This window comes from Quercus robur, chromosome 10, assembly GCF_932294415.1.
Source record: "Quercus robur chromosome 10, dhQueRobu3.1, whole genome shotgun sequence".
Classification (NCBI taxonomy): domain Eukaryota; kingdom Viridiplantae; phylum Streptophyta; class Magnoliopsida; order Fagales; family Fagaceae; genus Quercus; species Quercus robur.
The window spans coordinates 14959733-15164822 of NC_065543.1; the positions used below are offsets into that span (position 1 = coordinate 14959733).

The following is a 205090-nucleotide window of genomic DNA, read 5'->3' on the forward strand; positions in this document are numbered from 1 at the left end:
AAACAGTATAGGAGCAGTTTGGAAAAAATCTAAAAAATATCTGGGTCAATAAAGAAGGATACGTTGGAAAGTGTAACGACAAGGAAAAGCTGCCCTTACTGCCATTCAACACTCTGCACCTGACAGAGCCACACTCTTCAGCTTTTACAACCACCCCCAACCACTCTGGGTATGGGCTGATGGGACAAGTATCAGTCGTGGAAAAGTCGATCCTACACGTGGACGAAGGATAAGGAGCACATGCAGGTATAAAAGGAAAAGTGAGCAATCCAGAGAGGTGGCTGGGAAAAATGGCCAAAAACCAGAGCCTCCCAGCCCGCCTCCAGGAGAAGGACTCCTAGAGCGAAAACGACTTAACCATGTATGAACACCACGAAAAACCCACTGTCCGATGACCAAGGCCTAGCCTTTTAAACCCACGCTCTACAAATGATATTGTTTGGGCCTTTTTACGTGCGAACCCAGTATCGTTTTGGGTCGTTCCAAATCGCGTCCTTACAATTGGCGCCGTCTGTGGGGAAGGCTTGTGTGTTGGCATAGACAGTAGGTCGAGACAGTTCCCTTGTCATTTCTAATAGCTGGTTGTAGTGTTCTAGCGTAAAGTTCCACTAGGGGCTAGGTTTCTTTACTAGGGGCTACGCTTCATAGCATCAGTCGCATGGATGGTTCTAGGGGCTTGGCCGAGGGTCTAACTCCCCTAAAAACCAAGGTCTCATGCCATAGTCGAGGGGTTAATTCCCCCAAGTACTTACTAAAATCAAGTTTTGGACAGAATCAAGGTATTGCATGGTCCTCGGACCCAAACCTATGGGGAAACCAACTACATAAAATCAAGTTTTGGACAGAACCAAGGTATTGCATGGTCCACAGACTCAAACCTATGGGGAAACCAACTACTTAAAATCAAGTTTTGGACAGAACCAAGGTATTGCACGGTCCACGGACTTAAACCTATGGGGAAACCAACTACTTAAAATCAAGTTTTGGACAGAACCAAGGTATTGCACGGTCCTCGGACCCAAACTTATGGGGAAACCAACTACTTAAAATCAAGTTTTGGACAGAACCAAGGTATTGCATAGTCCACGGACTCAAACCTATGGGGAAACCAACTACTTAAAATCAAGTTTTGGACAGAACCAAGGTATTGCATAGTCCACGGACTCAAACCTATGGGGAAACCAACTACTTAAAATCAAGTTTTGGACAGAACCAAGGTATTGCATGGTCCTCGGACTCAAACCTATGGGGAAACCAACTACTTAAAATCAAGTTTTGGACAGAACCAAGATATTGCATGGTCCTCGGACTCAAACCTATGGGGAAACCAACTACTTAAAATCAAGTTTTGGACAGAACCAAGGTATTGCATGGTCCTTGGACCCAAACCTATGGGGAAACCAACTACTTAAAATCAAGTTTTGGACAGAACCAATGTATTGCATGGTCCACGGACTCAAACCTATGGAGAAACCAACTACTTAAAATCAAGTTTTGGACAGAACCAAGGTATTGCATGGTCCACGGACTCAAACCTATGGGGAAACCAACTACTTAAAATCAAGTTTTGGACAGAACCAAGGTATTGCATGGTCCTCGGACTCAAACCTATGGGGAAACCGACTACTTAAAATCAAGTTTTGGACAGAACCAAGGTATTGCATGGTCCTCGGACTCAAACCTGTGGAAAGGTCAGCTATTTAATAAGAATTCTAAATTGCTCAATCCGTGGATCAAGTACCAGAGGAGGTCAAAGCTATGAAAGTTATTAGGAAGATGGTGAAACGCCTTATTACTCGGCAACCTGAAGGGGCTGTTCATTTTTGGGTTATATGTCCTCGGGTGATTACCTCCTACACCGCACCAAGCAGTCAGTTGTAATTTCGGCTATTTTTGGGGTAAGTATCACTTTCTCAGGTCGGCATTATTGTGCCAAGCAACTTTGTTAAGTTCATAATAATATGCTTTCTTTAGTAAGGGTTTCGACCCTAAGTGTCGTTTGTTCAGGTTGGCATTACTGTGCCAAACAGCTCCCATAAGTTCATAATAGTATCTTTTATCTTGGTAAGGGACTTTGGCCCTAAGTATCACTTTCTCAGGTCGGCATTATTGAGCCAAACAATATTATTAAGTTCATTATGAACACCTTTTCCTCAGTGAAGGTTTCTACCCTAAGTGCCATTTATTTAAGTCGGCATTATTATGCCAGATAGTTCCAATAAGTGCAGAGCAAGATCTTTTTATTTACTGAGATTTCGGCCCCAAGCATCGTTCATAGTATAAAAATAAAAAGAAAGAAGTTACAAGATAGTACGTTTATTCACGGCATAACTATTTCAAAAGAAGAGATAGAATATTCGAAATCAAGAAATGACGACCTTTATTAATGAAAAGAGGTGTTACAGTGTACAATGAATGGCTTAAACAAAGCCTATATAGAAAATGAGTCATAAAAACGATAAAAAATAATAGCAAACAAACAGAAATCTTTTTAAGCTCTGCCCCAGTGACACCCATATTGAATGAAGGACCTTCCTTAGTGGGAGAGGAGAAGAAGAGGAAGAAGGAAAAGCACCAGGATGGATCTGGTGGCGGAAAGAAGAAGAAAGAGAGGCAAAAGGAGGTACCAGTGAAGGAAGAGAGGAAGAAGCAGGGATACTTTATCCCTGCGTAAGTCCTGACTCCTAACATGCTGGTGCCATGTTAGCTATGCTCATAAGAGAGCGGCTGGTACTGATAATAGGTGATCCCAGCTCAGTCGCACCAAAAGTTTGACGCGACGAGCCCCTGTTTCGGATTTTGACTGAAAGGAGAATAAGAAGCATCTTGAGTCTCTCCCATCTCTGTCCTGACCGAGCCATTTTGAGCTTCGCAAGAACGTAGCATTTCTGGGGAGGGTATGGTCTCTTCATTCCCACTCCTATCTTTGACTTATCACGATTCAAGGTGTAAAGCAAGCGGGTAAGGGAAACTCTGGGGGAGGCCAAGGATTTTCAGACTTCAAAAGGATTGAAAGGGCTCTGTGTAAAAGAGGTAACCTCTTGCTTTCCTTCTTATATGAAGAGCGAAATGGGAGGCATTTAATCTATCCATATTTCCAAGAAAATCGGCAAACGAGAATATACCCGTTCCACTTCCCTGCGCCGTCAATAACCGTCAAATTTAAATGGTCTCGTAAAGGGAAATCATTAAAGGCGCGTTTTGGATAATCAAACGGCAGGAACGCATTACGAGGGAATTCAGAGGAATGTCTCGTAGCCTGGTATGTTTCCTGGGTAGATTAAGAGACACCAACATTAATGAAGGACAGAGTTAAACGAGCCGTGACAAAAGCTTGGCATTTCCAAAACCCTCCTCCCCAACCAAGAGGTCGGATAGCAGGATTTTGAGGGGCTATTGTGGGGTCCAATGATTTGAGACCCTGACCCATTTATTCATTGGGGCCCAAGGCCCGAGCCGAGGAAGGTTATAGCCTAGGCTCGGTAATACGATTACAAAATAGTCTTGGGACACAGCCGAGGATGATTCAGTCCTCGGCATGTCCGAGGTCTCACTGAAAGGAAGGGCAAAAACGGTATAGGAGCAGCTTGGAAAAAATCTAAAAAATATCTGGGTCAATAAAGAAGGATATGCTGGAAAGTGTAACGACCAGGGAAAGTTGCTCTTACTGCCATTCAACACTCTGCACCTGACAGAGTCACACTCTTCAGTTTTTACAACCACCCCCAACCACTCTGGGTATGGGCTGATGGGACAAGTATCAGTCGTGGAAAAGTCGATCCTACACGTGAACGAAGGATAAGGAACACATGCGGGTATAAAAGGAAAAGTGAGCAATCCAGAGAGGTGGCTGGGAAAAATGGCCAAAAACCAGAGCCGCCCAGCCCGCCTCCAGGAGAAGGACTCCTAGGGCGAAAACAACTTAACCATGTATGAACACCACGAAAAACCCACCGTCCGGTGACCAAGGCCTAGCCTTTCAAACTCACATTCTACAAATAATATTGTTTGGGCCTTTTTACGTGTGAACCCAGTATCGTTTTGGGTCGTTCCAAATCGTGTCCTTACATATATTGTTTGGCAAAATGCTAAAAATTAGTTTATTTTCAAAAAGTAAGAGTTTTTAATTATTTAAAATAAAACTGAGATAAAAAGTAATATAGAACCTACAAACTGTATATAAAATAAGCTTAAAACCATCTTACAATCAATCCCCAAACAAACACTCCATAACATTGTTTGATTTTTTTTTTTTTAATCATAACATAATTGATTATCAAAATTTTAATTCCACGTCAACAAATAACAACGCTTTATTCTTCAATAAAGAACTAAATTATTTCCCTTTTGAAGGTTTTTTCCCCCTAATAATTAAGTAGCTAAGCACATCAAAGAAGCAATCAAATTGCAGACAACATTCCACTTCCGCTAGAATGGAAGAGTAGGGATGCTCTGTTCATTCCTAAAGAAGTTACCAGGATCAACCTTAGTCTTAATTTTTACCAGCCTGTCGAAATTACCATTGAATACTTGATCCCATAAGCTCTTCCTTCTTGGTAACTTGCCTTACCATTATGGTTATTAATACCCAAGTCAAGATCTTTATAGCTGGAATCTCACTCATTCTTCCACCATAAGGATTGAATGCCAGTGCCACGTACTCCAGCGCAATCAATTTCTTCCAAATCAACTCCAAACCATCCTTTGGAATGGGCTCCTTCAAATAGTCCGATTTCCTCTTCAACTTCAAGTAAGACAGTGTTTGAGGTACTCGAGTAAGCAAAATTTCGTTTGGTGTGCCAAGATCCAAGTTTGTCCAAAAAAGCACAGATTGAACCCAGCTCGTTTCCTTGCAATCTGATTTTTTTAAACCGAATTCAGGAAAGCTCTTGTTCATGATCGAGAGAAGTTGCTCACAGTCACCAAGGAAAAGAGCAATAAAAGTAGCTCTTCCAGTCTTCTCTACATTAGTGCCATTTACTATGTCCAAGATAAGCCTAGTGAAAAGGTTTTCATCCAGCTTATCTGCAACATGGAGGTCTTGCTTTTGAGCGCAAGCAATGGCTGCTTGAATATGAGACTCATGCAAAGCAGTGAAAATGAGAAAAGGTTTCTGGGTTGTGGTCGTGTTGAATCGAAGGTTTCGAATGTAAGCTTGCAAAATAGAAAAGTAGGAATCATTGTTCGGAGTATACATCGCTGCAGAGATTGGATGACAGGGCCGGGAATGGTTTAAAAGACACTGAATAAAGGACTCAGAAGCCGATCCTTGCGATGAACTTCTCATATCTGATATATTGGATTGGGCCTAGAAATAAAGGATGAGTTTTACTTGAATCTATTGAAAAGAATTGAAAAACCAGTTGTCAACAATCTAGTTTAGTGTAGACCTAAGTGGCAGCAAAATAATGTTGAAGAAGCATGCAAGTTGACAACTCACAAAGCCGGGTGTCAAATCCTTAAGTCCAACAGTATCTCATTTACAAATGTAATGTTGTAACTGACCTTAGGGCTTGTTTGGAGCCCTTAGGATTGCGGGGGAAGGAGCGAAAGTAGAGGGGAGTAAAGTAGAGTTGGCTGAAAATAGACTAATTTTGGACCAAATCTATTTTACTTTACTCTACTTCCCCTCCCCTCTCCTCAATCCAAATAGGGACCTCTATACAAACCATGCAATGTAACTTAAGAACAAGGGATAATTACAGTAAACCCACCTGGGGTTAGGCCCGATTACACTATGCCTACCCGTGATTCAAAACTTATCACTTTGCCCACCTGAGGTGCCTTCCGTTAGGCATCTGTTACCCACCTCTCCGTTTGCCGTTAGAAAAACATATTTTTAAAGAAAAACAAACATAACAAAGATCAAAAAGTAGGGTTTTTATTTCTTAAGAACTTCTATAAGAACAAAACACAAAACACAGGAATAGCACAGATCAAATGCTATTCCTGATTAAAAGTGATTTCATTAAGCATTTGTTTTTTTTATTTTTGTTTTTTTTATAGATCTCTCCAACTTTTATTCAAACCAAACCAAACCCAAAAAAAAAAAAAAAAAAATCCAAATCCCAGAAAACAAATTACCAGAAATATATTTGCTGTTGATCCTTGTCCTCCATTCCAAATCCATTCTCTGCAACCAGTCCGACGACCGCGATCTCGCGAACGGATCGAGATCGCGATCGACGGCGCGATCTCGCCTTCGCGAGATCGCGCCGGCGAGATCGTGATCTGGGATCGCGATCGTTGATGATTTTTTTTGGGTTGTGGCTTGTGTCCGCGATCGACGGCGAGATCTCGCGAACGCGAGATCGCGATCTCGCCTTCGCGAGATCGCGCCGGCGAGATCGCACCGTCGCGAGATCGCGACGTTGATCGCGATCTCGCCTTTGCGAGATCGCGCCGGCGAGATCGCGACGTTGATCGCGATCTCGCCTTCGCGAGATCGCACCAGCGAGATCGCAACGTTGATCGCGATCTCGCCTTCACGAGATCGCGCCGGCGAGATCGCGATCTGGGATCTGTAATTGCTTCCTAATCCACATTTCAATGGGTTTTCTAAGTGTGGAGCATGTAATTGGATTGTTAGAACTATTTGATGAAGTCTTTATTGAAGGAATTGTCCTGTATTCCCACCTCTGCGTGATCCTCCTGATTAAAAGGGATTTCATTGAGCATTTGATCTGTGCTATTCCTGTGTTTTGTGTTTTGTTCTTATAGCAGTTCTTAAGAAATAAAAACCCTACTTTTTGATCTTTGTTATGTTTGTTTTTCTTTAAAAATGTGTTTTTCTAACGGCAAACGGAGAGGTGGGTAACAGATGCCTAACGGAAGGCACCTCAGGTGGGCAAAGTGATAAGTTTTGAACCACGGGTAGGCATAGTGTAATCGGGCCTAACCCCAGGTGGGTTTACTGTAATTATCCCTAAGAACAATGACTAGAATTGCAATGAAATTTGAAAGTTCAAAAACGTGTACAAAACACTTTTGAACGTTTAGACCCCCAAATTACAACTTAACCAATACAAGCAATATGTCAAACAACTAGTGTGCGGAAACTTAACACATGCTATAATACGAAATTGGTTAAAGACTATCTAAGCCATAACAAAATAAAACCACAGCAGATAATAAAAAGGCAAAGATAGAGAGGAAAGAAGATGCAAACACAAAGATAACACGCGATGTGTTATCGAAGAGGAAACCGAAGTCCTCGGCGAAAAACCTCTCCGCCGCCCTCCAAGCGGTAAACAATCCACTAGAAAATACAGTTGTGATACAAGGATAGCAATAGACCCTCCAAGCCTAATCTACCCAGTGCACTTAAGCCCTCCAAGCTTCTTGCTCCAACGAGGTTGCGCCGAACCTTTTTCATTTCTAGCTTCCCGGATTCCGCTACTAGATCGTAGCATCAACCAATGAAGATTGGTTCCTTCCTAACTGCTTCCCAGAAATCCAAACAACTGTCTCACAGTGATGATGATGGTGAGAACCAGGTTTGGTATAATGCCTCTCAAGGATTTGACAATGGAGAGGAAGGGAGTAGAGGAATTTGAAGAGACTCTAAGGTATAGATTGTGGGTGAAACAATCTTATTTTTCTTTAGGGTTTCTCTCTCAAAATTCTCTCTGGAAGCCCCCTCTCAATCGTGGGTAAAAGGGGTATTTATACTAGAGTGGGAGAGGAATGTGAAACGTCAGGTTTTACAAAACAGGGGTGGCTCGCGGCTTGACTAAGTCGCGAGATCTAGTCGCGAGTTAACCGTATGGCCAGTTGTCCTGTTTTGTCCTGTAGTGCTCCAGCTAGCATGACTGTTTATCTTCCAGCATGCTTGGCACGAGTGCTGCTTCTGGCGGCTTGCAGCCGCGAGTCACCCGCGAGTCCCAGCCTCGAGTCTCTGTTTTCTTGCATACTCTTGAGCAATCTTCACTCTATCTCACTCACTACCCTTACAACAAACCCACCTAAATACAGGGTTACTAAATGCTGAATTACAAGCAAATTTGGAACGGAATAAAACCAATTAGATGGTTGAATAAATTCAACCTTACAATCTCCCCCTTTGGCTATTCCGTGACAAAACCCTAAAACAGACTCTAGACTTAACATGTGAGTTGGAAACAGTTGAACAAAACTCACTCACACCTAACTCTAGAAGCTGTGAAGCACTTGAATCATATGAACATAATACTCCTGAAATACAACAATACACCATGATCATTGTAAGCAGAAAATTATAAATGCATATGAAACAGCTAATATATGATCAAGCAAAGATGGAGTTAAGAAACAAACCATGGCTTGATCAACCAAGTGAACACCACAAGGTAGTGATCACAGTGCTCATTCATACTTGGAATGAACACAAGGACATACAAGTTAACAAGCACAAGGCAAGACACTTGTATGCTCAACACTCAACCAATGCATAACACACAAGGCATATGCATCTAGGAACAATCCTACAAGGGCACAAGAGTGACAGTACATAAACCAAAATGCAGAACATTTAGATTAAAGTATTGATTTCAACATAGCATAAAGGCTACATTAAGCAAGGTACATACCATAAAGCCTACAAACTATGCATAAAACATTAACCCTAAAAGCTTACAAAAGCACATGGGTACAAACACAAAAACATCCTGAATAACATCATCAAAATATATTAAAGTTTAAACCAAGAGTATAAGTAATGAGTTAGAAACAACTATACACCAAAACACAGTGTATCAAAACCATAAAAACATTAAATAGTACCCAACAAACATAAACCTAAAACCATAAGTTTAAAGGATAAGACTAAAAACAAAAGTATGACAAAAGTATGTGTGTACTCCCCCTATCACTATGCACACTTCCCTTTGAACTTTTCTCCCCCTTACTGAATGCTCTCCCCCTTTTTGTCACGAATAACTAAAGTCTCTCGTCCAACTTTCGTTGAATATCATCTAGCTGATTCTCCATAGTCTCGAGACGCATTTGGACATGGTTGTTTGTGGAGTAGAGAAGTGCCACAAACTCATCAACGCGTTTCTGAATATGCTCAAGTACACTGCCGACTCTATCAGTATGAGGAGCAGTCTGTGCTTGCGGAATACTAGCCGGTGAAGCTTTAGGAACAGCACGTGATGTAGATGTGGTATGTGCAGGTGTCTCTGAGTCAGGGGCAGATGGAGTAACTGGAGAGATGTGAGCACTCCTTGGTGATTTAGAGGAGTGACTTCTGCTAGCTTGAAGAGTGAACAAGGAAATGGGACGTTGACGAGTCAACATTTTTCCATCTGCAGGAGGAATAATGCCTTCACGAAGAATGAGCTTCATGATGAGAGTGCAAAATGGAATAACTCCTCGAGCTGCAGATCGACACGCGGTCTTTCTCAAGGTGTAGTAGATGTGAGCACATATATCAATGGGGGCTCCTGTAATAAGGTCACAAAGAAATAGAGCTCTCCCAAGATTGATGAATGTAGTGTTGGACAGTGGGTAGAGATTGGTGAACATGATCAACTTCAGTGTGGTCAGCTCAGGTGCAAACTTTGCGGTGCTGATGGATGTTCCTGCACTGGATACTTCATGATCGTATCCTAGGATTTGTAAAATTTCTCCAACTTCTGGATTTCGTTCATCGTAAGGAGTTATATTCACATTCTGAGGTCTGGTGATGCCGAGAAGATCTGCGATGGAGTCTGGGGTAACACTAAACTCTGTTCCTCTGACCCAGAAAATGAGTTCAGGTCCAAGATCAGTTGCATTGGAGAAGCATTCTTTGACCAGCTCATCCATTGGATCATCAAAGTTCTCGAACAAGTTTGCCTAATCTCGTTTCTCAAAGATTCGAGGGATGAAAGTGGTCCCTAAGGTGTTGAACTCTACCACCCGTTCCACTATAGTGGTTGACTTGTCAAACACGTTTGAGTAGACGTGTGAGTTAAGCGGAAGTCTGAACCTATCCTTATTGGGATCTTGAGATGCCTGAGATGATAGTCGAGTCCTTTTAGCAACTGGTGTTGCTGGTTCGTCAGCAACAATGTCTTTACCCCTGGAAGATCGACGAGACATCTGCAAGAGAACAGGCCCACAGCAAAGAACCAAACAATAATACCACACAAGATAATTGTCAACAAGATTCAGTGTAAACAAAATTTCAATATATAAACACAAATTGAAGATAGTGCAGACCCAACCAAACTTCCAACAATACAAAGAAGCACAAAATAACAGGTGCAGCAAAATGGTGATAGTGCACCAAGACATAGATAGACAACACAACTGACAAAACTGTCAATGAGACAGGTTATCATGACCATGATATGCAAACAGATACAGCATTCGAACATTTAGAGCAGATAACATAAATCACTCCACCAGAGATATGAACAAGGGGAAAATATTTCAACATGAAGAAACCAATCATCCACACTAGAGCACATGGTTGAGAGACATACATTATGTTATCATAAAAACTCAGTAACCAATATCGAACACCAACATCAATACTTAAGCAAGTGAAATGAGTAAGTCAAATAGACACCAAACCCATTTAAGAAAAGATTTTCAGACTCAATAATAGGCAAATATCAGAACAATGAAAAACACATTGTGACCGCTCAGCATGAAAACAGGTGAGAACAATATCAAATAAGACACGCCATACCCATTACACAAAGAGAGAAGTATTTCGAACACAATATCAGTCCAAACGGTAACAAAAATATGCAGGAAAAAGGAAAATGAGATTGAGAAAGCAAAACCCATACCTTTTCTTGATGATTTGGATAAGAAATGAAGCACCAATGAGGTTTGAAAATGGATTCACGAAGTGTTTGGAAGGAAGATAGTTTAGACAGAAGATGAACAGTCACAAAAGTTCGAGGAAAAACTGAAAAGAGGTTTAAAAACTGCTCCTGTTTCTGCCAATCACGCGATTTTCACGACTTGATTAAGTCGCCACACAGTCGCCAGCTCAAGCCGCCAAAGCACTCAAGAACAAAAATTTGAAAATTTTTCTAAGTGTTTTTCGCGACTGGAAAGTCTACCCGCGAGTGAGTCGCGAGCTGAGCTGCGAAAATCTCTGAGTGAATCTCGCGACTGGACCTTCCACTCGCGAACAAGTCGCCAAAAATGACCAGCGAAGACGCGACTAAGGCACGCGACTTGACATACCCGCGACTGAGCCGCCAAAACAGGGCAAAACTGGATTTTTGAAATTTTTAGATTTTTCAAACAAAATACTTTCCAAAAACACTTAAAACACTCAAAAATCTTTTTGTGCTTGAATTAACAAAGATTGAGCATGTGAAAACACATTTCATCAAGTACAATCACACAAATGAATATGGCATTTATTGAACATAAACTTGTGTGTTGTGTGTGGATATCAACAATGAGATAGTCCTTCGTCTAATGTGAAGCTTCAATGATCGATTCAACCAAGGCATACACAATTAGCACTAGATCATGTGACCTATCTCAATTATAGAAATATGTATATATGACCTCCCACAAAACTTGATAACATGACTTGGAGCTTTACATTTTACTCCACTTTTAATCATAACATTTGATCTTTTTGATCTTTTGAGGCAATCACCTCTCATTGTGAGAGTGATATTTGACATTTCACTTTAATGAACAAGCCTTTGGCTTTTTGAATAAACATTCACTTTAATATAAGGTCGCTTACCCTTTTTCCTAGTCGAATACTAGAATGTGCGACAGGCTTTTGCAGCTCAATATCTCTTTTCATTTGGAGATTTACATTTGGTGAGCTCTTTTTAGCAAAACAAAAATAAAGAGTGGGAAGATATATAGACACAAGTCTATGCATGTCTCAAGATCAACATAACCATTCACTAATCATTCATGACAAGTTTGAAGATCTATTTACAACAATCACATAGATTTCAAGATTTTTCCCACAGTGATATAAGTGCATGAAAACAAGCAATGCTCGAAAATGCACAAAGCCATTAGCACAAAGGTACAAGACAAAACAAGTTTTGAGACAAAACTCAACAAAGTCAATCAAGCTTTTTGATTTTCTAATTTTTTTATGTGATTTTTGGATTTTTGACACAAGAAACAAAAAGATTGATAAAACAAAATTAAAAATATTCACAAGTAGACAAGCAAACAACCAACATCAAAAATAGCAAGCAAACCAAACAAACATTGTCACAAAGCATAGGAAGTATTAATGCATGGACATGTTGTAATGCTTATGCATGAGTACCCTTTTTCACCCACACGTCACTTGCGTTTGGGGTGATTTCCTTATAGGATTGGGTACGGGAGTTAGGGCTTTCAAACCTTCGTGAGAAACTTTCCAAACAGTTGGTGAATGCACCAATCATCTTCATCACGTTCATCATTCCGGGATCTCCATTTTGATCTCTAGATTGATCACCTGCCCAAATTCTCCTATCATTTCTGGGTCCTCCTGACCTTTGAGGAGTTGCACTGTTCTTTGCTCTCAACTTTTGGCAATTTGGTCGAGTATGCCCTTGAAGTCCGCAATAATGGCACACGTAAGTTCCTCTAGGACCTCTTTGTGGTCGTGGACGTGACTTGGCCCGAGATTCAGACCTACCCACAGACTGATTACGGGGATTCAGCATCCGTTGGTTCACCACATTCTTCTTCTCCTCCACCTCGAGCTTCTCACCAGTAAGGTCAGCTACAACTGGATCTTTGGCCTTTACAAACTTCACTTCTTTAGTGACATTTCCAGATGAACTACTTCCTCTGGTATATCCCAATCCGGATTTGTCTGAAAAGCTCTTTTGAGATGATATAACATCATCTAGCTTCTTGGTGGTGACCCTCTCTATTTTAGCATTCGCTTGCACAACCTCATTCTCAAGAAATCTCACTTTTGTGTAAGTTTCGGACAACTCACTATTCAGTGTTTCTATCTCACATTTGGCCTCCCTATATCGAATTAGGAGACTTTTGTAGTCCTCCTCAGCCTTCTTCATTTTTCTCACAGCAGCCTTGGCCACCCTTGTGTACTCACCCGACTTCTCCAAGAGTGAGTTATAATTCTCTTGAAGATTTGTTGTGCTTTCATCTTCTTCAGCATCTGATTCTTCAACAATTCCTAGTGATTCATCATCACTATGTTCTCCAAGGTCTCGTACAAGCAGATTCAACTCATCTGAAGACTCAACATGAGCAATAGTCATAAAAGCCGAATAGTTCCCCTCTCCATCACAGCTCTCTTCAGATTCTGAGTCAGACGAATCCGAGTCACTCAAGGTCGTGGCATATACTTTACCTTTCGATTTCAGATAATTCGGACATTCCTTCTTAAAGTATCCATGCCCGTTACATTCGAAACAAGTGACACCTTGTGTGGGTTGAGATTCTTTTCCATCTTTCTTTTTGAATTCCCTCTTCTCCCTTCCAGAACTTTGGAATTTTCTTTTATCATCAAATTTGCCATTATTTTTGAATTTCAAGAACTTTCTGAAATTTTTGACAAGGTATGCAACATCTTTGTCAACCACATCTTCTCCCGATGAGTCTTGATCTTCCACCTTCTCATTAATGGTCTTTAGAGCAAGAGATTTACTCTTCCGTTGATTGGGCAGCGACATCTCATAAGTCTGCAGAGAACCAACCAGCTCCTGTACATTGATGTCATCAAGGTCCTTGCTCTCTTCAATTGCTGTCACTTTAGCACGAAAACTTTCCGGCAATGATCGAAGGATCTTCCTTACAATCTTTGAGTCCTCCGTTTTCTCCCCCAAGTTGAACTTACTGACCACCACCTCATTTAGCTTCCCATAGAAAGAGTCAAAAGACTCATCCTCACTCATTTTGAGCTCCTCAAACCGAGTGGTCAGCATTTGCAACTTGGTGTCTTTCACTTTCTTCGTGCCTTCATAGGTGGTTTCCAAAATCTCCCATGCTTCTTTGGCAACGGTAATATGAGAAATCCCGTGAAATTCATCTGGAGACACACCACAGAAAATAGCATTGAGTGCTTTACTGTTAGCATTAGATGCAGCAAGTGCTGCCTTATCCCATGTGGATTTGGCTGCCTTAGGTTTGGTCCAACCAATTTCAACAGCATCCCAAACGGATTCATCAAAAGAACACAGAAAAGCTCTCATGCGAACCTTCCAAAAAGCATAATTACTACCATCAAAATATGGAGGTGCATTTAGGGATTGAGACCTATCCATCTCAAAAGGGAGTCAAGGATCACACAATGGTAATGAAACCAATAGCAGTGTACCCGCTCTGATACCAAATGAAAGTTCAAAAACGTGTACAAAACACCTTTGAACGTTTAGACCCCCAAATTACAACTTAACCAATACAAGCAATATGTCAAACAACTAGTGTGCGGAAACTTAACACATGCTATAATACGAAATTGGTTAAAGACTATCTAAGTCATAACAAAATAAAACCACAGCAGATAATAAAAAGGCAAAGATAGAGAGGAAGGAAGATGCAAACACAAAGACAACACGCGATGTGTTATCGAAGAGGAAACCGAAGTCCTCGGCGAAAAACCTCTTCGCCGCCCTCCAAGCGGTAAACAATTCACTAGAAAATACAGTTGGGATACAAGGACAGCAATAGACCCTCCAAGCCTAATCTACCCAGTGCACCTAAGCCCTCCAAGCTTCTTGCTCCAACGAGGTTGCGCCGAACCTTTTTCTTTTCTAGCTTCCCGGATTCCGCTACTAGACCGTAGCATCAACCAATGAAGATTGGTTCCTTCCTAACTGCTTCCCAGAAATCCAAACAACTGTCTCACAGTGATGATGATGGTGAGAACCAGGTTTGGTATAATGCCTCTCAAGGATTTGACAATGGAGAGGAAGGGAGTAGAGGAATTTGAAGAGACTCTAAGGTATAGATTGTGGGTGAAACAATCTTATTTTTCTTTAGGGTTTCTCTCTCAAAATTCTCTCTAGAAGCCCCCTCTTAATCGTGGGTAAAAGGGTTATTTATACTGGAGTGGGAGAGGAATGTGAAACGTCAGGTTTTACAAAACAGGGGTGGCTCGCGGCTTGACTAAGTCGCGAGATCCAGTCGCAAGTTAACCGTATGGCCAGTTGTCCTGTTTTGTCTTGTAGTGCTCCAGCTAGCATGACTGTTCATCTTCCAGCATGCTTGGCACGAGTGCTGCTTCTGGCGACTTGCAGCCGCGAGTCACCCGCGAGTCCCAGCCGCGAGTCTCTGTTTTCTTGCACACTCTTGAGCAATCTTCACTCTATCTCACTCACTACCCTTATAACAAACCCACCTAAATACAGGGTTACTAAATGCTGAATTACAAGCAAATTTGGCACGGAATAAAGCCAATTAGATGGTTGAATAAATTCAACCTTACAAAATTAAATAAATTCAAGAGCAATACTCTATTGTTTGCCGTGCCCCATATCTCTATACTAACCAAAAAACTAAATTCTCTCCACTAGCCACATGATTAAAATCTTGCACCCACCAATTTTGGTATCAGAGCTTGGCAGCCAACGCCTTTTGTCCTAAAATTCTAAATCATACATATACACAAACCATAAATTATGGCAGCAAGTACAAGTACATTTACCTTTAATTATGTCCAAAACATTGTTCCCATCTTTGCTGGTGAGAGCTATGATTTTTGGAGCACACAAATAAAGTCACTCTTTCATCTCACAAGATTTATGTGATTTAATTGAAGAAGGCTATGAACAGCTAGAAGATCTGTCAACTTGGACAGCAGCAAAAGCAAAAGGAGTATCAAGCAAAGAGATACAAGGGCTCTACTCTTCATCCAAGGGGTAAGTAAAACTATTTTTCCTAGAATTTCGGGTGCAAAAAAATCTAAAGAAGCATTTGAAATTTTGAAAAAGCAATTTAGTGGTTATAATAAAGTAATTTTTATTATACTACAAAAATTTTGGAGAGAATTTGATAATTTGCAAATGAAAGAAAATGAAATTGTGTAGGAATTTTTCCCTAAAATTTCAGTAATAATAAATAAAATTAGGAGGTATGGAGATAATATAAATGATCAAAAAATTGTAGAGAAAATATTAAGAAGTTTGTCAATAAAAATTGAGCATGTGATTGTTGCAATTGAAGAAGCCAAAAGGCTTATCAAATCTTACAATAGATGAGCTTTGTGGGTCCCTTGAAGCAAATGAAAAAAGGATGGGCAGATTTTCTACCAATCTTCTAAACAAGCATTTCAATCTAAAGAAAAAAATTACTGACAATAAAAATACAAAAACGGAAAAAGAAAATAAAGACAACAGCTCCTCCCAACAAAGGAATCTGACTGGCGGAGGACGTGGAAAACAAAATTTTAGAGGTTGAGGCATTTAAAAAAGGAACAAGAAAATAAAGCTAGAAGCTCCTCCCAGTAGAGGAATCAAATTGGAGGGGCACATGGAAAACAAAGTTTTAGAGGTTTTTTTTTTTTTTTTTTTTTTTTTTTTTTTTTTTTTTTTGAGGTTGAGGCAGAGGAAAAAGAATTTTTTCTAGCCAAAGAAATTCTACTAGAAACTTTGACTCTCAATGCATTATCTATAAAAAAATCTGGTCATGAGTCCAAAAATTGTAATTTTCGATGCACTAAATGTAAAATTCCGAATCACCCTCAAAGAGACTTCTGGTATAAAGAAATAAAAGAAGAAAATGAAGCCAGCATCAGTAAGGAAATTGAAGATACACAGGTATTTTTCTCGTGTATGTCTGTACAACAATAATCGAAAAGTACATGCTATCTAAATAGTACTTGCAATAATTATTTGACCAGATGTAAAGAATTTTTTGTGAGTCTGGATGCAGGCTACACATCCACAGTAAAACTTGGAGATGGCAAATTTCATGCATCAAAGGAAAAGGTGTAATTGACGTTGAATCAAAAGGAAGTTATTTTAAACTGATCTACAATGTGCATTATGTTCCTGGTTTAGCTACAGATCTAAAAGGGATTAAAGATTATGTTTTGGGGCAGAATGAATTTTGGAATAATGCTACGTCTATAATATTTTTACAATAAATTTTATGCAAAAAGTTATTATTAGTAGCTAAATTTTTTTTATTAGTATTAAACCTAAATTAGAATCAGTAACAACTTACCATATTGGATTTGTTGTGAAATTATTGTAAAAATATTGTAATTATAGCATTATTCTTATTTTTATTGAACCCAAATTTTTGTAATTCTCAAGTCAAGGTCCCTGGCTTGCATGTGAATTTGCTAGTAGCGTCAATCAAATGTTATTTACTATTCAATCTATAAATTTACTTTTTAGACATAATTTTAGATTACAAAAATTTAAAATTTAAACATTTATTTGATTGATATCATAACTATTGATTTATCAAAATTTACATTTAATAAAAATATATATTAAATTAAATTTTTTAGTTTAGTTTAGTTTTTATTTATTTAGTTAAGGAAAAAAGAAGTTATTTGCTACCACTTTAGCAAAATTTTGTCATTAAGATTTGTTGGGAAAGCATAGCTTGTCATTTTTTTTTTTAATATATATAGTGTCCGACCCAAACCCTATCAGACTTGACCCACTATAAATGTGTTGTTATAAACCCAAAGGGAAGGAAAGATTAGAAGACGCAACCGTTCAGAAGCAGCAATGGGGAGCGTTAAGACGGAGAAGAGCCGCTCTCTCAAAAACCCTAAAAATAAGCGAAAGAAACCTCTCGCCCCAACCAACCTTAACAACAAGAAAAAGTCCAAGAAACCCCGAATCCAAAACCCCCAAACCACCAACAACAACAACGAAATCATCCAAAAGGTACAACAACCAGCATCAGCGTCTGAGCAGCTTAGTTGTTTCCTCAATCAGTTCCAATCCGCCAATGGGGTCCAGCTTTCTTCTCTCGAATTAGAATCTCTCAAAGGTACTACTACTTTTCATTACTCCGTTTGGTTGTTCAACAAAACCCAATACTAAAAAAAATGATTTTTTTTTTTTTTTTTTTAATTAAGTAGATACTTGCATTGTGGAGTTATCTCAAGACACGGACCAGGATGTTGAAAACTTGGGGAAACATATGAAGGCAGCGTTTGGGACATCATGGAAAGAAGTGCTTTGTGGAAAACAGGTTTTGGAAGGGAAAGTAGATCCTGGGAGTCCAGCACTTCTTGTCGTTAGTTCATCTGCCTTAAGAGCAATAGAACTCCTAAGGTTTCTTTCTTTATTTACTTTTTTGAGCTAATTCTCATAGTGTATATATTGCCACTGCTGCATTTATAAATCTCACTGACCATTTTGTTCATTTGTGGTACATAAAGGGGTTTTCGCACGCTGACTAAAGATTGCCATGCCGTAAAGCTGTTTTCGAAGCATATGAAGGTTGAGGAACAGGTACTTTTGCCCTCTGATGCTAGTTTTAATTTGGGAATGCATATATTATTGTTCGATTTTAATCGTTGAAGTTTAAAAGTGATCGTTTTTAGTCCCTTAGATGATGTGGCCTAACTAAAAATTGACATGTGATCATTCCATAGAGACTAAGATTGCTCTCCTTTTCAATTTAATTGTGGCAAACTGGTAATGCAACTTTTGTTTGTGTGGATATGGGGAGTTTTGTATATATTCGATGGATACACGAGGTTAAGATTCAGCAAATGGAATATTGGAGTTAATGCCAAACAAGGAGAGAGTGAAAGGAAGTTGTTTGTGAATTTTGTAATATATGATGTGCCGAAATGGTGTGGTTTGGATTCATTGTTCCGGTTCAAGGTACAATAAGGATTAGGGAAACCTAGTAGGATTCAGATTAAGGTGTTGAGGAAGTGCTTGACGAAATCTCTGTGAATCTCATCTAGTTATTGATAATGTGTCTATTAATTACCTGATGAAGTTTTAGTTTCTATAATATCTCGGTTGACTTTGAAAGAAGCAGGAAGAAGTGGCATTATTTAAGATGGAAAAGGATGTCGAGATTTTAGTGTAGAAAAAGGCAAAAGGCAATATTTGTCTAAGTGAAGCAAGGCCTCAAATTCTAAATATAGTTATTATACTAAGAATGAACTCAAATCATACGTGTCTAATACCCTGGAATTTTATATTAAAGTCTTTGTGGCTCTACAAATGTGTGCTACATGAGAAAAAATTAATCAACAATAAGCTTTACAACAAGCTAGGCACAGTTTGAATTGATGTTGGAGTGCTCTTGCACATGTTAATGTTATGAGCTTATTTTCGTTGTTTAATTGAGATAGGTTGTTGCCTTTTCTCACAGTTATGAGCTCTGAAATTTTCTTCATCTACTCTCTCTCTCACGGTATGGATACATTTTTCACAATTTCCTCCAACAGACTTTCAATAAAAGTTTCAATCAAAGTGTTGTTGATGCAGTTGGAACCATAATCTTTTTCACTGATTATTATTTAATTATATTTTTCATATTAGTGCTTTTTTTTTTTGGATTGGTTAGTTACACACCCACCCAATGGGTCTTGAACCCTCGACCTCACCCTCCACCCACCATCCAACACTTGTAAGGGGAGGAAGTGACAATTGTGCTGGAGCTCACTGTCAATTTTTTTTTCCCCATATTTTATATTTCACGTCTTAGTGACCTTTGTTAGGCATCCATCTGTGGTGAGATGACTGGATTTAGTGGTTTTATTGGACTTTGGGAAATGATGCCAAAACTTAAAGAGTGACTGAAGCATAAGCTCTGCTGAATATTATTTGCACGTCAGTCTGATCCCAAATTCTGTGGTTCTTTTATATTGATATACATACATTTATTTTTTTATTTTTTCTGATAATCTTTTGTGAATAGTGACAAGATTGGTAGTCTCTTCTATGTTCTTGTTTGTGTTAATGGGTTGTTGTGGTAAACTTACATCATTTGACTTTTGTAATTTGTTGTTTATTTCGTACTTTGGGAAGTGATGAGAAGAAAAAAACTGATTGGAAAATTCACCAGCAATGCTGAAATTATTCATTTGCACGTCAGTCTGATCCCAGGTTTCAATGTTTATGACTTATCTATTCCATATTAGTGTCTATTTTTGTACTTTACTTCTTAGCGACATTTGTTAGCTATTCGACTATCCGTGGTGAGATGACTGGATTTAGTTTTTTTATTGAAGTTTGGGAAATGATGCCAAAACCAAAAAATTGTGACTGAGGTGTAAGCTCTGCTGAATATTATTTGCACATCCGTCTAATCCCATATTCGCTGTGGTTCTTTTATAGTTATAGACACATATTTTTCATTTTTTCTGATAATCTAATGTGAACAAGGACATACCCGTTCTCTCTTCTATGCGTTTGTTTGTGTTAATGGGTTGTGATAAAATTACATTATCTCATTTTTGTAATGTGTAGCTTATTGTGGACTTTGGGAAATGATGATAACATAAAAACTGATTGGAAAAGTCACCAACAATGCTGAAATTATTCATTTGCACGTCAGTCTGATCCCAGGTTTCATTGATTATGACTTATCTATTCCATGTTAGTGTCTATCTTTTACATTTTACTTCTTAGTGACATTTATTAGCTATCCAACTACCAGTGGTGAGATGACCGGATTCAGTGTTTTTATTGGAGTTTGGGAAATGATGCCAAAACCAAAAAATTTTGACTGAGGCGTAAGCTCTGCTGAATATTATTTGCACGTCAGTCTGATCCCATATTTTCTGTGGTTCTTTTATATATACATGTTTATTTTGAGGAACTTTTATAGTTATAGACACATTTTTGGTTTTTTCTGATAATCTGTTGTGAACAATGACAAGACCCGTACTCTCTTCTATGTGTTTTTTTGTGTTAATGGGTTGTTGTGATAAAATTACATTATCTCATTTTCGTAATGTGTAGCTTATTGTGGACTTTGGGAAATGATGATAACATAAAAACTGATTGGAAAAGTCACCAGCAATGCTGAAATTATTCATTTGCACGTCAGTCTGATCCCAGGTTTTATTGGTTATGACTAATCTATTCCGTATTAGTGTCTATTTAATATATTTTACTTCTTAGTGACATTTGTTAGCTATCCAACTATCCGTGGTGAGATGACTGGATTTAGTGTTTTTATTGGAGTTTGGGAAATGATGCCAAAACCAAAAAATTGTGACTGAGGCATAAGCTCTGCTGAATATTATTTGCACGTCAGTCTGATCCCATATTCTCTGTGGTTCTTTTATAGTTATAGACACATATTTTTGGTTTTTTCTGATAATTTATTGTGAACAATGATAAGACCCATACTCTCTTCTATGTGTTTGTTCGTGTTAATGGTTCGTTGTGATAAAATTACATTATCTCATTTTTTTAATGTCTAGCTTATTGTGGACTTTGGGAAATGATGATAACATAAAAACTGATTGGAAAAGTCACCAGCAATGCTGAAATTATTCATTTGCACGTCAGTCTGATGCCTGGTTTCACTGGTTGCTCATCTGAATTTTTATGATCTTAAATTCTGTGTGATGCTTTGATATTTATATATATACATATATTTTTGTTTTTTCTGATCATCTGTTTTGAACAATGACAAGATCCATTCTCTCTTCTATTTGTTTGTTTTTGTTAACAAGTGGTTGTGATGAAATTACATAGGCCTTTAAATTACATTTTAATAAATCCTTACTATAATGAGAAATAACAAAATTTATAAATCTTCTTCCAAAGAAATATAAAACAAATATTTGGTAGTGTTTTTCACTTCCAACTTTTTCTCCCCCACCCTGATCTCTTAGTTTTTCCCTACAATGGGCATAATTAGATAATGAGATAAATGCTATCATGAGCTCTCTCCAATATTGGGTCATTTCATGTACCAGTGTACATGCTCCTAGTTGCCTGAGAGATAATAGTATGAGGATCCCATGGTCATAGATTTATTGAATAGTTCAACTGGATTAATTGACACATGCTGGTCAAAGTTAGGAACTCTCTTATTTGACTTCTTTTGATTGACGTAATTATATTACTTTATTATAGCATGTGATATTTTGAGTGAGTTTTCAGCTAATTTTATTGCAAAGTGTAATGCCTAATGTAGTGCATTCTTTTTTCTTTCCTCTCTCGTTTTGGTGCCTGAATTCTTCACTTGAAGGTAGTTTAAGAGAAGGTCCCTGAGGATACCCTCATGGTATTTCTCAAAAAAAATTTGTTTGGTTGTTTTGGCATAGAACTTTTAATGGTTATCCGACATGTCATTCTTGCAAGCTTCTAGTTTTTTTAGTTTGATATAATTTTTCCAGTTTATTTAATCTTTCCCTTCTGCCTATTGTTGGCTGGATTCTTATATTAATGATTATTATTATTCCTTCTGGATGATGCAGGTATCCTTGTTAAAGAATCGTGTTAATATTGCTAGTGGTACACCAAGCAGGTTAGTTATTCAAGAATGTTCTTTTCTTAGAGAATCTCAGGCTGTCTGTTGCCTACCACTGCAAGATTGTTGCTGGGCCAAATTATGCATCTTTTACCTTTCCTGTCTCCAAGCTCATTTCTTTCTAAACTTATTGATTAATTTAGTTCATCATTACTTTTCTTAACAATAACAGGATAAAGAAGCTAATTGACATTGAGGCTTTGGCACTTTCACGGTTAGCAGTGATTCTGCTTGATATACACCCAGATGTTAAGGGCTATTCCTTGTTTACGCTTCCACAAGTCAGGTTTGATTTTGATTTATTAGTAAATCCATCTCCATCTTGTCATTATGCTTCTATTCCACTATACTTTTTAATTGTTGCAACGGTTCTCTATTTCTCAATTTTTCTAATTGGATACTCTATCGAGGTCTCCTTAATAAGGTTTGTTTGATCCCTGAAAATTGCATTTGAGAAGTACACTAAAATGTCTTTAAAAGTCAACCTACTTTATTTTTCTTTTGGTCCAATATTAAGGAAGTATATTTTCTCAAAAGCTATGCCCTAATCCACAACTCATGCTTTTTATTCGGCAGAGATGAATTTTGGGACCTGTACAAGAACTATTTTCATCGACGACTACTCGAAGGTGATCTGCGTATTTGTCTCTATGGTCCATTACCAAGTGGCAATGAATTTAAGGGTAAAAAGAGTACTTGAGGGATGATTATGTACAAATTGAGTCAAATGTGACGCTTATATCCTTTTAATTTTGTTTGAGCCCAAATGCTTGGCTCCTTTCAAGTTTTGACAACCACCCCCCCTCCTCCTTAACAAGTAGCAGAAATATAGAGCACCATGTAGCTTATCTATATAAAAATTAGTTAGTAAAATGAATTATTCACTTGTTTCTTCTCTCTTTTCCTATTCTTGTCACCCGCCCTCCACTCCAGTACTTTATATTAAATGTGTTATGTTAAAATGAGTTTAAGTTATTGAGTGAGAATATATTTTAATAGATAAAAACAAGGACCTGCCATCGGCTGTACATGTAGGGGTATTCAACTAGCCAACACCCCTCCAACTACCAGTTTGGTGTGGTGCATTGACGATGGGGTGTAACGATTGATAGTGAGAGAGGGAGAGAAGTGACCATCATTGATGAAGATTGTGGCCGTTCACGGCTAGATCTAGAGAGGAGGGAAAACCTATACTCGGCACCTTATAAAAAAAAAAAATCCACTACATGACTGCTGTGTCAATGCTGGAGACATCAGTAGAAAGTTCGCACGAGAGACCTTTGCTCAACTTTTAAGCCCGACAGTCTTTTGGGGTGAAGATCGTGGCCTTCCAAGGACAAATTTGGTTTTTCTAGTGAAGGAATTGGGTTTTTCTAGTGAAGATTGCAGTCCTTTTAAGGCCAAATGGTGATATGTCATAGCATGCATTAACAACCATATCCAAAGACTTCTTATACTCTTGCTAAGTAAATTAAAGATTTTAGATGAGTAAAATGCCCTTATTTCTTCAATTAAAGAAGCACTTTCACTTTCAAAACTGGTAGACGTGGGCTCATGTCATGATAGGATTCTAACTTATTGTAGCGCTTGTCATTCAGTAGCCTTTCAAAGGCCTAAAAAACTCTTACATAATCTCTCATGCAACTAGTGAAGCATTCGCTCAATTGTTGTAGCAATATTTGCACAAAGACTATGCCTAATGCATATTTCTTTTCTACTTTTTCTTATATTCATCTACGTAAGCTTTTTACTAGTTCTAGAATTTCTTAAATTGATTAGCTTCTTACAAGTTCTAAAATTTCTTAAATAGATTAGAATGGAGAAGGTTAATATATGAAGATTGAGAAGTATTGTCAAGATAATAGCAAGAATATTTTGTATTAGTAAAACAATTTCGATAGCATTGCTTAGAAAACCAAAACTACGAACACATATGAAATTACTACCATAAATTTTTTTTCTTCTTTAGGAGAATAAGTGATAAATGATTGTTGGGTTGTCTTTTTTTTTTTTTTTTTTTGGTAACTAGTAGTTTGGGGTGATAATGGTATTACTAATCAAATTCTCTTAAATTATTTTACTTTTTGATCACTATATTTCTGTTTACTTTCACATAGGTCACGCTTTTTAGCAAGTGTGACTTATGTGAAAGTAAATAGAATTCATATACTTGGATGCTTTCCTTGGTAATTGTACAATCAGAGATGCATTATTCTTGCAATCTAATTTATACTTTATTGCATTGATTGTTGACAAATGATAATTTATAATTCAAAATCTTTCTCTCTTCTTTCTTACTAGGACGTGTTTAACAACTATTATCATATTGTATACACCACAAGATGAATTGGATTTGAGTTTTTGTTTTTTGTTTTTTTTTTTTTCAATAATAAATTTTTTATCAGGCTTGTTGCACCACAAACAAGTCCGCTCTTCAAAATTTTCTTTTGTTTTCTTCTTCTACTATTTTCTTAGCTGATTTGTTAAAATTTAAAATTTATGTTTGGCTTCATCTTGCCAGGTTCTTTTTTCATGTTTATTGGTTTATATGCTATAATTTGGACTAAAGCTAAATCCCTAGAAGAGATTAAATAAGATATAGTTTTAGTGCAACCACATAAATTTTTTAGAGAACAAAAGTATTAAATGTATAAAAATATCAGAAGCTCAACATAATAAAGTGATTCCATGGTATATAAAAACAAATTTGGACACATATAAACAATTCTATAATTAATACGTTTGCTTTTCCTTGCCCCTTTTTATGTGTTGTGGTACATTTTTTTTATACCTAATATTATTTAAATAACACCTATTTATTTTCAAATATCACCAACAAATTATTGGGCTTCCTAAATATTTTTTGACTATTATTATGCTACCCCATAGCCATTCTTCTTTCTATCACAAAATAGGGCTACAAATATAAAACGCTATAAGACCAATATTTTCGTAAAGCCTAATCCCAAACTATTTATTTTACTGAGCAAGTTAAAATCTCATTCTCTTCTAAAGCCCAAGAATGTTTATGCTTAGCAATATTTGAAAAGCCTATGATTCAAATACATGGCAAAACAATTTTATCAATGGAATTCCAATCCAAAAGCAAAGCCCATGATTCAATCTCATGGCAAATTATTTATTAAAAGCCCAGTTCTTACTAGCAATATCAAAAAAACCCAATTGTCACTAGCAACATCAAAAAGCCTGGTTCTTGTTGGCAATATAAAAAAAAAAAAAGCCAAATTCTCACTGGTAATATCAAGAAAGCCCAATTCTCATGAACAATATCAAGAAAACCCAGTTCTCACTGGCAACATCAAAAAACTCAGTTTTCATTGGCAATATCAAAAACCCAATTTACGTTGGCACTATTTTATCAAAAGCCCAAGATTATTAACACTTGGCAAAAATACTATGTCATAATTATTTCACTTAAAAGTCCAATGATGAACATGTTTCAATTTCTTAAACATTACTATAATCTATGGCAATTATATGTTCTCAAAAATCATGGCAATCATCTTATAAAAGCTCGTGGAAAGTGATTTATCTAAAAAAATTATGATGTTTATCTCATACCATATTATAAACCGATGAAATTTGTATAGTAAGAACCCATGGTCACTATTTATATCACAACATTCATATTATTTATTTTCAAAACTCATGGTAACTATTCATCCTACAAGCTCATCATTTAAATTATGATGTGGTTATTGGGAACCATAAACATTACTTATGATATGGAATTCATCATTTCAAAAAAATAGTAAATGTTGTTTACCAAAGCATTTTGAAGTAATTAAGCTTATGTTGTTATTTTAAATATTGCAACACATTGCCCAAAGACCCATTACAAATACCTATCAAAACCCAAAATATTCACTAATAATAAGAGCCCATGAGGGATGAAAAACCCATGGCAATATGTGTCCAATTTGTAGGTCCAAATATGCTATAAAAGGAGAACAAGCCCAAGTAAAAAGGGTGATTGACATAGCCCAACCCAAAGGGTCCAATCCATGTGAGCAAGTCCGATCCAAAGAACTCCAGCAAATGTAGAGGACTGAAATAGACAACCAACTTCCCTTTTGTTCATCCTTGACCAAGGTCCAGCTGGAGGCCTCTACAAGATAACCAAGTCTTTAAGAATGAACTAGGGGCTATCCCATCACTTTTCTATCACCCTTTCCCATGTTGTCTCAACCTCATTGGTTGAATATAACCTTAGAGATCCAATCATTTAATGCAAGATTATGCTGATTTTACCCATGTGTGACATTGCCCAAAGAGGCAAGACAACCCAAAAGAGAATCCACCATTTATAGCCAAATCCTAGGATAATCAATCCTGCTATTCTGCCTCCTGATCAGTTCTACGTTTTGGACTTTTGCTAATTAATACCTCCCTAAACTCAACTATAATAGGATAAGCACATCAACCCACAAAACACATGCCAACCCCTCTGAAATTTCTGCCATTCTTGTTACTTTGCTTGTGGTTTAACTCTCCCCAGCTCATAAATCATTCCCCTTAGCCTACACGCACTTAGCTTTAGACATTCCCTTTCCTTTTTTGCATATTCTAAGCCCACAAATGCTTCCTAATCAGTCATAAACAACCCTTTACCTGTTAAAGACTTAGTTTCAGCATTAACTCTATCATACCATCACAAGCTTACATACTCACTCACTCAAAACAGCCTATACTACTCCATTCATGCCCCGCATATATATTCCTCAAGAATCTTAGTTCAATATTTGTTGCACTAAGCTGGAATCTCTTTCTCCCTTCACACCATGCCAAATAACCCCTTTCTTCTCACCATGAAACCATTAATTTTTATTTTTTGTTTTACTATTGAAGGATATAATATAATGTATTTGTAACAATAGAATTCTTCCCTCATATTGATGTAATGATGGCTGAAAGTACAATAGACCCCCCTGACCAAGAAATACAAGGACTTCCAGAAGTGAACACTTTCTTAAATCTATTTAATAATTGACTGCTGGACTAAGTTTAATTTCACCCTACTGTTGGAGAATTTATTTTTCTTGTATTATCAAAAAGGGACCACTAATGTACTAATTAACTATTATAAAGTATTTTTATTGGGCTTTTCTGCTGTTTTATCAGGGTGCAATCTTTATATCTTGCTTGGATAGGCTTATCACCACACTGAAAGCCTTTGGGCATCATTTCAAGAGCCCATCGTTGAGTTTCGGCTTGACTTCCCCATATTTTATTCGAAGGCATCAATTTTCCCCCTCAACATTATGTTATTTATTGGTTGACTAAGCTTTACTACACATTTAGTTTCCCCAATTTTTCACATTTTTTAAATTGTGTGGAAAGGAAAAAAAGAAATCAGTATATGTTTTGGGGAGAAAATTTTTTGGTAATAGTTGGTTCTTATATATGAGTTTAGTGATTATCAAAATATAAATTATTATAACTTTGTTCAATAGTTTTTATATGATAAAATGGAAACAAAGTTTGTATAAAATGCTCATTAACTTCTCCCAAAAAAAAAAAAAAAAAATGTTAGTTTTCACGTGAAATAATCAAGATTCATTTTCATTTTCTAATAAAAATTATGTATTTTCCTTTTTTTAATTTTTTTTTAAATTTTTTGTGTTTTGAAGCCTATCTCAATATATTATAACGTATTACATAATGTCTTGCCATATATAATAATTGAAAGTAAAATGCAATATGTTTTCTTGCAAAAAAAAAAAAAAAAAAAAGATATAGACTTCCTTATTGAATATATATTATATATTAGAATGTAATCACATTATTTTGAGATGGATTTGGGACCATCACTTAAAGTCTCAACTACTATTCTCATTTTTTGCTTAACCAAAAAAAAAAAAATATATATATATATATATATATATATATATATTATTTGAAATTTTCCTGCTCATTGTTTGGGTTTGCGACTAGTGTATTCATAAAATCTAAAGCATTTTGACCTCAAAAAAATAAAAATAGAAACTCTAATGCATTTTGTAGGTGACCACTTGAAAAATTAAATCTTTTGGTTTATAATGGCTAAGTGTTTTCTTTAAGGAATTGTGGATAATGCCTAATTTTATCTTAAAACAACATTAAGACTTATGTAATTTTTCTCATCAATGATACATGTATTATCCATAATGCTTGAGAAGCTAGGAGGAAAGAACCAAGCTCTGGAAGAGGCTTGACAATTGGAACAAAGCCATACATGATCTTCTGTATGTAAGCATGGGCGACGCAATGTCTAGTTCGGGGGTTCATCAAATGAACCCTTGAGCTAGCAATTATATATATATATATATATATATATATATATATATATATATATATATATATATATTTTGACCCTCCTATATAAAAATTGGACACTCTGATTCTAAATTTTTTAAAAGTCCACTTGAAATAAGTTTAATTATGATCATCTTACCAATATTTTAATCTTTTTAAATACAAAAAAAGCCTAACAATAATCCAATTTTATCTAAAATCTAGGAGAAATAGTAAGCCCAACAACAAAGTAAAATTTTTTTTCTTCTCTAATCTTTTTAAAATGCCCATTTAGATCTTAATAAACTTGAAATAAAGTAATGAAAAATTCATAGTTTACATTGTACTATCATTGTAATATTTACATGGTTTCTAAACAAATGTGTACAATATTGTATAGTTTTTGCAAATGTATATAGTATAATTATCTATAATATAAATCTTACATTGATAGTACAATGTAAATATATAACCGTCATAAACTAATAAATAAAAGTATTTAAGCAGTAATAATTAAAATTCACTTAACAACAATAATTAACATGTTCATTATACTAAGAAAAAATATGTCAAATGAACCTATAGTTTATTTTTTATTCTATTACTAGTACGTACTATAATCAAATTTGTAATAAGGAAATCATGTAGGTCGTAAGATTCATATTTTACCTAAGATGTATCTTCTTACTGACCTCCCTATAAAAAATCATAGAGCTGTATGTAAGAGGATTATCCCTTACAAACAAAGGAATATGTCTGGCTTCATATCTGGTTTATCCCTCCATCAAGCCTCTGCTTCTTTTCTTTTTTAATTATTTTTGACGAAATTTGCTGAACCAAAGCTATCAAATAGCAGTGGGTTATATATCAACTTGAATTTATGAAAATTTTATTGATTTTGAACTTCTTATTTAGAAATTTAATTTGCTAAATTAGAGCACGTGTACAATTTGAACAGAATTTTTGCATTTTGGAAATAATTTGAAAATTCAAGAATTTTCAATTGAAAATGAAATAACCAAAGTTTGGATAAAATTTTAACTGAAATTATGCATTTTGAAAATTTGATGTTTTTAGGTGGGTAGTTAAAAAACCAAATTTAGCATAATTTTGATAAAATTTCTTAAAAGAAATTTGAAATTTTAATATTTTGGGTGGAAAATAATTATAAAAAAACCCCTAATTTATCGCTATTTTGATAGATTTCGACATTGGTTAATATGATCATGAAGGATGTATGTATGCATATGTTATACGGGGTAATGCTAGGACCATATAAAATGACATGACTTGTGCCACAGTTCGTCTATGTGGTGAGTTGTGAGTGATAGAAATATGTCCTCACATAAACCCACCGTCACATCTCTACCACTCACAACTCACCTCGTGAAAGAATTGTAAGTGGGTAGAGATAGCATAAATCATACGTAATAGCGAAAGTTATGGCTCCTAGAAATTTGTATGTCTTAAACTTTTCTAGTTTATCGTAGTGAAATTACATGTGTTTGCATAGAGGTCTTCTTGATCTCAGAAGTGGTCAAACCATTTGTCTTTGCAAAGCTTAGGACACCCACCTATCGAACATATGCTTTGGTTCGGGAAGTCTTTATCTCACACAACCTTTCCAATTGTTTGGCTTGGTTTCGATCAAACCCTCAATGAGGTTTGAGTTTCGGTGTTGGAGAGTTTTCTCGTTTGTGTGATATATTTCTCATTTTAGGTCAAACTTAGCGGATCCTCTAATTCTTTAGAAGGTAGGTAATTGACATGTCTTCACCTTGGTGCAAAAATCTTTGGGATCAAACAGTTAAAATATTTTTTAGCCTAACCTTACATTTTTCTTAAAAACTCTCATGTTTGAGGTATTTTGAATAAATTTTATCAAAGTGAAGGTGTTTGATTGGGTTTCTTGGCCTTGATATTATGTGTAATTATGCTTGTTGATGCAAGTACGTTATCATTTTGATCAATGAATAAGTAGAAATTATCTTACTCGGTGATCTTTTAAGTAAGCTTGGGATGTAGCACATAATCAAGAAAGGACTTTGCTGATTGGAATACCGCATGTGGGCGGAAAAAGGATTTCTTAAATGAAACACGTTTTTTGTTTTCTAACTTAACATGTACTTGAGCTTCAGTAAACCTTAAATAACCCCAATTTTAACTAAATATGCATTTTTTTGTTATAAATATATAGTTGCTTTGCCAATGCCACATGGATTAACAGAAAAATGAAAAAGGAGGTGCTTAAAAAAATGCCAACATTTTCTATATTCCAAATCCTCCAAAAAGGAGTTACATAAGCAATCGTTTTATTTTAATCTAGTTATGATTGCAATGAGATAAACAGAGCCATATATCTTGTGCTTCATAGCACTTACAATTACTTTTTCTAATTGAAAATTTAGAATTCTTTCTGAAGATATTTAACCACTTTCTTGTCGAGTTGGAAGGCTTTGGTCAAAACGTCAGGATTAATGGGAGGATTGGATCCAAAAACAGCATTTGCTATTGTGATTGCGCCTGCATTTTGGCTGCTTAAACCAGAAATGGCAATTGCATTGGTCTTTCCCACATTGACTTGAAAGTGAATGAGACCAACGGGAAAGACAAAGACATCCCCTTTGTTTAGAGTTTTGGTGAAGAGGCGATTATCAGTGTTGGATGTTACAAAACCAACGAAGAGAGTACCCTCCAAGACTACTAGGATTTCAGTGCCACGAGGGTGAGTGTGGGGAGGATTTTGTCCATATGGTGCAAAGTCAATTCGAGCAAGGGATATGCCAAGAGTATTGAGGCCTGGAAATGTGTCCACGTTCACATTAGTGACGTTTGACCCAACTTTATTATATGTGTTCCTAGGAATGTTCAATCCACAAAAGTAGAAATCATCAGCTGTGACAAGCTTTGGATCCTTGCAGAACTTTCCATTAACAAATACTGCATAAAGGAATATTTATTGTTATGGAGCTAGTCATTAAAAAGAATGCTTAAAACTTCAATGCAGAAAATAATAAGGCCAAGTAGCTAATATTATTTCTTCCATATTTATATTCTAGTTAGTGTAGATTCTTTACATGACGAAAATAATGCAGAAACTTGAAAAAAGAAAAAAAAGTTTGTACCAGCTGACTTGTCGGAGTAGTCCTTAAGTGCAACACAGAAGTCCTGCAGGGGAGCGGGGTCAGAGGCAGAGGCAAGAGAGAATGCCAAGGCGAAGAGGGCAACAGTTAGAAGGTAAGCTTTCCTCATATTTCAGGCTTACTCGATCTTCTGTTCTATATATCTTTGCTTCGGGATTCGAGTGAGGGATGAAAAATGTTCAATGCAAAGCATGTCTATTTATAGATTAGACACATTGAATAGGTCCGATGTTCCATATGTGAATGATGCATTAAGTCTTCGACTATTACCAATTTTCTTTTTGATGTACAAATTAGAGTATTCTTTAACCACTATCACGCGCCTTAAATGTTCACCAAATTAGACCTATTCAATGAGATAACGTTACGCTTATATGTGTACTAAACCTGTACTCTGTCCACAAAAGATAAGGCTCTCAACTTACTGAACACACCATCTCAACGTATATTCAACTTGGATGTATCTTTATTTCAATGGGTTGTTAATAACTTAATATTTTGGTGGAAAATTTCTGTGTGACTTGGGCTTACTTCAATGAAATTGCTTGAGAATTACCATTGTAGAACCCATAATTAGATGGATTCAAAGCTTCTAGTGTATTACGTAACTGCAATAATGAAAGTCCAATTGAAGATCAAGTGGTAAAGTCTTTGCCAATGAAAGGCACCATAACCTTTCAAATGTACTTAAATTTCTTCATTCAATTATATTTCTTAGTCTAATTCATGTTAGGAATTTAACCTAATTCATGAAACTATGAGAAACAAAAAAACAGAGAAATATATATATATATATATATATACATGCACCAAGAACAATCACATGGCACAAAGATTTATGTAGTTCAACAATATGTGCCTACGTCCATGGAGTTGCCGTGATTTTTACTATATGAAGGAGAAAAATACAATTTTCAATACAGCAAACTCTAATGTGAGGCAACAATTTTGTGGACTCGGTTAAGAATGTAATTAGTGATCATGGCCAAGTAATTTTTAATTGGGTTCATAGAGAGGCTAATTGGGCTGCGCATGTGCTAGCCAATTGGTCTCTTAGCCAGTCTTTTTTTTGGTTCTTTTGATATGGGTTTTGGTCCTCCAAGTTTTGTTGATGTAATCTTGGCTGAGGCTGCCCAGGCTTCTGTTTCTGTCTTGGTTCAATAAATATTTTTCTTTTAGCAAAAAAAAAAAAAAAATGTGAGGCAACAAATAAATACCCCAAGCAATAGGACCAAAGTGGGCTTAGACCTATTAGCCCAAGCTTCTACTCTATGGACCAAGAACAATCACATGACACAAAGATTTATGTAGTTCAACAATATGTGCCTATGTCCATGGAGTTGCTGTGATATTTAATATATCAGGGAGAAAAATACAATTTTCGATATAGCAAACTCTAGTATGAGGCAACAAATAAATACCCCAAGCAATAGGACCAAAGTGGGCTTAGACCTATTAGCCAAAGCCTCTACTGTATGGACTATGCCTCACAAAAAATCTCATTTATAATTATCACGCTTCCAAGTCGGGTTGGGTCACAATCCAGATCGAACACATAATTTAAGCTCCACAAAACCAAATAGGCCCTTTGAATCAAAACGTCCTACGACACTTTTGTGGGAGTATGTGTGTGTTTCAAACACTTAATGTATGTTTGTGTTCCACATTGGTTAGGAATGAATCTTGTTATGAGTTTATAAGGCTTTGCACATCTTAGGTGGTAAGTTGGATCACAATGGGCTAGGTGTTGGCTTGGGCTTGGGCTTCCAAGTCGGGTTGGGTCACAATCCAGATCGAACACATAATTTAAGCTCCACAAAACCAAATAGGCCCTTTGAATCAAAACGTCCTACGACACTTTTGTTGGAGTATGTGTGTGTTTCAAACACTTAATGTATGTTTGTGTCCCACATTGGTGAGGAATGAATCTTGTTATGAGTTTATAAGGCTTTGCACATCTTAGGTGGTAAGTTGGATCACAATGGGCTAGGTGTTGGCTTGGGCTTGGGTTTGGGTTTGTTACATCATTCTTGGGCCTCATTCTATTTTTCCATTCTTTTCCTTTCAGCCCTTTTTGGTTCTGCCCGTTGGGCATTAATTGAGCAGCTCGTTGGGGCATTAAATGTGCAGCCCGTTGGCTTGCACAGTGACTGTTACACTTGCAGCCCTTCAGCCCTCATTAGTTAGTATATAAACCCTATATTCCCCTCTTTAGCTCTTAAGTTTTTCAGCTACAGCAGCCACCTCTCTTCCCTCTGTTTTTTTTGCTCATCTCCACTAAAAATTTCAGCATCAATTTTTAGTTTTAAGGAAAGACAAATTAAGGTTGTTCCTAGTTCTTCTTGCTTGAGTGTGTGATCAACTTGAAGAAATTACTATAGTCTAATCTTGGGGGGTTGTTCGGCCAAGAGAGCCATTCACACCGAGTTCTACTCCGGGTGGCACGAATCAACCTTTAAAGACAACGCATTTTGCGTGATTCTATAGTTTGTGAGATCTTTCTAACTCTATCTATTTATTTTTGTCATTGCTAATTTTTTTTAGGGTTTGTATTGTTGAATCAAAACTTGTTTATTTAGTCATATTTTCCAACAACTTTGACCCTAAGTGGGAGTGTCAATTGGCAATCCTAGGGTGTAAATTGAAGTGACAATCCCCTTATGCTTAGAAACTCCTATTTTCTGAATTTTAGCTCCACTTTTCGATTCAAGCTCCCAAGAGGTAACACATGAGTTGAGAAACTACAAGTAAAGAGGAATAGGTTATTATTGCGCAACATCACTATCAACAAAGAGCACAACCAAAGCCAAAGGTTGTACAACCTCCCCCCCACCTCTCTAACATACTACAAACTACTATAATTATCCCCTAAAAGCCTAAGCAAATAAGTAACCAAATGCCCTGAACATCTTCCAAATCAACTCTAAAAACTTCATTCGTTGAAGTTCCAGCACACTAGTCATTAATATCATCATCTCAACCATAAGATGATGAAGACTTGAAGCTCATTTCAAGAGCTCATACCCATAAAGCCTGAAAGTGACCAATTGCACACTACAAATCAACCATAGAGACAATGATAAGCATGCTATACCATTGCTCATTTTTCTCTAACTTCAAAAATTCCTTTCAACCACCTATTTTGTCAGAGATCTTCTGTTATCCAACAATTATTCACATGCTTGAATAAAACCATCCTTGTACTCATGATCACAGATGTAACTTTTGAATTCTTCAGCAAATGAACTTGAACTTCCCTAAATATTGTTAAAAGGTTTGAGAACATTTTGAAATTAAATGCAATTGACATAAACGATGATAAGATTCTAGTAACACTTATGCATTTGCTTTGGCATCTTGGTTAGTAAAAATTGTGACTAGCCTCTTTCCACACCTCACTCTTATTAAAGTTAGAAATAATTAGGAATCAGATTTAGCAGTTTCCTCACACAAAAATGCAACACCAAAGACCATTGTTTGTCTATGATGATACACTCCAATTATAGGTGCCAATGATAAAAGTTTTTATTGGTTCAGTACATGGAATCAAAATAAACTACATTACCAAACAAATCATAATCCATGATTATTTTATTGTCCATCCAAAATATATAATAATGGGGCCGTTTGGTAACATTATTCTAGTAATGTTGTATGTATTTTTTGGAAGTACATGTGGATGAAAAAGTGTGTGAAAATGCATGTAATGTTGTTTAAAAACTGAAAATATGTGTTTAAACACATGTACCAAACATTGGACTATCAATATCAAATTGTATTTCGTTGAAAAATGATACATTTCCAAAACTTCTCATCTCAAAATAATGAAAAATGTATATTCCTTTCTGTCTTTCCCTCATTTGTTTAGATTGTAAATACTCTTAGAGTGATTTGCTAATTTTGCTAGCAACCAATATCTTCCTTTGCAATGGAAATTTATGTTTACTCCATGGAATTACAACTTCTTGATTGTGTTTGGATTTTTAAAAAAGTAACACAATATTTGCAATTCTTTTGAAAAAGGATAACCATGTAGGCTTTGCAACCAACTCTCAAATCCAATCCAAAAGCAAAGCCCATGATTGAATCTCAAGGAAAATTATTTTTTAAAAGCCCAGTTTTCACGGGCAATATCAAAAAAGCTCAATTCTCACTACCAACATCAAAAAGCCCAGTTCTCACTAGCAATATAAAACAAAAGCCCAATTCTCATTGGCAATATCAAGAAAGCCAGGTTCTCACTAGCAATATCAAGAAAACCTAGTTCTCATTGGCAAAATCAAAAAACCCAATTCTCACTGGCAATATCAAAAACCCAATGTACATTGGCACTATTTTATCAAAAGCCCAAGATTATTAACACTTGGCAAAAATACTATGTCACAATTATTTCACTTAAAAGTCCAATGATGAACAATGTTTTAATTTCTTAAACATTAATATAATCTATGGCAATTATCAGTTCTCAAAAATCATGGAAATCATCTTATAAAAGCTCATGGAAAGTTATTTATCATAAAAAATTATGATGTTTATCTCATACCATATTATAAACTGATGAAATTTGTATAGTAATAACCCATGGTCACTATTTATATCACAACATTCATATTATTTATTTTCAAAACTCATGGTAACTATTCATCCTACAAGCTCACCATTTAAATTATGGCGTGGTTATCGGGAACCATAAACATTACTTATGATATGGAATTCATCATTTCAAAAAAATAGTAAATGTTATTTACAAAAGCATTTTGAAGTAATTAAGCTTATGCTGTTATTTTAAATATTACAACTCATTGCCCAAAGACCCATTACAAATATCTATCAAAACCCAAAATATTCACTAATAATAAGAGCCCATGAGGGATGAAAAACCCATGGCAATATATGTCCTTTTGTAGGTCCAAATATGCTATAAAAGGAGAACAAGCCCAAGTAAAAAGGGGGATGAGCATAGCCCAGCCCAAAGGGTCCAATCCATGTGAGCAAGCCTGATCCAAAGAACTCCAGCAAATGTAGAGGACTAAAATAGACAACCAACTTCCCTTTTGGTCATCCTTGACCAAGGTCTAGCTGAAGGCCTTTACAAGAGAACCAAGTCTTTAAGAATGAACTAGGGGCTATCCCATCACTTTTCTGTCACCTTCTCCCTGACGTGGACAGTGCCTAGGGGTTGTACTAGCAGCTGAAGTCTAATGGGAAATAAAATTTCATCACTTTCCTTAAGACTATATCTCTAGAGGAAGGGGAGCCATAACCAAGTTATCCAAGTCTTAACGAATCAATGCTATAAATGTCAAAACGTTCAAGAAATGGTTCATGTGTCAAGCCCATGAATCCTAAAGGGAAAAATTTGGGAACATGTGGTTTGGAGGGCAAAAACGGGATCTCTAGTGGAACCTTCTAAGGTGGGCTTAAACTTTGACACCTGGGTTGGGGTGTTGGAATCCTACTTCCTAGGATCCAAATCTCAGTTGTAGCACTAACATCCTTCCATAATGCTTGTCTTAACCTCATTGGGTGAATATAACCTCAAAGATCCAAGCATTTAATAAAAGATTATGCTGATTTTACCCATGTGTGACATTGCCTAAAGAGGCAAGACAGCCCAAAAGAGAATCCACCATTTATAGCCAATTCCTAGGATAATCAAGCCTACTATTCTGCCCAGTCCTACGTTTTGGACTTTTGCTAATTAATACCTCCCTAAACTCCACTATAAAAGGATAAGCACATCAACCCACAAAACACACACCAACCCCTCTGAAATTTCTGCCATTCTTTTTACTTTGCTTGTGGTTTAACTTTCCCCAGCTCATAAATCATTCCCCTTAGCCTACACGCTCTTAGCCTTAGACATCCCCTTTCCTTTTTTGCCTATTCTAACCCCACAAATACTTCCTAATCAGTCATAAACAACCATTTACCTGTTAAAGACATAGTTTCAGCATTAACTCTATCATACCATCACAAGCTTACACACACACACACACACACACACACACACACATATATATATATATATATATATATATATATATATTATCTAAGAATCTTAGTTCAATATTTGCTACACTGAGCTGGAATCTCTTTCTCCCTTCACACCATGCCAAATAACCCCTTTCTTCTTACCATGAAACCATTTTTTTTTTTTTTTTTTTTTTTTTTTTTTACTATTGAAGGATATAATGTATTCGTAACAATGAAATTCTTCCCTCATATTGATGTAATGATGGCGGGAAATACAATAGAGCCCCTTGGCCAAGACATACAAGGACTTCCAGAAGTGAACACTTTCTTATATCTATTTAATAATTGACTATTGGACTAAGTTTAATTTCACCCTACCGCTGGAGAATTTATTTTTCTTGTAATATCAAAAAAGGACCACTAATGTACTAATTAACTATTGTAAAGTATTTTTATTGGGCTTTGCTACTATTTTATCAGGGTGCAACCTTTATTTCTTGCTTGGATAGGCTTATCACCACATCAAAAGCCTTTGGGCATCATTTCAAGAGACCATCGTTGAGTTTCAGCTTGGCTTTCCCATATTTTATTCGAAGGCATCAATTTCCCCCCTCAACATTATGTTATTTATTGGTTGACTAAGCTTTACTACACATTTAGTTTCCTCAATTTTTCACATTTTTTAAATAGTGTGGAAAGGAAAAAAAGAAATCAGTATATGTTTTGGGGAGAAAACATTTTGTAATAGTTGGTCCTTATATATGATTTTAGTGATTATCAAAATATAAATTATTATATGGAAACAAAGTTTATATAAAATGCTCATTAACTTCTCCAAAAATAAAAAATAATGTTAGTTTTCATGTGAAATAATCAAGATTCATTTTCATTTTCTGATAAAAATTATATATTTTCCTTTTTTTAATTTTATTGTGTTTTGAAGCATATCTGGATATATTATAACGTATTACATAATATCTTGCCATATATAATAATTGAAAGTAAAATGCAATATGTTTTCTTGATATTTAAAAAAAAAAAAAAAGATATAGACTTCCTTATGGAATATATATTATATATTAGAATGTAATCACATTATTTTGAGATGGATTTGGGACTATCACTTAAAGTCTAAACTACTATTCTCATTTTTTGCTTAACAAAAAAAAAAAAATATTATTTGAAATTTTCCTGCGCATTGTTTGGGTTTGCGACTAGTGTATTCATAAAATCTAAAGCATTTTGACCTCAAAAAAATAAAAATAAAAACTCTAATGCATTTTGTAGGTGACTACTTGAAAAATTAAATCTTTTGGTTTATAATGGATAAGCGTTTTCTTTAAGGAATTGTGGATAATGCTTAATTTTATCTTAAAACATCATTAAGACTTACGTAATTTTTCTCATCAATGTTACATGTATTATCCATAATGCTTGAGAAACTAGGAGGAAAGAACCAAGCTCTAGAAGAGGCTTGACAATTGAAACGAAGCCATACTGATCTTCTGTATGTAAAGCAAAGCATGGGCGGCACAATGTAGAGTTCGGGGGTTCATCAAATAAACTCCCTGAGCTAGCAATATATATATAATATATTTCATTTCTTTTATTTGACCCTCCTAAATAAAAATTTGAACACCCTGATTCTAAATTTTTTTAAAATCCACATGAAATAAATTTAATTATGATCATCTTAACAATATTTTAATCTTTTTAAATAAAAAAAAAAAAAAAAAAAACACCTAACAATAATCCAATTTTATCTAAAATCTGGGAGAAATAGTAAGCCCAACAACAAAGTAAAAACTTTTTTCATCTAAAATCTTTTTAAAAAGCCCATTTAAATCTTAATAAACTTGAAATAAACTAATGAAAACTTCATAGTTTACATTGTACTATCATTGTAATATTTACATTGTTTTTAAACAAATGTGTACAATATTGTATAGTTTTTGCAAATGTATATAGTATAATTATCTATATTATAAATCTTACATTGATAGTACAATGTAAACATATAATCGTCATAAACTAATAATAAATAAAAGTATTTTAAGCAATAACAATTAAAATTCACTTAACAACAATAATTAACATGTTCATTATACTAAGAAAAAATATGTCAAATTTGTATTACAATGATAGTACAATGTTCATTATTTTTTATTCTATTACTAGTACGTACTATAATCAAATTTGTAATAAGGAAACCATGTAGACATAAGATTCATATTTTATGTAAGATGTATCTTCTTACTGACCTCCCTATAAAAAATCATAGAGCTGTATGTAAGAGGATTATCCCTTACAAACAAAGGAATATGTCTGGCTTCATATCTGGTTTATCCCTCTATCAAGCCTCTGCTTCTTTTCTTTTTTAATTATTTTTACGAAATTTGCTGAACCAAAGCTATCAAATAGCAGTGGGTTATGTGTTTGTTTGGATCGCGTCCACGTTTTGGACGTTTTGCGTTTTAGGCATTTTTTTTTTTAAACCAACGCTTAATGCACTGTTCATGGGACATGAACAATATATTTAGGCCAATGAACAGTGCTGAATAGTAGTGAACAGTAAAAAGCATTAACCAGAAATTACTTTTTTATTGTTTTCAGTTTTTAGCAAAATAAGCGGTATCCAAACGCACACTATATATCAACTTGAATTTATGAAAATTTTGTTGATTTTGAACTTCTTATTTAGAAATTTAATTGGCTAAATTAGAGCACGTGTACAATTTGAACAGAATTTTTGCATTTTGGAAATGATTTGAAAATTCAAGATTTTTCAATTGAAAATGAAATAACCAAAATTTGGGCAAAATTTTAATTGAAATTATGCATTTTGAAAATTTGATGTTTTTAGGTGGGTAGTTAAAAAACCAAATTTAGCATAATTTTGATAAAATTTCCACATTTTAAAAGAAATTTGAAATTTTAATATTTTGGGTGGAAAATAATTATAAAAAAACCCTAAACTTATCGCTATTTTGATAGATTTTGACATTGGTTAATATTATCATGAAGGATGTATGCTTGCATATGTTATATGGGATAATGCTAGGACCATATAAAATGACACAACTTGTGCCACAGCTTGTCTACGTGGTGAGTTGTGAGTGATAGAAATATGTCCTCACATAAACCCATCATCACATCTCTACCACTCACAACTCACCACGTGAACGAATTGTAAGTGCGTAGAGATAGCATAAATCATAGGTAATAGCGAAAGTTATGGCTCCTAGAAATTTGTCAGTCTTAATCTTTTCTAGTTTATCGTAGTGAAATTACATGTGTTTGCATAGAGGTCTTCTCAATCTTAGAAGTGGTCAAACCATATGTCTTTGCAAAGCTTAGGACGGAAAATATGCTTTGGTTCGAGTAGTCTTTAACTCACACAACCTTTCCAACAATATATTGCTTGTGTGATTCAAAGATTGTTTGGCTTTGTTTCGATCAAACCCTCAATGAGGTTTGAGTTTCGGTGTTGGAGAGTTTTCTCGTTTGTGTGATAGCTTTCTCATTTTAGGTCCAATTTAGCAGATCCTCCAATTCTTTAGAAGGTAGGTAATTGACATGTCTTCACCTTGGTGCAAAAATCTTTGTGATCAAACAGTTTAAATTTTTTTTAGCCTAACCTTACATTTTTCTTAAAAACTCTAATGTTTGAGGTATTTTGAATAAATTTTATCAAAGTGAAGGTGTTTGATTGGGTTTCTTGGCCTTGATATTATGTGTAATTATGCTTGTTGATGCAAGTACGTTGTCATTTTGATCAATGAATAAGTAGAAATTATCTTACTCGCTGATTTTGTAAGTAAGCTTGGGATGTAGCACATAATCAAGAAAGGACTTTGCTGATTGGAATACCACATGTGGGCGGAAAAAGGATTTCTTAAATGAAACACGTTTTTTGTTATCTAACTTAACATGTACTTGAGCTTCAGTAAACCTTAAATAACCCCAATTTTAATTAAATATGCATTTTTTTATTATTATAAATATATAGTTGCTTTGCCAATGCCACATGGATTAATAGAAAAATGAAAAAGGAGGTGCTTAAAAAAATGCCAACATTTTCTATATTCCAAATCCTCCAAAAAGGAGTTACATAAGCAATCGTTTTATTTTAATCTAGTTATGATAGCAATGAGATAAACAGAGCCATATATAGTGCTTCATAGCACTTACAGTTACTTTTTCTAATTGAAAATTTAGAATTCTTTCTGAAGATATTTAACCACTTTCTTGTCGAGTTGGAAGGCTTTGGTCAAAACGTCAGGATTAATGGGAGGATTGGATCCAAAAACAGCATTTGCTATTGTGATTGCGCCTGCATTTTGGCTGCTTAAACCAGAAATGGCAATTGCATTGGTCTTTCCCACATTGACTTGAAAGTGAATGAGACCAACGGGAAAGACAAAGACATCCCCTTTGTTTAGGGTTTTGGTGAAGAGGCGATTATCAGTGTTGGATGTTACAAAACCAACGAAGAGAGTACCCTCCAAGACTACTAGGATTTCAGTGCCGCGAGGGTGAGTGTGGGGCGGATTTTGTCCATATGGTGCAAAGTCGATTCGAGCAAGGGATATGCCAATAGTATTGAGGCCTGGAAATGTGTCCACGTTCACATTAGTGACGTTTGACCCAACTTTATTATATGTGTTCCCAGGAATGTTCAATCCACTAAAGTAGAAATCATCAGCTGTGACAAGCTTTGGATCCTTGCAGAACTTTCCATTAACAAATACTGCATAAAGGAATATTTGTTATGGACACATTAAAAAGAATGCTTAAAACTTCAATGCAGAAAATAATAAGGCCAAGTAGCTAATATTATTTCATCCATATTTATATTCTAGTTAGTGCAGATTTTTTACATGACAAAAATAATGCAGAAACTTGAAAAAAGAAAAAAGAAGAGTTTGTACCAGCTGACTTGTCGGAGTAGTCCTTAAGTGCAACACAGAAGTCCTGCAGGGGAGCGGGGTCAGAGGCAGAGGCAAGAGAGAATGCCAAGGCGAAGAGGGCAACTGTTACAAGGTAAGCTTTCCTCATATTTCAGGCTTATTCGATCTTCTGTTCTATATATTTTTGCTTCGGGATTCGAGTGTGGGATGAAAAATGTTGAATGGAAAGCATGTCTATTTATAGATTAGACGCATTGAATAGGTCTGATTTTCCATATGTGAATGATGCATTAAGTCTTCGACTATTACCAATTTTCTTTTTGATGTACAAATTAGAGTATTCTTTAACCACCATCACGCGCCTTAAATGTTCACCAAATTAGACCTGTTCAATGAGATAACGTTACGCTTATATGTGTACTAAACCTGTACCCTGTCCACAGAAGATAAAGCTCTCAACTTACTGAACACACCATCTCAACGTATATTCAACTTGGATGTATCTTTATTTCAATGGGTTGTTAATAACTAAATGTTTTGGTGGAAAATTTCTGTGTGACTTCGGCTTACTTCTATGAAATTTCTTGAGAACTGCCATTGTAGAACCCATAATTAGATGGATTCAAAGCTTCTAGTGTATTACGTAACTGCAATAATGAAAGTCCAATTGAAGATCAAGTGGTAAAGTCTTTGCCAATGAAAGGCACCAAAACCGTTCAAATGTACTTAAATTTCTTCATTCAATTATATTTCTTAGTCTAATTCATGTTAGGAATTTAACCTAATTCATTAAAATATGAGAAACGAAAAAACAGAGAAAATATATATATATATATATATATATATATATATATATATATATATATATATGCACCAAGAACAATCACATAGCACAAAGATTTATGTAGTTCAACAATATGTGCCTACGTCCATGGAGTTGCCGTGATTTTTACAATATCAAGGAGCAAAATACAATTTTCAATATAGCAAACTCTAATGTGAGGCAACAAATAAATACCCCAAGCAATAGGACCAAAGTGGGCTTAGACCTATTAGCCCAAGCTTCTACTCTATGGACCAAGAACAATCACATGACACAAAGATTTATGTAAACAATATATGCCTATGTCCATGGAGTTGCTGTGATTTTTACTATAGCGGGGAGGAAAATACAATTTTCAATACAGCAAACTCTAGTACAAGGCAACAAATAAATACCCCAAGCAATAGGACCAAAGTGGGCTTAGACCCATTAGCCCAAGCCTCTACTCTATGGACTAAGCCGCTCAAAAAATCCCATTTATATTTGCCATGATTCAATCTCAAGGAAAATTATTTATTAAAAACCCAGTTCTCATTAGCAATATAAAAAAAAGCTCAGTTCTCACTAGCAGCATCAAAAAGCCCAGTTCTCACTGGCAATATGTAAAAATGCCCAATTCACACTAGCAAAATCAAGAAAGCCCGGTTTTCACTGGTAATATCAAGAAAACCCAGTTCTCATTGGCAACATCAAAAAGCCCAGTTCTCACTAGCTATATGAAAATCCCAATTTACGTTGACACTATTTTATCAAAAGCCCAAAATTATTAACACTTGGCAAAAATACTATGTCATAATTATTTCACTTAAAAGTCCAATGATGTTGAATGTTCAAATAGTGTGTAAAACACAGATAAACATTTAGACCCTCAATTTACTAATTACCAACCCTAGTTTATATTCAAACAATGTATGTGCGGAATATGAAAATAAGCTAAAACAGAATTTGTAAAACAATCTAAACTGAAATTAATCACAACCACAACAGTAATTAAAAGGCAAAGATTCAGGGAAGAGAGATGCAAACACAAAGACAATACAGTGATGTGTTATCGAAGAGGAAACCGAAATCCTCGGCGAAAACCCTCTCCGCCACCCTCCAAGCGGTCAATAATCCACTAGAGAATAAAGTTGGGATACATGAATAGCAGAAGACCCTCCAAGCCTAATCTACCTAGTGCACCTAAGCCCTCCAAGCTTCTTACTCGAACAGGGTTACGTCAAACCTTGTCTTTTCTAGCTTACCGAATCCCGCAATCGCCCATTGCATCAACCAAAATGAATTGGTCCCTTCCTAACTGCTTCCCAAGTACCAAAATACCTTCTCACAGATATGGGTATGGTAAGATAAGGATTTGGCTAATGTACCTCTCAAGGATGTATTAATGGAGAGGGTGAGAGTAGAGGAACTTGGAGAATCAAAGGATGAAGATTATGGATGAGCCAATCTTGTTTTCTTTAGGATTTCTCTCTCAAAATTCTTTCTGGAAGCTCTCTACATTTTGTGGGTGTAAGGATATTTATAGAAGGATGAGTGAGGAATGCGAACAAGGCATTTTGGTGACTCGAGCTTGCGACTGGAACGAGTCACGAGCTAACTGCCTTGCCAGTCTGGAAGTTTTGTCCTGTAGTGCTCCAGCTGGCGTGACCATTCAGCTCCCTTGCATGCTTCACACGTGTGCCACCTTTGGCAACTCTCCAGTCGCGATCTAGTCACAAGATCCAGTTGCGAGGCTCTTCTTGAGTGCACACTCTTAAACTTTTCATTACACTCTCTCACACACTACCCTTACATGATTCCCACCTAAATATAGGGTTTCTAAATGCTAAATTACAAGCAAATTTGGCACGGAATAATGCCAACAAAATGATTGAATAAATTCAACCTTACAGATGTAATGATGACTAAAAGTACAATAGACCCCCCCCTGACCAAGAAATACAGGGACTTCCAGAAGTGAACACTTTCTTAAATCTATTTAATAATTGACTGTTGGACTAAGTTTAATTTCACCGTACCGCTGGAGAATTTATTTTTCTTGTATTATCAAAACAGGACCACTAATGTACTAATTAACTATTGAAAAAGTATTTTTATTGGGTTTTGCTGCTGTTTTATCAAGGTGCAACCTTTATTTCTTGCTTGGATAGGCTTATCACCATACTGAAAGCCTTTGGGCATCATTTCAAGAGCTCATTGTTGAGTTTTGACTTGGCTTCCCCATATTTTATTCGAAGGCATCAATTTCCCCCCTCAACATTATGTTATTTATTGTTTGACTAAGGTTTACTACACATTTAGTTTCCTCAATTTTTCACATTTTTTAAATTGTGTGGAGAGGAAAAAAAGAAATCAGTATATGTTTTGGGGAGAAAAAATTTTGTAATAGTTGGTTCTTATATATGAGTTTAGTGATTATCAAAATATAAATTATTATAACTTTGTTCAATAGTGTAAGCTCAGGTTTGTGTGAAAACATAAGAGCTTGTTTAGATTTCAAATTTAAAATTATAGCTATATTACTTTTACTCTTACTTAATCAAAGTGCGGAAACAAGAGTAAATGTGCACAATGAACCGATACTACTCTAGTGCATAAACATAAACAACAAACGATAGAAGTAAAGCACAAGAGTAAGGGAAGAGAGAATGCAAACACAAGATAACATGCCAATGTGTTATCAAAGAGGAAATCAAAGAACTTTGTGAAAAACCTCTCTGCCACCCTCCAAGAGGTAAATCGATCCACTAGAGAATAAATTTGGATATACGAATAACAAAAAACCGTCCAAGCCTAGTCTATCTTGTAAGGTTGAATTTAATCAACCATCTTGTTGGCTCTATTCCGTGCCAAATTTGCTTGTATTTCAGCATTTAGTAACCCTGTATTTAGGTGGGATTGTTGTAAGGGTAGTGAGTGAGATAGAGTGTTGAAATGCTCAAGAGTGTGCAAGAAAACAGAGACTCGCGGCTGGATCTCGCGGGTGACTTGCGGCTGCAAGCCGTCAGAAAATACACACGTGCCAGGCATGCTAGAAGTTGAAGTGTCATGCTAGCTGGAGCACTACAGGACAAAATAGGACAACTGGCCGTTTTGTTATCTCGTGGCTGGATCTCGCAACTCAGTCAAGCCACGAAGCCAAGCCACGAGCCAGCCCTGTTTTGAAAAACCTGACTCTTCACATTCCATTCTCACCCCAGTATAAATACCCCTTATACCCATGAAAGAAAGAAAGCTTCCAGAGAGAATTTTGAGAGAGAAACCTTAGAGTGAAACAAGATTGATTCATCTACAATCTTCACATAAGAGACTCTTCAAATTCCTTAACTCTCTTCCTCTCCATTGTTAAACCCTTGAGAGGTCTTTTACCAAAACCTTTTCTCACCATATCCATTACTGTGAGAAGTCTGTTTGGTGTTCTGGGAAGCAGTTAGGAAGGAACCAATATACATTGGTTGATGCTATGGTCAAGTAGCGGAATCCGGGAAGTTAGAAAAGAAATAGGTTCGGCGCAACCTCGTTGGAGCAAGAAGCTTGGAGGGCTTAGGTACACTGAGTAGATTAGGCTTGGAGGGTCTATTGCTATTCTTGTATCCCAACTACATTTTCTCGTGGATTACTTACTGCTTGGAGGGCGGCGGGGAGGTTTTACGCTGAGGGTTTTGGTTTCCTCTTCGATAACACATCGTTGTGTTGTCCTTGTGTTTGCATATTTCTTCCCTTAATCTTTACCTTTTTTTTTTTTGTTTTTTTTTTGTTTTTTCTGTTGTGGATGTGATTTTAATTGGGTTAGATTGTTTACCAATTCTGTTTATAGCTTGTGTTCATTTTCCACACACTTGTTGTTTGTCATAAAGCTTGAATTGGTTATTTTGTAATTGGGGGTCTAAACGTTCAAGGGTGTTTCATACACTATTTGAACTTTCATATCCAATGTACTTGAACCCTCCAAGCTCCTGCTACCAACTGACTTAACGAAGCTTTGTTTTCCCTAGCTCTCCGGATCCCTCAATACGCCCAATTACACCCGCCAAGCCTCATCGGCTTCTTTTGGCAAATCTCCAAAGCTTCCCAAGCTCCAAAACACTCTCTACACTCTGAATAGGTGTGTGTTGTGTTTGGGTACAAATCTTCTCTCAAGGTATAACAATGGGAGAGGGAAAGAGAAGAGTCTAGAATGATTTCTCACTAAGGATGAATAGCTTTTTCTCTAAAAGATAGGTGTGTGTGTGTTGTAGAAAACCTATCTAGGGTTTTTCTTTTTGAATGACCTCCTTACAATTTGTGGGTAATGAGGGTATATTTATAGAATGTGTGAAAGGTAAGAAAGTCACACTTAAAAATCCTCTAGGCAGATAGTTTTGTAGGTATCTCGCAAGAAGGCCTTACCCGCGAGACACTAGTAAAAATGACAGCTTGGCATGACTCTTCAGCTTCCAGCATGTGCTTCTCACGTGGCTCTTTCACGGGTTAGCTTTTCGCAAGCTTCTCGCGAAATCCACTTTATCTTCAATTAAGCTTGAGTCTTCACCAACTTAATACTAAACCCAATACAATAAAATCCCACAAAAATACAATGAAACAATTTTATGCAATTACAACACTTTTTATCATGGAATAAGCCAATACTAATGTTTTGATAAAAATCATAACTTAACAATCTCCCCTTTTGGCTATTCCGTGACAAAACACCCTATAATAGACTGTAGACTTAAACGTGAGTTTGGGAACAATGACAAAACTCACTCACACCTAAATCTAGAAGCTGTGATGAACTTGGAACATGTATACCTATAACCTAAAACACTTGCACAAAACACATTAGACCCTTAAGGTAAATCAAGTGATAAAAGGACAAATATAATGTAACAAGTAAACATACGATCAAGTAAACATGTTGTAAAACATATGAGCAACTTGATCAAACACAAAACAGTTATATGGAAATGACCACAATGATCATATAGCAAAGCAAATGATCATTCGAACATGTAAGCAATAAAGCACAATAGCATAAGGATGTATGCATGTCCAACACATAAACACAATGTGATGAGAGCAACAAAGCATAGATGCTAAAAGTAACTCAAAGCACCATAAAGCAACGAGAAAACAAGCATAAAGTAAAACAAAACAAAACAAAACAAGGTTTTCTCATAAAAGAAATATCTTCTCTCCTTTGGTATATGCATCTCCCCTATGGCTTTCTCACCCCTACGAATGTGCATGAGGTAGAATTTATCCCCCTAAGAATGTGCATATGAGTCATATAGAAATGACGAAACACACCGGTATACTTTCCCCCTTTTTGTTACGAATAGACAAATGAAGCAAGAGGAAGGAGGGAAAGAATAGAAGATATGAACAAGGGTAAAAGATGATGCATGTAGGGTGCAAGATGAATGAGAAAATGAGGCTCAAATGAAAGACAAAAACATAAATAAAAAAAATAAAATACTACAAAGTATAAAGTAAACATGACATGCTAAGGAAGATGGAACAATGTGTAGACCAAGGCATGACATAGACACAAGAACATGTTAAATGTGCTAAAAAGTCTAAAAAGACTTAACTAGCAAGAGTAAATGCAAAACACGTCAAATGTTAAAGTGTGTGCAGCAAAGATGCATCTAGTGTGCATGTGAGATGCATGGCCAATACATGAGCAAGCACTTATGGGACAAAGTGTGTAAAACACATAACTAATGATCAAAACATGATAAACATGCATAATCATGGTAATCCCCAAAAATTGGTACTCATCGGAGTCCAAAACAACAAGAAAATGTTATTTAGGCATTTTATCAAACACTTAGAGTGCACACACTACACATGTATGTTAAACAATGCATGAATATATGAAAATCTTGCCTAAATACATGTTAATTTTGCCACAAGGGGTCAGCATCCAAAGCAAATTATCATTTAAAACAAAACTCAATCAAAAAGATTGACAAAAATTAAGTTTTCCAATCCCCATTTGAGAAAATCTCAACTATGAACATAATATAATCTAAGAATCAAAATTGATGAAAAGAGTTAAAGATTACCTTAGAGATGTTTATGGAGTGTAAAACACTTGAAATTAGTTGGATTTTGATGTTGAAGCATTAAAATAGGGGTTTGGGAGAAGATGGGAGACGTTTAAAACAAATGTCCCACGAAATGCCCTTTAAAAGCTAATCTAGAAATTTTTGTTGGTAATTTCGCTGGTCAGCTTCCCGCGAAATTTCGCTAGTATTTCGCTGGTAAGCCTTACTCGCGAAACAATTGGGAAACTCTCTGGCCAAAGTTCAAAAACTTAAGAATTGGACCATTTAACTCCCAGCTGAGCTTACTTATGAAATGAGTCACAAAAACACCCAGAACACATGTTTTTCACACAAAAACAACTTGAAAAACTTTAAAAAACATGGGTGATACAAATCATTTCCAAAAGCAAAACAAAAAGAACAAAAATCTTTTTGGTTTGATCCACATATGGTTGAGCACACACACATCACATTTGAACATGTACAAACACACAAATGAAATAAGTATTCATTGAACATTAAACTTGTGTGTTGTGTGTGTGTGTATCAAATGTAGAATAGTCCTTAGTCTAGAGTGAAGTTTCAATGATCAATTCAAACAAGTCATACACAACCGGTACTAAGTCAAGTGGTCTATCTCAATTATAGAAATGAACATATATATGACCTCCCACAAGAAAATGATTACATATCTTTGAAACTTTTCAATTGGCTTCTTTACAATTCATAACATTTGATCATTTTTGAACAATACATCTCATTTTGAGATCAGTGCCTAAAATTTTTGAAATTTCAATATTGAGAATAAGCTTTTGGCTTTTTGGGCACCATACATTTCAAAACAAGTCGTTTTCCCTTTTTCCTAGTCAAATACTAGAATGTGTGAATACTTTTACAGCTCATTTTCTTTTTTCGAGATTTGACATTTGTTGAGCTATAAGGCAGAAACATAAAAAGTGTGGGAAGATATATAGGCACAAGTCTATGCATGTATCAAAACTATCAAGATTATTGACCAATCATTCATGACAAGCTTAAAGATTGATTTACAACAATCACACATAGATTTTAAGATTTTTCCCACAAAGATAGATGTGCATACATAATAAGCTAAGTTCGTAAATGCACTACGCCATTAGTACAAATGTACTAGGCCAAACTCACATGTGATATGTGCTCAAATATATATGATAAAACTTTTTGAATTTTTCATGTTTTATGTGTTTTTGGATTTTTACTCACACAAAAACAAAAGCATAAAAGTAGGATCAACAACAAAAACAAAACAATGCATATAAAGAGATGCATGATGCACAAATGCATGACAATGAAGCATCTAATTCATGAAGAGTCCTACAAAAATCAAAAGAATTAGATCAAGGACCAAAAAATCATAAGCTCAACCATAGGAACCCTTCCTCATCCAAACGGAATGATTGTTTGGAATAGGTGTCTCATGAGAAGTGAGATGAGGGTTGGAAAAATAAGAACCGGAGATGCACATAGACAAGGAGGTAAGAACATCAAAAACTTTCTTCAACAACTTACCATTTTCCCCCAAATTCGATTTAGCTTGTAAAACACAACTTCCAAAAAGCTCAAGTTTCTCTTTTCTTTTGATTCTTTTAAGAGATTGAAACTTAGAGCAAAGATGTCTAAAATGACTAAAGGCATCACAATGGTGACAAACAACGAGTTTAGGTCCACTAGGCTTTTTAGGGAGGGATCTAGCATCATGGTTTTGTCCTTTCTTCAACATAGGCCATTGAGGTCTTATGTGACCGATCACATCGCAATGGTGGCAATTAGGAACAAACTTAAATCCACTCAATTCCCTAGGATGGGACCTAAACAGAGGCTTAGGCTTACGAGCCTTTCTCTCCGCTTTTTGATTTCTTTTGTGTGAAGGAATGTACATCGATTTGTCCTTTGAGGTAGAATGCACAATAGGCACAAAATCGGGCACCACAACATGATTGCAACAAATATTTTCATCCTTTTTAGGAATATGTTCAACAATCAAACACTTGGCATGCATCTTAAGAGATTCATTTTCACATTTTAGCTCATCAACAAGTTTGTTAAACAAAACAAGTTTAGCATCCAAGTCCATATTTAACCATTCAAACTCTTTCAGCTTTTCAAGAGAATTTTTAGCAAGTTTCTTATACTTTTCAACTAATTTATTGGATTCATTGAGCTTAGCAATCAAATCATCCTTTTTACAACGAAACTTGCTTAAATTCTTATGAAACTTCTTAGCTCCTTTCTTCAAGAGTTTGATGTTAGGAAAATCAACAACACCCAAAGATTCATGTAACATGGCATCACAATCATGAGGATAAACACTCATAGAGACAATTTCACAAACACATGACATGTTACACTTACAAACATCCATAGAAGCACACAAAACACTATCCATGACAAAACACATAAGGGGTCAAGGATCACACTTAGGTAATGAAACCAAAATAAGTGTACCCGCTCTGATACCAATTGAAAGCTCGGATTTGTGTGAAAACACAAGAGCTTGTTTAGACCCTAAATTTAAAATTACGGCTAAATTGCTTTTACTCTTACTTAATCAAAGTGAGGAAACAAGAGTAAATGTGCGCAATGAACTGATACTACTCTAGTGCATAAACATGAACAACAAATAATAAAAGTAAAGCACAAGAGTAAGGAAAGAGAGAATGCAAACACAAGATAACACGCCAATGTGTTATCGAAGAAGAAACCGAAGAACTCCGTGAAAAACCTCTCTGCCACCCTCCAAGTGGTAAATCGATCCACTGGAGAATAAAGTTGGATACACGAATAACAAAAACCCTCCAAGCCTAGTCTACCCAATGTACTTGAACCCTCCAAGTTCCTGCTACCAATTGACTCAACGAAGCCTTGTCTTCTCTAGCTCTCTGGATCCCGCAATACGCCCGATTGCATCCGCCAAGCCTCACCGGCTTCTTTTGGCAAATCTCTAAAGCTTCCCAAGCTCCAAAACACTCTCTACACTCTAAATAGGTGTGGGTTGTATATACAAATCTCCTTTCAAGGTATGACAATGGGAGAGGGAAGGAGAAAAGGCTAGAATGATTTCTCACTAAGGATGAGTAGCTCTCTCTCTAAAAGATGGGTGTATGTGTTGTAGAAAACCTATCTAGGGTTTTTCTTTCTGAATGGTCTCCTTACAATTTGTGGGTAATGAGGGTATATTTATAGTATGTGTGAAGGGTAAGAAAGTCACACTTAAAAATCCTCCTAGTAGAGAGTTTCGCGAGTATCTCGTGAGAAGGCCTTACCCATGAGACCCTCGTAAAAACGATAGCCTGGCATGACTCTTCAGCTTCTAGAATGTGCTTCTCACATAGCTCTTTCACGGGTTAGCTTCTTGCGAGCTTCTCGCGAAATCCACTTGATCTTCAATTAAGCTTGAGTCTTCACCAAATTAATACTAAACCCAATACAATTAAATCCCACAAAAATACAAGGAAACAAATTTATGCAATTACAACACTTTTTGTCATGGAAAAAGCCAATACTAATGTTATGATAAAAATCATAACTTAACAAATAGTTTTTATGTGATAAAATGGAAACAAAGTTTGTATAAAATGCTCATTAACTTCTCCAAAAATAAAAAATAATGTTAGTTTTCATGTGAAATAATCAAGATTCATTTTCATTTTCTAATAAAAATTATTTATTTTCCTTTTTTTAATTTTTTTGTGTTTTGAAGCATATCTCAATATATTATAACATTTTACATAATATCTTGCCATATATAATAATTGAAGGTAAAATGCAATATGTTTTCTTGCCAAAAAAAAATTAAAAAAAAAAAAAAGAAACTTCCTTATTGAATATATATTATATATTAGAATGTGATCACATTATTTTGAGATGGATTTGGGACTATCAATTAAAGTCTCAACTACTATTCTCATTTTTTTCTTAACAAAAAAAAAAAATATATATATATATATATATTATTTGAAATTTTCCTACGCATTGTTTGGGTTTGCGACTAGTGTATTCATAAAATCTAAAGCATTTTGACCTCAAAAAATAAAAATAAAAACTCTAATGCATTTTGTAGGTGACTACCTGAAAAATTAAATCTTTTGGTTTATAATGTATAAGTGTTTCCTTGAAGGAATTGTGGATAATGCCTAATTTTATCTTAAAACATCATTAAGACTTACGTAATTTTTCTCATCAATGATACATGTATTATCCATAACTAGTCGCAGATCCGAGCGTTGTGTGTGATAATTGTTTAGGTAAAATATTATTTTAGTCCCTAAACTTTGTAAAGAGTTTTTTTTAATGATCTCATCTATAAGGTTTCTTACCATTATCATATATTTTTGGTTGATGAATTGCATTATTAAATGAGAGGTAGAACTGTTCATTAGATTTTTCAATTTTATTTCTTATGTAATTTCTATTATTATTGGAGAACATCTCATTTTAGTTATGATAGGAAATATAATTTTCCTTGGTTAGAGTTTGATTAGTTTTAAGTTTAAATTTTGTATTATTATATTTAATTATGTATTATTGATTTAATTAAGTGAATCTAATGGTTGATTTTATTGCATGGTAAAGTTTTTAATGTCCTCTATTCGATTTCTGTTGTTAGTTGTTAGAATCATTTGGTCTTCAAATTGTTCATTTGAAAAAATTGAAACTCTTCTTATTGGATGATCATGCATATTTCCCAAAAATCGAATTGATGTTTGATTTCACTTCTTTTTTTCTTCCTTCATTTATTTTTTATTCCTTTGTACGTTCCCTTGCTTGCTATAATTTTTATGGTTATCAATAAGAAATAGATATCATAGATGTCTTAAATAGTTATAGATGTAGTTATGTTGGTGGTATGTTAAGGGTTTTTTTTTTGTTTTTGTTTTTTTCTTTTGAATTTTGAAGGAAACATAAAAGGAATTTCTCTAGTTTGGTCTCGATCAATTAAGGAACTCATAATATCTTAACTGAAGTAATAATTAGCTTTAATTTTTTTTTTTTTAATGTATGAAGTAGTTAGGTTAGTGGTATGTCAAAGTTTTTTATTAAAAAAAAAAAAATTTTCCCAATGAAATGTAAAAGGTCTTTTTTTGAAAAATAAAATCAGTGACTTTTTGAAGAGTAGAAATATGATTTTTTTTTTAATTACCTTGTTCATAGATTTCATTATTTTGTTATAAACATTTAAATTAAAGTAGATGAATATATATATGCAAAATTAAATGTAAAGTTACAACTGCACAAGATGATTATGTATAGATAATATTTTTTGTTTTTGATTATTCATGAATCATTATTTCATTGTTTTCATATAAATATCTAAATTAATTTTTTTAATAGAAAAATATATATTAAAATAGATGAATATATGAAAGTAAAATTATATGAAAAGTTAAAACTATCCAAGATGAACATTTAACCACCGGTAGATGTGTGTTTTTTTAAGGCTAAAAGTATGTTTGATTGCTTTAGCTGGAACTATATAACTATGCAAATATTATTGCGAGTGGTTCCACCATTTGCAAATTATCAAGTTTGGTGGTCTTATAGAATAGGCATTTCATTTTGCAAAAAACTTTACCTGAACTCCTCTTTTGTGACAACTTTTTTTTTTTTTTTCAATTTTTTCTTCTTGCTGAAACAACTTAAGAATATTAAGATTTAAGTTACCACATGTGGTAGCTGTAAAACATGTTAGTGATATAAATAATATAAAGGTTTAAATATTTAAAAAGCATTTTTAGTAGATTGTAATATAAAACATTTTTTTCTTAATATTTTATGTAACTTTTTCTCATAAGATCAATATTGTTGACATCCTTTAAAGATGATAAATAAAATTTTTGAGAAGAAGAAGAAGAAGGAGAGAATATGCTAACACATAATATAAAATTATTAAGTTTGCGTGATTTAAATTTGTAGCAAAAAAATTAATATAACTCTGATAAAGCTTTTTATCTAAATGATATATAGTAGTCCAAATATTTTTAGTCTTGATTCAAAGAGTCCATTCTTAATAGTCTTTTAAGTCTACAAATTGGTCAATCTATATGTCCATACACATTCAACGAATGCTATCTAAATTATGAATTATATAGTCCTTTATCACACACACAAATATTTTGATTCCCCTAATGTATGGTAAAGGAAGGCATGTGTGTATCTAGCTTTTTCTTGATTTGTGCTACATAATTTAATGAAATGAAGGAAATGGATGAATTTTGTTGAATAAAATAAGATGCGAAGAAAAAAGAGTAAAAATATAATATATAGCAATAAACATCAAATTATCCAAGTCATGCTATGTAATATAAGAATATTATATTATTATATACTATATGCATAATGTAGTAGGATGATATATAACAATCAAAGATAATAAAAAAGATAACAACTTAAAACAAAAAACTAAATCACAACAACCCAAAGTAGAATTCTAATTAACACAAAAACTCATCAACCTAAAATACCAATGCGATAAAAAAAAATGAAAAACAGATTGAGAGAGAGAGATGGATGTAACGTTTTTGTGTGAGAAAACTATGCATAGAATGGAAGAGAAAATGTCAAATTTATAGTGAGATGATGAGAATAAGAAGAGTCAAAATAAAAGAAAATATAATGATGGAAAAATAGTGATATTAAGATAGAAAGTAGTGGGGAGATGAAAAAGTAAAAGGAATGGAGAGATATTGAAAAATTAATAATAAAAATAATGGTTTTTTTGTTTAGAGTGAATAAAAATAATGGTTAAAAGATAAGATATGCACTCTTAAGAATGTTTGGCATACCTCAATTCAATGTTGGACCATGGACAATATCATTAGAATTTGTCTAGAGCTTAAAGGGATGCTCTTTATAGTGGTAGCCTCATGAGGAAAAAAATAAACTGTAAGGTTGAATTTAATTAACCATCTTGTTGGCTTTATTTCGTGCCAAATTTGCTTGTATTTCAGCATTTAGTAACCATGTATTTAGGTGGAATTGTTGTAAGGGTAGTGAGTGAGATAGAGTGTTGAAATGCTCAAGAGTGTGCAAGAAAACAGAGACTCACGGCTGGATCTTGTGGGTGACTCGCGGCTGCAAGTCGCCAGAAGCAGCACACGTGCCAAGCATGCCAGAAGTTGAAGCGTCATGCTAGCTGGAGCACTACAGGACAAAATAGGACAACTGGCCGTTCTGTTATCTCGCGGCTGGATCTCGCGACTCAGTCAAGCAGCAAGGCCAAGTCGCTAGCTAGCCCTGTTTTGAAAAACCTGACTCTTCACATTCCATTCTCACCCCAGTATAAATACCCCTTATACCCACAAAAGAAAGAGAGCTTCCAGAGCAAATTTTGAGAGAGAAACCCTAGTGTTATACAAGATAGATTCATCCACAATCTTCACATAAGAGACTCTTCAAATTCCTTAACTTTCTTCCTCTCCATTGTTAAACCCTTGAGAGGTCTTTTTACCAAAACCTTTTCTCACCATATCCATTACTGTGAGAGGGCTGTTTGGTGTTCTGGAAAGCAATTAGGAAGGAACCAATTTACATTGGTTGATGCTATGGTCAAGTAGCGGAATCCGGAAAGCTAGAAAAGAAATAGGTTCGGCACAACCTCGTTGGAGCAAGAAGCTTGGAGGGGCTTAGGTACATTGGGTAGATTAGGCTTGGAGGGTCTATTACTGTTCATGTATCCCAACTACATTTTCTAATGGATTACTTACCGCTTGGAGGGCGGTGGAGAGGTTTTACGCCGAGAGCTTCAGTTTCCTCTTCGATAACATATCGTGTGTTGTCCTTGTGTTTGCATCTTCCTTCCCTTTTATCATTGTCTTTTATTATCTGCTGTGGTTGTGATTTTAATTGGCTTAGATTGTTTACCAATTTTGTTCGTAGCTTTTGTTCATTTTCCGCACACTAGTTGTTTGTCATAAAGCTTGAATTGGTTATTTTGTAATTGGGGGTCTAAACGTTCAAGGGTGTTTTATACACTATTTGAACTTTCATAAACTATCAATGAGTAACAGTAAATAAATGGCCTCTCCATGAGTAAACATGGTAGAGGGAGGGGAGGCACATGCAGCTCATTTTATTATGATTAAGACTGCATATACGTATTCACTCAAATGGAGCCGTTGAACAAAAGTAAATCTTCAATATTCGCAAAATCTACAGCCAGTCCATGAAGGACCACATAATTTAGCAATGGAAGATACATTAATTCTTACACCATATTATATGACATTTGATTATATTCCTTCCACCCATGTTCTTGTTTCATTATGCCATTTCTAAAGACAAGATTTGTCTCTCACTAAAATAACTTAAAACACAAAACTAAATCACAACAGTCCAAAGTAGAATTTTAATTAACACAAAAATTAATCAAAACCTAAAGTATGGATGCAATAAAATTAAAATAAAATAACAAAAAATGAAAAACAAATTGAGAGAGAGAGAGAGAGAGAGAGAGGTAACCATTTTGTGTGAGAAAACTATGTATAGAATGGAAGAGAAAATGTCAAATTTATAGTAAAATGATGAAAATAAGAAGAGTCAAAATAAAGGAAGATAAAATGATAGAAAAAGAGTGATGTTAAGGTAGAAATTAGTGGGGAGATGAAAAGGTAAAAGGGAGGGAGAAATGTTGGAAAATTATTTATAAAAATAATGGTTAAAAGATATTTTAATTTTTAAATAATGAAAATTTTAAAACTAAAAAAAGAAAAAGAAAAAGGAAAGAGTGTTTTTTTCTTTCTTAGGAAAGAATAGATTTTGTTAGGGGTGAGTTAGTTATGGTAAAACATGACTTTTGGGTTACTTAAAAAAGATCTAAGGGGAAAAAGAAAAGGAAGAAAAAAATTGATGGAGCATTTAAGTTTATAGTGGATATTAATTATAATGGTGAACTTATAGTGCATATTGTTGACACATGCTGAAAAAATTGAAGAATTTACAACGGATAAAGGATGTGAGGATGTTGTAATCTATCAGTGACTATCAAAATTCCATATAATAGTAGTATTTGAAGAGTTTGGATTAATGGAGAGACACATGATACAGTTGAAGATAGAGTAACACCTTAATTTAAGGAAATGCTCAATAAATGTGAACCGGTAAATCTAAAAAAAAAAAATAAATAAATGATGACATGACGCTGATGTGACTTAACTGGAGCGTAGTAACAATAAATACTATGCTTCAGCTTTTAGTAATATATAGATATAGATATAGATGCTTGAGGAACTAGGTGGAAAGAACCAACCTCTAGAAGAGGCTTGACAATTGAAACAAAGCCATACATGATCTACTGTATGTAAGCATGGGTGGAGCAATGTATAGTTCGGGGGTTCATCAAATAAACCCCCTGAGCTAGCAATTATTATTATTTTTTTTATATATATAATATATTTTGTTTTTTTTATTTGACCCTCCTAAATAAAAATTTGAACACTCTGATTCTAAATTTTTTAAAAATCCACTTGAAATAAGTTTAATTATGATCATCTTAACAATATTTTAATCTTTTTATATACAAAAAGAAACCAAACAATAATCCAATTTTATCTAAAATCTGGGAGAAATAGTAAGTCCAACAACAAAGTAAAAACATTTTTCATCTAAAATCTTTTTAAAATGCCCATTTAGATCTTAATAAACTTGAAATAAACTAATGAAAAATTCATAGTTTACATTGTACTATCATTGTAATATTTACATTGTTTCTAAACAAATGTGTACAATATTGTATAGTTTTTGCAAATGTATATAATATAATAATCTATAATATAAATCTTACATTGATAGTACAACGTAAACATATAATCATCATAAACTAATAAATAAAAGTATTTTAAGCAATAATAATTAAAATTCACTTAACAACAATAATTAACATGTTCATTATACTAAGAAAAAATATGTCAAATGAACTTATAGTTCATTTTTTATTCTATTACTAGTATGTACTATAATCAAATTTATAATAAGAAAACCATGTAAACCGTAAGATTCATATTTTACCTAAAATGTATCTTTTTACTGACCTTCCTATAAAAAATCATAGAGCTGTATGTAAGAGGATTATCCCTTACAAACAAAGGAATATGTCTGGCTTCATATCTGGTTTATCCCTCTATCAAGCCTCTGCTTCTTTTCTTTTTTAATTATTTTTACAAAATTTCCTGAACGAAAGTTATCAAATAGCAGTGGGTTATATATCAACTTGAATTTCTAAAAATTTTATTGATTTTGAACTTCTTATTTAGAAATTTAATTTGCTAAATTAGAGCACATGTACAATTTGAACAGAATTTTTGCATTTTGAAAATAATTTGAAAATTCAAGATTTTTCAATTGAAAATGAAATAAACAGAATTTTTGCATTTTGAAAATAATTTGAAAATTCAAGATTTTTCAATTGAAAATGAAATAACAAAAATTTGGGTAAAAGTTTAACTGAAATTATGCATTTTGAAAATTTGATGTTTTTAGGTGGGTAGTTAAAAAACCAAATTCAGCATAATTTTGATAAAATTTCCACGTTTTAAAAGAAATTTTAAATTTTAATATTTTGGGTGGAAAATAATCATAAAAAAAAACCCCTAACTTATCGCTACTTTGATAGATTTTGACATTGGTTAATACGATCATGAAGGATGTATGCATGCATATGTTATATAGGGTAATGCTAGGACCATATAAAATGATACAACTTGTGCCACAGCTCGTCTACGTGGTGAGTTGTGAGTGATAGAAATATGTCCTCACATAAACCCATCATCACATCTCTACCGCTCACAACTCACCACGTGAACGAATTGTATGTGCGTAGAGATAGCATAAATTATAGGTACTAGCGAAAGTTATGGCTCCTAGAAATTTGTCTGTCTTAAACTTTTCTAGTTTATCGTAGTGAAATTACACGTGTTTGCATAGTGGTCTTCTCGATCTCAGAAGAGGTCAAACCATATGTCTTTGCAAAGCTTAGGACGGAACATATGCTTTGGTTCGGGTAGTCTTTATCTCACACAACCTTTCCAACAATATATTGCTTGTGTGATTCAATGATTGTTTGGCTTTGTTTCGATCAAACCCTCAATGTGGTTTGAGTTTCGGTGTTGGAGAGTTTTCTCATTTGTGTGATATCTTTCTCATTTTAGGTCAAATTTAGCAAATCCTCCAATTCTTTAGAAGGTAGGTAATTGACATGTCTTCACCTTGGTGCAAAAATCTTTGTGATCAAACAATTTAAATATTTTTTAGCCTAACCTTACATTTTTCTTAAAAACTCTCATGTTTGAGGTATTTTGAAAAAATTTATCAAAGTGAAGGTGTTTGATTGGGTTTCTTGGCCTTGATATTATGTGTAATTATGCTTGTTGATGCAAGTACGTTATCATTTTGATCAATGAATATGTAGAAATTATCTTACTCGCTGATCTTGTAAGTAAGCTTGGGATGTAGCACATAATCAAGAAAGGACTTTGCTGATTGGAATACCACATGTGGGCGGAAAAAGGATTTCTTAAATGAAACACGTTTTTTGTTTTCTAACTTAACATGTACTTGAGCTTCAGTAAACCTTAAATAACCCCAATTTTAACTACATATGCATTTTTTTGTTATAAATATATAGTTGCTTTGCCAATGCCACATGGATTAACAGAAAAATGAAAAAGGAGGTGCTTAAAAAAATGCCATCATTTTCTATATTCCAAATCCTCCAAAAAGGAGTTACATAAGCAATCGTTTTATTTTAATCTAGTTATGACTGCAATGAGATAAACAGAGCCATATATCCAGTGCTTCATAGCACTTACAATTACTTTTTCTAATTGAAAATTTAGAATTCTTTCTGAAGATATTTAACCACTTTCTTGTCGAGTTGGAAGGCTTTGGTCAAAACGTCAGGATTAATGGGAGGATTGGATCCAAAAACAGCATTTGCTATTGTGATTGCTCCTGCATTTTGGCTGCTTAAACCAGAAATGGCAATTGCATTGGTCTTTCCCACATTGACTTGAAAGTGAATGAGACCAATGGGAAAGACAAAGACATCCCCTTTGTTTAGGGTTTTGGTGAAGAGGCGATTATCAGTGTTGGATGTTACAAAACCAACGAAGAGAGTACCCTCCAAGACTACTAGGATTTCAGTGCCGCGAGGGTGAGTGTGGGGAGGATTTTGTCCATATGGTGCAAAGTCGATTCGAGCAAGGGATATGCCAAGAGTATTGAGGCCTAGAAATGTGTCCACGTTCACATTAGTGACGTTTGACCCAACTTTATTATATGTGTTCCCAGGAATGTTCAATCCACTAAAGTAGAAATCATCAGCTGTGACAAGCTTTGGATCCTTGCAGACCTTTCCATTAACAAATACTGCATAAAGGAATATTTGTTATGGACACATTAAAAAGAATGCTTAAAACTTCAATGCAGAAAATAATAAGGCCAAGTAGCTAATATTATTTCTTCCATATTTATATTCTAGTTAGTGCAGATTTTTTACATGACAAAAATAATTCTGAAACTTGAAAAAAGAAAAAAGAAGAGTTTGTACCAGCTGACTTGTCGGAGTAGTCCTTAAGTGCAACACAGAAGTCCTGCAGGGGAGCGGGGTCAGAGGCAGAGGCAAGAGAGAATGCCAAGGCGAAGAGGGCAACAGTTACAAGGTAAGCTTTCCTCATATTTCAGGCTTACTCGATCTTCTGTTCTATATATTTTTGCTTCGGGATTCGAGTGAGGGATGAAAAATGTTGAATGGAAAGCATGTCTATTTATAGATTAGACGCATTGAATAGGTCTGATTTTCCATATGTGAATGATGCATTAAGTCTTCGACTATTACCAATTTTCTTTTTGATGTACAAATTAGAGTATTCTTTAACCACCATCACGCGCCTTAAATGTTCACCAAATTAGACCTGTTCAATGAGATAACGTTACGCTTATATGTGTACTAAACCTGTACTCTGTCCACAGAAGAGAAAGCTCTCAACTTACTGAACACACCATCTCAACGTATATTCAACTTGGATGTATCTTTATTTCAATGGGTTGTTAATAACTTAATGTTTTGGTGGAAAATTTCTGTGACTTCGGCTTACTTCAATGAAATTTCTTGAGAACTGCCATTGTAGAACCCATAATTAGATGGATTCAAAGCTTCTAGTGTATTACGTAACTGCAATAATGAAAGTCCAATTGAAGATCAAGTGGTAAACTCTATGCCAATGGACGGCACCATAACCTTTCAAATGTACAAAAATTTCTTCATTCAATTATATTTCTTAGTCTAATTCATGTTAGGAATTTAACCTAATTCATGAAACTTTGAGAAACAAAAAAACAGAGAAAAAAAAATATGCACCAAGAACAATCACATGACACAGATTTATGTAGTTCAACAATATGTGCCTATGTCCATGGAGTTGCTATGATTTTTACTATATCAGGGAGAAAAAAACAATTTTCAATAGAGCAAACTCTAACATGAGGCAACAAATAAATACCCCAAGCAATAGGACCAAAGTGGGCTTAGACCTGTTAGCCCAAGCCTCCACTCTGTGGACCAAGAACAATCACATGACACAGATTTATGTAGTTCAACAATATGTGCCTATGTCCATGTAGTTGCCGTGATTTTTACTATATTAGGGAGAAAGATACAAATTTTAATATAGCAAACACTAATATGAGGCAACAAATAAATATCCTAGGCAATAGGACCAAAGTGGACTTAGACCTATTAGCCCAAGCCTCTACTCTATGGATTATGCCTCACAAAAAATCTTGTTTATAATTATCATGCTTCCAAGTCGGGTTGGGTCACAATCCAGATCGAACACATATTTTGAGCTCCACAAAACCAAATAGGCCTTTTGAATCAAAACGTTGTACGACACTTTGACCCTAAGTGGGAGTGTCAATTGGCAATCCTAGGGCCTAAATTGAAGTGACAATCCACTTATTCTTAGAAACTCCTATTTTCTGAATTTTAGCTCCACTTTTCAATTCAAGCTCCCAAGAGGTAACACACGAGTTCAGAAACTCCAAGATAGAGGGATGCGAGAGAAATTTTAAAATCCACATCCCTCTATAAAATCAAGAGGAACCCATCAGAAAAAGGATGTAGCCTTAAGTTTTTAGATATATATATATATATATATATATTCTTGTAAAAGGAATTAGGTTATTATTGCGCGACATCACTATCAACAAAGAGCACAACCAGAGCCAAAGGTTGTACAACCTCCCCTCCCACCCTAACATACTACAAACTACTATAATTATCCCCTAAAACCCTAAACAAATAAATCACCAAATGCGCTAAACATCTTCCAAATCAACTCTAAAAACTTCATTCGTTGAAGTTCCAGCACACTGGTCATTAATATCATCATCTCAACCACAAGATGATGAAGACTTGAAGCTCATTTCAAGAGCTCCTACCCACAAAGCTTGAAAGTGACCAATTGCACACTACAAATCAACCACAGAGACAATGATAAGCATGCTATACCATTGCTCATTTTTCTCTAACTTCAAAAATTCCTTTCAACCACCTATTTTGTCGGAGATCATGTGTTATCCAACAATGATTCGCATGCTTGAGTAAAACCATCCTCGTACTCATGATCACGCATGTAACTTTTGAACTCTTCAGCAAATGAACTTGAACTTCCCTAAATATTGTTAAAAGGTTTGAGAACGTTTTGAAATTAAATGCAATTAACATAAATGATGATAAGATTCTAGTAACACTTTTGCATTTGCTTTAGCATCTTGGTTAATAAATATTGTAACTAGCTTCTTTCCACACCTCACTTTTACTAAAGTTAGAAATAATTAGGAATCAAATTTAGCAGTTTCCTCACACAAAAATGCAACACCAAAGGCCATTATCTGTCTATGATGAGACACTCCAATTATAGGTGCCAAAGATGATAGTTTTTTATTGGTTCAGTATATGGAATCAAAATAAACTACGCCACCAAACAAATCATAATGCATGATTATTTTATTGTCCATCCGAAATATATTAGGGTCCGTTTGGTAATGTTGTTCTAGTAACGTTGTTTGTATTTTTTGAAAGTATGTGTGAGTGAAAATGTGTGTGAAAATGCATGTAATATTGCTTAAAAACTAAAAACATGTGTTTAAACACATGTACTAAACAACCCCTTAGTTATTTGACCATCAATATCAAATTGTATTTCATTGAAAAATGATACTGAAAGTTCAAATAATGTATAAAACACCTTGAATGTTTAGACCCCCAATTTACAAATTACCAATTCAAGCTTATTATCAAACAATGTATGTGCGGAATATGAACATAAGCTAAAACTAAATTGATAAAACAATCTAAACCAAATAAAATCATAACCATAGTAGAAATTAAATGACAAAGATTAAGGGAAGAGAGATACAAACACAAAGATAACACAGTGATGTGTTATCGAAGAGGAAACCGAAGTCCTTAGCGTAAAACCTCTCTGCCGCCCTCCAAGCGGTCAATAATCCACTAAAGAATGAAGTTGGGATACATGAACAGTAGAAGACTCTTCAAGCCTAATCTACCCAGTGTACCTAAGCCCTCCAAGCTTCTTGCTCCAACGAGGTTACGCCAAACCTTTGTCTTCTTTAGCTTACTGGATTCCGCTATAGCCCATAGCATCAACCAATATCAATTGGTCCCTTCCTAACCACTTCCCAAGCGCCAAATAGCCTTCTCACAGATATGGGTATAGTGAGAAAAGGTTTTGGCTAATGTACCTCTCAAAGGTTTTGACTAATGTACCTCTCAAGGATATAACAATGGAGAGGGTGAGAGTTGAGAAATTTGAAGAATATGATCTATCTTACTTTTGTTCAGCCAATCTTTACATATATTGAATCCAACATATCCAACATACATATTCTAATATAGATTTACGTAATTCCTTAAATCAAATGTTATTCCAGTTTTTGGAGTTATATATTCTTTAGTGGTTGCCTTTTCCAAGAACGACAAGATAATCAACAAAGACAAATATTTCTTCATGATTGCTCTTCCATTCTTTCTCCATTACCTATAGATTAGTATTATTTTAACAAGAAATAAATGAAAAACCTTGGCACCTTTACAATCATTCTATGACACCACCAAAAATGAGAGACTTTATTGCTTTTAATGCAATGATTTCACAAGAAATAGCTAGCTAAAATGAATATTTTGATTTAGGAAATTCCTACTGAATCAGATATAAGTATTAGAGTCGAATTTGATTAGTAAACAACATGCAATTCAATACAAAAAAAATTTATTCACCACAAAGAACATAAGTTTTATTTCAACCGTGATAAACACTATTCCTAATACAACTGTATATTAAGCTCTTGCCATATAATAAATCTAATGTAATATTTATATACTATAGAACCCTAGTCTAACCCTAGGGTAACCATAAACTATAACAAATTTTTTTTTTTAATAAACCATCCCAATATTAGTTTGCTTGTTTTAAAAGTACATGAGGCTGCCATTAGTTTGGATCATATTATATTATTATGTCTTAAATATAAAAATTCTAGTTGTATTGTGCATTATTGGCACATCTTCAAGGTATACGGCATACCAATTATATTTAAGAGCAAAATACAATTAGACTGGACAAAAAAGCATAAAATATATAAAGAGATTTCTAAATTTAGTTACAAGCACTTGTGATTTATTAGTGAAGCTACAAAAGAGAAGTTACAACGTACCAAAATGAAACAAGGGGCTTCCTACCGCTAGGCACACAAGCTCTTGACAAATTTGGTGGTTCTTTGTAAATCTGAATCTTGCCTTCTGTTTCATTGGAACAAAAAAAAAAAAAAAAAAAAAAAAAAAAAAAAAAATTCCAATTGCACAAAATTTTTTGTTTTTGTAATCAAAATATTTTAGGAACGAAATGTATAACATTCTGAATTTTTAGGAGTTAAATACACTTTTAAAAAATTTAAGGAAGAAAATAGAACATGGGCTATATTTTAGGGATGAAAAGAATATTTGATATAACCTCAAAATTATTAACACAATTTACTTCAAAAAAATAAAATGTATTATCTGTGGACATCCCAAAAAAAACGAAAAGAATGGGAAAAAAAGCTTGTTTATGACTTTCTTTCCTATTTTCTTTTTGGTTTATCACACAGTGAGTCCTTAACGACGTAACTCTTTGTGTGCAAGTGTTTTTAGGGTGAGGTGTGTGTGTGTGTGTGTGAAAGTCCCTTTTTCTTATTTTTATTTTAAGAGTCGCCATCAACCATTGGTTTTGTATTAGATGTGATTGGTCATCTATTTTTCTAATTCTTTTTTAAGTTACCTAATTGACTAAACCAATTTAAGAGGGTTTATTAATTAAGGTAAACTAGAAGTTTTGAACAAAAGATTTTAAACTCAGAAGCTTGGTTAAGTGTGGGGAATGTGTTAGGCATCCCACACCTTCTATCCAAAAAATAGTACCCCTTTTTATTTTAATGTTATCTTTTTAGTATTAAAAAAAAAAAAAAAAAAAAAAAAAGATACTTGGCATTTTGATTTTGAATATACATAGCATGTGAATATTTAATACTATATATATTTAACATGAATAATGGTTATTATTATTCCTTCTGGATGATGTAGGTATCCTTGATAAAGAATCGTGTAAATATTGCTAGTGGTACACCAAGCAGGTTCGTTATTCAAGAATGTTCTTTTCTTAGGGCATCTCAGGCTGTCAGTTGCCTACCACTGCAAGATTGTTGCTGGGCCAAATTATGCATCTTTTACCTTTTCTGTACCTCCAAGCTCATTTCTTTCTAACCTTATTGATTAACTTAGTTCATCATTACTTTTCTTAACAATAACAGGATAAAGAAGCTAATTGACATTGAGGCTTTGTCAATTTCACGGTTAGTGGTGATTCTGCTTCATATACACCCAGATGTTAAGGGCTAGTCCTTGTTTACGCTCCCACAAGTTAGGTTTGATTTTGATTTTGTAAGGTTGAATTTTATCAACCATCTTGTTGGCTTTATTCCGTGCCAAATTTGCTTGTATTTTAGCAATTAGTAACCATGTATTTAGGTGGGAATCATGTAAAGGTAGTGAGTGAGAGAGTGTGAAGAAATGTTCAAGATTGTGCGAGGATGCAAAGACTCGCGGTTGGAACTTGCGGGTGACTTGCGACTGGCAAGTCGCCAAAGTTGGCACACGTGTGAAGCATATAAGGGACCTGAAGAGTCATGCCAGCTGTTGCACTACAGGACAAAAGTCCCAGGCTAGCCCGGCCATTAGCTTGCGGCTTGAACTCGCGACTCAGCCCAGTCGCGTGGCCAAGTTGCCAGACCACCCTGTTTGGGAAAAATTGACTCTTCGCATTCCTTTCTCACCTTACTATATACAGACCCTTATACCCACGAAATGTAGAGTGCTTCTAGAGAGAATTTTGAGAGAGAAACCCTAGAGAAAAATAAAATTGATTCATCCACAATCTTCACATAGAGACTCTTCAAATTCCTCTATTCTCTTCCTCTCCATTCTTAAATCCTTGAGAGGTACATTACCAAAACATTTTCTCACCATACCCACATCTGTGAGAAGACTGTTTGGTGCTTGGAGAAGTAATTAAGAAGGGACCAATTTCATATTGGTAGATGCTATGGTTAAGTAGCGGAATCCGGTAAGCTAAAGAAGAAATAGGTTCGGTAGAACCTCGTTGGAGTAAAAGTTTGGAGGGCTTAGCTACATTGGGTACATTAGGCTTGGTGGGTCTTCTGTTGTTCATGTATCCCAACTACATTCTTTAGTGGATTATTTACTGCTTGGAGGGCGGTGGAGAGGTTTTACGCCAAGAGTTTCGGTTTCCTCTTTGATAACAAATCGTTGTGTTGTCCTTGTGTTTGTATCTCTTTTCCTTTAATTTTTACCATTTAATTTCTGCCGTGGATGTGATTTTATTTGGTTTAGATTGTTTATCAATTCTATATTAAGTTTATGTTCATATTCCGCACATTAATTGTTTGATATTAAGCTTGAATTGGTATTTTGTTAATTGGGGGTCTAAACGTTCATAATGTTTTATACACTTATTGAACTTTCAAATTTATTAGTAAATCCATCTCCATCTTGTCATTATGCTTATTCCACTATCCTTTTTAATTGTCGCAACGGTTCTCTATTTCTCAATTTTTCTAATTGGATACTCCATCAAGGTCTCCTTAATTAGGTTTGTTTGATCCCTGAAAATTGCATTTGAAAAGTACACTAAAATGTCTTTAAAAATCAACATTCTACTTTATTTTTCTTTTGGTCCAATATTGAGGAAGTATATTTTCTCAAAAGCTATGCCCTAATCCACAACTCATTATTTTTATTCGGCAGAGATGAATTTTGGGACCTGTACAAGAACTATTTTCACCGACGACTACTCGAAGGTGATCTGCGTATTTGTCTCTATGGTCCATTACCAAGTGGCAATGAATTTAAGGGGAAAAAGAGTTCTTAAGGGATGATTATGTACAAATTGAGTCGAATGTGACGCTTGTATTCTTTTAATTTTGTTTGAGCCCAAATGCTCGGCTCCTTTCAAGTTTTGACACCCCCCCCCCCCCCCCCCCCAACCTCCTGAACAAGTAGCAGAAATATAGAGCACCACGTAGCTTATCTATATAAAAATTAGTTAGTAAAATGAATTATTCACTTTCTTCATCTCTCTTTTCCTATTCTTGCCACCCATCCTCTACTCCAGTAGTTATCCTTGTCTGCTTGTTTAGTTGTGCTTGACAGTTGTACGATCAACGCCTTACTTTATGTTAAATGTGTTATGTTACAATGAGTTTAAGTTATTGTGTGAGAATATTTTTTAATAGATAAAAACAAGAACCTGCCATCGGTTGTACAAGTTGGGGTATTCAACTAGCCAACACCATCCAACTACCAGTTTGGTGTGGTGCATTGATAATGGGGTGTAACGATAGATAGTGAGAGAGGGAGAGAAGTGACCATCATTGATGAAGATTGTAGCCCACGGCCAGATCTAGAGAGGAGGGAAAAACCTATACTCTGCACCTTATAAAAAAAAAATCCACTACCTGACTGCTGTGTGTGTCAATGCTGGAGACATCAGTAGAAAGTTGGCACGAGAGGCCTTCTCCCAACTTTTAAGCCCGACAGTCCTTTTGGGTAAAGATCGTGGCCTTCCAAGGCCAAATTTGGTTTTTCTAGTGAAGATTGCAGTCTTTCAAGGCCGAATGGTGATTTGCCATAGCATGCATTAACAAGGTTATTCCTTGGGTAGTGGGTTTTCTCTTTTGGGGTTTGGGAAACAGGTGTGTTGTCATGGAGGATCTCACACAGAACTGGAGCCGACTTACTCTGTCTGACAGGGAAGGTCCGGGCTGCAGCCTTACAAAAGATGATGGACACAAAGATTTCTACATAGCTGCTAAGTTTCTTACTAAGAGAGCTTTAAACGTGGATGTTATTGCAAGAACCTTCACTCCATTGTGGAGGTCTCGAAATGGTTTTGAGATTAAAAACCTTGGTGAACACAAAATCCTATTTACTTTTGATAACAAACAGGATGTTGATCGCATACTAATGAGTGAACCTTGGAACTTTGATAAGCACCTAGTGGTGATGCAGCGGTATGAGAAAGACACTCCGATACATGAACTTCAGTTTGACAGAGCGAGCTTCTGGGTTCAAGTCCATGGGATTTCGTTGCGATATATGACAATGGAGGCTGCTGAAAAAATATGTGCTGTGATTGGAGATGTATCTTGACCTACAGATCCTAGGGAATCAGATGGGGGTATGTTTCTATGCCTCAAAATTTCAGTTGACCTATCTCTACCCCTGTGCCGTGGATGCCTAATCTCCTTGGAGAATGGGAAGCAAATATGGGCGAGCTTCAAGTATGAAAGACTTTCGAATTTGTGCTACTGGTGTGGCCGACTCACTCACGATGACAAGGACTGCAAAATTTGGCTACAGAGCGAGGGTACCTTACGTCTTGAAGAATGCCAATTTGGTTCGGGACTACGTGCACCTGCCTTTGTTGCGTCAAGGAAGCATGTAATTACGGTGCCAGGATTCTATGCAACAAGGAAAAAGCCTGATAACGATGGCACCACCTTCCCTGCCGGTGATATCTCAGGCCACCCCACTGTGACTCTTGGACTTACAGAGGTTACAGGTGATCGTAACGGTAGTAATGAAGAATTTAATGCTAATATGGCCACTCACAGGTCTAATTTTAACGCTAGGCCAGGTATTAACTCCCATAACTCAGGTCCGGACAGCATGCAAGGAAAGAATAATGGGCTCATTATGGAAGAAAATAACTGAAAGTTCAAAAACGTGTATAAACACCCTTGAACGTTTAGACCCTCAAATACAAAATAACCAATTCAAGCTTTATGACAAACAACTAGTGTGCGGAAAATGAACATAAGCTATAAACAGAATTGGAAATCAATCTAAGCTAATTATAAATCACATCCACAGCAGAAAATAAAAGGCAAAGATAAAGGGAAGAGAGATGCAAACACAAGGACAACACACGATGTGTTATCGAAGAGGAAACCGAAGCCCTCGGCGTAAAACCTCTCCGCCGCCCTCCAAGCGGTCAATAATCCACTAGAAAATGTAATTGGGATACATGAACAGCAATAGACCCTCCAAGCCTAATCTATCCGATGTACCTAAGCCCTCCAAGCTTCTTGCTCCAACGAGGTTGCGCCGAACCTTTTTCTTTTCTAGCTTACCGGATTCCGCTACTAGACCATAGCATCCGCCATCCTTGGCATCTTCCAATGCTTCCCAAAACTCCAAAAACACTCAACACTCTAAATGGGTGTGGGTAGTGTTTGGATAGAAATCTCCTCTCAATAGGTATGACAATGAGAGAGGGAATGAGAAGAGACTACAAAGATTTCTCTCTAAGAATGAGTAGCTCTCTCTAATTGGGTGGGTGTTTTGAAGAAACCTCTCTTAGGGTTTTTCTTTCTGAATAGCCACACATATCTTGTGGGAATGAGGGGTATTTATACTGGTGTGAGAATGGAATACGAAGAGTCAGTTTTTCCAAAAACAGGGCTGGCTGGCAACTTGACCTCGCGACTTGATTGAGTCGCGAGTTCAAGTCGCGAGTTAACTTAATGGCCAGTCTGGATTTTTGTCGTGTAGTGCTCCAGGTGGCGTGACTGTTCAGCTCCCCTGCATGCTCTGCACATGAGCAACTTTTGGCGGCTTGCAAGCCGCGAGCCACCCGTGAGTCCTAGCCACGAGTCTCTTCTTCACTGCACTGTCTTGAGCATTTCTTCACACTCTCTCACACACTACCCTTACATGATTCCCACCTAAATACAAGGTTTCTAAGTGCTATATTACAAGCAAATTTGTCATGGAATAAAGCCAACACATGGTTGATTAAATTCAACCTTACAATAACGTGATCAATAAAGAGAGTAATAGCGTGTCCAGTCTGGGAAGTAATTCTATGATCAATCAACCAAGTAATTGCGTGACTAATGAGGATTTATTGCCTAAATCTGTTTCAATTCAACAAACGGTGGAGAGTGATAAGCCTTTAAGAGGAATTGATGCCGAGCTGTCCAAATTTGATATTCAGAATTCTCTAGCAATTAATACACTTGGACCTGAGTCACGTGCTTTCAAGGCATCTCCTACCCATACTCAAGTTGATGAAGCACGTGCCCCTCAAGTAACGGCTAGGGTTTCTTCCCCATCTAGCCAATTACGTGTTTTGCCATCTTGGACCCGTAGAGTTAGAAACGAAGCTCACACGGCTAGCCATGGTTCAGAGACTATCTCAGGCCAAAAAAGAAGGGGTTCAGCATTAGCGCATCAAGCCGAGTTACCTTCCAAGCGACTACAGGTTTCTCGGTGTGATGAAGAGGTATTTTTTGAGATGGTGGAGGCTGATCATCAGCCCCGCCAGTCACAATGAGTTGCCTAGCATGGAATTGTCGTGGGCTTGGGAACTTGTGAATAGGAAGAGAGCTCATAGAAATCATACCAACAAAAGATCCCTCTGTCGTTTTTTTTAGCCGAAACTCTGACAGATGAAGCAAGGCTAGAGACTATACAACGAAACATTGAATTTTGATCATAGATGGGTGGTGCCAAGAGAAGGTAGAGGAGGTGGATTGGTGCTCTTTTGGAAATCTTCAGTCAACTTGAGGATTGAAGGTTCACACAAATATTATATTGATGCTCCAATAGATAAGAATACGAGCAATGAGTGGCGCTTGATAGGTTTTTATGGGGAACCAGAGACAACTAGAAGGTGTGAGGCTTGGAACAAACTGAGGTCTCTCAATTCAAGTCCAGAAATTCCGTGGCTTTGTTTTGGGGACTTTAACGAGATCACTAAGCAAGATAAGAAGTTGGGGGGTGCAACTAGGTCTCATTTTCAGATGCAACTATTTTGAGAGGTTATTGATGAATGTGGTTTTATGGATCTTGGATACGTTGGGTCGAAATTCACATGGGCTAGACACTTTGAAAATGGCAATTCGATATGGGAAAGGCTTGATAGAGGTCTTGCTACTAATGGGTGGTTTCTGAAATTCCCAGGGTCACGTGTTCATCATTTACATTGTGATTCTTTGGATCATAGCCCTCTCTTAGTAGTCTTGGCACCGTTAGACATCCTAGCACGCAAAAAAATATTCTGCTTTAAGGAGATGTGGTTGTCAAATCCCACTTGTGAAGAAACAGTACAAGCAACATGGAACTCAATGGTAGGTTCGGACTTGGATTCTACAATATTATCTAAGGTGGAAAAATGTGGTAAAGACTTACTTTGGTGGAATCAAAATGTGTTTGGTAGTGTGAGACAAGAGTTGATAAAAAAGTAAGAATTGTTGTGTAAGGCCGAATTTGAAGCACAAATCAATGGTGTTAACCATCGGGTTAGGGAGTTAAAATTTGAAGTTAGTGTGCTGATGGATAGGGAGGCTCGCATGTGGGCTCAAAGGTCACGGGTTTTGTGGGCAAGCCAAGGTGATAAAAATACAAAATATTTTCATAGTCGAGCAACGAAGAGGTTTAGGAAGAATCAGATTAGAGGGATTAGAGATGAGGTGGATGTTTGGAGAACCCAACCCGATGAGATTTCTGCTATATTGACAAGGTACTATCAGAATCTTTTTACCACTTCCAGACCTGAGAACTCAAGCAATGTGTTGGCACATGTCCCTCAAATCATAACAGAAGAGATGAATCTATCTCTTACCCATGACTTCATGGAGATTAAAGTTTCAGAAGCCTTGCAACAGATGGCTCCGCTTAGAGCTCCGAGGCCTGATGGGATGCCACCATTATTTTATCAACATTTTTGGAGTACTGTTGATAAGGATGTCACTTCTTCAATTTTATCTTGGCTAAACTCAGGTACTTTACCCAGTCATATAAATCACATCTTCATTACACTCATACCCAAGACTGATAATCCTGAATATGTTCACCAATTTCGCCCTATTAGTCTTTGTAATGTGTGGTATAAAATATTCTTAAAGGTGTTAGCTAATCGGTTGAAAAAAGTCTTGCCACATATCATTACTGAGCATCAATCTGCTTTTACTAAAGATAGGTTGATTTATGATAATATCTTAGTTGCATTTGAAACACTTCATTGTATGCAAAGATATAATTCAGGTACCTCCGGATTTATGGCACTCAAATTGGATATGAGTAAGGCTTATGACCGGGTTGAGTGGTGTTTTCTTGAAGAGCTGATGAGGAAAATGGGTTTTCATGAGAGGTGGATTAATTTAACCATGGTTTGTGTGAAGACAGTAACGTATTCCATTTTAGTGAACGACGAGCCAAGGGGTCTCATCCACCCATCCAGAGGCATTAGACAGAGTGACCCTCTTTCACCATTTCTTTTTCTGCTATGTACTGAAGGTTTGAACGGGTTGATTAAACAAGCGGAGGTGAATGGGGATATTCATGGTTTCTCTCTTTGTAAGAGGGGGCCAAAACTAACACATCTGTTATTCGCAGATGATAGTCTTCTCTTTTGTAGGGCAACAGTGGAGGAGTGTGGCCATGTGTTGGATATTCTGAAAAATTATGAGGAAGCTTCGGGTCAAAAGGTGAATAGGGACAAAACATCTCTCTTCTTTAGCAAATCAATCAATAATGAAACCAAGTCAAGTATTAAACAAGCCCTTGGAGTGCAGGAGATTTTGCAATATGAGAAGTACTTGGGCCTCCCTTCACTAGTGGGAAAGGGAAGAAGGCAAGCTTCAATTACATCAAAGAGAGGGTATGGAAAAAACTCCAAGGTTGGGAAGGAAAGCTACTTTCACAAGTAGGAAGAGAAGTCTTGATCAAGGCAGTAATCCAGGCTATACCTACATATACTATGGGGTGTTTTAAAATTCCTTTAGGGTTGTGCCATGACATTGAGGCACTAATAAAGAAATTTTTTTGGGGTCAAAGAGGTGACCGGAGGAAAATCCATTGGGTGAGGTGGGGTGAGTTGACAAAATAAAAAATGGTTGGTGGGATGGGTTTCAAAGATTTAGCTCTTCACAATGATGCACTTTTGGCCAAACAAGCTTAGCGCCTTTTACACAATAAGACCTCTCTTTTCTATAAGGTATTTAAGGCACACTTCTTTCCTAACTGCTCTATCATGGAAGCCACAGATTCAAGATCCGGATCGTATGCTTGGAGGAGCCCATTCATGGGGAGAGACGTTCTACAAAGGGGAGCTAGGTGGCTGGTTGGGAATGGTAAGACAATTAAAATTTGGAAGCATGGGTGGATTCCAAGGAAAAACTCTCCTTTTGTGGCTTCCTACCAGATTGAGTCTATGTGAGAGGCCACGGTTTCAAGCTTGATTGAGGAAAGTTCAAGGTAGTGGAATGAGGAGTTAATAGATGGTATCTTTTCTCATGAGGAGGCAGCTTTAATAAAAAAAATACCTTTGAGCCGAATGGATGTAGAGGATGTTTTAATATGGCCTCACTCACAGGATGGACAATATTCATGCAAGTCAGGTTATCGGTTTCATAACAGACTCGAAGCTATGGAAGGGAATTTGGACTCTTCAGGTTCCTAACAAAGTCAAGAATCTGTTGTGGCGTGCATGCCGTAACGCGTTACCAACAAAAGCAAGCCTTGTTCACCGTACAATCATCAATGACCCGTTATGTGATCGCTGCCATGAAGCACATGAGACACCTGTACATGCTCTGTGGGATTGCAAGGAATTAGTCAAGGTCTGGGCAGGTTTGGAGCTCTCTCAGTTGCGCCGGGATGCAAATTTTCTGGACTTCAAGGAGCTATTATCTTGGCTGCTTCAACAACATGATAAGGTGGCGGTCTTTGCGATGACAACTTGGTTGATTTGGACTCAACACAATCAGGTACGGCTTCATCTTGCAGCAGCTTCTCTCCACCAGATCCCTCAGTTAGCTAATGACAGGTTTGCTGAATTTTTGGCTTGTCAACCAACCACAACCGATAGACATGTTATACTTAGAACTAGATGGCAACCTCCTCCATCAGATTTTATGAAAATAAACTTTGATGGAGCTGTTTTTTTCTAGTGAGAACAAGTTGGGTATAGGCGTGGTAATAAGAAACAGTGCGGGTTTGGTCATGGCTTCATGTTCCCAACGCTTATCACAAGCATATAGCAGCGACGAGGTTGAGGCTTTTGCAGCTGCTAAAGCTTTGTCATTCACAGCAGAGATAGGTATTTCTAAGGCTATGTTGGAAGGTGATTCGCTAACCATAATAAAGGCGCTGTCAACTGATCAAAGATCCTTATCTTCTTTTGGTCTATTGATAGATGATGCTAAGTTTAGTTCAGTTAATTTTGATCAATTGCGTTACTCTCATGTCAAGAGAGAATGTAATTTTGCGGCCCATAGTCTAGCTAAGTTTGCTAGCAATATTTCGGATTTTCAAGTGTGGATGGAGGATGTTCCACCACAGCTTTCTTATGTAATTCAGGCTGATTTGGCCAGATTTAGTTAATGAAATTTGATTGTTTTCCCCCTCCCAAAAAAAAAAAAAAAAAAGAGTAAATTAAAGATTTTAGATGAGTAAAATGCCCTCATTTCTTCAATTAAAGAAGCACTTTCACTTTCAAAATTGGTAGACGTGGGCTCATGTCGTAATAGGATTCTAACTTATTGTAGCGCTTGTCATCCAGTAACCTTTCAAAGGCCTAAAAAACTCAAACACATTATAGGTTGACTTTACATAATCGCTCAAGCAACTAGTGAAGCATTACTCAATTGTGGTAGCAATATTTGCACAAAGACCATGCCTAATGCATATTTCTTTTCTACTTTTTCTTATATTCTACATAAGCTTTTTACTAGTTCTAGAATTTCTTAAATTGATTAGAATGGAGAAGGGTAATATATGAAGATTGAGAAGTATTGTCAAGATAATAGCAAGAATCTTTTGTATTTGTAAAACGATTTTGATAGCATTGCTTAGAAAACCAGAACTACGAACACATACGAAATTACTACCATAAATTTTTTTTTTGGGTGGAAATCACATTTTTGTCCCTATAATTTCAGGTGATTCCCACTTTGGTCCCCAAATTTTATTTTTACCGCTTTTAGTCCCTATCCTGAAAAACGCTTCCCGTTTTGGTCATTACCGTTACATCAGAGACGGAAAATGCATACGTGGCAAACGGCAGAATTAAAAAATATATATTAAAAATAGTTTATTTTATTTTAAAATAAAATAAAATTTTAGTTATCAATAATTTTAAAATTAAAATATTAAAAATTTTAGTTAAAAATAATTGTTCTTCATGTTCTTACCCCAAGAACATGGTTGCCCAAAAAATAAGAAATTCAAGATTTTCTTCTCTTTTATTTCATTTTCTTAGCATCCAAACAAGCAAAAACATATACAAAACTATGATCAAACTCAGATACTCTAACACAATCAATTAACAAAACCCAAAACACAATTATGAGCTAGCCAGATCAAATCACGGTGACCATCTGGATTTAGAGAGAGAGAAGATCATATCTCAGAGGACCACGGTGACCATTTGGGTTTAAATCTAATTACTTATATATATATATATATATATATATATATATACAAAACAAATAATTATACACAAATATACGTTTATATTCAACCATAAACAGGTCTAAGAAATTTCTTCCTCAAAATTTCAATAGCTAAAAAGCATAATTTTTCAAAAAATAAAAATGAAAAAAACCAAATAAATTAAATGCATCTAAAGTAAAATTCAAAGGAAAATTGGAAAAAAAAAATGCTAAAAACTGTTTCATACTGACCTACATAGTCGCCCATAAAGAGATAATTGGTATTGGGAGCATTTCCTCCTATCTGAAAGAGCTCGATGAGATCTTAGAACTGGCCATGGATATCACCGGACACTTCATCGGCTGTACGTTCCACTCCTCGACAAGAATCACCCTCGCCTGATCGCAAAGCGTTTTCACCTCTGCCTCCTGCAACAACTTGCACTCCATCAGATGCTCGATCTGACGATCCAGATTCACGTGCGATGGCATCATTTCATGTCTTTTTCACTCACTCACTCACTCTCCCTCTCTCTATGATCAGATCTGCACTGCCAAGATCGCCAATTTCTCATAATTGTGTTTTGGTGTATTTTATTTGTGTATAATGAGGAAGAAATGTCTTAGACTTGTTTATGGTTGAATTTAAACGTATATTTGTGTATAATTATTTGTTTTGTATATATATATATATATATATATATAAAAGTAATTAGATTTAAACCCAGATGGTCACCGTGGTCCTCTGAGATCTAATCTTCTCTCTCTCTAAACCCAAATGGTCATCGTGGTTTGATCTAGCTAGCTCATAATTGTGTTTTGGGTTTTGTTAGTTGATTGTGTTAGAGTATCTGAGTTTGATCATGGTTTTGTATAAGTTTTTGCTTGTTTGGATGCTAAGAAAATGAAATAAAAGAGCAGAAAATCTTGAATTTCTTATTTTCTAGGCACCCATGTTCTTGGGGGAAGAACATGAAGAACAATTATTTTTAACTAAAATTTTTAATATTTTTATTTTAAAATTATTGATAACTAAAATTTTATTTTATTTTAAAATAAAATAAAATATTTTTAATATTTTTTTAATTCTGCCGTTTGCCTCGTGTGCATTTTCTGTCTCTGATGTAACGGTAGGGACCCAAACGGGAAGTGTTTTTTCGGATAGGGACTAAAAGCGGTAAAAATAAAATCTGGGGACCAAAGTGGGAATCGCCTGAAAATGTAAGGACAAAAATGTGATTTTCGCCTTTTTTTTTTTTCTTTAGGACAATAAGTGATAAATGATTGTTGGGTTATCTTTTATTTTATTTTATTTTTTGTAAGTAGTTGTTTTGGGTGATAATGCTAGTATTACTAATCAAATTCTCTTAAATTATTTTACTTTTTGATCCCTATATTTCTGTTTACTTTCACATAGGTCACACTTTTTAGCAAGTGTGACTTGTGTGAAAGTAAACAGAATTCATCTACTTGGATGCTTTCCTTGGTAATTCTACCATCAAAGATGCATTATTCTTGCAATCTAATTTATACTTTATTGCATTGATTGTTGACAAATGATAATTTATAATTCAAAATCTTTCTCTCTTCTTTCTTACTAGGACGTGTTTAACAACAATTATGATATTGTATACACCACAATATGAATTGGATTTGAGGTTTTTTATTTTATTTTTTTATTTTTTTTTATATAATATATTTTTAAATTTTTTATAAGGCTTGTTGCACCACAAACAAGTTCGCTCTTCAAAATTTTCTTTTGTTTTCTTCTTCTACTATTTTCTTGGCTGATTTGTTAAAATTTAAAATTTGTGTTTGGCTTCATCTTGCTAGGTTCTTTTTTCATGTTTATTGGTTTATATGTTGTAATTTGGGCTAAAGCTAAATACCTAGAAGAGATCAAATAAGATATAGTTTTAGAGCTACCACATAAACTTTTTAGAGAACAAAAGTATTAAATGTATAAAATTATCAGAAGCTCAACATAATGAAGTGATTCCATGGTATATAAAAACAAATTTGGACACATATAAACAATTCTATAATTAATACATTTGTTTTCCCCTGCCCCTTTTATGTTATTTATTGGTTGACTAAGCTTTACTACACACTTAGTTTCCTCAGTTCTTCACATTTTTTAAATTGTGTGGAAAGGAAAAAAAGAAATTAATATATATTTTGGGGAGCAAAAATTTTGTAATAGTTGGTTCTTATATATGAGTTTATTGATTATCAAAATATAAATTATTATAACTTTGTTCAATAGTTTTTATGTGATAAAATGGAAACAAAGTTTGTATAAAATGCTCATTAACTTCTCCAAAAATGGAAAATAATGTTAGTTTTCATTTGAAATAAATCAAGATTCATTTTCATTTTCTAATAAAAATTATATATTTTCCTTTCTTTCTTTTTTTCTTTTTTTTTTTTTTGGTGTGTTTTGATGCATACTCAATATATTATAATTGTGGGTACCCAAGGCATGCTTGGCAACGTCCTAGGCATGCTTTGCAACGTCCTCGGCATGCTTGACAACGTCCTTGGCCGACCTAGGCATGGTTGCAACCTAGGCGTCCCACATCGAAGGAAAACTCCTCCACTTTCTGTCTTATAAGCTATGAAGCAAAGGGAGTAGTGTACCACCAAGCATCTCTGTGATCACAAGAGGCTTGGTGGTACACTACTCCCTTTGCTTCACAGCTTATAAGGCAGAAAGTGGGGGGGTTTTCCTTCGATGTGGGACGCCTAGGTTGCAAGCATGCCTAGGTCGGCCGAGGACATTGCAAAGCATGCCTAGGATGTTGCCAAGCATGCTTAAGCATGCCTTGGGTACCCACAATAACCTATTACATAATATCTTGCCATATATAATAGTTGAAAGTAAAATGCAATATGTTTTCTTGCCAAAAAAAAAATAATAATTAGAAAAAAAAAAAAAAAAGATATAGACTTCCTTACTGAATATATATTATATATTAGAATGTAATCACATTGTTTTGAGATGGATTTAGGACTATTACTTAAAGTCTCAACTACTATTCTCATTTTTTGCTTAACAAAAAAAGAAAAAAAAATTATTTGAAATTTTCCTGTGCATTGCTCGGGTTTGCGACTAGTATATTCATAAAATCTAAAGCATTTTGACCTCAAAAAAATAAAAATAAAAATTCTAATGCATTTTGCAGGTGACTACTTGAAAAATTAAGTCTTTTGGTTTATAATGTATAAGTGTTTTCTTTAAGGAATTGTGGATAATGCTTAATTTTATCTTGCAACATCATTATGGAATATTAAGACTTGCGTAATTTTTCTCATCAATGATACATGTGTTATCCATAATGCTTGAGAAACTAGGAGGAAAGAACCAAGCTCTAGAAGAGGTTTGACAATTGAAACGAAGCCATACATGATCTTCTGTATGTAAGAGGATTTTCCCCTACATACAAAGGAATATGTCTGGCTTCATCTCTGGTTTATCCCTCTATCAAGCCTCTGCTTCTTTTCTTTTTTTAATTTTTTTTACGAAATTTGCTGAACCAAGGCTATCAAATATATAGCAGTGGGTTATATATCAACTTGAATTTATGAAAATTTTATTGATTTTGAACTTCTTATTTAGAAATTTAATTTGCTAAATTAGAGCACGAGTACAATATCAACAGAATTTTTGCATTTTGGAAATAATTTGAAAATTCAAGATTTTTCAATTGAAAATGAAATAACCAAAATTTGCGTAAAATTTTAACTGAAATTATGCTTTTTGAAAATTTGATGTTTTTAGGTGGGTAATTAAAAAACCAAATTTAGCAGAATTTTGATAAAATTTCCACGTTTTTTAAAAGAAAATTGAAAATTTAATATTTTGGGTGGAAAATAATTATTAAAAAACCCATAATTTATCGTTATTTTGATAGATTTCAACATTGGTTAGTATCATCATGAAGGATGTATGCATGCATATGTTACATGGGGTAATGCTAGGACCATATAAAATGACACAATTTGTGTCATAGCTCATCCACGTGGCGAGTTGTGAATGGTAGAAGTATGCCCTCACATGAATCCACCATCACATATCTACCATTCACACAACTCACCAATGAACAGTTGTAAGTGGGTAGAGATAGCATAAATCATAGGTAATAGCGAAAGTTATGGCTCCTAGAAATTTGTATGTCGTAAACTTTTCTAGTTTATCGTAGTGAAATTACATGTGTTTGCATAGAGGTCTTCTTGATCTTAGAAGTGGTCAAACCATAAATCTTTGCAAAGCTTAGGACACCCACCTACTGAACATGCTTTGGTTCAGGTAGTCTTTATCTCTCACAACCTTTCCAACAATATATTGCTTGTGTGATTCAAAGATTGTTTGGCTTGGTTTCGATCAAACCCTCAATGAGGTTTGAGTTTCAGTATTGGAGAGTTTTCTCATTTGTGTGATATCTTTCTCATTTTAGGTCAAATTTAGTGGATCCTCTTATTCTTTAGAAGGTAATTGACATGTCTTCACCTTGGTGCAAAAATCTTTTTGATCAAACAGTTTAATTATTTTTTAGCCTAACCTTACATTTTTGTTAAAAACTCTCATGTTTGAGTTATTTTGACTAATTTTATCAAAGTGAGGGTGTTTGATTGGGTTTCTTGGTCTTGATTTCTTCATGTGTGTAATTATGCTTGTTGATGCAAGTACGTCATCATTTTGATCAATGAATAAGTAGAAATTATCTTACTCGCTGATTTTGTAAGTAAGCTGGGGATGTAGCACATAATCAAGAAAGGACTAAGTTGATTGGAATACAACACGTGGGCGGAAAAAGGATTTATTAAAGTAATGAAACACGTTTTTTGTTTTTTAACTTAACATGTACTTGAGCTTCAGTAAATCTTAACTAACCCTTATTTTAATTACCACCGCCCACGTTAGGCGAGTTGGAACTTCGGGGTTCATAGATCCAAATTTTAGTGGTCCCAAGGTGGGAAAGGGTGGAGTTATACTGTCGATTGTCAAAAGACAAAAACCCCTATTTTAATTAAATATGCTTTTTTTTTTTATAATTTATAAATATATAGTTGCTTTGCCACATGGATTAATCAAAAAATGAAAGAGGTGCTTAACAAATGCCAACATTTTCTATATTCCAAATCCTCCAAAAAAAGAGTTACATAAGAACCCGTTTTATTTGTTCTAGTTATGATTGTAATGAGATAAACAGAGCAATATATCTAGTGCTTCATAGCACTTACAATTACTTTTTCTAATTGAAAATTTAGAATTCTTTCTGAAGATATTTTACCACTTTCTTGTCGAGTTGGAAGGCCTTGGTCAGAACATCAGGATTAATGGGAGGATTGGATCCAAAAACAGCATTTGCTATTGTGATTGCACCTGCATTTTGGCTGCTTAAACCAGAAATGGCAATTGCATTGGTTTTTCCCACATTGACTTGAAAGTGAATGAGACCAACTGGAAAGACAAAAACATCTCCTTTGTTTAGGGTTTTGGTGAAGAGGCGATTATCTGTGTTGGATGTTACAAAACCAACAAAGAGAGTACCCTCCAAGACTACTAGGATTTCAGTGCCGCGAGGGTGAGTGTGGGGAGGATTTTGTCCATATGGTGCAAAGTCAATTCGCGCAAGGGATATGCCAAGAGTATTGAGGCCTGGAAATGTGTCCACGTTCACATTTGTGACGTTTGACCCAACCTTATTATATGTATTCCCAGGAATGTTCAATCCAGCAAAGTAGAAATCATTAGCTGTGACAAGCTTTGGATCCTTGCAGAACTTTCCATTAACGAATACTGCATAGAGGAATTTTTGTTATGGACACCTTAAAAAGAATGCTTAAAACTTCAATGCAGAAAATAATAAGGCCAGGTAGCTAATATTATTTCTTCCATATCTATATTCTAGTTAGTGTAGATTCTGCACATGACAAAAATAATGCAGAAACTTGAAAAAAGAAAAAAGAAGAGTTTGTACCAGCTGACTTGTCGGAGTAGTCCTTAAGTGCAACACAGAAGTCCTGCAGGGGAGCGGGGTCAGAGGCAGAGGCAAGAGAGAATGCCAAGGCGAAGAGGGTAACAGTAACAAGGTAAGCTTTCCTCATATTTCAGGCTTACTCGATCTTTTGTTCTATATATTTTTGCTTCGGGATACGGGTGAGGGATGAAAAATGTTGAATGAAAAGCATGTCTATTTATAGATTAGACACATTGAATAGGTCTGATTTTCCATACGTGAATGATGCATTAAGTCTTCGACTATTACCAATTTTCTTTTTGATGTCCAAATTATTCTTTAACCACTATCACGCGCCTTAAATGTTCACCAAATTAGACCAGATCAATGAGATAACGTTACGCTTATATGTTACTAATATGGCACAATCAATGATAAAGACCGATCGTATAATTAGTATGTGTACTAAACCTGTACTCTGTCCACAAAAGATAAAGCTCTCAACTTATTGAACACACCATCTCAACATATATTCAACTTGGATGTGTTTCTCAAAACAAAAACAAAAACTTTTATGTATCTGTATTTCAAGGGGTTGTTAATAACTTAATATTTTGGTGGAAAGTTTCTGCGTGACTTCGGCTGACTTCCATGAAATAGCTTGAGAATTACTATTGTAAGACCCATAATTAGATGGATTCAAAGCTTCTAGTGTATTACGTAACTGCAATAACGAAAGTCAAATTGAAGATTAAGTGGTAAAGTCTTTGCCAATGGAAAGCACCATAACCTTTCAAATGTACTTAAATTTCTTCATTCAATTATATTTTTTAATCTAATTCATGTTAGGAATTTAACCTTCATTGTTTGTTCGTTCAGACCCCTATAAATCAGATTCGTTTAACCTAATTAATTAACTAAGTAGTTACTTAGGTTGAGTTTTCAGATCTAGGTTAAACTCATGCAATCATATTACTTTGTGTGGAAAAGTAAAGAAGACAGTAATATGATGATGACCTAGGAAAATCAATGAAACCAACAATTTTAAGGCAAAAACCTAAGGAGGATTTAATGTAGCTATCCTCAAAGTAAACAAATTCACTATGATAGAATGAAAGTTTACAATAGATTTTATCCTTAAAATCAAAAGCTACCTCATGTAGTACTTACTCACACGACTACGTGCAGCTTTGACTCTATGGACTCTTCTTTCTGAATTTGCTGAATACAAACACCCACATGTGTGACTTGGGATCCCACTCAATGGTTTTAGATCACCATCAATAGTAGATCTTTATGCAACAATTTGTTTCCACCAGTTCTTGATTGTAGATCTTATTCCAGTAGATGCTTATTGAGTTAGAAGGCTATAGAAACCTCATAAATCTCACAGAAGTAACTCACAAGACTTCCAAGAACTTCTAAAACGTATTTAGGATTTTCCTTTTATACCTAGAAGTGTTGGACTGAAACCCTAAACATTTTTGCGGGCTTTAGGCCTGATTTAAAATTTGCAGAATACGACTTTCGATCGGTTGAACCTTTCTTTCGATCGGTTGAGCTTCATAGAATCTAAACTCTTCTTTCTGTAGCTTGACATTTCTTTAATCTTGACTTGAACAATCTTGAGCAATGTCTAACACCTAATCTAGACATGTTTTTGTTCTTGGCTTGCCAACATACATAAAATTGGAATCTAAACATTTATCATAAATATTTAGAACCTAACATTCATGAAACTATGAGAAACAAAAAATAGAGAAAAAAATATATATATGCACCAAGAACAATCACATGACACAAAAATTTATGTAGTTCAACAATATGTGCCTATGTCCATGGAGTTGCCGTGATTTTTAATATATCAGGGAGAAAAATACAGTTTTCAATACAACAAACTCTAATATGAGGGAACTGTTAGGACATATGTGTTTCACATGTTAGGAACATATGTCACTATTTTATGTAATTGGCTAATTTTTTGACGAAACGCACTTTACTTGTATTTGGGTAGATTTAGGATGTGTTTAATACTTCAATAAACCTCGTTTCAAGACCAAGTATTAAAGTCATGCAAATCTGTTCAAGATTCAAGCTGAGAAAGTGTCTGTCATTAAAGCTCGACAGCTAACTTGACAGCTACCATCTATCGAGCTTTAAGAGCTGTTCCAGTCCCGTGGCTCGACAACAACTCGACAAACAGCTATCTGTCGAGATTTATGAAAAATAGAGTTTCAGATTTGTTTTGACTCTAATCTATGATTATGTGTTTGGGCTTTCTTTCTCACAACCCTAGACATATAAAATGATCATTTTAAGGGCCATCAAAGGGGGAACAAGTTGCATAAGTGTTGAGTAAAGTTTGTTCAAGCAAATTGTGACCGAAAACAGAATTTGCCCTAGTTCATCTTTCCTGTGAAGAAGTTGTTGTGTTTGTACATTGTAGGGTTTTGTGACCAAGCATCTTCTCGATCTTCATCATGTGATGAACTGTAAAACTTTGCAGCCAACAACCTTCTCTAGTTGGTGATTGAAGTCGCTTACTGAGATTCGTGTAATTAGTTAGTCACGTACTAGGAGCCGTGCATTACAAATGAGAGATTGTCACTACAAAACAAGTCCAATTGGGTATTGGGGTAAGGGTTCAACTGTAAGTTGGTATAAGGTACTGGAATTCCTTTACTTGTAATCACTTATTTTGATAATAGTGGATTCTTGGGAGCGATGACCTTAAAATCACCCGGTGGGACTTTTTGCCGTGTTGGTTTTCCCCATTCATAAACAAATCGCCGTGTCAATTTAATTTCCGCTGCACTTAGTTTAATTGGTGATTTGTTTGTGCTACCAAGCGTTTTGCATGTTAATTTGATTAATTAAAAAACTTGGCTAATTAATCAATTGATTAATCACAAGGGGTCAATACGTTTTTGGCCTATCAAGTGGTATCAGAGCAGGCACACTCTGATTAGGTTTTAATCTTTACTGTGTTGATCCATTGACCCCTGTTTGTCATGGATAGAGGACAATCTTTAATTATACCTCCTTTATTTGATGGCACTAACTATGCATACTTGAAAGTACGCATGAGAGCTTTCTTGCAGTCTTTAGATGAAAAAGTGTGGCAAGCTGTTGAGATAGGCCGGACCAAACCGAAGGAAGCACCGGTCGATTGGGATGATGCCAAGATTAAGGCGGCAAACTTCAACAGCAAGGCATTGAATGCCTTATTTAGTGCGGTCACTAATGAGGAGTTCAAGAAGATATCCTCTACTTAAACTGCTAAGGAGGCATGGACCATTCTCCAGACAACCTATAAGGGAACCAAGGCTATCAAGGATTCAAAGCTTCAAAGGCTCACTACAAACTTTGAAGAAATCAAGATGGAGGAGGATGAGTCATTTGATGAGTTCTATGCCAAGCTCAAGGACATAATGAACTCAGCCTTCAATCTTGGGGAAACCATTCCTGAACCCAAGATTGTGAGAAAGGTGCTCAAATCTCTACCCGAGAGATTCCATGCCAAAATCACGATGATCGAGGAATCAAAGGATATTGACAAGATCCCTTTAACAGAGCTGGTTGGTAATCTGCAGACCTACGAGCTAAGGTTAACAAGGATTGGTAAGTCAGGTAAGAGCATGAGCATAGCATTGAAGGCCAAGAGCAGTGACACAGATGAGTCTTTAGACGATGAAGATTCTAAGATGAAGTCCTACATCACCAAGAAATTCAAAAAGTTCATAAAGAATGCCAATGGGAAGGGCTTTGACAAGGATCGTAGGCAATCCAATTCTTCTCAGTTCGAGAGCCAAGATAAAGGGAAGAAGCATACTAAGGAAGGCAATCAGTACACTGTTCCCTCAAGACCAAAGTGCTTCGGGTGTTAAGGCTTTGGACATATGAAACAGGAGTGTCCTACATATCTGAAAAGTATTGGGAAGAGCAAGGCATTTGCTTCTACTTTGAGTGACACTAAGCCTGAGAATGATTCCAACAATGAGGATGACAGAATCCTGAATACCTTCACTGCCACTGTTAATCCTACTGAGGGGATTGTTAAAGATGTGGATGAAGAAGAGAAATTGGTGGAGTCTAAGTTTGAGAAGATGGATGAACAAGATGACATCCACATAGCCCATGCAAAGTTGTACAAGGTCTCAGAGAAGTATGAGAAGATGTATAGGGTTGGCCTCCAAGAAGTTGAGTGATGTGGAGCATGAGTGAGAAGAGCTTTCCACAAAGTTTGATGAAGCCTATCAGACTATTGGAGCACTGAGATTTGAGAATAATTTCTTAGTTGAGAAGATTAAGAAGCTTGAAGCGGAGTTGTTCCAAGTCAGAGCTCAATTGGAGAGGACTTTAAGTGCAAAGCTTGATGAGATGCTCAGTCTTCAGAAATTTGCTTCTGATCGAACCGATTTAGGGTATGATTTCTCTTCTCCTAGTATTACTTCTACTAGTTCTACTTTTTTTATTCCTCCTGCTAATAATGTTGAAATTGAGAACACTAATGTCAAAACTGATTTAGCTAGTGAGAACATAGATAAAGATAAACCTATCTTAAGAGCACCCCCTAAGCAAGATAAGAAAGAAGTTAAAAACTCTAAGGCTAAGAAGGCTAACTCTCAAAAGCCTAAACAAAAAAAGCAGCATCTCTGTCATCATTGTGGAGTTGCCGGTCATATTCGACCAAATTGCTATAAGTGGTTAGCTACTCAACAGAGCAACTACATGATCGCATCGGGAAACTAGAATCAGTTTCCATTCTCTTTTGGTCCTCTTGGAGATCTTCTCAAAACCCTCATGTTCCTTTTGAAGTTGAACGGTTTTAATTCTTCCCCCTCACCACCAGTTCAAGGGTTCACTCAAAGGAAGGGTTCTTCTAAGGTGTGGAAGGAAAAGGGCTCCAAGTGATTCTACCACTTTCTTCTCTCTCATTTTGTTTTTGTTTTTGCATTACTTGTGTGTTTTGCTTTTATTTTGAGTCAGTCTAGTTTTATGCTTTGCTTTGCTCAACATGTTTTTGTTTGTTTCTTTTAGTTTTATTTATTTTGTTTTTCAAATAAAAATAAAAATAAAAAGTTGAAAAATCAGAAAAATACAAAAACAATATGTGTTTGTGTACATTGGTACTTATGTGCCTTGGATGGCCATTGAAACAAAGTTTTCTAAACTTTGTATCTTTTGTAGCTTATATGAGCATCTTTATGCACAACTAAGCAAGTGAGCTTTGTGGCTCGTGTTTGTGATGAGTAAGATTAAGTAATCTCTTATACTTAACACTCGTATCACTCTTTTTGACGGGAAGGATTAAGAAATCCTAAGAGAAAGGCATAAATAACCATCTCACCACTGTTGCCCGCCAATCATGAATAACATTTGTGTGTTTCAGCATAGCAAAATTGGAATGTCAAATGTTTAACATAATTGGGTATTTCTTTTCTATCTCTTATATGCCCATGCATGATTTGCTTAATATATATATATATATATATATATATGCAAAGAAAAATAAAAAGCAACAAGAATAAAATGCTTTAAATATGATTGTAAGAGTGTATTCTAGGAGATATGAGAGTTATAGGATGTACCTCGAAGGTGATAGTCCCCATCAAATAGTTATGATTGTGTGTGAGTTAAAGTGATTTTCTCATATCTCAAATCGTCATAACATGTAGACACCTTTGCAATCTTGCGATGTTTTTCACACACAACATGCATTATGCTTTGCTACTCTTGATACATGTGCAGGTACAATGTGATTTGGACATCACAAGGTTTACATGTGTTAATATATGCTCACTAAACTGTCTTAACTTGTTTTTGGAATATAAAATTGGTTAGACTTGTTGTGTGTGTGTGTGTTTTGGAATCAAAATGTTTGAAATTTTTCTTGTTAAGAGATGTTTTTGAGAGTTTAAAATATTGATTGGATCCTTGGTTGAGTTGCATGCTTGATTGCATTCATATTTGTGTTTTTCCCTTCTTGAAAAACTGTTTTTAAGCAATTTCGACACCTCCTCGACACCTCTCGACACCTGGCTTATCTATCGAGCATTTTAGTTGTTTTTTATCGCAATCTTGACACCTCTCAACAGCTAGGTGGATCGATCGACAAACTTTCTGAGTCCTCGATAGCTCCTCGACAGCTAGGTGGATTGATCAAGCTTCTTTATAAACTTTTCTGTTGAATTGTTCCTCGACAGAACCTCGATGGATGGCTCGATAGCTAGACACACGTTTAAACCTTGACACCTCCTCAACACATCCTGATCAATCGAGCTTTATGAGGTTCCTATTTAAGCGCTGTTCGCGATTTCTTTCTCATTTTTCTTGATTCTCTCTCGACAAACTCGTCTCCTCACCTTCCAATCACTCACTTCTCTCTCAAAACCTTCAAACCCACATGATTTTCGGCCTTTCCTTGCTTCAAATCACTTGGTATGATCTCTTTTTCTCTCATTATTCATGCATTTAGACCTAGGTTTTGGGGTTTTTGAAAAAATTTTGGGTTTTTCAAAATTGTTGAGCTTTTGTTGAAATTTTGGGATGGGTCTTTGTTTAAATGATCTTTAAACCTCATGCATTGCATCACATGAGCATTATAACAGTATTATCCTGCATTTAAATGTGTGCAACTAATTGTGTGCTGGTAGGATTGGATTGGGCTAAGCCCATAATGCTTTTTATATTGCATGTCACATGTTCATGCATTCCCATGCATACGTTCTTTCTCTTCAATATATCTTGATATATTTAAATTGTTTTTGAGACTTTTCTGATTGTCTCTCTCTCTCTCTCCCTCTCTCTTCTGTTTGCGTTAATCTATGTCTATGGCACCCAAATGCAAGTCTACTTCATCCCGAAACCCTCTTCGTTTCGGGGCATCCACTTCGTCTGATCCTACTCCTTCATCTATTCGGTTCTATGATGAGGATGCCCAAAAGGCCTTCTTGAAGAACCTTTCTTGACGAGGCATTCATTCTGAATGCCAAGTCATCCTAGCGGACTTCGCCGACACTAACCTACCCACTGTCATTCATAGTCGGGGTTGGGAGTCACTGTGTGATGTCCCAGTCACATGTCCATCTATGCTGATCCAGGAGTTTTACTCCAACATGCATGGATTTGATTTTTCAGTACCTCATTTCATCACTCATGTTCAAGGTACGCGTATTGCTGTCACACCATAGATTGTTGCGGATGTGCTCCGTGTCCTTAGGGTAGAGTTTCCTAACTACCCTAGTTGTGATCGTCTTAGGACAGTGTCTAAAGATGAGATCATTTTTGCTTTTTGTGAGCGCCCTTCTGAGTGGGATGAGCGTCAGTTCACTTACTGTTTGGGCTTTGCAAAAGGCCTTCGGTTTTTTAACATGGTCATGACTTTTGTTCTTCACCCTCTATCTCACTATAACTCTATCACAGAGCCTCGTGCTTAATTTTTGTTGTCCTTTCTTGAGCATCTTACTATAGATTTTTCTTCTCACTTTATTCTTTCTATCATAGATGTTTATAGGGATACGGCATCCCATGATAAGCTCATCTTTCCTTTCGTTATTACGAGGATCTTACACCATTTTTCTGTTCCCTTTCCAACATCCGACCACTTTACTTACATGTGTGCCATAGACCCCGCTACCATTAAATGGAGCGAGGCGCAGTTTAGGTCGAGGCAGTCTGGGTCAGCAGCTCCTCCCACCCGTTCAGTTCCATCCCGATCTGTTCCATCCACATCCGCTCCCTCCTCTTCTACGAGCGATGTGATTCTCGGAGACATCATGACGCAGCTTCAATGCATGGATGCTCTCCTTGATACACTCTCTACTGAGTTGTATCAGATGAACATTCGTGTCGGCCGTATTGCACGACGGCAAGCAGCCATGGGTGGCTTCGTTTCTAAGACTTCTCTTCCACCAACTCTAGAGGCTTCTGAGGATGATGATGATGCTACTGCTTCTGAGGATGATGATGATGGAGATGCTAGCTCTTCCAGTATAAATGAAATATCTACTTGACGCTCTTACCCTTTGTCACTCGTGACAAAAAGATGAGTAGTTTTGGATATGAGAGTAGTCATACATAGGGGGAGAGTTAGTATAGGACCATTTTGTTAGGGGAAGTGTTAATATTTGAGGGATGTGTGAGGATTATTTGTATCTTTTTCTTTTCTCCTTTTTAGATACATTTATATCTTGTACATGGGTCTTGTGACCATTATTGACATACATTGTACTTATTTTCTTTATATGTTGATGTATGTTTCTTTCACCTACCCTTACATATGTTGTTTCTTTTCTCTCTTTATGCACATGCTTCTTATTACTTGTATGCAATCTATTATTTCTGTTTCACACAAAGATGCCTTGATGAGTTTTGTTTAAAGTGTTTCAGAAATACAGGTTGTCAAAGTCTACTTGCCATAAACTCTCTTCTTGCAAAGTTTTTCAAGAGTTTGTGTTAGGATAGATTTTATTGTATTCAACAAGTGAGTATGAGTTGAGTGATTTATGACGTCGCTCATATGTTTTTTTGTTTGTTCTGGTTTTGTCACGGATTGCCAAAGAGGGAGATTGTTAGGACATATGTGTTTCGTATGTTAGGAACACATGTCACTATTTTATGTAATTGACTAATCCTTTGACAAAACGCATTTTACTTGTATTTTGGAAGATCTAGGATGTGTTTAATACTTCAAGAAACCTTATTTCAAGACCAAGTGTTAAAGTCATGCAAGTCTGTCCAAGATTCAATCTGAAAAAGTGCCTATCATTAAAGCTCGACAACTAACTCGACAGTTACCATCTATCGAGCTTTAAGAGCTGTTCCAGTCCCGTGGCTCGATAGCAGCTTGACAGATGGCTATCTGTCGAGTTTTATGAAAAACAGAGTTTCAGATCTGTTTTGACCCTAATCTGTGATTATGTGTTTGGGTTTTTTTTTCTCACACCCTTAAACATATAAAATGATTATTTTAAGGGCTGTCAAAGGGGGAACAAGTTGCACAAGTATTGAACAAAGTTTGTTCAAGCAAATTGTGACCGAAGACAGAATTTGCCCTAGTTCATCTTTCCTGTGAAGAAGTTACTGTGTTTGTACACCATAGGGTTTTGTGACCAAGCATCTTCTCGATCTTCATCATGTGATGAACTGAAGAACTTTGCAGCTAACAACCTTCTCTAGTTGGTGATTAAAGTCATGTACTGGAATCTGTGCAATTGGTTAATCACGTACTAGGAGCCGTGCATTACAAAGGAGAGGTTGTCACTATAGAACAAGTCCAATTGGGTATTAGGGTAAAGGTTCAACTGTAGGTTGGTATAAGGTACTGGAATTCTTTTACTTGTAACCTCTTGTTTTGAAAATAGTGGATTCTCAAGAAAGGTGACCTTAAAATCACCTAGTGGGGTTTTTTGTCGTGTTGGTTTTCTCCATTCGTAAACAAATCACCGTGTCAATTTAATTTCCGCTGCACTTAGTTTAATTAGTGATTTGTTTTTGCTACCACGCGTTTTGTATGTTAATTTGATTAATTAATAAACTTAGCTAATTAATCAATTGATTAATCACAAGGGGTTAATATGTTTTTGGCCTATCAACAACAAATAAATACCCTAAGCAATGGGACCAAAATGGGCTTAGACCTATTAGCCCAAGCCTCTACTCCATTGACTATGCCTCATAAAAAAATCTCATATATAACCATCACACATCCAAGTTGTGTTGGGTCACAATTCAGATCAAACACATAGTTTAAGTTCCACAAAACAAAATAGGCCCTTCGAGTCAAAGCGTCGACTGACACTTTAACCATATGTGGGAGTGTCAATTGGTAGTCTTAGGGCCTAAATTAAAGTGACAATCCACTTATGCTTAGAAACTCCTATTTTTTGAATTTTAGCTCCACTTTTCGAATCAAGCTCCCAAGAGGTAACACACAAGTTCAAAAACTTCAAAATAGAAGGATGTGAGAGAAATTTGAAAATCCACATTCCTCTTAAAAATCAAGAGGAACCCATTAGAAAAAGGATGTAGTCTTAAGTATTTAGAAATATATATATATATATATATATATATATAGTATACACATATATAGCATGTGAATATTTATATACTTGCCATTATGCTTTTATTCCACTATCTTTTTTAATTGTTGCAACGGTTCTCTATATTTCAATTTTTCTAATTGGATACTCCATCGAGGTCTCCTTAATAAGGTTTGTTTGATCCCTGAAAATTGCATTTGAAAAGTACACTAAAATGTCTTTAAAAATCAACATTCTACTTTATTTTTCTTTTGGTCCAATATTAAGGAAGTATATTTTCTCAAAAGCTATGCCCTAATCCACAACTCATGCTTATTCTTATTCGGCAGAGATGAATTTTGGGACCTGTACAAGAACTATTTTCACCAATGACTACTCGAAGGTGATCTGCCTATTTGTCTCTATGGTCCATTACCAAGTGGCAATGAATTTAAGGGGATAAAGAGTTCTTGAGGGATGATTATGTACAAATTGAGTCAAATGTGAGGCTTGTATCCTTCTAATTTTTGACCGAACAACCACACACCCCCCCCCCCCCCCCCCCCCGGGACAAGTAGCAGAAATATAGAGCACCATGTAGCTTATCTATATAAAAATTAGTTAGTAAAATGAATTATTCACTTGTTTCTTCTCTCTTTTCCTATTCTTGTCACCCACCCTCCACTCCAGTAGTTATCCATGTCCGCTTGTTTATCTGTGCTTGACAATAGTACGGTCAACGCCTTACTTTATGTTAAATGTGTTATGTTACAATGAGTTTAAGTTATTGTGTGAGAATATATTTTAATAGATAAAAACAAGAACCTGCCATTGGTTGTACAAGTTGGGCTATTCAACTAGCCAACGCCCCACCAACTACCAGTTTGGTGTGGTGCATTGACGATGGTGTGTAACGATTGATAGTAAGAGGGGGGGAGAAGTGACCATCATTGATGAAGATTGTGGCCATGGCCAGATCTAGAGAGAAGAGGGAAAAACCTATACTCTACACCTTAAAAAAAAAGAAGAAGAAGAAGAAAGAAATCCACTACCTGACTGCTCTGTGTGTGAATGCTGGAGACAACAGTAGAAAGTTGGCACGAGACACCTTTGCTCAACTTTTATGCCCGATAGTCTTTTTGGGTGAAGATCGTGGCCTTCCAAGGCCAAATTTGGTTTTTCTAGTGAAGATTGCAGTCTTTCAAGGCCGAATGGTGATATGTCATAGCATGCATTAACAACCATATCCAAAGACTTCTTATACTCTTGCTAAGTAAATTAAAGATTTTAGATGAGTAAAATGCCCTCATTTCTTCAATTAAAGAAGCACTCTCACTTTCAAAACTGGTAGGCGTGGGCTCATGTCATAATAGGTTCTAACTTATTGTAGCGCTTGTCATCCAGTAACCTTTCAAAGCCCTAAAAATCTCAAACACATTATAGGTTGACTCTACATAATCTCTCAAGCAACTAGTGAAGCATTCACTCAATTGTGGTAGCAATATTTGCATAAAGACTATGCCTAATGCATATTTCTTTTCTACTTTTTCTTATATTCATCTACATAAACTTTTTACTAGTTCTAGAATTTCTTAAATTGATTAGCTTTTTACAAAGCTCTAAAATTTCTTAAATTGATTAAAATGGAGAAGATTAATATATGAAGTTTGAGAATTATTGTCAAGATAATAGCAAGAATCTTTTGAATTAGTAAAACAATTTTGATAGCATTGCTCAGAAAACCAAGACTACGAATACATATGAAATTACTAGCGTAAATTTTTTTTTCTTAGGAACATCTTTAGGACAATAAGTGATAAATGATTGTTGAGTTGTCTTCTTTTTTCTTTTTTTTGTAAGTAGTTGTTTTGGGTGATAATGCTGGTATTACTAATCAAATTCTCTTAAACTATTTTACTTTTTGATCACTAATTTTTGTTTACTTTCACATAGGTCACACTTTTTAGCAAGTGTGACTTTATAATTCATCTACTTGGATGCTTTCCTTCGTAATTCTACAATTAGAGATGCATTATTCTTTAAGTCTAATTTATACTTTATTACATTGATTGTTGACAAATGATAATTTATAATTCAAAATCTTTCTCTCTTCTTTCTTACTAGGACGCGCGTTTAATGACTATGATCATATTGTATACACCACAATATGAATTGGATTTGAGGGGTTTTAATATATATATATATATATATATATGTTGGAACATTTTAATATTAAATAATTAAAATGAGTAAATGTTATAACATAAATGTAAAGATGTGAGAGTAAATATGGAAGATGAAGAGTTGTGAAAATGTTTAATCCCACATTGAAAAGGAGAGAGACTATTTTATTCTTTTTAATTGTGGTGATTAATGGGCTAACATGAATTGTCTCAAATATTGGGCTAGATACGTGCGCAAGGGGGAGGTGGAGAGTGGAGGTATCAAAAATGGAAATGAATCAGCCCCTTGGATCCTCCTACTTGACAGCCCATTCAGAGTAATTACTATATCCGTTGGTGAGTAAATGGCCCGAATTAATACTCCAGCCCATCAGATTAATATTCAACAATTAACTTGAATCTCCTTAAAGAGAGCGAGTGTCATGCCTCAGTCCAAATAGTGTTGTGTATTTCCTTTCTTTACATCAATAATTTTCAAAAGTATTATTCAGTTTCTCTTTGTATATTATTTCCATTATTATTGTGTTTGCACCAACAATATATATATATATATATTGTTGCACCACAAACAAGTCTGCTCTTCAAAATTTTCTTTTGTTTTCTTGACTAATTTTCTTGGCTTCATCTTGCTAGGTTCTTTTTTCATGATTATTGGTTTATATGTTGTAATTTGTGCTAAAGCTAAATACCTAGAATAGATCAAATAAGATATAGTTTCAGAGCTACCACATAAATTTTTTAGAGAATAAAAGTTTTAAATGTATATAATTATCAAAAGCTCAACATAATGAAGTGATTCCATGATATATAAAAAAACAAATTTGGACATGTATAAACAATTCTATAATTAATATGTTTGCTTTCCCATGCCCCTTTTATGCTATTTATTGGTTGACTAAGCTTTACTACACATTTAGTTTCCTTAGTTTTTCACATTTTTTAAATTGTGTGGAAAGGAAAAAAAGAAATCAATATATGTTTTGGGGAGAATATTTTTTGTAATAGTTGGTTCTTGTGGGGCCAGAGAATTCGTAGCCCAGGCCCACCCTATATTAGAGCCCAAGGCCTAAGCCGAGGAGAGCTATCGCCGAGGACGCATAATGAAAGCCCAAAAAAGGCCCAAAGATATGGCCGAGGACGATCTTATGCTCAGCACCTCATAAAACGCCTGAAGAAAAGGACCAACTCAGTACAGGGGCAGGGCAAGGGATAAAGCTGCCAACATCGTAGTACAGGATCCTGCGTCTGACAGACCCATGCCCCAGACCATGCTATTTAACTTTTCCAACCACCCCCCAACCACTCTAGGTATGGATTGACAGGATAGGTCTGCACCCTAGAAAGTGAAACTTACACGTGTACACTAAAAGGGAAGTGAACAATAGTATACAAGGGGGAGAAGGAGGAAAAGAAGGGAGGGCCCAGGAAGGTGGAGAAAAATCCTAGGAAAGGGAAAAGGGGAAGGATACTATGCTCCTCGGACGTAATCCGAGGACCTAAATCCTATAACCCATGCCAATGGAATGCTTAACCAGTCAAACCAAGTCCACCCATGTAAAAGCCTCCACAAAATCACGACCAAACCACTCGCCTGTGACCAAGGTCCTGCCTTTCAAGCCCACTCTCTACAAATCATATTGTTAGAGCTCTTTACTTATGAGCCCAACGTCTTTCTTGGGCTGTTTAGTAATCGTGCCCCTACAATTGGTGCCGTCTGTGGGGAGGCTTGCACGTTGGCACAGGTGGCGGTGGAGTCAAGCCTCTGTCAAGCAAGGGCCGGCGAAAGCTCCTTCATCTCCAGCAGCACGCTGTCGTTGTTCCGACATAAATTTCCGCTAGGGGCTACGCCTCGCAGTATCAATGGCACGGGCAGCTTTAGGGACCTCCAACGTCAAGCTGGCGCCCCCCACCCTGGCCGAGGGGCTAATCTCCGAAAACAAGGAAAAATACAAGTTTTGGACAGAACCAAGGTCTTGTATGGTCCTCGGACTCAAGCCTATGGGGAAACCAACTACTCAATAGAAAAGATATAAGTTTTGGACAGAACTAAGGCCTTGTATGGTCCTCGGACTCAAGCCTATGGGGAAACCAACTACTTAATAGGAAAAATACAAGTTTTGGACAGAATCAAGGTCTTGTATGGTCTTCGGACTCAAGCCTTTGGGGAAACCAACTACTTAACAGGAAAAACACAAGTTTTGGACAGAACCAAGGCCTTGTATGGTCCTCGGACTCAAGCCTATGGGGAAACCAACTACTTAACAGAAAAGATATAAGTTTTGAATAGAACCAAGGCCTTGTATGGTCCTCGGACTCAAGCCTATGGGGAAACCAACTACTTAACAGAAAAGATACAAGTTTTGGATAGAACCAAGGCCTTGTATGGTCCTCGGACTCAAGCCAATGGGGAAACCAACTACTTAACAGAAAAGATACAAGTTTTGGACAGAACCAACTACTTAACAGAAAAGATATAAGTTTTGAATAGAACCAAGGCCTTGTATGGTCCTCGAACTCAAGCCTATGGGGAAACCAACTACTTAACAGAAAAGATACAAGTTTTGGATAGAACCAAGGCCTTGTATGGTCCTCGGACTCAAGCCAATGGGGAAACCAACTACTTAACAGAAAAGATACAAGTTTTGGACAGAACCAACTACTTAACAGAAAAGATACAAGTTTTGGACAGAACCAAGGCCTTGTATGGTCCTCGGACTCAAGCCTATGGGGAAACCAACTACTTAATAGAAAAGATACAAGTTTTGAACAGAACCAAGGCCTTGTATGGTCCTCGGACTCAAGCCTATGGTGAAACCAACTACTTAACAGGAAAAATACAAGTTTTGGACAGAACCAAGGCCTTGTACGGTCCTCGGACTCAAGCCTATGGGGAAACCAACTACTTAACAGGAAAAATACAAGTTTTGGACAGAACCAAGGCCTTGTACGGTCCTCAGACTCAAGCCTATGGGGAAACCAACTACTTAATAGAAAAGATACAAGTTTTGGACAGAACCAAGGCCTTGTACGGTCCTCGGACTCAACCCTATGGGGAAACGGACTCAAGCCTATGGAGAAACCAACTACTTAATAGAAAAGATACAAGTTTTGGACAGAACCAAGGCCTTGTATGGTCCTCGGACTCAAGCCTATGGGGAAACCAACTACTCAACAGGAAAAACACAAGTTTTGGACAGAACCAAGGCCTTGTATGGTCCTCGGACTCAAGCCTATAGGGAAACCAACTACTTAACAGGAAAAACACAAGTTTTGGACACAACCTGGACGTTATATGGCCCTTAGAATCTACCCCGGAGAGGAGCTACCCATTAATAGTTAGGTTAATCCCTAGACTGAATGGAATCCCCAGTCTATCCTCGGATCCTCAATACCAAGGGAACTGATGCGATTGTGATAGGGTCAGGTGTTATCAAAAACACGGCCAAAGTCCCTCACTACTCGGCAACCCTCTCGGATGGTTTATTTTGAGTTTATCGTTCTCGGACGGTTGTCTCACATGCATTACGGAGCACTCAGCTGTTATCTCGGTTAGTCTCATGAGCTTAATCTACTGTGAGCTAGCATTATTAGTAGCTTTCTGTTTCAAGGTTTCCTGCTCTAAGTATCACTAAAGGAAAATACACATGTAGTATCCCATTCACAAAGTAATTGTTGCAAAAAAAATAAATAAATAATATTCAGAAGGAAACAGATCCATCTCTTATTAAGACAAAAAATAATACAGCGTACAATGAAAGAGCTTGAATAAGCTCATACTGAAAACTAGCTACATTAGCAAAAAGAAAAGATACAAGGAAATGAGACAAAGACAGAAGAAGAGGCACAGAGAAGAGAGATGTAGCAGTTCCAGAACATTGTCTACGGAAACCATTCCTCAGTACTTTTACATGCCCATGACTCAGGCAGCAAAAGAACCTAACATGGAGCTAGCACCTTTGAAGAAAAGGTGCAGGGAGCGGGGTGCTCACTGATGGCCACACAGGAAGTTGATGAGCCTCCATGTTAGCCACGCCTGCGATAGAGCAGACGACGCTGATGGCGGAAAACCTTACTTCTGACGCACCAAGGATCTGATGCGACCAGTACCTGCTTCGGATTTTGACTGAAAGAGGCAAAGATACCATCCCCACCTTTTCGAAACGGAAGACTATCTTGAGTCTGTGTCTCCCCTGTCCAGAACGCACCACCTTAAGTCTCGAAAGGGTCCGGTGCCTCTGCGGCGGGTATGGTTCCTTCACCCCCACCCGTGCCTCGAACATATTGCTCTAAGGATGGATCGCACTAGATATGGAGACTGTGATTATGGCTGAAGGATTATGAATTTGAAGGAGCCGAAGGATTTGTATGTGAGGGGAATAACTTCCTATCCTACTTATATAAAGGGCAAGTTGGTGGCATTTAATTTGTGCAGGTTTCCAAGGAATGCTACGGACAAGATGGTTTTGGCACGATTTCCAACACCATCTGCAACCATAAGATTTGAAGATCCTCATAAAGGCGCGCCTCGAGCACTGAAACGCCAAGGACACTGCGTGAGTAAAACTAAAGGAATACCAATTAATTCGGCACATCTCCCAAGCAAATGGAAAAACACCAACATCAATAAAGTACAGAATTTGAGCAAGCCATGATGTGGGCCCAACATCACCAAAATCCTCCTCCCCAACTAAAAAGTCGGGCAACAGGATTTTGAGGGGCTATTGTGGGGCCAGAGAATTCGTAGCCCAGGCCCACCTTACATTAGAGCCCAAGGCCTAAGCCGAGGAGAGCTATCGCCGAAGACGCATAATGAAAGCCCAAAAAAGGCCCAAGGATATGGCCGAGGATGATCTTATGCTCAGCACCTCACAAAACGCCTGAAGAAAAGGACCAACTCAGTACAGGGGCAGGGCAAGAGATAAAGCTGCCAACATCGTAGTACAGGATCCTGCGTCTGACAGACCCATGCCCCAGACCATGCTATTTAACTTTTCCAACCACCCCCCAACCACTCTAGGTATAGATTGACAGGACAGGTCTGCACCCTAGAAAGTGAAACTTACACGTGTACACTAAAAGGGAAGTGAACAATAGTATAAAAGGGGGAGAAGGAGGAAAAGAAGGGAGGGCCCGGGAAGGTGGAGAAAAATCCTAGGAAAGGGAAAAGGGGAAGGATACTATGCTCCTCAGACGTAATCCGAGGACCTAAATCCTATAACCCATGCCAATGGAATGCTTAACCAGTCAAACCAAGTCCACCCATGTAAAAGCCTCCACAAAACCACGACCAAACCGCTCGCCTGTGACCAAGGTCCTGCCTTTCAAGCCCACTCTCTACAAATCATATTATTCGGGCCCTTTACTTATGAGCCCAACGTCTTTCTTGGGCCGTTTAGTAATCGTGTCCCTACAGTTCTCATATATAAGTTTAGTGATTATCAAAATATAAATTATTATAACTTTGTTCAATAGTTTTTTTTTTTTTTTTTTTTGATAGGTCTTTGTTCAATAGTTTTTATGTGATAAAATAGAAACAAAGTTTGTATAAAATTCTCATTAACTTCTCCAAAAATGGGAAATAATGTTAGTTTTCATGTGAAATAATCAAGATTCATTTTCATTTTCTAATAAAAATTATATATTTTCCTTTTTTTGTGTTTTGATGCATATCTCAATATATTACAATCTATTACATAATATCTTGCCGTATATAATAATTGAAAGTAAAATGCAATATGTTTTCTTGCAAAAAAAAAAATAACAATTAGAAAAAATAAGATATAGACTTCCTTACTAAATATATATTATATATTAGAATGTAATAACATTATTTTGAGATGGATTTGGGACTATTAATTACTATTAATTACTTAAAGTCTCAACTACTATTCTCATTTTTTGCTTAACAAAAAACAATTATTTGAAATTTTCCTGTGTATTGTTCGGATTTGAGACTAGTGTATTCATAAAATCTAAAGCATTTTGACCTCAAAAAAATAAAAATAAAAATAAAAATAAAAACTCTAATGCATTTTGTAGGTGACTACTTGAAAAATAAAATCTTTTGGTTTATAATGGATAAGTGTTTTCTTTAAGGAATTGTGGATAATGCTTAATTTTATCTTGCAACATCATTATGGACTACTAAGACTTAACGTAATTTTTCTCATCAATGATACATCATTCATGTATTATCCTTAATGCTTGAGAAACTAGGAGGAAAGAACCAAGCTCTAGAAGAGGCTTGACAATTGAAACGAAGCCATACATGATCTTCTGTATGTAAGAGGATTATCCCTTACAAACAAAGGAATATGTCTGACTTCATCTCTGGTTTATCCCTCTATCAAGCCTCTACTTCTTTTCTTTTTTAATTTTTTTTACGAAATTTACAGAACCAAGGCTATCAAATAGTAGTGGGTATATATATATCAACTTGAATTAATGAAAATTTTATTGATTTTGAATTTCTTATTTAGAAATTTAATTTGCTAAATTAGAGCACACGTACGGTACAATGCAATCTCAACAGAATTTTTGCATTTTGGAAATAATTTAAAAATCCAAGATTTTTCAATTGAAAATGAAATAACCAAAATTTGGGTAAAATTTTAACTGAAATTATGCATTTTGAAAATTTGATGTTTTTAGGTGGGTAATCAAAAAACCAAATTTAGCAGAATTTTGAAAAAATTTCCACGTTTTAAAAGAAATTTGAAATTTTAATATTTTGGGTGGAAAATAATTATAAAAAACCCATAATTTATCGTTATTTTAATAGATTCCAACATTGGTTAATATGATCATGAAGTATGTATGCATGCATATGTTACATGGAGTAATGCTAAGACCATATAAAATGACACAACTTGTACCACAGCTCATCTACATAACGAGTTGTGAGTGGTAGAAGTATGTCCTCACATGAACCCAACATCACATCTTTACCACTCACAACTCACCACATGAACGAATTATAAGTGGGTAGAGATAGCATAAATCATAGGTAATAGCGAAAGTTACGCCTCCTAGAAATTTGTATGTCCTAAACTTTTCTAGTTTATCGTAGTGAAATTACTTGTGTTTGCATGCAGGTCTTCTCGATCTCAGAAGTGGTCAAACCATACGTCTTTGCAAAGCTTAGGACACCCACCTATTGAAATTTGAACATGCTTTGGTTTGGGTAATCTTTATCTCACACAACCTTTCCAACAATATATTGCTTGTGTGATTCAAAGATTGTTTGGCTTGATTTCGATTAAACCCTCAATGTGGTTTGAGTTTCGGTGTTGGAGAGTTTTCTCATTGTTGGAGAGTTTTCTCGTTTGTGTGATATCTTTCTCGTTTTAGTTCAAATTTAGCGGATCCTCTTATTCTTTAGAAGGTAATTGACATGTCTTCACCTTGGTGCAAAAATCTTTATGATCAAACAGTTTAATTATTTTTTAGCCTAACCTTACACTTAAGTTTTTGTTAAAAACTCTCATGTTTGAGGTATTTTGACTAAATTTATCAAAGTGAGGGTGTTTGATTGGGTTTCTTGGTCTTGATTTCTTCATGTGTGTAATTATGCTTGTTGATGCAAGTATGACATCATTTTAATCAATGAATAAGTAGAAATTATCTCACTCGCTGATTTTGTAAGTAAGCTTGGGATGTAGCACATAAACAAGAAAGGACTAAGCTGATTGGAATACGACATGTGGGTAGAAAAAGGATTTCTTAAATGAAACACGTTTTTTGTTTTCTAACTTGTTAAATATTAGCATTGATATTAGCAACGTAACATGAGTATATATCGGCGACTAAACCCTTGACTACTAGTACAAGCAGGAATGGGCTTGGGCCTATTACATTGGGCTAATATGTCTAATATATATCTCTAACACCCTCCCTCAAACTCAAGGCAGAAGCTCGATGAAAGCTTGAGGTTGGATAAGCATGAGAAGATCACTTGAAGATGCCGTGAAGAATGTCTTTGAAGAAACCACAATGAAGAATGTGCCAATTGACCAATTTTGGAGCTTCAAATGAAGAAATAGAGGTCGAAATTGGAATCTACTCGAAAAACTGAGCAAGATAGGCCCTGTCATAAATTTTGACTTTTGGTCAAAAGTCAACGCAAAAAGTCAAAGTCAACTGGTCTAGGGTTAAGTCAACAGTCAGTGCTCACAGGTCAGATCCGGGTGGTTCGGGTTGGGTCGGCCGGGTCAATGGTCAGCTAGGTAATGTGGTGCTAACGAGGCGACACTACTGACGCGGCTAATGACGTGTCTGATGACGTGGACTAAGGCGTGCGTGGCATGCTGACGTGGAGAGGTGACGTCATCATATGACGTCAAATGACATCAGCAGAAGTCTTCAGCACGTGGCAGGCGCGTGGGTGTTCCTCCGACGCGTGGAGGAGAAGCCAGAAACCCAGGTAGCGTGTGGAAGCGCGTGCAACATCGGTTGAAAGCCATATTTCTTCCGTAGGCAGATCGGTGGTCGACATGGCCGATAGGACGGCGCGTGTGGCCAACGGATGAGCTACACAATCGAAAATCGTGGCGGTGCATGGGAAAGATCCGGAAACGCAGGCGGCGCGTGTTGGCACGTGTGACCTCGTATGATTACCAGATTCTCAAGCCAAGTGGATCGGTGGACGACAAGGCCGTCTTGGCAGCGATTGTGACTGAGATCTGAGCTGGGAGTCGAGAATCTTCGGTAGCGCGTGTGAGAGTTCTAGGAGCCATTGGTCGCACGTGGTGGCTCGTGTGACTGCCGTTGGTGGTCGGATTCCTGGGTTTTGTTCACGATATGCCGTGGAGCACTTATGTCTTGTTGGTTTCATCAGGTGAAGGCTTGATGTGCACAGATCTGATAGGGAGAGGCACTGATTGCTTAGGCTTGAAGATCTGGACACAGCAGTGAGCCATGGCAGCTGCGAGATGCCGTGGAGTCTAGATCCAGCCGACAAGCATGTGTGACTTCTGATGGTGGTGTGCACGTGATATTCTTCTTTGCTTGTTAGAGATGTTTTGTTTGATGCCAAAAACGAAGTTTGGCTCTGATACCATGTTAAATATTAGTATTGATATTAGCAACATGATGTGTTATACCATGTTGTGTATGCTAGAATGGATGCGGAAGGAGAAGCATAGAATAGGAACACTGAGAACACGAGGGTTACGTGGTTCAGCCTTGTCGACCTACATCCACGGAGGAATCTCTAAGGGCTACATCTTTATTGTATGAGAGTGTAGTACAATAACCTGTGTTACAATGAACTCTAACATGAGTATATATCGGCGACTAAACCCTAGACTACTAGTACAAGCAGGAATGGGCTTGGGCCTATTACATTGGGCTAATATGTCTAATATATATCTCTAACATAACTTAACATGTACTTGAGCTTCAGTAAACCTTAACTAGCCCTATTTTAATTAAATGTGCATTTTTTATTATTATTATAAATATATAGTTGCCATAAAACATGCATGGATTAAAAGAAAAATGAAAAAGGATGTGCTTAACAAAATGCCAACATTTTCTTTATTACAAATCCTCCAAAAAAGAGTTACATAAACAATTGTTTTATTTTAATCTAGTTATGATTGCAATGAGATAAACAGAGCCATATATCTAGTGCTTCATAGCACTGAAAATTACTTTTTGTAATTGAAAATTTAGAATTCTTTCTGAAGATATTCAACCACTTTCTTGTCGAGTTGGAAGGCCTTGGTCAGAACATCAAAATTAATGGGAGGATTGGATCCAAAAACAGCATTTGCTATTGTGATTGCGCCTGCATTTTGGCTGCTTAAACCAGAAATAGCAATTGCATTGGTTTTTCCCACATTGACTTGAAAGTGAATGAGACCAACTGGAAAGACAAAGACATCTCCTTTGTTTAGGGTTTTGGTGAAGAGGCGATTATCAGTGTTGGATGTTACAAAACCAACAAAGAGAGTACCCTCCAAGACTACTAGGATTTCAGTGCCACGAGGGTGACTGTGGGGAGGATTTTGTCCATTTGGTGCAAAGTCGATTCGAGCAAGGGATATGCCAAGGGTATTGAGGCCAGGAAATGTGTCCACATTCACATTAGTGACATTTGACCCAACTTTATTATATGTGTTCCCAGGAATATTCAATCCAGCAAAGTAGAAATCCTCAGCTGTGACAAGCTTTGGATCCTTGCAGAACTTTCCATTAACGAATACTGCATAAAGGAATTTTTGTTATGGACACTTAGAAAGAATGCTTAAAGCTTCAATGCAGAAAATAATAAGGCCAAGTAGCTAATATTATTTCTTCCATATTTATATTCTAGTTAGTGTAGATTCTTTACATGACAAAAATAATGCAGAAACTTGAAAAAAGAAAAAAGAAGAGTTTGTACCAGCTGACTTGTCGGAGTAGTCCTTAAGTGCAACACAGAAGTCCTGCAGGGGAGCGGGGTCAGAGGCAGAGGCAAGAGAGAATGCCAAGGCGAAGAGGGCAACAGTTACAAGGTAAGCTTTACTCATATTTCAGGCTTACACGATCTTCTGTTCTATATATTTTTGCTTCGGGATTCGGGTTAGGGATGAAAAATGTTGAATGGAAAGCATGTCTATTTATAGATTAGACGCATTGAATAGGTCTGATTTTCCATATGTGAATGATGCATTAAGTCTTCGACTATTACCAATTTTCTTTTTGATGTACAAATTAGAGTATTCTTTAACCACCATCACGCGCCTTAAATGTTCACCAAATTAGACCTGTTCAATGAGATAACGTTACGCTTATATGTGTACTAAACCTGTACTCTGTCCACAGAAGATAAAGCTCTCAACTTACTGAACACACCATCTCAACGTATATTCAACTTGGATGTATCTTTATTTCAATGGGTTGTTAATAACTTAATGTTTTGGTGGAAAATTTCTGTGACTTCGGCTTACTTCAATGAAATTTCTTGAGAACTGCCATTGTAGAACCCATAATTAGATGGATTCAAAGCTTCTAGTGTATTACGTAACTGCAATAATGAAAGTCCAATTGAAGATCAAGTGGTAAAGTCTATGCCAATGGACGGCACCATAACCTTTCAAATGTACAAAAATTTCTTCATTCAATTATATTTCTTAGTCTAATTCATGTTAGGAATTTAACCTAATTCATGAAACTATGAGAAACAAAAAAACAAAGAAAAAAAAAATGCACCAAGAACAATCACATGACACAAAGATTTATGTAGTTCAACAATATGTGCCTATGTCCATGGAGTTGCTATGATTTTTACTATATCAGGGAGAAAAATACAATTTTCAATATAGCAAACTCTAACATGAGGCAACAAATAAATACCCCAAGCAATAGGACCAAAGTGGGCTTAGACCTATAAGCCCAAGCCTCTACTCTGTGGACCAAGAACAATCACATGACACAAATTTATGTAGTTCAACAATATGTGCCTATGTCCATGGAGTTGCCGTGATTTTTATTATATCAAGGAGAAAAATACAAATTTTAATATAGCAAACACTAATATGAGGCAACAAATAAATACCCCAAGCAATAGGACCAAAGTGGACTTAGACCTATTAGCCCAAGCCTCTACTCTATGGACTATGCCTCACAAAAAATCTCGTTTATAATTATCATACTTCCAAGTCGGGTTGGGTCACAATCCAGATCGAACACATATTTTGAGCTCCACAAAACCAAATAGGCCTTTTGAATCAAAACGTTGTACGACACTTTGACCCTAAGTGGGAGTGTCAATTGGCAATCCTAGGGCCTAAATTGAAGTGACAATCCACTCATTCTTAGAAACTCCTATTTTCTGAATTTTAGCTCCACTTTTCAATTCAAGCTCCCAAGAGGTAACACACGAGTTCAGAAACTCCAAGATAGAGGGATGTGAGAGAAATTTTAAAATCCACATCCCTCTATAAAATCAAGAGGAACCCATCAGAAAAAGGATGTAGCCTTAAGTTTTTAGAAATATATATATATATATATATATATATATTTATATATATATTCTTGTAAAAGGAATTAGGTTATTATTGCGCGACATCACTATCAACAAAGAGCACAACCAGAGCCAAAGGTTGTACAACCTCCCCTCCCACCCTAACATACTACAAACTACTATAATTATCCCCTAAAACCCTAAACAAATAAATCACCAAATGCGCTAAACATCTTCCAAATCAACTCTAAAAACTTCATTCGTTGAAGTTCCAGCACACTGGTCATTAATATCATCATCTCAACCACAAGATGATGAAGACTTGAAGCTCATTTCAAGAGCTCCTACCCACAAAGCCTGAAAGTGACGGACAAAATGGGCTTCTGCCCTTTTAGGGCAAATTAACTAGCTTTTTGCCCTTCTTCCCAAACTAAATAGGGAAATGCCCCTCTTTTGAAAATCGAGTTTCTCAAAATCGAGTTTAAAAAAAAAAAAAAAAAATTCTAAAGCCCTATAGTGACGTTTTCAAGGACCTATAGTGGCGTTTTGTAACTTGATATCCATGAAATCGAGTTATATGCAATTTTATTTAGACCTGGCTTGAGATTCAGACCTGCCCACAGATTGATTACGTGAATTCAACAACCGTTCGTTCCCCACATTTCTCTTCTCCACTATCTTGGGCTTCTCAGCAGTAGGACCAACATCAGCTGATTCTTTGACCTTTATAAACTTCACTTCTTTAGTGACATTTCCAGATGAGCTACTTCCTCTGGTATATCCCAATCCGGATTTTTCTGAAAAGCTCTTTTGAGATGAAATAACATAATCTAGCTTCTTGGTGGTGACCCTCTCAATTTTAGCATTTGCTTGCACAACCTCTTCCTCAAGAAATCTCACTTTTGTGTAAGCTTTTGACAGCTCACCATTCAGTGTTTCTATCTCACATTTGGCTTCCCTATATCGAATTAGGAGACTTTTATAGTCCTCCTCTGCCTTTTTCATTTTTCTCACAACTACCTTGGCCACCCTTGTGTACTCACCCGGCTTCTCCAGGAGTAAGTTATAATTCTCTTGAAGATTGGCTGTGCTTTCATCTTCTTCAGCATCTAATTCTTCAACAACTCCCAATGATTCTTCATCACTATCTTCTCCAAGGTCTCGTACAAGCAGATTCAACTCGTCTGAAGACTCAACATGGGTAATAGTCATAAAAGCTGAATAGTTCCCCTCTCCATCACAGCTTTCTTCAGAATCTGAGTCGGATGAATCTGAGTCACTCAATGTCGTGGCATATACTTTGCCTTTCGATTTCAAATAATTCGGACATTCTTTCTTAAAGTGTCCATGCTCGTTGCATTCGAAACAAGTGACACCTTGTGTAGATTGAGATTCTTTTCCATCTTTCTTTTTGAATTCCCTTTTCTCCCTTCCTGAACTTTGGAATTTTCCTTTATCACCAAATTTGCCATTATTTTTGAATTTCAAGAATTTTCGGAAATTTTTTACAAGGTATGCAACATCTTTGTCAACCACATCTTCTCCCGATGAGTCATGGTCTTCCACCTTCTCATTAATGGTCTTAAGAGTAAGAGATTTACTCTTCCGTTGATTGGGCAGCGACATCTCATAAGTCTGAAGAGAACCAACCAGCTCCTGGACTTTGATGTCATCAAGGTCCTTGCTCTCTTCAATCGCTGTCACTTTAGCATGAAAACATTCCGGCAATGATCGAAAGATCTTCCTTACAATTTTAGAGTCCTCCGTTTTCTCTCTCAAATTGAACTTGCTTACAATCACCTAATTCAGCTTGCTATAGAAATAGTCAAAGGACTCATCCTCATTCATTTTTAACTCTTCAAACCGAGTGATTAGCATCTGCAGCTTGGTGTCTTTTACTTTCTTCGTGCCTTCGTAAGTGGTCTCCAATATCTCCCATGCTTCTTTAGCAATGGTAATGTGAGAGATCCTGTGAAATTCATCTGGAGACACACCACAGAAAATAGCATTGAGTGCTTTACTGTTAGCATTAGATGTAGCGAGTGCTGCCTTATCCCATGTGGATTTGGCTTCCTCAGGCTTGGTCCAACCTATCTCTATAGCATCCCAAACAAATTCATCAATGGAACACAGAAAAACTCTCGTGCGAACCTTCCAAAAAGCATAATTACTACCATCAAAATATGGAGGTGCAATTAGGAATTGAGACCGATCCATCTCAATAGGGAGTCAAGGATCACACAATGGTAATGAAACCACTAGAAGTGTACCCGCTCTGATACCAATTGAAAGTTCAAATAGTGTAAAACACCCTTGAATGTTTAGACCCCCAAATTACAAATTAACCAATTCAAGCTTTATGTCAAACAACTAGTGTGCGGAAAATGAACAAAAGCTATAATATAGAATTGAAAAAAAAAAAAAAAAAACTATCTATGCCAAATTAAAATCTCAACCCACAGCAGATAATAAAAGGCAAAGATAAAAGGGAAGGAAGATGCAAACACAAAAACAACACGCAATGTGTTATCGAAGAGGAAACCGAAGCCCTCGGCGTAAAACCTCTCCACCGCCCTCCAAGCGGTAAACAATCCACTAGAAAATGTAGTTGGGATACATGGACAGCAATAGACCCTCCAAGCCTAATTTACCTAGTGCACCTAAGCCCTCCAAACTTCTTGCTCCAACGAGGTTGCGTCGAACCTTTTTTCTTTTCTAGCTTCCCGGATTCCGCTACTAGACCATAGCATCAACCAATGTAGATTGGTTCCTTCCTAACTGCTTCCCAGAACACCAAACAGCCCTCTCACAGTAATGAATATGGTGAGAACAAGGTTTTGGTAAAATGCCTCTCAAGGGTTTGACAATGGAGAGGAAGAGAGTTGAGGAATTTGAAGAAACTCTAATGTATAGATTGTAGGTGAATCAATCTTGTTTTACTCTAGGGTTTATCTCTCAAAATTCTCTCTGGAAACTCTCATTCTTTTGTGGGTATAAGGGGTATATATACTAGGGTGAGAGAGGAATGTGAAACGTCAGGCTTTTCAAAACAGGGTTAGCTCGCGGCTTGGCCTCACAACTTGATTGAGTCGCAAGATCCAGTCGCGAGATAACCGTATGGCCAGTTGTCCTGTTTTGTCATGTAGTGCTCCAGCTAGCATGACTGTTCACCTTCTGGCATGCTTGGCACGTGTGCTGCATCTGGTGGCTTGCAGCCGTGAGTCTCTGTTTTCTTGCACACTCTTGAGCTTTCGACACTCTATCTCACTCACTACCCTTACAACAAAACCCACCTAAATACAGGGTTACTAAATGTTGAAATACAAGCAAATTTAGCACAAAATAAAGCCAATAAGATGGTTGATTAAATTCAACCTTACATATAGAACCCTAGTCTAACCCTAGGCTAACCATAAACTATAACAATTTTTTTTTTTAATAAACCATCCCAATATTAGTTTGCTTGTTTTAAAAGTACATGAGGCTGCCGCCTGCCATTAGTTTGGATCATATTATATTATTATGTCTTAAATATAAAAATTCTAGTTGTATTGTGCATTATTGGCACATCTTCAAGGTATATGGCATACCAATTATATTTAAGAGCAAAATACAATTAGACTGGAAAAAAAAGCATAAAATATATAAAGAGATTTCTAAATTTAGTTACAAGCACTTGTGATTTATTAGTGAAGCTACAAAAGAGAAGTTACAACGTACCAAAATGAAACGAGGGGCTTCCTATCGCTAGGCACACAAGCTCTTGACAAATTTGGTGGTTCTTTGTAAATCTGAATCTTGCCTTCTGTTTCATTGGAACAAAAAAAAAAAAAATCCAATTGCACAAAATTTTTAGTTTTTTTAATCAAAATATTTTAGGAACGAAATGTATAACATTCTGAATTTTTAGGACTTAAATACACCTTTAAAAAATTTAAGGAAGAAAATAGAACATGGGCTATATTTTAGGGATGAAAAGAATATTTGATATAACCTCAAAATTATTAACACAATTTACTTCAAAAAAATAAAATGTATTATCTATGGACATCCCAAAAAAAAATTTAAAAGAATGGGAAAAAAGCTTGTTTATGGCTTTCTTTCCTATTTTCTTTTTAGTTTATCACACAGTGAGTCCTTAACGACGTAACTCTTTGTGTGCAAGTGTTTTTAGGGTGAGGTGTGTGTGTGTGTGTGAAAGTCCCTTTTTCTTATTTTTATTTTAAGAGTCGCCACCAACCATTGGTTTTGTATTAGGTGTGATTGGTCATCTATTTTTCTAATTCTTTTTTAAGTTACCTAATTGACGAAACCAATTTAAGAGAGTTTATTAATTAAGGTAAACCAGAAGTTTTGAACAAAAGATTTTAAACTCAGAAGCTTGGTTAAGTGTGGGAAATGTGTTAGGCACCCCACACCTCCTATCCAAAAGATAGCACCCCATTTTTATTTTAATGTTATCTTTTTAGTATTAAAAAAAAAAAAAAAAAAAAAAAAAAAAAAAAAAAGATACATGGCATTTTGATTTTGAATATATATAGCATGTGAATATTTCATACTATATATATTTAACATGAATAATGGTTATTATTATTCCTTCTGGATGATGTAGGTATCCTTGTTAAAGAATTGTGTAAATATTGCTAGTGGTACACCAAGCAGGTTCGTTATTCAAGAATGTTCTTTTCTTAGGGCATCTCAGGCTGTCTGTTGCCTACCACTGCGAGATTGTTGCTGGGCCAAATTATGCATCTTTTACCTTTTCTGTACCTCCAAGCTCATTTCTTTCTAACCTTATTGATTAACTTAGTTCATCATTACTTTTCTTAACAATAACAGGATAAAGAAACTAATTGACATTGAGGCTTTGGCAATTTCACGGTTAGTGGTGATTCTGCTTCATGTACACCCAGATGTTAAGGGCTAGTCCTTGTTTACGCTTCCACAAGTCAGGTTTGATTTTGATTTTGTAAGGTTGAATTTTATCAACCATCTTGTTGGCTTTATTCCGTGCCAAATTTGCTTGTATTTTAGCAATTAGTAACCATGTATTTAGGTGGGAATCATGTAAGGGTAGTGAGTGAGAGAGTGTGAAGAAATGCTCAAGATTGTGCAAGGATGCAAAGACTCGTGGTTGGAACTCGTGGATGACTCGCGACTGGCAAGCTGCCAAAGTTGGCACACGTGTGAAGCATGCAGGGGAGCTGAAGAGTCATGCCAGCTGTTGCACTACAGGACAAAAGTCCCAGGCTGGCCCAGCCATTAGCTCGCGGCTTGAACTCGCGACTTAGCCCAGTCGCGAGGCCAAGTCGCCAAACCACCCTGTTTGGGAAAAATTGACTCTTCGCATTCCTTTCTCACCTTACTATATATAGACCATTATACCCACGAAATATAGAGTGATTCCAGAGAGAATTTTGAGAGAGAAACCCTAGAGGAAAATAAGATTGATTCATCCACAATCTTCACATAGAGATTCTTCAAATTCCTCTACTCTCTTCCTCTCCATTGTTAAATCCTTAAGAGGTACATTACCAAAACATTTTCTCACCATACTCACATTTGTGAGAAGGCTGTTTGGTACTTGGAGAAGTAGTTAAGAAGGGACCAATTTCATATTGGTAGATGCTATGGTTAAGTAACGGAATCCGGTAAGCTAAAGAAGAAATAGGTTCGGCAGAATCTCGTTGGAGTAAGAGCTTGGAGGGCTTAGCTACATTGGGTAGATTAGGCTTGGAGGGTCTTCTGCTATTCATGTATCCCAACTACATTCTTTAGTAGATTAGTTACTGCTTGGAGGACGGTGGAAAGGTTTTACGCCGAGGGCTTTAGTTTCCTCTTCGATAACAAATCGTTGTGTTGTCCTTGTGTTTGTATCTCTCTTCCTTTAATCTTTGCCATTTAATTTCTGTTGTGGATGTGATTTTATTTGGTTTAGATTGTTTATCAATTCTATATTAAGCTTATGTTCATATTCCGCACATTAATTGTTTGATATTAAGCTTGAATTGATATTTTGTTAATTGGGGGTCTAAACATTCATAATGTTTTATACACTTATTGAACTTTCAGATTTATTAGTAAATCCATCTCCATCTTGTCATTATGCTTATTCCACTATCCTTTTTAATTGCAACGGTTCTCTATTTCTCAATTTTTCTAATTGGATACCCCATCAAGGTCTCCTTTATTAGGTTTGTTTGATCCCTGAAAATTGCATTTGAAAAGTACACTAAAATGTCTTTAAAAATCAACATTCTACTTTATTTTTCTTTTGGTCCAATATTGAGGAAGTATATTTTCTCAAAAGCTATGCCCTAATCCACAACTCATTCTTTTTATTCGGCAGAGATGAATTTTGGGACCTGTACAAGAACTATTTTCACCGACGACTACTCGAAGGTGATCTGCGTATTTGTCTCTATGGTCCATTACCAAGTGGCAATAAATTTAAGGGGAAAAAGAGTTCTTAAGGGATGATTATGTACAAATTGAGTCAAATGTGACGCTTGTATCCTTTTAACTTTGTTTGAGCCCAAATGCTCGGCTCCTTTCAAGTTTTGACCCCCCCCCCCACCCCCCCCCCCCCCAACCTCCTGAACAAGTAGCAGAAATATAGGGCACCACGTAGCTTATCTATATAAAAATTAGTTAGTAAAATGAATTATTCACTTTCTTCATCTCTCTTTTCCTATTCTTGCCACCCATCCTCTACTCCAGTAGTTATCCTTGTCTGCTTGTTTAGTTGTGCTTGACAATTGTACGATCAACGCCTTACTTTATGCTAAATGTGTTATGTTACAATGAGTTTAAGTTATTGTGTGAGAATATATTTTAATAGATAAAAACAAGAACCTGCCATCGGTTGTACAAGTTGGGGTATTCAACTAGCCAACACCATCCAACTACCAGTTTGGTGTGGTGCATTGATAATGGGGTGTAACGATTGATAGTGAGAGAGGGAGAGAAGTGACCATCATTGATGAAGATTGTAGCCCACGGCCAGATCTAGAGAGGAGGGAAAAACCTATACTCTGCACCTTATAAAAAAAAAATCCACTACCTGACTGCTGTGTGTGTCAATGCTGGAGACATCAGTAGAAAGTTGGCACGAGAGGCCTTTGCCCAACTTTTAAGCCCGACAGTCTTTTTGGGTGAAGATCGTGGCCTTCCAAGGCCAAATTTGGTTTTTCTAGTGAAGATTGCAGTCTTTCAAGGCCGAATGGTGATTTGTCATAGCATGCATTAACAAGGTTATTCCTTGGGTAGTGGGTTTTCTCTTTTGGGGTTTGGGAAACAGGAGAGTGTTGTCATGGAGGATCTCACACAGAACTGGAGCCGACTTACTCTGTCTGACAGGGAAGGTCCGGGCTGCAGCCTTACAAAAGATGATGGACACAAAGATTTCTCCATAGCTGCTAAGTTTCTTACTAAGAGAGCTTTAAACGTGGATGTTATTGCAAGAACCTTCACTCCATTGTGGAGGTCTCGAAATGGTTTTGAGATTAAAAACCTTGGTGAACACAAAATCCTATTTACTTTTGATAACAAACAGGATGTTGATCGCATACTAATGAGTGAACCTTGGAGCTTTGATAAGCACCTAGTGGTGATGCAGCGATATGAGAAAGACGCCTCAATACATGAACTTCAGTTTGACAGAGCGAGCTTCTGGGTTCAAGTCCATGGGATTCCGTTGCGATATATGACAATGGAGGCTGCTGAAAAAATATTTGCTGTGATTGGAGATGTGTCTCGACCTACGGATCCTAGGGAATCAGATGGGGGTATGTTTCTATGCCTCAAAATTTCAGTTGACCTATCTCTACCCCTGTGCCGTGGATACCTAATCTCCTTGGAGAATGGGAAGCAAATATGGGCGAGCTTCAAGTATGAAAGACTTCCGAATTTGTGCGACTGGTGTGGCCGACTCACTCACAATGACAAGGACTTCAAAATTTGGCTTAGGACTACGTGCACCTGCCTTCGTTGCGTCAAGGAGCATGTAATTACGGTGCCAGGATTCTATGCAACAAGGAAAAGGCCTGATAACGATGGCACCACCTTCCCTGCCAGCGATATCTCAGGCCATCCCACGGTGACTGTTGGACTTACAAAGGTTACAGGTGATCGTAACGGTAGTAATGAAGAATTTAATGCTAATATGGCCACTCACAGGTCTGATTGTAACGCTAGGCCAGGTATTAACTCCCATAACTCAGGTCCGGATAGCACGCAAGGAAAGAATAGTGGGCTCATTATGGAAGAAAATAACGTGATCAATAAAGAGAGTAATAGCGTGTCCAGTTTGGGAAGTAATTCTATGATTAATCAACCAAGTAATCGCGTGACTAATGAGGATTTATTGCCCAAATCTGTTTCAGTTCAGCAAACGGTGGAGAGTGATAAGCCTTTAAGAGGAATTGATGCCAAGCTGTCCAAATTTGACATTCAGAATTCTCCAGCAATTAATACACTTGGACCTGAGTCACGTGCTTTCAAGACATCTCCTACCCATACTCAAGTTGATGAAGCACGTGCCCCTCAAGTAACGGCTAGGGTTTCTTCCCCATCTAGCCAATTACATGTTTTGCCATCTTGGACCCGTAGAGTTAGAAACGAAGCTCACATGGCCAGCCATGGTTCAGAGACTATCTCAGGCCAAAAAAGAAGGGGTTCAGCATTAGTGCATCAAGCCGAGTTACCTTCCAAGCGATTACAGGTTTCTTGGTGTGATGAGGAGGTATTTTTTGAGATGGTGGAGGCTGATCATCAGCCCCACCAGTCACTATGAGTTGCCTAGCATGGAACTGTCGTGGGCTTGGGAATCTGCAAATAGGAAGAGAGCTCGTAGAAATCATACGAGCAAAAAATCCTTCTATCATTTTTTTAGCCGAAACTCTGACAGACGAAGCAAGGCTAGAGACTGTACAACAAAACATTGAATTTAATCATAGATGGGTGGTGCCAAGAGAAGGTAGAGGAGGTGGATTGGTGCTCTTTTGGAAATCTTTAGTCAACTTGAGGATTGAAGGTTCACACAAATATTATATTGATGCTTCAATAGATAAGAATACGAGCAATGAGTGGCGCTTGACAGGTTTTTATGGGGAACCAGAGACAGCTAGAAGGTGTGAGGCTTAGAACAAACTGAGGTCTCTCAATTCAAGTCCGGAAATTTCGTGGCTTTGTTTTGGGGACTTTAACGAGATCACTAAGCAAGATAAGAAGTTGGGGGGTGCAACTAGGTCTCATTTTTAGATGCAACTATTTCGAGGGGTTATTGATGAATGTGGTTTTATGGATCTTGGATACGTTGGGTCGAAATTCACATGGGCTAGACACTTTGAAAATGGCAATTCGATATGGGAAAGGCTTGATAGAGGTCTTGCTACTAATGGGTGGTTTCTGAAATTCCCAAGGTCACATGTTCATCATTTACATTGTGATTCTTTAGATCATAGCCCTCTCTTAGTAGTCTTGGCACCATTAGACATCCCATCAAGCAAAAAAATATTCCGCTTTGAGGAGATGTGGTTGTCAAATCCCACTTGTGAAGAAACAGTACAAGCAGCATGGAACTCAATGCTAGGTTCGGACTTGGATTCTACAATATTGTCTAAGGTGGAAAAATGTGGTAAAGACTTACTTTGGTGGAATCAAAATGTGTTTGGTAGTGTGAGACAAAAGTTGATAAAAAAGAAAGAATTGTTGTGTAAGGCCGAATTTGAAGCACAAATCAATGGTGTTAACCATCGGGTTAGGGAGTTAAAATTTGAATTTAGTGTGCTGATGGATAGGGAGGCTCGCATGTGGGCTCAAAGGTCACGGGTTTTGTGGGCAAGCCAAGGTGATAAAAATAAAAATATTTTCATAGTCGAGCAACGAAGAGGTTTAGGAAGAATCAGATTAGGGGGATTAGAGATGAGGTGGATGTTTGGAGGACCCAACCCGATGAGATTTCTGCCATATTGACAAGGTACTATCAAAATCATTTTACCACTTCCAGACTTGAGAACTCAAGCAATGTGTTGGCACATGTCCCTCAAATCATAACAGAAAAGATGAATCTATCTCTTACCCATGACTTCATGGAGATTGAAGTTTCAGAAGCCTTGCAACAAATGGCTCCACTTAAAGCTTCGAGGCCTGATGAGATGCCACCATTATTTTATCAACATTGTTGGAGTACTGTTGATAAGGATATCACTTCTTCAATTTTATCTTGGCTAAACTCAGGTACTTTACCCAGTCCTATAAATCACACCTTCATTACACTTATACCCAAGACTGATAATCCTGAATATGTTCACCAGTTTCGCCCTATTAGTCTTTGTAATGTGTTGTATAAAATATTCCCAAAGGTGTTAGCTAATCGGTTGAAAAAAGTCTTGCCACATATCATTACTGAGCATCAATCTGCTTTTACCAAAGATAGGTTGATTTCTGATAATATCTTAGTTGCATTTGAAACACTTAATTGTATGCAAAGATATAATTCAGGTACCTCCGGATTTATGGCACTCAAATTGGATATGAGTAAGGCTTATGACCGAGTTGAGTGGTGTTTTCTTGAAGAGCTGATGAGGAAAATGGGTTTTCATGAGAGGTGGATTAATTTAACTATGGTTTCTGTGAAGACAGTAACGTATTCCATTTTAGTGAACGGCGAGCCAAGGGGTCTCATCCACCCATCCAAAGGCATTAGACAGGATGACCCTCTTTCACCCTTTCTTTTTCTGCTATGTACTGAAGGTTTGAACGGGTTGATTAAACAAGCGGAGGTGAATGGGGATATGCGTGGTTTCTCTCTTTGTAGGAGGGGGCCAAAACTAACACATCTGTTATTCGCAGATGATAGTCTTTTTTTCTTGTAGGGCAACAGTGGAGGAGTGTGGCCATGTGTTGGATATTTTGAAAAATTATGAGGAAGCTTCGGGTCAAAAGGTGAATAGGGACAAAACATCTCTCTTCTTCAGCAAATCAATCCCTAATGAAACCAAGTCAAGTATTAAACAAGCCCTTGGAGTGCAGGAGATTTTGCAATATGAGAAGTACTTGGGCCTCCCTTCACTAGTGGGAAAGGGAAAGAAGGCAAGCTTCAATTACATCAAAGAGAGGGTATGGAAAAAACTCCAAGGTTGGGAAGAAAAGCTACTTTCACAAGCAGGAAGGGAAGTCTTGATCAAGGCAGTAATCCAGGCTATACCTACATATACTATGGGGTGTTTTAAAATTCCTTTAGGGTTGTGCCATGAGATTGAGGCACTAATAAAGAAATTTTTTTGGGGTCAAAGAGGTGACCGAAGGAAAATCCATTGGGTGAGGTGCGGTGAGTTGACAAAATCAAAAATGATTGGTGGGATGGGTTTCAAAGATTTAGCTCTTCACAATGATGCACTTTTGGCCAAGCAAGCTTGGCGCCTTTTACACAATAAGACCTATCTTTTCTATAAGGTGTTTAAGGCATGCTTTTTTCCTAAATACTCTATCATGGAAGCCACAGATTCAAGATCCGAATCGTATGCTTGGAGAAGCCTACTCATGAGGAGAGACGTTCTACAAAGGGGAGCTAGGTGGCGGGTTGGGAATGGTAAGACAATTAAAATTTGGCAGCATGGGTGGATTCCAAGGAAAAACTCTCCTTTTGTTTCTTCCTACCAGATTGAGTCTATGGGAGAGGCCACGATTTCAAGCTTGATTAAGGAAAGTTCAAGGCAGTGGAATGAGGAGCTAATAGATGGTATCTTTTCTCATGAGGAGGCAGCTTTAATAAAAAAAAAAGAAGCCTTTGAGTCGAATGGATGTAGAGGATGTTTTAATATGGCCTCACTCACAGGATGGACAATATTCATGCAAGTCAGGTTATCGGTTTCTTAAGGATGAAGTAGCATTGGACATTGCCCAGGACGATGTCATAACAAACTCAAAGCTATGGAAGGGAATTTGGACTCTTCAAGTTCCTAACAAAGTCAAGAATCTGTTGTGGCGTGCATGCCATAACGCGTTATCAACAAAAGCAAGCCTTATTCACCGTACAATCATCAATGACCCGTTATGTGACCGCTACCATGAAGCACATGAGACACCAGTACATGCTCTGTGGGATTGCAAGGAATTAGACACAGTCTAGGCAGGTTCGGAGCTCTCTCAGTTGCGCTGGGATGCAAATTTTCTAGACTTCAAGAAGCTATTATCTTGGTTGCTTCAACAACATGATAAGGTGGAGGTCTTTGCGATGACAACTTGGTTGATTTGGACTCAACGCAATCAGGTACGGCTTCATCTTGCAACAGCTTCTCTCCACCAAATCACTCAGTTAGCTAATGACAGGTTTGTTGAATTTTTGGCTTGTCAACCAACCACAACCGATAGACATGTTATACTCAAAACTAGATGGCAACCTCCTCCATCGGATTTTATGAAAATAAACTTTGATGGAGCTGTTTTTTCTAGTGAGAACAGGTCGGGTATTGGCGTGGTAATAAGAAACAGTGCGGGTTTGGTCATGGCTTCATGTTCCCAACGCTTATCACAAGCATATAGCAGGGACGAGGTTGAGGCTTTTGCAGTTGTTAAAGCTCTGTCATTTGCAACAGAGATAGGTATTTCTAAGGCTGTGTTGGAAGGTGATTCGCTAACCCTAATAAAGGCGCTGTCAATTGATCAAAGATCCTTATCTTCTTTTGGTCCATTGATAGATGATGCTAAGTTTAGTTCAGTTAATTTTGATCAATTGCGTTGCTCTCATGTCAAGAGAGAATGTAATTTTGTGGCCCATAGTCTAGCTAAGTTTGCTAGCGATATTTCGGATTTTCAAGTGTGGATGGAGGATGTTCCACCACAGCTTTCTTATGTAATTCAGGCTGATTTGGCCGGATTTAGTTAATAAAATTTGAATGGTTTCCCCCTCCAAAAAAAAAAGAAAAGAAGTAAATTAAAGATTTTAGATGAGTAAAATGCCCTCATTTCTTCAATTAAAGAAGCACTTTCACTTTCAAAATTGGTAGACGTGGGCGCTCATGTCATAATAGGATTCTAACTTATTGCAGCGCTTGTCATCCAGTAACCTTTCAAAGGCCTAAAAATCTCAAACACATTATAGGTTGACTTTACATAATCGCTCAAGCAACTAGTGAAGCATTCACTCAATTGTGGTAGCAATATTTGCACAAAGACCATGCCTAATGCGTATTTCTTTTCTACTTTTTCTTATATTCATCTACATAAGCTTTTTACTAGTTCTAGAATTTCTTAAATTGATCAGCTTTTTACAAGTTCTAAAATTTCTTAAATTGATTAGAATGGAGAAGGGTAATATATGAAGATTGAGAAGTATTGTCAAGATAATAGCAAGAATCTTTCGTATTTGTAAAACAATTTTGATAGCATTGCTTAGAAAACCAAAACTACGGACACATACGAAATTACTACCATAAATTTTTTTTGGCGGAAATCACCCCTACATTTTCAAGCGATTCCCACTTTGGTCCCCAAATTTTATTTTTATCACTTTTAGTCCCTATCCTGAAAAACGCTTCCCGTTTTGGTCACTGCCATTACATTAGAGACGGAAAATGCATACATGGCAAACGGCAGAATTAAAAAAATATATATATTAAAAATATTTTATTTTATTTTAAAATAAAATAAAATTTTAGTTATCAATAATTTTAAAATTAAAATATTAAAAATTTTAGTTAAAAATAATTGTTCTTCATGTTCTTCCCCTAAGAACATGGTTGCCCAAAAAATAAGAAATTCAAGATTTTCTTCTCTTTTATTTCATTTTCTTAGCATCCAAACAAGCAAAAACATATACAAAACCATGATCAAACTCAGATACTCTAACACAATCAACTAACAAAACCCAAAACACAATTATGAGCTAGCCAGATCAAATCACGGTGACCATCTGGATTTAGAGAAAGAGAAGATCAGATCTCAGAGGACCACGGTGACCATCTGGGTTTAAATCTAATTACTTATATATATATATATATATATATATATATATATATATATATACACAAAACAAATAATTATACACATATATATGTTTATATTCAACCATACACAGGTCTAAGACATTTCTTCCTCAAAATTTCAATAGCTAAAAAGCACAATTTTTCAAAAAAAAAAAATGAAAAAACCAAATAAATTAAATGCATCTAAAGCAAAATTCAAAGGAAAAATGGGAAAAAAATAAATAAAATAAATAAAAAAAAGCTAAGAAAAAAGCTATAAAAAAAAAAGCTAAAAACAGTTTCATACTGACCTACATAGTCGCCCATAAAGAGATAATTGGTATTGGGAGCATTTCCTCCTATCCGAAAGAGCTCAATGAGATCTTAGAACTGGCTGTGGATATCACCGCAAACTGTCACCGGACACTTCATCGGCTGTACGTTCCACTCCTCGACAAGAATCGCCCTCGCCTGATCGCAGAGCGTTTTCACCTCCGCCTCTTGCAATAGCTTGCACTCCATCAGATGCTCAATCTGATGATCCAGATTCGCGTGCGACGGCATCGTTTTGTGTCTTTTTCAGTCACTCACTCACTCTCCCTCTCTCTACAATCAAATCTGCACCGCCGAGATTGCCGATTTCTCATAATTGTGTTTTGGTGTATTTCATTTGTGTATAATGAGGAAGAAATGTCTTAGACTTGTTTATGGTTGAATATAAACGTATATTTGTGTATAATTATTTGTTTTGTATATATATATATATATATTTAAGTAATTAGATTTAAACCCAGATGGTCACCATGGTCCTCTGAGATCTAATCTTCTCTCTCTCTAAACCCAAATGGTCACCATGGTTTGATCTAGCTAGCTCATAATTGTGTTTTGGGTTTTGTTAGTTGATTGTGTTAGAGTATCTGAGTTTGATCATGCTTTTGTATAAGTTTTTGCTTGTTTGGATGCTAAGAAAATGAAATAAAAGAGAAGAAAATCTTGAATTTCTTATTTTCTGGGCACCCATGTTCTTGGGGGAAGAACATAAAGAACAATTATTTTTAACTAAAATTTTTAATATTTTTATTTTAAAATTATTGATAACTAAAATTTTATTTTATTTTAAAATAAAATATAATTTTTTAATATTTTTTTAATTCTGCCGTTTGCCACTTGTGCATTTTCTGTCTCTGATGTAACGGCAGGGACCCAAACGAGAAGTGTTTTTCAGGATAGGGATTAAAAACGGTAAAAATAAATCTAGGGACCAAAATGGAAATCGCCTGAAAATATAGGGACAAAAATGTGATTTCCGCCTTCTTTTTTTTTTCTTTAGGACAATAAGTGATAAATGATTGTTGGGTTATCTTTTTTCTTTTTTTTTTTACTTTTTTTTTTCTTTTTTGTAAGTAGTTGTTTTGGGTGATAATGCTAGTATTACTAATCAAATTCTCTTAAATTATTTTACTTTTTGATCACTATATTTCTGTTTACTTTCACAGTGGTCACACTTTTTAGCAAGTGTGACTTGTGTGAAAGTAAACAGAATTCATCTACTTGGATGCTTTCCTTGGTAATTCTACAATCAGAGATGCATTATTCTTGCAATCTAATTTATACTTTATTGCATTGATTGTTGACAAATGATAATTTATAATTCAAAATCTTTCTCTCTTCTTTCTTACTAGGACGTGTTTAACAACTATTATGATATTGTATACACCACAATATGAATTGGATTTGAGGTTTTCTTTTTTTTATAATATATTTTTAAATTTTTTATAAGGCTTGTTGCACCACAAACAAGTTCGCTCTTCAAAATTTTCTTTTGTTTTCTTCTTCTACTATTTTCTTGGCTGATTTGTTAAAATTTAAAATTTGTGTTTGGCTTCATCTTGCTAGGTTCTTTTTTCATGTTTATTGGTTTATATGCTATAATTTGGGCTAAAGCTAAATACCCTAGAAGAGATCAAATAAGATATAGTTTTAGAGCTACCACATAAATTTTTTAGAGAACAAAAGTATTAAATGTATAAAATTATCAGAAGCTCAACATAATGAAGTGATTCCATGGTATATAAAAACAAATTTGAACACATAAACAATTCTATAATTAATAAATTTGTTTTCCCCTGCCCCTTTTATGTTATTTATTGGTTGACTAAGCTTTACTACACACTTAGTTTCCTCAGTTCTTCACATTTTTTAAATTGTGTGGAAAGGAAAAAAAAAGAAATTAATATATATTTTGGGGAGCAAAAATTTTGTAATAGTTGGTTCTTATATATGAGTTTAGTGATTATCAAAATATAAATTATTATAACTTTGTTCAATAGTTTTTATGTGATAAAATGGAAACAAAGTTTGTATAAAATGCTCATTAACTTCTCCAAAAATGGAAAATAATGTTAGTTTTCATTTGAAATAAATCAAGATTCATTTTCATTTTCTAATAAAAATGATATATTTTCCTTTCTTTCTTTTTTTTTGTTGGTGTGTTTTGATGCATAGTCAATATATTATAACCTATTACATAATATCTTGCCATATATAATAATTGAAAGTAAAATGCAATATGTTTTCTTGCCAAAAAAAAAAAGAAAAAGATATAGACTTCCTTACTGAATATATATTATATATTAGAATGTAATCACATTATTTTGAGATGGATTTAGGACTATTACTTAAAGTCTCAACTACTATTCTCATTTTTTGCTTAACAAAAAAAAGAAAAAAAATTTATTTGAAATTTTCCTGTGCATTGTTCGGGTTTGCGACTAGTGTATTCATAAAATCTAAATCATTTTGACCTCAAAAAAATAAAAATAATAATTCTAATGCATTTTGTAGGTGACTACTTGAAAAATTAAGTCTTTTGGTTTATAATGGATAAGTGTTTTCTTTAAGGAATTGTGGATAATGCTTAATTTTATCTTGCAACATCATTATGGAATATTAATACTTGCGTAATTTTTCTCATTAATGATACATGTATTATCCATAATGCTTGAGAAACTAGGAGGAAAGAACCAAGCTCTAGAAGAGGTTTGACAATTGAAACGAAGCCATACATGATCTTCTGTATGTAAGAGGATTTTCCCCTACATACAAAGGAATACGTCTGGCTTCATCTCTGGTTTATCCCTCTATCAAGCCTCTGCTTCTTTTCTTTTTTTAATTTTTTTTTTTACGAAATTTGCTGAACCAAGGCTATCAAATAGCAGTGGGTTATATATCAACTTGAATTTATGAAAATTTTATTGATTTTGAACTTCCTATTTAGAAATTTAATTTGCTAAATTAGAGCACGAGTACAATATCAACAGAATTTTTGCATTTTGGAAATAAATTGAAAATTCAAGATTTTTCAATTGAAAATGAAATAACCAAAATTTGCGTAAAATTTTAACTGAAATTATGCTTTTTGAAAATTTGATGTTTTTAGGTGGGTAATTAAAAAACCATATTTAGCAGAATTTTGATAAAATTTCCACGTTTTTTAAAAGAAACTTGAAATTTTAATATTTTGGGTGGAAAATAATTATTAAAAAACCCATAATTTATCATTATTAATTTTGATAGATTTCGGCATTGGTTAGTATGATCATGAAGGATGTATGCATGCATATGTTACATGGGGTAATGCTAGGACCATATAAAATGACACAACTTGTGTCATAGCACGTCCACGTGGTGAGTTGTGAATGGTAGAAGTATGCCCTCACATGAATCCACCATCACATATCTACCATTCACACAACTCACCAATGAACAGTTGTAAGTGGGTAGAGATAGCATAAATCATAGGTAATAGCGAAAGTTATGGCTCCTAGAAATTTGTATGTCGTAAACTTTTCTAGTTTATCGTAGTGAAATTACATGTGTTTGCATAGAGGTCTTCTCGATCTTAGAAGTGGTCAAACCATAAATCTTTGCAAAGCTTAGGACACCCACCTACTGAACATGCTTTGGTTCAGGTAGTCTTTATCTCTCACAACCTTTCCAACAATATATTGCTTGTGTGATTCAAAGATTGTTTGGCTTGGTTTCGATCAAACCCTCAATAAGGTTTGAGTTTCGATGTTGGAGAGTTTTCTCGTTTGTGTGATATCTTTCTCGTTTTAGGTCAAATTTAGTGGATCCTCTTATTCTTTAGAAGGTAATTGACATGTCTTCACCTTGGTGCAAAAATCTTTATGATCAAACAGTTTAATTATTTTTTAGCCTAACCTTACATTTTTGTTAAAAACTCTCATGTTTGAGGTATTTTGACTAAATTTATCAAATTGAGGGTGTTTGATTGGGTTTCTTGGTCTTGATTTCTTCATGTGTGTAATTATGCTTGTTGATGCAAGTAAGTCATCATTTTGATCAATGAATAAGTAGAAATTATCTTACTAGCTGATTTTGTAAGTAAGCTGGGGATGTAGCACATAATCAAGAAAGGACTAAGTTGATTGGAATACAACATGTGGGCGGAAAAAGGATTTATTAAAGTAATGAAACACGTTTTTTGTTTTTTAACTTAACATGTACTTGAGCTTCAGTAAACCTTAACTAACCCCTATTTTAATTACCACCGCCCACGTTAGGCGAGTTGGAACTTCGGGGCTCATAGACCCAAATTTGAGTGGTCCCAAGGCGGGAAAGGGTGGAGTTATTGTTGGGTGCACTGCACCATGTTCCAGCCCACACTTTGTCTTAGCTCATTAAATGAGCTTGTTGGACAAGTGCTGAGAAGTCAGCAAAGTGAAATGGGTTTGCTGGAGAAGCTTGTCCGAAAGAGAAGAGTTAGGTTCATCTTTTCCTCAATTATGTATAAAAGTCCAACAACATTTATGAAGGGATGTACAAAAGTCAAGCCACATAAATGATTATGTGATGTTAAACTTGTGAGACACGTTGGAAGGAAGAAAGAAAAGAAAGAAGTAAAAGGCAAGGTCATTCGGCTAAGGGAGAGCTGAAATTGGTTGAAGCTAAGTCAAGATAAGTTGGTTTGCATTTATTGTGACTTGATGTGAAGAGTGTGAAAGGAAGAAAAGAAGGAAAAGATGAAGAAATAAATAGAGAGGCCATTCGGCCAGTGAAGAGGAAGAAAAGAAGTGAAGTCCCAAGAGTGTGGTGAGGACTAGTGCAGTCTTGAAGAGCTGCGTGAGTGAGAGCAAGCAAGAGAGAAGAGAAAAATAGAGAGAGTAAGAGAAAATACACAGTGAGGAAGAGAGCAATGAGTGAAAAGAAAAAGAGAGCTTTTTTTTACTCAAGTTATATCTCTAAGTGTTGTAATCTCTATTTTATATAATGAAATTATTCGGAATTTGTCCAGTGGTTTTTCCCTTCAAGGAGAAAGGGTTTTCACGTAAATCTTTGTGTTTTTGTGTAGTTGTGCTTCCGCTGTGCTTGCTAAAATTTATTCACAGTAATATAAAATTTTTCCCAACAGTTATACTGTCGATTGTCAAAAAACAAAAACCCCTATATTAATTAAATATGCATTTTTTTTTATAATTTATAAATATATAGTTGCTTTGCCACATGGATTAATTGAAATACGAAAGAGGTGCTTAACAAATGCCAACATTTTCTATATTCCAAATCCTCCAAAAAAGAGTTACATAAGAACCCGTTTTATTTGTTCTAGTTATGATTGTAATGAGATAAACAGAGCAATATATCTAGTGCTTCATAGCACTTACAATTACTTTTTCTAATTGAAAATTTAGAATTCTTTCTGAAGATATTTTACCACTTTCTTGTCGAGTTGGAAGGCCTTGGTCAGAACATCAGGATTAATGGGAGGATTGGATCCAAAAACAGCATTTGCTATTGTGATTGCACCTGCATTTTGGCTGCTTAAACCAGAAATGGCAATTGCATTGGTTTTTCCCACATTGACTTGAAAGTGAATGAGACCAACTGGAAAGACAAAAACATCTCCTTTGTTTAGGGTTTTGGTGAAGAGGCGATTATCTGTGTTGGATGTTACAAAACCAACGAAGAGAGTACCCTCCAAGACTACTAGGATTTCAGTGCCGCGAGGGTGAGTGTGGGGAGGATTTTGTCCATATGGTGCAAAGTCGATTCGCGCAAGGGATATGCCAAGAGTATTGAGGCCTGGAAATGTGTCCACGTTCACATTAGTGACGTTTGACCCAACCTTATTATATGTATTCCCAGGAATGTTCAATCCAGCAAAGTAGAAATCATTAGCTGTGACAAGCTTTGGATCCTTGCAGAACTTTCCATTAACGAATACTGCATAGAGGAATTTTTGTTATGGACACCTTAAAAAGAATGCTTAAAACTTCAATGCAGAAAATAATAAGGCCAGGTAGCTAATATTATTTCTTCCATATTTATATTCTAGTTAATGTAGATTCTGCACATGACAAAAATAATGCAGAAACTTGAAAAAAGAAAAAAGAAGAGTTTGTACCAGCTGACTTGTCGGAGTAGTCCTTTAGTGCAACACAGAAGTCCTGCAGGGGAGCGGGGTCAGAGGCAGAGGCAAGAGAGAATGCCAAGGCGAAGAGGGTAACAGTTACAAGGTAAGCTTTCCTCATATTTCAGGCTTACTCGATCTTTTGTTCTATATATTTTTGCTTCGGGATACGGGTGAGAGATGAAAAATGTTGAATGAAAAGCATGTCTATTTATAGATTAGACACATTGAATAGGTCTGATTTTCCATACGTGAATGATGCATTAAGTCTTCGACTATTACCAATTTTCATTTTGATGTCCAAATTATTCTTTAACCACTATCACGCGCCTTAAATGTTCACCAAATTAGACCAGTTCAATGAGATAACGTTACGCTTATATGTTACTAATATGGCACAATCAATGATAAAGACCGATCGTATAATTAGTATGTGTACTAAACCTGTACTCTGTCCACAAAAGATAAAGCTCTCAACTTATTGAACACACCATCTCAACATATATTCAACTTGGATGTGTTTCTCAAAACAAAAACTAAAACTTGTATGTATCTGTATTTCAAGGGGTTGTTAATAACTTAATATTTTGGTGGAGAGTTTCTGTGTGACTTCGGCTGACTGCCATGAAATAGCTTGAGAATTACTATTGTAAGACCCATAATTAGATGGATTCAAAGCTTCTAGTGTATTACGTAACTGCAATAACGAAAGTCAAATTGAAGATTAAGTGGTAAAGTCTTTGCCAATGGAAAGCACCATAACCTTTCAAATGTACTTAAATTTCTTCATTCAATTATATTATTTAATCTAATTCATGTTAGGAATTTAACCTTCATTGTTTGTTCGTTCAGACCCCTATAAATCAGGTTCGTTTAACCTAATTAATTAACTAAGTAGTTACTTAGGTTGAGTTTTCAGATCTAGGTTAAACTCATGCAATCATATTACTTTATATGGAAAAGTAAAGAAGACAGTAATATGATGATGGCCCAGGAAAACCAATGAAATCAACAATTTTAAGGCAAAAACCTAAGGAGGATTTAACGTAGCTATCCTCAATGTAAACAAATTCACTATGATAGAATGAAAGTTTACAATAGATTTTCTCCCTAAAATCAAAAGCTACCTCATGTAAAACTTACTCACACGACCACGTGCAGCTCTGACTCTATGGACTCTTCTATCTGAATTTGTTGAATACAAACACCCACATGTGTGACTTTGGGATCCCACTCAATGGTTTTAGATCACCATCAATAGTAGATCTTTATGCAACAATTTGTTTCCACCAGATCTTGATTTTAGATCTCATTCCAGTAGATGCTTGTTGAGTTAGAAGGTAATAGAAACCTTATAAATCTCACAGGAGTAATTCACAGACTTCCAAGAACTTCTGAAACATATTTAGGATTTTCCTTTTATACCTAGAAGTGTTGGACTGAAACCCTAAACATTTTTGCGGACTTTGGGCCTGATTTAAAATTTGCAGAATACGACTTTCGATCGGTCAAGCCTTTCTTTTGATCGATTGAGCTTCACAAAATCTAAACTCTTCTTTCTATAGCTTGACATTTCTTTGATCTTGATTTGAACAATCTTGAGCAATGTCTAACACCTAATCTAGACATGTTTTTGTTCTCGGTTTGCCAACATACATAAAATTGGAATCTAAACATTTATCATAAATATTTAGAACGTAACATTCATGAAACTATGAGAAACAAAAAATAGAGAAAAAATATATATATGCACCAAGGACAATCACATGACACAAAGATTTATGTAGTTCAACAATATGTGCCTATGTCCATGGAGTTGCCGTGATTTTTAATATATTAGGGAGAAAAATACAATTTTCAATACAACAAACTCTAATATGAGGCAACTGTTAGGACATATGTGTTTCACATGTTAGGAACATATGTCATTATTTTATATAATTGGCTAATCTTTTGACAAAACTCACTTTACTTATATTTGGGTAGATCTAGGATGTGTTTAATACTTCAAGAAACCTTGTTTCAAGATCAAGTGTTAAAGTCATGCAAGTTTGCTCAAGATTCAAGCTGAGAAAGTGTCTGTCATTAAAGCTCAACAGCTAACTTGACAGCTACCATCTATCAAGCTTTAAGAGCTATTCCAGTCCCATGGCTCGACAGCAACTCAACAGATAGCTATCTGTCGAGGTTTATGAAAAACAGAGTTTCAGATCTGTTTTGACTCTAATCCTTGATTATGTGTTTAGGCTTTCTTTTCTCACAACCCTAGACATATAAAAGGATTATTTTAAGGGCCGTCAAAGGGGGAACAAGTTGTACAAGTGTTAAGCAAAGTTTGTTCAAGCAAATTGTGACCGAAGATAGAATTTGCCCTAGTTCATCTTTCTTGTGAAGAAGTTGTTGTGTTTGTACACCATAGGGTTTTGTGACCAAGCATCTTCTCAATCTTCATCGTGTGATGAACTGAAGAACTTTGCAGCCAACAACCTTCTCTAGTTGGTGATTGAAGTCGCATACTGAGATCCGCGCAATTGGCTAGTCACGTACTAGGAGTCGTGCATTACAAAGGAGAGATTGTCACTACAGAACAAGTCCAATTGGATATTGGGGTAAGGGTTCAACTGTAAGTTGGTATAAGGTACTGGAATTCCTTTACTTGTAACCGCTTATTTTGATAATAGTAGATTCTTGGGAGTGGTGATCTTAAAATTACCCGGTGGGGTTTTTTGCCGTGTTGGTTTTCCCCATTCGTAAACAAATCACTGTGTCAATTTAATTTCCGTTGCACTTAATTTAATTAGTAATTTGTTTATGCTACCATGCGTTTTGCATGTTAATTTGATTAATTAATAAACTTGGCTAATTAATCAATTGATTAATCACAAGGGGTCAATACGTTTTTGGCCTATCAAGTGGTATCAGAGCAGACACACTCTAATTAGGTTTTAATCTTTACTATGTTGATCCATTGACCCCTGTTTGTCATGGATAGAGGACAATCTTTAATTATACCTCCTTTATTTGATGGCTCTAACTATGCATACTGGAAAGTACGCATGAGAGTTTTCTTGCAGTCTTTAGATGAAAAAGTGTGACAAGCTGTTGAGATAGGCCGAACCAAGCCAAAGGAAGCACCGGTCGATTGGGATAATGCCAAGATTAAGACGGCAAACTTCAACAGCAGGGTATTGAATGCCTTATTTAGTGCGGTCACTAATGAGGAGTTCAAGAAGATATCCTCTACTTAAATTGCTAAGGAGGCATGGACCATTCTCCAGACAACCTATGAGGGAACCAAGGTGTTGAGGTCTAAAAAATCACAGTAAAATAAGCCCAAGAAAGAATAAGCTAAGCCCAAGAAAAAGTGAGTTAAGCCCAAAAAAAAAAAAGAAAACGCAGACCAAGTCCAAAGGGATTATACGAAAGGCCCTGAGGATCCCGAAGCCCAGAAAAGGAAAAGCAACCAAAGAAAAAAGAGAGAGAACATCACAGCAAAGTATAAGACGCAAGGATCCTCAGGCACCATCAATAAGCGCAAAGAAAAAGAAGACCAGGACAGATCGATAGAAAGAAGACAGAAAAAGAAAACAAGAAAAACAAAAGAACGCAAGCGACCCTTCATGGCACAGACAGAAAAGGCGTCGGGGAACCAAGACAAGGAAGAAGAATTATAACAAAACAATTTCAAAAGGGCAGAACAGGATTCCGCCCAAATAGGAAAGAAACAGAAAGGTAAAAGACGCCAGAAGTGAGGATGCCGAGAAGGGCATACCTCAGCACATCCCAAAGAGGATGGCCAACCAGAAGCTTTCGAAGGAATCAGAACCAAGAGAAGGAAAGAATGAGAGAAAACGGAAAAGGGGACTTACCGAGATGATGAGGACAGAACATACTCTGTTTGCAAAAGACCAAAACAGGGGAACCAACGGTTCCCCAAGACGCCCAGAAAAACTCCACTATAAAAGGAGAGGATGGGTTGTGAAGAAGGCAGCGAGAAAAAAAGGAAAGGAACAATAGAAAGAAGAGATTCCCTAGAAAAAATTATCAGAAAGTCCAGGCAGAAAGAAAATACTAAGGGAAAACAAATATTGCTTCCCGATATCCTGAAAAAGCAACTATGGCACATACTCGGATCCAACGAGAATCAAACTTCGCAAGTTTTGAAGGCTGAAATAGCCATTCAAGGCTGCAATTTTTGAGCTCGATTGGACCTTGTATCACGTCCTAGTAAGCTTGTTGTAATCAAACAGATAATGCTTTAATGAAATACTGTTTCATAATTCCCAGGATCCCCACAGTACTTTTTTATCGTCTTACTAATCCTGCTTTTCTTTTCTTTCTGAGCTTACGTTGTTAATTTCTGGCACTCCTCGATATCCTTGTTTGTCATCTTTTTTTGTCAGGAGTATTTCTCTGCATTCACTTGATTCTTAAACAGCCATTTAGCTGCGGTGAGTCAAGGCCCAGTCCACCAAATCCTTTCTTTTTCATTCAGGCTCGGGATCCTTGGGCCTGAGTATCCCGAAAAAAGACACTCTCACATTTTGGCGACTCCGCTGGGGACTGGGCAAAGAAGAAGGAAGAAACAATCCCTTCACAGAGAATGCCTCCAAGACAAAGAAACAGCAAAGGAACCAATGTGCCACCTACGGCCTCTGAGCCTGTAGGAGAAAACGAGGAAGTCTCCAGGCAAGGAGGTGGGATACCCTTGGTGGAACAGGAGGTTGTGTCGGAACAAAGACACGCAAGACAGGAACCAGACCTAATGGCCAGGATGACAGCAATGTTAAAGGATTTGGAGCAAGAAGTTCGTCTTCTCAAAGAAGGCAGGACACAGGAAGTCAGAGACAACATTCCCCCTACTGGCCACCAAGATGGGACCCAGCCAGAAGGAGGGTCAGCAGTAGGAGGAAGAGCCAACCCTCAGTATTTGACACTGGCAGACGTCAATGCCCTCCTGGAGCAAGAAAGGGAAAAACTGTCAGGGATCCCCAAGCAATTCTCTCGGGATCCCCCGTTCCCTCCAGAACTCCTTGGTAAACCATATCCTAAGGGATACGAACCCCCAAAGTTCCATCCTTTCGATGGGAGGAATGGAAGTGCCGTGGAACATGTAAGCAGGTTTGTCCACACTATGGGCCCCTATGCAGGAGACAAAGAATTATGTCTAAGGGAATTTGTCAAATCTTTGGTAGATAGGGCATACACCTGGTATACCACGCTGAGACCCGGGTCCATCAAGACCTGGGATGAGATGATGGAAAAATTTTGCGCCAAATATTACCCTGGTGAAGACAAAATCACTTTCCAGAACCTGCAGATGGTGAGGCAGAGACCTGGAGAAGATCCTGTTCAGTTTATTAAAAGATTCGAAGATGTGTCTCTAGACTGCTATGGAGACCATGAAGAAAAGGAGCTCGTGGAAACCTGTATAGCCAACATGCTTTTTGATTACAGGCTCAACCTTGAAAATTTATGTATCACACAGTTTGCTGACCTGCTACAGAGAACCAGAAGGACAGCGCAAACTATGAGAACAAAAAGGCTGCCCGCATCCCAAGCTATGACAGCATCAGCAGGAGAGAAAAGGAAGAGACCAGATGGGAAGGTGTTTGAGGAACCGCCGGTGATCCCATGCACAGCTGAGGAGCTAAGCCATGTCCTAGACAAATGGATTGGAGATGGGGTTGTCAGGCCATTCACTGTGTCCAGGCCACCAACCGAGGAAGAAAGGAAGAATCCTTTATTTTGCAGAATCCATAATTATGTGAAGCACTCCACTAAGGACTGCTGGACCCTTCGCAGGCTCTTCCACAAAAAGTTGAGGGAAGGAACCTTGGAACTCACTCAGAAGGAACCGGAAGTGCAGAGGAACCCCTTACCTAACCACAAAGGAAAAGGGGTGGTAGCAGTAGTAATAGATGGGAACCCAGCAGAGGCAGGAGAATCTGAAGGATCCTTCCACCCGAGTACAGTTAAGACCCTCCAGAAGAATCCTAAGTTCAGGTCGCTATTCAATCAACTAGGATTCGGACCAGAAGCAAGAAGAGTAGCCACAGAGTCTCTCATGAGTATAGCAGCAGATTCAGGGATGGAATGTTTTACAGCTGAGTCACATGCTAGTCGAGCTTTCCTGGAGACAACCAATGCAATAACTTTCACTGATGAGGACATGGAGATTGAGCACCCAGACCACCGTAGACCCCTTTATCTAATGGCCACCATAAACGGCGTTCAAGTCAGAAGAGCACTGGTGGATACAGGGGCATCACTCAACCTCATAGCTTTGAGTACCTTGGAAGCTGTTGGCTTAGCTGACAGAAGGATCCTGGGGACCCCCATGGAGATAACAGGATTTGGAGGATCGGTGGAAGCAACAGAAGGATACGTGCAGCTAGCCTTAAGGGTAGGGCCAATAGTAGCTTTGACAAGGTTTCATGTGATTAATGCAGAAGTTTCTTATCACGTGCTGCTGGGACGCCCGTGGCTTCATAAACATCGCCTTATTCCATCCACGTTCCATCAATGCATTAAAGGGAGACTGAATGGGAGGCCCATAAGGATCCCTGCCAATCATAATCCTTTCAGCCAGGGAGAAGTGAACTTTGCAGAAACGATGTTTTATGATGAGTTGGAGCCAGATGATGAGAACCCCACCCCGGGGACCTCGGGGGCACCTATCCTAGAAGAAGAAGAAGGAGGAAGGGGCACCCGTGACCTGAGAAACCTTTTAGAAAGAAAAAGACAAAAGAGGGAGCCCAGCTCTTCAGGATCCCGAGAATGTGTGGTGGTGCGGGAACCTGGGGGAAGGCTAATTTATCGTTTGTGAAGGTGCGCGGGACCCGAATGCATTGTGCAGGAAGGTCCCGGACCACCAAGCTGCATGATGGCCCAAGAAGAAATCCCAGAAGAACCAGTTAAGGAGGCCCAGATTCAGCCCGAGGAAGAACTGAAGGAAGTAGACCTGGGAACAGAACCAGGATCCCGGAAACCTGTTTTCATTAGCAGTCAATTGGTGGCTCAAGAAAGAGAACAACTGGTAACCTTACTTCAAAAATACAGAGATGTGTTTGCATGGACTTATGATGAGATGCCTGGTCTAGACCCGGAGTTGGTAGTCCATTCTCTTAATGTGGAACCAGGGGTGAGACCAGTAGTCCAACCAGCCAGGGTCTTCCACACTGAGGTAGAAGCTCAAATAGTCCAAGAAGTCAAGAAATTACTAACAGCTGGTTTTATCAAACCCATCCAACACCCAAAATGGCTTTCCAACATTGTACCTGTGAAGAAGAAGAATGGTCAAATCCGCTGCTGTGTAGACTTTCGCAACTTGAACAAGGCATGTCCTAAAGATGAGTTCCCCTTGCCCAATATCGATCTCCTTGTAGATTCAGCTGCAGGAAACTCAATGTTCTCGTTTATGGATGGGTACAGTGGGTACAATCAAATTCGCATGGCAGCCAAAGATGCAGAGAAGACGGCATTCAGAACTCCGATTGGGAACTTTTACTACACTGTAATGCCCTTTGGCCTCAAAAATGCGGGGGCTACGTATCAACGGACCATGACAGCCATTTTCCATGACATGATGCATGAGGAGATGGAAGATTATGTAGACGATATTGTGGTCAAGTCGAAAACCAGAACAGGACATTTCCAAGTACTTGAGCAGGTCTTTGAAAGATGCAGGAAATACAAGTTACGTATGAACCCCATGAAGTGCGCCTTTGGAGTGTCTGCTGGAAAGTTCCTTGGGTTCCTGGTACATCATAAAGGCATAAGCGTGGATCCAGCCAAGGCCACAGCTATTGCCACGATGAGAAGACCAACTACTGTTAGAGAACTCAAAAGCTTCCTGGGAAGAGTCTCCTATATCAGGAGATTTGTGCCTGGTTTAGCCTCAGCTACGGCAGGCTTATCAAAATTACTGAAAAAGGGAAATGAATTCACCTGGGGAACAGAGCAGCAGGAAGCTTTTCAAAGAATTCAGAGCACTATGAACCATCTGCCCACCCTCCAGGCACCAGTACGTGGGCGACCTCTGTTGCTATACGTAGCATCAAACTCTCAGGCAATAGGAGCTTTGCTGGCACAAGAAGATGACCAAGGAAATGAGCAGCCCATATATTATGTAAGCAGAACACTCAAGGATACCGAGACCAGGTACCCCAGAATAGAGAAAGCCTGCCTAGTAGTCGTTTATGCCTCCCAAAGGTTGAAGAGGTACTTCTCAGCTCACCAAATCCTCTTGGTAACCAAGTCCCAACCCATAAAAGCACTCCTGCACCAGCCCCTCCTCACGGGAAGGATGGCACAATGGCTAGTATTGCTCTCACAATATGATATAGGCACAAGAACTCCCAAGGCTGTAAAGAGCCAGGCCATAGCAGATTTGCTAGCTCAATTCCCAGGGAAGGAAGAAGGCCCGCTGAACGAAGAAATCCCTGGTGAGGTAGCAGTGATGGAGATCCCAGGGAAGAAATGGACTATGAGGTTTGACGGGTCAGCTACAGCAACTTCAAATGGGGTAGGAATTGTGCTAAACTGTGAAAATGGAGATGCCATCCCCCTATCTTTCAAGCTTGGTTTCTCATGCTCTAATAATGCAGCTGAGTATGAGGCATACTTGACTGGGTTGGCTATAGCACTCAGCATAGGAGTGAAACATATGAGAGTGCTGGGAGATTCTAATCTGGTAGTCTCCCAAGTGAAAGGTGACTTTGCACTACGGGAGCAAAGTTTAGCAGCCTACAGGACTTGGGCACAGAGGCTGGAGATGAAATTTCAAACCTTCAGCATAGAATACACTCAAAGAAGTGAAAACAGGTTTGCAGATGCTCTCGCCACCCTGGGATCCCAAATGCCATTTGATGGGAGAGATACACTGATAAAAGTAGGAAGGCAGGAACATTCTATTGTGAGGATCCTCCAAGGGATGTACCCAGGGGGATCCAAACAGTGGGATTGGAGGGACGAAGTCAAAGAAAGGATGAAAGAGGTAAACCCTAGAGGGAACATCAAAGAGCTAATGGATTACACTCAGATAGAAGGAGAATTGTACAGAAGATTGCCAGGAGGAATACTGTCCAGATGTATCGCCGAGAAGGAAGGAAAGTTGAAATTAGAAGAATTACACGCCCAAACATGTGGAGTTGCAGAAAAAGTCAGCCTATACAGGAGGATGCAACGCATGGGGTATTACTGGCCAGATATGGACAAGGAAGCAGCAGGCATACAGGGGAAATGTAAGGAATGTCGTTTGGCAATCGATAAAGAAGAAAGCTACGCTGTGTTTGTTACGGAAGATTGGCGGGTTCCTTTCATAGGATACCTGGCTCAGGGTATCCTGCCAACCGACAAAGAACTGGCCCATAAGCTCAAGAAACTAGCGTGCAGGTATTTCTTGCAGAACGACATTTTGTTCAAAAAAGGATACCACGGGGATCCCCTCAGATGCCTGGGACCAAAGGAAGCTAGAGAAGTAGTCAGAGAGGTGCACTCTAGAGATTGCGGAAGTCACCCAGGGAAGAGAAGGCTGCACAAGCAGTTACTGTTGTTGGGGTATTACTGGCCAACGATGAAAAGAGACTCTGAGGAGCTGGTCAAAACATGTCATGCTTGCCAAGTCCTAGGGGATGCGATTCACACTCACCCAAATGTCCTACAGGATATGACGACACCATGGCCTTTTCATACTTGGGGGCTCGATCTCATAGGGCCCATAAACCCTCCATCCAATGGTTATATATGGATCCTGGCAGCCACGGAGTACTTTACAAAATGGGTAGAGGCAATCCCTTTGAAAAAAGCTACTGGAGCAGCTGTAGCAAATTTCATTCGAGACCACATCATTACAAGGTTCGGGATCCCCAGAAGACTTATCAGTGACAATGGAACCCCATTTATAAACAAGGATGTGAAGGGATTAACTGAAGCATACCACATCAAGCAGGGAAGATCTACCCCATACTACCCACAAGGAAACGGCCAAGCTGAAGCTACTAACAGGGTAATATTAAAAATCCTTAAGAAAATGAAGCATGAGTATGGAGGAAAATGGAGTGACCATCTGGCAGATGTGCTTTGGCCATGTAGGAGCTCTGTGAAGACAGCCACAGGATTCTCCCCATTCTCCCTGGTTTATGGAACAGAGGCCATTAGCCCTGTGGAGTTAATCATTCCTACACCAAGGGTAGTTCTTGAGGAAAATCAGGGAGAAAGTGAAGACGCAAGCAATGAAAAGAGATTAGTAGATCTGGAAGGAGTAGAAGAAGAAAGGGAACTGGCCAAGAAAAGGAGCCAAAGATACCAGCAAAGAATGACCAGAGCATATGCACAAGCAGTACGCCCAAGAGTGTTCACCAAAGGGCAATTAGTGCTAAGGATGGCGGAGCACGTGAGGAGGAACCTGCCAGGGCCTTCCAAGTTCACCCCAAAATGGGAAGGACCCTACATCATCAATGCAGCTCATGAAAGTGGATATTATTACCTTGCCAAAGAAGATGGAACAGTCCTGACAGAACCCATAAACGGGAAATGGCTGAAGCAATATTATGCATAAGGACAAGGGGATCCCCAGTACCTCAGGGTCCTTTCACCAGCTTCACTATCTGCTAAGTTCCTTTTTATTTTTGTCTTTTTATTTTCAGCCTTTATCAAGAATTTTGGTCTAAGATAATTTTGTTCAGGAACATGTGATAGATTGACACTTTATGGTCAATGCTACACCAAAAGACTTTTTTTATTTGTTCCTAAAAAAATGATCATGTTTTAATGGAATTCCTGTTTCTGCAACATTTAAGTTTTTTCTTTACTGCAAAGACTAAATATGGATAAATTCAAGGAAGGATACCTGAGTCAAAAAAGGGGAGAATGTGTAATACCCTTTTACATATGGCCCAGGATCCACCTCACAAATAATTTCAGATATCCCACAAACAGTCCCAAGTGCATAGGTCTAGGATCACAGAATAAAAGAAAATATCTAGGATACCTAGCCTAGCACTTGGCAAAAGGGGGAACCTGTCAAAGTTCATGAACTGGGACCGTATCTCAAAAAAAAATATATAGAGAAGGATACTAGCGTACCCAGTTCAGTACTTGCACAATAAATCACCAGGTACCTGGACCAGAACTTACAGTGAAGCCTGTGGGAACCATGGTCCAGGACTCAGAAAAGAAAAGAGTCACGAGAAAGTAAAGACAATATATATATCCAAGGAAAAAGGCAGATTCACATACTAAGAAATAAGAAGCAGTTTTGAGAAAGCAAAGAGCAGAGCAATGTTCAAAAAAAAAAACTTATACAACCCCAAATTGTTCATGTAAATGAAAAAAAAAAAAAAGCTAAGGAATGAGGCCGGCCAACAAAGAAGCATCTGGAGAAATAGCAGGAACAGCCAAAGTAGAAAGGATCCTCTGCCGCTTGATTTTCAAATCTTGTAAAACTTTATGAGCATGAGCCAAAGCTTCCTCAGCAACAGCAATCTCAGTGTCTATACTCTTAAATGATTGCCTTTGAAACAGCATATGAGCCAGCAGACGCAAGTGATCCAGCAGAAAAGACAAATTAAACTTGGCCTCCAGAAGGTCCTGCACCACCCCTCTCCATTCCAGAAGCTTTTCTTCAGACAACGAATCAACAGAGGAATTCCTTAGAGAAATCAACACAGCACACAGCAACTCCATCAAAATATTGCCTAGAAAAACGCCTCCCCTGAAGCCACTGGTAAAATCCCCGTGACTCTTGAGCAGGCTCTCTAGCAGCGGCAAGCCCTCCACAGGAACAGAGAAGCGCAGGAAGCTGCCATAAGAAGACCCAAAAACATGAAAGTGGCTGGCAGGAAGACTGTTGAATTCCAAAAGATCGAAGCGAGCCAGGAAAGAGGAAAGCTTTGAATCAAGATCTGAGGCAGCCACCTTTGAGGCATCCCCCATCACCGCGTCACCACTTGCAGAAACCTGAGGACTTGCAGCCTTTTGCTCTGGATGAAGGTCAGCAACTTCAACAGGTCTCACAATTCCTTCAGGGATAACAGGCTCAGAACCTGCAAAGCCTGTATCAATATTCAAAAAAAAAAAGAAGAAAAAGAAAAGGAAGAACAGATTTAGAAGAACAAACCGGTTCCAGTTTCTTGAGGCAGAACCTCTTCTTCCTGATCTCCTGACTTCCCCGAAGATTCTGGGAAGGAACATAAGGCAAGTTGAAGAAAAGGTGAAGGACCAATGGCAAATTGGCTAAAGGAAGGAATAGATGCAGGGGGCTTCGCCATATATAAAAAAAAAAAAGAAAGGGGGGAAAGAAAAAGGAAAACACGATGGAGCAGCTTACACTCACCTTCTGAACTCTCTGATTCTAAAGAAAAGGCAACACTGGGAGCAGGTTTCTCACTGGTTTGACCTAAAAGGAAAAAGAAGGAACTCAAGAGAAACTGGAAAAGAAAGTAAAGCATAACGCCACTTCAAAAGAAACAAAGTTTACCTGTTTGTTTGGATAAAGGAGTGTCTTCCAAAGCATCCTTATCTGACAAGGATTGAGGAAACACAGTCCTGATAGGACTAGGAGTGCGTGCAAGATGGGGACTTTGAGATGATGGGACCCTAGAAGCTTTGGGATCCTGAGAATCCTGGGAACCTTGCATCGGCTGCCCAGTTTCCTCAGCGGGGTCATCAGTAGGGGGCTCCTCCCCCATAACAGGAAAAACGACAGAAAGAGCTGTGGTAGCTTCCTCCCCCAGAGCCTTGCCAGTCACAGGAGGGGATACCTCCACCTAAAGAGAGGAGAAGCAGAGAAGGCAATACTAAGTAAAAAAAAAAAAAAAAAAAAAAAAAACAGCAGGAATGCTAGCAACACAGAAAGAACAGAAGAAGGGGGAACACACGTACCACATCGTCTCCAGAAGATTGGCTCTTACCCTTCTTATAATCAGACTTGCGCTTGGACTGCAAAGGAAATCACCACTCGTCAGCAAAGATAGAAAATGAATGCAACAAAAAAAAAAGAGAGAAGAAGGAAAGAAGTCTTGCCCTTCTCTCTCTCTCTACAGATTCCCTGGAAGTCTTTTGCTTACTACGAGTACGCCCAGAGGGTCCTAAAGGAGGCTGGGATACCAAACCAGAGGATCCTAAAGAACCATGGACTGAAGCAGTCACAGGAACCTGGGGAAAAGAAGACTCTACCTTGGTCTTCTTCCGGGTCCTTGAAACTAAAGGTTCCCTGACATCCTTGCCTTCGTGAGATGCCAAGTGTGCTTGAAATTTCCCCGTTTTCCTTCTTTTTGCTTCAGAGCCTATCTCCACACCCCCTGCACTTTCGCCAACATCAGCAGCTTTCATTTTCTTCAACTTAACATCCTTACCTTTAGCAGTAGCAGCACTAATTGTCTCTGTTGCACCCTTTTTGATGGGCACCCCAGAGGAGGTACCAATGATAAGACTATCACCCAGCCAGGCCTCAGGAAAATCCTGTCCATAAGTCACCCAACCTCCCCTGGAGGAATGCCACTCTGCAAACCCAGTCTTGCTGCTTGCAGCAGCAGAAACAATCCCAGCAGTAGGAAGGGATAAACGTCTATTAGCTGTCGGAGCAGAAACAATGCTAGAATTCGGGACTTCCCGAATTGTACCAGTGCCAACATAGTCAACAAAAGATTTTTGTACTCTTCTCCAATAACCGGTATAGCCACTGGAAGCAAAGACTCCTCTCTGGGAGTTAGGCACTACGAACTGGGGGCTCCTCCACGACCAATAAGAAAAGGCCTGCAGCCTCAAGAAAGGATCCAAGGAAGGAAGGGATGGCACCACATCCTTGAAAACTGGCGGAATGTCTTGATCAAAACCAAACTGTCGGAGCACCCAGTGTGCTGAATAATGAGTGTACTTTGGGCCACTTGAAGAGGGCACGGGAAGCCAGGAAGGGCTAATGCAGGCAAGATAAGCCAGACTGCCCTCATCACCACGGCGCAGGTCGAAGGTATTACCTGTTGAAGATAAAAAAGAAGACAACACAGAATCACACACAAAGCCAGGACCAAACTCACGAGGAGATCTCCAACATAAGCTCCCTGCTTGGTCAAACAACTCCACAAGATTGAGGCCACCACCTTTTAAGCTAATCCAACGAAAAATAATGGGAAAGGAATCAGTAGAATTGCCACAAAGACCCTTCACTATGTCGGGGGATCCTTGGAACTTGTCCTTCACAAACTTCAAATTTCTACACTTAGCCAAAGTAGCTGCAGAACGGTCCCACATGAAAATCTGAAGAATGGCACAGTGAAGAGATGAAGTGATCGCATAGCAAGAGTCACCCTCAGCCTCATCTCCATGAAGCTAGTCCAGTTGAGAATAAACATGACCCAAGAACAGAGGGGCCAAAGGATACTGGGTACCCCGAGCCAACTTGATTGCCAACGGAAAAAATGAAGACTTAACTCCGTACCCAGGGAACTCACTGAACAAAAATTTACTAAGCCAAAAGGCCAGGAAACCGGCCCACCTCACTTCCTTATCCTTTTCACGAGAGAGGGTCATCACCCATCTCCCCATCCTAGCCGGCTTACCACCAGGAGAGGCGGAGCGACCACCAAAATGACCAAATAATTTCTCTTCCACCACGAGATCCTCACCAGAAAGATCAATATCAAAGGGATTTTCTTCACCAAACACCGGGAGAAGGAAGTTATTAACCACATCCTCCAAGGTGATTGTCAATTCACCAGTAGAAAAGAAAAAAGTATGAAGGGAAGGACACCAACGACGTACCAGATGCCTGAGCCCTTTGGCGTCTCTGAAACCCTCAAGGTTTCTGGAAATAGCCACTGCCTTTAGGATGCCAGCGCGCTCCAAACGACCCACAAACTCAGCATCGGACAATTCCTTGTCTACCCATATAGGCCAACCCTGAATCTTTCCCGAAACAAAATCAAAGAAAATAGGAACCGCCTCTCGGATTCCTTGTCTGATCTGGAGATCAAAAATCTCTCTAGGGTCAGGAACCTGGGCGGAACCAGCGAAACCCGCTTGGCCAGAAAATAGCCAAACGTGAGGAGATGGAGGAGCCTCACCATGAGATATATGAGGAAAAAATAAACTGAGAGAATACCAAGGATCCCGTAAAGGGAAGGCCGGACGTTCAGCAACCTCGCGAGAATCGCTCGGAGCAGAACCAGAAGAACCTTCCCCCTCAGAAGGACTGGGAGTACGCTCTCTCCTCTTTCGAGAAGAAGAAGAAGCCATGGAAACAGCACACACTATGAGAAGAAAAGAGATTGAAAGTGCGAAAAAGGGAAGACCAGAGTAACAGAGAAGAAGAAAAACTCAGGGAATGAAAAAGGTTCAGAGAAGCAAAATGATAAGATGAAACGGCTACAATAAAGGCGCAAGTAGCAGTTGGGAAAAACAGTTTATGAAAAGACGCGTCAGTTGCAAAAAATTTAATTTGAAGAGGGGGTTGATCAGCAGTTATTAATGAGAAGCAATGGGAAACGAGATAAGTGGGTAGGAGAGTTTTATCTCAAATACTCAACTGCCACGTCCCGTGTAAAGAGGAAGCTGCGAAAAGTAATAATTATAAAAGAACACAACACGCAAAAAAGGGGGCGACCAAAAGCGGCAGAAGAGAGCTGGGATCCCACAAAAACCTAAGGAAACCTAAATCACTCACGCGTGGGCTTCAGGCAACCCACGAGCTCGGGGGGCTAAATGTTGAGGTCTAAAAAATCACAGTAAAATAAGCCCAAGAAAGAATAAGCTAAGCCCAAGAAAAAGTGAGTTAAGCCCAAAAAAAAAAAGAAAACGCAGACCAAGTCCAAAGGGATTATACGAAAGGCCCTGAGGATCCCGAAGCCCAGAAAAGGAAAAGCAACCAAAGAAAAAAGAGAGAGAACATCACAGCAAAGTATAAGACGCAAGGATCCTCAGGCACCATCAATAAGCGCAAAGAAAAAGAAGACCAGGACAGATCGATAGAAAGAAGACAGAAAAAGAAAACAAGAAAAACAAAAGAACGCAAGCGACCCTTCATGGCACAGACAGAAAAGGCGTCGGGGAACCAAGACAAGGAAGAAGAATTATAACAAAACAATTTCAAAAGGGCAGAACAGGATTCCGCCCAAATAGGAAAGAAACAGAAAGGTAAAAGACGCCAGAAGTGAGGATGCCGAGAAGGGCATACCTCAGCACATCCCAAAGAGGATGGCCAACCAGAAGCTTTCGAAGGAATCAGAACCAAGAGAAGGAAAGAATGAGAGAAAACGGAAAAGGGGACTTACCGAGATGATGAGGACAGAACATACTCTGTTTGCAAAAGACCAAAACAGGGGAACCAACGGTTCCCCAAGACGCCCAGAAAAACTCCACTATAAAAGGAGAGGATGGGTTGTGAAGAAGGCAGCGAGAAAAAAAGGAAAGGAACAATAGAAAGAAGAGATTCCCTAGAAAAAATTATCAGAAAGTCCAGGCAGAAAGAAAATACTAAGGGAAAACAAATATTGCTTCCCGATATCCTGAAAAAGCAACTATGGCACATACTCGGATCCAACGAGAATCAAACTTCGCAAGTTTTGAAGGCTGAAATAGCCATTCAAGGCTGCAATTTTTGAGCTCGATTGGACCTTGTATCACGTCCTAGTAAGCTTGTTGTAATCAAACAGATAATGCTTTAATGAAATACTGTTTCATAATTCCCAGGATCCCCACAGTACTTTTTTATCGTCTTACTAATCCTGCTTTTCTTTTCTTTCTGAGCTTACGTTGTTAATTTCTGGCACTCCTCGATATCCTTGTTTGTCATCTTTTTTTGTCAGGAGTATTTCTCTGCATTCACTTGATTCTTAAACAGCCATTTAGCTGCGGTGAGTCAAGGCCCAGTCCACCAAATCCTTTCTTTTTCATTCAGGCTCGGGATCCTTGGGCCTGAGTATCCCGAAAAAAGACACTCTCACACAAGGCTATCAAGGATTCAAAGCTTCAAAGGCTCACTACAAGCTTTGAAGAAATCAAGATGGAGGAGGATGAGTCGTTTGGTGAGTTCTATGCCAAGTTCAAGGACATAATGAACTCAACCTTCAATCTTGGGGAAACCATTCCTGAACCCAAGATTATGAGAAAGGTGCTCAGATATCTACCCGAGAGATTCCATGCCAAAATCACAGCGATTGAGGAATCAAAAGATATTAACAAGATCCCTTTGACAGAGCTGGTTGGCAATCTGCAGACCTACAAGCTAAGGATAATGAGGATTGGTAAGTCAGGTAAGAGCAAGAGCATAACATTAAAGGCCAAGAGCAGTGACACAGATGAGTCTTCAGACGATAAAGATTCTAAGATGAAGTCCTACATCACCAAGCAATTCAAGAAGTTCATGAAGAATGCCAATGGGAAGGGCTTTGACAAGGACTGTAGGCAATCCAATTCTTCTCAGTTCGAGAGCTAAGATAAAGGGAAGAAGAATGCTAGGGATGACGGTCAGTACACTGTTCCCTTAAAACCAAAGTGCTTCGGGTGTTAAGGCTTTGGACATATGAAACAGGAGTGTCCTACATATTTGAAAAGCATTGGGAAGAGTAAGGCACTTGCTGCTACTTTGAGTGAAACTAAGCCTGAGGATGATTCCGACAATGAGGATGACGAAATCCTGAATGCCTTCACTGCCACTGTCAATCCTACTGAGGGGATTGTTGAAGATGTGGATGAAGAAGAGGAATTGGTGGAGTCCAAGTTTGAGAAGATGGATGAATAAGATGACATCCACATAGCCTATGCAAAGTTGTACAAGGTCTCAGAGAAGCATGAGAAGATGTATAGGTTGGCCTCCAAGAAGCTTAGTGATGTGGAGCTTGAGTGAGAAGAGCTTTCCACAAAGTTTGATGAAGTCAATCAGACTATTAGAGCACTGAGATTTGAGAATAATTTCTTGGCTGAGAAGACTAAGAAGTTTGAAGCGGAGCTGTTCCAAGTCAGAGCTCAATTGGAGAGGACTTCAAGTGCAAAACTTGATGAGATGCTCAGTCTTCAGAAATTTGCTTCTGATCGAACTGGTTTAGGGTATGATTTCTCTTCTCCTAGTATTACTTCTACTAGTTCTACTGTTTTTATTCCTCCTGCTAATAATGTTGAAATTGAGAACACTAATGTCAAAACTGATTTAGCTAGTGAGAACATAGACAATGGTAAATCTATCTTAGGAGCACCCGCGAAGCAGGATAAGAAAGAAGTTAAAAACCTTAAAGCTAAGAAGGCTAACTCTCAAAAGCCTAAACAGAAGAAGCAGCATCTCTGTCATCATTGTGGAGTTGCCGATCATACTCGACCAAATTGCTATAAGTGGTTAACTACTCAACAGAGCAACGGCATGATCGCATTGGGAAACCAGGTCCTCTTGGAGATCTTCTCAAAGCCCTCATGTTCTTTTTGAACTTGAACGGTTTTAATTCTTCCCCCTCACCACCAGTTCAAGGGTTCACTCAAAGGAAATGTTCTTCCAAGGTGTGGAAGGAAAAGGACTCCAAGTGATTCTATCACTTTCTTCTCTCTCATTTTGTTTTTGTTTCTACATTACTTATGTGTTTTGCTTTTTATTTTGAGTCAGTCTAGTTTTATGCTTTCTTTTGCTCAACATGTTTTTGTTTGTTTCTTTCAATTTTATTTATTTTGTTTTTCAAAATAAAAATAAAAATAAAAATTTGAAAAATCAGAAAAATACAAAAACAGTATGTGTTTGTGTACATTGGTACTTGTGTACCTTGGATGGCCATTGAAACAAAATTTTCTAAACTTTGTATCTTTTGTAGCTTAGATGAGCATCTCTATGCACAACTAAGCAAGTGAGCTTTGTGGCCCGTGTTTGTGATGAGTAAGATTAAGTAATCTCTTGTACTTAACACTCGTATCACTCTTTTTGACGGGAAGGATTAGAAAATTCTAAGAGAAAGGCATAAATAATTATCTCACCACTATTACCCGCCAATCATGAATAACATTTGTGTACTTCAGCATAGCAAAATTGGAATGTCAAATGCTTAATATAATTGGGTATTTCTTTTCTATCTCTTATATGCCCATGCATGAATTGCTTAAAATATATATATATATATATATATATATATATATATGCAAAGAAAAATAAAAAGCAAAAAGAATAAAATGCTTTGAATATGATTGTAAGCGTGTATTCTAGGAAATGTGGGAGTTATAAGATGTACCTCAAAGGTGATAGTCCCCATCAAACAGTTATGATTATGTGTGAATTAAAGTGATTTTCTCATATCTTAAATCGTCATAACATGTAGACATCTTTGCAATCTTGCGATGTTTTTCACACACAACACGCATTATTCTTTGCTACTCTTGATACACATGCAGGTACAATATGATTTGGTCATCACAAGGTTTACATGTGTTAATATATGCTCACTAAACTGTCTTAACTTATTTTTGGAATATAAAATTGGTTAGACTTTGTGAGAGTGCCTTTTTCGTGACACTCAGGCCCAAGGATCCGGGGCCTAAATGAAAAGGAGGATTTGGTGAACCGGGCCTTGACTCACCGCAGCTAACGAGCTATTTAAGAATCAAGTGGGATGCAGAGAATACTCCTGACAATATAAAGAAAAATGACAAGCAAGGATACCGAAGAGTGCCAAAGATTAACAAGATAAATTCAAAAGGAAAGAAACAGGTTTAGCAAAGCGATAAGAAATTAATGCTGGGGGGATCCTGGGAAATATGTAGCATGTTTCATTAATATATATTATCTGTTGGATTACAGAAAGCTCACTAGGACGTGATACAAGGTTCAATCAAGCTCAAAAATTACAGCCTTGAATGGCTATTTCAGCCTTCAAAACTTGCAAAGTTTAATTCTCGTTGAATCCGAGTATGTGCAATAGTGGCTTTTACAGGATACCGGGAAGCAATATTTGTTTTTCCCTTAGTATTTTTCCTTTCTGCACAGATTTTCTGATAGTTTTTTCCTAGAGAATTTCTTCTTTCTTGTGTTTCTTTCCTCTTTCGCTGCCTCTTCTTCACAACCCATCCCCTCCTTTTATAATGGAGTTTTTTTGGTCTTCCCGGGGAACCGTTGGTTCCCCTGTTTTGCTCTTTTGCAAACAGGGCATGTCCTGTTCCCATCTTCTCGGTAAGTCCCTTTTTCCGTTTTTTCTCATTCTTTCCTTCTTTCAACTCTGATTCTTTTGAAAGTTCCTGGTTGGCCATCTTCTTTGGGACATGCTGAGGTATGCCCTTCTCGGCATCCCCATTTCTGGCGTCTTCCACTTTTCCCTTTTCTTTCCTATTTGGGCGGAATCCTGTTCTGCCATTTTTGGAAGTCGTTTGTTATCATTCTTCTTCCCTGTCCTGGTTCCCCGAGGCCTTTTCTGTCTGTGCCATGAGAGGTCGCTCGCGTTCTTTTTGCTTTTTGTTTCTTGTTTTCTTCTTCTGTCTTCTTTCTATCGAGCTGTCCCAATCTTCCTTTTTCTTTGTGCCTGAAGGGATCCGCGCCTATTGATGGTTCCTGAGGATCCTTGCTTCTTATACTTTGCCGTGGTCCTTTTTTTTTTTTTGGATGCTTCTTTTTCTGGGCTTCAGGATCCTCTGGGCCTTTCTTTTATTCCTTCATGGGTCTCCTGTATCTATTACTTTGGGCTTAGTTTGAATTTTCCTTTTGGGCTTAACTTATTCTTTTTAGGCTTATTTCACTATGACCCTTTTTTAGACCTCAACATTTAGCCCCCCGAGCTAGTGGGTTGCCTGAAGCCCATGCGTGAGTGATTTAGGTTTCCTAAGATTTTTGTGGGATCCACTTTTTCTCAACTTCTACTGGGTTCCCTTCCTTTTTACTTGGGATCCCTACCCTTTTCTGCTGCTTTTGGTCACCTCCTTTTTGCGTGTCGCGTTCCCTTATAATTATTACTTTTTGCAGCTTCCTTTTTACACGGGATGTGGCAGTTGAGTATTTGAGGTAAAACTCCTCTACCCACTTTTCTCGTTTCCCGTTACTTCTCATTAATAACCGCTGATTAATCCCTTCTTCAAATTAAATTTTTTTGTAACTGGCACGTCTTTCCATAAACTGTTTTCCCCAACTGCTACTTGCGCCTTTATTGTAGCCGTTTCGTCTTATCACTTTGCTTCTCTGAGTTTTTTCATTCTTTGAGTTTCTCTTCTTCTCTGTTACTCCGGTCTTCCCCTTTTCGCACTTTCAATCTCCTTTCTTCTCATTGTACGTGTTGTTCCGATGGCTTCTTCTTCTTCTCGAAAGAGGAGAGAGCGTACCCGCAGTCCTTATGAGGGTGAAGGTTCTTCTGGTTCTGCTCCAAGCGATTATCGCGAGGTCGCCGAACGTCCAGCCTTCCCTTTACGGGATCCTTGGTATTCTCCCAGTTTATTTTTCCCTCATGTATCTCATGGCAAGGCTCCTCCATCCCCTCATGTTTGAATGTTTTCTGGCCAAGCGGGTTTCGCTGGTTCTGCCCAGGTTCCTGACCCTAGAGAGATTTTTGATCTTCAAATTAGACAAGGAATTCGAGAGGCGGTTCCTATTTTCTTTGATTTTGTTTCGGGAAAGATTCAGGGCTGGCCTATATAGGTAGACAAGGAACTATCTGATGCTGAGTTTGTGGGTCGCTTAGAGCGTGCCGGTATCCTAAAGGCAGTGGCTATTTCCAGAAACCTTGAGGGCTTCAGGGACGCCAAAGGGCTCAGGCATCTGGTACGTCGTTGGTGCCCTTCCCTTCATACTTTTCTCTTTTCTGCTGGTCAATTGACAATCACCTTGGAAGATGTGGTTAATAACTTCCTTCTTCCGGTGTTTGGTGACGAGAGCCCCTTTGACATTAATCTTTCTGGTGAGGATCTCGTGGTAGAAGATAAATTGTTTGGTCATTTTGATGGTCGTGCTGCCTCTTCTGGTGGTAAGCCGGCTAGGATGGGGAGATGGGTGATGACCCTCTCTCGTGAGAAAGATAAGGAAGTGAGGTGGGCCGGTTTTCTGGCTTTTTGGCTTAGCAAATTCTTGTTTAGTGAGTTTCCTGGGTACGGAGTTAAGTCTTTCTTTTTTCCGTTGGTAATCAAGTTGGCTCGAGGTACCCAGTATCCTTTGGCCCCTCTGTTTTTGGGTCATGTTTACTCTCAATTGGACCAGCTTCATGGAGACGAGACTGAGGGTGATTCTTGTTATGTGATCACTTCATCTCTTCACTGTGCTATCCTTCAGATTTTCATGTGGGATCGTTCTACAGCTACTTTGGCCAAGTGCAGGAATTTGAAATTTGTGAAGGACAAGTTCCAAGGATCCCCCGACATAGTGAAGGGTCTTTGTGGCAATTCTACCGATGCCTTTCCCATCATCTTTCGTTGGATTAGCTTGAAAGGTGGTGGCCTCAATCTTGTGGAGTTATTTGACCAAGCAGGGAGCTTACATTGGAGATCCCCTCGTGAGTTTGGCCCTGGCTTTGCGTGTGATTCTGTGTTGTCTTCTTTTTTATCTTCTACAGGTAATACCTTTGACTTGCGCCGTGGTGATGAAGGTAGTCTGGCTTATCTTGCCTGCATTAGCCCCTCCTGGCTTCCTATGCCTTCTTTAAGTGGCCCAAAATATACTCATTATTCAGCACACCGGGTGCTCCGACAATTTGGTTTTGACCAAGACATTACTCCAGTCTTTAAGGACGTGGTGCCATCCCTTCCTTCCTTGGATCCTTTCCTGAGGCTGCAGGCCTTTTCTTATTGGTCACGGAGGAGCCCCCAATTTGCAGTGCCTAACTCCCAGAGAGGAGTCTTTGGTTCTAGTGGCTACACCAGTTATTGGAGAAGAGTACAAAAGTCTTTTGTTGACTATGTTGGCTCTGGTACAGTTCGGGAAGCCCCGAATCTTAGCATTGTTTCTGCTCCGACATCCAATAAGCGTTTATCCCTTCCTACTGCTGGGATTGTTTCTGCTGCTGCAAGCAGCAAGACTGGGTTCGCAGAGTGGCATGCTTCCAGGGGAGGTTGGGTGACTTATGGACAGGATTTTCCTGAGACTTAGCTGGGTGATAGTCTCATCATTGGCGCTTCCTCTGGAGTGCCCATCAAGAGAGGTGCAGTGGAGACGATAAGTGCTGCCACTGCTCCGAGTAAAGGTAAGGATGTCAGGCCAAAGAAAATGAAAGCTGTTGATGTTGATGAAAGTATAGGGGGTGTGGAGATAGGTTCTGAGACGAAAAGAAGAAAAACTGAGAAATCTCAAGCACACTTGGCATCTCAGGAAGGCAAAGATGTCAGGGAACCTTTGGTTTCAAGGACCCGGAAGAAGATCAAGGTAGAGTCTTCTTTTTCCCAGGTTCCTGTGACTGCTTCAGTCCATGGTTCTTTAGGATCCTCTGGTTTGGTATCCCAGCCTCCTTTAGGACCCTCTGGGCGTACTTGTAGTAAGCAAAAGACTTCCAGAGAATCTGTAGAGAGAGAGAGAAGGGCAAGACTTCTTTCCTTCTTCTCTTTTTTTTTTTTTTTTTTTCACCTGTTCACTTTGTTGCACTTATTTCTATTTCGCTGACGAGTGATGATTTCCTTTGCAGTCCAAGCGCAAGTCTGATCACAAGAAGGGTAAAAGCCAATCTTCTGGTGACGACATGGTATGTGTGTTCCCCCTTTTTTTTGTTCTCTCCCTTTTGTTCTGACATTGTGCTGTTAGCATTTCCCGTTGTTGTTTTTTTTTTTTACTTGGCACTGCCTTTTTCTCTTCTTCTTCCTTTAGGTGGAGGTATCCCCTCCTATGATTGGCAAGGCTCTGGGAGAGGAAACTGTCACAGGTCTTTCTGTTGTTTTTCCTGCTGTGGGGGAGGAGTCCCCTACTGGTGGTCCAGCTGAGGAAACCGGGCAACTGATGCAAGGTTCCCAGGATTCTCAGGATCCCAAAGCTTCTAGGATCCCTTCATCTCAAAGTCCCCATCTTGAACGCACTCCTAGTCCTATCAGGACTGTGTTTCCTCAATCCTTGTCAGATAAAGGTGCTTTGGGAGAAACTCCTTTATCCAAACAAACAGGTGAGCCTTGTTTCCTTGAAATAGCGTTATATTTTTATTTTCTTTTCCAGTTTTTTTTTTTTTTTTTTTGAGTTCCTCCTTTTCTTTCTCCTTTTAGGTCAAACCAGTGAGAAATCCGCTCCCAGTGTTGCCTCTTCTCTAGAATCAGAAAGCTCAGAAGGTGAGTGCGAGCTGCTCCCATTGTGTTTCCTTTTCTTCTCTTTTCTTCCCTTCGCCCTTCTCTTTCCCTTTTTTTTTTAATGGCGAAACCCCCTGCATCTATTCCTTCCTTTAGCCACTTTGCCATTGGTCCTTCACCTTTTCTTCAACTTGCCTTATGTTCTTTCCCAGAATCCTCAGGGAAGTCAGGGGATCAGGAAGAAGAGGCTCTGCCCCAAGAAGCCGGAACTGGTTTGTCCTCCTTTTTTTTCCTTTTTTTTTTTTTTTTTTTAAGAATAAATCTGTTCTTCCTTTTCTTTTTCTTTTTTTGAATATTGATGCAGGCTTTGCAGGTTCTGAGCCTGTTGTCCCTGAAGGAATTGTGAGACCCGCTCAAGTTGCTGACCTTCATCCAGAGCGAAAGGCTGCAAGTCCTCCTGTCTCTGCAAGTGGTGACACAGTGATGGGGGATGCCTCGAAAGTGGCTGCCTCAGATCTTGATTCAAGACTTTCCTCCTTCTTGGCTCGCTTTGATCTCTTGGAATTTAACAGTCTTCCTGCCAGCCATTTCCATGTTTTTGGGTCTTCTTATGGCAACTTCCTGCGCTTCTCTGTTCCTGTGGAAGGCCTGCCGCTGCTAGAAAGTCTGCTCAAGAGTCACGGGGATTTCACCAGTGGTTTCAGGGGAGGCGTTTTTCTGGGCAATATTTTGATGGAGTTGTTGTGTGCTGTGCTGGTTTCCCTGAGGAATTCCTCTGTAGATCTTTGTCTGAAGAAAAGCTTCTGGAGTGGAAAGGGGTGGTGCAAGACCTTCTGGAGGCCAAGTTCAATTTGTCTTTTCTGCTGGATCACTTGCATCTGCTAGCTTATATGCTGTTTCAGAGGCAATCATTCAAGAGCATAGACACTGAGATAGCTGCTGCTGAGGAAGCTTTGGCTCATGCTCACAAGGTTTTACAAGACTTGAAGGTCAAGCGGCAGAGGATCCTTTCTACTTTGACTGTGCCTGTTATTTCTCTGGATGCCTCCCTTTTGGCCGGCCTCATTCCTTAGCTTATTTTAAATTTACATAAACAATTTGGGGTTGTATAAGTTTTTTTTTTTGAACATTGCTTTCCTCTTTGTTTCTTTTTTTTTTTTTTTTTTTTTAAACTGCTTCTCATTTCTTAGCATGTGAATCTGCCTTTTTCTTTGATATAATGTCTTTTCTTTCCTATGACTTTTTTCTTTTCCTAAGTCCTGGACCATGATTTCCACAGGCTTCACTGTAAGTTCTGGTCCAGGTACCCGGTAATCTATTATGCAAGTACTGAACTGGGTACACTGGTATCTTTTCCTATACATATTTTTGAGATACGGTCCCAGTTCATGAACTTTGACAGGTTCCCCTTTTGCCAAGTGCTAGGCTAGGTATCCTAGATACTTTACTTTTATCTGTGATCCTAGACTTATGCACTTGGAACTGTCTGTGGGATATCTGAATTTATCTGTGAGGTGGATCCTAGGCCATATGTAAAAGGGTATTACATACCTTTTTTTTTTTATTTGACTCAGGTATCCTTCCTTAAATCTATCCAAACTTGGTCTTTGCAGTATTTAAAGAAAGACTTAAATATTGAAGAAAACAGGAACTTCATTAAAACATGGTCATTTTTAAGGAACAAAGAAAAATCATTTAGTGCAGTATTGACCACAAAGTGTCAATCTATCACATGTTTCTGAACAAAATCATCTTAGACCAGAATTCATGATAAAGGCTGAAAAATAAAAAAGATAAAAATAAAAAAGAACTTAGCAGATAGTGAAGCTGGTAAAAGGACCCTGAGGTACCGGGATCCCCTTGTCCTTATGCATAGTATTGCTCCAGCCATTTCCCGTTTATGGGTTCTGTCAGGACTGTCCCATCTTCTTTGGCAAGGTAATAATACCCACTCTCATGAGCTGCATTGATGATGTAGGGTCCTTCCCATTTTGGGGTGAACTTGGAAGGCCCTGGCAGGTTCCTCCTCACGTGCTCCACCATCCTTAGTACTAATTGTCCTTCAGTGAACACCCTTAGGCGTACTGCTTGTGCATATGTTCTGGTCATTCTTTGCTGGTATCTCTGGCTCCTTTTCTTGGCCAGCTCTCTTTCTTCTTCTACCCCTTCTAGATCTGCTAGCCTCTTTTCATTGTTTGCGTCCTCACTTTCTCCTTGATTTTCCCCCAGAACTACCCTTGGTGTAGGAATGACTAACTCCACGGGGCTGATGGCTTCTATTCCATAGACCAGGGAGAATGGGGAGAATCCTGTGGCTGTCTTTACAAAGCTTCTACATGCCCAAAGCACATCTGCCAGATGGTCACTCCATTTCCCTCCATACTCATGCTTCATTTTCTTAAGGATCTTCAACATTACCCTATTAGTAGCTTCAGCTTGGCCGTTTCCTTGTGGGTAGTATGGGGTAGATCTTCCATGCTTGATGTGGTATGCTTCAGTTAACCCTTTCATATCTTTGTTTATGAATGGGGTTCCATTGTCACTGATCAATCTTCTGGGGATCCCGAACCTTGTAATGATGTGGTCTCGAATGAAATTTGCTATAGCTGCTCCAGTAGCTTTTTTCAAAGGGATGGCCTCTACCCATTTTGTAAAGTACTCCGTGGCTGCCAGGATCTATATATAACCGTTGGATGGAGGGTTTATAGGCCCTATGAGATCAAGCCCCTAAGTATGAAAAGGCCATGGCGTCGTCATATCCTGTAGGACATTTGGGTGAGTGTGAATTGCATCTCCCAAGACTTGGCAAGCATGACATGTTTTGACTAGCTCCTCAGAGTCTCTTTTCATCGTTGGCCAGTAATATCCCAACAACAGTAACTGCTTGTACAGCCTTCTCTTCCCTGGGTGACTTCCACAATCTCCAGAGTGTACCTCTCTGACTACTTCTCTAGCTTCCTTTGGTCCCAGGCACCTGAGGGGATCCCCATGGTATCCCTTTTTGAATAAAATGTCATTCTGCAGGAAATACCTGCACGCTAGCTTTTTGAGCTTGTGGGCCAGTTTCCTGTCGGTTGGCAGGATCCCCTGAGCCAGGTATCCTATGAAAGGAACCCGCCAATCTTCTGCAATAAACACCACGTAGCTTTCTTCTTTATCAATTGCCAAACGACATTCCTGGCATTTCCCCTGTATGATTGCTGCTTCCTTGTCCATATCTGGCCAGTAATATCCCATGCGTTGCATCCTTCTGTATAGGCTGACCTTTTCTGCAACTCCACATGCTTGGGCGTGTAATTCTTCTAGTTTCGACTTTCCTTCCTTCTCGGTGATACATCTGGACAGTATTCCTCCTGGCAGCCTTCTATACAATTCTCCTTCTATCTGAGTGTAATCCATTAGTTCTTTGATGTTCCCTCTAGAACCTACCTCTTTCATCTTTTCTTTGACTTCATCCCTCCAGTCCCACTGTTTGGACTCTCCGGGGTACGTCCCTTGGAGGATCCTTACAATAGAATGTTTCTGCCTTCCTATTTTTATCAACGTATCCCTCCCATTAAATGGTATTTAGGATCCCAGGGTGGCGAGCGCATCAGCAAACCTGTTTTCACTTCTTTGAGTGTACTCTATGCTGAAGGTCTGAAATTCCATCTCCAGCCTTTGTGCCCAAGTCCTGTAGGCTGTTAAGCTTTGTTCCCATAATGCAAAGTCACCTTTCACTTGGGAGACTACAAGATTGGAATCTCCCAACACTCTCATATGTTTCACTCTTATGCTGAGTGCTATAGTCAACCCAGTTAAGTATGCCTTATATTCAGTTGCATTATTAGAGCATGAGAAACCAAGCTTGAAAGACAGGGGCATGACATCCCCATTTTCACAGCTTAGTACAATTCCTACCCCATTTGAAGTTGCTGTAGCCGACCCGTCAAACCTCATGGTCCATTTCTTCCCCGGGATCTCCATCACTGCTACCTCACCAGGGATTTCTTCGCTCAGCGGGCCTTCCTCCTTTCCTGGGAATTGAGCTAGCAAATCTGCTATGGCCTGGCTCTTGACAGCCTTGGGAGTTCTTATACCTATATCATATTGTGAGAGCAACACTAGCCATTGTGCTATCCTTCCCGTGAGAAGGGGCTGATGTAGGAGTGCTTTTATGGGGTGGGACTTGGTTACCAAGAGGATTTGGTGAGCTGAGAAGTACCTCTTCAACCTTTGGGATGCATAAATGATCACTAGGCAGGCTTTCTCTATTCTGGGGTACCTGGTCTCGGTATCCTTGAGTGTTCTGCTTACATAATATACAGGCTACTCATTTCCTTGGTCATCTTCTTGTGCCAGCAAAACTCCTATTGCCTGAGAGTTTGATGCTAAGTATAGCAACAGAGGTCGCCCACGTACTGGTGCCTAGAGGGTGGGCAAATGATTCATGATGCCCTGAATTCTTTGAAAAGCTTCCTGCTGCTCTGTCCCTCAGGTAAATTCATTCCCCTTTTTCAACAGTTTGGATAGGCCTGTCGTGGCTGAGGCTAAACCAGGCACAAATCTCCTAATATAGGAGACTCTTCCCAGGAAACTTTTGAGTTCCCTAACAGTAGTTGGTCTTCTCATTGTGGCGATAGCTGTGGCCTTGGCTGGATCCACGCTTATGCCTTTGTGATGTACCAGGAACCCAAGGAACTTTCCAGCAGACACTCTAAAGGTGCACTTCATGGGGTTCATTCGTAACTTATACTTCCTGCATCTTTCAAAGACTTGCTCAAGTACTTGGAAATGTCCTGTTCTGGTTTTTGACTTGACCACAATATCATCTACATAATCTTCCATCTCCTCATGCATCATGTCATGGAAAATGGCTGTCATGGTCCGCTGATACGTAGCCCCCGCATTTTTTAGGCCAAAGGGCATTACAGTGTAGTAAAAGTTCCCAATCGGAGTTCTAAATGCCGTCTTCTCTGCATCTTTGGCTGCCATGCGGATTTGGTTGTACCCACTGTACCCATCCATAAATGAGAACATTGAGTTTCCTGCAGCTAAATCTACAAGGAGGTTGATATTGGGTAAGGGGAATTCATCTTTAGGACATGCCTTGTTCAAGTTGCGAAAGTCTACACAGCAACGAATCTGACCATTTTTCTTCTTCACAGGTACAATGTTGGAAAGTCATTTTGGGTGTTGGATAGGTTTGATAAAACCAACTGTTAGCAATTTTTTGACCTCTTGAACTATTTGAGCTTCTACCTCAGTGTGGAAGACCCTAGCTGGTTGGACTACTGGTCTCATCCCTGGGTCCACATTAAGAGAATGGACTACCAACCCTGGGTCTAGACCAAGCATCTCATCATAGGTCCATACAAACACATCTCTGTATTTTTGAAGCAAGGTTACCAGTTGTTCTCTTTCTTGCGCCACCAATTGACTGCTAATGAAGACGGGCTTTCGGGATCCTGGTTCTGTCCCCAAATCTATTTCCTTTAATTCTTCCTCAGGCTGAATCTGGGCCTCCTTAACTGGTTCTTCTGGGATTTCTTCTTGGGCCATCATGCAGCTTGGTGGTCCGGGACCTTCCTGCACAATGCATTCGGATCCCGCGCACCTTCACAAACGATAGATTAGCCTTCCCCCAGGTTCCCGCACCACCACACATTCTCGGGATCCTGAAGAGCTGGGCTCCCTCTTTTGTCTTTTTCTTTCTAGAAGGTTCCTCAGGTCACGGGTGCCCCTCCCTCCTTCTTCTTCTTCTAGGATAGGTGCCCCTGGGGTCCCCGGGGCGGGGTTCTCATCATCTGGCTCCAACTCATCATAAAACATCGTTTCTGCAAAGTTCACTTCTCCCTGGCTGAAAGGATTATGGTTGGCAGGGATCCTTATGGGCCTCCCATTCAGTCTCCCTTTAATGCATTGATGGAACGTGGATGGAATAAGGCGATGTTTATGAAGCCACGGGCGTCCCAGCAACACATGATAAGAAATTTCTGCATTAATCACATGAAACCTTATTAGAGCTACTATTGGCCCTACCCTTAAGGCTAGCTGCACGTATCCTTCTGTTGATTCCACCGATCCTCCAAATCCTGTTATTTCCATGGGAGCCCCCAGGATCCTTCTGTCAACTAAGCCAACAGCTTCCAGGGTACTCAAGGTTATGAGATTGAGTGATGCCCCCGTATCCACCAGTACTCTTCTGACTTGAACGCCGTTTATGGTGGCCATTAGATAAAGGGGTCTACGGTGGTCTGGGTGCTCAATCTCCATGTCTTCATCAGTGAAGGTTATTGCATTGGTTGTCTCCAGGAAAGCTCGACTAGCATGTGACTCAGTTGTAAAGCATTTCATCCCTGAATCTGCTGCTATGCTCATGAGAGACTCTGTGGCCACTCTTCTTGCTTCTGGTCCGAATCTTAATTGATTGAATAGTGACCTGAACTTAGGATTCTTCTGGAGGGTCCTGACTGTGCTCGAGTGGAAGGATCCTTCAGATTCTCCTGCTTCTGCCGGGTTCCCATGTATTACTACTGCTACCACCCCTTTTCCTTTGTGGTTAGGCAAGGGGTTCCTCTGCACCTCTGGCTCCTTCTGAGTGAGCTCCAGGGTTCCTTCTCTCAACTTTTTGTGGAAGAGTCTGCGAAGGGTCCAGCAATCCTTGGTGGAGTGCTTGACATAATTATGGATTCTGCAAAATAAAGGGTTCTTCCTTTCTTCTTCAGTTGGTGGCCTGGATACAGTGAATGGCCTAACAACCCCATCTCCAATCCATTTGTCTAGGACATGGCTTAACTCCTCAGCTATACATGGGATCACTGGTGGTTCCTCGAACACCTTCCCATCTGGTCTCTTCCTTTTCTCTCCTACTGATGCTGTCATGGCTTGGGATGTGGGCAGCCTTTTTGTCCTCATGGTTTGTGCCGTCCTTCTGGTTCTCTGTAGCAGGTCAGCAAACTGCGTGATACATAGATTTTCAAGGTTGAGCCTATAATCAAAAAGCATGTTGGCTATACAGGTTTCCACGAGCTCATTTTCTTCATGGTCCCCATAGCAGTCTAGGGACACATCTTCAAATCTTTTAATGAATTGAACAGGATCTTCTCCAGGTCTCTGCCTCACCATTTGCAGATTCTGGAAAGTGATTTTGTCTTCACCAGGGTAATATTTGGCGCAGAATTTTTCCATCATCTCATCCTAGGTTTTGATGGACCCGGGTCTCAGCGTGGTGTACCAAGTGTATGCCCTATCCACTAAGGATTTGGCGAATTCCCTCAGACATAATTCTCTGTCTCCTGCATAGGGGCCCATAGTGTGGACAAACCTACTCACATGTTCCACAGCACTTCCGTTCCTCCCATCAAAAGTATGGAACTTTGGGGGTTCGTACCCCTTAGGGTATGGTTTGCCAAGAAGTTCTGGAGGGAACGGGGGATCCCGAGAGAATTGCTTGGGGATCCCTAAGAGTTTTTCCCTTTCTTACTCCAAGAGGGCATTGACATCTGCCAGTGTCAAGTACTGAGGGTTGGCTCTTCCTCCCACTACTAACCCTCCTTCTGGCTGCGTCCCATCATGGTGGCCAGTAGGGGGAACATTGTCTCTGATTTCCTGTGTCCTACCCTCTTTGAGAAGACGAACTTCTTGCTCCAGATCCTTTAACATTGCTGTCATCCTGGCCATGAGGTCTGGTTCCTGCCTTGCGTGTCTTTGTTCTGACACAACCTCCTGTTCTACCAAGGGTATCCCACCTCCTTGCCTGGAAGCTACCTCGTTTTCTCCTACGGGCTCAGAGGTCGTAGGTGGCACATTAGTTCCTTTGCTGTTTCTTTGTCTTGGAGACATTCTCTGTGAAGGGGTTGCTTCTTCCTTCTTCTTTGCCCAGTCCCCAGCGGAGTCGCCAAAATGTGAGAGTGCCTTTTTCGTGACACTCAGGCCCAAGGATCCCATGCCTAAATGAAAAGGAGGATTTGGTGAACCAGGCCTTGACTCACCGCAGCTAACGAGCTATTTAAGAATCAAGTGGGATGCAGAGAATACTCCTGACAATATAAAGAAAAATGACAAGCAAGGATACCGAAGAGTGCCAAAGATTAACAAGATAAATTCGAAAGGAAAGAAACAGGATTAGCAAAGCGATAAGAAATTAATGCTGGGGGGATCCTGGGAAATATGAAGCATGTTTCATTAATATATATTATCTGTTGGATTACAGAAAGCTCACTAGGACGTGATACAAGGTTCAATCAAGCTCAAAAATTACAGCCTTGAATGGCTATTTCAGCCTTCAAAACTTGCAAAGTTTGATTCTCGTTGAATCCGAGTATGTGTAATAGTGGCTTTTACAGGATACCGGGAAGCAATATTTGTTTTCCCTTAGTATTTTTCCTTTCTGCACAGATTTTCTGATAGTTTTTTCCTAGAGAATTTCTTCTTTCTTGTGTTTCTTTCCTCTTTCGCTGCCTCTTCTTCACAACCCATCCCCTCCTTTTATAATGGAGTTTTTTTGGTCTTCCTGGGGAACCGTTGGTTCCCCTGTTTTGCTCTTTTGCAAACAGAGCATGTCCTGTTCCCATCGTCTCGGTAAGTCCCTTTTCCGTTTTTTCTCATTCTTTCCTTCTTTCAGCTCTGATTCTTTTGAAAGTTCCTGGTTGGCCATCCTCTTTGGGACATGCTGAGGTATGCCCTTCTCGGCATCCCCATTTCTGGCGTCTTCCACTTTTCCCTTTTCTTTCCTATTTGGGCGGAATCCTGTTCTGCCATTTTTGAAAGTCGTTTGTTATCATTCTTCTTCCCTGTCCTGATTCCTCGAGGCCTTTTCTGTCTGTGCCATGAGAGGTCGCTCGCGTTCTTTTTGCTTTTTGTTTCTTGTTTTCTTCTTCTGTCTTCTTTCTATCGAGCTGTCCCAGTCTTCCTTTTTCTTTGTGCCTGAAGGGATCCGCGCCTATTGATGGTTCCTGAGGATCCTTGCTTCTTATACTTTGCCGTGGTCCTCTTTTTTTTTTTTGGATGCTTCTTTTTCTGGGCTTCAGGATCCTCTGGGCCTTTCTTTTATTCCCTCATAGGTCTCCTGTATCTATTACTTTGGGCTTAGCTTGAATTTTCCTTTTGGGCTTGACTTATTCTTTTTGGGCTTATTTCACTATGACCCTTTTTTAGACCTCAACAGACTTATTGTGTGTGTGTGTGTGTGTGTGTGTGTTTTGGGATCAAAATGCGTGACATTTTTCTTGTTGAGAGATTTTTTTAGAGTTTAAAATATTGATTGGATCCTTGGTTGAGTTGCATGCTTGATTGCATTCATATCTATGTTTTTCCCTTCTTGAAAAACTGTTTTTAAGTAATATCGACACCTCTCGACACCTAGCTTATCTATCGAGCTTTTTAGCTGTTTTTTATCGCAATCTCAACACCTCTTGACAGCTAGGTGGATCGATTGACAAACTTTCTGGGTCCTTGATAGCTCCTCGACAGCTAGGCAGATTGATCGAGCTTCTTTATAAACTTTTCTATTGAATTGTTCCTTGACAGAACCTCGATGGATGGCTCAATAGCTGGACACGCGTTTAAACCTCGACACCTCCTCGACACATCCCGATCGATCGAGCTTTATGAGGTTCCTATTTAAGCGTTGTTCGCGCGATTTCTTTCTCACTTTTCTCGATCTCTCTCTCTCGACAGACTCGTCTCCTCACCTTCCAAACACTCACTTCTCTCTCAAAACCTTCAAACCCACGTGATTTTTGGCCTTTCCTTGCTTCAAATCACTTGGTATGATCTCTTTTTCTCTCATTATTCATGCATTTAGACCTAGGTTTTGGGTTTTTGAAAAAAATTTGGGTTTTTCAAAATTGTTGAGTTTTCGTTGAAATTTTGGGATGGGTCTTTGTTTAAATGATCTTTAAACCTCATGCATTGCATCACATGAGCATTATAACAGTATTATCGTGCATTTAAATGTGTGCAACTGATTGTGTGCTGGTAGGATTGGATTGGGCTAAGCCCATAATACTTTTTATATTGCATGTCACATGTTCATGCATTCCAATGCATATGTTCTTTCTCTTCAATATATCTTGATATATTTAAATTGTTTTTGGGACTTTTCTGATTGTCTCTCTCTCTCTCCCTCTCTCTTCTGTTTGCGTTAATCTGTGTCTATGGCACCCAAACACAAGTCTACTTCGTCCCGGAACCCACTTCGTCTAATCCTACTCCTTCGTCTATTCAGTTCTGTGATGAGGATGCCCAAAAGGTCTTCTCGGAGAACTTTTCTCGACGAGGCATTCATTTTGAACACCAAGTCATCCTAGCAGACTTCGCCAACACTAACCTACCCACTATCATTCACAGTCAGAGTTGGGAGTCACTGTGTGACGTCCCAGTCACATGTCCATCCGTGCTGATCTAGGAGTTTTACTCCAACATGCATGGATTTGATTTTTCAGTACCTCATTTCATCACTCGCGTTCGAGGTACTCGCATTGCTGTCAAACCACAGATTGTTGCGGATGTGCTTCGTGTCCCCAAGGTAGAGTTTCCTAACTACCCTGGTTGTGATCGTCTTAGGACAGTGTCTAAAGACAAGCTCATTTCTGCTTTTTGTGAGCGCCCTTCTGAGTGGGATGAGCGTCAATTCACTTACTGTTTGGGCTTTACAAAAGGCCCTTGGTTTTTTAACATGGTCATGACTTTTGTTCTTCACCCTCTATCTCACTATAACTCTATCATAGAGCCTCGTGCTCAATTTTTGTTGTCCCTTCTTAAGCATCTTACTATAGATTTTCCTTCTCACTTTATTCTTTCTATCATAGATGTCTATAGGGATACGGCATCTCGTGATAAGCTCATCTTTCCTTCCGCTATCACGAGGATCTTCCGCCATTTTTCTGTTCCCTTTCTAGCGTCCGACCACTTTACTTACATGTGTGCCATAGACGCCGCTACCGTTAAATGGAGCAAGGCGCAGTTTAGGTCAAGGTAGTCTGGGTCAGCAGCTCCTCCCATCCATTCGGTTCCATCCCGATCTGCTCCATCCACATCTGCTCCCTCCTTTTCTACAAGCGATGTGACTCTCGGAGACATCATAATGCAGCTTCAATGCATGGATGCTCACCTTGATACACTTTCTACTGAGTTGTATCAGGTGAACATCCGTGTCAGCCGTACTGCATGACGGCAGGCAGTCATGGGTGGCTTCGTTTCTAAGACTTCTCTTCCACCTACTCCAGAGGCTTCTAAGGATGATGATGATGCTACTGCTTCCGAGGATGATGATAATGGAGATGCTAGCTCTTCTGGTATAAATGAGATGTCTACTTGACGCTCTTACCCTTTGTCACTCGTGACAAAAACTAGGAGTAGTTTTGGATATGAGAGTAGTCATACATAGGGGGAGAGTTAGTATAGGACCATTTTGTTAGGGGGAGTGTTAACATTTGAGGAATGTAGTGAGGATTATTTGTATCTTTTTCTTTTCTCCTTTTTAGATACATTTATATCTTGTACATGGGTCTTGTGATCATTATTGACATACATTGTACTTATTTTCTTTATATGTTGATGTATGCTTCTTTCACCTACCCTTACATGTGTTATTTCTTTTCTCTCTTTATGCACATGCTTCTTATTACTTATATGCAATTTATTATTTTTGTTTCACACAAAAATGCCTTGATGAGTTTTGTTTAAAGTGTTTCAGAAATACAAGTTGTCAAAGTCTACTTGCCATAAACTCTCTTCTTGCAAAGTTTTTCAAGAATTTGTGTTATGATAGATTTTATTGTATTCAACAAGTGAGTATAAGTTGAGTGATTTATGACTTCTCTCATATTTTTTTTTTTTTTTTTTTTTGTGGTTTTGTCACAGATTGCCAAAGAGAGAGATTGTTAGGACATATGTGTTTCACATGTTAGGAACATATGTCACTATTTTATGTAATTGGCTAATCCTTTGACAAAACGCACTTTACTTGTATTTGGGTAGATCTAGGATGTGTTTAATACTTCAAGAACCTTTGTTTTAAGACCAAGTGTTAAAGCCATGCAAGTCTGTCCAATATTCAAGCTGAGAAAGTGCCTATCATTAAAGCTCGACAACTAGCTCGACAGTTACCATCTATTGAGCTTTAAGAGCTGTTCCAGTCCCGTGGCTTGACAGATAGCTATATGTCGAGTTTTATGAAAAACAGAGTTTCAGATCTGTTTTGACCATAATCCGTGATTATATGTTTGGGCTTTCTTTTCTCACAACCCTAAACATATAAAATGATTATTTTAAGGGCCGTCAAAGGGGGAACAAGTTGCACAAGTGTTGAACAAAGTTTGTTCAAGCAAATTGTGATCGAAGAAAGAATTGCCCAAGTTCATCTTTCCTGTGAAGAAGTTGCTGTGTTTGTACACCGTAGGGTTTTATGATCAATCATCTTCTCAATCTTCATCGTGTGATGAACTGAATAACTTTGCAGCCAACAACCTTCTCTAGTTGGTGATTAAAGTCATGTACTAGAATCTGCGCAATTAGTTAGTCACGTACTAGGAGCCGTGTATTACAAAGGAGAGGTTGTCACTACAAAACAAGTCTAATTGGGTATTAGGGTAAAGGTTCAACTGTAAGTTGGTATAAGGTATTGGGATTCCTTTACTTGTAACCGCTTATTTTGATAATAGTGGATTCTCGAGAGTAGTGACCTTAAAATCACCCGGTGGCGTTTTTTGTCATGTTGGTTTTCCTCATTCGTAAACAAATCAGCGTATCAATTTAATTTCCACTGCACTTAATTTAATTGGTGATTTGTTTTGCTACCACGCGTTTTGCATGTTAATTTGATTAATTAATAAACTTGGCTAATTAATCAATTGATTAATTAATAAACTTGGATAATTAATCAATTGATTAATCATAATGGGTCAATACATTTTTGACCTATCAGCAACAAATAAATACCCCAAGCAACGGGACCAAAATGGGCTTAGACCTATTAGCCCAAGCCTCTACTCCATTAACTATGCCTCATAAAAAATCTCATATATAACCATCACGTATCCAAGTTGGGTTGGGTCACAATTCAGATTGAACACATAGTTTAAGTTCCACAAAACAAAATAGGCCCTTCTAGTCAAAGCGTCAACTGACACTTTAACCATATGTGGGAGTGTCAATTGGTAGTCTTAGGGCCTAAATTAAAGTGACAATCCACTTATGCTTAGAAACTCCTATTTTTTGAATTTTAGCTCCACTTTTCGAATCAAGCTCCCAAGAGGTAACACACAAGTTCAAAAACTTCAAAATAGAAGGATGTGAGAGAAATTTGAAAATCCACATTCCTCTTTAAAATCAAGAGGAACCCATTAGAAAAAGGATGTAGTCTTAAGTATTTAGAAATATATATATATATATATATATATAGTGTACACACACATAAATAGCCTGTGAATATATATACACTTGGCATTATGCGGCAGAGATGAATTTTGGGACCTCCACAAGAACTATTTTCACCAATGACTACTCGAAGGTGATCTGCCTATTTGTCTCTATGGTCCATTACCAAGTGGCAATGAATTTAAGGGGATAAAGAGTTCTTGAGGTATGATTATGTACAAATTGAGTCAACTGTGAGCCTTGTATCCTTTTAATTTTGACCGACACCACCCCCCCACCCCCCCACCCCCCCTCTCCTCCTGGACAAGTAGCAGAAATATAGAGCACCATGTAGCTTATCTATATAAAAATTAGTTAGTAAAATGAATTATTCACTTGTTTCTTCTCTCTTTTCCTATTCTTGTCACCCACCCTCCACTCCAGTAGTTATCCATGTCTGCTTGTTTATCTGTGCTTGACAATAGTACGGTCAACGCCTTACTTTATGTTACAATGAGTTTAAGTTATTGTGTGAGAATATATTTTAATAGATAAAAACAAGTACCTGCAATTGGTTGTACAAGTTGGGCTATTCAACTAGCCAACGCCCCTCCAACTACCAGTTTGGTGTGGTGCATTGACGATGGTGTGTAACGATTGATAGTGAGAGAGGGGGAGAAGTGACCATCATTGATGAAGATTGTGGCCGCGGCCAGATCTAGAGAGAAGAGGGAAAAACCTATACTCTACACCTTAAAAAAAAAAAAAAAAAGAAGAAGAAAGAAATCCACTACCTGACTGCTCTGTGTGTGAATGCTGGAGACATCAGTAGAAAGTTGGCACGAGAGACCTTTGCACAACTTTTATGCCCGATAGTCTTTTTGGGTGAAGATCGTGGCCTTCCATGGCCAAATTTGGTTTTTCTAGTGAAGATTGCAGTCTTTCAAGGCCGAATGCATGGTGATATGTCATAGCATGCATTAACAACCATATCCAAAGACTTCTTATACTCTTGCTAAGTAAATTAAAGATTTTAGATGAGTAAAATGCCCTCATTTCTTCAATTAAAGAAGCACGTTCACTTTCAAAACTGGTAGGCGTGGGCTCATGTCATAATAGGTTCTAACTTATTGTAGCGGAATTTTTTTTTAAAATAACAATAAATATTAAACTATTTAGTTAATTGTCATATTTCAAAACAATTTTGAAAAATAACATCTCGAGTATCTAAAACTCGAGTTCCAGATGGAACTCGAGTTTTTAAGTCTCGATTTGGAGGAAAAAAATTGCGCTGAAAATCGAGTTTTAGAGACTCGATTTTCATAAATTGCAAAAAACGCCGCTATAGGTCTATAAAACGTCACTATAGGGCTTAAAAACGCCACTATAGGACTCCTTAAACCTGTACTTATAAAAAAATTTTTTGCAGGAAAACGTCGCTATAGGGTTTTAAAACGTCACTGTAAGTCTTAAAAACGCCACTATAGGTTAAATTTTTTTTGCATGAAACTCGAGTTTTAAAGACTCGAGATCTAAAGCGAGTCTTTAAGACTCGAGTTCTAATATGGATCTCGAGTTTCAAAAACTCGAGATGTTAGTTTTCTAAATTGTTTGAAAACGTGCCTAACTAACTAATTTGAATGGTTGAAGGAAGCTGATTTGCACAATACCTCTATTGTAGCGCTTGTCATCCAGTAACCTTTCAAAGCCCTAAAAAACTCAAACACATTATAGGTTGACTCTACATAATCTCTCAAGCAACTAGTGAAGCATTCACTCAATTGTGGTAGCAATATTTGCACAAAGACTATGTCTAATGCATATTTCTTTTCTACTTTTTCTTATATTCATCTACATAAGCTTTTTACTAGTTCTAGAATTTCTTAAATTGATTAGCTTTTTACAAAGCTCTAAAATTTCTTAAATTGATTAAAATGGAGAAGATTAATATATGAAGATTGAGAAGTATTGTTAAGATAATAGCAAGAATCTTTTGAATTAGTAAAACAATTTTGATAGCATTGCTCGGAAAACCAAAACTACGAATACATATGAAATTACTAGTGTAAATTTTTTTTTCTTAGGAACATCTTTAGGACAATAAGTGATAAATGATTGTTGAGTTGTTTTCTTTTTTCTTTTTTTGTAAGTAGTTGTTTTGGGTGATAATGCTGGTATTACTAATCAAATTCTCTTAAATTATTTTACTTTTTGATCACTTATTTTTGTTTACTTTCACATAGGTCACACTTTTTAGCAAGTGTGACTTTATAATTCATCTACTTGGATGCTTTCCTTGGTAATTCTACAATTAGAGATGCATTATTCTTTAAGTCTAATTTATACTTTATTGCATTGATTGTAGACAAATGATAATTTATAATTCAAAATCCTTCTCTCTTCTTTCTTACTAGGACGTGTTTAACGACTATTATCATATTGTATACACCACAATATGAATTGGATTTGAGGGGTATATATATATATATATATATATAAGGCTTGTTGCACCACAAACAAGTCCACTATTCAAAATTTTCTTTTGTTTTCTTCTTCGACTATTTTCTTGGCTGATTTGTTAAAATTTAAAATTTGTGTTTGGCTTCATCTTGCAAGGTTCTTTTTTCATGATTATTGGTTTATATGTTGTAATTTGTGCTAAAGCTAAATACCTAGAATAGATCAAATAAGATATAGTTTTAGAGCTACCACATAAATTTTTTAGAGAACAAAAGTTCTAAATGTATATAATTATCAAAAGCTCAACATAATGAAGTGATTCCATGGTATATAAAAACAAATTTGAACACATAAACAATTCTATAATTAATATGTTTGCTTTCCCATGCCCCTTTTATGCTATTTATTGGTTTACTAAGCTTTACTACACATTTAGTTTCCTTAGTTTTTCACATTTTTTAAATTGTGTGGAAAGGAAAAAATGAAATCACTATATGTTTTGGGGAGAAAAATTTTTGTAATAGTTGGTTCTCATATATAAGTTTAGTGATTATCAAAATATAAATTATTATAACTTTGTTCAATAGTTTTTATGTGATAAAATGGAAACAAAGTTTGTATAAAATTCTCATTAACTTCTCCAAAAATGGGAAATAATGTTAGTTTTCATGTGAAATAATCAAGATTCATTTTCATTTTCTAATAAAAATTATATATTTTCCTTTTTTTGTGTTTTGATGCATATCTCAATATATTATAATGTATTACATAATATCTTGCCATATATAATAATTGAAAGTAAAATGCAATATGTTTTCTTGCAAAAAAAAAAATAACAATTAGAAAAAATAAGATATAGACTTCCTTACTAAATATATATTATATATTAGAATGTAATCACATTATTTTGAGATGGATTTGGGACTATTAATTACTATTAATTACTTAAAGTCTCAACTACTATTCTCATTTTTTGCTTAACGAAAAAAAATTATTTGAAATATTGTTCGGATTTCAGACTAGTGTATTCATAAAATCTAAAGCATTTTGACCTCAAAAAAATAAAAATAAAAACTCTAATGCATTTTATAGGTGACTACTTGAAAAATAAAATCTTTTGGTTTATAATGGATAAGTGTTTTCTTTAAGGAATTGTGGATAATGCTTAATTTTATCTTGCAACATCATTATGGACTATTAAGACTTAACGTAATTTTTCTCATCAATGATACATCATTCATGTATTATCCTTAATGCTTGAGAAACTAGGAGGAAAGAACCAAGCTCTAGAAGAGGCTTGACAATTGAAACGAAGCCATACATGATCTTCTGTATGTAAGAGGATTATCCCTTACAAACAAAGGAATATGTCTGACTTCATCTCTGGTTTATCCCTCTATCAAGCCTCTGCTTCTTTTCTTTTTTAATTTTTTTTACGAAATTTACAGAACCAAGGCTATCAAATAGTAGTGGGTATATATCAACTTGAATTTATGAAAATTTTATTGATTTTGAATTTCTTATTTAGAAATTTAATTTGCTAAATTAGAGCACACGTACAATTTCAACAGAATTTTTGCATTTTGGAAATAATTTGAAAATCCAAAATTTTTCAATTGAAAATGAAATAACCAAAATTTGGGTAAAATTTTAACTGAAATTATGCATTTTGAAAATTTGATGTTTTTAGGTGGGTAATCAAAAAACCAAATTTAGCAGAATTTTGACAAAATTTCCACGTTTTAAAAGAAATTTGAAATTTTAATATTTTGGGTGGAAAATAATTATAAAAAACCCATAATTTATCGTTATTTTGATAGATTCCGACATTGGTTAATATGATCATGAAGTATGTATGCCTGCATATGTTACATGGAGTAATGCTAAGACCATATAAAATGACCCAACTTGTACCACAGTTCATCTACATAGCGAGTTGTGAGTGGTAGAAGTATGTCCTCACATGAACCCAACATCACATCTTTACCACTCACAACTCACCACATGAACGAATTATAAGTGGGTAGAGATAGCATAAATCGTAGGTAATAGCGAAAGTTACGACTCCTAGAAATTTTTGTCGTAAACTTTTCTAGTTTATCGTAGTGAAATTACTTGTGTTTGCATAGAGGTCTTCTCGATCTCAGAAGTGGTCAAACCATACGTCTTTGCAAAGCTTAGGACACCCACCTATTGAAATTTGAACATGCTTTGGTTTGGGTAGTCTTTATCTCACACAACCTTTCCAACAATATATTGCTTGTGTGATTCAAAGATTGTTTGGCTTGGTTTCGATTAAACCCTCAATGTGGTTTGAGTTTTGGTGTTGGAGAGTTTTCTCGTTTGTGTGATATCTTTCTCGTTTTAGGTCAAATTTAGCGGATCCTCTTATTCTTTAGAAGTTAATTGACATGTCTTCACCTTGGTGCAAAAATCTTTATGATCAAACAGTTTAATTATTTTAGCCTAACCTTACACTTGAGTTTTTGTTAAAAACTCTCATGTTTGAGGTATTTTGACTAAATTTATCAAAGTGAGGGTGTTTGATTGGGTTTCTTGGTCTTGATTTCTTCATGTGTGTAATTATGCTTGTTGATGCAAATACGTCATCATTTTAATCAATGAATAAGTAGAAATTATCTCACTCGCTGATTTTGTAAGTAAGCTTGGGATGTAGCACATAAACAAGAAAGGACTAAGCTGATTGGAATACGACATGTGGGCGGAAAAATGATTTCTTAAATGAAACACGTTTTTTGTTTTCTAACTTAACATGTACTTGAGCTTCAGTAAACCTTAACTAGCCCTATTTTAATTAAATGTGCATTTTTTTTATTATTATAAATATATAGTTGCCATAAGACATGCATGGATTAAAAGAAAAATGAAAAAGGATGTGCTTAACAAAATGCCAACATTTTCTTTATTACAAATCCTCCAAAAAAGAGTTACATAAACAATTGTTTTATTTTAATCTAGTTATGATTGCAATGAGATAAACAGAGCCATATATCTAGTGCTTCATAGCACTGACAATTACTTTTTCTAATTGAAAATTTAGAATTCTTTCTGAAGATATTCAACCACTTTCTTGTCAAGTTGGAAGGCCTTGGTCAGAACATCAAGATTAATGGGAGGATTGGATCCAAAAACAGCATTTGCTATTGTGATTGCGCCTGCATTTTGGCTGCTTAAACCAGAAATGGCAATTGCATTGGTTTTTCCCACATTGACTTGAAAGTGAATGAGACCAACTGGAAAGACAAAGACATCTCCTTTGTTTAGGGTTTTGGTGAAGAGGCGATTATCAGTGTTGGATGTTACAAAACCAACGAAGAGAGTACCCTCCAAGACTACTAGGATTTCAGTGCCGCGAGGGTGAGTGTGGGGAGGATTTTGTCCATATGGTGCAAAGTCGATTCGAGCAAGGGATATGCCAAGGGTATTGAGGCCAGGAAATGTGTCCACATTCACATTAGTGACATTTGACCCAACTTTATTATATGTGTTCCCAGGAATGTTCAATCCACGAAAGTAGAAATCATCAGCTGTGACAAGCTTTGGATCCTTGCAGAACTTTCCATTAACAAATACTGCATAAAGGAATATTTGTTATGGACACATTAAAAAGAATGCTTAAAACTTCAATGCAGAAAATAATAAGGCCAAGTAGCTAATATTATTTCATCCATATTTATATTCTAGTTAGTGTAGATTCTTTACATGACAAAAATAATGCAGAAACTTGAAAAAAGAAAAAAGAAGAGTTTGTACCAGCTGACTTGTCGGAGTAGTCCTTTACTGCAACACAGAAGTCCTGCAGAGGAGCGGGGTCAGAGGCAGAGGCAAGAGAGAATGCCAAGGCGAAGAGGGCAACAGTTACAAGGTAAGCTTTACTCATATTTCAGGCTTACACGATCTTCTGTTCTATATTTTTTTGCTTCGGGATTCGGGTTAGGGATGAAAACTGTTGAATGGAAAGCATATCTATTTATAGATTAGACACTTTGAATAGGTCTGATTTTCCATATGTGAATGATGCATTAAGTCTTCGACTAGTACCAATTTTCTTTTTGATATCCAAATTATTCTTTAACCACTATCACGCGCCTTAAATGTTCACCAAATTAGACCAGTTCAATGAGATAACGTTACGCTTATATGTGTACTAAACCTGTACTCTGTCCACAAAAGATAAAGCTCTCAACTTATTGAACACACCATCTCTACGTATATTCAACTTGGATGTGTTTCTCAAAACAAAAACTAAACTTGGATGTATCTTTATTTCAAGGGGTTGTTAATAACTTAATATTTTGGTGGAAAGTTTCTGCGTGACTTCGGCTTACTTCAACGAAAGTGCTTGAGAAATACTATTGTAGAACCCATAATTAGATGGATTCAAAGCTTCTAGTGTATTACGTAACTGCAATAATGAAAGTCCAATTGAAGATCAAGTGGTGAAGTCTTTGCCAATGGAAGGCACCATAACCTTTCAAATGTACTTAAATTTCTTCATTCAATTATATTTCTTAATCTAATTCATGTTAGGAATTTAACCTAATTCATGAAACTAAGAGAAACGAAAAACAGAGAAAACAAATATATATATGCACCAAGAACAATCACATGACACAAAGATTTATGTAGTTCAACAATATGTGCCTATGTCCATGGAGTTGTGTGATTTTTACTATATTAGGGAGAAAAATACAATTTTCAATACAACAAACTCTAATTTGAGGTAACAAATAAATACCCCAAGTAACAGGACCGAAGTGGGCTTAGACCTATTAGCCCAAGCCTTTACTCCATGGACTATGCCTCACAAAAAATCTCAATTATAATTAGAGAGGTGCTACGTCCACAACATTTTTATAATATTTTCACAACAAATCATAGGTGATTAGTTATTATTGGTTCAAATTTGAAACTAATACTAAGATTACTTTTTTGCTCCAACAATAACAACCAGTAACTATCTACCACTTAAGATTTGTTGTAAAAATATTGTGAAAATATTGTGGACGTATCATTTCTCTTATAATTATCACGCTTCCAAGTCAGATTAGGTCACAATTCAAGTCGAACACATAATCTAAGCTCCATGAAACCAACACAGGCCCTTCGATTGACACTTTGACCCTAAGTGGGAGTGTCAATTGGCAGTCCTAGGGCCTAAATTGTAGTGACAATGCACTTATGCTTAGAATTGAAACTCCAATTTCCTGAATTTTAGCTCCACTCTTTGATTCAAGATCCCAAGAGGTAATACATGAGTTCAAAAACTCCAAGATAGAGGAATGTGAGAGAAATATGAAAATCCACATTCCTCTATAAAATCAAGAGGAACCCATCAGAAAAAGGATGTAGTCTTAGGTATTTAGAAATATATATATATATATATATATATATTGAAGGGGCAAAATTTAGCATAATGGATTATCACCACATTGGGCCTGACGGATCCAAGCCCATGGGCTGGCAACAGTAGAGCCCAGGGCCTAGAGCAATTCCATATTCTTGTTGCACACGTAGAGTCTCCAAGGAAATCAGAAACATAGCGCAAAGAGCATTCCGGAAGATACGCGCGTTAATCCACTCTACAAGGAAATGTCTTGTCCATCACGTTTGGGATTGCTCAAGAGGATTCCTATAAGGAAAAGACTTCTACATCAAGGAGAGGTCAACCTACTACTATAAAAGCCCTAATACCCTCACAAATCAAGGTACTCATGATTTACCCTTTCTGGCACTCTAGAGTTGAGAACAATTCTAATTTGACCGTCGGAGGGTATTTGGCCGACACCACACCGGTGCCCTCGGCGAGATCACTTCTTTCTTCTTGCAGGTTGTTAGTTTAAGCGAGCGTTGATCGTGTAGCTCACTGGTGATTTTACGGCATCCTCAGTTGGCACTGTCTGTGGGGAACGCGAAGAGTTTAAGCCAAACTATCGCCTCCCAGACATAAGAGTCGCATGGTACTCACTCGCTCGATGGCTACCACCAACAACGTTCAAGAAGACGAGCCGCCAAGATCTACTGCATTAGAAAGACAGGTCCAGACTCTCATGGCAGTCGTAGAACGACTCACAAAGCAGAACCATGATCTGGAGGAGCAGCTATGCCAAAGGGATGTAGGACCTAACCTTCAGGAGGAAAACCAGGAAGGTAACAGCGCCGAACGAAGGGACCAGGAAAGGCCAGAGGGTAGCAACGCCCCAAGCCGGCCAGAGTGGCAAAACACAAGCCTTCCATCTCTCATGGATTTCGCCCCTCCGCCTATTATCGCAGAGATGCAGGCGATGAAGGAGCAGATGAAGGTCATGATGAATGCCCTCAAGGGATGAGTATCATCTGATCTCGACGACCTAGTGAACAGAACCGACTCACTATTCACCACGTCCGTCAACTCATTCCCCTTGCCACCAAAGTTCCGGATGCCCCAGATCGAAAGTTACGACGGGGTCAAAGACCCCCTCGATCATCTAGAGACCTTCAAGACTCTAATGCACCTTCAGGGGGTACCAGACAAGATCATGTGTAGGGCATTCTCGACCACGCTGAAGGGCCCTGCGAGGGTTTGGTTCAGTAGATTAACACGAAACTCCATCAATACTTTCAAGGAGTTGAGCGCCCAGTTCACCTTGCACTTTATAGGCGGACATCGGTACAAAAGGTCCACCGCGTGCTTAATGAGCATCAAGCAGCGAGAAGACGAAACGCTGCGGGCCTACATAACTCGTTTCAACAAAGAAGCCCTTTCGATTGACGAAGCTGACGATAAGATACTCATAGCTGCATTTACTAGCGAGCTACGGAAGGGTAAGTTCTTGTTTTCTTTATACAAGAATGACCTGAAGACCATGACGGACGTTCTCTACAGAGCTACCAAATACATGAATGCAGAAGATGCATTGCTAGCCCGCGAGGAAAAGCCTAAGAAGAGGGAGAGGCAGGAGAACACACGACAAGAAAGGGGGCGAAAGGTTGCTAGAACCGGGGATCAACGAGATGAAAAGCGCCCTAGACCCCCCACTGGAAGGTTCACCAATTTCACCCCATTAACCGCTCCGATCGATCAAGTATTGATGCAAATCAAAGATGAAGAAGCATTGACGTTCCCTGGTAAATTAAAGGGAGATCCCAACAAAAGACCAAGAGACAAGTATTGTCGCTTTCACCGAGACCACAGGCACGACACAGCCAACTACTACAACCTGAAGCAGCAAATTAAGGCCCTTATCAGGAAGGGAAGCTACAGAGGTTCGTCAGCAGGGAAAGAACCAATATGCCGGAGGAACAGGCCCCACGACGGGAGAACGAACGCCCTAGACCACCTATAGGGGACATAAGAATGATCGTAGGGGGCATAGCCGCAACCGAATCTTCCAAGAAAGCCCGCAAAACCTACCTCAGGATGGTCCATAGCGTCCAACTCACAGGATCCATACCAAAGATGCCGCGAATAGATAACCCTGTCATAAGATTTTCAAAGGATGATGCTCGAAGACTTCACCATCCTCATGACGACGCACTTATGGTCAGCTTGCAAATAGGGGATTATAACATGCATCGGGTACTCGTTGACAACGGCAGCTCAGCAGACATCCTGTACTATCCAGCATTCCATCAAATAAGGATCGACAGGGAACAGTTGACCCCAACGAATGCCCCACTCGTGGGATTTGGGGGTACGAAGGTATTCCCTTTAGGCGCAATAACACTAGCTGTGACGGCGGGTGACTATCCCCAGCAGATCACTAAGGAGGTAACGTTTCTTGTAGTTGACTGCTCGTCCGCCTACAATGTCATTCTCAGGCGACCCACTCTCAATTCCTGGAAGGCAGTAACTTCAACATACCACCTGATGATCAAATTCCCGACGGAATATGGGGTGGGAGAACTGCGAGGAAATCAAATAGCAGTGCGAGAATGCTATATTGCCATGTTAGAAATGGAGGATCAGCAACAAACGATGTGCATCGGAAAGCAGCGAGCATTAGCAGAGCCAGTTGAAGAGCTAAAAGAAGTAAGACTTGACGACACGCGGCCTAAACGGACGACTAAAATTGGCATGCTAGCCAGTTGGCCAGTACGCCAGACGATCACGACTTTCCTAAGAAATAATCAAGACGTCTTCGCCTGGAGTCATGAAGACATGCCAAGAATCGACCCCTCAGTCATGGTCCACAAGTTGAATGTGTCGCCCTCATTCCCTCCAATCCGGCAAAAGAAAAGATTCTTCGCCCAGGAGCGGGACAAGGCCATAGCCGAGGAGGTTCGAAAGTTACTGGAATCAGGTTTCATCCGGGAAGTATACTATCCCGACTGGTTGGCAAACGTCGTTATGGTGAAGAAGGCCAATGGAAACTGGAGAATGTGCGTAGATTTCATAGACCTCAACAAGGCTTGCCCCAAAGACAACTACCCGCTCCCACGGATAGATACCTTGGTGGATTCAACTGCAAGACACCAGCTCCTAAGTTTTATGGACGCTTTCTCTGGCTACAACCAGATCAGGATGGACGAATCTGATCAAGAGAATACCTCGCTACAAGGTTATGCCTTTCGAACTCAAAAATGTTGGGGCAACATACCAAAGGCTAATGAACAAGATGTTTGCACATCAGATCGACAGGAACGTTCAGGTTTATGTTGACGACATGTTGGTAAAAAGCCTACACGAAGTTGATCACTTAGACGACCTCAAGGAAACATTCGATACACTCCGATCATTCAACATGAAGCTGAATCCAAACAAGTGCGCATTCGAAGTAACGGCTGAAAAATTCTTGGGTTTCATGGTGTCCCAAAGAGGAATAGAGGTCAATTCGAAGAAGGTGCTGGCCATAATGGAGTTAGAACCACCAAGGACGGTTAAGGAGGTTCAAAGTTTAAATGGAAAGATCGCAGCTCTAAACAGGTTCGTCTCAAGGGCGACGGACAGGTGTTTACCATTCTTCCGCACTCTAAGGAAATCATTTGAGTGGATGGATGAATGCCAAATGGCCTTTAACGACTTGAAGGCATATCTCTCATCTCCACCGCTGCTCAGTCCATCCATGCCAGGCGAAGAACTCTACCTATATTTGGCCGTTTTACAAGCCGCAGTAAGCGCAGCTTTGGTGAGAGAGGAGGACGGATTCCAGAAACCCGTCTACTTTACCAGCAGAGCACTCCGAGGAGCAGAAAAGAGATACCCTCAGATGGAGAAGTTGGCTTTCGCGTTGGTAATCGTCACGCAAAGACTTAAGTCATACTTCCAAGCGCATACAATCGTTGTCTTAACGAACAAGCCACTGAGAAAAGCCATTAGTAGCCCAGAAGCAACAGGAAGAATGGCTTTGTGGGCAATAGAGCTAAGCGAGTTTGACATCCAATACCGCCCGCGGACGACCATAAAAGGGCAGGCAGTAACTGACTTCATCGCCGAGTTCACTCTCGGGGAAGGCCAAGTGGTGGAAGAAAAAGAATAGTGGAGTATCTATACAGACGGATCCTCAAATAGACGAGCCGGAGTAATGATCCAAACTCCGCAGGGGGACAAGATACAATGTATGATCCGACTGGATTTCCCTACAACCAACAACGAGGCAGAGTATGAAGCCTTGGTAGTAGGGCTAGACCTTGCAAAGGCCGCGGGAGCAGAAAACATAGTTGTCCACTGCGATTCACAAGTGGTGACGAGTCAGATCAATGGCGACTACGAGTGCAAGAATGATAGAATGAGAAGGTATTTAGAAGAAGTCAAATACCGAATCAACGACCTCGAAGTCGAATTCATTCAAATCCCAAGAGAAGAGAACGAATGGGCTGACCACCTAGCAAAAGCTGCGTCAGCCGAATTCATACTGATTCCCGAACAGGTATTATCATTCGTTCAAATCTCCTCACTTATTGATGACGGAACAAATATACAGGTGGTAAACTCTGAATATAACTGGACCACGCCATTGATCTCCTACCTAAAGGCTGGGGTGTTACCAGACGAGAAGGGCACCACAAGAAAGTTGAAGGTCCAGGCATCACGGTTCATGCTGATAAAGGACGTCCTATATAAAAGAGGTTTCTCTCGACCGTACTTGAGGTGTTTGTGCCAAGAGGAAGCAGATTACGTGATGAGAGAAGTACACGAGGGTATCTGCAGGAACCACTCGGGCGCACGATCACTTGTACACAAGTTGATCCGAGCAGGATACTACTGGCCTACAATGATGAAGGATGTGCAAGCCTATGTCCAGTCCTGCGACAAATGCCAGAGGTTCAACAATCTCATCAGGCAGCTATCCGAAGAACTGACACCTATGACGGCACCCTAACCGTTCGCACAATGGGGACTTGATATCATGGGTCCATTCCCGATGGCGATCCGACAGCTAAAATTCTTGGTCGTCGACATAGACTACTTCACTAAATGGGTCGAGGCGGAAGCCTTAGCCACCATCACGGAGAAAAACATCCGAAATTTTTTCTAGAGAAATATCATATGCAGGTATGGGATACCCAGAGTACTGGTCTCTGACAACAGTAAGTAATTCGACAACAACGCATTCAGAAACTTCTACTCAGAGCTAGGGATCAAAAATCACTACTCGTCACCCGCACACCCACAGGTGAACGGGCAAGTCGAAGTCACGAACCAGTCCTTGCTCAAAATAATCAAGACCCGTCTCGAGGGGGCAAAGGGTATCTGGCCAGACGAACTACCTAGCGTCCTATGGGCATACCGGACCACAGCGAGAACACCCACTGGAGAATCACCATTCCAACTTGCATATGGAACCGAAGCTGTCATTCCCACAAAAGTGGGGCTCACGAGCTACCGAGTGGAGAGCTACGACGAAGATAAGAACAAAGAGGCTATATGCCTCCAGCTCGACCTAGTGGACGAAGTCAGAGCGGCAGCAGAGCAAAGGTTGGCGCATTATCAAAATCTCATGACGAAACACTACAACAACAAAGTAAGGCATAGGGACTTCCAGGTCGGGGATCTTATACTACGGAAAGTAATGGGTGCCACTAGAGATCCTTCACAAGGAAAACTCGGCCCTAATTGGGAAGGACCCTACAGGATCGCATCATGGCAAAGGAAGGGCACCTACCACCTCGAGACAATGGACGAGCAAAAGCTGCAACACCCTTGGAACACGGAGCATCTTTGGAAATACTACCAGTAGAGAGAATATGAAAAACCAGCGATTTCCCAGTTTATTTTATTTTTTAGCTACAATTTACTAGTTTTTCTTTGACTTTTGCTACAATCTTTTTGTGCTTTTTAAGCCTAAAGGGGCAGGTACTTTTTCTACAAACACATTTTCTTTAAAGAAGAATATTCAGACACAGCTTTGATTTTCCACATGGATTTTTGTTATGAATGGATATACTACACAAAGTAGACGGACAGGCAACAAAGTCCACAAAGTGGACGGATCACCCAAAGGGTGAAATAACTTACAAAGTCCAAAAAATGGACGGATCACCAAAAGGGTGAAACTATCTACAAACGCATTTTCTTTAAAGAAGAATATTCAGACACAGCTTTGATTTTCCACATGGATTTTTGTTAAGAATGGATATACTACACAAAGTAGACGGACAAGCAACAAAGTCTACAAAGTGAACGGATCACCCAAAGGGTGAAATAACTTACAAAGTCCAAAAAATGGACGGATCACCCAAAGGGTGAAATAACTTACAAAGTCCACAAAATGTACGGATCGCCCAAAGGGTGAAATAAATTACAAAGTCCACAAAATGGACGGATCGCCCAAAGGGTGAAATAAGTTACAAAGTCCACAAAATGGACGGATCACCCAGAGGGTGAAATAATTTACAAAGTCCACAAAATGGACAGATCACCCAAAGGGTGAAATAATTTACAAAGTCTACAATGTGGACGGATCACCCAAAGGGTGAAATAATTTACAAAGTTCACAAAGTGGACGGATCACCCAAAGGGTGAAATAATTTACAAAGTCCACAAAATAGACGGATCATCCAAAGGGTGAAATAATTTACTAAGTCCAAAAAATGGACGGATCACCAAAAGGGTGAAACTATTTACAAAGTCCACAAAATGGACGGATAACCCAAAGGGTGAAAGAATTTACAAAGTCCACAAAATGGACGGATCACCCAAAGGGTGAAATAATTTACAAAGTCCGCAAAGTGGACGGGTCTCCCAAAGGGTGAAATAATTTACAAAGTCCACAATGTGAACGGATCACCCAAAGGTTGAAATAATGTACAAAGTCCACAAAGTGGACGGATCACCCAAAAGGGTGAAATAATTTACAAAGTCCACAATGTGGACGGATCACCCAAAGGGTGAAATAATTTACAAAGTCCACAAAGTGGACGGATCACCCAAAAGGGTGAAATAATTTATAAAATCCACAAAGTGGACGGATCACCCAAAGGGTGAAGACTATTTACAGTCCATAGAGTCGACAGACCAATCAAAGGTTGAAATAATTTAGTCCACAGAGTGGACGGATCACCAAAAGTTGAAATAAATTAGAAAGTCCACGAAGTGGACGGATCACCCAAAGGGTGAAAATAATTTAAATTCCACAAAGTGGACGAATCGCGCATTGGCTGGAAATACTCGTGTTCCGAAAAATAGCCGAATAAAAAGAATACATGGGTACAACTAGACGGATACCAGACCGTCAACACCTTTATACAAAAATTACAAAGACGGGTATTTACTCAATCTCTCCTCTCTAAAAAGGACGGATATTTATGCAAGTTTCAAACAAAAAGAATTAGCAAGCATAAAATTGTAAGATAATGCATTAGTGACGGATAAAACCCCCAAAGGGCAATTGTTTAATACAAAAATGAAGGACGGATCGTTCTCAAAATAAATACAAAAAAGAAATGTAAAAATAATCTACATTTTTGGGTCGGTATCTTGGACATCCTTCACTGGAACTGATTCTCCGTCACCCTGAACTGCATCCTCACCAAAAAGGTCGTCTGTGTTCTCTGAAGCGACGGGCAAAGCAAACGTTTGATCTTGGTCATTGACATTTATCATTGACACATCCAGTTGAGGGTAGGCTTTCTTAACTTGACGGAGTGCATCGTCAAAGCCTTGAAGGAACAATCCCCCCAGCTCGCCCAATAAGGCGTCGGAATCACGGTATTCACGGACTGCAACCTCCTTAGCTTGACGGAGCTTTTCCTTCAAGTCTTGAACTTCCTTTTCTTTGGCTTCCAGGGCCTTCCCAGCTTCCTCCGTCTTCTGCTCAAGCTCTTTCCTCGCCTGTTCTGAAAGGTCAAACTTCTTCTCCATTGTGGACTTCCACTTGTGAAGTTGACCAAGCTCATCCTCCGTCTGCTCTGCCTTTGCTTGTACACGTTCCAAAGCCGTCTCACGGTTAAGACACCGGTCCATTAGGCCCTTCATCATAACCAAGGACTGAAACAAACAAGTTAAACGGTGTTAGACAAAAGCTAAGCAGAGTAGACGGGCTTAAATTGACAGATAAAAGTTACCTGTGCAACGGCAAAGAGACCCATCTCCCCCATTGCCTCCGTCGAGTGATTGCCCAAGTCCTCGTAGTCCTCCGAGGAAATAATCGATGAAAGCTTCTCCAAGGCAAATTTGGAGTCGTCACGGAGGAGAGGAGGAGGCTTCTCTTGGCTAGTGGACGGGCCCTTCATTAAGCCCTTGCCAGACCCATGTTTTACTGGGATGACAGTCTTCGCACCCTCAGCCATCAACCCTACGACGAGTTCCAGAGGGACCTTTTGCTGCTTGTGTGGACGATCAGATTTGGACGATGGTTTCCTCTTTGCCGACGGCACCGTTGCCTTAGGAACCACAACCTCGTCGGACTCCTTTTGCTTGGCGGTCTGCGATTTTATCAGCGCCCTCCTCTTAGCGTTCTCCTCTTAGCGTCGTCCATTTCTGTAATACAGGATGGATGAAGTTATTTACATATAATTAAAATCAATTATGCGAAGTAAAGGATGACGGACTTACGTCTATGAATTCTTTCGTCGTATCTGATGGCTTCACGGGTAGGTTCGGGACCGTCACAATACCAATGTATGGTCTTTGGATTTACCAACTTCGCCCAAGTCCTTTCTTCCGGCTTGGTCTTCTGAAAAATCCTCTCAAGGAAACTAAACTCCTCAATACTAACTTGTGGGTGCCATCTACCTGCAGAGAAAATAGACGATTAAAGGAAAGAACTGTAACTGATGAATGAAAGAAATATTTGCAAATTTGACGGATGCATACGAGATGAATGTATTACTCCCCAAGTTGTGTCGACGGGCATATACTCCGTCTCTCCTGGACGGCTCATCCATCTGTCACCCTCTAGGAAGAAATAACGACTCTTCCAGTCTCTATTTGAGTCAGGTGTTTCAAAAATGACCTTCAACAACGGGCTCCTACTAGCAAAACTATAAATTCCCCTTGACCTGTCAATCTCATCTAGACGGTAGCAATGAAGGAATTCACGCACCGTCAGCCTCCGAGCACCGTCTGTCATTGCACCATAAAGAATCTCCATAGCTATGAAGACCCTCCAGGCGTTTGGGGATATCGGGTTGACAGACAGACCCAGATACTTTAAAAGCTCTCTATGCAATGTACTTAGCGGAAACCTAAGTCCCGCCTTCAACATCTGCTCATACACTCTGACACCTTCTACCCCGTCGTAATAGCATTTCTTTGATACGTAGGGTAGACGAATTGGAATGTAGTCCGAAATTTGAAAGTTAACCCTAAATGTGCTGAAATGTTTCTCTTTAATGACGGAATTGAATTTATGCACCGTCCACTCTGGTAGCATGATGAACTCCCTAAGTCCATCAGCACAAATGACAGGTCCCAACGGTAAACCCTCGCCGTCATTAGACGTTTCTTCTACTTCAACCATCTCCATATCCTTATTTGTTGAGGACGAGGAAGAGGCGGACGGACTCCTCTCTTCACCGGGACTCTCTTGGTCTTTATGACCGGACGGGTATACTTCCTCGTATTCTGTCCCGTCACGAACCACTGACTGATTACTTGATGCACTAGACATTTCCTACAATTGACGGTAAAACCTAAGACTGACGGACCTAAGGGTATTGACGGGTGTGTAGATCTAGCTAAATATAATTGCAAATACAAGACTTGTAAATGAGAATAGCAATACTCACCGTTCTTTGAAGTAACTGAAGGTCGACGGTTGTATGGTCGACAGGTATGGATGTACGACGGATTTCTCTGACAAGGTTAACGGTGGAGCTCTGACAATGTGTTTTAGCTGTAAAATGAAGAAATAAGGATGGAGAAGTGTTATATATATACCTGAAGTGCACGAAAGACGAAGCGACGCTTCGATCCGATAGAAAATCCAATTGAAAAGCGACACGTGGCATGCTCATAAATGCTTGACAACCTGTCATCAAATAGTCGCAATCTGTCTCCTCCTGGAGAACCGTCAACTTCAGTAATCTTAAGCCGTCGTCCTAAACTTTCTTTGACCGACAAACCCAAATAATACCAAACCGTCACCCTAAGGGTCCGTCCATATAAGTCATGACGGACCCATAGGGTGAAAGGGGCAACTGAAGGGGCAAAATTTAGCATAATGGACTATCACCACATTGGGCCTGACGGATCCAAGCCCATAGGCCAGCAACAGTAAAGCCCAGGGCCTAGAGCAATTCCATATTCTTGTTGCACATGTAGAGTCTCCAAGGAAATCAGAAACCTAGCACAAAGAGCATTCCGGAAGATACGCGCGTTAATCCACTCTACAAGGAAATGTCTTGTCCATCACGTTTGGGATTGCTCAAGAGGATTCCTATAAGGAAAAGACTTCTACATCAAGGAAGATAGGTCAACCTACTACTATAAAAGCCCTAATACCCTCACAAATCAAGGTACGCATGATTTACCCTCTCTAGCACTCTAGAGTTGAGAACAATTCTAATTTGACCGTCGGAGGGTATTTAGCCGACACCACACCGATGCCCTCGGCGAGATCACTTCTTTCTTCTTGCAGGTTGTTACTTTGAGCAAGCATTGATCGTGTAATTCACTGGTGATTTTACGACATCATCATATATATATATATATATATATATATATCTAACTTCAAAAATTCCTTTCAACCACCTATTTTGTCAGAGATCATGTTTATCCAACATTGTTAAGATGTTTGAAAACATTTTGAAATAAATACAATTGACATAAACGATGATAAGATTCTAGTAACGCTTATGCATTTGCTTTAGCATCTTGGTTAGTAAAAATTGTAACTAGCTTCTTTCCACACCTGGCTTTTATTAAAGTTAGAAATAATCAGGAATAAGATTTAGCAGTTTCTTCACACAATAATGCAACACCAAAGACCACTGTCTATCTATGATTATTCGCTCCAATTATAGGTGCCAATGATGATTTTTATTGGTTCAGTACATAGAATCAAAATAAACTACATCACCAAACAATCATTTGTTTAGATTGAAAATACTCTTAGAGTGATTTGCTAATTTTACTGGCAACCAATATGTTCCTTTGCAATGGAAATTTACGTCTATTCCATGGAGTTACAACTTCATGATTGTGTTTGGATTTCAAAAAAAGTAACACAATATTTGCAATTTTGTTGAAAAAAGATAACCATGTAGGCTTCACAACCAACTCTTAAATCCTTTCTAGATATCTTTCCCTCACATTCAACTTCCTTCTTGAAACCAGCTTTATAACAATATTTGCAGGATATAATCTATCTTACTTTTGTTCAGTTAATCTTTACGGGTATTGAATTTAACATATCCAACATACACATATTATTCTAATATGGATTTACGTAATTCTTTAAATCAAATGTTATTCCAATTTTTGGAGTTATATATTTTTTAGTGGTTGCCTTTTCCAAGAACGATAAGATAATCAACCTACAGAATTTCTTCATAGTTGCTCTCCCCATCTTTCTCCATTATGAATAAATTAGTATTATTTTAACAAGAAATAGATGAAAAACCTTGGCACTTATACGATCATTCTATGCCACCACCAAAAATAAGAGACTTTACTGCTTTTAATGCAATGATTTCACAAGAAATAGCAATCTAAAATGAATATTTTGATTTAGGAAATTCCATTTGAATCAGATATTAGTATTAGAGTCTAATTTAATTACTATACAGCATGTAATTCAATACAAAAATTTTATTCACCACGAAGAACTTAATTTTTATTTCAACCATGATAACCATTGCTCCTAATACAACTCTATATAACGTTAAAGTTGTTGTGTGATTGAGTCATGAGTGTAATCATGAAAAAAAGAGCAAACACGAAAGTTTATGTGGTTTGTTCTAATATTCACCCATGTCCATGGTGGAAAGTCATTGATGACTACATCTTGTGTTATATTAAGCTCTTGTCATATAATCTATATATATAATAATAGATGAAACTGAGAGAAACTCAAATTAGAATTCCAAATTAAAATTCTAATTTTGCGTCATGTTTCTTAAATTATTTATTCTTAAAGAGTTTTATTTCTTAATTTTAAAATCAAATTTGGAACCATATCATAAATATTCATCCAAGTGAGTTATTAAGTACAAAAACCAAAGAGTTTAGAATAGATTAATCGTAAAAAAATAAAATTGTGCTTCACAATAATTTTTTTTTTTTAAAAAACATGGACAATTTATATTTTATACCTAATAATATCCTTACAAAATTTTTTTAAGAGTTAACAAAATATAAAAATGACAATCAATTGTATTTAAATTATATATTGGAATTATATTATGCATCTTATTGTATATTTTTAAGTATATCTATGCATATGCATGGGGTTACAAGCTAGTAATTATAATGTAAGATTTATATACTAGAGAACCCTAAACGAACCCTAGGCTAACCATAAACTAAAAAAAAAAAAAAATTTAATAAACTATCCCAATATTAATTTGCTTATTTTAAAAGTGCATGAGCCTACCATTATAGTTTGGATCATACTATATTATTATGTCTTAAATATAACAATTCTAGTTGTATTGTGCATTATTGGCACATCTTCAAGGTATACGACATACCAATTATATTTAAGAGCAAAATACATTTGGATTGGACAAAAAAGCATAAAATATATAAAGAGATTTCTGAATTTAATTTCAAGCACTTGTGAATAATTAGTGAAGGTACAAAAGAGAAGTTACAACCAAAATGAAACAAGGGGCTTCCTATAGCTAGGCACACAACATCTAAAATTTTTAGGACTTAATTATATAAAATTTTTAAAATTTTAAGGATGAAAATAGAACTTGGACTATATTTTAGGAATGAAAAGAATATTTGATATAACCTCAAAATTGTTAACACAATTTACTTCAAAACAAATTTTATTATCAAAGCCTTTGTTTTTTAATAAAAGAGTAATGATCTAATTAAAATTCAATTATAGAGATTTCAAAATATTTTAAAATTATTTTTTGTGTAACTTAAAATATTCTTTGATTTAAATATAATTCTTGATTTAGTTACACTAAAATAGAAAGCTGAAATTTTATAAAATTTTATTGGTTCATGGATTATTGGTTGGTTTTGAATTGATATACGAATCAAAATAGACAAATTCACATTCACATTCCACCGATTGATTAATCAAAAATTCACTTCAATTTTTAAAAAAGCGTTGTTTGGGAGAGAATTCATTATGTATTGGTTTAGTGTAACCACATTTTTACATAAAGGTAGACCCCTTAAATGTGGGACTCATCCCTATATAAGCTAGAGGTTATTACTTATGAGTACACATTATTTTCAAAAGTAGTAGTCAAAGGGAATAATTAATAAGTATTGTGTCCTTGTTTCCTAGTAAGCCAAGAACGTTGGTGATGAGTTCATTAGTGAAGTTTTCTCTCTTGAGATCGGGCCTAAGGTAGGTAATCAGTTGGAATTGGAATTAGGATTGGCCAATAAGGCTTAGGTTAGTGTATTGTTTCAAACTTGTTAATCCCAGTGTTTGATCTGATTTTGTTGTTTGATCTATTCTCCCTATTTTGGTGATCTGGGTTTTTGAATTTTTGTTCATCTTCTTGTCTATCTGGCAAAAAAGATTTAGAGAAAAATTAGACTTGTTTTGGGTCTTCTCACAGAGAGGGAGAGAGGGGTAAATAGCCTTTTCATTTTAGTTATTGGTGTCCAGCTCATCAAATGTCATGTGTTGTGCACATGCCTATAAATTTATATCAAAGTAAACACCAAACAACAAGGGTTTAGTGTTACAAAATTTTGATTTTAGGGGGTTGGTTGTGCTTTTTCATAGCTTATGGGCCAAAGGGTAAACTTTTGTATAATTTAAGGTAGAAAAGTGTAAATTCTCAACAAAATAAAAAAAACCTCAAGTTTACATAAATATATAAATATATAATTAAATAGAGGTTCATGTTCAACTATGGACGTATTATTTATACTACTATTTAAAGAGATTTTTCTGTTTGGACTAAACATTTTTTTGGTTTCAAAATACTCTTACATCCTAAATTTAAGTAGAGGTAAATCTTAAGGATAATTTAGTAAAAATACATCAACCTTGCCTACAAAATAGGCAACGTTTAACTCCAACGTTATTACTCCACGTTTTCACTTTTCTTTCTTCTTCCTGTTTTTTTTTTTTTTTTTCCTTTATCAAGACTTAACTCTCTTTTTTTTCTTTTTTCTTTTTTTGCATAAAAAAATAAACTTAACTTTTTTTAATACCCGGTAACCCATGCTCCGTAATCTCATCTCACGTTTGGTTTTTTTTCCCCCTCAAATCTCTTTGTTTTGATTTTGAAGAAAAAAAATACTGAAAAGTAGAGAGAAAACTTAAGCATAACATGCTAAAAAAATCTCTTACTCCCATATAAAACATTGCCTACAAAATGGGACAATTGTTACATCAGTTACTCAACTTCTTCAATTTATTTCTTCCTCAATTCCTCTCAGTTCTATCTTCTTTTTCTCTATACTATCATCATCATCTTTTCTAAATTCAAAATCCAAAAGAGAGAAAACTTTACTTACAAAAACAAAAGTGCAGTTCTAATTGTTCCAGTATAACATGTGTGTTAATGTACATTACTCTTTTCAATTTTGTTTTTATAAATAACTCAATAGCCTTCTAATTATTTGGACTTTGGGTCTTCTTCTTTTCTTTATTTTTCTTTGATTACTATTACAGTAGAACATAGACTAAACATAGAACACAAACTGTGCAATTAGGATAAGTATCAAAGTGCAGTTCTAATTGTTCCAGTATAACATGTGTGTCAATGTACATTCCTCTTTTCAATTTTGTTTTTATAAAGAAATCATCAGCCTTCTAATTATTTGGACTTTGGGTCTTCTTCATTTCTTTATTTTCTTATGGTTATCTTTTTTTTTTTTTAATTCGCATTTATGGGTTAAAACTTAATCATTGCTTTTTTTATTTATTACAATAGTAAGGTGCTTTTTCTTTGATTACTATTACAGTAAAACACAAACTAAATTTAGAACACAAACTGTGCAATTTGGATAAGTATCAAATTGTGTAAAAGAAACACAAAAAAATATATATATATATATATATATTTACTAAAAAATTTAGTAATTTCAAATTATAATTGTTACAAATTATTGTTTTCAAAAAAAAATTGTTACAAATCATTAAACTTTTACATAAAATATATATATATATATATATATATATATATAAAAATAAAAAACCCTCTAAGCATGCGCTAAACAGTTATACTTATGCATGACTCGTTTAACAGTCCCAAATCTAAAATTTAAGCTGCTTATTCGCCAAACAAACCGAGTGGCAACCACGAAACTGACTAGCATTAGCATCCAAAGGCAAAATTTGGAACCGGGGTTTGACTTAAACTTTTCCGAGTTAGAGCCCAAGAAGGACAACAACAACAACCTTAATAACAACGAACAAGCCCCTAGGGTTTTAGTTTTAGATCCTCTCTCTCAACTCTGTCTGGGGTTTAGTCTTTTACACTTTACCCACAGACCTCTCTCTCTCTCTCTCTCTCTCTCTGTGAGATCAAAATAACTCATTGAGTTACAACAATGGCAACTGCCACTGCCACTGCGCCTCCAACTAGCAGTACCACTGCGCTGCCACAGATGAAGAAAGAGAACGAAAAAGTCGATTACTTCAACCTCCCTTGTCCTATTCCCTATGAGGAGATCCACCGTGAAGCTTTCAGTTTGTCTCTCTTCTTCTTCTTCTTTTCTACCTTCACTCTTTCCAATTTTTGTTCGTTTTTCCATGCTTTTGATTTTGAGTGGGTAAGATTTATTTTTGTTACACGTGAATTTGGACCCAATTGATGATTTTAGGTGGATTTTCTTTTGTGTTCTGCTAATCTATAGGATCAGAATATGTAATTGCTAAAACTGTTAAATGGGCTTCTTCTTTTTTTTGCTTCTAATTTTTGTATTGAATCTGTGTATTTTGTTTTGGCAGTGTCTTTAAAGCCAGAACTATTTGAAGGGATGCGCTTTGATTTTACCAAAGGACTCAATCAGAGGTTCTCACTCAGCCACAGGTAGCTTTGCCCCTTTCTCATTGTTTGGGTACAATACTCTGTAGTCCCTAAACTTTTAGCCCAGGAGCGATTTTAGTCTCAAAATTTTATATTGGTTACTTTTAGTCTCTAGCAAACTTTAAGTGATTGTTCTTCATTAGAGACTAAAAAGTTTGTTAGGACTAAAAGTGATTGCTTTAAATTTCGGGGACTAAAATTAATCGTGCTAAATTTTAGGTACCAACAATGTATTTTGGCATTTGTTTCTTGGGTTTTCAATTTTCTGTGCCTTTTTTTTATCGGTGTCGATTTTGATAGTAATTATTTGTTGTTCACAATCGTTCAGCGTGTTCATGGGACCAATGGAGATTCCTTCACAATCTTCTGAAACAATTAAAATCCCTACTGCTCACTATGAATTTGGTGCCAACTTTATAGACCCAAAGGTAAGTGACCTCTGGTTGAAGGAGTTTTAAAAAAATAAAATAAAAATCCAATGATGAATTAGAATTGAAAACTTCGCTGTTGGTGTGAATTGCTTTTGTGTAGCTGATGCTTTTTGGGAGAATAATGACTGATGGGAGGCTCAATGCAAGAGTGAAGTGTGATTTAACCGACAATCTTTCTTTCAAGGGTAATGCTCAGGTAAATACGCATATATTAACATCCCTTGATGAATGATGATGGAGTTTTTCCCTTTTTTGCTGGCATTGTGCCATATCATGTCTAAGGCAGTTGATTATATTTTCTTGTGCTTTTCCAGCTTACAAATGAGCCGCATATGTCACATGGAATGGCCTATTTTGATTACAAGGTGAAGCTTCTCTTTTTCCTTACTTGTAAATATGTTTATATTTTCTCATTGTGCTTTTAGTGATGATGTTGGTGCATTTACATAATTGTTAGTTTTTTCCGATATGCGATCAGAGTGTTCTAGGCTGCAGAGGCACCTAATCTAGGGAATATTTCTGAGTACCTGCATAAGTACTTAGTGGCTGACACTTTATTGTTAGTGAAATCTGTCATGTAAGAAAAGTTTCATTAAGGTCGCAAGTTGTGACAGATGCACATTTTCTTTATCTATAGTTAAATTATTATTTTGTTAAAGAACATATGAGTATGATGTTCTTGTCAATTATTCAGATTATGAATTGAGATAACTAGTTTTTTCTTTACCTTGGGAGAGTCAGAAATCTGGAAATCATTTGATGGCTGTGGATTCCATCAGATTCTTGTTCACATGCTAATAAGGAAGAAATTTCTGTATCAAAGTGTGAAGTGGACCCTATCTTCAGATAATATTCTTGTAACCACTAACCATTGTTCAGCAACATTGGGCTCTCTCTCTCTCTCTCTCTCTCTAAGTAATAAGGGCCGGAAGTTGTTGGATAGTCTAGTTGGCAAAGTGTCTTGGAATTGTAGTAGAGACCTAGGAGCATATCCAAATCTGGTCACTGGTATAGATGATGGACCTGCTTTCCTCCCTTATCACACTGAAAGGCACCTCTATCTCTTCCCTCTGTCCTCCGGTTTTTAAAAACCCGAAAGTCATTTCACTCGGCATTTCTTCTTCTTCAATTGACATTGCCTTGAAGAGCCTAATTGTTGATACCGAGCGAGACAGCTCTTTAATAATTTTGAACATGGAAGATTTTACTAAATTGACTTAGACCTCATGGTTGATATCGCTACCTTTCGTCTCTTATCTCTTTATCTTCTCTACTTCAAGTCCCTTGACCTCCATTTTTAGGGATTATGACCTGCAACTGCCACACCAACAATCATAGGCTATTGGCTGAGCCTAAACAAGACAAGATGCATTGCCTCTGTCTTCATGCAAAACACGTCTACCACGCTGTGAGCAAGCATGGGGGGATCACCTTTGATGATCATCTTCTTATAAAACTATTGGGTAAGTTATAAGTACCCCCTAAGAAAAAGAAATCCTTAAAATACTGATAGATGCTCATCAACACACAGATGGCAGGCTAACTACATACGTTGTCCACCCCACCTTGTCGTACATGTTTCGCCAAGCTCGCGGGCAGCAAAAGGACTCCAACCAGCGAGCTACACATGCCTGGGTTTGTTGGGGGGTAGGGGGTTATTCCCCCTTTTTTATCCCAGGATTTTAATCTAATAGAGGAAAAAAAAAAAAGTGGATGAATAACATGAGTAATGTCTGATGGAGAACCTTTATTTGGAATCTTTCTTTTGGGTGTTCGCTTACATGGCAAAGGAGTGGGTGGATACTGGATAGGTTCAACTCTTGTGAGCGAGTGCAACAGAAGTAATATTGCCAATGAGCTCTAGCTCTAATGACACTTTCTTTACCTATGAGAAAGGGGTAGAGGTGAGGGCCTGGGTTTGAGACCTAGGTTGCATTTGTGACTTACCAAGCCCAAAGTAAAAAAAAAAAAAAGTGATACTTCCATTGACCTTCTGCAATTTTTTTCATTTTGCGCTATCTTTGACATCTTTGGGTTGGGTCTTTCCAAAGCTCTCCTAAAATAGTAATGCTTGGATTGACATTTTGGTATCTCTAATTTGTTGAATGATGTACTTTGTGCAGGGCAAAGACTACAGGTCCCAGTTTCAGCTGGGAAATGGTGCCTTACTTGGAGCAAATTATATACAGGTATAAGATACTGGAACCAAGCCATTCTTTTTTTACACTTATTATGATGGATTGTGATTAATATTTTAAATTTAATACTATGAAGCTGCTCATGGATATGTGATAATAAATTGGTGATAATTTTCATATGGGTGGCAAATAGTATAGAGTTCTTGATGTAATCTGCTTGTTTGTGGAAACATTGGCTGGAAATAAAATTGTTGCAAAAAAAATTGTGTACTGCAGACAACAAGAAATCCAAAAAATGTATATAATTCACTAGTTATGATCCATTCGAAAGATCGTTCCTTGTCCTCACCAAACTGGAAATAGTTACATTATGTTGCCATTTTTTGATAAGCTGTTTTATCATCTTGCCAATTGATTAATTTCTTGGATTTTTTTTTTTTTTTTTTTTTTTCTTGTGTTTTCCTTTTTATAGTTTGGTGTAGCAAATACCATTTAATGGTCTTTTACTGAAATAACTTTATGTTTTTCAGAGTGTGACCCCCAATTTGTCTTTTGGTGGTGAAGTGTTTTGGGCTGGTCAGCATCGGAAGTCTGGTATTGGTTATGCTGCTCGATACAACACGGATAAGATGGTATGCTGTCTTCAATTCATTCTTTATCACAAGATCACGTCTTAAGAAAATATGGATTTTTAGTGAATTTATATTAATTTACTTAGTCTGCTATTTATGGATACTTGGCTGTTCTTTTCTCCATTTCCAAGTGCTTGTCCTTTTGTTGTTCCTATGGTCAAAGCTTCTCTCTCTCTCTCTCTCTCTCTCTCTCATGTTCTCTGTGTATGTGTTCTCTGTGTGTGTGTGTCTGTCTTTCCTTTCTCTTTTCAATGCATTGTCAAAATTGACAACTGCAAAGTAAAGAGCTATGGAAAGTGATTAAATCATGTCTTAAGAAACTATGGATTTTTAGTGAATTTATAGTAATTTACTTAGTCTGCTATTTATGGATACTTGGCTCAGTTGGCTGTTCTTTTCTCCAATTCTAAGTGCTTGTCCTATTTGTTGTTCCTATGGTCAAAGCTTCTCCCTCTCTCTCTGTGTCTTTCCTTTCTCTTTTCAATGTATTGTCAAAATTGACAACTGTAAAGTAAAGAGCTATGGAAATTGATTAAGTATCTGAGATATGCATTTTGGATCTACCTTGTTGCTATGCATAATTAAGATAATCAAAGGGATGGTGATCATTTTTTTATTGTGGATTCTGAGACCCTGTTTGGTTCTATGAGATATACATTTTTTTATGTCGAGCTTCTTCCTTTACTCATGCTGGAATGGAAAATTCATTCATGCATGGTATGAATTGATTAACATATGTATGTGTTAAGAAATAAAATTTATTTTCTAAAAACTCGTCCATGTATATTAAACTCCCATTTGTAGGGATTGCTCCTGTTATTCACATGTTGGCCCAACTCAATTGCTGAATGGTCAGAAATTTTGCTTGTAACCTATTCCATAGTGCACAGAGTGATACATAAGAGTATAAATCCTGTGACATCTATTGCATGGATAGAAAGGAAATACTATCTTTAAGATCAAATACTAATGCTGTGCGTCCCTCTCAAAGAAGACTTTTTGGTCCAGAAAGAAGATTATGTAGTATAGATCTTTTTTGTCTTAATTCCGTGGTACAAAGGTTTTTTTTTAAGATGAATTATGAGTTGGTGTTTGAAGTCATAGTCCTTTTGGAAAAAGTCAAGAATATGGCATCTATTTATGTGTGCCATTTTTCAAAAAGTTAAAAATTTTGATATGAGAACTTGAGTGTTTTGGTTTATGGAATGTGTGCCCTTGTGTGAGCTGTTCTTTCTCCGGATTCCTTTTTTCCTTCATCTATTCCTCTTGTTACTGTTCACATACTTTTCACTCCTCTGTTTTAGCTTCCAAGATTCTTCTTTCTTCTTTCAATCCTTCTATCCTAAACCCTTCCTTCCATAAGCCACCAAATAAATCCTTGAAATAACCTTAGAGATGTTAAATCTTGTTGCTGTCAGAAAAGTTCTTGCAATTTGTTTGCTTCAAGGAATAACTCCTCTGGTTCTTTTAATGTCTACCTTTTGAACTGAAAATAAAAACCCTAAATATCACCAATATGCTTCAAATCTGTAACCTTTAAACCCTGAAGCTTATAACAAGCGCACATAGATTTATGAAATCTGTCCCATGTCAATAAATTTTTCTGGAACTATATGGAGTTTGTAAAACAGAAGTTTTTCTTTTTTTTAATGGGTTCGTGTTTGTGGAGAAACAAATGCATTTCGTTCGTATTTGTTTTTAAAATTTTGATGATATGTGATTCTTACCGTAGTTGCATTTACCAATTTTTCTGCAGGTTGCCACTGGGCAAGTTGCAAGTACAGGATTGGTTGCTCTGAGCTATGTTCAGAAGATATCTGAGAAGGTGAGTAAATTTAGCAGTATAAGAATATGTTATGATCATTTTCAAGTTTATTTTCTTATACAGTTCTCTTCCTTTTAGGTTTCTCTAGCTTCAGACTTAATGTACAACTACATGTCAAAAGAAGCCACAGCCAGTTTCGGTTATGATTACATCCTTAGACAGGTAACCTCTGCTCTTGTAAATTCTCTGGTATCCTGGTGCTGACATAATTTGCCTGCCATTGTATGTGTTGCTTTGTGGTTTTGTATTCAATGTATTTTTGGTTATTAAGCATGAATATATTATTACCATTTTGATGTGAAAAGTGCCAATAATAGATTTCATCTTTTACATTATAGTAGTTACCCTTTTTCTTGGTACTTTGACGCTAGTCCTAGCCCATAGGAAAGGTTAGACAAGTCTGAAGTTCCCTCAGAAAATTGCACCTAATTGAGGTGAGAGCCTTATGGGATATGTTGTCTCTGCTTACTGTAATCAGGTGTGGTACAACTGTTACTAGACCATGCTGCAAGTCATGGAAAAATTCAGCTGTCTTTTGATAGGCTTTTAGTAGATGTGGTCATTAAGTTATATGCTTGGATAGGTGGACCCTAAAATTAACTACTAAGGCACCTTAACTATTTGTATTTTATTCAGCTAGACCCAATCCATTTTATAAAAGGATGAACTCAATAGCTATAGGCAGGAATGATAAGTTAAATTTGGTCCCCCTATAAAACTGAGGTCTATACTAGTTTATAATTGATTCTCATTTTCTTGTTGCCTGTTAGGGTTTGTGAAAGGAAATCAATGTTTCAATTGGTGTGCATCTTGGAGTATGAAACAGACCAAGTTGATGCGAATTTGGGTGGGTAAGATATAATAACAATTAATAGTCAATAAAGACCAGAGTGGTTTTAACTTTTAAGCATGGATTATGTTAAGAACGTTGAACCTCACTAAGAAAAATATAAGACGGTGGTGAATGATAAAAATAAGGACTAGGGTCAGTGATGTAAATCTGATCTGGGCATAGGGAGGTGGCAAAACATATAGAAAGATTGGTTTGATCCTGGCTGATGCATGTATCTTGACCAGCTGATACTTCTGCTGCAATCTTGGAGAAAAAACTCCTCACCATGGTTTTCGTTGCAAGCAACATCCTAACTCCACTTAAAGCAGATTTAGTTTTTCATATATAATTCTCATTACTGGTGGCATTTTTCTTATTTCTTATAGTTGTGATTCTTGTGACAAATTTATTGTGTCGTCTGTGATGACAAGCTTGATTATGTGCCTTTAACTCAACAATCTGAGCTGGACTAATTTTTATGTTTCTTACAGTGCCGCCTTAGAGGGAAGATTGATTCCAATGGCTGTGCGTCTGCTTTTCTGGAAGAGCGATTGAATATGGGTCTAAATTTTATTCTTTCTGCGGAGGTGAGGATCAATTGTTAGTTAATGCATTTTCCTTGTGTGTATCATGCAAACGTACTCATGTTGGGGACCTACAATATAGTAGTCTTCAAGATGGATGCATATCCATGATCTGTTGCACAGATTATAGATATATGCTTATTTACTCGTTTTGTAAATTTATGTCTTGCAGCTAGATCACAGGAAGAAAGACTACAAATTTGGTTTTGGGCTGACAGTCGGAGAGTAGATAAGCATGACTTGATGCTGTTTTATCCTCATTCTTGGTAGCAACTTTGCGAGCTATTCTTGCTTTATTTTTCCTATTGTCGCAGAGCAAAGAAACAGTTTTGTATTTCTACTTTTGGCTACGTTATGTGTGAGTAGCATCGTGTGCTGCCACAGTTTAGCCGTCTTATTTATTTATTCGGAGTTAACACTCTTATTACCATTTAGGGCTGTAGAATGAGATCAAATAATGCGAATTAAGATATTTATCACTTCAATAACGTTGTTTTGATTCTCTTCTATTTCTTAAGTGGAAATGTGGAATGTGGAAAGAGTTTTATGTGAGGGGAACAAATCCTTTTGTCTCACCTTTAGCAAATAATCTACCAGAAACTTCAGAATGCCAAACTCACTCAATGAGCTGTAACCAAGCTGAACATTACCGAGTAACGCATGTTTGAGCTCAGCTAGACAATAGAAGTAAAGTGTTAAAGCTTGGCTCAAGCTCGAATCAAGCCTAAAATTTGTGTTCAAGCTTGAACTCATTAGGAAGTCTAAAAACTTGAGCTTGGCTTGACTCGGCTTGATTCATTAGTCAAGCCAAACTTAAGCTCAAACTCGAGCTCAACATGAAGCCTCAAGATCCAAAGCTAAGTTCCTTATCAAAGTTTTAATGTTTTTTTCAATAAAAATAAATCAACTTAATGAAGAAAAAAGGATAATGCACTAATCATAAAATAATTCTTCTACCACTACTAGTATTCAACCATTTACAACTTATGAGTATATCTTCTCAATAGTTTGTTCCATTTTCAAAAGAAAATGACCTTCACCACTAGCTAAATTTTGTCAAATCAGGATAAAGTTTAGTTATAAAATTAGTTATAATTTTAGGTTACAATTATACTCAAATCTTTTTATTAAAGGTGAATTTTGATAAATATACCATTGGATTACATCTTCTTCTTATATTCTCCATACTTGCAAAATTTCTAGAAAATTAAATATCAATAACTATATTATCAATAAATTGTTTAAATTACAAGTTTTTGTAATTTAAAACTATACATAAAATATAAGCTTATAGATCATATAATAAATAATATCTTATTGATACAAAATTTGACATGTGTATTAAAAACGTAAAGAACATGCAATTTAATGGTTAGATTATTGAGTAAAGTTGTAGTTTTAACCAATTTTGTAGCTAAACTTTATCCAATCAATAAATCATTAACAAAACACACACACTGACACATAAATTTTACATTCTGTAACAGCCTTGAAATGAGATTAAAGGTTTGAAGGTAAGGAAGAAATAGAAATAGAAAGAGAACTCAGTTATGTTTGAACAAGGAAAGAGAGATAAGTGGCTGGGTGAGAACCAAAACTTCTTGAGGAAGCCTTGGTGAAGTTCTCAAGGTAGAAAGAGATAAACAAGTAGTAAAATGAAATTTGATATAAATGGAAAGTGCAAAAACAGGAGTAACACTTTCAGTGTGTTTGGTTGTAAAGGAGGGGAAGAGAAAAGAAGAGGAGGGAGAGAGGGAAAAGAAGTGAAAAAAGAATATGCTTCATTTTTACATTTTTGGAAAGAGTGGGGGAAGAGAAAAGAAAATAAAAGAATATATTTAATTTAGACATGTTTTTACCTAAATACCCCAAATAAAAATTAAAAGGTTTGTTTTGGTGATGGACAAAATTGAAATTTTAGAAGCCATTAGAAGTGGGCCTCCCAAAATTGTAGGCTATGTTACTTGTCTATCTTCTCATTTTTGCCCAATTTGGGTAGATGAGAAAAAGTGGGCTCAATAGATGCTCTATCCTTTTCTTTTCTCTTCTTTTCTTTCTTATAATGCCAACCAAACAAGGGAAGAAGAGAGCATCTACTAGCCCACTTTTTTTGGCATTTTGGCTAAGATCATGGAATCGAGGAGTTTTGACATATGTCATTATTATATTAACAAAAAGACACATGCGATCCTTCTATGCATCTTTGGTTTGGAATTCAATTTTATAATATAATAATATATGTGGATTTGAAATAACTAGGTGTGAGATATTATTTCTTTTCTCAAAAAAAAAAAAAATGTGTAAGATATTATTTCAAATCCATAATGTGCGCACCTTAAACGAGCTTAATAGACCTGTCTCGCTCTTGGGCTCACAATATACTTATAATGTGGGTTTTGAATTTCCTACTTTGGGTGATTCTAACTTAGAAACCCAACAATATTTCTACAACCTCTAGACTGCTTTCCTTTCACTCTTTGTAGCTTCTAATCTAGATTCGAGACTCTCCTTTCAGACTTTCCACAACCATTTCCTTTCCTTAGCCTCATCTATTTATAGTCCAAAATTAGTGGGAAAATCATGATTACTCTCAAGGCTAGTGGGAATGGAGGTCCAATATTGTTATCGCTAAGTGGATGTTTAGTTGGGAGTGTGGTGTGAGTGGCATTAGAACTGGTTCCTACTTCAAGGAAAGGGTGATGTTCGGCGGTGGAATTTGCCAAGGAGTCACCGAGCATCCAGGATAGGGCCTTCTCGAGCACTCATGCGCATAGGAGATGGGACGCGCCGAGCAACTTCCCGGCCACGAACTGACAAACATATTTCAACGACCGACCCAATAGGTTTTGGGCCAGACATGATACTGCAGGATTTGCTCCCATGGCCCTAGTGGGCCTTAAGCCCAGTTTCTGACATGGGTGTCAAGAACCGCAGGACATACCGTACAGCTTGGGTCTAAGGCCCAAATGGCTCTGGAGGCCTGGTGCCATACACATAACATTTATGAGCATCTTTAATTGATGAGTTAAAACCAAAATCTTCTCTATTTTAGAGAGTAAAATCTAAAAACACAGCTTCAATAGTCTCTCCAAAGTTCAAAAAGTGTTTTGCTAATGAATAGCCACTCTCATCTAGAGTGCTTCTGTTCATTAGCAAAAGAATTTATTGAATAAAATATTCATCCCCATCTCTCTCTCAAGTAAAAAAAAAGTTGAAACAAGTATATAAAAATAAATAAAAATGATTACTTTAAATAGGATAGAAAAAAGGTAGGGGGTTTGTTGGAAAATATATTTGAAAAAGTAAGTAGACAAAATGTAAAAGTTACTATTTACTTTTCAAATAGTACAAAAATATAGAGAATCAGATGGAGATGTTGTTTGTTTGAGCAAAATCTCCAAATTTTATAAAATCATGTGACACTAAATTTATATCAAGCAATTTTATATTCGTTAAATTCATTGATTTATTAAATTTATTTATCTGCGTTTTGGTCCGAAACAGAGGCTTTGCTTCTAGCAATTCTGAAGCAAGCTTGCGATATGTCCTTGTCCCGTGTTATCTTTCGAAGAGTCTCATTTTGGCTAATCCTTGTATATTTGGTATCTTTGCTTTATAGGTTGTGTTTTTTGTTTTTTTTTAAGAAATTCTTTCATTCAGGGAAAAAACACATGAAAAAGAATATCACAAAAGTGTTTTTTTTTTTTTTTTTTAGAAAGAATATCACAAAAGTGTTGAATGTGTAGATCAGTGGTAGAGTCATAATTTTTTTTCAAGGAATCAATACATATATGAAATGAGTTCAAGTTATACCTGATGTAACTTCAAAAGAGCTACACCTTTTTTGGACCTTAGATTTCAAAGAGATCTAACGGTTAAAAAATGCATTATTAAATGTTATTACTTTTGTTTTCTCTCCTTATTTATTGCTTTCCAAATTCCTCCTCATTAAAGGGCACATCTTTAAAGTTTTTTTCTTAATTTTTTTATTATAAAAATACTAGAATTTGATAAAATCTTTAATGTGTTTAGAGAGAGGTGAAACATAGAGTATTGAGGCCAATGTATATTTATAAAAAAACATAGATAGCTAAACTAGAAAAAATGAAGTTTTTTGGGTTATTTTAGCTAAATATTTGAGTAGGTTGATGTGAATGCTTTTAACGTAGTTTTTTAGAAGAAGAAACTATCAAAATCTTATCCTTAGTCTGTCTCTCTCTCTCTCTCTCTCTCTAAACAAGTTTTTTTTTTTTTATAAGTCTCTCTAAACAAGTTAAAGATATTGTAATAAATATTGAATAATCTTCTCTCTCTGAATAATCTTCTCTCTTTTGAATTAATTTAGATGGTATGGCAAACAAGAAATGTTTTGATGAAATAGACAGTTAATTTTTTTTTAACTGTTAGATCTTATAGAAACTTATGATCTAAAAAAATGATGCACGGGTGTGTATAATATAAAAGTGAAACGTTTGACTTTTTGTTGATCAGTCTTTATTGCGCTATGTGGCTACATAAATTTATGTCACGTATACATTTAAAAACACCGAACAATTGTGCCTTTTCATTTTGCTATGTATATATTAAAACAAAAAACTGTCATTGAGAAGAAAATCATCTGTAAGGAGTAAAGAAGACAATAAGAAATCTGAGATAAAATTATCAGGAAGGCATTTAAAGAAATCATTCAGTATTATTGTTGCTACTGTTGGTGTGGCTTGATTCTAAACCTTTTCACTATTTGACCAAAAAAAATCAACTTACAAAAAAATCAACTGCCCAAACTATTGGGAATTTAGAGGAGCAATATAATGAAATAACAAAATGATCCAGTAGACAAACAAAAATTTTGATTGACTTTGAGGCACAATTGAATGTTATCATTAGACAATACTAGCATGTAACCCATATAAACGCATGGATGCATTTAAAATTAAACGCAATTTTTATTATAAAATATAAATAATTAGTCAAATTATTAAAAAAAAATAGCATGTATCACATGCATACATATAGATACATTTAAAATTAAACACAATTTTTATCATCAACATATAAATAATTAGTCAAATTATTTTTTTTAAGTAAACGTAATTAGTCACATATTAAAATTCTTAACTAAATTTAATACTACTAATGATCATTTTTTTTTCTAATTTTTAATAAAAAAAACATGTAGTGGTCTTTGTTATGTGGTGATTTTTATTTAGTATATATGATTGGTTTTTTTATTTTTTTATTTTATAGTTCATTAATATTAAATTCTTAGTATTTTGCACTCATAAGCTCACTTGGTACAAAGATTAAAAAAAAAAAAAAAATTAAGTAGACATATGACACAAACTTAAGTGGATAAATTTAGACACATGATGCAAAATTAAATTCTAATTAAACTTTCTCTAAGCTTTGCCTATTATTACATATATAGATTTGCCCTCATACAAGAGTTGCTAAAGAGTTACTACAAATTCGTTTCCAAGATACAACTAAGTTTATTGAGTTCTACAAATAGAAATTTTGGAGAAGAACCACATGTTTCTTGTGTTTCTAAGAAAGATGAAGGAAAAGAAGTTACCAAATGAATATGAACCATTGTTTATATCCAAAAGATTATGACATTTCAATAGGCACATTTTCATTTAATATGCACATTTTTTCAGTCAATAAGCACAATTTTGGTCAATAGACACATTTAATATATATCCAATATAAAGGGTTATGACCTTTCAATAGACATATTTTGATTGATATATATATATATATATATATATTACAACTTATCTTGTATATACCTATACATACAACACAAACTAAACTAGAGACGCAGCATTCTATCTCTTGTTCTTTCTCTTAAAAAAACTAATAATTAAAACAACATTACTTTCATATTTATTCGCTCTTCTCTACCTCTCTCTGAACTTTATTTCCTATGCATAATTTTGAAATAATTTATCCATAAAATTTTTCTCCTATTTGCTAAAAAAAGCTCAGAAACAAGATTTCTCTTTTTAGTAACACAGACTAGCAAAGTTCCAAAGCAAGTTTCAAGGTCAGATACATTTTCTCAAATGTCTTCCTCATTTTACATAGCCTCGTACAACTCTATAATTACCACTAAAGTAGAACTTGAACAAGACAAATTAACTAATAAAAAAATTCAATTGATTCTAATTTTTGAAGTAAGGAACAACTCCTTTAAAAGAAATTTACAAATTATACCCATCATAAACCTAAATCGATAGGGCTAGAACTACTTTAACTTTCTTAGTTACTTTCTGTTTACAGACTCCATGTACTGACAGTGTGTGTACTATGTTTCTTGGTGTTGCCCAATTTGGAAGTTTCATTGGCAAATCTAAAAAATGTGAGTCCAGTAAGAGAGAGGAAAAGAACATGGCATTAAAACTCTGGAAAAATTGTAAAAACCAAAGGTTCATTGTAAAGACAGGGAGAGAGGGTGAGAAAAAGATTAATAATTGCAGCATTTAATAGTAAGAAGAATTTAATATCAATTCATTGTTTCATTTTTATAATAATAATAATTACAACAAAAACTACAACAACAACAACAACAACAACAACTACTACTACTACTACTACTACTACTACTACTACTACTACTACTACTACTACAACAATATAATATCTCTAATTGAGGAGAGATCATATACAATGCATTGTTTTTCCTTCGATAAATAGTGGATGGTAGCACTGCAGAAGATGTTTATCACTACATTAGAGTGAGGAATCTTTAAAAAAAAAGAAGAAAGGGTTTCCAATTTAGTTAGTGTTTCCAATGAGATTAGAGTCCTTAACAAATGACCTTGTGTTTCATTAAAGGACGCATGAAGATAAGCTATTCATTATAAATAATTTTTTCCTAAAAAATAAAAAACACATAGGTTCACAATATTAAAAACTAGCATAATGACAACAACAAAAAATGTCATTTTAAATATGACGAAGTCATTATCATATATTTTGCATCTCCAAATTAACTTATAGTAGTTTTTTGCACTTTTTTTCCACGTTCATTCTTGAGAAAAGAATGAAGAAACTCAATTTACTTTTGTCTTTGGTTTCGTGTATGCTGTATCAAAGAATTGTGGTTTAAAATGGGATTTGAGTTTCGTAGTACGTTAGTAACTTGCTTTCTATCAAGTTGCTTTATATAAGATATTGTTTTGACTACATTATTATGACTTATTTATCTCATAAGGCCCATGTGCTAGGTGGTTGATACTATACCGGTATCAAAATGCCAATGTTTCGTACTGGTTTAAATATCGGGCTCACCGGCCGATTTTAGGTGTACCAGCTGGTACACCTAAAATCGGCTGGTACAGAGAAAAAAAAAAAAAAGCTTTTTTTTTTTCTTTTTTAGTTTTGTAATTTTTGAATTTTGTAAAGGCAAAATGGTAACTTATTTGCATTAACTTATTAGTATTATTTGTTTTCTTATTATGCAATGAACAATTAAGCTTTTTGTTTTTTATATTGTGTTTTCTTTCTTTTTGTTGATGCTAAAATCTAAAACCATGGATAATTTATTTTGAATTAAGGTAATGTTTTGTGGTAAACTTTTATATTTATTATATATATATAATAGCGGTAAACCCGAAACGGTACACCGGTATTGACCGGTGCCAAAATTTATTGTTTCACTGGTCAAACCGGTAAGCCTCTAGTACGAGATTGACTCCCTTGCCCATGTGACATATTTAAATTTGATCTTTGTTTATATAGTTTCTTACCAAAATAAATTTAACTATTTACCAGCCCAAAATAAGTTAAAAGAAAAGTTTAAAGCCGAACACAGAGTTTGGATTAATATATTTCTCTCGTCTCTTATTCTACTACTAATGCTTAAAAAAAATTATATATATATATATTTATATATATATATATATAGTATAACATTATTGAAAATAATGTATTTAAAGTCACTTAAAACACAAGTTGCTTGAAGCTAAAGTGCTACTTGGTGACCAAACTTGCTACAGAGCAGCTGCTGCTTTTTAAAAGATAAAGCACAAATGAAGAAGCCACCAGAAACCTTTCTTCTACCTAACTAATAAAACTTTGTGCTATTTCTTTCAATATCAGTTTGTTCTTCAATTTCATGTGTTTTTGCTTACTACTCCTACTAAAAAATAATGCTTTTTTTTTTTTTTTTTAACTCATTCAGTAGCTATTCTCATGTATCGCATGGGTTAGCGACTAGTGTGTGTGCTTATATATATATATATATATATATATATATATATATAAATGGGTTCAAGTTACACATTTTGTAACTTAACAAGAATTACACCTTTTTTAACCATTGATTTCAATTAATAGCACACAAGCTACCATGTCATCAACATTCTAAATATTAATAATGTGAACACATTTAAAGTCATTAAATTCTCTCATTCAAGAATAATAAGTCATGAATAATGCTAGAGATACAAACTATTTTACAAAAAATTTATAAACTGCTAATGTAGTGAGTGATTATTGGTAAATGAAAAAGTAATATTAATGATGGGCCTAGATGAAAACCAAAAAAAGGTTGGCCACATCAATATTTTGTAAAAATATTGTAAAACAGTTTGTGTCTATAACATTACTCATAAGTCATTCTCTCTCCACCTAACCCATCTTCTTCTTCTTCTTCTTTAAAGTTATTAAATGCGTCATTAAATGATATCACTTTTGAATGAGAGAATTTAATTACTTTAAATGCATTCATATTATTGATTTTTAGAATGTTAATAACATGGTAGCTTGTGTGTTATTAACCATTAGATCTAATTAAAATCAATAATTAAAAAAATGGGTAAGCAAATTACACCCCTAAGTTTTAGGGGTGATTAGATTTTACACCCTGAAATTTCAAAATTTGGATTTTATCCTCTAAAATTCGGTGGTGCGTGGATTTTATACCATGACATTTCAGAATTTGGATTTTACCCCCTATATTTTAAGAGTATTTGGAATTTATTGC

At 37.2% G+C, this 205090-nt stretch overlaps 7 protein-coding genes, 8 non-coding genes and 1 pseudogene across 23 annotated transcripts; 12 read left to right on the plus strand and 4 right to left on the minus strand.

Moving 5' to 3' along the window:
• Positions 1-4428: 4428 nt before the first annotated feature.
• On the minus strand, positions 4429-5197 carry LOC126703873 (berberine bridge enzyme-like 8; annotated as a pseudogene).
• Positions 5198-17570: 12373 nt separating this feature from the next.
• Positions 17571-23246, plus strand: LOC126704431 (protein CMS1). Of its 2 annotated transcripts, none has more exons than XM_050403442.1 (6): positions 17571-17880; positions 17969-18167; positions 18275-18347; positions 22295-22344; positions 22520-22633; positions 22924-23246. In XM_050403442.1, the coding sequence occupies exons 1-6, from the start codon at positions 17613-17615 to the stop codon at positions 23045-23047; spliced, it is 828 nt and encodes a 275-aa protein (XP_050259399.1). In that variant the 5' UTR covers positions 17571-17612; the 3' UTR covers positions 23048-23246. The 2 variants fall into 2 exon arrangements, with proteins under 2 accessions (XP_050259399.1, XP_050259400.1); XM_050403443.1 differs by having other exon boundaries at positions 17573-17880; positions 17972-18167.
• Positions 19623-19705, plus strand: LOC126704492 (small nucleolar RNA Z122). Its single transcript, XR_007648203.1, has one exon. It is a non-coding gene; the product is annotated as a small nucleolar RNA Z122 (small nucleolar RNA).
• On the plus strand, positions 19878-19965 carry LOC126704499 (small nucleolar RNA Z122). Its single transcript, XR_007648210.1, has one exon. It is a non-coding gene; the product is annotated as a small nucleolar RNA Z122 (small nucleolar RNA).
• Positions 20090-20174, plus strand: LOC126704500 (small nucleolar RNA Z122). Its single transcript, XR_007648211.1, has one exon. It is a non-coding gene; the product is annotated as a small nucleolar RNA Z122 (small nucleolar RNA).
• Positions 20340-20427, plus strand: LOC126704495 (small nucleolar RNA Z122). Its single transcript, XR_007648206.1, has one exon. It is a non-coding gene; the product is annotated as a small nucleolar RNA Z122 (small nucleolar RNA).
• On the plus strand, positions 20553-20637 carry LOC126704493 (small nucleolar RNA Z122). Its single transcript, XR_007648204.1, has one exon. It is a non-coding gene; the product is annotated as a small nucleolar RNA Z122 (small nucleolar RNA).
• On the plus strand, positions 20835-20922 carry LOC126704496 (small nucleolar RNA Z122). The gene has a single exon (XR_007648207.1). It is a non-coding gene; the product is annotated as a small nucleolar RNA Z122 (small nucleolar RNA).
• LOC126704491 (small nucleolar RNA Z122) lies at positions 21048-21132 on the plus strand. Its single transcript, XR_007648202.1, has one exon. It is a non-coding gene; the product is annotated as a small nucleolar RNA Z122 (small nucleolar RNA).
• LOC126704501 (small nucleolar RNA Z122) lies at positions 21302-21389 on the plus strand. Its single transcript, XR_007648212.1, has one exon. It is a non-coding gene; the product is annotated as a small nucleolar RNA Z122 (small nucleolar RNA).
• A 7639-nt stretch (positions 23247-30885) lies between the features above and the next one.
• On the minus strand, positions 30886-128321 carry LOC126704432 (germin-like protein subfamily 1 member 20). Of its 8 annotated transcripts, none has more exons than XM_050403450.1 (3): positions 83617-83785; positions 83019-83435; positions 30886-31164 (listed from the first exon to the last, which is right to left on the minus strand). In XM_050403450.1, the coding sequence occupies exons 1-3, from the start codon at positions 83741-83743 to the stop codon at positions 31046-31048; spliced, it is 663 nt and encodes a 220-aa protein (XP_050259407.1). In that variant the 5' UTR covers positions 83744-83785; the 3' UTR covers positions 30886-31045. The 8 variants fall into 8 exon arrangements, with proteins under 8 accessions (XP_050259407.1, XP_050259403.1, XP_050259408.1 ...); XM_050403451.1 differs by lacking the exon at positions 30886-31164 and adding an exon at positions 41820-42093; XM_050403452.1 differs by lacking the exon at positions 30886-31164 and adding an exon at positions 61249-61507.
• LOC126704433 (germin-like protein subfamily 1 member 20) lies at positions 105312-106364 on the minus strand. The gene is made up of 2 exons (XM_050403453.1): positions 106188-106364; positions 105312-106007 (listed from the first exon to the last, which is right to left on the minus strand). The coding sequence occupies exons 1-2, from the start codon at positions 106312-106314 to the stop codon at positions 105472-105474; spliced, it is 663 nt and encodes a 220-aa protein (XP_050259410.1). The 5' UTR covers positions 106315-106364; the 3' UTR covers positions 105312-105471.
• A 42668-nt stretch (positions 128322-170989) lies between the features above and the next one.
• Positions 170990-172045, minus strand: LOC126703320 (germin-like protein subfamily 1 member 20). The gene is made up of 2 exons (XM_050402285.1): positions 171867-172045; positions 170990-171685 (listed from the first exon to the last, which is right to left on the minus strand). Exons 1-2 carry the CDS (start codon positions 171991-171993, stop codon positions 171150-171152), a joined length of 663 nt encoding a protein of 220 aa, XP_050258242.1. The 5' UTR covers positions 171994-172045; the 3' UTR covers positions 170990-171149.
• Positions 172046-174532: 2487 nt separating this feature from the next.
• On the plus strand, positions 174533-175438 carry LOC126703874 (uncharacterized). The gene has a single exon (XM_050402934.1). The coding sequence runs from the start codon at positions 174533-174535 to the stop codon at positions 175436-175438; it is 906 nt and encodes a 301-aa protein (XP_050258891.1).
• A 113-nt stretch (positions 175439-175551) lies between these two features.
• On the plus strand, positions 175552-176754 carry LOC126703875 (uncharacterized). Its single transcript, XM_050402936.1, has one exon. It carries the CDS (start codon positions 175552-175554, stop codon positions 176752-176754), a length of 1203 nt encoding a protein of 400 aa, XP_050258893.1.
• A 12191-nt stretch (positions 176755-188945) lies between these two features.
• On the plus strand, positions 188946-196607 carry LOC126702221 (mitochondrial import receptor subunit TOM40-1-like). The gene is made up of 11 exons (XM_050400879.1): positions 188946-189316; positions 189578-189659; positions 189985-190084; positions 190188-190283; positions 190402-190452; positions 192211-192276; positions 192756-192857; positions 194614-194682; positions 194761-194844; positions 196006-196101; positions 196271-196607. The coding sequence occupies exons 1-11, from the start codon at positions 189178-189180 to the stop codon at positions 196325-196327; spliced, it is 942 nt and encodes a 313-aa protein (XP_050256836.1). The 5' UTR covers positions 188946-189177; the 3' UTR covers positions 196328-196607.
• The last annotated feature ends 8483 nt before the right edge of the window (positions 196608-205090 follow it).

Excerpts from the sequence above, each read along its gene's own strand:
- LOC126704431 (XM_050403442.1), top strand. The coding sequence starts at position 17,613 with ATGGGGAGCGTTAAGACGGAGAAGAGCCGCTCTCTCAAAAACCCTAAA. Across the intron at positions 18,168-18,274 it reads AGAGCAATAGAACTCCTAAG|GGGTTTTCGCACGCTGACTA; the intron begins GTTTCTTTCTTT and ends TGGTACATAAAG. Across the intron at positions 18,348-22,294 it reads ATATGAAGGTTGAGGAACAG|GTATCCTTGTTAAAGAATCG; the intron begins GTACTTTTGCCC and ends TGGATGATGCAG.
- LOC126703320 (XM_050402285.1), bottom strand. The coding sequence starts at position 171,993 with ATGAGTAAAGCTTACCTTGTAACTGTTGCCCTCTTCGCCTTGGCATTC. Across the intron at positions 171,686-171,866 it reads CTACTCCGACAAGTCAGCTG|TATTTGTTAATGGAAAGTTC; the intron begins GTACAAACTCTT and ends TCCTTTATGCAG.
- LOC126703874 (XM_050402934.1), top strand. The coding sequence starts at position 174,533 with ATGCCCCAGATCGAAAGTTACGACGGGGTCAAAGACCCCCTCGATCAT.
- LOC126704433 (XM_050403453.1), bottom strand. The coding sequence starts at position 106,314 with ATGAGTAAAGCTTACCTTGTAACTGTTGCCCTCTTCGCCTTGGCATTC. Across the intron at positions 106,008-106,187 it reads CTACTCCGACAAGTCAGCTG|TATTCGTTAATGGAAAGTTC; the intron begins GTACAAACTCTT and ends TCCTTTATGCAG.
- LOC126703875 (XM_050402936.1), top strand. The coding sequence starts at position 175,552 with ATGCCGCGAATAGATAACCCTGTCATAAGATTTTCAAAGGATGATGCT.
- LOC126702221 (XM_050400879.1), top strand. The coding sequence starts at position 189,178 with ATGGCAACTGCCACTGCCACTGCGCCTCCAACTAGCAGTACCACTGCG. Across the intron at positions 192,858-194,613 it reads GATACAACACGGATAAGATG|GTTGCCACTGGGCAAGTTGC; the intron begins GTATGCTGTCTT and ends ATTTTTCTGCAG. Across the intron at positions 194,845-196,005 it reads ATGATTACATCCTTAGACAG|TGCCGCCTTAGAGGGAAGAT; the intron begins GTAACCTCTGCT and ends TGTTTCTTACAG.
- LOC126704432 (XM_050403450.1), bottom strand. The coding sequence starts at position 83,743 with ATGAGGAAAGCTTACCTTGTTACTGTTACCCTCTTCGCCTTGGCATTC. Across the intron at positions 83,436-83,616 it reads CTACTCCGACAAGTCAGCTG|TATTCGTTAATGGAAAGTTC; the intron begins GTACAAACTCTT and ends TCCTCTATGCAG. Across the intron at positions 31,165-83,018 it reads TTTAAGCAGCCAAAATGCAG|GCGCAATCACAATAGCAAAT; the intron begins GTGCAATCACAA and ends GCCAAAATGCAG.